At 43.4% G+C, this 244,600-nt stretch overlaps 6 protein-coding genes and 1 long non-coding RNA gene across 13 annotated transcripts; 5 read left to right on the forward strand and 2 right to left on the reverse strand.

The window, feature by feature from the left end:
* Window positions 1–1,535: 1,535 nt before the first annotated feature.
* TIAL1 (TIA1 cytotoxic granule associated RNA binding protein like 1) lies at window positions 1,536–20,325 on the forward strand. Of its 3 annotated transcripts, none has more exons than XM_085064713.1 (12): window positions 1,536–1,787; window positions 8,236–8,332; window positions 11,544–11,693; window positions 11,959–12,013; window positions 12,323–12,410; window positions 14,310–14,385; window positions 16,196–16,304; window positions 16,590–16,685; window positions 16,771–16,855; window positions 17,128–17,251; window positions 17,376–17,468; window positions 17,726–17,853. In XM_085064713.1, the coding sequence occupies exons 1-11, from the start codon at window positions 1,759–1,761 to the stop codon at window positions 17,442–17,444; spliced, it is 978 nt and encodes a 325-aa protein (XP_084920839.1). In that variant the 5' UTR covers window positions 1,536–1,758; the 3' UTR covers window positions 17,445–17,468; window positions 17,726–17,853. The 3 variants fall into 3 exon arrangements, with proteins under 3 accessions (XP_084920839.1, XP_084920837.1, XP_084920838.1); XM_085064711.1 differs by lacking the exon at window positions 17,376–17,468 and adding an exon at window positions 18,715–20,325 and having other exon boundaries at window positions 1,539–1,787; window positions 17,726–17,865; XM_085064712.1 differs by lacking the exon at window positions 17,376–17,468 and adding an exon at window positions 18,715–20,325 and having other exon boundaries at window positions 1,539–1,787; window positions 11,595–11,693; window positions 17,726–17,865.
* A 9,826-nt stretch (window positions 20,326–30,151) lies between these two features.
* RGS10 (regulator of G protein signaling 10) lies at window positions 30,152–48,983 on the forward strand. Of its 2 annotated transcripts, none has more exons than XM_085064714.1 (5): window positions 30,152–30,259; window positions 35,727–35,845; window positions 37,282–37,368; window positions 43,301–43,444; window positions 46,801–48,983. In XM_085064714.1, the coding sequence occupies exons 1-5, from the start codon at window positions 30,211–30,213 to the stop codon at window positions 46,945–46,947; spliced, it is 546 nt and encodes a 181-aa protein (XP_084920840.1). In that variant the 5' UTR covers window positions 30,152–30,210; the 3' UTR covers window positions 46,948–48,983. The 2 variants fall into 2 exon arrangements, with proteins under 2 accessions (XP_084920840.1, XP_084920841.1); XM_085064715.1 differs by lacking the exon at window positions 30,152–30,259 and adding an exon at window positions 31,118–31,274.
* An 11,727-nt stretch (window positions 48,984–60,710) lies between these two features.
* Window positions 60,711–64,429, forward strand: LOC146435099 (uncharacterized). The gene is made up of 2 exons (XM_085064716.1): window positions 60,711–61,311; window positions 63,006–64,429. Exons 1-2 carry the CDS (start codon window positions 61,096–61,098, stop codon window positions 63,543–63,545), a joined length of 756 nt encoding a protein of 251 aa, XP_084920842.1. The 5' UTR covers window positions 60,711–61,095; the 3' UTR covers window positions 63,546–64,429.
* Window positions 64,430–66,895: 2,466 nt separating this feature from the next.
* On the reverse strand, window positions 66,896–218,484 carry GRK5 (G protein-coupled receptor kinase 5). 3 transcript variants are annotated; one of them, XR_014853130.1, is made up of 17 exons: window positions 218,198–218,484; window positions 156,598–156,693; window positions 124,219–124,331; window positions 116,080–116,157; window positions 98,454–98,554; window positions 96,464–96,556; window positions 94,233–94,296; window positions 93,587–93,727; window positions 92,313–92,503; window positions 87,869–87,906; window positions 86,971–87,060; window positions 85,462–85,670; window positions 77,822–77,959; window positions 75,496–75,633; window positions 74,564–74,695; window positions 73,902–73,992; window positions 66,896–73,753 (listed from the first exon to the last, which is right to left on the reverse strand). XR_014853130.1 is itself a non-coding variant. In XM_085064717.1 (16 exons), the coding sequence occupies exons 1-16, from the start codon at window positions 218,247–218,249 to the stop codon at window positions 73,655–73,657; spliced, it is 1,773 nt and encodes a 590-aa protein (XP_084920843.1). In that variant the 5' UTR covers window positions 218,250–218,482; the 3' UTR covers window positions 66,896–73,654. The 3 variants fall into 3 exon arrangements, 2 of the variants coding, with proteins under 2 accessions (XP_084920843.1, XP_084920844.1); XM_085064717.1 differs by lacking the exon at window positions 73,902–73,992 and having other exon boundaries at window positions 218,198–218,482; XM_085064718.1 differs by lacking the exons at window positions 73,902–73,992; window positions 156,598–156,693; window positions 218,198–218,484 and having other exon boundaries at window positions 96,464–96,560; window positions 124,219–124,279.
* Window positions 218,485–219,952: 1,468 nt separating this feature from the next.
* On the reverse strand, window positions 219,953–221,916 carry LOC146435101 (uncharacterized). The gene is made up of 2 exons (XR_014853131.1): window positions 221,135–221,916; window positions 219,953–220,407 (listed from the first exon to the last, which is right to left on the reverse strand). It is a non-coding gene; the product is annotated as an uncharacterized LOC146435101 (long non-coding RNA).
* A 3,887-nt stretch (window positions 221,917–225,803) lies between these two features.
* On the forward strand, window positions 225,804–231,173 carry PRDX3 (peroxiredoxin 3). Its single transcript, XM_085064719.1, has 7 exons — window positions 225,804–225,951; window positions 226,031–226,106; window positions 226,189–226,330; window positions 227,100–227,235; window positions 229,403–229,506; window positions 230,316–230,481; window positions 230,982–231,173. Exons 1-7 carry the CDS (start codon window positions 225,916–225,918, stop codon window positions 231,033–231,035), a joined length of 714 nt encoding a protein of 237 aa, XP_084920845.1. The 5' UTR covers window positions 225,804–225,915; the 3' UTR covers window positions 231,036–231,173.
* A 1,221-nt stretch (window positions 231,174–232,394) lies between these two features.
* SFXN4 (sideroflexin 4) lies at window positions 232,395–243,208 on the forward strand. 2 transcript variants are annotated; one of them, XR_014853132.1, is made up of 15 exons: window positions 232,395–232,539; window positions 232,780–232,845; window positions 233,629–233,703; window positions 234,051–234,077; window positions 234,176–234,230; window positions 235,011–235,036; window positions 236,469–236,519; window positions 236,605–236,670; window positions 236,784–236,852; window positions 237,767–237,857; window positions 239,087–239,202; window positions 239,922–240,007; window positions 241,104–241,218; window positions 241,456–241,617; window positions 242,364–243,208. XR_014853132.1 is itself a non-coding variant. In XM_085064722.1 (14 exons), exons 1-14 carry the CDS (start codon window positions 232,501–232,503, stop codon window positions 242,439–242,441), a joined length of 960 nt encoding a protein of 319 aa, XP_084920848.1. In that variant the 5' UTR covers window positions 232,395–232,500; the 3' UTR covers window positions 242,442–242,737. The 2 variants fall into 2 exon arrangements, 1 of the variants encoding a protein (XP_084920848.1); XM_085064722.1 differs by lacking the exon at window positions 241,456–241,617 and having other exon boundaries at window positions 242,364–242,737.
* The last annotated feature ends 1,392 nt before the right edge of the window (window positions 243,209–244,600 follow it).

Consider the following 244,600-nt stretch of genomic DNA (forward strand, 5'->3'; position numbering starts at 1 on the left):
CTGAAAGTGAAACAAACCTTAGTTTGTTTGGGTTTTTTTTTTTTAATTGCTGCATTAGACAAAAACACATTGCCAGGGACTTGGCATTTCTGGCAGTGCTGCACATACTGATGCTGGTCATCACTGGGTGCCACTGCACCATTCTGTCTCACAGCACCTCACCAGTCCTGCTTCATCATCTCCTGGAGCTGCAGGCACTGGAAAATGTCCCAACACTCAGAGAATTCCTGGGATTTACTGCCTATAGGTCAAACATGTGAAACAAACAACAAAGTCTTTGATCCCTGCTGGACACACAGATTCCTTGCCTGCAGATCTCTGGCTATTCAAAATCCATGCTTAGAGTACCCAGTAATTCTCTACATATTCAAACTGCTGTGTTTTTAATACATTTTTAAAGTTACTTAAGCCACCTCTCTCTGCATCTACGTGCTAGAACAACTTCTTCCAGAAATATGTGCCTGGCAACAAGTCTAGCATGTTTAAGTTGAAGAGAGTAAAACACTACTGTGAGAGCAGCAGGCATGAAAATATCAAGCTTGATAACTATATAAGCAGTTTTCTCTGTGATGCTACTATTTTGGAAGAGGGAGAGTATTTAAGAGTACTAGAATATTCAATATATGTACAAACTGAATTTCTTCCAGAATGAAAGTGCTGTGATTATTCTGCATGTGAGGATGCTCAGCCTCAGCCCTGAGGATGCTGAGCTGTTTTCCTCACCGACAATTCCTGACTTGGCTTCTCTTAGTGAGCCCCCTAGGCATCGCACATCTCCTCATCTTCGTAATGAACTCACACGGTGCCTCACAGCCAAGCTGCGTGCTGCACATGAAATGGCACATGAAATCAGGATATTTGCTGGGGAATCACGGGGTTTGGGCTGCAAGGGACCTTAAAGACCATCTAGTCGCAGCCTCCTGCTAAACACAGCGGCACCTTCCACTAGGCCAGCTTGCTGCAAGCCCCATCCCACCCGGCCATCCTTTCCCAGAGGCTGAGGCCCCCGCAGTGCCACATCGCAGTGTAACAGCTCACCCCGGCACAGGCCACGCGGAACGGCCGGGATGAGCCTCGGGGCGCTGCGGATCGCGGCGCGCTGCCTCCCTCACACGCTGACACCGCGCTCCAGCACAGCCTCGGAACCTCTGTCCCGCTCTGTGGGGCTGGGATGGGCCGGGCTTGGAGCTGGGATCGGGGCCGGGATGGGGATCGGGGCCGGGATCGGGGCCAGGATGGGGATCGGGACTGAGGCCGGGATCGGGATCGGGACGAAGCGAATCTTCCCGGGCTGCCGGCGGCCAATCGCGGCCTCCCGGGCGCGCCCCCGCGGCGCCGCTGCCGCCGGGCATGCCGGGAGCTGTAGTTTTCGGTTTCCGCTACCGCCGGTCAGTGCCGGCCGAGCGAACTACAACTCCCAGCAGCCCGCGGGGCCCCGCCGCGCCGTGCCCGGCCGTGCCTACGATCCCCATCGCGCCTCGCGGCGCCGGGAAGGAGAAGCGGGTCCGGGAGCGCGCGGGGCGGCGCCTGCGCAGAGCGCGGCTTCCTGAGCGTCTGGTGGCGGCCGCCATTTTGTGGTGCCGCTTCCCTCTCCCGCTCGGGATCTGCGGCCGCGGGACCTGGCGCGGGGGCGACGCGGAGCGGGGGGAGCCGGGGCCGCCCGCACCCTCCTCACCTTCCCTTCGCCTCCGTGCGCCGCCGAGCCCCTCCGGCGCTGCCCCCGGGCGCGGCTGCGGAGAGCGGCGCTCGCCCACCATCATGGAAGACGACGGGCAGCCCAGGACCCTGTGAGTGAGGAGGGGGCGGCGGGGTGGGCAGCGGGCCCGGGGCGGAGCGGGGCGGGGGCAGGATGCGCTCCCGGGGAGCGGGGCCGGGGCCTCGAGGGGTGCCGGGGGAGCGGCGGGAGCCGAGCGGGACGGAGCGTGTGCGCAGGGCCGGGAGCGGGTCCGGGCAGGGGGAGCGGCAGGGCAGCGCGGCTGCCCGCGGGGAGATCGCGCTGCTCCCATCCGGGCTAAACGCGGGCGAGCCGGAGCTGGAGCCGCGCTGTAACGGGGTCCATTCCCGGAGCTGCGGGCTCCGTCCCCCGAGCTCTGGGGGTGCAGGCGGGGGTCCCAAGCCTTCCCCGGGGGGCACAGGCCGCCCCAGGCCCCCCCTGCACGGCGGTCCCGGCGCTGGGAAAGTTCTTTGTGCTCTGCTTGCGGTGGGTGGGATGGGCAGCGCCAGGAAACCGGGAGGGATCGCTTTTCCCTCCAGCGTGTCACGGTGTGGTTCAATAACAGGCTGTCGGGCCCAGCAGAAAGAAATAACTCTGTGTTGGCCGTGTCTCTCCGGGCTGTTTAGTCACTTGGTGGCTGTCATTTCTTTTCTGGTTAAAAATACAAATCTGAGCTTTTATTTGGGTTGCTGTTGAGTTCTTTTCAGTTTGGCAGGTATGGTTTTGATGAATTTTCTTTGTCCTGTTGGCTTAAACGAGGGAGGCTCGCACTTGTGGTTGGGCACTCGAGAGCAGGGATTTTGTGCTGCTGCTGATTTTGAGCAGTTCCCAGATTTGCAGCTGAGCTGCCAGAGGGTGTTTGGGGCTCAGGGAGCGGTGCAGCGGTCGGGCTGTCCCTGGGAGAAAGGCAGTCTCATGCTCGGGCTGCCCAGATGACAAACACAGCTCAGGACAGTGCGAATGAAATCTTTGTCTATTTAGCTTTTGGGACAGTAGCCTTCAGAAAAGCTCTCGGAGATAGTCTGGACTGAAAGGCACGCTAAAGAAACTACTGAAACAGAGTAAAATGTCTCATAGTTGTTTTCGCTCCCAAAATGATGACTTGGCATTTAAGGCTTCTCAAGGCAGTTTGTGTTTTTGCTCCTTTCTATGTCTACAGAAGTTCTGTTAACTCGTTTGTAGTGTAGTGTAAGTACTTAGTCCTTGCTCCCTGAGATGTGTAGTTTAAATAAAAATATCTGAAATGCTTTTTGTGTTGATTACCCAAATGATTTGAGTTTGCTTGGCCCTGAGAGTGGACCTAGGTTTGAGTGTTGTTTTAATATGGGAGAGAGAAGGGCGAAATCACACAGTGTTTTACTCAGTTTTATTTTCAAGGTTCAATTCTTCATGACTGTCTGTTTTCCTTTTTTTTAAAACAACTGCTATATCCCCACTAAGTTTGAAAATGTTCTTTTAGTGCTAACAAGTTTGGGTGCTACATTGGCCATGGGTTCTTCCCAATAACACATCCATCGATGACCTAACTTAGCCCTCTTAGTCACTAACAAGGAAGAAATACGTTTGTACTAAGATGTCTGAAATAGCATCTCTACAGCTGCCCAAAATGTTTTATTGCACACGTGTGACTGTTTCATTTGTTAAACTAATAAACAGCATGTACTTTAATTTCCTAGTAGTTCTGTAGTAACCACAATCACAAAGGGTTACTTTCCTGTAATTATTTGAAGGCTTTTTGCATGGAAGACAAAAACTTCGCTGTAGCAATTTTACATTTTACCTTCTTGTCCCTACTTTTTATCTGAAATGTCTTTAAATTTAGAATTGCAAGTCGTGTTTTAAAGATTATTATCCTCAGCAATGCTTTTCGTGTAGAGCTGTTGTGATCTCATAAATAAAACTCACTGTCCCCCAAGAACAACTAAAAATATTGTTAGTTGAACTTCTAAGTTTTCATTGTTTGGTTTATTTGGGGAGGGGGAGGGGGAAGAAAGCTACTGAAACAATTTGTTCTTCACTATTTGACCATGTGCAAGAGCACTTGATTGATAGTTTAAGCAGTACTTTATGAATGTCTTAGTTTTGCACTCCTGAAGGAGTAAATGAAATCCAAAACCTGTAAGTTAGGAAGTAATTTTCCTTTTTAACAATTCCAAGCAAGTTTTTTTTAGTTATAGAAGGAAAAACGTATCTAACCACTGTTCACCTAGTGTTTATGCCCATCTTAAATAGCTCTGGAACAAAGATTGCTTCAATTCAATTTGCAGTACTTACAGGGTTGTTACGTTGTTTCCAGTCATGATGGGTCAGTCATGAACCTCTTAAGAATTCAGAATATTTTCTGAGGCTTAATATAGAAAACAGACACCATTTGCATTTTTATTTCTCATTTTTCTAAACTTTATAGAAATATGAAGAAAAAGCTTCCATATTTTCTGCTGAAAAATCTTCCAGGAAGGGGGGTCTTTTTGCTTGATTTGTAATTTTTTAGCTGGTCCTAAAATGAGCTATGATCTTCTGATTTTTTTGTTTCTTTGTTTGTTTTAATCGAACACTTGAAAGCTGTTTTCTGTGAGTACTGTTAGATTTCACAGGCTGCATCAAAGTCCTGCTTCTCCTTTAAAGTGGAAACTAAACTATCAGAAACCTAATGTGTTGCTAATGTTATCAGCTCCCACAGACTACCAGAAAAGTTCCAAATTTGTCTATTCTTGTTAATGCTTTTAGAAATGTTTTGTGTGGTTTGCAAGTATTCAGTGACTGTCTGTGAAGTCACTGAATACCTACAAGTTGTTATTTCATCAGCCTTGCCATGCTGTATTCCTAGTCTGGAATGTGGATAAGGCTTCACCCGGATTCACTTCTCTTGAACTTCCTTTCAGTTCAGCTCTTTCACAGGAATGTTGTCTCCTAGAGGAGGCTCCAGGGTGGATTTTTCTTGGTATCATTTTATTTCCAGTAGCTCGCTAGCACTAGACAGAGTTGCTGCTAGAATTTCTATGAGAATTTCACCTTATTGCTTATAATAATTCCCTCTTTTAAATATGAAACTTGCATGTTGCCTGTGTGAGAGAGAGAAATCAAGATTTACTGTCTTTCCTCAGAAAAGGATGTAAGGGAGTTTTGTGGCCCTAAAAGTACTGTCTGTAAATGTCCCTTTCTTACCTCCCTGTCTACCAACCTGTTTACCTTCAAAAAGAGAATTCTTCTGCTCAAGCCAAAGAGTTTAGTTCTAAAACTCATTATGGACTGATAAGTGCCTCTTGTGTTCTTTAGATAGTTCTACAAGATCTCCAAATTTCAAGTAGTTTGTTATCCTTCGTGTTGTCAGCAGCATTGAGAAGTGCAATAGATTAAAATTTTTGTCAGGATATCTATGTGACTACTGGTTGTTTGGGTTTTTTGTAGCTTATTAATTGGTATTTATTACCTCTATGCAAAAAGCCACAACTTTTGTTGCCCTGTGACATTATCCAAGACAACCTCCTATAAAAGTTCAGTAAGTGCTTCTGTGCTGCTGGGTTTTATAATTTTTTTAAATTTTTGCATAATATATCTAGAATGTGTTAGCTCAAAAAGATTGAAATACCGTACCATAGCATTTTAGGAATCTTATATTTTGTTGGGGTGTAGTTTTGATAGTTTTGATTTCATGAAGCAGAAGATGCTGTTATATTACATCATGTGAAAATTGAGCTGGAAAGGGGAAAGCTGGAAGGAGAAAACTGACCATAGGTTGGCCATGTGTAGTGGGTAATTAGCATCAGCTGAGCCAAGCTTTTTGTTTCCACAAAGGTAAGGTTCCTAATGTGGTGAATATATTTATCTTTTTAGTTCTGTAGTATTAAACATTCACACTGAAAATGTTTGCTTGTATGTTTTTACTAAAGTCACCTCTAACTGTAATGAAGGAGGTGATGTTATTACGGTCTTTTTAAAGACATGAAAGTAACCATCAAGTCATACTTTTTAGCATATTGTTTCAAATTTGTAGAGGTTTGTATTCCCGTATTTTACATTCATTTTGAGAGATTTAGGTCTCTCTGGTTGTTGTTATATGAACCTTTATTGTGCAGCGTTCTCCCGTGTGTTACTGAAGTTTCAGAGTTTTAGCAACTTGGGAAGGGTGGGAGTGCCTCTGACTAATGGTAATATTATGCAGCAAGGCAGTATTTATCATACACATTTGGGAATTAATGGATCAGTAGGATTTCACATTCCATCTAGCAGTCAGGGTGGTCCAGATTTTTATGAACGAGCAGAGTATTTCGTAGTTAAGGTTTATGATGCAACATTCTCACTCCCAACTATCTTGCTGAAGACATGGTGGTGTCAAAAAAACCACTTTGTATATCTTACATCTTCTAGCAGTTAGTGTAACTTTTATCTTACTTGAATAGATTGCTGAGGAATGGCTTTCCCTGGCCTTTTTTTTTTTAAATTTTTGTCAGACCAAGAGGAATTCTCCAGATTGATTTTCAGACTACTTGTGTTTCCCAAATACATGTTAATATTATGCAGAAGAGGATGATATTTGGTTTTTGGTTAGTGCTAATTGTACTCCTTCCTGTATCTGATTTGCAGTAGAACTAATGTTAATAAGACTTCACTGTATTTAATTTTACATCAGTGCTGCTGAAAAGGCACAGTATCAATGAATACTGTTCTGCAGCACACAAAGGAAACCAGTACTAGCAATAAGTTCACAGCACCACTGACCCTTTATGTTGGAATTCCTACTAGGGTATCTGTTTTCCATCTGATTTTAGTAGTATCTGCAAAGGTTAATATTTCCACTAAAAGCTATTAGCGATTTACAATTTAATCTTGATGAATGATTAACAAAAATTTAGTTAATATTTCAAAAAGAAGGTATGGATAAATGTTTAACTACTAAGTTTTCAGAATAGAACTGAAAAGTCATTGAGATGGGGAATTTGTCCTGTAAGGGGTCTTAGTGTTCTGCATTTTTTAACTTCTCTACTGAAAAGCTTCATAACAATACAGGTTTCTGTTAATGACTTGTGTTAGTTCATATGGAATATGATTTCATATTCATATGGAATATTCATATGGAATAATAAGGAAGTAATGAGTACAGGAAAGATTTTAGTGGACGTTCTATATTCAGGTGATGTGATACTTCAGAAAGTCACTCTGGATCTTGTAGCATTGAAGTCCTGACTGAGAAAGTGTAGAATTGTCCCGTAGTTGCTGCAAGGAGAATGACATAAACATTTGTTGATAACGTTGTGTGGTGTTCTGATGAAAACAAACATTGCTCATTTTAATTTGGCTGATCCGGATGAAAGTCCAACTGTCAAAACACAGAAATTGCATTTCAGAAGTTTACAAGGGGTGCCTCTTAGAGCAATTTCAGGGCACACCTTTAGTTTGTTCAAAATAAATTGGTCTGTGCACAGACTAAGAAATGCTGGTTCACATTTATGTTCACTGTATTAACAGCTCAGGCTGACTCTAGTTTGAAGTTTTATGACAGTCTATAACAGATCAGAGTAAAATGAATAAAATGTATATTCTTTCAACTTCTAAATCACAAAACGTTCCACTCATCTTATTGGTTGCACTTGAATTCTTTATGCCTTGACAGGCTTATTTGTAAACATGATGAATGTCCCTCTGCTGATGGCTTTGGACATCTGTTACTGTGACAAGCCTTTCTCTTAACTGATCACTTTGTTTTCAACTTGATTACAAATTAGTCACATTGTTAAAAAGAATTTAGTTTTGCATCCGTGACTTTGTCAGCCCTGACTGTGACCTGGTAAATCTAGGGCTGTTACCTAAACTTTATAAGTATTTCAAAACTTGGAATTATTTCTCAAGATTTACAAACTAACAGAAATCAAGAAGTCTGGGGGATATTAAAATAACACTGCCAGAATTTTGGGGGGGTATTACAAAGGTGGGAGCTGTTGAGATAGATGCTGTACCGTGCATTCCTATGGCATAATGCTGCATAAATTGCCTTGTCTGTTGGTGAGTGGGCTGGCTTTCCAAATGTTCAGGAAAACAGAAAAGTTGAGTTGATTGCTTGCAAGGCAGCACAGTTTGTCCGAGAGCTGCTCCTGAGCTCATGGGAGTTAGATGTGTGCTCGTTCCCAAATTCAGAAGTACTCTTGATGAGATACTCAGTGGGAAGTGAAACTTAAAATATCTTTGCCCTGTTGGTTGCTTGTTCTACACAACATTCTTGAGCAATGTTCTTCATGCTTTTGACATCTCTGTGCCAAGGACGTGATTGGCACTAGGTGTTGGTGTCCAGTGTTATGTCTGAATCAAACTTCATTTCTCAGTTGTGTGGCCAGCGTTATAATTTAGAAACCATATGAGTTCTGCATTAAAACTAGATTAAACAATTCGTAAATACTGTCTTTAAGATACCTGAGATGTTTTAAAGGGAGATTTTTCTTAGTTATTTAAGTTTTTAAAGCCATAATTACATTTTAAAAGATGACAATTTCTGGTTTAAAATCTTGGTTTTTTGTTTCCTTGTGTAGCTATGTAGGAAACCTCTCCAGAGATGTGACTGAGGTTCTCATACTTCAGTTATTCAGCCAGATTGGACCATGCAAAAGCTGTAAAATGATAACAGAGGTAAGGCCTTCCACATCCAGGGGGGGTAGCAAATGTAATGTAACTTTCTCCTAAGTTGTTCAGGATAAATGGAGTTGAGGGCTTCTTTTAATGTTGTTGGTAGTGGGTTTCCTTGGGTTGATTGTGTTTAGCTTTGGGGATAACTTTGCAGGAGGGACATGTTGTGTGCAGTGCGTTGGGCTCTAGCCCTGACATAGCTTTTATCAGCTGATGATGACATTCCACTTTATTTAAAAGATTGTTGTCCCCTCTTTTCAGGATCACTTTTTTCTGATAATCAGAAACCTTATTATTTCAAGTGGTATTCATGGCTATTTTGTACATCTTTCACTTTATTTGAGCGTGAGCCTCAGTAATTATTTTCCTTCTTGAATAAATGGTTCTTTGCTATGGATGAAAAGTAAAAAAATCCTCCAAAATAAGTTTGGCTCTTCCTCAGCTTTTTCTGCGCCAGTTCAAATAGCTCTTGTCTGCACCTGTCTGTTCTTAAATTAATTTTTCCTTGAAATAAAGTGACAGCGTTTCCATAGTATTCCAGATAAGGTCTTTTGCACAAAGTGTTGGTAAGTATTAATGCTTTCTTGTCTCCATTGTAAATACTCTGGTGCCTTTAGGGTTGGTAGCCATTTCTGTGAGCTTGTTGGAACATCCTACAAAACTTTTCTCTCCCTGAGACTTTCCTTTCCTTCTACATTTATAACTGGTAAGCTCTGAGCAGGCAGGGAGTAATCAGAGCTTCAGCCAGGTTTAGGCTTTGGTCCTCCATCTCTGGTTTCTGTATGCTCTTCCTACTTTTCCTACTTCTTATGTTTCATACTAATTTGCAATTACAGATTTCCTAAGGATAGTTACATTAATTTCTTGTCAAGATTGTTAATGGAAGTATTAAAAGGCAAGTCTTGTGACCAGACTTCTCTAGGAATGCTACTAGAAACTCCCCTGTGGGCTTCTTTTCCTTTCAATGTGTCACAGAGCTTGTTTGTTTCTTTGTTTTTAGCTTCTTATCATGAGCTTGCTGCTTGTTTAATCACTCTCATCTTTGTCTGGACTAATAATTTCCCATGTGACACTTCTCTGATGCATTTGCTTTAAGTTTATTGGACAAAAATACCAGAAGGCTGACAGATCACAGTTGTTAGTTTTTCTCTGAAGAAGCAGCTTTGATTGTCATGTGCTCTACAGACATAAGGTGCTGCTGCTCCCACCTTTGGCTGGTTGAGAGCTGTTAGCATCAGTTTGGTTTCTTGAGGATCAGATGAGAGATTCCAACACTCATTTTACCTTGGTTGAGGCTTTGTGGTTTTAAGATCTTTCCATAAGTGAGAGAGACGTCTTTATGAAACAAGTAGGTAAACAAAATCTCCTGGCAGGTGTATTCAGTCCCACAGAGGTGAATGCACTGGGCTGACCTCAGCAGCTGGCACCACACAGTCCCAGCAAATGCAGGTTGGATTCTAGACTGAGACTGGCCTGCAGGTGTCACAGGACCTGTCCATAGTGTCCATCCTTCTACAGTGTGTGGCAAACCTTTTCTAGGAACTGAGTCATGGTGAGGTGCTTCTTACCATGGTTAGTACCAGCATCATGTTTTAAAAACTTGTGATTTTTCCATTTTAACCAGGTGTGTCAACTCATTCTTTTCCCTTTGTAGAATATGTGACATGCACACCTCAAGTGTTGAAAGATTTCAAGTGTTTCTTTTGGGTGCATATAATACTCAGGGTGTTGGGGCAGTATTTGTAGGTGGTTTGAATACCTAAAGATCTGAGTATCTGCAAAATAGATTCTTCTCATGTTCAGGCAAGTTCTTGGTGCTAAAGAAGACCTCCTGACAATCTAAAAGTAAGGCTGCACTTCAGTTGAAGCATAAACTGCACTACATTTCCTGAAGAGACCTCAAATGAGTTTCCCAAAGTAGTGTGGGAGGAGGGTTGAATTAAGGCTTTCTGTTTTGGGGCATCTGAGGTGAGTGTGCTTGTGGAGAACTTTGTGACTGAAACTTCTTATATGATCTCAGGTACATTTTCTCTCATCTGTTCTTGTGCATCAGTTAGAGGCTCCAGTGTTCAGGAGGATGACTTCAGACTCCATGATCATTTTAGGTGTATAAAGGCCTTGTGATCCCTTCAGCTGTTGTATCTTAACAGTTTCAGAGGTCGACAGAACTATGTTTGAAGCTGTACAGTGCAGTTTTAGGGGGAAGGATTAGATTGGTTCATCAGTGTGTGTATGAATTGTCAGAAGTGAAGTAGGAGTGCTGGAAAAGGCTTCTCTTAACTTGTGTTACAGCTGTGTTCTGCCTGGCACTGGGGGAGATTTGATAGGTGAGAATACTGATGCCAAAGCAGCTTCTCTGTGCTAGACCCTTCCCTGTCCATGTGAGAAGGAATTTGTTTAGTGTAATATTCGTATTTATGATTTTTTGGTCCAGGTGTGTGCAGAGTAGTTAATGGAAATGTTTGGTTACTGTTTTTGTACTCATTACATCTTGGAGGTAGATCAAATCCAGTGTTCAAGTTGGCATTCTAGACATCCTTTCCACTTGATCAACTTTTCAGAAAACTCTTCTGTTCTTTGCACTTTATACTCTGGTACATTTATTACTTCAGTGATCTCTGTCAGTGAGTATTTTTAAAGGTGATTTCATAGGCTGTCCTACAAAAACAGGTTGTACTCAAGGTTTAACAGAGTTAACAGTCAATTGATTAGTATCTTTTTCCCTCAGTCAGACTATTTGGAGTTCTTTTAAAAGGTTATTTCCCAGTTGTTGGGCATGGCATTTTTCACTTGAGACTGAGACTGTGCAGCTTCCAGGTTGCTGCCTGCTAGTGGCTTTTTCAGTCAAATAAAAGGAAAGACTTCTTAAGTAGGGCAAGAGAAAATTGGTGAAAATGTATCTGGGGAACAAACCTTTCAAGCTTTCAGTATGTGCACGAGGCAGTTTTTTGTTCTTTTCTTCATTCTTCCCTTTCCCCCCCCTCCCTTTCCATCCAGTCTGCAGATCACTTTTCTGATAGTTATTTTCAGTTCAGTAAACTTCAATCCTCATTCAAAGCAAACTATCCTTCAGAAACTGTTAGACCTTTAAGAAAAAGTCCATCTTAATTCTTGCATTTTAGTGTAATGTCAAAGGCTTTTTCATAATTCTGATGCAAATCATTCTGAAAGTTTCTAGCTATAAGTAATATATTTTCCTGGATTTTCTTCTCAGCAACCCGATAGCAGAAGGGTCAACTCTTCTGTTGGATTTTCTGTTTTGCAGCATACAAGCAATGACCCTTATTGCTTTGTGGAATTTTATGAACACAGAGATGCAGCTGCTGCATTAGCTGCTATGAATGGGAGAAAAATTTTGGGAAAGGTAAGTTGCTCACATGGTAATCTTAGATTTAAAGAATATAGATTTGTGTGAAAGTATTAATAAAACTGTTGAAGATGTTTTACCATGATTAAATATTGATAGAATAATTTTTTTTTTAATTATTGATATAAAAGAGTAAGTATTAATTAGGAAACTTAGTATTTGTGATGTTCTAATTATGATGGTGTTTTTAAACCACCCTTGAATGAACTTACAAAATGTTAGAATTTTGTGAATTTATACTAAATCTTATACTTGTTTTCAGGAGGTCAAAGTAAACTGGGCAACAACACCAAGTAGCCAGAAAAAAGATACATCCAGTAAGTAATGTAATGCCACAGTATCACTTCTACCCAATACTTCACAAAGTGGTAATAATTTATCATAAATGCATTTAAACGTAATTTCTCTCCTTCCCATCTAGTGTTTAATAGAATTTTGCAAACTAATTCTTCTGTTTCTGCTTTACAACTGGGGAAACCTGAGTGGACAGATTAAATTGCTGCTGCTCTTCACATGGAATCCTGAGCGTTCCTGGTTCCCAGTGCTGTGTGCAGAGCATCACTTTCTCAGGAGTTGAAACTTTAGATAGCAGTTAAATATTTGATTAGTAAATTATTTATTTTCAGATCACTTCCATGTGTTCGTTGGGGATTTAAGTCCAGAAATAACAACAGAAGACATCAAGTCAGCATTTGCTCCTTTTGGTAAAATATCGTAAGTATCATCATAAACATTTCCATTATCGGTCAGAAAATGTGATAGTGAAAATGTGTTTCTAAGTTGAAATGTTATTTCTTATCTATTGAGATAATTTTTCTGCTGTTAATTTTCATGTGGTGGGTGGGTGGGTGGGTAGTAAAGAGGGGTTTTATCTCAGTGTGTCTCATGGTGTAAATACAGTAATGTAACTGTGCTCTGGTTTGCTGAAAGCAATGTGCTTTTAACCTAATTTATATGCTAATGTCTTTCAACTTTTTATTAAAATTTTATTACTGCTCTAAGTGTGACTTTTTGGTGTTGAGAATGTGTACAGAGTAGTGATTTGACAACTGGTATATGTTATATCCTGGGTGTGTTTTATGTGCATTTTTGCTGTATTTCATAGGCAGTATGGAAAAATGGGCAATTGGAATATAATTCTATAAAGCAGCTAGTTAATAACTTGGGAATGTTTTGAAAAAAGCTAATACTTATGAGAATGAAATCTGGTTTTTTGGATGATAATGGGATAAATTACAATTATCTTAAATGAAAGAATGGTGGCTTTACAATATGTGCACATTTCTATCAGTTAAGAGAATGTTTCTTTAAACTTCTCAGGAACAATTCAGGTGATACTAAATCACCTGGTGTTCTAATTGAACATATTTAACATTATAAAATCCTTGAGAGTGCTAAAGTATATATATATATGTCCTTAAGAGTACTGCTACAAAAAAGTCTATTCTATCAATTTATATTTATAAAAATCAAAGTTGCACATGAGCGTTTTTGTACTACTTTACAGGAATATATTTCTAAGAACAAAATTCTTATTTTTCTCTTGTTCTGTACGCATATTTTTAAATGAATCATAAATCTTATTTCTTACCTCTGCTGTTTTGTTTACTTTGCTTTTTGTCTCTTAATGTGGTAAGTAGTACTGTTTTAAAAAATCAATTTAAAAAGAATAATTCAGGTTTCTGTTTCTCAATCTATATTTATACCTGAGACCTGCAGTTTTTCTAAAGTCCAAGTCACAATTAAAAGTAATAGCATTCTGGTTATTTTGCAGAATTGCTCATAAGAATGGACAGGATCTTGAAGGCTAACTGCAAGGAACTGTGCACACTGGAACTCAGTTGTAGATTTTTTCTCATTTCTATTTATTCTTATTATACATTATTTATATATACATATTTTAGTATTTACATTTTAACATTCTATATTCAGTGCAGTTCTATATTTCCAATCATTTTAACTTACTCACTAAAATTTCTGTGTAAATTTGTTGTTTTCGTACTGGTGTGCTTAGCATTGTTGTTAGTTTTATTCTCCTTTCTTAAATTTCTGAAAATGTCAATTTTTCAAAATTTACAGCTACCCAAACTCCAAAATGATGGTAGAGAATTGACCAAGAAAAATAAAGAAATCTGTTAACAGGCCATGTATGCCTTTTAATTCCTATTTTTTCCTCTTTTTCGATTTTTTTAATATTTCATATATTTTGTATCACTAGGCAGAAGACATTTAACTATTTAGAAAATGCATGGTAAATTAGATAGAATTGTTACAGTAATTTATAGAACAGTAAACCTTAGAGGACCCTAGCCAATAGAATATTAGAAAAGGAAACTTTGTTTCTCTTATACTTCAAAATTGAACATTCTAGTTATAGCCAGTATAGGTTATGTGCATAGGTTGCATGTTTATTACATGTTATTTTTTTTGTCCTACTGCTTTTTTCTAACAGGTAAAGAAGCAATAGGGAGAGTTCAGGAATGACTGTAGTTTTAGGGCTAACTGAATTTATAAGAAAAAATTATGCTCACAATACAGTGTGTGTGGTTCCTTTTAGTTTTTATTTTGCAGGTTATCAATACTACCCTCATATAGCTGTGCTTCTTTTCACAGGGATGCACGGGTAGTTAAAGATATGGCAACTGGAAAGTCAAAAGGCTATGGTTTTGTATCTTTTTATAACAAACTGGTGAGTAATCACAATGCAGGTTTAAAATAGTTCCTATTTTCCATTTTTAGTTTTGCTGTTTATGTAATCGCTGTTTATTAGACTTCACCCAGGGAAATAAATTTATGTGTACAGGAGCTGTATGTACATTCAGGACAACAAGGGGAAACTGTAAATCGTATTTGTTAAATATTTTGCATTGGAAAAACACTCAGCTTCAGGACTGTAGGTGTATAAAGCCTGTTTGTGTGGTCAGAAGTCCTGCATGTCAGCTCTCTTTTGATCATAATCAGAGAAAAAGTTTTAATTTCTTCATATTTACCAGTGCCATAAGGTGCTGCAATTGAATGCTTTGATTTAGTGTATTTTTCCAGTTACACTTTTTGTTCTGTGCTACAGCTAAAATAGGCAAGGAATAGCTGTCTTACTTCCTTGTACCCCTCTTCCCAGTCATGGAATGAAAGTTAATGGATTCATTTCAGACTGAGCCATAAAAAGTCAGATTTTAAATTTGCATTCATTCTACAAAATTAATGGATAAATTCTAAACATGGTACTAAAAAGTACTCTAAATTTTATGTCCTGACTGCTGTTCATTCACACAGAAGCTGCACTTGTAGGGTTATGGCATGACTGTTCTGAGCTGGTTTAAGGCCTGATTTTCAGATTATATCATTCTGCTAGATTTGGGGAAGTGGGATATGCTGCCAGTTTTCAGGTACTCCAGCCTGAGGTCTTCATGCACACCACAATTAAGAGAAAATTAAATTCCTGCATTGGACTGGATCAGTTCTGGCTTGGGCTCTGTTCCATTTTTATCATAGCTGTGATCGTCAGGCAGAATAGCGGCAAGATTCATCAGAGAATTCCCTTTCCTAGTTAGTTCATTATGTATTCACTATGTTTTGGGAGGTTTGGTTTTCTTTTTTTGGGTTGGGTTTTTCTTATTGGTCATCTTTTGTAATTTCATTTTTGTATTTATATGTTTTCAAAATGAGCACTCAGTGTAATTAAAAGCTAGAAATATCAAGGTCCTGAGTTTGAGAAGAGAGTTCCAGCTGGAAGCAGCTCACCTTCAACTTGTCCACATTTTCTTTATCCCTGTGCTTGTCAATTTTTTTCTTAAGCTTTGTGCCCTTGGAAAAGCATTTCAGACATGTACTATCTGCTCTGCCTGTCTTCTTCCAAAGCAATTGGGAGAAAAATTGCTTCTTTCAGCTTTTAGCAAACTTACCCTTGCTTACCTGATGTTTCTGCTTACAATGTGAACTCAAAGATTGTCTTCAATTTCATATTCAAGATAAAAGGTCACTCTGCGTGGGCCATGGACTCTTGTGTGTGTTCATACAATGACTTTAATATGTAAAGAACTTACAAAGCATCTGTTGCATGTCTCCAGGGAGCAGAAGAAGCATTAAATGATAGTTGCTTTATTTGAGCTAATTTCTTCTGGCATCTGTATGACCTTTGTGCTTTTTGGGCAGCTTTTGAACGTTCTAATACAGATGCTTGTACAGTATATGTGTATGGATGTTTGTGTATGTATATGGCATATGTGCAGGTAGTATATGTAAGATTGCAGTTGGCTTCTAACCTGTGTAGAAAATGGGTGGGAGGAAGTTTCTACCAAATGACTTCTGAGAGCCTTCTCTGTAACCAGTTGCCTTTGTGTTAATTACTGTTGATTGTTCAGAATTTCATACTCTTCTTAGTACTGTTACTGGTTTTGTCCATGCAATTAACTGATAAGTTAATTAACACAAGTCTTTGGAGTAGATTTGTACATGCTTCTTGTTTGCAAGTGTTACAATCTCTGTTTTAATCTCTTCAGGATGCAGAAAATGCTATTGTACACATGGGAGGCCAGTGGTTGGGAGGCCGCCAGATCAGAACTAACTGGGCAACAAGGAAACCACCAGCCCCCAAAAGTACACAAGAAAGTAAGAGCTGCATGTCATGCTGTGTTGTGTTTGCTGTCTTGTCACTGTTCAGTGGGGGAAGAAAACATAAGCCAAAATGATGTCACTTAAATTACATATCTAGCTTACCTTCCAGATATTAAAGAATAGATTTTTTTGGATATTGTATCAACATAATGGTGGCACTGCTGGTCTGTCATAAAATACTGAATGTGTTTGTTAAATGTGAAATTCATGCTTGTGTATGAGGTAAGTGTCTGGGTTACTGTCAGCCCACTGCTGAAAACCAGCCTTCTCTCTTTATAGATAACACAAAACAGTTGAGATTTGAAGATGTAGTAAATCAGTCAAGTCCAAAAAATTGTACTGTGTACTGTGGAGGAATTGCCTCAGGGCTAACAGGTATGAAGTGTTCTATTGTTTTTTTATTATTGAAACTTCTTGGACACCAGACTGATTACTAATTCAAAAACATTTTATGTTGTAGATCAGCTTATGAGACAGACTTTTTCGCCGTTTGGGCAGATTATGGAAATAAGGGTGTTTCCAGAAAAAGGTTACTCATTTGTCAGGTATGGACAGAGAAAGCAAAATCTGTGGTCTGTGCATGTAGTAATGCTTCATCTTTCTGTAATTTCACTTGATTGAACTTGTCCTGATACATTAAAAGCTGTCACCGTATATTCATGGAATAATTTGGGACTTGTAAAAAGGGCCACCAACATTTTTACATCTGTGAAAGCAGATGTTTTTCTCTGGATTTCCTGTATGTATGGAGTCACTGTTTTTTAGTAGTCAGGTGGAAGTACTGTAAAGTGTAACAGTTTGTTTTTACATTTTTCAGGTTTTCAACCCATGAAAGTGCAGCACATGCTATTGTTTCAGTTAATGGAACCACAATTGAAGGACATGTTGTTAAATGTTATTGGGGTAAAGAATCCCCCGATATGACTAAAAACTTCCAACAGGTAACTGTACTTAACCTTTTCCTTGTATCACAAAAGCAATTATGTTTATATCTGTAATGACTTCCCAGTTGTAATGGCTAAATTTTGTGGTGGAGTTCTTATGAAATTCCATGTTCTGTCTCAGTTATGTTCCAGTTCATCAAATTGGGCTAGTGATTTTGATGGAATATCTGTTACTGTCTTCTGGATATGATCCAAGATAGGGAGAAACTTTGAGGTAATTTTAATTCTTGCTGTTTTGCTAACTGCAGATTAGGTGGCTGTCCAACCAAATAGTCTTTGGGGTTTCAAGCACACAAATATACTTTTCAGTACAGGGATCTAATTAAGTCAGAGTGACATCTTATTTTTCAGATCTCATTATTGCTTGTTTTAGCTCTCTGATTGATATAGCCAAAACTTTGCCTTCAGCAGCACAAATGCAACATAAACCATCTCTAGAACCTGAAGTACAATGGATTATTCTTTCTACAGGTGGATTACAGTCAGTGGGGGCAATGGAGCCAAGTATATGGAAATCCACAACAGTATGGGCAATATATGGCTAATGGGTGGCAAGTACCATCATATGGAATGTATGGCCAAGCATGGAATCAACAGGGTTTTGGAGTAGAGTGAGTAAATACATTTAATTTTTTTAGAATATTCCAAGAATGCTGTCTGTATCTAAGTTTCAGGCTCATTTGGGTCAAGGATTGCACAAGGTTGCAAAGCTTAGGGGAACTCTTGTATGCTTAAAGCTTATGTTTAGTGCTTGCTATGGAGGAGTTACTGGGGTGAGTTGCTCTGCCTTATACCTGATGGCACATTTCATGTGTGTGGTGGAGGCACAGAGACAACCCAGTGTGGTAAAGTTTTGGGTGGTGGTCTTGTCTGGTACCTAAATCTGTTCTGGATTCTGACTGGAGGGGGTGAGTCTGAGCCAGGAGCCTGCAGGGAGAGAAGGAACAGACACTTCAACCTGTGCAGTTTCAGAATTTGGATAGACTTGTAATAATGAATCTCTTGAAGACTTAAATCTTCACAAAAACTCTTTGTTTTAACATAATTTTGAAATAACTTGTTTGCCTAGCTCTTCATTATCTGGTGCCAGTTAAACATATTGAGCCCTGATAAAGCTATCACTGGTTTTCATGCCCATGAGGTGTTGGGGTATTTTTTGCCTTTCCACATCCCTGATACTGAGTTCCAGCCACCTGTGTGTGTACATGCTTTTGGAGGCAGGTGCCATATGCAACTGGTACCCAAGGTTTGTGGAGGTTTTTTTCCTTTGTTCTTAAAAAGCTCATGATATTTTCAGGAATCACAAGGTATAGTGCTTAACCTGAATTACTCATTAAAAAGAAGAAGAAATTGTTCTGTTTTGATACAAGTAGTTGTGTAGGAAGTATGTTTTTGTGTTCTTTTTTTTTTTTTTAAGTTGATTTTCCCCACTTTTTTTAACCATCCTGTTTCTTTTTAAGCCAATCTCCATCTGCTGCCTGGATGGGTGGATTTGGTGCTCAACCTGCCCAGGGACAAGGTGCTCCTGTAATACCTAACCAAGCTGGATATGGTATGGCAAGCTACCAAACGCAGTGAGCTGGGACTCTGTTTAAAAGTGTGTATTTCATGATAGGCTGCAGTTTCCAGTGACATTCTGAAGACTGGAATGTAGACAATGAAAAAAAGAAAATATTTATTTTAAAAATGGAAATGTTTGGAACCTTTAGCACAGCTTTGCTTTGGTGAAGGACACAAATGTCTTCTAGTTCTGCCTTTTTAAGTTTTTGTTCATGATGGATATGAACATGTTTTTCTTTGTGTACAAAAATTAAAAATAAAGTCAATAAAGACAATTCTGACTACAAATTTTGATATAGTAGGAGAAATGGCTAACGAATTTGATCTTTAGGTTACCATTCCATTCTTTTTTTTGTTTTGTCTTCAGTGTTTTATATCATTGTGCTTTTAAGAGAAATGACGTTGAAAAACAGCGAGTTGCTTTTAGTTGAACACACATCCTGAAATAAACTGTGGACCAATCACTACAACCTGCGAGACAGTATTGAGTTTTCAAGAAACCTATGGACATAGCTCAAAGTATATGTAGGTCTTGGAATAATTTTTTTAAAAAATATTTAATTTTTCTACATGCTTTCAGAAAACAGTTGATACAATGAATAGTTCAGTCTGAAATGAAAAACAGTACTGTCTGAGAAATTTCACATAACTTTTACTGTCCACATTCAGGCACACTTTGAAACTTTTCAGAGCTGGTTTGCTTGTTAAAACTGTAGTAGTTTACATTTAATTTTGAGAAGTAAAAACGTTTTTACAAGTATGTTGTTTGTATTCAAATCAGACAGTCATACTTGGGCTTTTACATAAAGTTTGAAGGCTACACATTGTAAATATTTCATAATTACAGTGTTTCAAAAGCATGCTCAAACATAGAAGTAGCAATGTAATTATTCAAAGTAATACTTAATATACTCTACTGCTTTAAATGCAGTAGATTGACAAGAATGTGCAAGACTGACATTTCCAAAGTTGGCTATTATGTAAAGTTACATAAAGAACTATAACAAAGAGCCTTAATTTTAATTTCATAAATCTTTAATGCATCACCTTTTTGTCATTAGAAATACAAATTTTTTGCTTTACATTATTTGGTATGTAAATACCTTGGTTAACAACCTTGTAAACCTATTTCAAGGTTATTATAAGTTGTATAGTATCTTGAGTGTTTTGAAAAATCTTGATGTTTTTTAAGTCTAGAAATATTTTGCCCAAGAATTTTTTAACAAGATTGTTAAAAACATCTTATTTTAGAGAATATTCAATGTGCCATTTGGTAAATGGAGATGCAGTTGAAACAGTACACTGAGTTGTGACTTATTTTTAATTAAAGTTTTTGTCTTTATGGGTGGTTTGCATGTGATGAACCTGTACAGAGGCTGGGTTGTTTGTGTACTGAGTGTGTAAATGGATAAATCATGAAGATGTTTAAATGGTATACTTGGGTTATTTCTGAATTATTTTATGGATACATTGATATAAACTGCCTCAATAAATTCGAAGTTGAAAATGAATGTAAGTTAGATATAAGTAATGTGTCCTCCCTATGACAGCTAGAGGGTGCAAATGCCTCAGCTGTAATCTGCAATGCTGAGGCAGGCACAGTTGGAAGGGAAAGAGTAGGATTTGCAGTGGTAGTTCAGTGAAGCAAGCTTGCATTTTAAAAGAAACAGAAAGTTTGATTTTTTTAGAGATGATAGTTCCAAGTGAGTGTCTGAGAAGCTGTATATTTTCTCTTTTCTGTTTCTGACCATGCAGGTGTTGCAAGGTAGAATAGTCTGTTTTGAAATGGAGATTTGCAGTTGTGTTAAACCCAGCCAGGTTGTGCAAATAACTACACTTATTGCTGTAGCAAATCACATGAGGGTTTTCTTTCCTCTTTTATTGACGTGTGAAGTAGTACCTTGACTTCTAGATCAGGTTGAAAGTGAGCTGTAATGGAAGAGCAGTTTAGTCAGTTGGCTCAGCTGCACCAGAGGTTCTTGTGACTCTGGGCATCTAATGCATGCAATAATGACTGAAGTTAGTGTGGAACCACGAGTGCTCGTGATGGCAGAATTGGCCCTTTATCTCCATTTCTCCTTTATGGTGTATGTAGTGTCTTTCCACTCAAGATAGGAATCTTGTCTACAGGACTCTTGTTTTTCTATAAATTTTGTATATATGTGTATATCTACGCGAGGATCGGCCTATACATTGTAGTTTGGAAAAACCTCACAAGTAAGTCCGTGTTTTTGTTACACTCAGCTGGTTTAAAAAGTCACGAGTCAGTAGAGATACGAGTTGTGAGTTCCTTTAGGATTTCTTAGACTTCACTTGAAATCTGGGGTTTCTACATCCTTCTAGGCGTTTGCCATACGGCTGTTCCGGGTGCATGCTGGTGTGGAGGCAGTTTGTTCTTTAGGCGCTACTGAAGATTTAGATGATGCAAGTACATTGCCACATAAATGCCCATATAAATGGGTGTGAGATTAAGGCAGTGATCTTTCAGGTCTCAATGTGTAGATCACTTTAAATCTGATTATTTAATATGCCTGCTGTAGAGCTGGGCCGTACCTGACCTGTATTTCAGGATAAAAGATAGGGTATACCTTCTGATTTAAGTCTTTTGTCATTGATTTTTATACAGCTTTTCTGTAATGGTGATATTTCTTCGCAGACTGCTCAAGGTATGGGAGTCTCCAGTGTCCTTTAATGTTTCTCTAGCACTGCGAGGAAGAGTTGTAAATTAGATTGCTTTTTACTCAGTAGCATTCATAAATGCATCACTGACAATTTTTTGGCACCAAAGAGCCTCTTGCACCATACTGCTTTTATGAGTGACACTTACACTGTTGTAATTTCTCTAACTACAGAAATCGACCACTACCTAACCCTTACCACTAGGATTTGGATTTCAAAAATACTGATTTATTATGGCTTAAGTTGATGCGTGCAACCTAAACCAAGGTTGTAATCTGCATTTGCAGAAAATGTTCAATAAAAGTGAAACATGATAAAGGGCTTATCCTGTATTTGTCATCTGTCAAAGCATTGTCCCTCTTTGCTGTAAAACTGACAACAGGCAGACAAGGCTGAATTTGTAAACTATGCACTTGCAATCATGTAAAAGATGTTTTATTTAAAAATTTTTCATATAAAATCATTTTGTATTTTGCAGAGTTGCAGTAGTAAGGCTGTAAATCTAAGGTTTCGTGTAGCTTCTCATCAGTCCTGCCTCCTTGTGTATATTTGCTAACAGTTTTTAGACATACTCTTCCTGCAGAACCTTCTTCTTACTATGATAACTTCATGAGAAGCTATTCACTGTACCAGAACCATTGCCTTCATTTCACTCAAAAAAGTCTCACAGTGAATAAGGCTTAGTTTTGCAGAAAAATAGTGATTTGTTTTTCTTGTGTTTGTACACAAGGAAGCAGACTTAACTGTATGGACATGATTAGTGTCTGATACTTCTTAATTATCTGACTGTTTTTGAACAAGGGCACAAGTGTTTGTTTTAATCACGTGAAACTGTTTCCTGGTCAGCAATAAAAGATTTTGTTGCACTGTTCGTATATTGCAAGATACAGGCAATCTTTTGTTCAGTATACTTCCAAAAAATGGATGGGGTTTGTGAAGAACTGCCTTGTTCCAGCTTGAATCTTCATATATAGATATAATCTGGGATCTGGATTGCGGCTGTAACGGCAAAAGGAAGTTCTTTTGTTGAAAGTGAGTGAGGATTCGTTTGTTCTGATCACATGTGGTGCCTGTCCCACATTGATAAATTTAAGGGTTTCACTGTGTAATGGAGTTTCTGTTCATAGAAAGGCAACTGCAAGGCAGTAGCTTCTGGGAAGGTCTTTGTCGTGTTTCATTTCAGCTGACTTTTATGAATCCAATTGACTGTTAAAAAAAAAAAAACCTTCAAAGTTGTTCTTTTCAGTATCACATGCATAAAATCCCACTCCCTGTACTATAATTTCAAATCAAAGAAAATGCTGAAATGTTTACTGAATGTTTTACTTGAAAAAAACAAACCAGGACTTCATGTTGACAAGTGAACACTGATTGTGTTGTCCTTCTGAGGCTGTGTGCTGATGTAGATCATGGATGTGTGAATGACATGCTCTGCTCACTGACATTTAAGGGGTAATGACTCAGAACGTTAATTTGACATAAGTAATTATTATTTGAATACAAGTTATTCTTGCTTAAATACACAGCTCTTTATGCTTTGATTAAAGCTGATCTGAATCTTACTGGTTATTAAAGTATTCTTGATATGCTGTGGAAGGAAATATGGTTTTGCCTTCTATCTTAGTGTTGAAGCTGTCAATAAGGTATCAGAATTGCACAGACAGTATTTTTTGTTTAGAAGAAAAACATTTAATGGAGTTGTCAGGGAATTCAGTGGAAGCCGACTTTTGTGTACTGATGGGTGTTAGTGTTTGAATATTTCCCTTCAAAAACAAGGGCTCAGTCACCATTCCTTGCATGATCCTGGCTCTCACAGATCCCAGACTCTCAGCAGCTGTCTTTCCCAGCTGCTGGTGTGGAAGGGAGGAGGAGGAAGGGGAAGGATGGTGAGAATAGGTGATACACCAATGTGCCTGGTGCAGCAGCAGCAGTGCCAAGGCTGACTGTCAAACACTTTAAAATCACAACAGTTTTACACAGATACTGCAGCAGCACCCCAAGGGTTGTGACGATTCAGACACAGAAATGCTTTATCTGCTGCCTTCAAACAATGTGGCTTTAACATCACAAAAGTAGAAACCACATAACCTCTTTGGTTCCTCAGAAAATAAGTGCATGTTAAACAACCAACCTAGAACACTGAAGATGACTAAAATCAAGGAACAAATCACATTAAGCATCTGAATTTGGAGACTTTTTCTTAATATAGACCTCTGGTTTGGCATTCTGTTGTGTGTCTGTATTGACGTTTCTGTTTGTATAATTGAAGTGGTTTCAGATGTGCACAGCTGCTTGTTGAACGTCTTCCCATTCTGGACAACTTCTGGAACAGGGATGGATAACTGAATAAGAATTGTAGGTCTACCACCTGAAACACTAGATAATACATTTCCTGGATGGAAATCAACTTACTAGAGCCAATTCTGTGGAAGTATAAATATCGCAGGGAGTGATGAAAAACTGCTGTCCTCCATTTGAGTAGCTAGTTCTTTGACCTTAATAAATGGGGAATTATTACTGGGCTGCTGTTCCATGAAAAATGCTCCTCATGGGTTTTTTGTTCCTTTCAATGGGGCAGATCTTTTTCACTCCACAAATTATGTTTCCTTTAATGCTGGGTTATCAAGCGTCATCAGAAAGACCAATTGCTACAATTTATTGCTTACTCCAAATCTTCCAACTCAGGGGCTGACTGCAGTGGGGGGGAAAGTCATCCTCTTAATTATTAAAAGGACTAATTAATTTTGCAATATGCCTTTGTAGAACCATTTCTGCTTGAGTTTTACTTGCACCTGAAAGCACAAAGAGTCTGCACAAATACACCTTGGAATCAACTGCTTTGAGCTGCTATTCCATCCTTCAGCTGCTGTACCAAATCCCTTTTGTACAGTCAAAGGCTGGAAACATTTATGCCTTCCTCGTTCCTTTGGTAAATTGCAAGGCTTGTGTTTTGTACGGAATAAATCATTTCTCTATGTTTGCAAATATTCAGAGAAAGCTGAGGTGCAATATTTTCTGAATTCTTGCTATCTTGGTGTGAATTGGGGCTTTTTTCATTTACAGGTATGTGCTGTGGTTTTGTAGGAGAAATTTTTGGCTTCTAGAAATGTGGCTGGTTTCACACTAAGAAAAATAAAATGTGAATATTTCTAGGATACTATTCCTAGGTGAATCTTACCTCCAACTTGGATTTATGTATTCTATGGAACTAGGATATGAAGGTCTAAAAACATCTTTCAAATCACTTATAATGGATATATTAAGGGAACATTTCTATATAAACTTGCAGTATGCATATGACAAGACCTTGTTCCAGAAGTGTAACAGTTGTTCACATGTATTGCTGATACATTTTGAAATGGTTAATACCCGAGGTTAGAGGACTAACAGATATGGCTGAATATATGCTGCATTTTGAAGACTTAAGTCCAGTGCACAAGGTGATCCTGTGTTCACATTGACTTCTGAAAGAGTTCCTTCCAGCACCTTTTGTTTTGTGGGTTTTTATGGAAGAGCACAGAAGCTGTCCTACAAGATGTATGCATAGAAATTTGCCAAGGTATGTGATGTTATACTTTGAATTCATGTTACAAGGTCAGTGTCTAGTGACAGTGTCTAGTGACAGTGTCTGACAAGCTGCAGTGCTTAGAAATTGATGTTTCCTTGAAATGCTTCTACAGCAAATTCTTACTGAAAGGTATTTCTGGGGTCTCTCCTGTCTGTGACTTCTGAGTAAAAGGAAGACAAGATGCAAGATACTTGTTTGAGGGATCCAGGTATGTCTGAGTTTACTGAGGCTGCAGAAACAGGCATTCCTTCATAATTATTTTCATTGTAGAAAATGTATATGGATACTTGAATTTTGAGCTCTGATTCAGTTACTGTTAGGGCCAATGGTCACTCATTTTCCACACTCCATTTTGCTGTGTGTCTCACTTTAATTATGTTTCTAGTTGACAGAGTTGTACTTTCCCTGCAAGTCTCTGGTATTTTTATCTCGTTCTTAGCAGAAACACACTGACTTCAGGTATAATTTTTAATCTTCTCCTGTATTGCAAAAATCTTTGTTTCTGTTGTCTGTACCTCTTTTAATATTTACAGATGGGTGTTGAAAGCATTTTTAAGTACCTTTTTTTTTTTTAATCTTCATATCAGCCTGAACATAATTCACAAAAGCTGGGTTTTCTTTACTGCACCTCCCAGTCAGTCTTACCTCTGAGTAGTCCAGAAGGGCTTAGAATGCTTTTAAAATTTTGATTATTATTTCTTATTTCATTTTAGCTGAGTATATGAATATTTTACCAAGTCAAGGTTTTTATTGCTGTGGAATTGCTTATTGAAAACCATATTTCTCCATCTCAAGACTTAATTCGTGGTGCTACTTTATTTTCTGAAAGTTGGTTTTAAGTCTGTAGGTTAAAAAAAATTACATTTGCCTTTGAAATTTAAAGGCAATATAAAAGGAAAATACAATTCTTTCTTCTTTATAGAACAAAGTTGAAAAAAAGTAAGACTGGTTTAGCAGTAAGGTTGTTACCAAATCTAAATATGCATTTAATACCAATCTAATAAAACATTTTCTTTTCTGTCAGATCCAAAGAGCATAGAACTGTAAAAAAAAATCAGAATCACACTTGAATTTCAAGTTCTGAAACACCTGGGCTTGGTTTTTTCTGAGTGCAATTTATGAAGAGGTGTAAGTGCAAATCGTGTAAGGTAGGAGCACTACTGGAGTTACTCAGTCTGTAATTCCATGTCTGCATGTTTAAATTCACTGCCAGAGTTTTGCAGTCTGTATTTTGGCACATGTAAAGCTGCTGGAATTTGAGGTACTGAGAAATGTTCCACAAGATTAGGGATAAAAGTTGACCCTGTGAACCTCCTTATACTAGAAAGTATTACAAAGGAGTGAGTCAGAGCTTTCTGTGAGTTCAAAGTGAAGAGTGTTGGACAAATTCCCCTGATTTATTTAGGCAAGCCTGAAATAAAATACAGTTTTCTGCAAGAATTCTCTTTAAGGCTGTTTTATGCTGCACACCTTGAAGGAAGGTTATGTTTAGATTTGCTCTGTGTGTATCGAATTAAAATATTAAAACTTTATTACCTCCTCTTTTACTCTGGTATCTGTGAATCTTCAGGCAATAACTGCATTAAGCTAAGACTTAGAAACCTTGGTTTGAAACTAAAAATGGCTTGTTGGTTTAAGGTTAATAAAACTCAAAAATTATTCTTGGCTTTGAACTGTGAAAAACCACCCCAGATCTTAACAACATGCAGTCCCATTGCTTTCTCTGAAAGGATGAGGGTTAACCACACTGTGGTGTATTCTAGCAGCTGGTCACTCATTGCTTTGTGGTTAAACTGAAAACCTGTGTGCTAAAACATTTAGGTAAAAACCCTGTAAATCTGAGTCCCTGCAGGTTCATGGTACTTTGTGCATTTCAGCTTTGGCTGATCTGGAAGGAAAAGCCTTGAAGCCGTGTTTGCCAGCCCATCATGAACATCAAGACATTAAAATGAACATTGATGAAGTTTGACACATGGTTTTATTCAACCTGTGATACTCTGAACAGTCTATGATTTTTATGCATGAATTTTTATGGATGAAAATGCCTCATTTTCTGGCCAGAATTCAGGTTACAGTGCAGGATCTAGTCTCATTTGCTGCTGTTAATAAACTTTTTAAGTCTAAAATCAGATGTCAAAGGGCTGGGATTATTTTTTGCAGAGAAATGAATCTCCTAGTTTGAAGGCTCCTCATTGTTAACATTTCTAATTTTAAGTTCTTAAAATCACATAAATAGGCTCCACCTCTGCTGAATCACTTGCATTATGTTGGTGTAAATGAAATCAGGTTTAAATAATGAGTTGGGTTTCTCATAGTCTGTTGATTAATTTTGAGTCTTTCAACTGTAATTCGGCGTTGAAATGAGCTGTGCATTTTACCAATTTTCTGGGGTGTTATTCATAGCTCGGCATGTTCCAGAATAGATTTTTGCAATGGCAACAGCTAAGCACAACTCCTTCCATTTCTTTTCAAATCCAGCTATTTAAATTTAAGTAAAATTACTCTTTAGAATACAAGTCAAATTTTAAAATAGCATCTTTGTCTGAAATCGCATTATCAGGCGTGTGTCTGCCTTTTTGGGTGTCTTGCACATTCTCTTTCCCCCTACACACACACACACCTGTTCCTGCCAATGTCAGTGGGAAATTTGCTGAACTTTTTCCAAATTGTCAAAGCTGCCCTTGTTTGGGATGATGAGCAGCCCAAGGCTTGCTGCCACACTGTGCTAACAAGTCTTGGATGTGCAGAATGGAGCAGGAGATGGGAGGCTAACAAAAGCTTTCATGGTCTGTTTTAAGGAAACATGAATATTTGAACACAGATTTCAGTTTTAATGGTACCCAGTTCTTTAGGTGTGAGTGCAACAGTGTGGTAAGTACTCAGAGCACACCATCTTCTCTGTATTGCCTGGCCTGCAGCCAGAGGTTATGAAACATGTGTGGGTTCATTTTTAAGGGAAATTTTGCCTTGTGAAATAAAGGAAAAACTGGTGAAAAAAGTGATATAAGGACTAAAAATCAATGTAAAATGTGTAGATGTGGCACAGTTTGAGTAAGTCATAATTTGCTGTATATTTGCTCTGTATGGGTATTGCAGCTTATTTGTGGAAAAAGACAAAAAATCCCCAGCAAATGAACCACGCCTGAAAATCTCCACTGAATTCACCTGGAAGGAAAATTCCCTCAAGTCATTACGTCTGATGGAGCGCTCAGTCTTGAACATGAGAGCAGAACACATAGAGCAGCGTTGGGAACGTGACACTGACAGAGCGGGCACTGCTGTGCCCATCTGGGATTCTGTCTGCAGGAGTATTTTCAAGGAAAAGGGGTGGAAACAGAAATCTTGGAAACATTTGTATCAGTGGGGGGAAAGGAACTGAAAATGTCTCGGCTTCTAGAGGTCAATTTGTGGCAGATCTGTAAGCCAGGTTTCCCATGTATGGATGGACAAGGAGCTGGGCTCTGTGGGGTTTGTTGGAGGCACTGGCACCATGGGCATGATCTCTGGCCTCTAAACATTTTCATTGTTCTTAAGCACTCCCTCATCCCCAAATCACTGGCATTAAGTCTCAAAACTAACCCATTGTCAGTACACTGCCTCGAAGATGATGTGGTTGTCCTAGGAGTATGAGTTCCTAAGACTTAAAATAGAAACCGGGCTTTGTGACCTGATTCTGAAAGAAAAATAAAATCTGGTGGTGTCTGTACTGCTTCAGTGTACATGTACTGCCTGGAATACCTGGCACTAGTGGATATGACTAAAAAAAGCTTTGGGAGTTCATGTCCCGGCTGTCTTTCCCCCTCCCCTGCTCCTTTCACATGTTCCTCTCCACGTGCTTTACCTCTCCAAGCTGTGCCACCTGGGCCCTGTGCTCTTCTGATGCTTGTACGGCATTTCTAGTTGTGTCCCAAAGGTTGTGCCTGTCTCACACATCTGCCTGGAAACACCACGTGCAGCTGCTGAGCAGTTCCCTCAGCAGAGCAGCAAACTTCCATATTTTTTTAATCCACCCCAAAAGCCAAGAAATCTTTACCAGCTAACACAGCTTTTGGCCCCAGTGCTGAAGGCAGAGGTCCAGGGGTGTGCAGGCCAAATCCCTTCAGCTGGAAGGTATTGTGCTGTTGTTTATTTTGGAAGCACAGATGCAATTGATTCTTGTGTTCAGTCTTCTGGTGTCACCAATTCCCAGGAATGAGATCTTGGCCTTGTGCATGTAAGTGGAAAATATCCATAAGTTTCAGTGAGATGGGGAGCCCATCCAAGTTCTGTCTGCGAACGGAGCTTCTTAGCAATGTGTTACTGTGCGTTCAGGATGGGATTTGGCTGAGATGGAAATAAAACAACTGTTGACTTGTCTGCTAACAGTGGTTTCTGTGACTTTTTGTGTATTGGTGATATTTCCAGTGGGATTTAACCATTCCCATTGCCTCCCACTACTGTTTTTCTGAGGTAATTGTCTGTTTGATGGCTTCCAACTTTGTCAGAATTATACAAACTTCTCATATGCTGGATTTTTGAACCAATATTTTGGTAAAAAGTTATTTCTGAAAGTATCTTTGTTAAAATTGCAGTTATGCCCTCCTGTTCAGAAATAATTGTCCTAAGCGTTGGAAGAGCAAAGGAGTCACCCTAGCACAAAAAGCTTGGCGTGTCTGTTTTGGTAAGACAGGACACGATTTCACGAAGGTCTTGGGGAAGTGTTTTTGCTTCTTGCACCTGCTCAGCAAAGACAGGAGGGTGGTCGGTGGCTAATGCCGGGTGGGGGTGGCTGCCATCCCGTGTCCGAGAGCACGGTGACAGGAGCAGAGTGAGGAGCGGGAGGCTTGAACCGGGAAGAGCTAGAGCAGGGGCGGATGAGCAGGGATGGATGGGCAGGGTCTGAGATATCCGGGCTGTGAAAGCGGGGGCGGCTGGAAGAAAGGAGCCCCGCACCGGCGCGGCTCGGGCTGAGGAGGGGCAGGGTGCGAGGGGCCGAAGCCCCGCGAGTGCCACGTAGCAGGGGAGGTGGCTTTGCCCCGGAGCCGCGGAATCCCCGCCGCCCGGGCAGGTGCGGGGCTGGCGCTGCTCCGCGGCGGGCGGGGCGGGGCGGGGCGGGGCGGGGCAGCGCGGCCGCCCTCGGGCTCGGCAGCGGGGCCGAGCGGCGCCCGGGATGTTCAACCGGGCCGTGAGCCGGCTCAGCAGGAAGCGGCCGCCCTCAGGTAACGGGGTTGGGGCGGCGACCCCCGGGCGAGCCCGCGGCCGCTCCCGCCGGGGCAGCGCCGGGCCGGGCCGGGCCGGGGGAAGCGCGGAGCTCACGGGGCTCCCCGGGCCCCGCCGGCTCTCGGAGCTCGGAGCTCGGAGCTGGGGCTGCTCGGCGGCCGCTCCGCTCAGCTCCGCAGCGGGGCCGCGGGCGATGCGCGCTCCGGGCGCGCCGGGGAAGGAGCGGGAAGAGGGAAGCGGGCTGTGCTCGGGCTTGTGCCTCGGCAGCCGAGTTTCTATCAGCCCAGTTTCTATCACCCCAGTTTCACTCGCCGCCTGCTGCTGTTACCGGGGGCGAGGCGATAGCCCAGGACATCAGAGCGTGGTTGTTCAAACTCCACATTGACTTTGAAGAGTTTGCCTTCGGAGGGAGCATTTTTAGCTGGAATGGAGGTTTCCAAGGAGTAATAATGCGGGATCGCGGTTCCCTCCGTAGCCAGGCCTGTAGCGTGGTTGTGTGTTGAGAATTCCCGATGCTGCGAGTTCCGAGGGGTGATGTCTGACATCTGTCACTGCTCAGACGTTCGGGACAGCAGTTGCAATCTCCAAATCCTAGAAAATAATACCGATGTGCAAGGAGAAGTTGCAGTCTTTCTAAGAAAAGCCAAATGCGAGCTTTGTCTCGAGTTGTGTGGGTTTTCTCGGGGCTTTTTTTTGGGGTTGAGTTTTTTTTTTTTTTGCGGGGGAGGGGGGCGGCAGAGAGGGGGTGTTTGGAAGGATATATGTCTGGTGAGCGCTTCCAGAGATGCTACAAAAGAGGAACGTCCCTTTAGTTTCCTTCCTTATAGTTAAAAGTGGAATCCAGTAGCCATCTGTTGCTAGAGACAGTCAAAAGAGGATGTTGAGTCTCATGCTCTGAGCAAGCAACGCATGCGAAGGACAGCTCTGCTGTGGCAAAAGGGTCTAAAATTCAGCTGCATCTAGGAAAACATTGTTGTGCGAGGATTCATCTGCTGATGCTTGGATACATGGAAAGTAAGGGAATTTTCCCTTTTCAGCTGCTTGCTTATGAAGTTTCCCACTGCTTCATACCTTGGATTTATTAATTCCAGACTGGTGACTCTTGCTGGGTAGGCATTCTGGTGACTGTAGGACAAGATGAGGTATTCAGAGTGCTTTTAAAGTAATAATAAAGGCTCATGGCTCGCAGCTTTACGATCCAGGTGGATCAGGAGAGGTGTGGTCAGAAGTGCTTCAAGAAGAAATGGAAGCAGCTTTTCTTGTTGTGCATTAATGCTTAAATCTAGCATAAGGAATGTGCTGTTTGCATGGTGCTTTTGTCCCTGTGAGTGTTTGTGTGGCGGTTGTTTGATAGGGGCTGTGCAGAAGGTGTGGGGAAGGGGATGGTGGAGCAGGCATTTAGGAAGGGATGTGTTCAGCAGGATTCTGTGAAGGCTGTGAGGCTGTGCTGCTCGATATGGTGCCACAAAGGCCACGATATCAACAGCTGGAGAGTGACAGCAGCTCGGGCAGCCGTTGTAGTGTGCAGTGCTTCTGGAAGGCAGAGTGATCAGCATGTCTAACTCAATTAGCTGTGTCTGAATCACTCAGCTTGATGGGTTCCCACAGGTTTCTTTTTGTGCTTGTCGAAAACAAGGGCTGGAACTGTGAGTTTTGACCTGCAAAGTTGTATATATCGATGGTATTGACGCTTCCTGGGATTTCGGTCCAGGTTCCTGTTTGGAGGATGCAAATATTTGGCATTTTTGATAGCACTCTCCAGCTGATAATGACAGCGTTATTAGTGCTGCACTTACCGTTCTGCCGCGCACAAAGAGCCTTTATCCGCAGCCTGCTGCTGCAGCGCTATTGTGTGATGGGGAAGGCAGCTTCCCTGAGATTTCCCTCTAAAATAATGCTCCAGCTAATGCAACTGCCTGCTTGCTGGCTTAGCAGGGAGTGCTCTGAAGAATGGTGCTGTTAAAAGGAGCACTTCATCATGTGCTGTGTTGGTAGGAGCAGCTGGACGCTCTCTGCACATCGTGCGAGCAGTTGGGACTCTGCAGCCGATTTCCAACTCAGTGGAAAGTTTGCTTCAGCAGAAACTCTCCCAACTGTGCTCTGCTGTGCGTGCCTTGCTGCCTTTCTCTGCCTCTTGGTTCCTAAGCCGTGTAAGAGGCAGCAAGCTCTGCTCTGAAATTCAATTAGCACGTTATAATGGCATAAATGTGCTGTAGTGTGAGAAATGTAGTTAGCCCATTTATCATCTGAGGTGCATTCTTTGTGTTGCTCGTGCAGAAATATTGGTGGGAGAACTGCCATTTTGTAATGCCCTTTTTGATGCACAGAATTATCTCCCAGTTTTCACTAACAGCAAATGTCTGCCTTCCTCATTTAAATGATTACACAAATGTGTATACATTTTGGTTGTTGTTAACAGTGTCAAGCTTGTTTTTTCCAAGGGTATATTACCTAACTTTGTCACTAGAAGATTTTAACAGGAGAAAGTTGTCTTTTCGTATATATCAGAGTTAAATATGTGTCAGGAGGATCATTCATGTATCTGCTTCATTGCCTCTTCAAATAAACTGTTTCAGACTCATTAATTTGCACTTCAGCTAAAGTATAATTTTTAAGGTAATTTAGTAATAGAGATGGATTTGGGGATCAGCTTCTGGAGTTGTTTACGGTGAAAACCTCTTTCCTGTCTTTTAAACTCTTTAAAAAGTTGTAGAAATCACACATCAAATCTGCTACATGAAACCAGCATGTGGAGTGGGAAGTTATGATCCTGACTGGAGGGGGGGGTTGGGTCACTTTTGTATTAGAATAAATGTTGGTGATGGCATATTTAATGGGATATAACAAAAATACCCTGCAGTTTTAATACCCTCATAAAATTTTAGGGTGTTTCCTACTGTCATGTATTGCATGCAACCTATTTCTGTTTGTGCTGAAGGGAATGTTGCTGTTTCCTGGTGGTTGCAGAGGAACACTGGGCATGGGGATGGATGGTGCTCAGCCTGGTGTCCCCAGCCTTGGGGTGGGCAGTGCTGGGAGTGCAGCCTGGGCTGAGCTGGGATTGCACCTCTGGAAGCACCCAGAGCTGCCCAGCACCTCAGACATCCCACAGCCTCTGCCCTGGGGAAATTCCAGTTTGAAAAAGTGAGGCAAGGGGGAAATGGAAGGGTTGCAATGGACAGACAACCCTCATCTCAGTACCACGGAATTTTTGGGGCTGTGGGGAGCTGGTTTAGTGGGGGAACAAACTGAATAACAGTGTCCTGTACAAGGCTCAGCAGAATGGACACTTGGAAGGAGTTGTGTAGGTTCCTCTCTTCAAAACCAAATTTTTTTCTATGGAGGTTAAAGGAGAAGAATGCAGGGAGAAGAGGTGCAGGGTCAAAAGAGAGAGCAGGGTTTGGAGGATGACAAGGAGGAGTGGAGGGAGAACATAGTTGAGCTGTGCTCAGTAGGCTGGAAGTGAGAGGAAGCTGGGGAAAATGAGGATCAGGGAGGATAGAGAATGGCCAGCAGTAAAATGAGAGATCAGTCAAAGCAGCAGGAGAGAAGTAGATGTATCCTGGGTTTGTGGAAGCACTTGCTCCATCCTTTGCTCACCAGAATTTGTTTTCAGGTTCTGAAGGCCCTGAGTCTGCATTGGCTCATTGAAACACACACTTTGCAAAGTAATTATTAATGTCCACTTCAGATTTGGCTGGAAAAGAAACCCTGGAAATAAAATGTGATTTTCTTCTTCTCCTGTTGTGTGCTAGATGTTGTGTTCAGTAAGGGAATGGCCTTGGTCTGCAGCTGCACACTCTGAGCTGCCATTCTGCTCAAGGTGAGCACAATCATCAGAAAGGATTCAAGCTCCTCAGGGGTTTTTGTGTTCTGCTGCAATACACTTGCCCATTCCCACTCAAATCTCACAGATTTTACTGAGATTAGGTGCCCAAATGCTTTGAGTCAGGTTTCTAAAATAAATTTTTCAAGTGATAATCAAGAACCACATCCTTTTGCATGGGGGGTTGGGGGGTTAAAACTGAGGCAGTGTTAACTCTCTGTGCTCATGTCATGGGTGAGCTCTGCAGCTGGGGTTTGGGGAAAATCCTCAGGCTCTGGCTCCTGACCTTCAACTAGCAGAGAGTTTCTTATACAAACCCCCCTCTCCTATCAAGGCAGGAGAGATGTTCATTCATTTAGAACACTTGGTAAAGCAAACAGACTCCACAGGTCCCTACCAACCAAAGCTCAGGAGGCTTTCTGTCATGCCAGTGTTCTGTGGGGTTTTGACCTTAGCATTGTTTCCAGTTACCAGCTGGAAAGCAAGAATCTATAGTATAATATATATATATATATATATATATGTATATATATATATATATATTTTCTGCATGGATTGTTTTTTGAGATACTTAGTGAGGATTAGTTTTATGGTGAAAGAAGGGTTTTTAAAAGCAGAGCTTAAGCAGAAGTTAGTAAGATCCAGACTTCCAGTAAGTTGGTAGGGAGAAATGCAGGAGTTATAAAAAGATTCTCTGCTGGTTACAGTAAGAGTTTTGTGCATCTCTCCAGTGCATAGTGACCTGAAGTGCAGCTCTTATCCTTCTGACTGCCCTCCTGTTTTCCTGGGGCATTTTGTGTGTGAGAGGAGAGGAGGCTGAGCACTTTATATCTGTGTTAAGTGTTTTTCAGATGAGCAATAGCATTCCTGGAGTTTTTCCAAATAATAGGTTTTCTGAAGGGTAGCCAGCAAACAGGATTTTATTTTTTTTGCCATCACCAGGCTCGAATGAAATGCACTTGCCCCTGGGACAGAGAAAATAGAAATTGTATTCCATCTCCCCTGTCTGTGAGAAGGCTGGCTGGCAGATCAGATGTGGGCACAGTGCAGTACACCTTATAAAAGGAGAATTTCAGTGCACTTGGAAACAAACAGTAAAATCACCCTCTTGCCCAAAACCTGGAGTGAGGCTCTTCTGCTGGGTGTATTTCCTCCCATTAGACTGGGTTAATATCTTGGACTGGTCCTCCTGCTAAACAAACCATTATTTTTCCTTCTCTCTCTGCTTTTACCCAACCTCCAGCCTCCAGTGATGATTCTTTTCTTAAAGACAGCTTTCACATGTGTGTGACTGACCAGGAGCTGCTTTAGAGAAGCCAATGTTGTGGACAGTGCCAGAGCAAAACATGGACTGTGGTCATTGTATTCCACAGGCAGGAGGTGCTTGAACTGCTATAAAACAGTGACAGTGTCTCCTTTCATGCTCATGGATTATATGGCTGTGAGGAGTTTTTGCCTCCTTACAGGCAAAGCAGATTTCAAGTGTCCTTCTGTATGTTTATTTTCAGTTTTATGGTGTTTCCTTTAAAAAGAGCAACTGAAATCAAGGGGGGAAACGAGGGAGGCATCCATGTGACTGATATTTGTCATTTCTAAAGAAGATGCTGGTTTTTCAACCTTTTTTTTTTCTTTTTCCCCAGAGATAAATGACAGCGAGGGCCACCCAAGCAGCAGCCACCAAACCTTGAAAGGAACCTCAAAATGGGCCACATCACTGGAGAACCTCCTCGAGGACCCCGAAGGAGTGAAACGGTTTAGGGTCGCTATATTAAATATGGATATTTACATGAAACAAAACCAGGTTTTAAAGCAGAATGAGCCTCAGCAGGAAGGGTGCAGCTGTGCCAGTGCTGCAAACAGAGGCACACAGCCCTCTAGATACAGCTGGAGCTGTGCCACTGGCTGAGCTTCTGAGGGAGCACCTTTTGCCCCCTGCCACTGCAGCCTGAGCTCCAAAGGCACGTGCAAGACTTTTGGCTGCATCTTCCTGATGGGATCTGTCCTCTCTTGCAAGGATTAACAAGTTCCTGTTGGATAAACTGCAGTCCTTGAGCCCTTGATCCCTCCTGCCAAGCGTTATTTATCCCTGAGTTATTTATCACTCTTGGTTCTCATGCATTGTCCTCAAGCCATGAGTTACCAGCAGCACTCTGATCACTCTGGGGCTCTTGCTCTGCCTTTAGCAGCTCTGCTGAAAATATTCCCTTTCAGTTTACTACAAAGTGTGGGCTGGTGCAGCTCGAAATGGCTTGAAGTTTAATTGGGTGAGGGTGGTGAGTTGGTGTTTCAAGGCCTTCTTGCCATATTAAATGCAAGAATAGGAACTGCCTACTTGCAAGTGCTTTTGCCATTGCCATGCTGATAATCTGCACCAGGGTAAAATGGTTTCCTGCCAGACTGGTTTGAAAAGGGAGGTAAACGAGAATTACAAAACATTGATTTTGAATTCTTAAAAAAAAAGAAAAAAAAAAAGGAGAAGAAGTAATCTTGGTGCTATTTAATTCCTGGCATTACTGAGTCTCTATTTTCTAACACTTGAAAGAGAAAACTGATGATCTCAGAGCTATAAAAGTTTCGGTCATTATATTTCATAAATAAATTTAATGAACATTTTTCCCCTTTTAAAGCATGTCTCTCTTTTGGAGGAATGTGCTGTGTTTAAACACTGTGGGGAACACAACTACATCTTGTGCTTCAGTTTGCATTAGTGAATTTTTTGCCACTGATGATCATGTTTAGAAACACTTTTATTTGTAGACATTTTAGCCATTACAAAAATCAGAGAGCTACTACATGAGAATCCCAAGTGATCTGTGACTCTAATTAAAATAGTTCATTATACTCACCTGGTAATGAATTCCCATATTTTTGGATTTCCCTATGCACAGTGGCTGGAAAAGTACTCGAGTTATTTAAGGGAGGCTGAAGAAACTATTCCTGTTGGTTACTGATGTGCTCTGGGATGAGATGTTGCTCATCACCCTTCTGGAATGTGCTGTCAAAATTCAGAATATCAGTGTTTAAAATCAGTTGTGCAGAGGCGCAAATGCAGTGGTTCTGTTACACTGGGCTGTGTAAACTCATTGTAAAGTTAATTGTAGGCAGCTTCTAGTTCTAATAGCTATAGTAGGAAGAGGGAAAAGCAATTGAGAAATTGGATCCTAACATTTGGGTGTTTGTTTTTCCCTTTTCTAGGAATTTTTAAAGAAAGAATTTAGTGAAGAAAACGTTTTGTTCTGGCTAGCATGTGAAGAATTTAAGAAAACACAGGGCAAAAAGCAGGTATGTTTCCTAAATAAATTTTGCTTGTTGACAAAGTTTACTTAGCAGAGCTGGAGCTAAAATATCTCTGTTGCATAACGTGCTTTGTGTGAATGCAAATAAACGTGTTTGAAGAAATTGCACTAAAATCCTCGTGGTGGAATTGTTTGGAAACAAAGCCAGTTCTATTTCAAATCAAAACAAAGTGCTGAAATTGTCAAGTTTCCCATGTTTTGAAAACTGAGCTTTTTGTAGTTTCTCGGGAGTGGCAGAAGTTTTATTAATCCAGTGCTGTTGCATCATTTTGTTTGCAAATATAAAGATATTTAATTCAGAACTTTCTTTGAGCATAGAAGCTATTATATGGAAATTTACACCACTGTGATATTTTAGTGGAACATAAAAAGAACAAGTGGCACAAACAAAAATATTTTACAGCACCAAAATGAAACACTTTGCCTTATCAAATTACAAGTTACGAACAAATAAAAAGGGGTCTGTTTAAACTTTTTTGCTTAAATATTTATCCAAATTGATGTGTACCTGCAGAGCATTTTCATTTTCATGTCAGCTCTGTCTTTCTAGTTGGAAATATTCTATTGGAAAATTTTTCAACCAGCCACCTCCAGTAAGATATTTTTTTTTCCCCACTGCTTGGATCTTGGTTTACATTTAGATCTACCAGGAGCACAGGATCCACTTTCACATTTAGATTTTGAAGGCCATAAAGCCAGGCCTAAAATATGTACCATGTTTTGTTGGCTAGTTTCTGAAAAAAAATTCATGGTTGTTTTTTTGTTTGTTTGTTCTGTTGTTTTCTTGAGACATCTCAAATTTATCTGCTCTTTAAGAGGAAGATTCTGTGAGCATGAAATTAAATAGTTTCAAAACTCCAAGTGAGCATCACTGTCCTTGAGAGTCAAACTCCTAAAACTCTTTTTTTTAAAATCCCACCTTTCTGCATTTTACATGAGTGCAGCTCTTGTTGCCAAAGGACACATTTTAGGACCATGAGGAGATGAGACTGAGAAAATGCCCCTTAAACCTCTTCCAAATGGGATTATTTGTGCTTGGAGGAACATCAGAAATGCCAAGGAATAGGAATCAGGTGGGAGAAGTGAGCTAGGAGAGATGCTATGAGGTGCAGGTGTAAGAGGGTTGTGTCCAGACTACAGCATTCTCCTCTTAAGGTCAGGCAGAGATTGTCAGCTGAAACAGTTTCCCAGCAGATTTTCAACAACAAAAATTTCTCTGTTTTTCCAAACAATGTATTTTGGGTAGGGGACTCTACTTTCTATAAATATCCTGTGTTTTGCACTGAAAAAAACATTCTCCTCAAAACAATTTGTTGCATTTAGTGGTGAGTATGTTTTTGGTACTGATAAATCCATAAAAATGCAACAATACTATTTTTGCAAGAAGAGGGAAATGTTCATTTGGATTGTGAACTTTGTAACATTTAGCAGTTTCAGCTTTGTGTATTCAGCTGCTTCCCTCCCTCATTAAGGTCCACGAATGCAGAAAGTCTTGAGGAAAGGAAAGAACAACCAGTCAGTCGACTTTTCTGCAAAGTCCCACGCTTTCAGTGGGATAATAATGATATTTTCCCTTGCTAAATAATTTCCATATTTTTAGCTGATTTAGGATTGCTAATTTAGGATGCCAGTACAGAAAATGGTGAAGTGATGTACAGAGATAGGAGCTTAGTGAATCCTTCAATGAATTGCCAAATGAATAGACAGAGACCTAACTGAGTTCTATTTAGGTTAATTATTCAGTACCAGTATGGTCAACCTGTGGTCTGGTGCTGCCCAAATTATTATCACTGGCTGAATAATTGTGCTTTAGAATGACACAGACTTACAGTAAATCTTTGAGGCTACTGCTTATGGGTGGCTTTGTTTAGATAATTTACAAAGCGAGGAGAAGCACTAAAAATAGAAATCTTTCCAGTGTTTATGATAGCGTGAGGCATGGATCTTTCTTCTGAAAGTGACTCTTGCAGAAATCCCTTTGCATCTCTCTATTGTGAGCACAATATTCTAAAAACAGCCTTTCACTTATTTTGTAATTTGCTTCTCCTTAAAACTGGTTTCCCACACAAGTGATCTCATGGACAGTGAGACTCTTGGTCAGATAAAGCTGATATCAATTTAACCCAGATTGGACAGAGTCCAGAGGAGGCCATGGAGATGCTCTGAGGGATGGAGCAGCTCTGCTCTGAGCCAGGCTGGGAGAGCTGGGGGTGTTCATCTGGAGAAGAGAAGCTCCAGGGAGACCTCAGAGCTCCTTCCAGTGCCTAAAGTGGCTCCAGGAGAGCTGGAGAGGGACTGGGGACAAGGGATGGAGGGACAGGACACAGGGAATGGCTTTAAACTGACACAGGGCAAGTTTATATTAGATACAAGGAAGAAATTCTTTACTGTGAGGATGGTGAAACACTGGAACAGGTTTCCTGGAGGAGTGGTTGATGCCCCATCGTTGGAAACAAAGCCAGACTGGATGGGGCTCTGAGCAATCAGGTCTAGTTGATGTCCTCTGTCCCTGTAGGGGGTTGGAACCAGGTGGCCTTTAATGTAATTTCAAACCCAAACCATTCCATGATTCTATGAATGGGATTTTCCCCCCTATTTTAAAAGGATAAAATAAACTTTTCATAACTTTACATGGGAGTGCTGGTGTGGGTTCTGCTTGGTCAGTTTAAACTTGCCCAAAGGCCACCACAGGAGCAGTGGGTTAAGCATCCATTGTGCCAGGGGTATTTATGTTATCCTTTCTGTGTCAGCCCAGGGCACTGTTTGGTTTTGCACAGGCTGCTGCTCCAGTAGGGTGGAGGATTCAGGGAGCAGGGGAGATTTTTGGTATCTGCAAGCAGACCGCATTGCTGGCCTGGGCAGGTTTAAGTGGACTGGGTTCAGCCCAGCTTCTTGCAGCAGGAAAGTACAAATTTCTCCCCTCAGCTCAGGACACATCTTTGTAGTTTAAAAACAATAGCAAAAACCCCCAGATATTCCTTTAAAATTGAAGTTAAAATAGAAATGTAACGTTTAGTGAAGACTGAGAAAGCAACTAGGTCAAGTCCACTCATAGCTGTGCTGCCACCCATGTGGCCCTCATGTTAGGGCATGTATTTAATTATTGGAATGGGAGTGGTGGGGATAAGTGAATAAAATTTAACTTTAAATATTTTGCTGGAGTTAGTCATATGTTGTTGCATTTGTTACTGTTAATGAAATAAACAATGTGTCAGTCATGCTGCTTCCCAGGCTTTAAATGCTTCTCCTCTTGCAGCTGAGCTTTAAAAATAAATTACAGATTGTAATGAATGCTTCCAGCAACGGGGAGTACTTTCAGCTATCCCTAAAAACCACCAAATATCCATGTGGAAGTTTTGTAGCGAGTGATTCCAGAACCAAATCTGTGCATTCAGGAGTTTCTTCTGTCGCTTCCCATGTGGAATGCAGCCAGGGCTCAGCAGGGCTGGGTAATGCTGCACAGCTGCTGGGAGCCTGAGGAGCATCTGGGGCTCCCACTCACCTCATTTGGGAGCCACACATGCTGGAGAGCTGAGTTTGACCCCAGGGAAGGAAGTGGGGAGGAATATTATATCCACTTGAAACGGGGGAGAGGATTGCTGTAGGCAGAGCTCTGTGCTCCAAACGGGAATGTGGCATGGCTGGGGTGAGCACAGATGGGACTGGGGAGTGCCAGAGAGCCTTTAGTAACCACCTGTGAACAAAATCCCAGTTTGGGAGCTGCTTCAGCTCCAGAGCAGAGTTCCCTGTGCTGATGCAGAGCAGAGAATGTCACCAAGTTCACAGGGACAATCTCTGCCTCCTCCACCTGAACCTGGCTCTGCCTGAGTGACATTTGGGGGGTGTATGAGCACGCTGGCAGCTTTGACTGTTCTTTCTTTTTAAAGCAAATTATCAGCTGTAGCTAATCAGCTGCTGTACCACTGAAGCAGAGGCATAGAACAGTTCTATTTGCAGCAGAACCTGTAACGTTCAGCTGTGCATTTCCATATTTCCCCACTGCTATAAAGCCAGGTCCCCTGTGTCTCTCCAAGGGCCTCCTCTCCCTGCCACAGCTCTTTCACTTCCTTTCTTTGTTATTCTTCCTCACAAAATCCAAAGAGCCTCCCTGTTTCACCAGCCTCCCACACAGTCCTCTTGTTCCCCTGCATGCTCTTTAAACTTCCTCACAGTTACTTCTAGTTTTGTGTTTCCTCTCCAGCCTTCCCCTGCTCCTTCTCTGCAGTGTCCTCGGGCAAGCAGCACCTTGTGCTGGGGCTGGTGAGGAGCCACATCTGCCTTGATTAGCAGCAAAGGACATCCTGGCAGTTCAAGCAGAGCAGATAACATTTGAGCATGTATTGCAGTTTTTCCCTTGCTGGGTGTGCTGCTTTTCCTCTCCCTTTCTTTTCTCTTGCTGATTTTCCATTGACTCAGCAGGAGGGTAACTTTTTCCTCAGTCCTTTGCCCCTCTCTCAAGTATGGTTGAAATTGGACAGCAGGTTCAAAAGTCATTTATGTGGGACTGGCAGCACAATTGCTTGTGCTTTGATAGCTGAAGGCCCCTTTTCTGTGCCTGCATTAGGGAATTAACTTTGCCAATTTTAGCAGTCACCCTCTGATCCATTGGATTCATTGCTCATTTAGAGAAGAAGTGGCTAACCCAGTCCTCCCTGAGCTGTGAAACTGGAAAAGTTGGAAGTTGTTAAAAGCAATTCAATGCGACCTAATGCACCTGACACGTAATGTTCTACCCACCAGATGAATAATGAGGTTTAAAAAGGAACACTACAGAATGGGTGTCCTCTTCAGCTGTGAGAGAGACAACTCTTCAGGCCTCCTGAATGCTCAAACACATGCAGCTTTTCTTCTAATTACCCTGAAATGCAAATGCATCTCAGCTGTAAAACATGGAAGTAATTCTGAGATTCTTTCATGGGCGAAGGTTTAAATGCTTCCTTCTTCACTCCCCCTTCCCATCAAAGGCACAGATCTTTAGCTGGTGCTGCTCTGGAGCTGTGGTTGCTTATCAGAGGAATCCAGGATTTGGGATGTCCCAGAGCTGCAGCTGCACAGGGCTTGTTTTCAGCGTGCAGAATTCAGATTGAAGAGCAGGACTTGGCTCTTGCCTGGCTTGGGTCTCTTCTACCTCTCTGGTTTTCTCTTATCCAGCTGGTTAAGGGGAGCCTGCACTGAATTTCAGGGGATTTCAGTGAATTTCACTCACTGCTTTGAAGCTTAAATATGCTGGTGGGGTCAAGATGTTATCGCTGTCACTGCTCTGCCGAGGGAAGAAAGCTGAAATCAGGGCAAATACCAACCAACAGCCTTATTCAGGTCACACCCTTACTTATCAGCTCCCAGGGGCTATTGAGAGTCTTTACCAATTAGCCAAGTTGCTGGTGTTTTCTTTAATCATGTAGTCAGTAGGTGAGCTGCTCTGGAGTGATAGTTAAAACAATGTGGTGTGACAATGTTATCTGACAGTAATATGGATTATACACTAACTTTGCTCACTTTTCCCTTGTAGTAAGTTCCCATTTTTTTTTCCTCTGGGTTTCTTGCCAATACTGATGATCTGTAAGGAAAAAGAGTCTTCTAAAAAGTGAAGACAAGGTCTAGTTGATGCTGAGCAGTTTTATGCTGGCTACTGAGATTCAAACATCCCAACCTGCTATAACATATGTGCTGAATTCACTGATATCAGTGTAGCTTTTGGCCTGCAGGGTGTTTCTCTTCCAGGACAAGTGAATATACACAAGCAGGCTAATCTGTGTGTACTTCTTACCTTTTTTTTTTTTTTTTAATTTTAGAATAAGTTTTTGTTTTGGGACATGAACCTCTAGATGTGACCAAGAGCAGTTTCCAACAAAACGTTACCTGATACAGAGAATATTTCCACAGCAAATAATTCTTTCAATAAATATGTCCTTTTGCAGATGCAAGAAAAAGCTAAAGAAATTTACATGACTTTCCTGTCCAGTAAAGCTTCTTCCCAAGTCAATGTTGAAGGGCAGTCCCGTTTGAGTGAGACCATCCTGGAGACACCTCACCCTCTCATGTTTCAGAAGCTCCAGGACCAGGTAAAGTTATTTACTTCAATAACACAGTTTCATTGATTTTTGTCTGGTTTTCATGAACTCTGCTTTCTAGCCACAGCATGGATTGAACAGGTAGGCACAGAGCTGGGTTGCTTCCACTTTGGGGATATTAATGCAGCTGCTCTGAGGTATTCCAGGTTCTTAGCCCCATCTGAGTAGGACCAATTAATGAAGAGAAGCAATACAATCATTCTAATTCCAGCTCAGGACTTTGCTGGAAAACTGGATGGAGTTTTCTCCTGGGTTCCTGTGTGGGTAACTCGAGAACCACCCTGGCTAACTCAGTGCCTTCGTTTTCCTGTGTATTCACTTGTTCTGAGTCATTGCTGATGTTTGTTTCTGCAGTTGCCACTGGTTTCCTTGAGAGCTCAAGATTCTTCATTTGGCTTTGATTTGGTATTTATATTGATATGAATATAACACAATTTTCTGAAAACCCTTCTCTTCTGTAATGTGCAGGACTTAGAGGAGTTGGTCTCTGCTTTGCCTTTTCCTAAGGAACTTGGGAGGTCTGGTAGAAATTAGAAATTTTGCAGGCATGTCTTTGGGTGGTAGATTTTCTTGATATTTAGCTGATTTCAAAGCATAAGTTATGAAGTGAGTCATTCTTATCTGCAGCTTTCCAGCACTTGCAGTACTATTTTTAATTCCTGTACCATCCTCAGGACTACCTGTATTTTCCATTTGGCTCTTTCCTTTTGTGGAGAAGCAGCACAGTGATTTAAATAGTGTTTTCAGCCCATTTCAATCAGGTGTTGAATACATTGGTTGGGTCAGTTGGAGGGGCCTGAGGAGCAAAGGCTCTGCTGTTTTTCAGGCAGGTTCCAAGACATGAGCAGTGGAAATACCTGAAACCCAATTTCCATGTGGAGAGAAAGAGTTTTTCGTGGAAGAACTTCTGACTTGGGGGGGAAGGGAAAGAAATGTTCTGGTGGATCTAAGCACTGCAGTTCAGGGTGGGTGATTATAAGAGCAAAACTGGAGGGAATACTGGAGTTAAAATATTTGCAATTTTACAAATGACATGCACAGGGAGAGCCACGGATTAGTAATACCTGAACTGGAAACATACTGGACTAGTGGTAGAGGAATCCCACTAGTGTGGGAAGAAATTCTGTGAGCTTTTAAAAACAAATGCAGAACATTTATGGGTCACTGCAAGAGTCCAGTGCTTGGAGCTACTCCTTCTTGCTGTTAGATAATGGCTCAGAGGAGTTACGGTCTTCTCTAGTTTTCAATCCTTATAAAGTTATGAGGAGTGGTGTAATTTATTCTCTGAAGAGCAGTGTTAACCACTGCTGGCACTGTGTGTCTGAAGCAGAAGAAGGCAGAGCTGGAAAGCCACGGAATGGTCTAGAGCAGTGCTGGGAGCAAGAACTTCAGTTCTCCAGAAAGCTCCTGATTGAACTGGGGATACTGGTGGGGTGTGGGTTTGGGGTCATGGGGTCACCTTAACTGCCCCCAGGCTGGTTTTTTGCACTGAATGGTGTTAGAGGTTTCACAGAATTCCACGTGTTTCAAAAAAATTATGGGGTAAATATTCCTGTTCCACAAAGGCAGTGAGAGCAGGGAGGGAGGGGAAAACAGGGCTCTGCTTTGGTGTGTGAATATCAACTCTGTATTTTGTATTTGGCTGACCAGACTGCAGAAGATCTTGATCTCCACTGTTTTTTCTCTCTGGGAGATGATTTAACTGATACCAGGAACAAGAGGGCTCTAAGTTTTCGATGCTGACATGATGTTTTAACAGGAAATGTCTTCCTTACAATTGTTTTCCCTTGAGCTGGTTGGATAAATTTAATTATGTTGTAGTTAGCCAGTGCCAGGAGGAATAATTTGACTTTGCTTAACTGCATAGATCAGGGTCTACACAGAGTGGGTGTTTGAGGATTTTTTTAATTTATATTCCAATATGAAAAAAATAGTATTTCCACAGTTTTTAACATAAACTTAAATATTTACATATGTAAACGAGTAGTGGTTAGTAAAATCCACCATGTAATTTAGTTGTAAGGGAGCTACTTCAGCAAATGCACAGACAGGAATAGTCAAGTTCTGGGTGTTTGCCTGTATCTGTCCAGATTCCTCGAGGACGTGAAATAAAAAAGCATTTTGAGATTGTTTCCTCCTAGCAAAGAGTTGTGTTACCTGATTGTACTCTCAGTTAGAAGTGAGACCTGTAAAGGTAAAGATGAGTTATCCACACTTGAATTAGCCACATCTGCAGGTCAGAATCCAGAGATTTGTCTTGGAAATTCAGTTGCTCTGAGTATCATAAAATGTAATCAGTCCTGAAACATGACTCAGAGAGGCTCCACCAGTGAAATAATAGACTGAGGGTGATGCTGGCTTTGGTTTTGCCTCGATTATAGTTTTGAAGTTTACTTTTTTCCTCCCCCTGTGTTTCAATTCCAAGCAAAATACAGTCCTGGGCTTGACACCTGAACAGATTCCAGGCTCCTCTCCCAACCCTTTTGTTTTCAGAAAACTCCAAAAGAGTTGTAGCTTTTTTTTGTCTGCAGTGGATATAAATAGACTAAGAACACAAGTTATGCTGAGGGATGAGGCTGAACCCAAACCCTGGAAGAGAAAAGCCATACTTGAGGCTCACTTGGTGTTTCCATGCTGGCTGTGAGAAGCTCTTGGCCTAGTGAAAAGTGTGATTACACAAAATTAATCCTCCTCCAATTTCAACCCACGTTTTAATTGGCAAGAGACATCTGTGCTAGGTCAGCTCTTTGTGGCAGGTACCTCCAACCTTCCTCATCTGGCCTGAGACCAGTCTTGGCATTTGGTCTAAAAAGGATGGGAAGATTGGCATAGGTTTAAGAAATATTGGTTAAACCAGTTGTGTCAGTATTTGTGCAAATTATTTAGAGGCTTCTTTTAGTTATCCAGTGCTCTGCATGAGTTACTCTGTGATGTTCAGGAGTCACTGCAGTCAGAAAGGTGCATAAAAGATACCTGTCTTTCTTCAAAGCTCTGCTTTGTACCTGTGAATGCCTTCCAGACCCTGTCAGGAGGGTCTGATCATCCTCCTCAGTGACCATAGCATGTGACCTCTCACCTGCAGCATTAGTTTTGCAAAGTTGTAAAAACTACAATCTGATCCTTCAACTAATGAGGAAGTTATTGCCAAGCAATGGAACCTACAATTTTTTTTACCACATGCAGCCCATTTGAGAGTTAGAAGTGTATTTTTTTATTGTCTTGCTCTGTAGTAATGCTCCAGTACAAACAGAACAAAAGTACATTGGAATTAATGTGTCCTTCTCGTTTAAAATCTCATTTTACTTAGGTCATTTGTTTTGTGTTCTTTCCCCCCCTGCTCTTCCCAGATATTCAATCTCATGAAATATGACAGCTACAGCCGCTTCCTGAAGTCAGACATATTCCTAAACCATAAGAAGAGTGAGGAGCAAGAGGAGAACTCACCAGAGGCTCAGACTGCAGCTAAAAGAGCATCAAGGATTTACAACACATGAGAGACACACAATGGATCTCTTCAGGAGAGGCAATACAATAAGGAAATTACACTCAGGAACAATCTAGGTTTATAGCAGTTGCATTTAGGGCTTGGAAAGCTCAAAACCTTTTTAGGAGATACTTACCTTCTTAATTGCTTGAATGACTAATTGTTTTTGCATGATAGCTATTAACCAAGCACCCATGGAAGGACTGTTTCCTAGCTAAAAGGCTGAGGTGTTCCTCCATAGCATGAATTGCCTTCCATATTTCACAAGTTAAAATGCTTTCAATTCTTGTATTTTCTTTTGTGAGGCATCTTGGTGGTGAGAAATGGGAGACGGCGTGGTTGGGGTTTTATTTTTGCCTTGCAATTTTTATTTGTGACTAGCTTTTACATCCTGAGCTGCTGGGAGGATTGAGGAGTACATTTCACATTAGTTTGTGGGTGAGTCATTCATAGCAAATTCAATCATAAAGGGACAGCATCTTTCAGGGTTAAGCTCAATAGAATCCAGTCCCTTCCTGTGTAACTTTGTTTTTTCAGGGTGATGTCTGTTTTGCTTTGCCTTTATTGCTGAATCAAAACTCTTCCCAAGTTTGATTTTCATTTTTGTATCTGCTGAATTTCCTCCCCCCTTTTTTTTTTATTTTTGCAGTAGACAATCACCTTCTTGAGATGATGGGCTAACCTCTGTTCCCTTGGGAACAAAAGCTCTAAAAGAGAGAGAATCTCTGAAGAACTCCTACCTGCCATTAGGGAATGTGACAGCAAATATCCCAAAATACCCACTCAGGGCACACTGATCACAGCAAAGCTTGGCTGGGGCATGTCCCTCACATCAGTGGGACATCAGGTGCTGGGATCAGGAATCATCTGCTCTCTCCCAGCTCTCCTGAGCAATCCTGCTGTGTGCAGCCACAGCAAAGGACCAACAAACCAAACCTGGTTTGTTGTATTTTGCTTTACTCAATTTTTTCTGCTAAAAATTGCCCTGCCGAGTTTTGTTTGCCCCACAGAAGTATTTCAGGGTTTCCTAATTGTGGCTTTGGAGAGCTGCAGTGGAACAGGGAGTTGGCTTTGGGGTTCAGCCATTCTCACATCAATCTTGACAGGAAGGGGAATTTATTTCTGCCCTGTGCAATCACAGATAAAATGTCAGGCAGGTAAAGGAAGACACTCCCAATGAGCATTCCTTGCTGCCTTGGGAATGTGTCAGCACTGCAGAGCACATTTTGGCATACAGTTTTTCATGTGTTCATATATTTTTTGATTAATTCACTGCAGTGTTACTGAATTGCAGTTGAAGCTGGGAAAGTGTGTTTAGCTGCTTGCTCTATTTACAAGCTTTGCAGCTGTAGTCTGGCTGTTTCCCACTCTCTCATTATTTACTCTTTCATTTTTTTGCACTGCTTCTCTTGAACTTTTGTTTATGTGCTGGCTAATCTGAATGCACAGTTAGCTTTTGAACATTTTGTACTTATTTTTTTGTCAGAAAGGCCAGATATGTTTCATGCATTGCCATCATTATCAATGTTGAAAATCTAAGCCTAGTTTGTAATTCTTAAGAATGCAAACTCACTTGGTAGACTCAATTATTTCTTTTAACTCTGAGCCACTCTTGCAGGTATTGTGTAGAGAAAATTGTTTCCTTGGGCTTTTCCCTAGTTAGATGTAAAAGTGGGGATGGAAGTTCTGATTCTTCCCCTAAAGCTCCATGCCCTGATCATTTTTAGGAAATCAGAGAAGGGGTCAGTGCCTCCATATGCATGTTGTAAGGTGTAATTCTTATGCACTGAGTTAATGGTCTTTTTATACTCTCAAAAGATTTAATGGTGAAGTCATATTACTTCAGGCACTTTCAGTGGTATTTGACCTCATGCTTAAGCTGTATTTCAATGTTTTACTGAAAAAGAGTGAACTAAACATGTGCATGAATTTTTTTTTTTTTTTTTCTCTGATGGGGCCTAGGAAATGGGACCATCCATTCTGGACATGCCAGCTATTTGTAATCTCAGGATTACCTCTTTTGAAAATCCACTGTAATAACAAACCCTTGATTGAACAAACCCTGTCCTCTTGTCTGCCACAGCAGAGGACAGAACTTCTGATAGCACTGAAGCCCTTGGGAGTGGGCAGCTTAAGCAGTTTAGGATTTGGGATTTGTTTTTTTTCCCAGTGTTTGCTGCACAAGTCTTAGTGATATTCAAAAATTCAGCATGGGGACATTCATGGGAAAAATGCAGACTGAGCTCTTACCACATTCATCACATGGATGCACAGTAGATTCATTTTTGATCATATTGATTTTAAAAATGCATGAGCGAGGGAGAAGAGTCTTTGACCATCATGTTTTAAAATAGTAATAATGAAAAATAAAACCAGGAGCCATATGGACAAAGGTAGGGCATTAAAGAGAGGAAATAAGTTTGTAGCTGCTTATGAACAATGCTTTCCTCAGCAATGTGTTCCCTTTCAGGTCTTTCCTAAGAGCAAATGCCCCCAGTGAGTAGAAACAAAGGTGCTTTACACTGCCATGAGACAAAAGTTACCCAAATGGAAATGTATTTTCTAGCAACATCTTAATGCCTGTAATGTTTATGTTTATTTCAATACCTGTACCTTTCTAATCTAATGTACTTTAACCCACAGAATTCTTAACCTTTGAGTTGCTCTTTTACCTCAGAGGTAAAAAGTTGATTGCACCATTGTGGTGTCTGGTTTTGTTTTAATTTTTTTTTTTTTTAGAACGCCAACAAATAGACTTGCAAGGTGCAGAAAGCAAAGATGTTTTCCCTGTTCATTAGATTATCTGCATTTTCCAGTAAAAAGGCAATCAAATTAAAACGATGCAAGGAAATGTCTGTAATTGCAACCCATGTATATGTGGGGAAAGCTGGTATTATTACAAACTTACTTCTGGAAATAGGTGACAATTGCTCCACGTGGCACAGAACAAATCACACAGACAGAAAAAGAGCTGTTTTCCTGTGAGTAAATCCTGCATTCCATCGAACCCCAAGCTGTGAGTGGTGCTCAGAGTTGCTTTATGTAGAGATTAAAGGTAGGATCTACTCCTCTTCACAGACCTTACACCGAAGTTGTGAGCACAAAAGCAAGCAAGAGACCTTTCATGACTGATTGCATGCCTTAAACTCTACCCTATTTTGTGTTTCTCAGCTAAAAAATAAAAATATTCTACAAATACGCCAAATCTGTGTGCTGACAGCTCTTTTATGTTCTGAGCACAGTTTGGGTTGAGATTGCTTCATGCCCCATAGTTATCCCATTTTCTGGTCTCAGTTGTTAACACAGTTTACAGTCTGTCCTGGCATGTTGTTTTTTGGGGTTTTATGTTTTGTTTTGTTTTGTTTTGTTTTCTTGGAAGAAGGGACAGTGGGGCTTTCTTCTGACTGGGTTGTAGTTTGAACAAATTGCAGAAATACACTTGAACAGTGGAAGATGCTTCTTGTACCTGCTCCACCTCCCATTTCTTTTGCTCCTCTTGCATTTCTTCCATTGCACTTGGCAGCCCATTGGTGTGGAGAAGGAGGGTTTGAAAAATCAGAGAGAGGGAGAGAAAAAGATTTTAATGTTCATGTTTGGAGAACAGTTTGGAGTGTGCTTGTTTTTTTACTGAAGATTCAGACTTGTTTTAAGTGGGTAGCATTTGCATCTGGGTTAAAAACTCGTCAGGTCTGCGACGCAGAGAGGTTCTGTATCATTCTGTGACTGCTTCAAAGCTGAAAAGTGGTATATCCTCCCTTTTATAAACTGTTTGTAACTCTCTTCATCCTAAGACAGGGCAGCAAGTCTCTCAAAGCCACCCAGCTTTGCCGAATGCCCCTGACAAGCCAGCATCACTGTTCACACGACAAGGGATCATTTCCCTCTGCCAGAGGCTGTTCCTCTGCTTTTGCATCCAGCACAGCTCACCTCCCAGGGCTTTTGGCACAGGCACAGCTCAGAGCAAGCTGTGGGGCATCCTTTGTCCCCCAGGAGGGTCTGTGTGACTTTGCTGTTCTGCCACACAACTGCTCGGCAGCTGCAGACGGAATTTTGATCGCTGCGGTTCGGCAGCTTGGCTGTAATTGAGTGAGAGATGCTTCTCATCATTGCTGTGATATCCTGACTGAGCAGTGTGCAAATCCAGGGCAGCCAGCAGTTTAAAAGTGCTTTATTCCGAGGGGTTTGGGATGGAGGGGGGAGAAATAGGGAAAGGTGGTATGTGGCTTCTTTCCCGAGCAATGCCAAATTTATTTAATTGCCAAATTTAGCAGCACCCTCTCCTGGCTCTCGGCAGAATGATGTGTAGGGATTTGGGGCTTGGAGTGAGACTCCAAACAGGGAGAGGTGGCAGCTGCTTGTTCCTCAAATGAGATGCACTTGGCGACCTTTCTGCCAGCAAGAAAACTCAGTTAAAGCCTCTGCTGAAATGCTGAAGTGGCTCTCTGTGTCAGGAAAGGCACTTGCTGGTGCTCTGATTGAAACTTGGGGGGATCCCTGTGCATGAGAAAATTGGTTAAAACTGCTTTGAAAGCTGGCATTATAAAGCAGATAATGCTCCTGAGCTCCTGAGTGTGCTTTGTGATAGGAAAGTGCAGAGAAGGGCCAGCAGTTGTCTCTTCCCCCTGGCTGTTCCTGCCCTGTGCTGTGCCCATCTGAATCCCCCAAAGCCAGGACATTTCCTGCAGGAAGCAGTGACCCCACTGAATGCTGCAGCCTGGGGAATGGGGGCTCTTCCCTTGTTTCTGACACGCTGTCCTGTTGCTCCAGACTTCCCAAAGGTCATTCACCTAAAATCCAGCCCCGTGCCTGCCTGCACCCCCATGTTACTCTTATTTTGCTTCACACAAAAATCAGCAGCCCAGCAGGAAAGGCTGGCTGAGAAAAGCAGTGCTGTAGGGTCAGGGCTGGGATTGGGGATTGTCCACTGCTCTGTCTTGGGCAAGCACCAAAGCTGCCCTCAGTGGGATGTCCTCACATGGGGACTTTTTCTTTTCTCTGCCCTATGAATTTCAAGCAGAATCTGTCAGTTTGTCCCCTTGCTGCAGCATAACAGCCCCTCAGTGAAAGTTTTCCCCAAGAAACCTCTGCTCAGACCCCTCAGCCCAGGGGAGATCATGGTGGTCAGCATGTCCTGGACATTGTGAAGTGCCAGGCTGCACTTCAGCAGGCAGGAGCTGAGCTCAAGCTCTATCAGCCTTCACAAATGTGGTTTTCATCAGGCCTATCTCAGCTGCTGAACCCTTGGATTAGATAGGTTTCAAGTGTTTTTCCATGTCATGACTAGACTAAGACAAGGTAGGAACTGGAAATATTTGAGCAAGTTATGCCAAAAACTGCAGCACTGAAGCTCTCCTAGAGTTACAAAATAATGCACTGACTTGGAGGTAAGCTGAATCCTTTCAGGTTCTTTTTCAAGCTGCAGTCCAGAGGAACAGCTGAACATAAATTTTTCTTAGTTCCTGTCCTGTATTTACTGATTTCATAATTTTCCCACACTTTGAACACCAGGTTCAGACATTTTTTCACATCTGCACTCCACACAACATAAATCTGTCCTTTTTGCATACCTGAAGTGCCACAGAGGTGGATCTGACAGCAAAGAGCACAGAGGAGAAGCTCCTGCCCCTCTTAGTCAGCAAAGAGACACCAAACAATATGAAACCCAAACCATGAAGGGCAAAAGGCAGCACTGCTACAGATATCAGTGAGACTGAGAAGCTCAGTACATGGGGAGACTTGGGGGCAGAGTTTTGGTGCAAGTTATCCCTGAATGAATGGGAAATACATCTCTCTTGCTTTTCTTGCAGTGCTCAGTTAGCCCCTGTTAAAAGCTGTTCTCAACATCCTGGCCAGGCTGCTTGGAAAATCCCCAGGAACAGGGAAGACCTGTGGGTTTAAAGTTGCAATCTACCACATAATGAAGCTAATTGGGCTCACAGAGCTCTGCCTCTGACTGCTGCTCACTGCACATCTTGGACACCATTTCTCATTAAGGAAGTATGAAATTACCAGGGTTTTTTTAGAACAAATCTTTTATCCTGAAGCCAGGAGGGTACGAGCCGAGTGTGTTTCATCCTTTCATTCCTTTCCCCCACCCACTTCCTTTTCTACTGCAGAAAAATGAGTGAACTCTTTGTGATCTCTGCTTTCGGAAGGTTTCATCGCCCAAGCTGCTCCGTGGATTATCAGCAACTCCCCAGCTAACAGATGGCTGGAAGTGACTGCAGTGCTGCGAGGAATTAAGGAAATTATTTCCATCCCGGGATTGGTCTCATTCACTACGTTATGCAGCTTTTAAGCATTTTCCATCCACTCAGATGAATATTTGTGTATCGTTTGCGGAGCACGAACAAGATCTCTCTGAAGCAAAATTTCCAACCTCAAGGCAACTTGTTGTTTTTGGAGTCATCATCAGGATTTGGGCAAAGGCTTGAGGGAAATCCTATCCTCTGTAGTTGGGCCAATAGCACTGCAAACTTAAAGATGATCTGTCTTTTTCTGAGCTCAAGATTAGGCAATGGACCAGCCTCTCCCTGAGCCAGTAGCAGCAGTCATAAAAACTCCTGAGTGTGGTGATTTTTTTTTTTTTTTGGTAATTGTTTGTGTTTGTTATTTTGACTCTTTGCTCCGGCTGGCTAAAAATTCCTTTTCATGTGCAAGCATAGAATATTCTTCTGTGAGAGAAGAGCTGCCAAGACCTGAATCAGTCTTTTTTATTTCTTCTTTCATTTTCACCCGGCATTTCAGAAGAGAAGCTACGAGTTAGAAAAACAGAACTGGGAAGTGCTGAGCCTTTTGAGGGCTCAGCATTTTCCAAGAGGGATGCCCAAGGATGTGACTGAGCCCTGGATGGAAAGGGAAAGCTGCAGGGCTGGGTGCTGCCAAAGGTGGACTCTGAGGTTAGGTGCTCAGGATCAGCTGTCCTTGTGTGCACCACTGATGTCCCAACAGAGCTCTCAAACTGCATAGAAAAAGGAAGGGAAAATCAGTTTATATGCTAAAAGGTCTTCAGGGTGTACTAAAGAAAATTGAGAAAGGCATAGTAGCAACCAAAGTGGCATAGAACAAAGGAAAAGTCTGCATTCAGCTGAATTCCAGTTTAGGTTCTGTGTGAAATGACTGGTGGGACCCAGACTGGGAGAGCAGGGGAGTTATGGCCACACCCTGAAAACCATTATTTACCTTACAGCTGTTTCTTAATTTGCCTGTGGGTGAGTTCAGCAGGGAACTAACATCTCCAAAATCATGACATAGGTATGTCCTGATGATTTTAATTTTATTTCTGTGGCAGCAATCTTCTATCAAGCAGCATTTTGCTTCAAGGCACGTCTTGCCTCACCAGGATAGGAGATTTATGAGCATCTGGACTACAGCAGAACGAAGCACCCACTTCCCAGAGGATGTGCAGACATCACACCCACCCTCTCTTTGCTCTTTGCAGTCTCCACCCTGCTCCTTCACCCTTCCATTTTGCTCAGGCATAACCCACACCAGGATTATTACTTTCCCCCCCCACTCTTCACATTCTCCTTTAAAGCTTATAAATACAGTGGGCAGGGGTGGTTGTACCTCTGGACCACAAACACTCCTAAATCCCTTATAAAAATGGCCAATTTTCAACACAGGGAAAAAGACAGAGATGGAAAAGACAAGTAATTATTACTGTGCTGAAAAAAGGAAAATCACAGCTCACAGTGTGGTGAACATCACACAAGTTCCACCAAGGCTGCAACCCCATTTTTTATTTCTACAGATAACAGCATTAATTTAATAGTGATTTAATCAGGTGACAGCTTTTGCATCTGCTGCAGGTTCATTGAATTAACACCATTAACAGATTTGCTTTTTTGGGGACCTGTCTCAGATGCCTGTTTGAACTGACAGGAGCCAGAGATACAATCTCCACCATTACATTAATGCTGGGATTTTCAGAGGCTTAAACAGCACCTAAAATTGCAGCAGGAGGCAGAGGGGACATTTTGCTGAGTGTCCTCCTGTCCCTGCTGCAGGATGGAGCTGTGGTGTCCCCAGCACAGGGAGCTGTGGCAGTGGGGCCAGAGGAGGTTAGTGGGATGGTGAGGGGATTGATCATCTCTGCTGAGAGGAAAGGCTGGGAGAATTGGGGTGGTTAGTCGGGAAAAGAAGCCTCCAGGGAGATCTTTTGGCACCTGAAGGGGCTCCGAGAGAGCTGGAGAGGAACTTTGGGAGGACATGGAGCGACAGGACGAGGAGGAATGGCTTCACACTGCCAGAGGGCAGGGAGAGATGGGATATTGGGAGGGAATTGTTCCCTGTGAGGGTGCTGAGGCTCTGCTGCCAGTGAGTTTCGTGCGAGGGGGACACGGCAGAGCCGGGACCACAAACTCCCATCACAACCTCGGGACCCCCAAATTCCCCGAAGCACCGGCAGAGGGCGCACAAAATTCGCGGGCGGCGGATTTTGGGGGCGTTAAGTGGGATTTGGGGTCCCTATGTGTGTTATTTGGGATTTAGGGGGTCTCTGTTTGTTATTTGGGATTTAGGGGTCTCTGTGTGTCATTTGGGATTTAGGAGTCTCTGTGTGTCATTTGGGATTTGGGGTCCCTGTGTGTTATTTGGAGTTTAGGGGTCCCTGTGTGTTATTTTGGGTTTGGAGGTCCCTGTGTGTTATTTGGGGTTTAGGGGATCTTTTTGTGTTATTTAGGGTTTAGGGATTTCTGTGTTTTATTTGGGGTTTAAGGACACCTTCCACTATCTCAGGTTCCTCCAAACCCCCTCCAACCTGGCCTCAGACACTTCCAGGGATGTGGCAGCCACAGTTGCTCTGGGCACCCTGTGCCAGTGCCTCATCACTCTCAGAAAAAACATACAAAACCCATTCTTTCCTTCCCCAGTGGGAAGCCCTTGTGGTGGCACAGACCCAGACATGACATTTTTTCTGGCCCCAAGGGAGCAGTGCCAGGCACAATTACCTGGACTTTCTAATCGTGCTTTTCACCCTGATTCTCTGCTGTGGCATTTTTGGCAGCACTGGGAAGAGCTGATATCATGGATGTGCTTATTGGCTTGCAAACGCTGCCCTGATAGTGGAGATTTCCCTTCATTATCTCCTGATTTTTCAGCTCAGTTTGTCCCAAGGAAGCAACACCTGGTGAGGACAGAGGGACAGAGGTGTGGCACTCCTGAGCCTGTTGGGGTGCCAGGATGGGTGTGGGAAGATCTCCTGACACTGAGCTTCAGTGTGGCTCCTCTGCACAGCTTGCAGCTCAGCACAGCTCAGGTGCTAGACACAGATTAAATGGATGAAATGAATCAGACCACTTCTGTATTTATGATGTTTAACTCGACTTTTGCTGTATTTTTCCTGCACCCTGGATGCTCAGCTGTGGATTTGCTAGTGCCTCCCTGTGCTTTTGAAGCTGCCACAGGATGAAGGTGGGGAGATGAGGCACTTTGGGTTTCTGGAATAACCACATTGGCTTAATGTGTCCAAAACGTGGCAATGTCAGAGCTGAGATTAAGCATTCCCCTTTATTTTCCAGAATTAAGAGGCAGGATGCTGCTTTTATCCCTGATAGATCACTTTCCTTGGAGTTGTGTGATGTTGTAAAAATGCCACAGAACTGCCACAAGGCTCAGCAGGTCCAGGTGGATTCATTCCTGACACAGAGCAGCTGTGAGCAGAGGAAAGGACACCCCACACCCAGCACTGCCCTCCCCGAGGGAACAGAGTGCTCCCTGAGCTTTCAGCCACTCAGCCAGGAAGCTCAGAAAGCTGCACTCAAAACCAGGAAAAGAAACAAAGAAAGAAAAGCCCTGAGAGCTTTGTTCTGGGGGGTTCAGAGGCAAACTTCACAGCCTCACAGCTGCTTTGTTCTGTGACACAAAGGGTCACACCTGCCTGCTCCACTTGGGATGCTCACGTGGGAAAGTCTGCATGGATGGATAGCAGAGGGAAAATCAGAGTATAAATCAGGGTATTCATCACAAACAGCCACGGCATTGCTCCCAAGTCAGCTTCACATGTACTGAGAAATGTGGGTCCTCTGCCCCTGCAGGTCTGCTCTTAGATTGATTGCCCTTTCCCTCCCAGGAGTGCAGCAGCTACATTTTTAAATTCTTTTTCCAGCTCTTCTTTAACATCCACTTCTAATATCCTTCTTCCCGCACTCCAAGCATTTAATCCCTTTTCTGCACTCCAAGCTACAAATGATTTAAAAATGAATCAGAAGCAGCGAGAGATGTGTAACTGTGGCCTGACCTAGTCAGTGAATGTTTGCTTCACGTTTCAAGCTGGTGATTATGACTAAAATCTCACTATCTGGGCCACGAGCCTCTGGTGAAAATCCAATAGTAAACATGCCACGTGAGGCAAGCGTTTGACATCTGCAAATGGGTGCCATCTGTTTCTTCTTTTAAGAGTATTAACTGTCTAAGAAAGGAAGAGAGATGCCTGAAACTTGGTCTGAGGTCAGAAGAGTGCGAGTGAGATTTGGGGTTTTGATTGCAAAGGAGAAGGGGGGATAGATTCACTCCCACCCACACACACACACAGATCTTCTTGGCAAGTGGAAGGGAGAGAATGGCAAGTGACACAAAGTCACACCTCCAGATTTGGGGGAACTCGTCATGCAGCGGCAATGATACAACCCAGACTTCTTTTCAGGGCCAGACGGAGGCCTTTTCTAAATGAGGAACTGAGTAACTTCAGAAGACAATATTTTGACTCATCTTTTTGCTATTCTACTTCTGCTCCCACCCCCAATCCCTGGAGCAGAGACCAGGGCCCTGTTCTGTGCCAGGAACAGCTAACTGCTTCCCTTTTTGTGACACACTCTGCTCCTGTGGTCAGCAGCAATGGAGTTGGTGTGTTCACGCTCATCTTTCCTACTTCTGGGAGTCATTTCAGACTCCTGGATTGTCACAGAACTTCAGCTCTGCTTGACTCCCCTGCAATCCCACCCAGCTCTGGCTTATCAGGGGTTTGGGACTGACTTCTCTCTCTCTGTACTCAGGTGTTAGAAACCAGAATTTTTCCCAGTTTCACAAAACTCCTCAGAGTTTAAAAGATTTACATCACATTTGGCCCAGGATGGATGGCTAGAGGGAAGCACCCACCGGCTCTGTAAGCACTGAAGCAGCTCAGAGAGGATTTCTGAGCTCTGAGCTGTGGTCCAGGACTGGTGCTGTTGCCCTGGCAGACTCTGACTCTTGCTAGTACAGGACAGTGTGCTGGAGCAGTGACACCACATGAACAGCACCAGTGAAGAGATTTGCAGTGCAATTCCCTTTGCTCTTGCTGTGAATGTTTGCTCTTGTTTGCTCAGTCTTACCTGAGAGCATCCTTCTGGATTTTGATGCAGGTTTTGCACATCCTGAGCTCCTTATCTGACATGAGGAACTATACCTTAAATATATATTAAAAATTATTTTTAAAAGAATCTAGATGTGGATGTATAAGGTGTGTGAAGCCTACACACTACTGTAAGTCATGTGTCTTTTCCCTGGAGGATGAAAGGATAATGGGAAGTTGTGTATTGAGCAGGATGGAGAGCTTTGCTGAAGAGAGAACAGTCTCAGCCCCACTGTATGCAGTAATGACATGGCAAAGCAGCAACTCGAGGTCACAAAAGAACAAACTCCACGAACTCCAGTTTCAGGCTGCAGGAGCAGAATCAGAGCCTCCCATTAAAGCAGATTGTGGGACTGTTTTTCCCCAGCTCGCTGGAAGTCACCCATTGCGTGCAGCACTCGCACATTCATTAGGCACAATGCGCAATTACAGGCGAAAAGCTGCTGGTGTCTCACTTGAACCAGGGAAAAGCTTTAGGGGAGAAGAGGGAATGGGTTTCGATAATGAGAGGTTTTCAGTTCAAATGGAAAGAGGGAATTCTTTGCGTGTGGCAAACCGTGTCAGGGGCAGCTGTTTCACACAGCTCTCATTTGTCTGAGCCAGGTGATGAGTGTGGGCAGCACATGGGTACCTTGATCTGTGAAAAAACAGCTCTGGCGCCAGTGAAATCAGCTGGGCTCCTGCTGCTGCTGGGTTTTCTCTCCCCTGGGCAGGATAAGGCACCTTCTGCAGTGCAGATTGCACTAGCTCTACACCCCTGAAGGCATTTAGACCGGGAGGAGTGACCTGAAGACTAGCAGACAATGCCCACCTCCTGCTAGTCCACGGGGATTTACTCATCCAGGTTTGCCTGGAACATATCCCCAAAACAGCTGTGCCCCAGAGAGTATCTGAAATCATTTGAAGGATGAGTAGAAAAAAAATTAATACTTTTTTTTCCCTGCCTAATGGGACCAGGAAAGTCTTTTAGGGGAAAATTTGTGCCAGGAAATCTTTTCAATGCTTTAAAAATTTTTTTCCCAGGTACTCCTTGCAAGGCCACACTGTATTTCTATATGAAGGTACCATTATGTATACAACAGCACAGCAAACAATCAGGGCTGCACCAGGGATGACTCACAGTTCCGTTACTTTGTGTGCATCTTGACATCTCTACATGCAAAGTGTTCCTGCCAGCCTCACATTTGAATTTTGTGTGGCTCCTACAGAGCTGTGGACACAGACCCTGACCCAGGAGGGCTGGTGGGAGTGTAGCTGAAATGGCCACTCATGCTGAGAGTTTTGTTCCCTGCCTGAGAATCTTTTTACCCTCAAATAACAAAACGCCAGAGCTGATGAAAAAGGAGTGTTGCACCTTTGCAGCTGGATAGTGAAGGGCTGGGTGGAATTGTCTCACTCCTGACCTGCTGGTCCAAGGGGTGTTGCTGCTGAGGGTTCTGCCCTGAGCCTGCCCTGCTGCCATCTGCCAGAGAGCCTAAAGCACTAACCTGAATCCAGCTGATGGCCTCATGGATCACATCCAAAGCTCTTTAGCTCACAGTCAGGGCTCTCAGTGCATGCATGCAAATATTTATGGATACTCTGGATCAATCAGGATCTCTAGCTCATCCAGGACACTGCAAACATTTGCATGAATGTATTCAGAGTGGGCAAACATTTATGAATACCTCAAATAAGCTGGAAATCCTGGAGTGTGAGAGGATTGCAAATCCCCTCTGTATTCCTTCCACAAGCAGCAGCAAGCACAGTAATTACTCCACAGCATGTGATGGGGAGGAGGCAATTCACCCCTCAGTGCTCTGCAGGCACACTGGCCCCAGTGGGGCAGGAAGGGGGTGCTGCCCTCCCAATGGCAGGAGGTGTCCCCTGTCCCTGGGGACAATAAGGAACCCTGTGCTGCCAGAGCTCATGGTGTGCCAGCTGTTACATCTGCTCTCTTTCCATCGCCATTTCCAGCAGATGACACCACTAAAGTGTCTCCAAACCAAAACTGCAGAGCTGCTTCCCTGGCTGCCCTTCCTCTGTGGTACGTGGGCTGTAAGCTGCTCAGGACAGCTATTGCTTCTTGCTGGGAACATTTGCTCAGCTTTGCCTGAAAGGCCTCCTTCTGTCTCCATGGTCTCTTGCCAAACTTGCCCTGGTGCTGTGCTGTGCTGTTTGGAGGCAGAGCATCCTTCTCCTGACACAAACAGTTTGGATCTCCTCAGCTCTCCAGGGCTGCAGCCCACCTCCAACCTCACTGAGGAAGCCAAGTGGCACAGGACTTTTCTGGAGGAATTTCTCACTGCAGCCTCCTACCCTGTCTTCCCAGAACTGTCAGTTCACTGTGTTGACTTAACTCACCTTTTGCCTGGCTGAGCTGAAGCCCTGAATGTTTTGGTGTCAGGGATGGCTGGTCAGCCACAAGGGCAGTGATCTGCCTGCTCCAAACAGGCTGAATGACGACTCCTGCGTGTGGCTGTTGATCTCCTCTAATTGCTGCCACGTCAGCAGCCACATCAGGCTGGCTGAGATGACGGTGGGACACTCTGTAATCCCTGCAAATTCCCCCCTCACTTCAACCCTTTGCGTTCTTGGTTCAGATTTGCCAGCCTTCTCCGAAGAGCTTCCAGAGGATAAAAGCAGCATTAATGGTGTGAGGGTTTCAGAGCTCAGCTAAGGCATCCCCTGCCTGTGACACTGCTGGGAGCTGCTGTGTCTGCTGGCACTGAGCTCTGCAGGCTGTCCAGGGACTCCCTGGCACCAGATTATGCATTAGAAGAAAAGTAGGAGAGGGAATTATTCTGGAATACACATTGCTCCCAAAGGTCTCTGGATCCTGCTGAGATGGAAGGACCTGCCTCGACGCTGTGCCTGAGAACTTGCTACATAAAACACTGCAAACCCCTCAGAATTGCTGAAAATCCACCTGAGCTGGGGCCTTCCCCTCTCTCCAGGAGCTGCAGCTGCTCCCGTGGGATGGTGAGACAAGAGAGGTCCAACAGTGTCAGCAAGTGTGCCTTGCCCATCATCCCAGAGTATCCAGGCTTCCAGGATGTTAAGGTTTGTATCCCAAAATTCTCTTTGCAATATATGGTACCTGTAATATATTGCTACCCCTTCTTCTGCAGGTTGAGTAATTCCCTTATGTTCTGGAAAGCTGATGTTTGATATGATAATAAAGTCTGAGCTGTGGTTGGGTGTAGAAAAACTTAACTTGAAAGACCTTTATTCTTCTACATGTTAAAGATGATTATTATTTTTCAGGTTGATTTTGTTTTTTAAACCATTTAAAAAAGTTTGAGTTAGGAAGACTGCTTTGGTCAGGCTTTAGTGTTCTTCAGTTACCTAACTCATTCCAAAAGTCCAACCACTCTAGGCAGGGACATCAGATTTGCTGGGTCCTTTCCAGAACAAAGTGTGATGGAATAATGGGAGATCAAAACCCTGATTGCTTTTCAGTTTACATGGCATGTCCAAGCCTCTATTTCTCATTTGAGCTCAATGTTTTTCATTCATTACGAGCAGGCAGTGTGCCAGGGGCTGATGATGGAGTGCCCTACTGAGACATTGCTGAGCTCTCAAACCAGATTTGTGGCTGGACCCTTAGCGAGTATCTAGACTTAATTAGAGATTGTCAAAAACTGTGTGAGTGATGGCTTTTTTTTTATACCAAAGGCATTGTCAGGCATAATAAATGATTGCAAAATGTTCCATGACCCTGCTGTGCCTGTCATCTACACACAGTATAGTCTTTCTTTTTATTGATTAGGAACAGTAATGTAATATAAAACAGTTCTTCTCTCAAGCCTAACTGCTAAGGTTTTCAGAGAAAAAGCCATGGTCTTGCCCAAGTTGCTGTACAGAAACCAGCTGTTGCTCCTGGTAGTTTGAGACAGGCCAGGGTGTTTGGAATACCTGTGAGAAAGGTGGAAATGGCAGAGTTTGGCTTTGAAAACCCAGGGGACATTAGGCTGTGGAAAAGTAATCTTTTACATGGTGAGTTTCTACCAAAATTTTCACTCACATTCAATAAAAGGAGTCACAGCATGGATGTAACCCTGAAATCAACCTAAAGACACCCAAGTGTATCAATAGAGGCTGGACCAGGGCTTGCTTTCCTATTTAAGTAATTCAAGTAATAATTTGGCTGGTTGGAAAGGAGGAGAAAGAACTATGTATATCTATGCTAATATAATAATAATCATCATCATCATCATTGTCATCATCATTATCTTCGTATTTTTAAGATGTAGAAATATACTGTATGTGAAAATTGCAATTCTTGTAAAAATACACTGCATTTCAGCATGGAGTTACTTGGGAGTAAAGAAACGGGGAAAAAAAGAATCTCTTAGATGTGCAATCAAGTTTTGCCTTGGGAAACAAAAGCTACAAGCTAATGGGATTTGAAAGGGATAAACCTAAAGTTCTGTTAATACGGACATGTGAGAAAATATTTCAAAAAGTTGGGTTTTCACAGAGGCAACACAAAATTGTGGCAGTACATCACAGTCAGCTGGAGGTAAAAATGCTTAGCATTAACCTCAGCCCAATGAACTTCTGCTCCAGAGATGGAAACTTGTGGTCATAAGTGAATTTGGATTAAGAATCTCAAACATTCTCTAACAGCTATTTGTTGCATAGAACCATATACCTTATATCCCTTTTCTATTTAAGCCAGCATATTTTAATTCAGATTTCCTTCTCCCTTCTGCCCCCAACCCTGCCTCTCCCTCCCCCTCTACTTAAAACAGCTATCAAAAAATTATTTGGGAAATCCAGCCTTCAACCAGATTTTCCAGGACCTGGAAAGAGGGAAGAAATCCTCCCCACACCTCAACAACTTCCCAAGGAGAGCCTCACTAGCCCACTGCCTGGGCAGCTGCTCAGGAGGATGCTTGAAAAGCCACCAGACCAGCAGCTCTGGCTTCAAGGACAAACCACTGCAGGAGTATTTCAACGAGAGGCTGATGGAGCTGGGGAGCTACCAGAGCAAGAGGTGCAGCAGGAAAGCCAAGGCTTTTGCAGATCTGTTTGCAGATCAGAACCAGAAGGTGTTCTTGGCCAGCAGAGCAGCTCGGCGCAGGAGCAGCTGCAGTGCTGTGCTGGTGATGAGCCATGGTGGGGAGGATGAGGAGTCCTGCAGCTCAGCAAACCAGCTCAGCCACAGAGGCAGCGAGGGCAAGGAGCAAAAGGAAGCTCAGAATGTCCTAAAGCTCAACATGGAGGACTTCTTGGACCTTTTGACAATGCACATCACTCCTCCTCTAGAAGCGTTTGTGCAAAAAAAGTGATGCTGGAGCATAAAATCAGCAGCATTCTGATTTTAGTTCATGCATGTCAGTCCACTCTGATGCAGAAAGGTGCTTGTTTTGCTATTGCTCTGGATCAACGTTGCATATATTTGTTTTTATTTATTTCCTGCAAAGAATCAGCATGATTGAGCCATAGGTGCATCTTATAGCAGTGTTCTAAATACATGCATGTATTGGTAGAATGTTTAAATTGCCTTCAAAAAAGGTGATTAGCATCCGAGGAGCAGCTTGTTTCCTGCTGTGCAGTTTGTGTTAGTTAATCTGAAGAAAGACTGTTGCACTCTGCCTCGTTATTTTGCTTGTTTTAAGCCTCTTGGTTTTATTGTGTGACTGTGGCCTGACTAATTTATGTTCTTATTATGACTTATTTCTGACACAGATGCAAAGAGTGAGAAATTACTGATTTTCACTCATTGCCACATGCAATCACCAGGTGGATCACTGCAAGGGTTTGAAGCATGAAGAAGAAAACAGAGACATAAGATCTGCTTTTAAATATGATCAGCTTTTATGGCTCCATTTGCAGACACAGAAACTTTTGACTCAAAAACCACTGTAAGGGCAAAGAGGAAAAAATGATAGATTTAACTTAGAATGATGGAATTAAGCATGAAAGAAGGCTCCTTCCCTCTTTCCTACTGTAAATACAAGAACCACACAGTGAATTCCTAATGTAATCTGAACTTCAAATTGTTTCTTGTATTTCAATGTTTATCACAGTCATGTAAGTATAAAATATCAGCTGCAGCTGAATCTTTTTACTATGGGAAATGTCAATGTTTAATTCCACAGTGAGTATCAGACCCCAAATGGGACAATGATTTTAAGCTTCCAGAAAGATCTATTACTGCCTGTGGTCTCATCAGCAATAAATTCCTCATTACAGTTGTAGTTTGAATTGATGTTCCTCTCTTTGCTTTCAGACTTGTTTTAATGTGAGTTAATAACTAAGCCATGCCCCTGGCTAGACCTAATCCCTTCCAGTGCCAACTCCTCCCCATCACTTTTCCCTCCTTGTTCCTCCAGTTTTTCCCTTCTGCAGGTCACATTTTCCTTCTCCCCAACACCAACTTGCACATATTTCTTCTGCACCTCCTCCTCATCTCTTGGGCCTCATTTTCGTGTCCTTCAGACTGGGAAGATTCACAGAAAGGGGAGAACAGATTAAGGAACTTCTCACATCGCTCTTGGTTCCCTCAGGAAACAACCAAGAGTTTCCCCACCAAGAAAGGGAAGGGAAACATGTAAGACTCATTCCATGTCCTTTTCCCCATCCTGGGAACAAGTTAATCTAAAGGAACTGAGATGGGATACTGAGCCCTCTCAGTCCTTTGTGTGTGGGAGAAAGCACTCAATACTTTAGCCAAATAAATTTTTCAGAATTCCCAATTGCCTTCCTGCTGCAAATAGAGGGAGCAGCCAATTAGGTGAGATTTTCCCTGCAGGATTCTTTTTTTTTCTTTTTTTCTTTTTTTTCTTTTTTTTTTTTTTAAGGATTTAAATGAAAGTCTGAAACCCATAATGTATCAGCAGATGCCATTGAAGGGATGCATCTGGTTTTCATTGTGAGTTTGCCAGAGGTTAGTTTCTCCTCTAGGAGTGAATGCATAATAATAACATGGTATTATGTGAGGGCATAATAATAACAGTGCATGAAGAGAAAGGAACAGCATTAATGGAACACAGGCAACCTTAATTCTTTCATTTCTTAAACATGTGGCTTTGCACACTTGAATGTGTCCTTTTGAAGTTTGGTTTCGCAAGTCATTTCCGATCTACAAGCTTCTCAGAAAAGGCAAATTGCCTGCCTGTTTGCTCCTGGTATTTTCATGATTGTCACACTGCAATAACCCCAGATTAGCAGGTCTGGAGCATCCTGAGCCTCTCTGCAGGTCTTTGCCATTGAAGTTAACAGAGGTATGTGGAGAGTCACACATTGTTAGGGTGTGACTGACATTTGCTGACAAGGAAATGGAAGAAAAACAAACTTTCCTTAAGAAAAAAAATTAGCAGCTAGGAACTGTAATTAAAAATAAAACCAGAAAATCAGGAATTTCCCTCACTGAAAGAAGGGGTCAGGCATTGGAATGGGTTGCCCAGGGAGGGTGGTGGAGTTATCACCCCTGGAAGTGTTGGAGAAATTACTTAATGCTATGGTTTAGTGGTGTTTGGGCAAAGGTTGGAACTGATGATCTTGGAAGTCTTTTCCAACCTTAATAATTCTATGATTCTGTGATTTACCCAAGCATCTGTAAATGGGCTATTCAAGCTGCTCAGCCTCTGGGCAGTTGCTCTTCTCCACTCAGGACAATTCAGTTTTTAACAGGCCCTATTTTGATTTTTTTTTACTTTTACTGAGTACCAAATGTGAAATAGAATTTCAAAACCCAAAGAAATAGACTCCGACTTGGCAGCAACTTGCAGTGTTTCCTCCCCCAGAAGAGCCCCATAGACCTGAAATTGCACAATCAGGCCCATTTATGGTATTTTTCATCTGTAAAGCACCCTGAGGAATTAAAAAAGTTGACATGCCTTTTAAATTGGATTTCCTTCAAAATAGTGTCATGACTTTCCTCTGAGAAGCTGCTCATCCCATGTCAGAGATAGTGGAAAAGTCTAAGAAGATTAGATCTCCCCAGAGGGAACATATCTAGATGTTGCTGCACAGAAAAGACGTGAAGTTACAGAGAGAAAAAAACTAAAACACCAAGAGCTGTTAAGAGAAGAAATAAAATTTCATCTCCCAGCCTCTCAGATTGTTAAAACCTTGCAAAAAAACCGTCTTGGCTTTGTTTGGAAAGTGATAATATGCATGACCTGAATTTATATAGTCTATTACCTTAGTTTTTACTGAGTTTAGCTGTTGGATGTAGCTGCTTCTTTCATGCAGATAATCTGTTTTCTCAACATTCTTTCCTGAAACTTGATGCAGACACTGCTTTCCATTAGCAGTCCCATAAAAATATTCTTTATGCCTCCTTGAAAAATTCTTCTTTCTCCTCCTAAAGAAAAAGCAGTGCATCATCACTTTCCTGCTGGGGATTTTGCAGCCACTCTTTATCTCTCTTTTCAATCTTTCTGTGTGGAATGCTGAGCAGCACCCTTGGTTGGTTGTTGTTTTCCTTCTGTAAATATATTTTCTCTGTCTCATTGGGGCTCAGGCAAAGTCCTCTATAGGTCCCATAAATCAGGCAATTCTCACTTTGCACAAAGGCATCTGGGAAGGGATGGGCTGCTCCCCACTCTCACTGTAACCATCTTCAAAATCCCAAGGGCCTGAGGAATCTCTGGTTGATTGCATGCCTTTATCATTAAAGCAAAACATATAGTTGTCATGTATTTAAATTAAGGAATTTATTAAAAAAAAAAGCCAAAAAACCCAATCAAAACAGTGGTTTGATCTAAATACAGCAGCACTGTGACATTACTAGGACATTATGTACGAAGAATCCAAGCAGCCATAGAACACAGAAGCCTTTATCTTCAGTAACAATCTCAAAATGAAACTAGCTTCATCAAACAATGTTAAAGATCTCCCTGGAAAGAGAAACAAAACCAAACAGACCCTCCCCACCCCTAACCCTTTGGATATTAGAATGATTTTTTTTTTTTTTGTACAATACCAACAGCCACTAGCTCTTCTAATTGAGAACACTTGCTTTAATTTATTACAAAAATGATCTGTTGACTCAGTTATGAAAGACAACTTTTAACATTGCTTTAGAAGTGTCTGCTCCTCTTATTAGACTACAGTATCAGAAGTGCTTAAAAACATTTACTCCTGGATATGCTCTTGAAATTCAGTCAGAAGGATATTCTGTGTGTGTTTATATACCAAATATGATTTTTAATTTTTAAAGCAGGTGAAAAGACTAACCCTAATATGAAACTGCAATTTTACAATTTAATTATTAGTCAGATATGGGCAACCACATGATAGTTCATGAAATCTTTAGGTCTATCTACATTGCTGAGAAACACAAAATAAAGTTTTTACAGCTTTCAGCTTCAAAAGGCTAAAATGTTCAGTCTTTTAGAAGAGTGTCCAGTGTTTAAAAGAAATGCAATTAAGGGAGACCGCATCCAATACACATGAAACAACTCGTTTGAGCTTGCTAATAAACACATCTAACAGCTGCATGTGGGGTGATGAGAAAGGAAAACACATTTGCCATCCAGCCTCTACCTGAGATTTTCCTCTCTGGGAGTGAATCTTCTCTACAGGGCAGCTCCAGAAAAACTGGAGTTGCCCTTCAGAGCCCACTGACCCCAGGCTTGTTGCCTCTTTTGCTCCCACAGCTGGGCAGAGCTGACCCAGCCTGCCACAGATCCACCTTTGGGACTTCACACAGCTCCTCCCTCAGCTGGTACCTCGGGAATCCTTTGCAGGCTTGGCCAAAAAAGCTGAACCAATGAATGCTATTTTGTTCCCTTCCTCACAACTATTTATCTCCAATCTGAAAACAGAGGAAGTGTTTTCATGTGAATGCCACAATTACTGGCCAGCTCTTCAGCAAGAAATGAATACTTCAACATTTGCACTGTCACCTCTTTGTCTGCTGGAGATGTCTGACAGAAGTGCAGTGTGCTCTGTTTCAGTATCTCTAAGGAACTAAGACCAATCAATAATACAAAGAGAGCTAATTTAGGAGAGTTGTCTCACTAGTCATGTAAATAAGAGCAGCTATACTAAGCCTATTTCATTTAAATAATGATACAAAGAGTTGATATTGATCTGGTTTATGCACAGACTCCAAAGTGCTTTCCATTGACAGACAGAGAGCATCCCTCTGTGTTTGAGAATGGGAAAACAAAATTGCACAGAGGTTTGCCCAGGACAGTGAAGAAAAACACAGACAGAATAGGAATACGAACCATCACTCCTGGCTCCAGTACATAAACCAAGGAGAATGCATATGTGCCAGCAGTAATATTCATGTTAATGAATAGGCAGCAATCTGTTTAAAATTGTTTCTTTCAGAGAGCCCATTTGTCAGTACACCAGCTTAGCTGATCCCACTGCAGCAGACTGTATTTGTATTATCAGAGACATTTGGGGGAGGTCAGCATATAATACTGTAGCATATTGTTGGCTTTCACCTTCTTCGATGAAATTTTTTCTTTTCCCTAAAGGAAATGATTTAAAAATTCTCGGAACCAATTTCTTTCCCTTTTCTTATTTTTGCAGTTAAGGAAAGGCCATTATTACCAGCCAGCGCTCCAATATTATTTAGTATGAAAGAGAGTGTGTCCTGCCCAGCACACAAAAGAGAAGAGTTGCTTTAAACTGATGCAGATTTTCTCTTAGCTTTAGCATGAGGGTGTTAGTAATTACTCTCCTTACTCTAAATCATTAGTAGTATTTTAAGTTGAAGTTCATATTTGTGAAAGGCTTGAGATAGACAACTCTGGAATCTCCATCAAGCCACTGAACAGACCAATTCTTCCAAAATTCACTCCCAAATGTGCCTCCCTGCAGCCCAAGACAGGCTGGGACCATCCTTGGGCAGGAGAGCCTTTAAGTGTGGACCTTGAGGGCTCCTGCAGCCTTCCATGTGATGGAAAATGGTCTACATGCCAAAAGACAGAAAGGATGTTCTTTCTAAAGAAAAATCCAGTTTTTCCAAAGATTGTGTGGGAAATGCCTGACAAATGATCTCCTCTGCACTGAGTGACTTAGGTGAGTGTTACAAATATGAACTGAACCAAATAATGCTCACAACTAACCATGGAGCAGAGGGTAAAACACCCACATCTTGTCCACAACAGAGCCAGCTCCTGCAGCCTCCTGTTCAGGGATAGCAGGGAGAAGCTCTGCTGCAGGGATGTGCACTTATTGCTCTTCCAGAAAAGCCTGTGCAGGGAGCTCCTGGCTGAGGCTGGGATACACAGCCCTGGGTGGTGCTGTCCATGCAGGCTGGGAGGATTCCTGTTTGCCTCATCTCTCTGACCCTCAGAGAGACAACACTGTCTTTGAACCATGGGTCAGACCCTCCATGCAATATGGAACTGTGTGTGCAGCTCCCAGGACACTGCAGAAATTCTGACCAACACATGATGACCTAAGGAAGAACCTGCAGCAGTGTGTGGCACCAGCTGCCCTTGCTGAAGATCCCCACACCGTGGCAGTTCACACACTGTCCTCCAGAGCTCACAGCTTGTGTGTCTTCTTCACCCTGCCCAGGGTTTTACCACAATCACAGGTTGGTTTCCTGTTGGTTTTTTCAGCTGAGGCATCACCACCAAGAAAGATCAACTGGATTTTTTTTGATTTGTAACGTGAGCAAAGAAGTCAAGCTGGATCCTGAGGTCTGGGTGAATGACCTTAAAGAATCAGTGTCTTCAAATCAGGTGCTTTACTAGCTTAGCCAACTTTGATTCCCACTGCTGATGGCACTCTCAGCCATAGTTTCTGGGGTGACTGCAAACTGAGGTGGGATCAAGCTGTTTTTATAGAGAGCTGTTATGTCTCTGAATGGGCAGGAACCAGGAGTTCCTAATCAGCAGGGCCAGCTGAATGCTGTGATATTGAATTCTGCAGCTTTCTAACACTCAGTTTGATCTCCAGTACCTGTTTGGTTTGATTATCTTCACACCTTTCCGAGCTTCACAAGCAGGTTTTTGTTCAGAAACAACATCTGAGTCATGGCCATTCTTGTGAAAAATCTCTTTTTAGATAATCCAGGTCAAAAGTGCGCATCTAAGAGTTTGCTATTTTTTCCCTTCATTATTCCTTTGTTTAAAAAAAGCCTCTCATCCAACAGTGGGAAAAAATGCTACAAGACTCAAGTGAACCTTGAGACACTGTAGAAAATGAATAGCAAACACCTGACTCATGAAAGCCTGTCAACTAATTAGTGTTCATCAGACTACTCAACAAAGATTTAAAAATAAAAGACATGCTTGCATAATTCAGGATCAGATTGCAAAAGATTTCTGATTCTTAAAAAGAGCTAAGTTTGCTCATCTGTCTATTTAAAACAAGCAACCAGATCTGAGCATATGCATTTTTTGGAAAGAATTTGGATGGTAACTGAAAAGGAGACAGAGAAAATTACTCAGTCTGGAAAGCTACTACAGAACTACTCCCTTCAGCTCCTTTATGTGCAAACCCTTCTTAAAATTCACCTAGAATTCAAATACTAAAAATCTTATTGCAAATGCTTTCTAAGGTTGTATGATGAAACTGTAAGTTTTTTTCAGAGTTCCCAGTGGTTTCCAAACTTGACTCCACAGAGCAAATGGCCAAATGTCTGTGGAAGCCTGGCTGTGCAAGGCACCGCCTTGACAGGACTTCAGCCCTGATTTCTGTGCCCAAACTGCACCTGGTCACACAATGGAAGTGCAAGGACTGTGCTCCTACTCCAGCTGAAAAAATAATTTAAAAAAAAAAAATCCCAAAGAAATTAGAAGCAATAAAAAAGAAAACCTGCATGTTTTGTTGTTGTAGGCAAACCCTGACAGGAAGGTCCCTAGGACTGTTCCTTAGCACTTCTGATGGATTTTAAGTCTTCCAGGGCTGGGTGCTGAAAAGTTCTGCTGCCCCAGCATGGTAATACTGTTTGTAGTTTGTCAGAAAGGACAGAGACACTCGAGGGATGTGGCATGAAATCTCCCTCAGCTGGTGCTGTGTTCTGGCTCTCCCCTTCCTCTCTCACTGTTCCAAGGAGGTTGGATCCAGAGGGACTCCATCCCAGGCTTGATGCCATCAGGTGCACAAAAGCATCCTTCTTCCATCCCATCTCAAGGATTCAGGACATCCAACCCTAGCATAATGTCCTCCAGGAATCCAGAGTGAAGGAATGGTCTCATCCTTCCAGGGCTTTGCACTGCCCCAAAATCCCTCCTGCCAGAGTCTAGAGCTGCTGAGTGAGGACCTGTCCTGGCTGAAAGGAGAGCAGGACAGGGCACAAATGCTGTCCTTCACTGTGGTCACTAAAATGTCATCCTCCACTAGTTAAGGCTGGTAGCATCTCAAAGGTACAAGGCCAGCTACAATCCACATTTGCAATTTGCTCACCAGCTTTCAGGAAGGGGTTTGATGTTATTTCTCACTACTGGGAGATGGTGAAGAATGAAAATTTTAGTCTTCACATGCCAAATTAGTAACATCCCTAAAATCTTGCATCTTCTGTAAGATATGCAATGCCTCCATCTGACACGGGAGACTGGCTGAAGCCTCATCTCCCCTTCTTGACTTTTCTGTCAGCTGCTCTATGTGAGTCCCTGTTCTGTCTCTCCCTCTCTCTCATGACTTCAAGCTGCTTTTCTATGTCTTTTATGTGTGTTTCTCACTCAGGGATTTGCCACTACTAACCTCCATCTTCTTGCCCCTCAGCATTGGCCACACAGAACATACACATGGCAGTGTAAGGAATTTTGACTATTAAGACTCCCACTGGAATGTCACTTCCTTGAACCCTGGGATTGCTGTACTTCTGGCTAACAGGATTTTAGACACATCAGGGTGGTCTTCAGATATTCCTGATGGCCCAAAGGTTTAAAATAATCTGTATAATCTAACCAACATTGTAAAGAGCACGGGGAACCAACACACTTTACAGAACCCTTTGGGCTGTAGAAATCCTGCCTGCAGCTGGGGGTAAAAAGGTTTTCCAATTCCTGTGGAAGGGAAGTAACCATGTTTTTGATCTGGTTTTCTTAACAATAATAGTGAAATACTTGAGAAGAGCATGATTCTGATGCCTGAGGTACTGCTACTGATCCTGCCTGATCCTGTTCATCCTAGTGGGGACAATGTTTTTGTCAATGGTTAAAGGATCATGGACAAAGAATGATGGAGCTGAAAATGGGAGTACTATTATTTCACACTGACATTTTATTCAATTGAGGATCTAATTGAGGGGATGTGTCACAGGGTGTTTGCATGACACATGGAAGTATTTTCAGTGCAGACAAAGCCTGTAGGTTCTGCTGCTGCCCAAAACCAGCTCAGATCCCACTCTGAACCTCCACAGCTCAGCTCTACAAAGCTGCCACAAATCTCATGGTTGGCACACACCAGACTGCTGAACTTCTCTCCTGAAACCTGTCTGATATGGGCAGCTGTGGAAAGGCCTTGAATTCTTGACTGCAGCATGGAGAACACTTTGAGTTTTGCTCTCATTTCAGCAGGTGCAGGTTTGAATAATTGAAAAATAAATGGACATTTGCTTTCCTGGTTGCCTCTCACTCAGCTTTGTCCTATCTGTCGTTAGAAACAGCACAAAAATTAGTGGAGGAAAAGAGCTTAAAATAGGGCTCCCTTTCTAGCTAAAAAGCCTTTGATGGAATAACAACAGAAGTAAGTGCAAATCTCAGCTGTGCTGGTCCCAAGATCTCACAAACCTTCGGCATAGCAAGTAGCATTTTTGAATGCATCAAAATCTTGTCTTTTAGCATTTAATGCGAGACATTACAAACTAATGAAGAGGAGAAATGTATGCAGTGTTGCTGTAAACCAAATATACAGATGTAAAATAATTAAGAATAAACTGTTCCGTAAAAATGCGTGTCAATAAACCCCCGTCTGATAAAGTGATTTATGAAGAATTTTCTAGAATTGCTAAAAAGAATGATTTCTCATTTGAGGCTCTGGAAGTCTTGAGTCACATTTTGTTTCTTTTTAAAAAAATGTCTTAAAACACATGGCTTTACAGCTGCTGCTTGGAAAATATACACCTCCAAAGTCTGACTTTCATTTAAATACAAATGTACAAAATGTAAACTGAGACAATAGAGAAATTTACAAAACTTTTCTTTAAAAATAATAAAGACAAAATTCAGTTCTAGTATGATGCTATTTAAATACGTGCAAGTAGTCATGTTCATTGAATTTCTATTGCAATGTTCTAAAGAGACAAATTTGATTCACACAGTCTTGAGTGCCACCTCCAAAAACAGACCTGAGTGGAAATTTCTTCTTAAAATGTGAGGCTCCACTGGAAGGAATGGATAGAAAAATCTCCATTTTGGGAGATCCATATTTTCTTTTTTTTCACTCAACGGTGGAGGCTCTCTCATCCACAGAAGCTCCAGAGATTATAGTGGAAGGATGCAACATGTTGTTTCATAGGACTGAGCTGGAACTAGCTGCTTCCAGTGGAGTTTGAACTTACGTGATTCGAATTTATGTGGTGATTTAAACTGGCCTTTGAATTTGGAGAACTCTTTGAATTGTTCTGATGCTGCAGGAAGAGGAAGACAATGACAATTAGATTTCCAAAATATGCCACGTTTATTTTTAGTTCAACATTGTTCATTTTATGGTACTGACTGGACTGCAAGATTTTTGTTTGAAGATCTTTGGATACAAAATATTCTTCACTTTCTTACCTGTAGTCTCTCTAGGTCAGCAGAACCATGGCAGTTCTTGAGGAATGCAGCAAAGAAGACCCACTCGAGCTTCAGGAGCCAAATCAATTCACTGCAAAATGTCAGTATCTGCTAAATCTGACTAATACAGAGGACACCTGCCAATGCTCAGGCATGGTTTTAACCCTACAGAAATAGACCAGTCTAAGTATGTTATTGACATTTGCAAGTGGTGCCATGGTGCCTCATGAAAGCTGCACATCACATTTTATGATCCTCTCTTCCCTAGTGTCTCGGTTTCCTGCCATCACTACCTCCCTCAAATGTGCATTTTCTTCTTTTTTTTTTTTTTTTTTTTATAAGACATAAATCAAGGCTTTTCACTAAGAACTTCTCAAAACCATTGAACAGTTTCAAAAGGCATTTCAGCACACCACTGAAAAGTAGGTTGGGTAAAACGTTTTAACTGCTGGGAATAAAACTCATGAGCAACACTGGAACTTCTGGTGGTAAAAAAAAAAAGTCACACAAGGTAGATGAAAAACCTGGGATATGGAGGTAACTGTGAGAGTCAGGCCTCTCTAAGATGCACTGCCTTTCTCCTAGCAAAAATACCCCCACAATAGGGCTGTGAAACTGGGTATTTACAGGAGTTTCTTGGTCTTAGTCATAAAAGATCTCACCTGTCGCTTAAATATTCTCTGCAGCAATCCTTTCTTGGGTGGCTCTGGGGGGTAGCTTTTGTTTAGGTCTGGTGAAATAGTACCATTTGGTCCAAATACATTCAGCTCCTTGAAGCACTCTGTTTCTATCATCTAGTGGAACACAGCGAGAGAGAAGAAAAGGAATTATTCATCTGCACTAAATAAATTCCAGTAGTGCTAGGTTGTTCAAAACCAGCAGCATGTGAGGAGAGCTAACAGTTGGATTCCTGCTGGTGTCTAGAGAGGGCAAATAGAGGGTATGGAAAACAGAGGCAGAGTCTGCTCTGCATGTTTGCACATCAGACTTGCCAGAAGCTGCCCTATGAAATTTTCTGTTCTTTTCTTTAGCACTGGGGAGAGTATCAGGCAAAGACAGGCCCACTTAGAAAATCCCAATTATTAGCACCCCTCTGCCCAAGTGGATCTGCTGTTTGGTGCAGAGTTGGATTATGAAATCCACTGTCAGCTGTGTTTTGGTATCAAACAGAAACAAAGACCCAGACATGGAAATGCTGGAGGAGTTCAAGGTGCAGAGCTGACAGGTGCAGCTGGGACTCACTGCAGACAGTGGGTGACATCAGGGTCACCAGGGGAGGATCCTGGTTAGGACTTCCAACTCTACCACAGAAGGTCCTGAGAGCTGTTGGAACAACTCCATAGAAATCCAGGAGGAGGAAGTACAGTGGGATCCTTGCCAATTTACACAAACACACAGAGCCAACAGATACAGTCACCTGAACCTGACATCTGTGGCACATTACAGATCTTGAAAGAGGCCATTTGTAACTCATGAAAGCATTAGAGTCTGGCAAGTTATCCAGTAGCTATATATTACTGGAAACATAGAGCTCCTCTTAAACCATCTGTGTTATGGCATTTATTGGTGTAATTTTGCTATGATACATCCATACCTCATTTTGCCATGGAATAGACACTGATCCTGTGGAAAACTTGGAATAGAAATCGTCATCTGTTTGGTCCAGGTTAACTCCTTTCACCGTGGAGAATTGCTCGATGTCTAACACATCCTTGCAGTACACTGCTCTGGGCTGTGTCAGCAGAAAAAAAAGAGAAATTACAAGAGAAAAAATATTTCTGAGTCGGACCATGTGCTTTCATTCACAGATTCAGTCAAGTGAGAATGTCTAACAAGTGTGTGTCTGCATCCTCCTTCTCCAGACTTGCTCTGCCTGTGTGTTTATCATCAAAGGCTGACTTCACTTTAAGCACATTGAGCTTCCTATTCTGAAGCCCTTAAAGCATCAGTCAAAGTGGGTTTTAGTCAACCATATACCATCTGGTTATGAGGTGAGAGGAAAAGGACAGAAAGAGCCAGAAGACAAAAATCAAACCCTTCAGTAGTCCTTTCATTTAGAGAGAGAACAACAGAAAACCAGAATGTTTACGAGTGGCACACTGGCGAGAGCTCTGAAAAGAGGCTTCAGATAGAAGTGCCCTCCTGCCCAGATAGCTGTGGAGTTTGCAGCCTAAAAGTTTAAAGGAATGTATCCTAATTGCTAAAGAAAACAGAGGAGGTTTGGCATTTTTCCATTGTTTTTATTAATAGCTCAGCCGCTGGAAGCTGCCCAGAATTACCTCTATTAACTCTTTTAACTTGCCTGCATTTCTTCAAAGAAGCAGTCAAATGGCTTTGCCTTTTTGAACTACTTAATTTTCTGGGAGGACAGACACAAAACTCTCTGCAGTGACACCACTTCCAGCTCATATTCCAGCAGTCAGCCCCAGGGAGCAGAAAGAGCCACCTCTGGCTACCTGTCACAGGCAGTGTGTGCCCAGAAAGGTCCCATCAATGGCACAGCCACCCTGAGACCCACAGGATAATTGAGGGGTGGCTTGTGGGACCAGCCTGACCAAAGTCCTGTTTGCTGGAGGTTGTATCCCTCTGCATTCCTCACAGCTGCAATCCACAACATTTTTGTGGAGATGGAGCAATGCAGAAGAGGATGGAGAGACATGGTTTGGATGACAACCTCTGCTGTATAGCTTTGGGTGATTCAGCTGACTTCAGTAAAGACTGGGAAATCTATGGATGGAGTGCCAAATAAATTAAATTAGGGGCAGCTCTTGAGTTCCCAATAAATAGCCATAAAAATTTATGTGCCTTTGCTTTTGCAAATACGTCTCCAAGAGTGCCTTCTAGGCCTAACGTGCCACAATTTTTGCACGCTCTGATGGATCCCAAATTTGAGCCCAGAATTTTATAATTTTCTACATCAGAAAGAAATAGTAGCTTGTCTCTTATTTCTTCCCACTAAAGCAGGTCGTAACACCATGGGCTAATTGGCAGGAATAACTAGGCCGCACAGTAAAATGTAAAGCAAAACCAGAGCGACTAAAGTAAACTTTTGTAGCATTCAAACCACTTTGGTTTGGTTGAGTTTGCAGCAAGGGGAATGAGAGCTGCCAAGATGTTACTTTCCTTAATATGTTAAAATGGCAGTGTTTACTCAGAACCATATGGGAACTTTAAGGATAGAAGCTCCAGCCAGAAAGAGAGCCCTGCAGGAGGAAAATAATCAGATAACTCTGTGCACTGGGCTAGAAACCGATACCACACAAGGGTGGAAAAAGTTTTGTTGTTGCCAATGCAACAAAGACTTTCAGTATGTGTGAGCCTGGTGTGTAAACCTGAGCAGGGACTCAGTGTTGGGTTCTGTGCCCCAAGAACACCAAAAAGTTCCAAACGCTCTCTCAGGTCCAAGTCACCTTCTCTACTTGAGGTGACACTTGGTAGCTGAGCCTGGTTCAGACTCTGTGTAACAAATTATTGTTCTCATGATGATTCACTGAGCTCTGGACTGTGTAATTCTGGTTTCACCTCTGTAATCCTGTATGTGGCTTTCACTGCTGATTGTTCCCAGCACCACCTGGTCCTGAGCACACTTATTTTCACAGCAGCACTGTGGATGAGGGAATACAAAAGTTCCCAGTGCCTCCAGTGCCATACAGGAAGGCTGTGCTAAAATGAGTGGGAACGGATCAAGCCCCAGGTCACCACCCTGCCTGGAGATTCACCCACCCTGCACCCACACACCCACAGAGCCCTCTCTCCTCTTCCTCCCACCCTCCCCACTCCAGCCCTGCCACTTGTCACACCTCCCTAGGGTGGCAACCCGTGCAGAGAGTGAGAGACAGACAGCCCTGAGAGAGAGAAAAGCTATTTTAGAAACAAACCCCTTGAAAGAGGCCCCTGGGGGTTCTTGCTGTCATACTTACATCAGGCACAAAGGGAGGATCCAGCATTCCTGCTTCTAACCGCTTGAAATTCATGCTCTTGAAAAAGGGGTGTCTCTTCACTTCTGCTGCACCTTCCCCTTGACATCCCAGCCGCTGCTTCACGTCTTTGGAGAGGAGCTGAAACGTGCCAACAGGAATGGTGAGGCTGTCAGGAAAGCAAGAACTCCACAAAGATATTTTTATCTCCACTTGTTTCTGAATGTGCCCAGAGGGAAGTACAGAGGGGAGTTGCAACTGCTGTTACTTAAAAGCTGAAGTTAAATGGATTAGGACTGCACTGTTCTACGTGCTGGTGAAATCCTCTGAAAATCACCTGCTGTAAAGTATTTATAGTCAAAGTAGAGACCATTTCTTTTGTCTGCTTTCAGTGAACACTTTCAAGAGGAAGTCTGACATAGCAGACTAGTAACATTTAAAGATGCACATTCATAAGTTCCATGTGCTTTGCCTCAGTTCTTGATTTTTGTTTGTTTTTTATTCTTAAATGAATAATTTTCCCCTAGAAGAACAGGTGCTTAGGAAAAACCAAAGATACCAAATCGTATTTCTCTCACCCATTGCACTGTATTCCAATGCATTACATGACACATCAAACCAGCCCTTTATATTCATAGGCTGAACTCAAGGGGTGTTCCATCCATGGAGCAAGTGCCCAGCAATTAACTTCAGCTCTGCCTTGTTTATTTTCAGAGAAGGACCATGCAGCACCTCTCCCTGCTAGAGCAAGTCCTGCCTGTTTCCTGGGTTCTGTTTCAGCATCTTCAGTCTATCAGATAAGCAAGTACAGGAACAGAAATATCGTGATATTTATAGGGGAGACTCTATGGAATCTTCCAGTACGAGAGAGCTGGAGAGGGACTTTGGATAAGGGCATGCCACAACATGGACAAGGCAGAAAGGCTTTCAACTGAAGTAGGACAGGTTTAGATTGGATATTTGGAAGACATTCTTCCCTGTGAGTGTGATGAGACCCTGGCACAGGTTGGCCAGAGAAGCTGCGGCTGCCCCATCCCTGCCAAGTGCCCAACTCCAGGCTGGATGGGCTTGGAGCACCCCGGGCTAGTGGACAGTGTCCCTGCCCCTGGCAGAGGGTTAGACCGGATGGTGTTTAAGATCCCTTCGGCACAAACCTGTGTGAGACTCCACCAGCGCTACCGAGCGCTGGGCGATGCCGCCGGGAGGCAGCAGAGGCTAGGGCAGCGCGGCGGGCAGGGCGGCGAGCGCTGCTCGGGAAGGGGCTAGCAGCGGGGCAGGGGGCTCTGCCCGGGGGCTCTGCCCGGGGCACAGGGCATGACAAGGCTCCCGGCTCTCCTCCGCTCTGTCCCCGGCTTCCCCAGAAGCAGCGCTCGCCCCTCGCCCCTGCCCGGTGGGCTGCGCACGGTAATAAATGGCACCGACGGCAGCAGCAGAGCCCGCGGGGGGCAAGGGGTGGGCTGTGTTCCCTGAGCCTGGCAAGGCACCGAGCCCGCCGGACCGTCCAGCTGCGGGTGACAGGATGCCAAGAGCTCCGGGAGGGCTGCGGGGGAGGAGGATCCGTGTTCCCGCGGGTGCAGCCCGGCAGGAGCCGGGACAGGAGCCAGGCAGGCTCCCTGCAGGCAAGATGCTGTTTGCGGGCTCAGCTCAGGGCTGGTGTGCCCCAGCACCTTCGGCTTGGGCTGCTGCCTCAGCCCTAGCATCTCACCCAGGGGGAGCTTGGAAAGGTTTGCTGCTAATGCCATGTTGTGATCTTTCCTCTGGCGCCCGGCTGCAGCTGGGGTTTCTGGTCCTTATCAGGGGTTTACAGTGTCACGGCTCTTTGGGCTTCTCTGAATGCTCTGCTACCCCCTGGGCATTGGTGGTTTGCTTATCTGACTTCCAGCAGCCACCTCAGTTCTGCTTTTTTGCTGCTGGGGGCCTCATTTCCAGCCTGAGATAGCAAATGGCTTTGGCAATCCGAGTGCCCTGTGTGTGCACAGACCTCCCTCCAGCTGCAGCACCAGCAGCCAAGACACAAATGGTGGTGAAGGGGTTTGTGGCCAAAAGAGTCTTCTGCTCAGGTCTTTCTGCCCCAGCAGCAGCAATAGCAGGAGACTGAATTGTTGGAGGAATGGGTTTTTTAAAGCCACTGGTGCTGGCCACAGTAGCAACTTTCAGCTTCCAAAAAGCACCGTCCCTTCCTTCCCCACACTTTCATCTGTCTCTGGTGCTGTCTAGGTGGTGACATCTGGTCTGACAGATCACCACGAGTAGCTGATCCATAAATGTAAAAAGGCTTGAGGAAACATCTCTATGCCTTGCCATCCTCTCACATGACACTGTACCACATCCATCCAGCTCACAGGAAAAGAACTTTCTCAGAGCACTTCTCCGGGCTTTGCTTTCCCTGGCTACAAGGAAAGAATGTTGTACTTTCAAATCATTGCATTAGACTTTGAGCTCTCATGGTCCTGAGACAAGGATTTTTGTTGAGAGGGTTTTTTGGTATTTTTTAAATTCCAACAGTTATATGCTCTAGCCTATGTGAAGAAGATCCCTTTGGAATTTCCATTCAGAATCTGGCTTGCTCTGTTCTGGCTGGGATAAGGAGTCAGAAGTTCTTTTAATCTTTTATTCTCATGTTGATAGGACTTTTCTGGCAGGTGGAAGGAAGAATTTGAGGGCAGAAAGACTACTACCCATGACTGATACAGTTTTGGAAATGATACCTTGCAGCTCTCAGGAACAGTGCAACTGAGGAGGAAGTGGTGGTAGGAAGGGATAGATTTGGACTTGCCTGGAGATAATAAAGGAAACCTCTGCAGTCTCTGCTCTCAAGTCAGCTCTGAAGGATTGACAAGAGGGTCACTTCCCATCCCTGCAGTCTGGACCAAGTGGGGAGACCAAGCTGATCTGTGAATTTACCCTCGTCAGGCTGTAAGTTGTTTGGAGTGTGTGGTCAGAGGAAAGGGTAGCTGAGGATAGAAAAAGGCTGCCTGGGGATTCCTGGGCTCCTCTGTGACAAACAAGGGAGTATTCAGTAACTTCAGATGCAAGAAGGAAGTCTCTGGAGCATGAATGCAGTTGGTTGTGGGTGGCTGGCCACTGCTGGCTGACAGACACAAAAGGCAACAGGCCACTGGGAATAGGCTGGGACTGAAAGACCACAGAAAGGAGAGGATTCTCCTGCAAAACCCTGCTGCAGGGGAGCAGCTGCCAGTCTCTTGAGAGTCCCAGGAGTGTCACAATGGAGAAAAATGTAGGAAATAAATGGAATTTGAAAAGCTGTAGATGCAGCCAGCTCTAGAGATGGCAACAGGTGAAACCAGAAATTCTTCCTGGCTTCTGTTGTGGATATCGACATAGCATGGACTAGAATATTTTCCAGAAGGGAAAATCCTTCCTCTCTCCAAGGAATAATGAGTCTTTTACCATTTCCAGCAGCCTCAGAAGCTTTCTGCAGTAGTAAACCCATGGAAGAGCCTGAAATATGCATCCCATTTGGAATCTGACATGGAAAAGAAAACGGAGATAACAACTGCATGTTTTGAGTAATCTCCACACTTATATTTAATTCAGCTTCAAAGGGTTTATTTAATATGAATGGAGAGCAAAACAAAAGCAACTCCATCAGGCTGGTGACAAGCCCTCATGGGACAGCAGAGCAAGTGGCCCCATGGAACATAATTTAAATGTAATTCTACAGTAGAGCCTGCAGATAATTCAGAGTTTCAGATCTGGAGATGGCTTGGGCCACCCAACCATGCATGAAGTTGATGCCAAACAGCAGAGCTTTGTGTTCTGGTAACAAAGGCTCCAGATGACACTGAACATTCAAGGTTTAGTCTACGGAGTTCACAGGCAGAGCATGACTAGAACAGGACTTCCAAAGAGAGTCTTGAGTAGCAGCAGTGAAGCTACATCAAGATCTTGATATAAAGAGCTCTCTGATACTTTCATGTCACTCATTTGATCCCCACTGGGGATTCAAACTCTGCAATGTCTGAGACTTTTTTCCATGACTTTGTTTTGCTTCCTTCACAAAAAGAAACAACTGTTGTGAGGATTGCTAAAAAAAGCCAAAAGTCCCCAAAGCACTGCTTTATCTTCGTATGATCAGTCAGTTCATATCCAGATCATGCCATGTAATAAATAATTCCAAGTCCTAAGATGTTAGCCCTAAAATTATAGGAAACAAAAAATTGCTGCTCTTGAAAGGAGAGTGCTCCAACCATTTCCATCTGATGGTTGGAACTGATCAAGCAGTTAAGGGAATCACCTAGATAAAGTTCAGCCCTGACACTGAAGTAAACATATTATTTTAAGCAATTTTTAGAGAACAGAAAAGCAATACTATAGTCAATTACTAAATGAGTGAAGAGAGATGAAAAAGCAGTTATCCTTGGGCAGCACTGATACATTTTAAGGTGCTGTCATGTGTGAACAAGTTGATTTCCAGGGATGAAAGCAGAAAGGAGGGATGGCAGTAGGCAGGAATAGTTGTATGATGACAGAGGTTCTGGTGGTGAGTGAGGAACAGGAAAAAATTGCTTTCAAGCAACAGAACCCCTCATCTTTAATTGATTGGTGGAGGAGGCACCTTGGGAAGAGAATGGAGATCAGAGACTCAGAACAGCTGAGGCTGGAAGGCACATCTGGGCATTGTCTAGTCCAACCCCTCTGCTCAAAGCAGAATCCTCTAGAGCAGGGTCATTTCCAGCCATGTCCAGTTGGGCTTTGGATATCTCCACAGCCTCTCTGGGCAACCTGTTCCACTGTTTGGCTACCCTCACCATAGAAAAATATTTCCCAGTGTTCAGAGGGAACTGAACTGCTCCTGTTTCCATTGCTTCCTGCCCTGTTTGGGACACCAAACCAAGAGTTTGGCTCTGTTCTTCTTTACACCCTCCAATCAGAGATCCCCTGTGCAGAGTGAAATGGGAGCTGCAGGGATAAAAGGTGTCAGGGAAGACAAGTCTGTGGGAACTGCAGACAAGCAGGGCACTGACAGAGTGTCAGAGGAGCACAGCAGTGTGGGCCCATCCAGCACTGCTGACTTGAATGCACTTCAAGTCACATCTCTGGATGCATGACTGCACTTGTCAGGGAAAACACACATGTACATCAATGAAGCACAAGGCAGAACAACAACAAACACGGAGCATTTCCTAGAAAGACTGGATTTTTTCACAGAAAAAAACACACCAGGAGCAGCTATGTTATATGGGAACTATGGGTTGGGGAGCTTCCCAGAAAGCCAGCTGCCCCTGTTCCTAATTATTTGTTATTCATCTCTGTTTCAGTCCAAAATGAGGTCTGATTTATGGGAAATTACTTACAAAATGAAACATGGAAATATGGGATGGATGATGATTAATGGGAGCTATGATATGTGCCTGCAAAAATGCAAAAGGGCACAAACATCCAGGAGGGGAAGTTGACGTGGGGTGACACTAGAGGGTTTATATCTGAGTAAATGAATAAAGACAATGTATTTCCTGGTGGTCATGCTGTCAGCTCATGGAGTAAGCTCTGAAGAGAAGGTTGGGCAACATGGTGGGAAACTTTTCCTCACTCCTGCCCTGAAGGGTCCACTATGGGAAAGCCTTTTGTGTTGGATCTTGGTGAAGGCTCAGATTTTATTTATGTATTGCAATTTTTTGCTTCATTTTGAAGATACGGTGGGTGCTTTATTACTTTTTTGTTTCCTTGTTAAGATGCTGCTACAAAGCAACAAAGCTCTGGCTTTCAATATAAAAAGCAAAAAGAACTGGAGAAAATATGTTGGAATAATGGATTTTTTAAAAAACATCACTTGATAGAATAAATTACTTTTGGATGGGAAACCACAAATGCCATCACACTTGGAATCAGGACTAAGACTCTTCCTGCCTTGAGACATTAATGCTCCAAAAAGGGAAGGGTTATCTTTGGATCCATTAATAGTTTGTACAAACCACCTAAATAAACATGCCACGTGATGGGACAGGGAAACAGTACTGATCAAGGTTTCAGGAATAATTTATATATAGTCCATGCTTTCCTGAGGCAAGAGGATGAACTGGATCATCTCCTGAGGTCCCGACTCCCTGAAACCATAGTCTGCATGGCTGAAGATGAAAATGACCACTACAGTGTGATGACTGTCTGCTCCCCTGGGAGTGTGGAAGGTCATCTACAGCACTGTCCCATCAATGCTACATTTAATTCCCCTCAACATGAAGTTCTCATGGTTATTTTCAAAGCATATTTTCGTTCTGTTATGCAAGGGATATAAAGAGTAACAAGAAGGGCTTCTACAGGTATGTCAGCCAGAAAAGGGGGGTTGGACTAGGTGATCTTTAAAGCTCCCTTTCAACCCAAACTATTCTGAATTCCGTGCCTCAAGCAACAAAATGTAATTTTTGCTTCACATCTCCATGTCAGATTAACAGCAGGACACACACAAATTCTCTGCCACTCCAGCAGATGCTGCTCCTCACCTGGTGGGAGCTGAGATGCCATCTGAGAAGACAAGGCAGGCTGTTGGGGCACAGGAGATGGTCTGTGAGAACCCATGGCTGCCCCAGATCCTCCTGTGTTGGCTTCACTGGGGCTCTGCACTGCCAATTAAGGGCAGTGAATGGCCAGGAGCATCTATCAAGAGTGATGTCAGTTAATTACTGCCCCGAGGATTCAGGAATGAGTTGGTGCACTGTGAGTTAATGACTTCCAGGCATGATACTTGGCAGTGCTACCATTATTATTTTGCAAGGAGACCTCAGTGTCTCTTCATGCAGCCAGCCAGCCAGAGTGTCATGGATCTGCTCTTTGCTTGCCTGTTGCACAAGACATTGGTGAAACTCTCACTACCTATTTGTTGACCTTTCTTCCCCTTCCTTCTCCCTCTACCAGCAGACACAGAAATGTCATTGTCTCCAAAGGAAACTTCACTCCTTAGCAAACAACATCCAGAAAAAGGCCACATCCTTTTCCAAATTACAATTCAGCCTTCTAAAGATGGATGTCAACAAGACATTGATGAATTCAGACACAGCTTTGAGATTTCTCAGAGGGATTGAGGATTTCCATTGTCAGACATGGCTATTGTGCTACAAAAATGACTCCCAGCTGAAAGAGTGAGAAAACATTTTGAAGAGCAGCTCAACTGTATTAAGAAAAGCTGGATACCCTGGCACCCTGGGGGAAAAGCTGCTAACAAAGTTAGCGAGATGGGCTGGGACAACATTTGAGTGTCACAATAATTTCATTGCATAATCTTTGTCCTGCTTACCCCCAGCTCTCACCAAAGACAATGGAAGCGTGGGGTTTGCAGTTCCTTGCAGGAGACAATCAGATTCTTGCATCATCAAGCCCTTTTTACTTTTTTTTTTCCTACAAGTTTATAAAAGACAGAAATGCATTCTTGCAAACTAACATTCGAAGTCTCATGAGAATAGATACCGCTCCCTTGGCCATAAAACTTTGGAGAGGGCTCAAGATGACTGTGATGAATCTCATGGAGATACAAGCCTGAATAAACAGAGTTTGAGTGAATAGAGAGTGCAGTCACCCCATCCCCATGAGCCTGGTCAGCCCTTGTTTCTGCAGCCCCTCCACGGTACCTTCTTAGTGCTCAGTGTCAGACCCAGCTCGTTAAGGAAGTGCCACTTCCAGCCCCTTACCATTTTACAGATGGACTTGGCCTCCTCAGAGAACTTATGGGAGTAAACCTCTTCTGTCTCCAGCACCCTTCTGTCCACTTCTTCCCTCTTCACCTTCTCTTTCCTCCCACGGAACGGTGATTGCCCAGCAATCATTTCATAAATGAGACAGCCTAGCCCCCAGTAGTCAGGGCTGAGTGTGTATCTCTGGTTGTTCAACACCTCTGGAGCTGTGGAGGAGAGGGAGATGTCTTGTGGAAATGCTTGACATTTACAGAGGCAAAACACTTAAATGCCTGCAGGTTTCATTTTGGTGACTGAGCACACATGCACAGAGAATGGTGGGTAAAATATAAAAATACCTCCTGGGCTCAGTTGATGGCATTACAGGAAGTGCAGCATGCTACATGCCATGGTGTTCTCTCTACATGCTACATGCCTTGTGCATGCTGTCTTCTGACTTCTCTACCAGCTCAGTCCAATTTAACAAAAAAAGGATAGAAAGAAGTTGGATCTAAGTATTAAGCAGAGACCTAATCTTAAATGCTCCTCCACATTTCTCCATTTAGGGAAGAAACGAAATGCAAACACACATCCTAAAAACAGCCGTGACATTTCTTCAAATGCAAATTCTGTCTCTTTGGTCAATTTATAGCCTTTTTTTCCCCCCTCTCAAGAAACCCCAATCCATTAATTTTGTGCTGCAACCACACACAATGCTTTTGGGCAGATAACCAGTGTCTTGCAGGCACCCTCACCTCCATGCAGGGGTACAAACACACATCTGCACGTGCTCACAAGCACAGAGCCTTAGTGTGCACGCAAACTTACACTGAGATAACAAAATTTAGACATGACAACTGATTTGCTTGCTTTCAATAAAGTCTCCACATGGTGTAACAGTGGCTCACATCAGCTAGTTTCTATTCAGTCAAATAAGCATAAGCAATTTTTACTCCAAGAAATATGCCCACCCAGAGAGTGCATGAAAAATAATTACATTGAATTTAGAAAATCGATCTAGTTAAAGAAGGGAGTGAAGGTCTGGGTTTTGTGGGGGTTTTATTACCAATGTACAAATCTCTACTTATCTTTTGTGCAGCCTCCCCTGCACAGAGAGGAAAACTCAAGATGACCCTAGGTGTGGACTTACCCATTTTATCAGAACCATACAAATACATTTTAACTATTATACAAAGCAGCAACTAGAAAGAAACCTTTATTTTGGCACACAACCCTCCCAAGATAAATCTACACTAAAATCACTAGAATACCAGTCGTTGTCTCCCCTTTCAATTTTCTTTGCTGATTTAAGGTTATAGATCAGCCTCACTGAGAGCTGCAGTGGTCAATCCTTTCACCCTATTCTGATTTCCACTATCAGGATTTCTGTGGGAGTTGCTGCACAGAACTGGACCCAGCTGAATGTGAAGTTTTTTTATTCTTTTTCTTAAGCTTACTTGGCAGAAATATCTTGGAAACTCAAGTAATCTCAGCAAATTTTAAAAAAGAGGAGTAGGGAAGACTTACCCATATACCCTACTGTTCCTACTCTTCCACGGATTGATTCACCCTCAGGAATTTTAACAGCTAGACCCAAATCAGATATTCTAATATGGCCTGGAAGGAAAAAAGAAACAAAACAAGACAAAACAGATATAATAACCTGACCCAAACTAGTTCAAAGCCCACAACTGCAGTCATTGCTACAACATTCTTGCAATTTATTGCTCAGACATTTTAAGAAAAGAATGTTCTGAACCACTGAATTGGAGCAGCTTCATTGATATGGAAAAGAGGAATTATTAAGGGCACTACAATGCAGGGAAATTAATGTTTTAACAGTGAGGTTGTGGACTGGAGTGGCTTGTATTAGGTATTTTAAAACCAATGAAAAAAGGCAGAGAGAAGCATGCTGTGGGGAAATATCTTGAACTGATCACAGAGGATGGATGGGCTGACATAATCCTGTAGCTCAGTGGTGGTTGAAGAGGCTACATCTGGTCTGCAAGTCAGCACAAGATTTGATTATTGCTGCCTTCAGCAACGAATGGGTACCTGGGCTTGCATAAAACCAGGCTGGGCTCAGCAGAGGATGAAAGTGCTTTCAAAAAATGGAGAGAGAAGCACAGATTCAGAACTCAGAACTCCCTTTGTGTTGCATCAGCCTTGCAAGAAGAAGGATGGAAAAACAAGGAGGGAAGGCAGAGAGCCCCAGCACCGAGATCAGCCCCTGCTGAGGGCACGGCTGCTTCCCTCCATCTGTGCTCTGAGCTCCAGCAGCTCACCCACCCCAGCACAGCAACATCACTGTGTGCTGAGCCTCTTAATCGCTGCAGAGCGTTATTTGTCTTGGTGCAATACAGATCCTAAAACTAACTTAATCTGCTTTACTGTGCAAGCATTTCTGTAAACCTCCCAGACTTACCGTAATCATCCAGCAGGATATTTTCTGGCTTCAGATCTCTGGAAATGAAAGATAGCAGTTAGGGGCATGAAGCTGGTTTTGATAACATAACCATACAACTGTGTGAGTGCATTTATTACTCGTAATAAACCAGCTGAGTGTCAACTCAAACAGCAAGGAACTCCTCAAACCAATACAACCTTTTACAACTCACTTCACAGATAGACTGAAACCATATGTCTTTTTCTAAACTGGAGTTGCAATTTTTCCCTAAGCCAAGCTTTTAGTCCCTAATCTACCCTATAATGGACTCATCCATCTAGTCCTGTAAGCCTTGTAAACCAACCCCTATAGTCTTGGGTATTGTTAAATCTCTGTAACATTTTCTGTCATAAAATCTTACTTTAAAAAAAAAATAGGTTTTAAAAGACTTTATTTACATGTGAAAATGGAAATAGCAATCTGTTGGGCTCAAATATTCTATGCCTGGCATCTGATTCAGACCAAGAATGTGAATGTGTGTCCATGCACTTGCACACATGTGCAAGAATTTTGTTGAGTTTGGAAAATGAGGGGCAGAGGGGAAAACGCTCTGCCCAGATTAAGATTCTTCTTACGAACATTTGTGAAACTCTAGTGCCTGTGTGGTTTGGAGCAATGCCATGAAAATTGGCAAGGTGGTCATTCTGATGTCAAAGATGTGTCTTTTACCATTCCTATGAAAAAAATTCACAAATCTGGGCAAGTTATAAACTTCTGAAGTAAATAATCTCAGTTTTCACATATTTAGCAGAGCCTTGGCAGATCATTCTCCTAAAAGGTTTGTCTGCACAAAACCTGCTCTACCAGCTGTTGCTTTGAGATTCTGCCCAGGCCAACCACGCTGTCCCCTCCTTGACCAAGGCTGTTTTCCAGACCTGTGCAGCCCAGAACAACTGTGCAGCACAACTTTGCAGCCACTGCTGTTGAGGTGGGAGCCAGGAAGGATCCTTCCCATCCTGCTTGTGCAGAGTGGGAGTGAAGCCAGCAGGGTGGGAATGAATGACCAGAGGGGTGAGAGAGAAGATATGGACATGCAGGGAGTGTCCTGCCCCAGGACTGGGCTGTGCTGGCTCAGGAGCCTGAATGAGGCACCAGTGGGGCCAGGCAAGGCAGGGAAAACAGGATTGCTTCAATTCACCACATCATGCCCTGGCTTTTATCTAGAGACAGTGTTTAGCCTGGTGCAAATCCAAGCAGTGCTTGGCCTCTTCTTTTTGTAAGGCCTCCTAGCATCTGTGAACCAGCTTGGTGCTGTTAACTTCCCAGCAAGAGGCATTTCTGTGCAAAGAGCAAAGACAGGGTGTGGACAAGAGAAACCCTTGCACCAGGGAACAGGGCAGGAGCCCACCCAACCTCTCAAGCTGTGCCACTTCAGTATCATGCATTTTCCTGTGAATGGAGAGGACTATTTTACAGTTTTGACAATGCCCAGACTGAAATTTTGAAACCTGGCTTGTTTTTATTTATTATTTCAAGCAGGAACACAGAGCGCTGTGAGTAATATCCTTTCTTGCTTCAGACCTTCTTGACCTCCAAGATAAACCTCACCAGTGCCCAGTGGTACCAAGCCTACTTTTGAAATAAACAATGCTGAAATATGTGAAGGGCAGCTGAATGCTGAGGAGAAGCTGTGATTTTGTTTAACATACCTCTGTGGGCTTTCCCTGCCTATCAGCAGAAGGTTTCCAATGCTAGAGCAGCACGGTCAAGGGCATCTCCCATTTATTTTTAAAAATGTGTTCCAAATCCTGTAAGAACCATTTCCTTGAAGAACTTAGCCTTCATCAATTACTTCATCCTCTGCTCAGTAGTTATTAGTCCCACTTAAAACTGTAAGTGGGGGCCAAAGATAAGATTTTTGTCTGCAATTTGGGAGATCTTGTCTTTGAATGAGAAAATGAGAGATTCCAAGAACACCAGTTCAGTCCTTACAATCTCCTGCAATTCAGGGCAATTAGAGGAAGCTTTTCTCCCCTCCCAGACATCAGCTGTCATTCCTGTTTTCTGATTTCTGGTTCCTCAGGATCAAGGCTGGCTTCTTTTGCATGGCCAACACTTCCAAGGGTTCATGACTGAAATGTCTGGGAGGAGTAAAACTCCCTGGTGGACACTCTGACATGTAAAGCTACCTCCCAAAGGCTCAGCTTCCCGTTTGTAAAGCAGCCTTGCTCAAACATACTGAAACATGAACTGCTGGCACTGTGCCCATGCTCAAAAGGCAATTGTTTGGCTGTGCAGGACAGCCTAAACAACTCAATTAATCACTGTGGACAAGGCTTTACCACGCATTTGTGCAATGCCTAGGACAATGTGAACTTGAGGCTGACTGGAGCTTCCAGGCATGGTTACAGTATAAATGAAAAAAAAAATTACATATGTATAAAATACATATATAAAACAAAAAATATTGATATATATATTTCTTATATAGGATATAAAATAAACATCTAAATACATGATGCAAATATAATACTATAACGTAAATGTATGGATTATATATATACAATTTGACGAGAACCAGCAGCTTTTTAGTTTGCTTTCCATGAACAACCACCCCGTTGACCTTTACTAACATGATGCAGTTGAGAAATGTAACACAAGTGCCATGTTTGACAAGGGAATTCTGAATGAGATAAATCTGACTCTGAGCCTGGTTGTTCTCCCAGGTCACGTCTGCAGCGTGCGTCAGCAGCAGCCCAGGAGATGGGGATGCATTTTCCAACGCTGTGATTTACTCAGGAGCATTTTGTTTATAGAAAATGAAATTAAATCTGAGGAATAAGTGTTTTGTGATGAATTATTCGCCCTGAGAAAGCGGTAGCATTTAGCTGCTATATTTTATTGACCTATATAGCACTTCTCTCGGGTCCCCTAACACGCTGTGCTATTACAAACGAGGGGTCTCTGCAGATGCTCCTGAAATACTGCTAGAAAATGTCACCTACAAGGATATAATACCATTCATCACCAAAATGAATGTGCCATCTGAGGTGCAAAGTAGCAGCTCTTTTAAGAGTAACATGAAAACTACTGCTTAAGGAAGTAGGTGCTGTTTCTGTCAGAGCTACATAGTATTTTAGGTGGCCAGATCTGATTTGTTCTATTAGCAAATGGCATTTTACCAGCCATGTTATGAATGTACCAGCCATTTTTTTCAATAAAATATGACTGTGAAACACTGTAATACCTCCTAAAATGTTTTAAAATGTAGTAGGAGGTTGTCTAAAGGAAAAGGAAGCCAGACACTTCACTCACGATTTGATTTTTCAATTGACGTTAAACACTTAGTACCATTTTGTTCCTTGGGGAAAGAAAAAAACCTCCTTCTTGGGCAAGCACCAACTAAATCAGCATGTTATCTGTCTGCCCTCTGTGTGCCAGCCAGCAAGATCTAAGGCAACCAAGTGGCAGCTTGTTAGAGATCTCCTCCAAGGAACAACAATATTGCAATTTCTATGCGTGCAAGCATGTGCATCATACATGCTACACACAGGCGTATCAGATGATTTAAAGCGTGGCTTGGCTTTTAAAAATAGCATCTCATTGTCTATTAATCATTGTCCTTGGAAGTTCTTTCATCAATTTAGAGGCCCTCTTCTGCTGTGAGTGCCAGCAACGATGATTTCACAAGCCGGGATGATGAAGACAAACATTAACCGTTGTTTACAACTACAGTGGCTGTTGATTAAAAAAAATAAATCCTCGTGGAGTCACAAGAACTCTGTCTGCAATCTCCCTGCTTATCCAGCCTGCCCTGGAAAAGAGCTTGTCTGGAGCTGGAAGCCAAACTGGAAGCTGAGACCTCGGGCTGTGCCCTCCTGGAAGCAGCGGGCGGTGCTGTGCCCGCTGGCTGCACCCATGGATGGTGGGATGCTGCCAGCAGGATGCCTCTGCCTGGCTGGGAATGGCTCCCTTCCATGCCAGGATCACCATGATCCCATCTAGCTAATCACACCAGTGGAAATCCATGCCCTGTGCCTCAGACGCCCTCCTGGGATTGCACTCCCTCTGCAATGGAAGTTTGCCATGTCTGATGTGCTGCAACGCCCCATGCAATACAGTCTAACTGATTATAATAAAGGCTTGGATAGAATGATCTCCATTTCATCCCAACTAGGAATTAGATTCCTTCATGAAATCCCTTTACAGGAACTTTCACCATTTTCTTACGTCGCCCAGCACACACTGAGGTAGGGTTTGGGGAGCTTTGTGCTAGCTCTGTGTAATTTAGACAGGATGTATTTAGGGAAGAAACTGCTTCCTTCCATGATTACTGTATCATGCTGTATTTATACAGGGCTCTGCAAAATTTCAGCCAAAGCACTGAGGCGTCTCAGCTGCACGGCACCACAATGAGAAGGGAGGATGCAGACAATTCTTTCCTACCTAGAAAAGACATCCTAAGACTTCAGAGAGTGCTTACCTGTACACAGTATTTTCTCTGTGTAGGTCTTCCAAGCCACAGAGGATCTCTGCTGCGTAAAACAAAGCTCTTTCCTCCTCAAAGCCTGGGTTTCCCATGTTGTAGATATGAAACTTCAGGTCACCTCCGTTCATTATGGTCAGAACTAAACACAGTGCATCCTTTGTTTCATAGGCATAGGCTAAATTGACCTAGAAAAACATTGGTAGCACAGTTGTGACAGTTCAGATGGCTGCTAAGAAGAAGTGTTAGCTTTTCATTGAAGATTTTCTCTAGAAAATTAAAACAGTGCATCGACTGAATGTGGTATGGGCCTTCTTACAATGGCAAACATACATTTTAAAAGCACAGAAAAAATCAGATGTTAGGATTTTATAGATTAATCTGTGGAATCCTGCCTATTTATCACCAGAAACCCTCAAGGCTCAGATGGCTTCACAGGCTGGACAAACAGACTAATTCCAGGCATATTTTCCCATGTATGAGAAATCTTAGTAATCAAGGGAATCTACACGTCCTGCTGCACTGTTTTGCCTCTCAGTAAGTTCCCTGGGAGACCCAGATATCCCAGTCCTGGAGTGATCAAACAGACCATCACTGAGATATAAATGTCATCATCATCCCTGCGAGGCTCTGGTGGGTGCCCAAGGAATAATCAGACCATCCTAAAGCTACCCATCACTTTTAAATACGTGCCATCCTCTGGCAGAAGCAAGTAAACACCTTGCATCTGTTGTATACACAGTGTTTCCTGAAATATGTATAAAGAATATGACACATGCTGAGATAACACCTCTCTCTTTCTATTTTTTTTTAAAATCCAAGGCAAGTTCTAAGCGAAGCACAAGAGCTGGTGTGACTCAGGAGAGCCCTGCATCAGCCAGACCAGTTCCACTTCACTGCTTGGATGCTTCTACAAGCCAATCTCTTCTGATCTATTTGCGTTGAATCTCCTTCAGTCTCCTCCAAGCACCTCTCTCCCAGACCCTGGAAATTCAGGTAATCACGCTGGGTAAGAATAGCTCAGCCTGATGCAGCTGTGATGCAAGCCAAGGCAGTAAAACACATCACATTCCCATGGCAGGCACAGGCCCCTTGACTGGTGCATTTCTCATGGGCCAGAGACTAAAATGAGATCCAGCAAAGTTACATGGAGCAGGGCTAAGGTGCAAAGCAAAGGGAGTCAGCTCTGGCACCTTCCCAGGAGCAGGGGATGGAGGAGGCATGGATTCAACCACAGCAGCGCTCAGTATTGAATGGACTTCAATACTCACTACAAACTGACTATTGACTTTTTCTAAAATCTGCTTCTCATTGAGTGCCATGGATTCGCCTTTCCTCTTCTTGATCCTCTTCTTCTCTAATCTCTTGCAGGCGTACATCTTCCCCGTGGCTCGCACTTGGCAGGCGCAGACCTGCGAACGGAGCACAACAATCGCTGGGTAATTCGAAGCAAACGCCTGTCTGGGCTGCACTTTGCTCCTCACCATCTCCTCTGATTTAGTCCTTTTAAGGCGAAGCGAGCCAGGCCTAGGCGGGGGCAGCTGGGGGACTGACTACTGCTCCCAAACCTGCTGTGGAATATTGGTTTAATTATTTCACTTTCCCCCGCCTGCTTCCTCTCCCACCTCCTTTTGTCTGTGCAGATTGTAATCTCTCCGTCTGCACCTCCTCTGCCTCTGCTGCCACCTCCAGCCACCAGGAAAGCACAAATAAGGGTGTGACCCCGGTTCCACCGTGAATGTGACAGCTGAACACGAAAAAACTCCCAAAAGTGTCCTTTTGAGATTATGGTGTCGTGAGGGGTTAAGTAGAACTGTCAGCAATTAATGAAAATCAGCTTCTGTCATATCAGCATCTGTACCTGCAGTGTCTAAAAACTAAGAAACACTCTTAAAAGAAAGTTTCAGAATCACTCACCTCCCCAAAGCCACCTTTCCCCAGCACCCTGTACTGCCGAAACGTGTTTTTCGTTACTGGTTGCCTGGAAGAAAAGGAAATAAATAAATAAATAAAACCCCCACCACGCTATGTTAAATGCACTCTCTGTGATTTATTTATTTCAGAGCATACTTTTGAAAAGCAAAATAGATAAATATTATATAATCACATTGTTTCAAGGTAATCGTATTATCTAATATAATATATAATTATGTAATTACATTACTTCAATACTATGTATGGCTTGAACTTTTCAATTCCAACATATTAAGCTGTAATAAAATACAACACATTAGTGAGTCATCAGTATAATTTCTGCTAGCATCTTAGGACCAAGGAGGGTTCTGAATCTCCATTATACAGCGTTGGCCTTTGTTAAGCAAAGAGGAAGCCTGAGATCTTCCAGTAAGATATTAATTCCCATGACATTTGGGATGGGCTAACACATTGCTTTGCTTGGCCTGCAAGATGAGAAAAAGAGTCCCAGAATTCAATCCACCACAAAATGCTTCTGGGTGTCTTAAACAAAACATGAAACTTATGTGAATCAAGGGCAGAAACAATCCTGGGAGCAGGAGAGGTAGATTTATGTGCCATTTGCAGGCTGGGAGAGCAGAAGACAAGATCCAATCCAGTCCATCCCCCCTGGGCTCCCTCCTTCCTGGGGGAGCATCACAGGCAAGAAGGGAGCAAGAGCCAAATTAAGGTTAAATCAGTCCCTCTGAGGGCAGAGCTCTCCCTAACAACCTCTTGACATGATCCCTACACAACCTCCCAGGCCTCCCACAAAATCTGCTCTTCCAGAATGGCTCCAACTTACATCAACTTCTACTTTGCTACTGTAGAAGTTTTATAACATATCTGAGAAAGATTTCTAGGTTCAGCGAGATCCCACTTTGTATCCACCACTGCATCACCAAGGTTTTACAAGGATCCTAGCAGTGGATATGAATATCCCTGCTATCCTGGCTCTCCTCAGGCAGGCAGCCAGCCAGCAGAGGGAGAGCAGTAACGTGGCTGTTCCCACCACAGGCATGATGAGGTTGATGACAATGAGGAATAAACATTAAAGGGAATCCTTTCATTAATGCCCATTATTGTTTTCCAAAGTGGAGGAAGAATAGTATGCAGAAAGCCAAAACCAGCAGAGGAAAAGACGTTATTTTCAGTATTCCATAAGGCTGCTGCAAATGCTTTTGGGGTTAAAAGCAACAATTGGTAGTGATAACTACATGTTCAGAAATGTCCCTGGAATAAATGGATTGTGTGACTGCTCCATCAGAGCCAGCAGGCTGTCAGAAAGAGCTGTTGATCACTCCATGCTACCAACATCTCTTTGCTAATCCTTAAAACAATTCCCCCAGCTTCTTAAACCAGGCATATCCAATAGCCTGCCACCCTTGCTGGGGGAATGGAAAAAAAAATCCCCAAAGCATTTCAGAAAATTCCTTATCCCAAATGTGAAAATAGATAGGAAATAGCCTGGCTAGAGATGAATCATCTGAATCATCTGATGTTTTTTTAATTGAAATGGAAGAGTAAATGCTGGGCTCAGTAAAGATGGCATGTGGAGCAAGTCTTGGCATGAAATGGCTCTTCCCTCTGCCCACCCCTCTTGAGCAGCAGCTTTGTAGCTTTCCAGGGAGAGGAACTGGCACAGCTCCTTTGATCTGGAGGCATCCTGCTGACACACAGCTCATGGATCTGGCCCTAGCTCATCCGCCGTAATTAATTCCATTTGTGGAAAATGGGTCTTCTCTCAGCTCAAGGTCACTGTCACCCAGCAGTGACCGTCTGCTGCAGCACTCCCTGACAAGGGAGAGGCACAAACCCCTTTCCTTGCAAATTAATTCCCACTAAGGGTGCCTGGTCATTAAATGTGCTCAGGAATGTCCAGCCAATACAGTCAGAGGACCTAAATGCCACCTTTTTCTCTGTTTAGAGGGATTTAATAACAGTGATATCTGGTCCAGACAAAAAGTCACCACATTCAGAGGGTAGCTAAACAGAAAGACAGCTGAAGCTGCTGACTGAACATTAATCATACCTAATATGCTTAATGTACCTAAGACCATTAAGTGGTCAAACACTTGAGCTGTAGAAGCAAACATATTATCCCAACTGTCAGATTTTGAACATATTCTACAGACTTCTCATGAAAAATAAAAATAAATCTTTTTATTTTTAAAAAAAAATCATGTGACACTTACCTTTCCAACCACTTCCATTGGAGAAACCTGTCGAAGTACATGCTGTTTAGGTACTCTTGGAATGGTTCCCCACTGAGGTGGTCAAGGACAGATCTATCTCAGATGAAAAGGATATATAAGCATTTTATAATCCTGAACTTGGAGCAAAAGAGACACAAACCAAGAGGAGGAAAATCCAGACTTCTTGTAGGGTAGGGTTATTTTACTTTCAGTTTATTTTGTATTTTATTTTACTCACTGTTTCAATCTAGATGTGCTTGATGTATTTTATAACAGGAGGCCTCACACAAGCTGAATACTGGTGATGCTTGCTTGAAAATTAACAGCAAGTCTTTAATGGACTTCTACAGAGCTTTTTAGCTACCAGACAGAGAATGTCTTTGCTTCTGTGAGTAAACTGAAACAACACCCTCAGAACCCGAGCTCCTAAACTTTGGGGGACATTTACACCAGGATAGAAAATTTCTGGCTGTAGCCCATTTCTGTCAAAGAGGGACCATCAGAGGCATCATTTTGAGTAAAAAGATCAGTTTCAATTCCTGCTATACAGAAGAATTAGTACTTGTGACTAAAGTCAAAGGGGACTTTTTTCTTGCTGACTGATTTTTACCTATGAAGATGCGAATGAAACTCATCCCATCCCTGCTCCTCCAGGACAGCAGGCTTCATATTTGTATGTATGCCTCCCTTTTCTGGTCTGACTGTGAACTCTTCCAAAAGTAACATCATTCAGGACCGGTAAATACCAACAGCAAGCTTTTAAAACTTCCCTTTGACCTCATTTTAGTCCGTGTGAAATGACCAGCATATTTATTAACAAGGTCCCAAACCTGGCTCGTTCCTGTGTTTCTGCTGGGGTGAAGGAACCAGCCTGCATTAAGTGGTGTCCAATGCTCTCCCATTCCATTCAGTTAATTAAAAGCTGCACGTATTTTAAAAGAACAATAGCTGCCTTTCAGCAGTTGTTTGCTTTTTAGTTCCCCTCTTTGGCAGCAACAAAGTGCATTTTAGAGGGAACTGTCAGCCTTCAAGCCGATTTGAGAGCTGGAAAGAGGCAGCAGGGGGGTTTGTGTGGAGCACAAGCTCTGCCTTTGTCACCAGGACTGGCACCCACAACTGGTGCGAGTTACAGAGCATCCCTACAGGACACCAGCCCAACGCAAGGAAACTGCCTGTGCTATAGGGGAAGGCCAGAAATAACCCACAGCTCCTACCAACACAAAGAATAACTGAAACCAGAAAAGGTCAATGAAATGAGTCAAAACAATGAATGACAGCGGAGCAAATTTTACAAATCCCCATTACATCACCCGGGGAAAACAAACCGCGCTCAGCCAGGAACCACATGGGCCAGCGTGCGATGATCCCTCCCTTTCATATTTTTATTGGTTTATGATCTACTGGCGTGGATGGGCTCAGGGCAGGGTTTACAAATGCAGATTGCATACCTGGAGCTTTAGCACATAATGGCACAAAATCGCTGCAGAAACTGATAAGCCTTTTCCCAGACAAAGGGTGAAATAATGCACGTTTCGTTTGAGCGCCACAGACAGACAGAAAGCATTTAAAAAGCCCCGTTCTCCTGGTGAAGATTTTCTGGAAAAGCCATGCGGAGCAAGTTTGCACATTCCTCTGTCTAAATGGGCTGTATAGCCACTTAATTTTTATTCACTTTGAAACGGAGATGTTTTCTTTGGATACATTATCATTGTAGCTCTTTTCACACAGCATGAAATCCATGGCTGGTTTACTTGGCTAGAACACTCTGTCAAATACCTGAAACAGTAAGTGCCTGTGTGTAGTGTATATAATGGCATGGAAATATTTATTATATTTTGTTCAGATGAAATGACTTCACCGCTTGTCAGCTCTGCCCCTAGGATGGTGAGCAGGAGCCAAAGATACCTGCCTCAGGTTCAGACTGAAATCTCCCTCTCCCTACCTGACATTCCTCACAAGCTGCTGGCTGTGACCATCATGTTATACTTACTTTGTACAGGGAGAGAACAGCTCTTTGCAGGGGCTGTTTTCGAGTTTCTCCTCTGTCTGTTGGATAAGTTCTTCACTGACTTGGGGAACATAGGCTGGAGACTGGGGAGAGAAGAGAGAGGAGCACATTAACTCCCTGACGAGGTGCAGATTCTCCTCCCTTAACGTGTGAGAGGCATATTCATTATTAATGCCCTGAGCTGCTTCCATTCAGTTCCAGCAGCTGTGTAAAAGCAAAGGAGCTTTACGTCAAAGAGCAGTAAAATAGGATACCGTGGCAACTCGCTCCACATTCCACTCTATCCTCACATTGCTTTTCTGCCTTCTCCTGTACCTTCACCTCCTTGCCCAGCCTCATGAATATGCAGGACCCACTCCTTGCCAATTCTTTGAACTGCTCCCTTGCATCCCATGAAAAATGTGCTGGCCTGAACTGGGTACAGGCCATTCTATTAAACAAAAGAGAATTTGCCCAGAGTTTTCACTTCATGGGTGATTCATTGTGCTTTCTGAAAAATCCATCTTTTTTTTTTTTTTTTAACCAGCAAAGCAAAACAAGAGCAGAGCATTGGTACTTATTGATATATTGATATAGATCTACATCTATCTATATATAAAAAGCTGTTCACAAAAGTATCTGGACACCTTAGTTCATCCTTAGAAAGACAAAAATAATCAGCTTTAAAATAGTAATTTCAAAAAGGAACTTTGCCAACCAAGCACATAATCTCTTTTCATCCTCTCCTCCCTTTGGATATAATGTATACTCAGCCCTTCAAAAAGCCCTTACCAAAGAGAGGTCTCTTGCAGTATGCCTTGATGGTTAACCAGTTTAGGACTTTTGGGACTAATTATCGAAAAAGACAGTTTTTTAGGCACTCCACATTCTTACATATCAACTGCATAATTATATTACAAAGTGTATATTTGTGTGTGTGTGCACCTATTTATAGGCATTTCTCCCATGTACAAGAAAGTCCCTTTACATAACCAATTGGATTTGGGTATTTTCAATAAACCCAGCCACAGATGATAAAATCCTCTTTCCTTGCAGAAGCCTTAATACTCAGTAAGGTCCCCCATCCGTGCCCATGACCACCAGATGTGCTGAGTGGGTGGGTCACAGAGCATCATCCCTCATTCCTGGCCAGATGTTCTCATTAACTCACCCCTAGTTAGAGATATCTTGGCAAGCACTGAAATGCATTGCAAGCAGAGTTCAAAAACACTGGGAATGAGGACAGAGGAAGGGGCAGAGGTGGAGCTAGAGAAAATCTCCAGCATGGTGAAAGCTGAATTAAGTCTTTTATCTTTTCCTTCCCACTGCTGAAATGTGAATATGATCCTGGTTGTGACATGGAAAAGTAAGTTTGTTCCACTTGAATGTTTTTAAATAGGAACATGGTTTACAGAACTGTCTGTGCATGCTGTGCAATGCACTCTCACTGCTCAGCCTTGACAGACAATCTGCAGAACGTGCTGGGGACACCTTTGACCTCGCTGAAATGCTTCCTCATTTCCTCAATATATTCCCCCATTTCCTCAGCAGAAGATATCTAGGGACACTCACTTTTAATCACAGACAGAGTAGATTACTAATAATTAAGAGTGTCACAGTTTCTTGAGAGATAGATGAGCCCCTCACATTGTCATCTAAAAGACAGAGAGACTGAGATAAAGCTGAATTTTCTCAGTTTGATTGACCACTGAGGTTGACAGGAACTAAGAACTACAGAACAATCCTCAATAAATCAGAAAACTTACAGAAATCCCTAACCATACATGCCCATGAAGAAATCTAAGTGCCAGTTTTAATTCTAGAGGGTAAGTGGAGGCAAAAGGAAAGCAATGAAACAACTAGGAAAAAACAAAAAAAAATCCTGTTTTCCAGTCCTACAGCACTGAAGCTATTGGGGTAAAAGACAGGGAAACAGATTAAAACAAAGTCTTTTAAAGCAATATTTAAACATGAACAAAAGCCTAATGATGAGCAGTATTTCAGTTGATTTTGGCTAGAAATCAGATGAATGAATAGCTTTACAGTTGGTGTGCTAGTGGATACACATGTGGCCATCAGTAGCCCAAAGCTGTGTGCATCCCCTGGTCCAAGCCCTGGCTCAAGAGGGTCATCTCTCTGATTTACAGGGCACAGAAACACCCTGAACTCCACAGTCTCAGTACTTCTGTGGACCAGGAGTGCCTTCTGATGTGAAAGGAGCAGCACTTCAGTATAATCCATACTGGGGCCTCTCACTGAAGTTACTACTGACTACATCTGGAACTTGTTCTACATTTAGAGGTCAAAACTGCAATCCAAAAGCTAAGTACTAAACTGCATAATTAGTCATTTAGACCAAGTGACCTGATTCTTACTCATGCCAGGCAACTTCATTTCCCACTGGGAATTAATTTCCCAGTGGAAGGTAAGCTGCCTTGAGGTTACTGTTGAAGATTATGCCCATGACACATTACTAGAGGACTAATCCCATCAAACTTTGCCTGAGATCAAAGTACATTTGAAAAAAATTATAAGCGTCAGCTAACTTTTATTCATAAAAAGGAAATTAAATTCCCGTAGTGAAAGGGGGGGAGAATGAGAAAAAAATAGTCAGTAAGACAATGTGGGAAGTATTTTAAAATGACACAGACTGTGATTCCTCTCTCCAAGTTTGTGGGAGATACAGTCACCACTTGGGTTTTCAAAACCACTCACTGCTGACCTATGAGCCTTTCCTTCCACTGCACAACCTGGCAGCAAGGTAACAATATCAAGGTAGGTAAAGACATAAACACAGTGAAATCCTCTGCATGGACTAAAACCTTACAGTGCAGGGCAAACACTTCTCCAGACCACTTCATTTTCCATAACAAAAATCTGAACACAGAGCTGAGGGCACCACATGCCTGGGAGGAACATTCCCAACCCTTTCCAACTCTACAGTTCTAGGGAGACTTTGTATGAACCTTCCTGAGATTTTCCTTGAGACTTCACAGCTCCCACTGCTCCCATTAAATAGCCATGGCTGCCACTTTCCCTGTGTGAATACTGTGCATACCTACAGCCTTCAAAAGTTCAAACAAAGCCAGGAACAATTACAAACCAAAACCCAACCCACCAACCTACTTTTTCTCCCCTGGAGAACAATTAGGTTGCACAGGTTATGTGTGCAAGGAAGCATTCAGATCCCAGGAGTGAAAGCTTCCAAAGGTAACACTTTGGCCATTTGCAGATGAAAAAGTTGCTTCTTCCCTGGAGAGGTGCAGGAGATTTCTGCAGCCACAATGAAATGGTTATTAACACCATTCTCCTGCTGCATTATGGGCAATGGCTGTAAAAGCAAATGTGGCTTTTACAAGGGAACAGAGACACCTTTTCCAACGTATTAAATGTCCTGTGGCAGCTAGGAGAGCCCTACACTGTGATTAAGACCATTACATCTGAGCTTGTGACAAAGAATATTCTGCTAACTCTTCAGAAACACCTGCAGAAACCACTTACATTTTCTTGCATTCAAAACAAAACGCTGGGGAGTTATAACAAGTATAGTCCCACATTTCCCCTAATGGCTATTCTGTTTCCTGAAGGCAAAGAAAGTCATTGTTGATCTCATTTACAATAATGTAAATCAGAAATTAAGCAGTCAAATCAACTGATTAACACTAGGATAAAGCTGATGGAACTGAAACCAGATTCATGGCAGCACAAGTTGTGCTTAAGTTGATCCTACAACAAAAATTTCTCTTACTGATCAGACAATAGTAGTCCAAAAGTCCACACTACTTTTATGAGGTTTTAACCAAAATCTCCTACCTCTTGTATCTTCTCCTGCATGGTTAGAAACTGAAAACCTTTGTACAAATATTTTGCTGGTAAAGCAATATCTCAGTTTTTTGATACTCTCCCATTTAATTTTTAAGAAAAGCATGCAACTAGGAATTGCGTCAGTGGTTATCTGAGAAACCAGAAATAGATATTCAGTTACTTCTGAGTGCCATCACCATGCTCTGAGAAAAGCCTCCACTTCTAAATTCTTTTTTTCCTAATTTAAAAGACAAAAGGGTTTGTTTCAATAAACTGCATGAAAACAGCTGAGATGTCTCACGTTTGTTCAAGGTTAGTTGTGCTCATGCACACAGAAAGTCTGGATGCCAGCAGAGTCCTGTCCAGCAGCAGGGTCTGGTGTTGCCCATGTCCTGGCACTCCACTGAAGTACTGAAAAGCAGCAGGATCTGATTCAGATCAGATGAAAGCTCCCAGGCTGTGTGACTCCCCATTATCTGTTATTTTGGATGTCACATTGCATCACTGCAGTTTAAAACGTGGCCTCTCCTTTCCTGACAGCTCTCTAAGTTTTGCTACAGGCCATTTCACTCGCACCCAGCCTTTGCTGAGTTCACTGAACAGGACAGCCATCAAATAAACCTTCTCCTAAAGTCATCTCTATGTGTTTGCCATGGGACTCACATCATCATCTCAGACGGTGTTTCCCCTGTGACTGTATGAGGAACATCTGACCTTTTGTTCATCTATCAGCAAATGAAATTCTTTATTCAACAAGCTGAAGCTGCTGGCAGTACCAAGGGAGGCGTTCAGAAGATCTTCTCTTTTACTTTTTCATGAAAACATGTTATTTGTTCTATTTTTTCCTTCGAGAGAACTTCCAAATGTTTACAGTGCATGACCTCTGTCAAGGTGTGATGTGCTACAGGTGCTGCCTCCAAGTCTGAAGTGGGAGCAGGTTTGAGACTCCAGCTAAAGTCACCAACATGTGAGAAACCTCCACAGAGCTGACAAGAGCACCAAGTGCTTTTAGGGAAAAAAGCCCAGAGGAAAGCATTGAGGAACTAGATCTGTTTAGTCTGGAAAAGCAAGGGTGAAACTTGATAAAGGCCTTTTAATATAGAAATGGTTTTAATAAAGAGGGCAGGGATCAATTATTCTGCATATTCTGCTCTACGCTGGGGGAATGATGTGAAGAAATCCACTTAATTGGATATGAAGGCTTTTTATTCTAATTTTTCACACAGGGAAGCAGAAGAACAGGCCTATGAATATTGTGGAATCTGTTCTCAGAGGTCTGAAAGACCTCCAAGGGCACTCAGACATCTGTTGATCATCTAAGTGTATTTGATCTCTGTTGAATTCAAGAGGCTCTTGAGCCCTTTCCCAGTCCTTTGTACCAATTTTGCAAAACACTGGGCTTTACAAAACACAGGCACATGGCATGGCCCTGAGAACAGATGAGGAAGGGAGTTTGTGTGCTGAGTGCTCACCAAAGGAAACCTGTAGCTCTGCATAAAGGAGTAAGAATCTTCTTTGCAAATGAACAGTCCTGCTTCAAAGACTTGTCTCAATCATCACTGTCTCCTAAAAAAATAAATGACATAGTTCACAAAAACCTGAACTTCATACCAGAAAAAGGGAGAGCACTGAATTTGGCCAGACTGACTGTGCAAGAAACAGAGCAAGTCTGTAGTTCAGAGGTAATTCTTCATCCTCACACAGTGACTTTCATCTAAGAACCTCAAAATGTGAAAGCTTCATTGCACGATTAAGTCTTCATGAGCTAGGTGGCAATCTCACAATATTTTACAGAACAGTGAATAGGAGGTTAAGAGACGTGTTTTGCAGAAGATTGGTTCACCTGTGACTGAAATCAAAGAAGTCTCACTGAGATAAATGAAAGCTAGAGATACTCAGATTCCTCAAATCAGTCCAATTGTAGCTCACAATTAGTGAATAAAGAATAGAAACCCAGAAGTAGAGGTTTTCATTTCATACCAGCTCGTGCCAGTGGATGTGAGTCATCAGGGTGTCTTAAAGCACAACTCTTCATCACCACAAAAACTGTAAGAACCAGAAAGATGCTGCACTCTTTAGATTGAACAGACCTCATGCAAACTTCTGTCACAACCACAACTGCTTTCCTGGCGAGTTTCAGGCATGCAGCTGATACCGAAACACGATGAGTTATTTTAAAAGTCACTCGCGTGAAATAAATAACATGCAGCATATGTTATGTTTCAGGTTAGGAAAACATTCCACAACAGGCTAGCTTAAAACAAATAAAAATGTTTCAGTCAATGGACAGAAGTTCAAGCTGTAACTTTTCTTGAGCTGTCTGTGGTTCCAAGCATTTGTCTTAATGATATGTGTATTTTCAGATGTTGACAGCAATGTTCCATGTATAATCTGTTTGAAAATCTCCACACAGATTTGCTACTAGTAGAGACTTCCAAACTATGACAGAAACAGGCTAAAATGAACTTTCTGTGCGAGATGGTGCATGATAGGACGAGAAGAATTTATACACAAAAACCTGGAAATTCTGGCTTTATCCAGCAGTCTAAGCTACAGGCTGAGAAAGTTCTGACCATGGAGCCAGGGACTGACTGAGGGGAAGGGCTGACAGGGAAAATCCAACATTCTTTGGGTTGGAAAAGACCTTTAGGATTACCGAGTCAAGAGGAGAGCAGCAGAGGAGGAGATGGAATGTCTTGGTTGTATTTTAGTTTTGGGAAGTCAAGGCTGGGCATTCCTTTTGAGGAAAAGGATCCCAGCACCGTCACACGCAGTCTCCTGATGCTTTTTGGTGTTACGCACAAAAATGTTGGAACATCCTTCTGCCTTTCCCTGTGTCTGATCTTATCTGCTCAGTTTTAGCTGTATGTGTAGTAAACAGCCAATTCTACATCAGGAGCAGCTGCAACACTTTAACTAATCAACTTCTGCATTTTTTTACATTTTTTTTTATTCTCCCCCTGCCACAGTCATTTGGGTCTGCATGAGGCAAACCAGCGAAGCAAAAGGCTTCATAATTCCAGGATATTTGCTTTGAGATGACAGATGCAGGAACTGGCAGTGAGGTGGATGGGGAGCATGGAAGGCAGCTGTGCTATTAGTAGAAATTTATCTATTACAGCAGTGTGTAGACATGACACCTAAGAATGGGCACTACAGACACGTCACCAGAGCCACAGCCTGCAAAACAAACCAACCTCACCAGCCCTGGCAGTGGGAGCAAAGATATGAAACACCTCATCCAGGATTACAGAGTGGGCCAACAGCAGAGAAAACACTGAGCCCAATCCCATTCCCTGACCAAATGGCATTTTCAGTGCCGAGGGCAGGATCACTTGCTGGTATCTGATTGAAGCAAATCAGCAGTGCCTGTCAGCTGTGGGGTTTGTTTTGTAGCTGCAAGCTGCTCTGGAGTCATGACAAATCTGTTTTCCTTCATATGCTACTAAACTATCAAAACACATGTTGACACACAGGGAAATACACTGACTGGAGACAGCAGAGCCCTCAGCAAGCAGCTGAGCATGCTGCTGCCTGGAGGGGTTGTGCTGATACTGCCATGCTTCCACCATGGATCTGATGTAGCTTCAGGCCCCTCACTTGCCCTGGACTCCTTGGGGTGCCTCTTGTGCCTCAGCAAGCACAGCAGCAGAAAAAGGACAGGTTTGGTCTCCAGCATCCTTCCTCTTTGGTGCTGGGATACAAGCTGTAGCCCAGAACTGTGCCCTTCCTTGGAAAAACTCTGCAACTTCTGAGGTTTCCTTTCTGACAAATGCATAGGAAGCATATAAATTATTTTTTGGCTCTCCTGTTAGTCAGCACCAGGGCCTGCTATCTGGCTATACCTTGCTTTTCCTCTTCTCAGTAGACATTTTTGCAGCTGCTCCTTTCTAGAAACCACATTTCTGCTCCTGATAGTGGCAAACAAGCAACTGCCAGGCGAATGGTGTGAGTCAACATGTTTCCTACATAAAGCTCTTCAGTCCAAAGTGTGGTTTCCTTGGAATGTTGACTTATTTGATTCAGAGAAATCTGGGGGATAACCACAACATGAGTTTTGGAGCAACAAAGGAAGAGAAAAAACTGCTTAGGTCAAGAAGAAGAAGAAGACTCTTCCTGGCTTTTATAGGTGACCAGAGCTTAAACACCCAAAGCCCCATAGAAAGTAATTTTGAAATAACAAATTGTCCCATGAGACAAAATTTAGTTGCTTCATCATCTTCTTTTGCAAGTCGAGTGAATCAGCTGCAGACTTCATACTCTTCAATTAAACAGAAACACTCACCGCAATCCCAACCAGCTATGAGAGTTTTGGTACAGCTTATTTTAAGAATCTAAACTGGTCAGCACAGAAGATACGCTTTTGACTTAAATTAGTGAGAAATTTGGAAGTGCTTGGCAAGGTATTATTCTGGTTCTTCAAACCCTAGTCCTTCTCTACCCATACTTATTTAAATAATTCTTTTGAAACTTGCTCATAGAGGTTTGTTAACCAAAGAAACACATTTTTCCTCATTTCTGTAGACAATGGGTTTATTGGTGGAGGCGTGCTCATAAACCAGCCAGCTGAAATTGTTCTAAATAAACTTGCCTTAAAGCAGAGGAAGGGAAAGTTTTGTTTTACTTGTTGTTGCCTGTTTTTCTGCCTTAAAAGCATTTTGCACCCAGATTAAAGGATGAAAACAGATGAAATAACCTGTACCTGTAGCTGTCAGCAGGATGAGAAGTGCAGCTTAAGGAACAGAGTAGAAGAGAAGGTGAGTATCAAGCAGGATTTTCTAGCCACCCCACAGTGAGGCTGCTGACAATCCTTCAGAGTGCCACAGAACCACTTTTGTGAGCAGCCCAACAGAGCCATGGCTATAGAGCATTGCTGAAAGCAGCCAGAGGTTGATAAAACCTTTTGGGAGAACAGTGGTATTCCCACTGTTACTAGCAGCAAACATGACAGGACAATTCTGAAAGCTTCTCCTCTCAGGAAGTTTTTTTTCCTCTTGTCACATGTGCTTAATAGGTTTGGATAACATCCAGTCTCCAGCCTCTTATCAGAACCTTCCTACCTTTTAACATCCTCCTGCACTGATGGATGGCCTAAACATTAGCAAGCAACCTTATGTTGCAATAGCCATAGCTTGGCTTCCTCTGGTAAACCAAATGTCATTTGTTCCATTAAAAAAAAAATTTAAAAAAAATCCCTAAATCTATAAACACTCATTTACAACCCCAATGTTACTGAATGGCTTTCTTGCAGGAAAACAAACAGATCCCTGCTTGAATTCACTCCTCTGAGACACAAGGCTGTAAACAGGAGTAACCCTTCCCTTGCAAGCTGAAACTGAGCTCTACTCAATGGCTGTTTTGCTATCACTTGCAGGAAGAATTCTACAGAATTTGCCTTCATCTTTTTCCATTAAATAAAAAAGAAACAGATTTTTCCAGGTCAAAATCCTGAGGAAACACTAGAATGAAGAAATGGAAATCCAAAAGAGAGTCCGGGAAGGTCTTGAAAAGAATTAGGAAGTGAATTAAACAAACATCAGGCAGGAACCAGTGGCCCACTCACAGGAGGACTGGAAACACCCAGGAAGGCAAACAAAATCACTGCTAGCACTGCTGGAAACAGGGCATTCCCATATCACCTGGATCACACAGCCCATTAGCAATCATATGGTAACAGCCATCTGCAAAGAACTGAGAGGGAAGACATTTACTGTAGGGAATGACACTCTGTTTGCAGTGGCATATCCCACTCTTCCTCAGTTTTCCTTGTTGGACAAACAACATCACTGCAAGCACAATAAACTTGCTATATGCTTGATTTTTGACTCAGGTCAGAGTCTGAACTTGGTTAAAAAATAATAAATTAGCATACAAGCTGAGGCTTGGCAAGCAGGTTAAGAGACTTTTTAAAAATGGTGTTGCATTACTGGGAAAAAAATATTTAACATGAATAGCTTTAAGTGTCACAGATCCACAGCTCAAATATGCTGATTATTTCTAAATCAATTTGTGAAAAATACTTTTAAAAAAAATCCCACTTTTTACACTTATCCAGTAATGTTTTAAGGAAATTAAATATATTCGTTTTCTCTGAAATTTAAAACCCTCCTTATGGTAATCCTGTGTTCCCTGGTTCCAAGTCAAAATAGCACACTCTATCAGCTTCCTGATTCTTCTAGTTGCATCATGCCAGCCAAAGGTGTCAGCCTCAGGCTCTCACCTGCATTTGCCTGGCCCATTCTCGTGAGGTTACTCAGGTGCTGAAGCCTCCAGATGTTTTTCCAGAATTCTAATTTCCTATTACAAGGGAATCAGGCAAGATTGCAATGTGCAACTAACTTCCATTCTTACCATGTGCCACTTCATTGTGTTCTCTGTTGGGATCAAGCACAGGGTTGCCTGTTACTGCTTCTGAGTTCAGCACAAGGAATCCTGAGCTCAGGGAGACATTAGTTGACCCATTGTGCTTTTAGCTTCAGAAATCTGAAACTGAACCATCCAGGAAAGTTGCAGCAAGTGGGGTGGGTGGAAGGGCTGTGGAGGTCAGGTCTTCAAAGGACTCCTGAACTATTGAGAAATTCATGCACAGAAGCCTGTGTGGATTTGCCATGCAAGGCAATTTAATGTATTCTGCATTACACCTAGCACGGAATTCACCTCATCACACTTTAATCATCTAAAAGCTGAGACACTCAAGAGTCTCCCTGGGCAGCCAGTGGGCAGAAAGAGTCATCTCATCTCTCCAATCCAGATGCCTCCAAGGCTGAGTGCTGGGAATGTAAGAGGCTGGACTCACCAGAGGTCTATTTTAATGTCATTCTGTGCAAACACACAAAAGCCATCTCCTGCAGATTTCTGGATGTTTTGCAAGTCAGTGTTCCAGACAGCTGGAAAAGGCTGATTCCTTTTTTCCCATGTGGGCAAAATTTTCAGGCAGAAGAGGCTGTTTCTGGGAAAGCTGAATGGACCTGAAAGCCTTTTAGAATTAACTTCCCTGGCCACTGGATAATCCATACAAACTGAATATAAGTCAGGAGGGGCAAGCAGAGGGGACAGGGAAAAGGGGCAGGAAAGAGAGAGGAGGAAACTATAATTAGCATATTCATTAGCCTAGGCCAGGCAAGTCCAGCCTTCCTGCTCCCACCTAATGCTGAGCAGATCTGCTCTTTGTTTGCAGTGTCCTTTTGGATGTCCTGGCTGCTCTCTGAGGAGCCAAGCAGGCTGGGGGGTCTGCCCTGCTCACAGACAGATGTGAGCCAGGTTTGCATGTGGGGTTGACATCAATTAGTGGGAACGAGTTTCCATTTTCTAAAGGGTCAAGTCAGTGTAATTCCAGCAAACACGGGGAAGCCAGGAGGCTCCTGCCCAATGACCAAGGCATCCCAATGCTTTTGCTGACCACAAATGACAAACAGTTACGAGGCATGCGAGCTGGGGAGTGTAACCTCTCCAGAACAACAGGGAAGGAAAAGCAGAGCTCCAACAGCACTGATTAGCATAAAACCAGAGGAGTTAATGACTCCAGCCTGGACCTTCTACCAGTTTGAGGAAATGCATTGCAAATGCAGCCTCCCTATGTCTAAAGGACAGGACATGGGACTGCCCAAGGACCTAATCTGGGACAGAACCATCATGCTGTTTCCAGAGGCTCTCCTTTAGTTTGGCACCACTGCAAGAGACAGAAGCCCTCAGTAAGTGTTTAGTTAACTAACATTTGTATTATAAACAGTGGGTAAAGGATGAGGAAATAGGACTCGAGCAAACCGTGAGAAAAAAGCCTTTTTGCCTGAGACCACAGCAAAGGGACTCCTAATCAAGGCAACACTGGGATTTTTCAGATTCCTCTGCCACACTACATTGCAGCCCAGCCTCAGTGGCAGACAAACGTTTATTAAAACAAATTCTGACTAGAAAGCATTAATTTGAGTAACACAAATTTGCCGTTCTGCACTCAGATATTTTCCCAGAACTGAAGTGTGGAAAGATGAGCCTTTTCAGAAAACCCACTGAGAAGGTCCTTTCCTGGACTCAGACACAGCGATCAGCAGAGATATTGATCGAGCTGTCTCTGCAACAACAACAGGAATTATACATTGATTTCTCTGGAGACTGGATTATGTATTGATTATGCGAGCTGCAAAGCAGAGGCCTAAGTAATGCTATCATGTCTGGCTAAAATGGTGCTCACAGAGTAGTGCAGTCAATAGAAAGGGGAGATGAGAAATCCATTGAGGCAAAGGGTAAAGTCCCAGGGTAATTAATTAAATGGCAAAATTCTCCTGGCTCAAGCGATGCCAGGATTTCTACTTAAGCATTTAGCATCCTGAAAAGTCTCCTAATAGAAGCCCAAAGGATAGAGTGAATAACGCTTTGAGCAAGTAAATAATTCTAGCCCATCCCGAGCCCATGTAACACACTGTGTACAGACAGGCACTTCATTCATCGCTTACTTCAATTGGGTCATTAATGAAATGCATAGGGTTTAGAAAAATTTGAAAACTAGCTGTGGAGATAACTCCTGGACCAAACCTTAAGGGGCCATGCACTGCAGCCAGTGAAGAGAGATACTGTGTTGGCCTTTTATCAGCAAGATAATAAGCTTATAGGGGGACAGAGATGACTTGCTGGATGTAAGTGATATAAGCTGAATTTGTAGGAGGAAGATAACAATGTAGAAAACAGTCCCTGAAGGCTCACCTTTCAAACCACAGAGCTCTGTCTCACATTAAACTCTGCAGATTGCTTTACAGAAGCCTAATGTTTCTATCTTCCACTGCTTCCCTTACAGTGGCATTCAGCTTTTGTTTTGGCCATGCCAAAAACTAATTATAACATGTTGCCTGGGAGGCATTCAGTAAAACTAAACACTTAGAGGAAGAGGTCTCAGGACTTGAATCCAATTTTTGGTATGGTGTGACCTGCAGGATTCAGCCAGAATCATTGAGAAGTGATAGATGAAACTTCCCTTCTGGGAGATGGAAAGGCTTCACTGATCAGCAAAGATGACTCAACCAGAAGCACAAGTGCTGAAGTTTGCGTTTACTTTCGTGGTGAAAATAGGAAGGGGGAAAGAAATCTCAAGGAGAGAGGCGAAGATCCTTGTTTTCAAGATCAAAGCAATGGCCAAAAGGAAACTACTCTGGTGGTGCACAGAGCTGGGAAAGGTGTCTCTGAGCAGCAGCCTGACTCAGCTGCATGGCTTGGCCCAGCAGAAAGGCTCATGTGTCATTTTAATTTCATCTCACCCACATTACAGAGATGTTTTCTGCTCCATAAAGAGCTGATTTGAGAGAAGGGCACATTTTAGCCAGTAGACAAGTGGAAGGTCAGGCACTGCTGATCAGCCAGAGTCCCTTCCAAGGGACTTTTCCCTCCCTTCCTTATCCTATAATTGTTCATAAAAACAAAGACATCATTTTGTTTAGCAAAATCCCCACTGCTAGCCTTAGACTGGAGTAAGGAGGTTATTGCTGTGCCCAGCTAACCTCTTGCAGCAAAGAAAGTGCAAACATGGCCTTTATTCTGTGCATTTCCTGGAGGAAAGGAGACCGGACAGGAATTCAGATAAGAAAATTAATGCTGTTGCTGCTCTTCATATTCTGTGAAGTATTTTAATAGGGATAACAATACACATTAGACATCCTGTTCAGTAACATTTTTAGTACCCAGCTGAGTCCAAATATAAACTATAATGGCATATGGAGACTGTCTTAAGAGCCATTTCAAATCAATTTAGTTTTATATAGCGTCTCTCCAAGTCTCTCAAGGTGATTTACAGTGAAAAAGCAAATAGTGGGATAGTGATTTAGTAGAGTAAGGCATGGCAGCTGTCAGGCAGGAAGGCAAAAATGCTGCATGGAGACGTAAAACTCTAATTTAAAAGCAGTACAAAGGTAAATATATCTCTTTGCTTATCCAATACAAGAAGCAGTCAGGTAATGGAGCCAGGTTGGGTTCAGTTTAACTCAACAGTTCAATGGAGCCATTTACAGATGGAGCTGGAACCTAAAACGGAACCTTTTCCACTCAACTGCTGAGATTAGGAAAAAAACAGGGAAGAAATATTTGTGACCAATTCATTTTAGCAGTTTTACCATCATATTTCACAACCTCAGAAATTTTAGACTTCCTGTGGGTTGGACTTTTGCCCTAGGGGCTTATGAAGTCAAGAAGGCAGCTTTAAGTGCCTTTTTCATGGAAATTGTTACAGATTTTCTGAAAGACGCAAGATTCTAGTCAAGAGAGCTTGACCTGGCTGGTGTGACAACCCTTGGGCTGCTCCTGTGCTCAGATAAGGGACAATCCTTCAGAGCATGTTTCCAGGGTGTCCTCAGCTACAGGACACCTTTCCTGTAGGGTTTCACCCTCCTGCTCACCCCTCAAGCAAAGCTGCTACAGAAGCCATGAAAACATTCCCATTTTGGCATTCTTACCGTGAAGATACATGTGCTCCTTAATTTCCCTCCCACCAAACAGTTCCAAATGGGCTGCTGGAAATGGCTGCTTCAGTGACATTCAGGCAAGAAAGAGGGAACACTACTGTACATTCTACAGTACACAGAATCTTGGAACATCTCAGTGTGGAAGAGATCTTTGAAGATCATCTGGTCCAATCTTTCATGGGAAATGGAGCCTAGATGAGAGTATCTAGCGCCCTGTCCAACAGCACCTTGAAAACCTCTAGTGATGAGGACTCTACCACATCCTAGTGAGGTTGTTCCTATGTACCACTTCTAGAAGAGAGAGAGAGGCCTAAACCACCCATGCTATTTCCCAGGTGCCAATATTTGTCAGTATTTGCCATTGCTCCAGGTCAGGGACATGGTGGCAGCCTGACCTGCTTGTCCACCAGGACAAAAGGTTTCCATTCCCCAGCAAGCACTTCAGGGCTGTTCAGGATGGCAAAGCTGCAAAGAGCCTGAATTGTGATTCCTTGAAAAAGCACCTCCTGGCTCTACCATCCTGGCAAGTGCTGGGTTTGTTTAGTGGCCTGGGGCTGATGCTGAAGGCTCTTACATGGATCTGTCCTGGTGGGAACGTGCTGCTCCTATACTTTGGAGCCAGTGGTGGCACCAGTGTGGTGACACCAGTGTGGTGGCACCAGTGTCTCACAGGCAGTGACTGCATGGGTCACACAGGACTGGGACTCCTGCTGTGATGTCTGTTCATCTGAGAAAGAGCCTGCTCTTCCTCTCTGCTGTGCAAGAAGTGTGTGTTTTATCAAATGAAGTGCATGTTCCCTACGCAAACGAATGCACTTTGGAATGGTGATGTACTGACACGTTGTACGTTAAATATGTATGCCGTTTAAAAACCTAGGCAAGAACTAAAAATCAGTTATAAATATTAAAGAGCACAAAGTCTACTTTTTGTTTTCACTGTGCTTCTGATCCTGCACTCTGGGAAAAAAATACTCCTCACATTATAAGACTGAATTATCTGTCCAAGAACTAAACCTGTAATTTTATTCTATCAGTCAAGCTGTATGTCACACTATTTTTGTATCAAGACAATCAGGTTCTTTGAAGCACAGACACACACCTACTTAAGAGAAGCTTTCAGCTGAAAGCAGAAGACTGTGGAATCAGCAGCAATTTGTACCTTTCAAGGGACTGATAATTAAATGGAGAAATGTAGATTCCAATGAAAAGAAGGTTTCTTTGCTGACTAGGATGATGTTCCATTAGGACATTTGGGTCCAGATTCATCCTTCTGGACTGCAACATCTCACCTGGCTTTCAGTCATTGACTTCTAATGGCTTCTAATGCATCCTTTGGAGATACTTATTTCTCTCTCTTGACAAGAAAGGACAGTAGGCCACCTGCACTCCTAACCTGACTACCTTAGCTAGGTATCTAAGGTGAATTAAATCAATCCAGGCCTTGCTCTAGAGTTTTAAGCATTTGTTGAGTGGACACCTATTAGAAAACCTAGTATTCAACCCATTGTTACAGCACAGTCAACCTCATCTCTAGGAAGTATTTTCTGCAACACAAGGCTTACACATCCCTCTGGGAAGAAGCAGAAGTTTCTCATTAAGGAAAAAAAGTGCGGCAAGACCAATGCAGACAGTGAAGCACCACCACCAGGGAGGCAGTTTTAGATTACAAGTGAGGGAGAATATATCTGTGTTTCACAGGATCACAAAACGGGAGAGGTTGGAAGGGACCTCTGGAGGTCATCCAGTTTCCTTCTGCTCCGAGTTGTTAAGGGAACTTGCAAATACCAGAAAAGTTTCAGGACAGACTGTAAATATGCTGCGCCAATTTTACATACCGAGAAACCAGGTACACAGGTCAAATAGGAAGTACAGGGTATGGCAGAGAATGGAAACTCCAGCTCTGGACTCCCAGTATTTTTCCCTCCTGTAACACCACCGTTCTTTGTTCATGGAGAAGCAGCTGTTCTCACACTAGCCTCCACTGCACATTCACTGAGGTATTCCATGTGCTTCTGGCTGCACTATGGACAGCAGTGAAGGGCTTTGGGAAATCTGCAGCAAGACTGGCTGAAGTGGAGCAATGCTATCCTTCCCTCACTTTACTAGCTCTGCTATCAGCAAAATGCCTTTCTCCCTCTCCAGATGGGAACTGGAGCACTGGGAAATATTTTCCCTCAGTGTTTTTCACTCGTTCCTCTGTTGACAGGAATTTTAAGACAAAAGGTCATTTTGGTGGATTTAAAAAGCAGTGGAACTTCATGCCCCTAATGAATGGGCAGCAGGAACTCATACTGGCAGTGCTCAATGGCTGCACATGAAATTAGCCAGGCTCAGTAAATGAAACCAGATCCCAAAAAGCAGCCTGAGATAACTGAAAGTATGCATCAAAGTTTATTGTAGGAAAATGACTGACTGGAAAAAGAGTGGTCTGCTCTGCCCCTGCACCTCCAAAACATATTGTACCATTTAAACCCTCTAGAAAGACATCTGCCAAAAATGTGATTAATTCTTCTGAAGGTCAAATGTATTTCTCTTGTAAAATAGTTGAAGCAGCAATTGTACGTCTTTGATTACTCTTACGAAAGCAACTTAGGAAAAATCCTAGGATTGCTCTTGTGTTTGAAGTTGGATGTTTACTGCTTACTGGCAGTGACTTCTGCAGCAAAGGTGAAATGTGGTCAGGAAATGATTGCAACCCCCCCAAAAGGCTCAGTCCCAGAGCAGCCTGTCCCAAATTCCAGCAGCACATCCGTGTCGCTGTTTGGAGTGCCACCCTGTGGACATGGCTGCTGCCATGAGCTCCTCTTGTCCCCACAGCCCTGAGAGGAAACACTCAGGACCCACTGTGGTGGCACAAGGATGGCTGACAGCACCTCTGAGCTCCCAACCCCACTGTCCCCTGCCAGTCCTGCGTGTCCCTGTCACCCTGGGGAACACAGAGCAGTGGGAATTTTTGTGACAAAACATAGGGTTGTGAAAGGCCATTTTTGCCTCTGTGTTCTACACAACAGAATATGAAATGCCACCACCACTTCTGAGCTGGATAGGAAATAATTGGGGCATCAGCTGGTCACAGCTGAGCTCTTTTGTGTTACACCCCCATTGCAGAGCTTTGCACACTGAGAGGAGACCACAGAAGTCCCCTGCTTGTCCACAGATGAATTAAGCCCCTGGTAAGTCAAGTTCATCCTTAGAAGTCAATTTCTGGATTGCATTATAATTTTTTTTCTCTCTGACTGTTTGTGTAAGACTTGCAGGTTTATTCACTGGAGATTGCCACCATAAATTTTAGGAGTCTGGCTTACAAAGCCTGTAACAACCTTGTTTAGTAAAGGTGTGCCTTGCAGCATTCCTTCAGTAATGCCACTTTGGCTGCCCCTTACCTCTGGGGTGAGGTATTTCATCATGATTTCCTTTCCTTTCTCTCCCAGCTTTTCATCTGGAGCAATTTCATATTCTGCCTGGAACAGACATATAAAAAATAAAAGTCAATATTTGCACTCATATTTCACCATTATAACTTCATTTTGGATGTGGCCTTAACGGAACACTCTGTATGAAAAATCTGAAGGACAAATATCATTTTCTGGAAGTAAAACCTGTACACACAACCTTATTAAAAACCTTCCAATACATTTTGACCAAACCCTAGAGCGGCACCTTCTGAGGCTTTGTCTCTCAATTAACACCAATACAATTGAATTAATTTATATTTTATAGCCTTGCCAAGCCAGCTTTCAGAAAGCATTCAGTCACAAGAGATGTCAACTTCATTTGGTTTTGCTCAAAAGGAAGGTCAACAGTAGTAGTAGAGAATGTTTTTTAACTCTTGCCACAGTGGTATTTCAAGTGCCAGGTGAATATCTATATATACATCCTTCAATATATTGTTTTTTGGTTGATGTGTGTCTTTTTATATGTGTCTTTTCTATATATTTACATCTTGCCCTTGTTCTAACAATACCTGTGCAAAGCAGAGAGACTTGCCCATCGCTTTTAGTGATCCTTGGCTCAGTCCCTCCAGAAGGCTGATTTCTTAGCCAGATTTCTTAGGACCAAGAGGAAATGAGAGAGACCATTTAGAGGAATAGACAGTCAAACCAAAATTCTCTTTGGCTTCTCTAGTGCATTAAAATAGGGAGCACCACATCCTCACACACTAAGTCCACCTACATTTTAAAATTCTGACTATTCTAGGTACTGAAGCATCACTGACTTTTGATGAGCTTCAGGACAATGTTTACATAAGAAACAAAAGAAGTAGTACTCGTGTACCACGAAGATATTAATCACTTCAGTTATTTTGGATCCATGGCAAGCATTTGAAGGAAACACGTGCTGCAGGGGACCCCAGTGGCTAAATGACAACAAGTTCTTAGAGATATTACTGCTTGGCACTGCCTGGGATATGAAGTTTTAGCCTTTGGATCAAAATATTTTCCAGAAGAAAAAAAAAAAAAAAAAGACAGCCTAACAGCTTTCATGACTGTATTAAAAAAAGGATCCCAGAAAACCCTGCCAAACCAATTAAACAACCTGGTCCAATACAAGCTGTCTGAGATGATAAATGAGGAGGAAGTTAAAGAAAAAAAAAAAAAGAAGAAGAAGAAGGTAAATCAGACTGAACTGGCAAACACTTGGAAGAACAAATTTCAGAACTATTGCCCACTGGAAGATGTATGTACTGCTCCAGGCTGGATGCAATAAATCTGCAGACTGGCTGTAATGGATACCCCAGCTAAGCAAACCTAGGAATGACATGGAAACCACAATGTAGTAATAATGCTATTGCCCTTCTATCTGGCCAGAAGCTATTTAGCTATTGCAGCTCAAGTCTGGAGCTCATATTTACACACAGGCATAGCAGGTTGCTTGAGCAATCTGGAATTATGATATGATTTGGTTTGGGAAATGATAATGGCTACAAACAAAAGTGATGAAAAAACCGCCAAAAACTAAAATCCACAAGTACAGTACTTCTCTTTGAGGGACCATTTTGGGGATGAAACTTATTATGTTCTCATAAAACTTAATGCAAGGGTTTAAAAGAATCTTTTATCCAATTTCCTGTCCTTTTAGATGGTATCTGAGTGTGGGTCATTTCAGCTCTTAAAGTACAGAAACTCTCAAATGCTTACAGCATCTTAGCAGCATTTTTCTCTAAGATTTCTCTCTCTTTCATTTTATTTCAGACTCTGATAATATATTGGCTCCCTAGCAAATAAAACCTGATTACAAGTCATCATCTGCTACTTGAAGTGCACCAGGGAGATGTCACAAAATTTGATGTCCTTTTTTGCCACATAAAACCTGTAACATTTACATCCCATCCAAACTGTACAACAGGCAACAAATCAGGACAGACCAGAAGACAGAAATTCAGCAAGAACTGGATGTCTTGAAATGCAGTTCCTGACAGGATCCAACATATGCAGAGCTAAATGCACACCTATGCATACACAGAATATCTCATTCTGTCTCAGACAGCGAAGAATAAAAGGAAAGTTTAATTATACTTGCATTTGACATTCCCAGGAAATGTGACACTGTGGTGGCGCAGGTGGGAAGTGACAGACAAGTGAGGATGTGAGAAGGAACCTTAATCTCCAACTGTGAGCACTGCTGATTTCACTGCAGTTCTGCACTAGCAGTCTGTTCCATTTTGTTTCTAAGTCCATTCTTATTTCTCCCTTCAGTGCCATTTCTGAGCTATTCAGCAACAGGCATTGGCACATTTTCAGTCACGACCTTGAGATAAACAGGGATGTTCCCACACTCCCTCTGCCACCTGCCTGTGAAGCCACCAAGGTCTTCAACTCCTGGCCTTGTGCTTGAATCACAAGACACCTCCCCTTCTTTCCCAATTCTCAAAATCAGGGCTACAGTTTGCAAATCCCTAATTGCTAGAAATAACATCATTACTTAAAATCCATGTGGAACGAAATATTTTCCATTATTCCTTTGATGAGTCCAGGCATGTGTTTCAAGGCTCCTGCTCTGAAGTCTAATAGCTTCTCCATGCCCTAGTTAGGTCAGACAGGGCCCTATTCATAGCCCATAAACGAGGGCAGGATTTACGATCGCCCTGACTCCATGGGACGAGCTGCAGGGAAGGCTCTTTCTGTGGGCAGACACAGATCCTGCAGCCCAAATGGCGAGAGGATGTGGGCTGGCCACTGCTTGCTGCTAACTTTTCTTCTGGCTGCTGTTTTGGAGGTAGGAGTTACTTTGATGGCTCCTTCTTCCATAGAGGCAGCCCTGGCTGGGTGGAGGAATGGGGGAGAAAAGCATTCTTCCCTTTGGAGCAGCTGCCCTTGGGATGGGCTGAGAGAGATCAGATGGAAAAATGCCCTTCAGATGGGAAGGGAGTAACATCTAGTCTGTGGCTGTTGTGGGACAGCTCTGGTTTGGGGGCTAGAAGCTGCCTGTGATGGAGGGAGAGCTACCAGGGTGATGACACAGGGACCCCACAGGGGCTCACATTAATTCTGACACACCAATTTATCTAGTATTTGATTTTCATCTTAGTATTATTTAAGCTCCTGAAAGTGTGTGGCTTAGAAAATATGTGAAAATGGAAAAACACATCCAGAGAGATCTCTCTGCAGATCTGGGAGGACACTGTCCCACAGCAGGGAGCTGATGATTGCCTGTGGCAGCATGGCATTGCCACATCATCATCCCTTGTACCCACCAGGAGATGGAGATGGGAACAGAGACTCCCACCAGGCAGTTTGGTCTTCTTGGTAAAAGTCAGGAACAGTGGAATCACTTTTTGAGCATCTGCAGGAGGTTACTGGGTTTTCAGTCCCAATTTTATGCCTCCACTCTCTCAGCTCCCTCCTCTGTTATCCCCAGAATCTCTCTCTGCTCACTCCTTTCCCAGAGTCCAGGCTCTGCCCTGTTATTGCACTGTCCTCAATGGCTGTCCTTGCACTTGCCTCCGCTGGAGATTTAAAATCTGTGACTCCAAATTGGAAAGCAAACCCCAAACAGCTGGGATTCATAATAACTCGCATTTCTAAATGAAAAGTGAACTCGAAACCACATTTTTCATATTTAAAGGCAGGGCAAAAAGAGCCCTTTTGACTGTTTAAAAACACATTTTGAGTTAATGAGTTTGTTGATATCAACAAACTGGCATTTCTGATGGAAAAAGCCTTGAACAGCTTTAAGACACACATACACAGATGGTTTATATACCACGAAAAGGGACTTAACCAAATGAAATCTCCCTAACAGCAAGACAGGGTTTTTACAAATGGCATTAAATGGATGCTCAGTCATCCTTTCACCCCAGATAAGCACAACGTCTGGTGAAGCGTTCAGCTGCAAAGTCCACCCGAGGAGATTGTGCCTCTCACCTCTCACCCCAGCCCCAGAGCCCAGATATCACCAGCAGAAACAACCTGGAGAGGCAGCAGGGATATTTTCCTCCAGAGGACATAATTTTGTGTGACTTCGGTGCAAAAAAAGTAACATTGTTCCAGTTAGAGAGAAAATAATGACCAAAATTGTCCACATTCTCCTCCAGTCAACCCAAATCTGTTCCACATTAAAATGTTAAAAGCCCTCCCCTGGAAAAAGCCCATTATAAATGTGAGTAGATGAAGCAGGAAAGGCAGTCCTGAATCTAAAGTCTTCATTCTAATGGCACATAAAAATCACAGGAGAGGAGAAGGCAATGTCAGGAGCTGGCACCCTGGGAATGTGTGGATGAGAAGGGGACAGGAGCAAGAGGTCCCTGCTGAACTGAACTGCCACCTCCTTGTGCTGGAGGCACTGGCTGTGGAGAAGGAAACACATCTTGCTAGCACCTTCCCTGCTCCCTGATCTGCCTTTCAGCACAGGAAACACATCCCCTCACACTTTATTCTAATGGCTGTCTTTCAACAGCTCCAAAGTCAGATGATGCCACTGAAATATCTGTAAGCAGAGCAAAGTGTCCTTCAGGACTGTGCGTGATTCCTGGGTTAAGGGCTTCTAGAGGAGCTGATTTCATCATAAACCATCTCCATCTAGTGAGGATAGTTTATGGTCACGTAGTTCCTGCATCTGAATGGCTACACCAGGGTTTGGTGAGCTGCTCATGGGAGATCTTTGTGGTTCCATGCAGCCAGATAAGCACGCAATGAATTCAGAGCCACGCTGGTGCTCAGTGGATATCTCATCTCTGCAATCAGGACCTCTGTCATGAGTTTGTTTGCACAATATCCGCAATAAGAGATGGCTGTCTGTCCTCACAGCCCTTTGTGCCAGCTGGGAGAAGGGGGCTGCTGTTGCTCCATTTCCCAGAGAGACAGACAGACAGACTGACAAGCACTCCCTGTCCCACAGCAGCACTGGGAGCCACACAGCCACAGCTCCACCAGTGCTGTGCTGCACAGCTCTGCATCTCTTTGTTCTTATCACTGTTACCATCTAATGTTGGGGGCTGCTGCTTGCAAACCACATGTCATGTTAGACTTGATTGTGACTAATTACTCAAACACTGCTCTCAGGAAACATGCAGGGACTTTATGCCTCTGAGCACTTTTGTCTCAATTACTGGTTGAAATTGGCCAAGGTATTCGCAGGTTTCAGAGGGAACTGACAGCTACACACCTACATGCATGCAGAATTTAATGATACAAATCCTTTTTCTTCAGAAAGCAGCTTAACAACTGTTCAACAGACAAAAATTCCCCAAATGTTGCCATAATGACATTTGCAGGAGACTACATCAGACCTGGTTAGTTATTTCACACAACAGCTGACATAAATGGCCAGTCAAGAGAAGATTTTTTTTTGGTCTCTACATATTTGGGTCTGCAAGGTCTGGTTGATTCTACCAGTCTTTGGAAGCAAAGGAGTGAGGGAGCTTAGTCTCCCACAAGGATGTTATGAGTATCTGACTCAGCTTCTGATTTCCTCCCAGAAGTCCCAGTCTCTTCTTTCCTTGAAGACACTTGAGTGCATGAGTTAAAAAACTGTACCAAAAATTGGGAGGCATCAAGTACTGGCTTCCGCCAATGACTTACTGTGTGACCTGCTAAAGTCACTTAGATAGGCTCTGAAAAAGAGAGGTGGTCCTCCCTTTCAATGTGCAAAAAGCTCTGTGACTCTCTCATGAACAGCTAAATATTATCTCCTTTTATCTTTTCCCTTTATCTGACATTATACAAAGCTAATTTCTGCATCTCATGTTAGAAAAATAACTAGAACAAATGAAAAAGAAGGCTCTTGGCTTTTCCTGCTTGGTACAGCAGGTGGTCTCAAAAAGGTTTCACATTCCTGGTGGTCTCAGATTAGGGCTGTAAAGTCAGGCTCCTGGTCTCATTATAGGGCTTTTCTTGCCTAACATAGGGCTTGGCCTGAATCCCACTACTCACTAAACACAGTGTGACCCCGCTGGGCAAATTTCAGTAGCAATCATCCAATTTAATGGCTATGGGCTGTGTTGCTTGACCTTAACATTGCCTAATTCAGGGATTTTCATGGGCTAGAAGCAAGCTTATATAGAATTTGAAATCAATAGACAAAGGAGACTGCTGTTAATTAGTGTTAAAAAGAAGAGAGAAAGATAACTATTCAGACCTCCACCCAGGCAGGCATTATGTTAATTAAATCTTCATAGTGCCAGTCTGAGCCTAACTGGGAAGAGACCCCTGGCCCAGTAAAGGTACACAGGGCAGCTCCAGTCTGCAAAAGCAACTTGGCCTGGGTGCAAAGCACACCTTTGCAGAGGGATTTGGGAATATCAGTCTGGGATCACTTGCAGACAGACCTCTCAAACAAAGCCAGTGCCACCACAAGCTTTTGCAGGAGCAGTGTGGCCTGTGCTGCACAGATGAGGGAAGGACACGGAGTCTCAGTGCTTGTCACTGCTCCACAGGGCTGGGAGGATGAAATGACACAGTGCCCTCAATTCCTCAATTCCCAGAGCCTGAGGCGAACTGGGCAACCAGTGTGACAGGAAAGGCTGGGACAGGCTTGGGCAGCCAGGGCTGCCACATCAAGTCCTGGGGCCAGTGGCACTGGGGGCACAGATGTGTCCTCGTGTCCAGATGTTGTTCCTGCTGTCAGTGGCATGCCCTGAGTGCATGCAGGGCTTGCACAAGGGGGCTTGGAACCAAAACGTGCCACCTGCAGCTGCAGGGAGGCGTGAGAATAGAGCTGATGACTCTGCCACTTCTGTCTGAAATTAAAACCACTTGCTAGCAGTTTTCTGTGGCTGTCTTCCAAGGGGTTTCTGCAGGTGGCATTGCCCATCTCCTGTGGGCTGCAGGTGTCACACCTGGCATGGCATTTCTGCAGGGATGCCTCCCCCTGGATGAGTGTGTGTGCTCCTTCATCAGACAATGCTGGTTCAGTGCAGGACAAACACACTCAGGGTACCCAAAGTGTCCTGCTGCCTGCTGGTCTTGAGCACAGCTGCTCAGAGTGTTCGTCAGATGTCTCATGTACCTCAGCGGCTACACCTTTCACCAGAGAAAATCACAACCAGTGCTAGGAAACACAGGTTGAAGTCATAACCAGCTAAAACTGATTCAAATATGACTTTATCCAACTTTTTGTGATGCTGTAGATTTGCTATAGTTACTGCAGGAGTAATATAAAACTTAAAAGACCACGTGTCCTCTCCCAGACTGTTGCTTTTAGAGCTTCAGTGCAATCCTCACATTTCCCTACACTTCAGAATAGCTTCACCATGGTACAAACATAATTTTATAATTATTCGTGTTGGTATGCATGGTTTTGCTTCTGACAGTCAGTGTTAGCCAGGGAGCAAGACCCCACAGACACCCAGTGACAAGTTCATCTTCCTCTCCGGCACCATTTTGCCTTTCAGCTGATCAACACCCTCCCCTCCCACAGGTTCCCAGCAAAAAAAGCCACTGAGAGACCTTTCCACTGTGAACAGCTGGCAGCACACATGGCCAAGTGCTGCCAGACTGGGAAAGAGTGTCAGGTCCCCCAGGGCTTGGGGTGATGCTCAGTGGCCGGGTTAACTGATGGCTCACTGGGGTGGAAAATGGAACAGATTTGTTTCTCAGTGACCTCAATCAAGTCACCTCTCTACCTTATGCCTCTGTTCTCCTGTTTGAAAGAACAGGGTAATTATCAGGATATCCTTTGTAAATCATCCTGAAGTCTGTGGTTGAAAAGGCTTGGTAAGAGGTATTAGGATTATGACACTCCTCATCCTCTCTTTCCAGTCTATTCTCAACTTCCCTTTCCTCCCAGCAGCGCAGGTTTCACCCCCATCAGAAGACACTGCTCACAGCTGCTGGGGTGCTGACACGAAGGGAGGCCACAGCAGCACTGTGGGGGTGCCTGCCCCCACCCCACTCTGGTGGCTCATGTCCCCCAAGGCTGGCACCAGACCCATGTGTCCCTGTACTGCCAGTGGTGCCAGTGCTGCTGGGGCCAGCCCTGTCCACACAAAATCCCACAAAACAGAGATTGCCTGGGGTCAGAGGAGCCTCCTCTGTCAGGGGAACACTGCAAAGCACCCCAAAATCCCACAAGAATCGACTTACCACCGAGTCCAGGAACCTAATGCAGCACTCGAGCTCGGGCCGGGTTTCGCAGAACTGCCGGAAGAGAAGCCTTCCGATGGGCTGCTTCTCACAGATGCTGCAGTAATCTCTCTCTAGAGGCAAAAAAGAGGAGAGGAGAAGCATGAAGATGAGAAGAGCTCTGCCTTTTGGGTTGCTCATGAGTTGAAAGCATTGCGAGTGCAGAACTACCACCCCAAACAGAACAACTGCTTTCTCCCTGCCACCACATCTCAGGTATCCAAATGCAAATATAATTAATAGCTTTGAGACTCAGTTAAGAGAGGCTGAATTTTGTAGAGCTAATGTTGGTAAAGGTCAAGAAAAAAGCCATTCAGCTATTATGAAAAAATAATTTCGTATTTTTCTGTGGTAGAAATGTATGCAAGGGTACAGTTCAGACTGGTGGTATTGGTGGGAATGTGGGGAGAAAATTACAACTGTTTGAAATATGAATCACACATTAAAATGTAGAAAAAGCTGGAATTCATGGGGACCTTCCTGGATGCTTCCTAGATATACACTAAAGTGCTCCTAATCTCTGCAAATGCTCAGCCCACTTTCTATTAAACAATTACAGTAAACTATGAGTTTTCAGAGGTTTCAAAATTTCTGCTATTTAATTGCAGAGCATTAAGGAATGGATGGAGCATATGGCATCTGGCTCGTTTCAGTTTCACACAGCACTCCTTACAGAACTGCATTTCCCCTTAAAAGCCATTTTTAAATGCCATTCTCCCATGCTGGTGCACCCAGAACCATCAGTAAAGCAACCAGCAGTAAAGCAGAAGGTCCTTTGCCCACCACAAGGACTATCAGCAGGAGAAATGGATGAAGGGCAGGCGTCATGAACTGGCATTGCACCAGCACAAATGCCAAGGGCTTCGGATATTTTTGTGGTGAGAGCAGAAAATCCCCCAGCCTGCTTGGAGCAGCAATCCTTGCTTGAGACACGTTATTCCTCTACAAGTACACACATGTCAAACAACATACTGTGTTTCCTTAGGCATTCTTCTCACCACCCTCCTCGCTGCCATATGGCACTTGCTGTTATTATGGAAACAACCAGCTTCTAAACACATAACACAGCACTGCAAACAGACATACCAAACCCACACAAGTTGTCAGTGCCTTGGTTACTTCTCTCTTGGGCCTGGAGTTGCTCCTGCAATGTCTTTTATTCCCCTTTGGTATGGTTCCTGTGCCGTTCAGCTCCTCCCACTCCATGGATGCAGGCACATGTCTGTGATGGAGCTCACCTTGGCCAGGGAGGCACTGAGCTGAAGGACCTGCTCATCTCAGGGTGTGCTCTGGGGAGCATGTTTTGCAAAACCAGGACTTCATGGAATCATCACAGAATGATGGAATGGTTTGGGTTGGAAGGGATCCTAAAGATCACCTAGTTCCATGCCCCTTACCATGGGCAGGGACACCTTCCACTATCCCAGCTTGCTCCAAACTCTGTCTAACCTGGTCCTGGACACTTCCAGGGATGGGGCATCCACAGCTTCTCTGGGCAACCTGTGCCAGGGCCTCCCCACTGTCTGGGTACATTAGTTCTGAACACAAAATGCTGTCTGAGGTGCTGGACTGCTCTCCTGCAGCTGGGTGACAGCAGGCAGGAGCACCCAGGAGGGAGGAGGGAGCCTGCCCAGGGCTGCACCTCGGTGCAGGGGTGGCTGTCCTTCAGGAACTGCTCCCTGAAGCACTTCAGGGTGGGCACTGGAGACACAGGCTGGGAGCAGCTGAACTGTGCTTTTAATTCAGTGTGGTCCTGCTCTGCTCTGGTCTTCTCAGCAGTTGGGAACAACATACCAGCAGCATTTTTGCGCTGGCACTGCCATTCCATTTTGGATCAGGATATCACTCAATCTATCCAGAAGGCTGCAATGTTTTGATACTCTCACAAGTAAAACTGGATCAAAATCACTGTGTAAATCCTAACTTGACCTCCAGTCTATCTAATTATCAGCAGCCACCCCCTGGCACTGTTTGTTTGGCTGAGCTGGAGCCTTCAGCACAGAACATCACAGCACTGATCCATGTGGTGGCAAAGCCAGTGGGATCTCTGGGACATGGAGCAGCCTTGGGGTGTCCTTGTGGGTGTCACCAGCACATGCTGCTTGGCCAAGTGGCATTTTTAGTGAGAAGACAATTGCTGAAGGGATGTGCAGACATGTACAGCACTAAGGTAGGTGAAGGAGTCAGGCAAGTGAATCAGAACAGTCACTCACAACATCCCAGAGGCTCAGCAGCTCAGGTGAGCTCTCCTGGGAGGTGTGAAGATTTAACCACATCTGTCTGATGCTGTTTTCTGCTGCCTTGACTAACTAACTCTTGTGAGGGTATGAATAAAACATACACCCCAAATAGCAGCAGCACACAGCAGGACTCAATCTCTCCAGAAGCCCAGCAAGCTTCCCCATGCTAAACAAGCACTGTCTGGATTCATAACAGAGTAAAACAGAGAGAACAAACACAATAATCAGCTGGTTTGCCCCATATTTCCTCTTTTACAGCACTATTTGATGCAGAGTGACAACACTTGTTGTACAAAATACAGTTTATTGAAGTTGTCATGACGTGGTGAGACCCAGTGTAGCAGAAGATGATTTTCTAACAAAAGGGACAGTGATATCAGCTAAATCAGTGTGCAAATTGCTCATCCATAACAGGAAAAGAAAACAAGCAGCTAAACACCACAACATATGTGGATAAACACAACATAATGAAGACATAGGCATGGACTTCCCCCTACTCTACAGAACTTGGCCAACACGTGAGAAGGGTGACCCATTTGTAACATGGAAAAAGGAAATACCAGAAATAATCTCTGAAAACACAACAGCCAGAGCAGCTCCCTGGAGCCATCCACTCCTCTGTCATGTGCATTTAACTGCTGGATATACCAACACAGACAATAAACACATGATGAAAATGCTTTCATTCCTTGGAGGTGACACAAACTATTTTCTTAGGCCCTGATCTTGCCATTGGCCTCAGTAAGTCAGCTAAAGGAATCTGCACTCAACTAATTCTTGGGATGCAAGGACCCGGAGTGGACTGAGAAAGAAAAACACATCTCTCAGCTGAAGCTGAGAAAGGAATGGATGGTTTTATTCTAGCAAGGAAAGCAGAAGTGTTTGAACAGCATGCTGCACCCCAGAGACCCAGCTGGGGCACCCTGAGCCGTGCTCAGGAGCTGCTGCAGGGAAAAGGGATGGGGAGGCAGGCAGGGATCACAGCCAGGGCTCTCCTGGGCTGGGGCTGAGCCTTGTGTCGCTCCTGCTCCGCCTGCCAGCAAAAATATCCATCCCGTTTCAAAAGTTTAAAAAATAGAAGGAATGATTTCCTGAGGAAATGGAAATGTTAAACACTTGGAAGTGAAACCATATGCTTACGATGATGAAGTGTAACTAAAACAGCTCAGAGAGTGGTATCTTTGGTAGTCAGACCCTCCTGCCTCAGCGCCATCCTGTTTAACACCTGCAAAGTCACCCAAAACGGGGGTGAAAAGCTGGGTGGGTCAAAGTCCTGGGAAAGCAGACACTTCTCGCTGACGCCAAACTCTTTATTTAGAAAATATCACTGGGAAACAACGCGCGCATGCAAGTGAATTCTCCATCTTCCCAACAGAGCAACAACACAGATTAATATAGAAAAAGGTATTATATAAAATGCCATAATTAACATTCATAAGATAAATAAAGATAAATGATGTTTATTCATAATTCTACTGACTCATTTTTCCCTTTACTTCAGAGCTTATGTATTGAAATACTAATTTCAAGAGCACCCAGCTCACAGAACATACCAAAATAGCTACACCTGCACACAGATAATGCTGTTACCATTCAATGTCTATGGCCAAATTTGTTCCCCAACAGATATTCTGGCAAGGTTCTGAAAAATATCTGAGCCCATGTCTAAGAACAGTAGTCCTATTAACAAAATTTCATACCAGTCAAAACACACCACTGGTGAAGTGAAAAACACAACAGAAGGTAATGGAGTTGCTGACATTGAAATCTCCAACTTTCAATTAAAAGGGAGGAAAATCTAATATTTTAATTAGATTAAAAAACCTCCCTGCGCCTTGGGAAGCTTTTTTTGTCCTAATTTCTCATTTAAATACCTTTCATTTTTTTGTCTGGCTAAAAATATCACCTCTTGGAGAGAAACAGTGGGCTGCAGAGAGACCAGGTCCTCCCTCCTCTTTCACATTTGCAATATACCTGTGGGTTTTGATGGGTTAGTGCTGAAGTAAAAAACTGGTGATAGCTCTTGTCTGAAAACCAGTGTTTTCTGATATTCAGTGTAATGTGCAGGTGCCTAAAGTGAGACTGCTATAAAAGTTACACTTCTGCAACTCATTCTGAAGGGCTGCAAATCCAACCTCTGCGATCAGCTGGTGAGGCTTCCTCCTGTAGATGCCTGTGGGGAGGATGAGCTCAGTTTAAATCTCACTTTTCAAGTCTACAAAAGCCAGGAACATCTTTTCAGCTTTTTGGTCATTTCTTGGAGTGGCCAAGGATTGTATTTATGTACTATCTATTAAGCAATGTTTTATTTTCCAACACACTGGAATCCCAAGAGCAGATTTTCCAAAGAAATGCATGGAGAATCGCCAAGAAGACATGCACCATGCTGCTGCACAGGAACATTTGGACTTGACCTCTGGATCCCTGCTATCCTTGGCATTAAATCAGATGAAAACTGAGTAAGATCCAAATGCAAAGTAATTACGCTGCCTAAAAAAGCCCACGCACAACAACAATAACAACAAAACCTCACAAACAAGCCAACAAACAAACAGCTGGAATGCCCAAAGAGGGTGTAGGAAGACTTAATAATTCATTTCCTGCTCATGCTTAATGATCCAAGATCAGAACTCATTTTCCCTTCCCTGTTTTCTTTTTCTTTAAGGTGAAGCAAAACCATTCAGGCATTGTTCCAAGTCTGTTACTTGTCTACTGCTCTCTGCCTCTCACCTGCTTTGCTCCAGAACAACAAAAACCACCCCAAATTAGTGGCAGAAAGCAACAGAATACCTCAGTCCCTACACTCAAGTTGGGCAATAGGAGCAGCATCAATTCCTAAGACTGCTGGCACACCAAAAGTAAAACTCTGTTTTTCCAAGGGGTGGAGGCCTGTCAAAGTGATCCCCAACATCCCTGAGATGGATGGAAATTTCATATAGAGATGTCCCAAAATCTCACTCCTCCCTCCTCACTCCAACTCAGGGAGATGCTGCTAAAAGAGATGCTACCCAGCCCAGCCCAAATATAAAACCACTTCTGGATTTTTCCCCCATCTCTGCTTTCTTCAGGTAAGCTCCCTTGCAGGGGCACACAATGAAAAGGACAAAGGCAGGAACTAAAAGCAAGATTAAAAAATGTGCAGCACAACTGAACTAAAGAGACTTTCACAGCCCATCGTACACTCTGCACTTGTAGCAATTTCCTTCCTTTTGTGAAAAAAAGGACCAAAGCCTTTAAGGTTTACAGAATTATTTTGTGTCCATTCAGAGTACTAATGGAAAACAAATTGCATCTTTAAGCACTGAATAACCCCATTTAGAGCTATATTAATATAAATACATTTTTCATTTAAAACCAGCCAGTCTAACACTGGTGCTTATAAAGATGTCTTATAATTTATGGCTGCTCTTCTCCAGCCAAAAGTGGAATTACCACTGTCTACATATAAACTTAATAGAACAGCACACACACTGAACTGCCTAGTCTTTCAGGCTGATGAAAGTTGCTTCTTATCAAAGGATCCTTTGTGGATGCTTTAAAAGGATTTAAATTGCTTTGATTGCATTATTAACAGTGTCTGTGTTGCTCTTGTATTTCAGAATAATCTGGAAAGCTGGAACATTAGCTCTTGCATTGTACAATAGATGGTTTTCCATCTCTAATAAAAATGCTTCAATGCAAAAGATAATCCTTGTGTTCAACAGCAAGACCCCAAGATGGGCTGTGGTAATGCTTCTACAGACCCACTTATTACCTTCTTATTCTTATTTTTTGATGGTCTTTGGCCCTGGAGATGTCACGGCCAGTCAGGACTTCAAGAACTTGCATGAACATGCAGTGGAAAACATCAGATTTATCTCTCTGAGTAACTGAAAATAGGAGACTGTTTCTGAATAAGAAACATGAATATTGCTGTTTAAACTGCAGAGCCTGATCAAAAAAATGTGCAGTAACGTAGAGAGTGATCTATTTTTCATAGTGCTTACTTGGGGATTTTACAGAAATGGGAGAAAGCAACAGGAGGGAAGTTCCTTGTCCTTCTTGTCTGTTATTTTATGGGGTTTTGGCTTGGTTTGGGGTTTTTTTGTTGTTTGGGGGTGAGGGGGGCTGTTTTACAATAGAAACCTGTGGTTAAGATGCTGAGGACTCTCCATTCGCCCTGTCTCCAGCAATGCATTTAAAAAGTGAGGCAAGCCAGATGGTTAGAGAGCACAAGACAGGAATAAAAATGTCACATTTCAGTTCATTCAAAAAATTCCTATAAACTGTGGCAGTAAGTCATGTTATAAAAGCCTAATACAAGCATCCAGGCTCCCGTGGGAATTCAGTTACCAGCACAACTAATATTCTGTGCCCTGCAGACCTCAGTGGCATGCTGTATTTATAAAATGGGGCTAACAGCACTGCTTCCCTGCAGCAGCATGGCCAGAAAAAGTCCATTAAAGTGTGGGAGCCCCGAGTGCTGCTGGATGGCCCCGTGGCTCCTGGCTATTTACTCGCAACGCAAACTCCTGGAGCGGAAATTTAGTCCAGGAGAGCACAGCGGAGTCTTTTTATCCATCAACCGCTGCACTGCTCCAGAACTTCACCTGGCACTTCACAGAGATTAAAAATGACGACGCAGCCCCTGTCTTGGAGAGTGTTGATCTTGGCAGGTCTGGAGCCGTGCAGGTGCCGGACAGGAATTCTGAAGCCAAGGGCTGTGATGAAGTTCTCTTGCTGGTGGCAAATGCACACTCTGTCTGACCATAAATATTTCATCTGCTTGCTTTATTTTTAATAAAATATGGAAATTGTTAGGACTTGTGACAAGATAATGGCTTGATAGATTCCTTATTCTAAACAGCAGCTCGTCCCAGTCTGCAGTTCAAACCAGCCTTTCATTGCTGAGGAAAGCTCTAGACCTAACATATGAAGTACTGGAGGAGAACAGAGTTTTTGGCCTTGGCTTATTTTTTTCCCTTTGAATTTAGTATTTTCTGCAAAAAACTTGGAGACCCTCATCTGCTCTTACAGCAAGCTTTGTTCTGGCACTGGCTATCTAAGTTTAATTAATTAAAAATATGAATGCAATCAAGCTTACTTGAGACAATGGAATTACCCCAAACTGGTTTTAAGTCCTGCCAACTTAATTTTCTCTGCTTGTCAGCTGTCTTTTTTTAAACAAACAAAATTTAATCTCCTGATCATCGAACATCTAATGTAATTATTCAGATGCAGACAGTGTTTGCTTTGTAGAACTTCTCTTATTTCCACTCTTTTCATGGTATTAGGCTACAGGGATAAACTCCACACATCACAGCAGCATTACACTGCAGATGGAAACAGTCCAGTTGGACCGATACAGAAAATATGTTTGGAGAATATTGGAACAAATTCTCAGTTAAATACACTTCAGTGATACATACGGATCTTCTCATTTGTTTTTTTGAAAGCAGCTGTATTGAACCTCTGCTCATGGAATTCTATTTGAAAGTCAAATCCTACAGGCAGTTGCATAAATATGTTTGCACGAGTTCTCGAACCAGAACGCGTTCGTGGCTTTGTTGATTTTGGACAAGGATTTTGACAGGAGGGATAACAACCCACCCACCCTTTTTGTAGCAGCAGCAGCAGGAGGATCAAACCAGATCCTGTGAGCTCAATATAATCACTGCAGGAAAACATGAGTGGGGTCCAGAGCCCGGGGAGGGACCCTCAGCTCTCACAGGGGAGACATTTGGTCATCCTGCCCTGTGCCAGGAGCACAGTCAGATGGCAAAGAGAAAATGCTCTGCCCTGAGACCAGGCTGTTTGCCAGGGGAAGACAAATTCTCATGCTAACAAAATCTGAGGTGCTCTTCTGAGTTATTCCAGCCTTTCCCCAACACTTCTGGTATCTTCTAAAATTTACTCACTCAGGCAACTGCATCCTTTCCATGTGGGTCACTGAGCAAGCCCCATGTTCAAGAGCAGAAACTGCAGGGTCAAGGTTCAGCTGCAGAAGATGGAGCTTGCCATTAAAGCTTGAGCCTCTCAATCAGAGAAACAAAAATAGATATTGTTGTGTGAAGTATGGGATGCAGGGAAAGACAAGAAATAATTGCTATTGATTATGAAGATGATTGTTCAACCTGCTGAAATCACAGAATTACAGGATATTCTGAGTTGGAAGGGAACTCATAAGTGAATGATCCATATGGGGACTGAACCCCCAGCCTTGGTGTTATCAGCACTGTGCTCTGAGCAGCTGAGATGGAGGGAAAGATTCCCATCCAGCCCAGTGGCTCTTTGATCAAGCCCACCTTAGTTTTCCCACCTGTGTCAAGCACAATTTACATGAATAAGTCATTTACTCTGTCTCTCAGTTCCACAGTCAACACCAGGAATGTGTGCACCAGAATTTAATCACCAGGAAATCTGGATTGTGAATGTGCAATGGGAATATTTTAAAGTCCTTTTTTAAACTTAAATTATTAGGTACCATGCTGTTAAAACACATCCTTTCTTTTACATTTGGCTGCCAGTTGAAATAACAGTGCAGAGATGGGGAACAAAAAGCAAAAAAGAGCAGGGAGACAGACTGACTGGCTGACAGACAGATGGGCAGGTGTGTTACACTTCTAGTCAAAAAATTCACAGTACCAGTAGTAAGCTGCTTTCCACTCCCATAAATTGCACTTGAAAAGCACATGGCCCTGGACCAATGCCTTTGGTGAGGTTTCCCAAGCACAGTGTTTGAACAGTTGTCTCCTTGGCCAGTCACAAAGGTATTCAGGGCATGGTGGGCTTCCAAACTCCTTCACCCTGGTCACAAAAGATGCACCACCACCATTTCCCAGCATTTCATGTGGTGTTTGTGCAGCCCCAGGGGAAGGGCTGCCCACACCATAATCCTGACCACCACCCTGGCTAGGAAAGGAGTTTGCCTTTATCTTCTTAAATGACTTTCAACAATGTCTCTGTGGCAAAGCCAGAGGACTGGAAAAAAAATCCCTCAAAGAAATATGAAATCTCACCTCAGGAACGCCCTGGGAAATTCGGGGAACAAACACTTAGTTGTTCTCATTTTGTTCTGCCTTGGATGGGAATGACAGAACTGGATGATTTGTTCTCAAAGACCGTAGCTACTGAGATTTTTTTTTTTTTTTAATTTGGGACTTTTTTGTCCAGTCTGAAAGTTTTTAACTGAAATACCAAACTTATTTTCTGTCTAGTGCTGTTATTTAGACTCCTGCCTGGTGACATTCTGGGTAACACACGCTGAAAGAAAATTTCAGTAGAAGTTGCAATTCGAATGTTTAATGTTATGAAATCTACAGAACTGTTGCTGTTGTACATAGCACAAAATAAACATCTCGATTCCAGGAAACTAAAGGAGACATCTTGTGAATCACTTTCTTAAGGCGAAAAGACTTCTGCAAAACCACTCTTCGACTTCTAGAACAGCCCAGGTAGAAAGCAAAGCAGCTTTCCTTTTTCAAGACTAAACTTTTACCAGGTCAGCAAGTGGCAGAGTGCACAGAGCCACCAGCACAGTCACTCCATGACTGCATGTTTAGGCAGCACACGTTACTGACAGACGCATAATAAAACTATTCACAGGGATTTCTTACTCTGCATGCTGTTCAATAGTCACTGCAAGTCCTAAGCATCCTGTTTTATTAGAGAATCCTTTTACAGAATAGTAGATGCTATTAGTTGTTACTTCATTGCTAAATTTTCTTGGGTATTTTTCTTTCAATTTTTTTCTCCTGATGTTTTGAAACCCCAAGCTTCAAGTACAACAGAACTCCACACTGGTAAAACTCCACTTATTTTATAAGTGTTTGTCAATCCCAACCTTTAACAAAAATTGCACAATAAGCTCAACCACCAACCCAAGCAATCAGAGGCAATAATACACTGAAAAACATAATCAATCCTCAGCAATTTTAAGGAGTACCACTGACCTGTGACAACACTGCTAAATTACCACTTAACTGGATCTTTTGCTCAACTACAAGTGGCTTATTTGTAATAATACAGACACTGACTTTGCCCGGGTTTATACTGACAGGCTGATTTGACTGCCTGCTGAGTGACAGCCCCCTCTGAGTGGGTGTGAAAGAGCTGAGCTGCTGAGTAAAATTGGTATGAGGAACAGAAAAGAGATTTTAAAGTCATTTAGAAACTCCAAACGCACTGAAAGTAACTTGCGCAAGAGTAGGATTGGCAGTAGAAAGTTATTTTTTTGTCCTTTTTGAAAGAAGTCTGCAGTACCAAGGATCCCTTAATACCAAATTACTGGGATGAATGAAGAGGGTGTGGCAGCTTGTGTCCAAATGCAAAAACCATGAACAGTCTTACTTGGGTCTACAAAAAAAAAATAGGCAATTTTAGAGAGAGCTTCCACTTCATTCTTATGAAAACTGGGTTGTCATAGGGAAAATATGTAAAAACCTTTAGAGTTTTAAAAGTTATTCTAGTATTTGAATTTTTTTTTTAGTTTATCTCTTTTTTTTGATCATTTCTTGGTTTATTTTTACACTGTCATATGAAAAACATCTTACCCTTATGAAGTGTTTTTTTCCCATTTTGTTTCCTAAATTTCAATATACAGCCACAAATATCTAGCAATACAAAATAATGGTGTTCAGATCTGCAAAACAACAAGCCCAGACTATCACCTCCAAAGTTACTGAAAGAATTTCAGTGGACAGAAGACAAAATTAACAGGAACTTCAAGTAGGGTTGCCTACCTCATAAGCAGTGATATGGTATTTAGATGCTGAAAACATATTTAGACATTTTTCTTCTCATTTGGAAGAGGGTTCTTTAACAGCCCCTTGCTAGATGTGAAGAAATAAATGAATAACTGAGATCCTAATGACTGCCTGAAGTATTCTCCAGCACCCTTCCAACCACATGCTGACCTTCTGAGACTTTGCTCAAGTATATCAACTGGATACATTGCCTTGTAAAATGAATAGAGTATTCTAAAAAAAACCCAAAACACTGAAATTTAACCTGGTTATCCCATAAACTTTTATACCAGAGTGGCACATGGCAAGGAGTAGCTCTGGTGTGGTAAGAGCAGCATCACAAACACATGAGAAACCCATTCCCAAGTTATTCTGGTCAAGAATATACAAGGAAGGGAGGTGGATGAGGCCAGAAATAAGAACAGTGCAACAGCTCACTCTGCCTTTTCTCACCACCTTCCCCCTGATGTGTGAAGCATCATCCCTGAATCCCTAAACATGAAGGGACGCTCAGAGATGGGGAAAAGGATCACTTATGGGGCAGCCACTTAGATTTGGGTTGCCCCTTCAATTCTACCAAGCAGAGCAGCCTCTGGTGCTTGTATTTTGATGCTGATCTCCAGAATGGGTAGGGTGGATGCTGTATATGGATTTTTGTTGCACAGATATTTGGAGCAAGCTGTGGCTTCACCAGCAATGTTCTGTGTCCATGTGTGTGGACAGACTGCTCCTGTCGCCTCAACAGTTGCTGGGAGTTCACAAGATGTGGAATTCAGGATTGCTGAGTGCAATTATCCCTTTAGGGATGGGTAGGTTCTCCTATGAGAGTGGGATATGAGAACACCAAGCACAGTGCACGAGGCTGGAAGAGAATCACCAGCTAAGGGTTAACAGCTCCATTCCCAGGACTGAGGTGTGTTGTCTTCTGGGTCCTCAGCCCAGGAACTCCACAGAAGACAGGGATTTCCTCTTCAGCAGACACATAAAATGCACTTCTCTGAAAGGAAAAGGGGGAAAGGGATGGAAAAGAAGAGCCACACGGCTGATCTGAAAGGAAAGCATGCTTGCAACGACACTGGAACATTAGAGACATTGTTCATCCTTGCAAAAATATTATCCTCGTCTGGATGCCAAGGCTGGTGAAAGTATGGGCTACTTGCCATGGAAGTGCTGGGTATTTAGGCTAGACCTGTCATGGGGCTTATTTACTCTCTGCACCCAACATTTCAGACACACTCAAGCGTAGTGTTCACCTCTTGGCAGGAACTTCTCATTCATGCACTTTCTCCTGGTCCCCTTTGAGGAGTCTTCCTCCTCCGACATTGCAGCGGTTGAAATTTCATTGCTTGCTGAGAAAACCAACACTGATTAATTTCATCCTACTTGCATGGAAGAGGTAAAGTATGCAGGTCTCCAGCCAGGGACAAGGAAATCCCTGCTGCTTACATGCCACATTGAATAAGCAGCCCATGGTTGAGGCCATTGGACTTCAACAGTCTTCATTCCACCCGCAGGAAAGAAGCAATTATCCGTAGCAGCATGGGGAGCAAACAGGAAGTAATGCAACACATTCGCTTTTGATTGCAGAGTAATTTTTTTTTTTTATAAGACAAAATATTCCACAAGGAAGAATTCAGCTGCAGCGTTACATCAACGCACCCCAAATTATTGAAGGAACGTGATTGAGGTTGCGAAGTTAAGCCTCAAAAGCCAGGAAAAACCTAAAATAAAGTTGCTGGTGCAGCCTGAATGCCAGTGCTGACTGTGTGTGCGTTCTGGTACAGTCTTTAATTACATCACTGCAAACTGCTTTTCCCACAGGGCCTTTGCCTCATTCAATGCACAGGACAGACAGTGCTTAATAATGAGCAGCTATTCAGTGTTTGGTCCTCTCCTCTGGTTCAGTGTGTGGCCCTGGACTGTATTTACTGCACACCAGTCAGGCCTGCTCTGAGGACACAGTGATTCATCTCCCCATGGACCTTTCTGTGACATTCTCCACTGCAGCCTTTGAATACTTCACATGAATTCATGGATCTATTTGCACCCCACCTCTGGGGGACAGAGAGTGCAATTTCACAGATGGGGAGCTGACACATGTGAAGATTAGGGCAAAAGTGTCCAGTGATTGGTGTGACTTGATTTTCTGTGTATTTAACTTTATGTGCTGCTCTCTCTGTCCAAAGCCAACCTTCCATTTGCTTCAGCTGCACAAATTGGTAACCGAGAACCAAAAATCTCAGGGCAACTACTCAGAAAATGGAAAAAGCACAATTAGAGGCCAACTGTGAAAAACTAATTTTAAGTGACTTGCCTGTCATCACATAAGATCTATCCCTGTCCAATTCCCTAGTATGCTATTCAATTGCTTTTGGCTATGAGACCATTTCCTTTGATGCTGCAAATCCCCATTTAAATTTATCACACACCTTTTACCTCATGCAATAAATGAGTCAGCCATTCTATGCTCCTTTATTAGACAGCCCAGTTCCAGCCCCAGACTCACTCAAGCTTTTGAACTGTCTGCATTAGGGCTCCTGGGGAAGAAAATTAATTATTTGATATATACTGAGAGATGAATTTAAGCTGCACAGGCAACCTTAATTCAAAATTTATTTTAGGTGCACATTGTTTTAACACATATTTTTGCATGCCTAATTTCCTAAGCTTTTAAGGAACTGAAAAACTGGAAAAAAAAAACTGCTGTGGAGCAACGGAGAAAGTCTTGCTCATTTGGAAGAGCTTGCACAAAGGCTGGGAACTTTCAACTTGGCAACTTGAAGAATGTCTTTTTAACACAGCTTTTCTTGAGCTCTTTCCTAAGTTTTCTTTGAAACAAAAGCTCTATCATGCTGACACTCATACTGATACCCATCCCAGCAGAGCTGACACAGGGGTGTCAGTGTATCTGCTGGTGCTGCTGGGAGCTGGGAAAGGAGCTGTAAATTCTGTTAGCTGATCATCCTCAGTTCTATGGACTCTATGGACTGTGATTCCCCAATTTTTTCTCTCACCTTCCCTCCCTAACTTTTCCCATCTTCTCTAGCAGTATTGCTCCTCCATTTTACTTCCCCTAAAATGAGCTAATTCCCTCCACTTCCACAGTTAATCTCCATCTCTCTATTCTGTGGGTCCCAAATTCCCCACCCATCTGATCCCAGGATTTGTCCCATACCAGCAGAATAGTGCACAGCAGTAGAAGTGGGATATGGATTTACTGCACACTGGCAACTCTGCAACAGCTCTCCAAGTGGACACACTTTGGGAGACATCTCCAAGACTCTGAGTCTCAGTCTGAAGTGGTTGCTTTCCTTCACTGGAGGGAAGAGCACGAAGAGATCCACAAGACAGGATGAATTCACCAGTGCTCATTCCCTCACCAGACTGATGCTACCTTGTCTTTCTGATCATTCCTGGGTCCTACCTTCAGCCTGTTACTTTTAATTAAAAAAAAAAGAAAAAAAAAAAAAAAGAAGAAAATGTAGCACAAAAAACATCCAGCATGGGAAATTTCAATCTACCTAACTGTGGCAAGATCTTAATCTTATAATGTGCAATTATTGGACAAATTCAATAATGGATGGTGCTACCCAGACCACCAGTAACAGCAGCCCTTGCTCAGGAGGTTTGGCTTTGGGAGAAGTGTTGTTATTATTTACCATGTGTTACAGGGCCAGTTCTGTCCTGCCTGCTGGTGTTTGGCGACCTTGAGTTGGGAGCAGCCTGACTGCTGAAGGCTTCACTGGAAAACTCTCAGAGGATGCTATCTTTGAGGGTCACATGGGAACCAAAACACGAGCAGCTTCTTTTTCCAGAGACCTTTTATTTTAGGCTTAAATAGATAAACATAAACCAGCAGAAGATAAGGAAAAAGAAGAGAGACTGAATAAGATTCATGCAATGTTTTGTATAATTTTTTGATTTGTAATAATCAAGCATCTCTATCACCTTATCAGGGATTAATACTACCTTACTTTCCTTGAATTCCATTTAGTTCTTGTATTGTACATACTCCACATGAGCGCTCCCTTCTCCCAGTATTTCTGGCACAAATCTGAGCCTCTTTGGTAAGGACTCATAAGGTTATGAATGTCTGGACAGCCTGAGTAATGAAAGGCCATTTGGGGCCGAACCATTGACCACAGCTTTGACTTGCCAGGAAGCATAAAACATAAAATGTAAATTAGGTACTCATAACCCATTTTTCTTCTAAATCCTTGGTGCAGATGCGCAGCATGAAGTACGGATTATGTTTTGAGAGAGATTTTGGAATAATTTGCAGTTTAACATATTGCATGGGACCTTGTGTTGTGGCCTCAGAAGAGACTGAATTGTGAGTTGTTACTGCTGCCCTTGAACCCACTTCAGTCAATGGAAAGTTTCATTGGCACCTGGATTTGTTGCTTTGGGAAGCTGCCTAGCTACCAGCAAAACCCAGCACGTAACACTGTCATCAGGGAAAGAGGAATGTGCAGTCCAGCAAGCAAGACATGCATGGAAAAGTACATTTCTCCCAGCATGTTTTGCAATCTCCATGCTATTCCCTCCCCATCTTCCTTTCCACTGATCTCATCTGTGGAGATGAAGTCAAGAAAGAAATTTAGGAAGTAGCACTTGCAGGGCAAGATCATTTCACTGTGCATGACCAGCATCATCCCTAACACGGCTCTGACCCTCTGGATGGGGCCAAGCCCGTGTGAGAAAACAGACCTACAGCTCCACTGTTCCTCAGGCAAGGGATCCAGAGGCAGCCTGAGGTTGGTTGGGCACGTTTAGTTCCCATGTGGATTTGCCATTAGAGCTGTGGTCTTGGATTCTGCCAGCAACAGGGCATGAAACTGCTGGGAAATGGAGCTACATGTCATGCAAGTCACAGCACAGTATTTCTGTGATGCTGCTTTCAGAACACATAGAAAGACATGTCCTTCTTGTGTGAATTCCAGCCCTCAGCTGCTTTATGGAAGAAGGCTGGAGCCATCAGTACCCCCAGAAACCATTGTTCTTGTTCTGTTCCCTGCAACCCAGCCATGAGGAAATGACCAGCTTTTCTCTTTTTCATCTCAACCCAGGAATATCTAAAAATATAACCTGTGGAACTTGCTTCTTGAATTAATTATGCTTCAGGTAAAAATAAAATACATGTTCTTGGCCTTAATGAGGTCTGCAACTGGTTCTCCCTCCCATGGCACACATAGTTTTTAGGCAAAACTGGATTCTTGCTACATTTCAATAGGTCAGTACACCTGATATGGCTGAGTAAAACCACAGCTCTACAGCTCAATAATTTCGACCATTCTTTGAACCTAGAAAATAAGATATTTCAATCAGTACTTTTAAAAATTAAATAAATACCTGGTTTTTGGCACGCAAAGAGGGAAAACCTGTGGCAATGGCTGTAACACAAGATTTAAAGAGAAGACAGGAGTAGATTTTTACTCCATCCTTGCTGGAATTGACTTGCTGGAATAGACATCTGCCTGACAAATCTCCCAGAGAAGCAATGCAGGGAAAGCGAAGTCGTATCTCCTCATTCACTCTTCCTGTAATTAATTTGCAGCGTTATTACTAATAAAGATTATTCTGCTGTGCTAATGCCTAATCAGGGCACGGAACCAAGAACATATGGAGGGGAGCATGGTGCTAGGCACTGAATAAACACAGCAAAACAGGGCAGTCCTACCCTGATGAGTGGAAAGGTTTAGAGAATATGAATAAATATTCATTGCTTTTGGACACCCGTCAGAGACACCTTCCAAGTCTTCTCAGGTTCAACCACTACTATTGATGCAGCAAAAGAGAATCATGACTTCAACAGGGAGAGGAGGAGACTCCTAAAAACACACATCCTGGCAAAACAGAAACAGACTAAACAAGCCTCTTGAAGAAATATGAATTTGAGAAACTACCCTGATTTAAAAGATCTGGTTTTTTATCCTTCCCCCCACTGTGTGGACCTGTGGTACAGCAGGATGCTGGAGATACATCATGTGATAACTCAGGGACGCCAACGCTGTAGAAAAAGCAACACTACTGCAAGAATTAGAAAATAAACCTTGAGATTACAGAGAAAAAAAACAAGAAAAAGAATCCACAAGGTCTGGTCTAGTGCACAGTATCATCTATTAATGTGAATCATGACTTTGTGATCCTCAGAGGAGGGCTGATGTGCCTCTCCATAAATCAGGTCTTAAGGGTATATACATTACGAGCAAAGGACAAGCACCACAGTTTGCTTTCACATAATGATCCAGCAATGGCATTTAATTGAGCAGAATATAAACACCCAGGCTGGAATTTGGCCAGGACACTACATTTAACATCCTACTCTAAATAAGAAATGCCATATAGGCTGCAGCGTCCAAGCAGAGCAGAGACAAGCTAAAGTAAAAGAGCTCCTCTGATAATCCCTCTCACAACAAACTACACAGAATTTACAGCCCTGGGCAACATCAAGAGTTGAGTCCACCCTGGCTGCAACTGCCAAATGGGGTGGAGCCCTTGGAGAATCTTTGCTGTGGATGACAGCAATTGTGTTTGGTCTTGGAATGTCTCAGGTAAGTCCCCCAGGGGAAAAAAAACAAAACAAAAAACCATCTGCAAAAGGCCTCTCTTCCACCCTGTTCTGTTGGCCAGCTTCCCTTGAGTGATCACTGTGCTCTCAAATGAACTCACTCATAAATGTGACGACAGCCTCCCCATGTTTTGGATGTCAGACTTCAGGCGAAAGGAAATCAGGGTGTTTGGAAGGTTGTCACCTCATCCTCTGCCAAGGACCAGGAGAATTTTCTTTCTTCATTCTTTAGGAGTGGCCAAACCACTTTTGAATCGCACAGTCAACATGGGGAGCATGGCTGACTTGCCTTACTTTCCCCAGAATCAACCTGCACTGTTCAACGACAACATCTTGTGCAAATACTGGCAGGAAGTCAGCAAAAACATGACAGAGGGAAGATGTAAAATTCCCAGCACAGTTAAGAAAACTGGTTTGGGTTATTCTCATCAATTGACAGACTAGATCAGTAAGAGTGGCCAGACCTGGCTCTGGTGTGGAATAATCTGCCTGCATTTCCCACAAATGGTGTTTCCACTGAACAGACCCAAGACAAGACTCCCTTTGCCTTGGGTGTCTGTGTTAACCAGTCTGATTTCATCCATCCTGTCACCTGGTGCTGCCCTTGGCACAGCCTGGCTGAAGGTACTGTAGTACATTGTCCAGATAATTCCCCTCTTCATCCATCATTGTGAAAAGTTTTACAAATGTTGCAAGACACTCCAGGAATTCACACAAAGACCCCTGATTTCAATGGGAACTGGTGCACTGTGGAGTTCTCCAAATCAGATAATTCACATAATTGAAATGGTCTGCTTCTCCTTTTTTCACAATTCAGCATTCTTGGGAGACAACATTTTAATTTGTTATCTTCCTAAGTTTTTTATCAGATTTTCCTGTATTCTTCACTCCAGCCTCCACATAATTTTCTGATTAAATAACTGAAAACACCTGGAACAGACCACATCTTTCAGCATGTTCTCAGAGGAGCCCAATGACTTTGAAAAGCTCAGTAAGCAAGGCCAGAGCTTTAAAATTTCCATGTAGGTATTCACATTTCAGTTGGAATGTATCTGGGTTCATAAAAAAAATATAGGGAAGGAAAGAAATGCTGATTAAAAAACTCAGTTACTACCCACAGTTAAGGCAGAGACCACCTTTTACTTGTGTCTGGAATCACATCATATCTCACAGCTCTGCATCAGTCCAAATATACCTAATTTCTGGATCCCACGATTCTCACTGTCCATGAGTAGTTGGCAGTTGAGTCCTGGGTAAGAGCAGAGGTTTCAAAGAGCTATAGTAAGCAGGTCATTAATAATAAGAATAAATGCCTGAGACAATGCCTTAAAACAACCTTTCTCTAAAATTAATAGTGGCATAAATTTCACTTGCTGCAAATTAGAGACCAGGAGGTCCAAGAATGATCCATTCTCTAAAGCATTCTATTTTAAAGCAGCATAGATCAACACCATGAAATGACAATTCATGTACACTCTGAAATAACAAATATCTGCTAGGCTATCCCAGCTGCAACAGGCAACAGCATGAAACACTCTGGCACATTCCTCTTCAGGCTGGGGGAAGCTTTTCAGAAATATTAGTTGCTCCTGCTACTTCTTCCCAAGCCTTCCCACTCCTTTCAGGCTGCTCCCATGCATCAAACCATGTGCAATCACACATGTAATTCATGCACTTATCCACTGCATCAAACCATGTGCAATCACACAGGTAATTCATGGGCAGCTTGGCAAGGGCCCTGGGCAAAGAGCTTCTGTTGAACCAATCAGGAGATCATGAGAACATCCACCAGTCCAAAACCAGAACACCTTTTGTGTTGGTTTTGCTCTTCTTGATTTGGTCTTGGCTTTTGATGACGAGTTTTCGTGGTGGCAATAATGTTTTCCTAATCATTTCACTCTGCCTGGGAGATTAGTTTTTGTATTCAATTTCCCTTCCCTTGAATTAGAGCAAGATCTTTTCACCATGGCCATAGCTCTGTCGTTCTCAGACTCTTTAACCCCAGTCTGTTTGATTCCAGGGCTGAATATGACCCAGAGTCCACATTCCTTGTGACAACTGATAACCTCCTCCAGGCCACAGATAACTATTTGCCCACAGCAGTTTTCTCAGATATTCATTCCAGTACACTGACCACATGGCCATGCCCTTCTCCAGCAGCAGAAGCTGCAGAGCAATGCCAAGCTCAGATTCTTTGACCCCAAGGACTTCCATGGGAGATCCACACCACTCCTATTTTATTTCACAGGACATCACACTGGGTACACTCTGGGGCAGCTGAGTGACACAGGCCAATCCAGCAGGATTCAGAAGCTCCTGCAGAACAGGCTGAGTCGTAATGCAGCAAGAAGGGTTTGTGCCTTCAGACATTGGCTCAGTGGGTAGAAATTGCAGTGATATTGAGTAAATCTGCCCAGAAAGCAGAATGGGGAACTGTTACTGAGCTGAAGAAGCAAACATTTATTGACTTTCTGGGACAGAAAGTAAAGGATTTTTACAACCTGATAAGTAAAATTGTTCTGATTAAGGCTTAGAGTCTATAAATAAAAAAAGAGAACTAGCAGGAAACATAGAGCTTATGTCCTAAGAGGTCCTAAGAGGAGGGAGGGATGGGGAAGTCCATTACAGGATTGTTCCAAGAGCTTACTTAAAATATTCAATGCTGATCCCTCTGCCTTCCAGCTTCTTAAAAGAAATCACCTCTTACATCATGCCATTCAAAATGAATTATGCTTTCAATTTTCCTTATTTCCTGCTATATTCATATTAAACTATTACATTGTATGCAGGAAAGAATCCAGCAAAAGCAACTCATCTTGCTGCATACTAGGAATGGTTTTCTTCAGATGGCTTTAATGCTGAAGACAAAGGTCAGCATTTACCCCAAACAAAGCACTGGAATTTAATCTTTCCTCTGCTTGGGAGCAGCATGCTTCCACAGCCTTCACAGCCTTCTTCAAATACATTCCTACTGGAAAGCAGGGCTTTAAAAAAACTTTTATAAAGCTGGGTTTTTTTCCCTGAGAGACTTGAAGCCATGAATACTTTATTAGGGAGCTGCCAAGTTATCTGCAGAGGACCTCTACCACTTTACCTCTTCCAGAGATTCTTGTTTAATTAACGCATTCCACAAGCTGTAGGACTCCTCACAGCTGAGGATTTCTTCTGATCCGTGCTGGAGGATGAGGGCATGGACAGTTCAGAGCAAATCTTACAGCCCCCTGACCAGCTCTGCCTTGCATGCCAACTGCACAGCCTGGAAATGCATCCCAGAGCAACATGCGAAACCAGCAAACTGTGCTCTGGAATTGGGAAGGAAGGGGAAGACAGCTGGAAATGTGCATTATTTAAAATGCTGTAGGATGAGAAACAGATGCTGGCGTGGCATTTGTGGAGTTGAAAGTCACCCAGCTCACCCTGCCAGCTGGCAAGCCAGCCTGGTATCAAAGCCACAGCTATGCAAAACCAACCACCACAACTGGCACCCAGGCTGGCAGAGCTGGCCAAGGACCAACCACCATGGTCACTGGAATATTCCTTCTCTTGCCTTTGTACCTCCACCCTGGGAGGCACCAGAGCACAGACAGGAAAGTCAGACTGCACCTGCCTGGGAGATACACAGGACATCTCCCTTTCAAGGGCTATCTGTGCACTAAGTGTCACCAAGACTTCAATTTGCTTAAATGAAGGGTAAAAAGGTGAGGCAGACAAGCAAAAGGGTGTGTTCTCTCTCTGATTCAAATCTTGATGACCCACATCTCACAAGCAGAGCCTCCAGCTGAACTCCCAGTGCCTTCTCTCTCTGAGGCAGTCAAAGGAAAGGCTTTCTGATCCCTTCCCAATGCATGCTGTAAGTGGGTGAGTTGGCAGCAAGATGAGATTCCCTTCCTTATTGCTGCCTACCAAAAAGGGAAACCCTGGAAAACCGCCAGATCTGAGGACTTGTTAGGGAAATACGAGTTTGTTGATGGGAGGCAAAAAACAGATGAGGCAGAATTCCATATAATTCTGCCAGCTAAAGCATTGTTTTGACTTGCATCAGTAGAAGGAAGCTATCAGCTAATTTACACAAAGGATAAAGGCTTTTTGGGAGATGTGATTTAGCATCATCAGCCTCCAGCAACGAGTGAGACAGAAGGCTAAAATCATAGAATCATTGAATAGTTTGGGTTGGAAGGGATATTTAAAGGTCATCTAGTCCAACCCCCTGCAATGACCACTGGGGTTTAGGAAAAAATTATAATCTGTCCTTGGGGGTGGAGAAGGACAAGTTTTCAATGGTCTCATATGAACAAAGAGAAAATAAAGGAATATCCTGCCTATGCAATGAGTTACATTGAGCACTGATGGAGCTCTCTATAGATTTCAAGCAGTCTGTAGGTGCTTTACTAGGAATTAGTTGTAGGTGATGCTTACTTTCCATGTAATTAACGGTGCTATTGAGAACAAAATCCCATCCCTTTTTCCTGAACCGGGATGGCAGGTCTCCACCAGAGCTCCTGCAGGATTTGGAACAGAGGCCAGCCAGTGCCAGAAAACTTGCGAAAACCACACGGCTAGAGGGTGGATCCACGTCTCCCCTGTCTCTGTGCTGGCCTGTTGTAATCCCAGCCTGGACTAGTGCACAGAGCCCTTTGCAGAGCACAGTGGGAGTAACCACAACCTTGGGTGACCTTTGCGTTGGCAGCTCCTCTGCCGAGGCTGAAACTTTGCATTGCCTCCTTTCACGCCTGAAGATCTCACCTAAACAAGCTGATTTTTAGCCCATAAGAAAGGCCCTGGCCCCTGAGGAGACTTTGATGTCAATTCTAAAAGAGACATTTGTCCCAGTCATAGGACTTGGGGCTGTCCATGACAAAGAACAGGGAGAAAAGGCTGTAATTCTCCCTCGCAGCTCTGACCACTGATTCATAGTCACACTGGCATAGACAATACTGACACAGACAATATTTTTAGAAGTTGGTTGGGTTTTTTTTCCACAGAAGATAATGAGGTTACGGCGCCCCACGGACACCCACAGTCTCCTGGGCAGGGATGAAAGCAGGCTTAGAAGGAAAGAGTTTCTACCTTGGAGGAAGAAAGCCTCCATGGAGCTGAGGACAGTCATGAGGTCCACTCCCAGCGCTGGGGCTGCTTCACAGCTGCTCTTTTTATCCTACCTCTTCTCCTCCCCGGGCAGAACAAGCCTTGGGAATACTCCCACTGACTGTACCAAGGGGATGTATCTCACCCCCAGCTCACCCATTCTCCTGTCCTGCTATCTCCATCCTCCTTGGGCACAGACCTGGGCACACTGAGGCCTCCAGGAGCCAGCAGTGCTCCTCCCTCCCCAAGGACAGGTTTGTTCCCTGTCAGCAGCAGAGAGGTCCTTCCCAAAGATATCCCACCTTGTTTCCCATGGTCAGGCTTAGTAGCTCATCCAAAGAGATCTGAAAAGGAAATCTGAAAAGGATCTTGCTTGAAGTGGCAGGGCTGCCAGTTGGCTTTGGCTGTTTGAGAGCTGATCATAATAAATCTGTCACACTTTGCTACATTAAATCAAATATTCCCTGACATTCAGTAAGTTCCCCACCACATATTCCTCTCTTTTTTATTTCAGAGTCAGTATTGTACTTTTGCAGGGTGTCCCTACCCAATTCTCAGACCTCTCTTTAAGCTCAGTGTGCTGAAGTCACAGCTCATGAAACAAACTATACCCACACTAAAAGGTCAAATGCAACCAATGTGGTGCTCAAGTGCTGAATGTTGTTTGGACTGATCAGAATAGTTCTGAAGTGACTTACACCAAATTCTTCCTGTGCTCAAAACCATGTTTCTCCATAAGCCATGTTTACAAATGCCAAAAATATTTTGAACCAGAAGTTATGAAAGCCTGAAAGCACTTACTTATAGAGAGCTGTTTCAACACTGCAAATACTTGTATGTAGTTGAGCCAGGTCCTGTTGCTCATGAGAACAGCCTTTACCAATCTGTCAACACTGACCTAACTTGTCCAAGAGAGAGCTCAGAAAATCAGTGTGACGTGGAGAGACCTTCAAAGTGCCACTGTGCAAACAGAAAGCTGGTGCAGGGCTGGAGGATGGTGAAGTCTGGCAGGTACAAAGAGGTTTGTAACCATCTGCAGAGATTATATTTTTGTGTGTCACTTAATGCTACAGAGACTTCCCATCCTTTGAAATGAATCAATAGTTTTTTCTGGAATGGTAAAATTCTTCACGTTTTTCTTAATATCCTAAATGGAATTGTAATGTAAATGTCTTGGTCCATAACATATTTTTTAAGAATTGTAAGAGTTCAGTCTATTTGTTGAACCATTTTTGCACTGAGCTTTACCAATTCCATAGGGAGTTCTGCCACAAAATCAAGTATCAGTCCTGCCCAAACTTGTGAGATTTTTTCACAGTTTGCATTACACTATCCTGCTCTATAATTTTTTCCCTTCCTTATATTGGACTTTCACTCATGCTTTCTATTAGTTCAGCTAAGAGACAGCAGTTTAGGGCAGAGAGTATTTTATTTCACTTGTCTTAGAATTCCCTGGCATTAGTTTAGCATGGTAAAAATGTGATTAATAAGTAAATAATAGTACTGGCACAACCAGGAGCTCTGTTCAGAAATAGCTTCATAGCTTCTGCTTTGATCCTGCCGAGTGGGGTTCTATTTTAATAGCAATATTTATCAGAATTCATGGCCATGCCCTGATTTCTCACCTACAGAGCACAGAGAAATATTTCCAATTATCACTTCCAAGTGTTTTCAAAGCAGCCTGGAGTGATTACCTGAAAAATAAATGGAATCTCTCAATGACTTCAGGATTTCAGCCAAACCACTGAAAAACTAGGCTTGTGACATTCCACATGTGAATTCCCTCATGCTGCCTTGAAATCAGAATTTAAAACTAGGTGTGGGATTATCTTAAAAACACTCAACTTCTCTTTTCCTTGAAAGCTGGAAACCATGAGCACAAGGACAACAATGGGCCATATTTCCCAAACTAAGGCACTTCACCTGATGGATTACTGTTCCCAGCAAAGCCTAAAACAAAGCCCAGCCACAATCCTAGAGGCCTCTGTAGTGACCAGCAGAAGCCAAGTCAAAATAACACTTCCTCTACCAGCTACTCCAAATGAGTTCTTTTCCTCAAGAAGCATTAACCTAGACTAATGCCATCCCTCCCTAAAGCTTGAGTGCATCCCCAAAGGTGAGGATTTCAGGCTCTTCACTTCACAGCACCACTATAATGTAGGTCTGCTAGATCTTTTCTCCCCTTTTTCCCTCCCTGCAGTTCCCTCCTTCCATTATAGAAGGGCTCCTCTACAGTTTCATTTAAGGGCAACTTTTTCCCTAACTCCAGCAGAGCTGAGCAGAGCCAACCAAGCTTTGTTCTGCCACCACTTTCCCATCACTACCAGGAGCAAAGCCACAAGTGAGTCCTGCAGGGATTCTTATCCTGCAAGGTTTCACCATAAATGCAGCCCTACCTCTCATTCCCCACATCCAGCAAAAGCTGAATTGGTTTTAAAACAAATTTCCTTAACAACCAAGTACTACTATTTAACAGGACCCATGAGCACTTCTATAGCATTTTACAAATCACTGCATAAGTATTAATTAGACTTAATGACTCATATTACCTAATGAGATAATGAAAAACCCTGCAGCTCACAATATCTACTTCTATTTTCAGCGAGAGATGAAATGGATCTTGTAAAAGGATATATTCTCTTCTAATTCCTTTCCTGCATATCCCTGTAATAACGTTGGAAAGTAATTCGAAGTGTGTCATGGCAATTTTTTCCTTCTCAATTTGCAAAGGCTAATATAGTCTTTGCCACAAAACACAAATACAGAGGTTTAGTGATAATATTTGCTCCTTAGGAGGCTTTCTATTGAAGGATGGCTGGTGTGGGCTCATTTTTGGGTGAGGAGACACGGATTTGCTGCCCGTTCTTTAGGGAGAATAGCAGCGTCTTTCTTGCTTGCTTTCTGGGTTGCCCCTGCCAAGGTAATGCTTAATGGATTAAGTCTTGTGAAATAAATTCTGTAAATAGAACGTGGACTGAGATCATTTCAACTCATTTCCCCTGCGTCCCCTTCCCGTCCTGGAAGCTGTCAAGCACAAGCAGCCTGCAAGCAGCCTGTTCTCCCAGTGTTAGTCTTGAGTCTCACTAGATGCATAAAACAGCTTGTTTTTCACATACTTTCTGTGATGGCATTAAACAAAAATTGCAAGGGAAAGAAAAAAACCCAATCCTTCTCAATTTCACCCATAGCTATAAACTGGATACAAGCTAATCTTGCAAGGGCACCGAACATTGCTCTGTTTGTCCACATTAGAGCACTAGAAACCTGTGTTTATGATGGAATTATAGTTGAATCTGAAGGATTTCAAAGAAAGGAACTGAACCAACTGTGGGTTTGTAAACAAACAATATGGTTTTGACGTCAGCCATATCATTTCATGTGCTGGAACTGTTTCTATCATGTGGCCAGTTCCTGCCCCTGACGAGTATCTAATTTAATTTAGATGTATTCACGATACGGGACAGCACATCAAGTCCAAGAAACTACAGGGTAACTCTGCAGGAAGGTCTGTGCTGGAAAGATTGCATAAGCTGCACTTCTAAGGAGCAACAGAGACATTTTGGCTCAAGGAAGAGAGGGGAAAGTTGTGTCCACTGCAGAAGAAGGAAAAAAGAAAGTGAGGGGAAGGGAAGTGTACAGAGTGGGCACTATCAAGGGGAAAGGACTTTCTTCCTCCTTTGGAAATGGATCAGTTCGAGGTATTTTTCTGCATTAATGTTATCCAAAAAAGTCTGCATAACTTTTTCCAGAGCAATAAATCCTATCCACAGCTTTCAGCAGTCATTCCAATTTTGTTTTCAGTCCTCCCTGGGTTCCTCTCTCTCTGCTCTTTCTATACTGGTCCTGCAGACAACCACCATGGAAGACAACTCATCCTGGGAGATCTTCTGTTAGGTACCACTCCAGCATCCATGGGGTCATCCACAAGAAGCCCTTAGGTCCAGGTGAGCCCAAGGATGATGCAGAGGCCCACTGCCTCCCCTGAGCACCTGGGCTGTGAACAAACACCCCCAGGTGAGGGGCTGGCCCTTGGGTGATGGGAGAACAACAGCAAGACAGCTCTTGGCTACTGCTGACAGTCACTGAAATGTGCCTTATGTTGCAGGTATCCAAAGGTACCAATGTGGGAAAATTGCTTTTCATAGAGGGCATGATGCTGATTGCTGAAAAAACCCCACCTGGCATCAAGGGAATTTAAAGGGAAGCTGTGTGTGGATAAAAAATTCTTTTTGAGCCAACATGTTTTCCAGCTTGGCCCTTAAATGGTATAAATTTCTCTAGAAACTTATTTCCATTAACAGCATAACAATAATACTGTTTGTTGACTTATTTATTTAATTATTTTTGCTAGACAGCATTTTCTACTTCACCAATTCCAGTTCCCCCAGATTTCCAGAAAACCCAGTTCCTCCCAGAAGTGGTGTGGAGCTCTGTGCTGGGTGCTCAGCTCTGGCTGCACACACCCCACCAGCATCTCCCCAATACACACACCCTGATTTCTACACATTTGGAAAGAAAAGAGGAGACAAACTCTCCTTGCAGTTATTTCATGCCATGGAATCCTGACTGCTTGCTGAAAAACTATTTCCAGTAAAAATGAAAGGGTTTTTTCCAAGGAAAGCTAATGCTTTCTACCAAAAGAACATTTTTCAAAAACTTAAACTCTAGTTTTAGCCAAAAACACGAGACCAGCCTTAGGTGTAGGATTCAGACCAATACTACAAGACAATCACAGAAGTTATAACCAGCTGAGGTTGGTTATTTACAGTGGAAGGCAAGCTGCAATTCCTTCCTTTGATCTATTTGCTGGCTTCAGGATTACATTTCCCAACCATGCTTTTTAATCCCTGTAAACATCAGAGGTGAAGAATTTGGTGGAGAGAAAATTGGCTGCCTCTTTGTGTTTTTGATCAGAGCTGGCTTTGATGCCTTCCCTTTCCCAGCTCCAGTGCCTGAGCTTTAGATGTGACACCAGCACGTGCTCTCAGGCTCTGGGATCTGCACTTGGAGTGTAATTCCTTGCCTACATCTCCATTCCCTGAGGGGATGCAGCCCCAGGGGTGATGCCATTCCCAGTGAACAGGACAGGGTGCCACACAGTTATCTCACCATGGACAATGACAGACCATGGCCATGTTGTCACTCCATCTCTCCTGAGCAAGCCTGGAAACTCACACCTTGCTTTTGCAAGACCCCTCAGCCATGAGTTTCTCTCTGCAGTGCTGGAAAAGTATCTTGACTTCCTCTGGGGTCAAGGAACCCGAGAATTGCTGTTGGGAATTCATGAAAGATGTGCCAGCACTGAGCAGCAGAGCAGGGAGGTCCAAACCACCTCTGAATGAGACAACAGGGGTAGAGCAGGAGGCTTTCTGCCACAGGATGGAGCTCAGTGCAGGCTGCAAAGCATTTCTAGGAAGCTCCACAAATACTCGAACGTCTGGATCCCACTGCAGAGCCTCAATTGTGCCTCCAGGCAGATAAACTGCAAAGTGACTGGAAAAAGAATCATGTAGGTGAAGGTCTTGATCATGTCTGAAAAAGTACAATACCCAAAAGAAGTGAGGGGGGGAGTAAAGAGCCAGCTTTGGTGAAAAGCGAGCATGTGAACTCTGTGGCTTCGATTCTGTCCCACTTACTCTGCTCACTACAAAGTATTTCTTACAGAGAAATGTATTTTTAACAACACTGAAAAGAATGTGCCAGAATTGGAAGCTCAAGCTACTTTTACCCCAGGTAAATGGGATGCAAATGTCATGTTAAATGACAAAGATGAAATGGCAAAGGAAGGATTTTTTTTTTTTAAAGCAAGAATGACCAAATTAGTATTAGAGGGGCTGATCTTTCTGACTGTGAAGTCTCACGGAATACAAATATTTAACAAGAGAAATCCTCAGAGCTCTCTTCTATCTGAGCATTATGCACAACCAGAAACTGCTTTAGCAAAGGAGTTAAAAGTTTTCTGCAATAATGCAACAAATCACTCTATGCAACAAACACAGGCCCATTCTGTGGCAGTTTCCCCACAAGTTTCAATCTATGGGAGGAAAAAAAAAAAATCTTGATTTATTATATAGCATTTGGACACTTGCGAATGAAAATTTGCCAAAGATCAGAATAATCAACTCTTTCACCCAGGCAGTTTTTTTATGGAAGAAAAAAGCACAGAATGGGTCTGAGCAAAATAAATAAAACTTCCACACTTTTAACCAACAGAACCTTTTGCGTCATTCAGAAATATTTACAGACATCCAGAATCTTTTATCATCAAACAGACGGCCTGGCCTTCAAAATCACAACTTTTTCTGATATTTTTGTTCACTGATTGCCTTTAAACAAGCTGGTATCTCTAACTTGTGGCATCTCTTCATGGCAAGTCAAACGTAGGAACTTTTAAAGCTGCTCCTTGCTATTTTTTCTCTCTTCCCTTGAAACATATCTCTTCTGCTAAGCTGTCATCTGTGAGTTTTAAAGATAGCAGAACCCCATCTCCAGCAGCATCCATCACATGAGTCATGGTAACTTCGCCTCAAACATCAGTTTTTATCAATTGACTCTGGTGCCAATATGGAAATCTTCCAACCTGGAAAGGGCTGGCTGGTTTAACACAATTAAATACAGCCAGGAAGAGGGTTGCAAATGGAAACATGCATTAGCCATTCATAGTGTACAAGCCTCTCTCAGAGCCCAGTAAAGTGCAGCATCCCTGCTTCCCTTGCTTATTTAATTAGCACACAATGAAGGCCACTGAATTTCCCTGCAAAAGGTGTTGCGTACTTTGGACAAAAAAGAAAGGGGGAAAGGAGTTGCTTTTAAGTGCAATCCAAAAAAATAGCTCCTTGGCTAAATGGCACTTTTAATAAAGATGTTTCCAGTGTTTGTTTATTTATCAAAAAGAGTGTTTCTCTCGGGTGTTTTCATTTTTATTTCTGTGCACAAGAAGGAGGGGAAAAAAGGACTTTACTAAGCAAGTCTTTCAGTGAGACACCAGATGATGGATAGTCAAACACAGAGTCTCCTGTAAACACAGAGGTAACCAAAAGGTATGAACTGACTCATAATTGTGTCAACACAGGTCGCAGACCCTTGGTTTATTTCAGCCTTCCTGTTTTTCACAGATTTCTTTTCACACTACTCTATTTTTTTAAGACACAGACTCTTTTCAGTACATCTTAGCGGGGTGCAAAAGCACACACGTTTTTACACCAAAATGTGGGCATCTACACACACATGTAGGCTGTGTTGCCACAACTACAACAGCAGCATTTTCCATCCATTGCTTATGGCTGCATTAAACTGAGCTGTGCAGTCCGTGACCACTCTAAATCAAAAAGTCCATCCCATTCCTGCCTCCAGCCTTTCCCCAGAGGCTCTTGGGAAGCATCCAAAAAGAGGAATACAACAAAACCTCAACAGCCTGGTGCTCCAGTTTATCCAACCCTCTAAGGCTCGCTGTGATTTTTTTTTTAACCAAAGCGGCAAGACTCCGTCTGATGGAAAATGCTGGGAGGAGGACAGGCAGCAAAGAGGTCTGTGACAAGCAGAACCTGCCTGTATTTGTCTTGATCTCTAAACAAATTGAATTAGGTTCTAGCCTTTTCCTTGTATAAAGTTTAGAACCATGGTTTGGGTTGGAAGGTTGGAAAGACCATCTAGTTCCAACCCCACCCTCCACTAAAAGATCATCCAACCTGGCCTAGAAGGAAAAAGCTTTTCTGGGCTCTCTATTTCATTGGTATCACTGACTAGTAGGTTAAGATATTGTTAGGGCAGGGACTGATGTGCAGACACCCCAAAAGATTGAATCCCCTGCTGGTTCCCCGGCAAGTCCCAGAGCAGTTCAGCTGAAGGGCCAAGAAAGATGTTTCAGTACATTTCCTGCACCTGTGGAGACACTTCTTGTCTGAAATCCTGAGATCCTTTTAAAAGACTTGCAGAAAATAACAAATGACACACCCAAGGTGTGTCAGACACCCTGTACAAGCAAGGAGAAGCTCAGACAACTGTTTGGATGTTTCAAATTCAGTGAGATTTACTGAAAAGGATAGAGCCAGCAAGGACAGGTGAGCAGTGCCTCATTCCTTGTGTAATCACATCCAGCTCAGTGGGAAAGCTACTCAGCGAAAATCAGAGTCACAGAACCAGGATTTGGGGCTTATTTACCACCATGGAAAAGGCAGTTGCTGAAATTCCCAGTCAACAGGTAAGCACTGTAGTGACTAAAACTGAATCCACTCAGAGATCCCACAAGAGCTCTTGCCTGGTTACATCACCAAATCATTCACCAAAAAAATGCAAACCAAATTACATTAGGACAAAGCTGACACACACAAAAAGCCAGAAATAGCATTTCAGAAACAGAAATCACTGGCAGACCAAATTTTTTTCAAACCACTCATTTTGGGATAGCATACCTTTGTAAACAGAGTGCATTTTATCTGGAGCCATTTTCCCCTGCAGAAACCAAGGCTCATAGAACAATGGGGAGAATTCCCTTTGCAAATTACAATATTTTAAGTCAGATTTGCTTCCAGCAGGTTCTGTACCTTCAGAAATTGGTCAGGCTTTGTATGTTTGTCAGCTGGGGAAAACCTACGCTCTATTCTCCTGCCTCCCTTCTTTTCTTTACCTGCTTTTAGCTCCACAACAGAAGACGAAGGCAGAAAATTTTAGTGAAGGGAGACCATGAAAAGAGTTTCAAAACATTCCACATATTTTCTCTGCATAAACATGCTCTGGATTTCTAATGTAAACAGTGCCAGGGCACTGTCACTCAGACACCAGGAGTTCACCCAAGTTAGACAAATTATGCTGCCTGTTATCTCAGTTGTTACAGATTCTTGCCTTTCATTCATTCCTTGCCAGTGGCTGGATTTTGTGTGTAGGGGAGAAAAGGAGCCTCAAATGCTGAAGTTAACCTCTTGTGGTGAGACCAATAATCGTGGGCTTTCCAGTGGAGAATGCAGAAGGAGATAGCTACTGGCTTTGTCTGCCAAGGCAGCAGTCAAAAGAATGCTGAAATTTGGCAGGTGAGAGCAGAAGAAATGCAGTGCTATGAAAATGGACATTGCAAGCTCTTTTCCAAATCTGCAGCATTTGGCCCACATCAATAAAACAGATTAAGTGAAAAAAATTTCTACATGCCCTGTAAAAAACCTCCATAAAGCAGTGTTGTGGCTGTGAATAGAGGATGGAGCTGCTGAGCAAACCTGCCTGGCAGAGGCAGTGGCTGCTGCTTCTAACATCATATCCAGACTATAATTAATACAAACCTTCAACTACAGTCTGCAAGCCTCGTTTCCTCCCAGATAAGGAGATACTTATTAGAAGGGAATGCAGGATATGATGAAGGGATTAATTTCTGAATGTGTTTTTACAGCCACACTGTATGAAAACACCTGTCCCATATGCCAGGTCTTGTCCAGCTGTGAGGACCCTCTGGGTCCTGGAGCCTTTGTATGGAAAAAAAAGGGCCTGGAAGTTGCCAGCCCAAACCCTGCCTTGCAAGAGCATCATTCCAGTCCCTCCTGCCTGGCCCACAGCCCCTTTTAGGAACAAAAACCACTGAGTTTACATGGCAGCACCATGGGAGGAATGTGCATTGCCTGCCCATCTATAAACTGATTCCCTGTAATGATGAATACCTTTAATGCCATCCTAATGAGTCACTTCTGATAGAATGCTTTATTTATGCAATGCTTCCAAAGAAGGGAAAAGCTCTTACCTATTGTTCTTCGGAGATCTTCACACTGGCTAATGTGAGGGAATTTCAGGATTTCCTTCCACTTTTTGCTTTTGCCTTTGCGTTTCCCTCCACCCCCTGCAGAGAGAGAAATACCAGGATTAGATTACTTTGGGGTCACAGTTCTGTCCAGAGTTTACCTGCCCAGTCACAGTCCTTATGGATACCATTAATAATTACAGCTGAGACATTGTGTGTTGATGCACAGGCAGATCTCCTGGAAATGTTCAAGGAAAGCCAAGATGGGGCTCTGAACAACCTGGTCTAGCAAAAGAGATCCCTGCCCATGGCAGGGGGGTTGCAAATAGATGACTTAAGGTCCCTTCTAAGCCAAACCCTTCTATGATTCTATGAGACACATCAAATCTGAGCTTGTTTGGGTTTAAACATCCCAAGGAGGTGGCATCTGGAAGAAGGTCAGCTTGCTAAAAGTTGGGAGTCCAGGCTTGTGGCCCACCAGGTCCAGTTTAGATGACAGTGCTGCCCTCCAGCATCACCTCTGCCCCAACCAACAGCCATTCCACTCGAGTCAAATAATCTTGTAAAATTACAGCTCACACCTTTTCAACACAGATATCCCCCTTCTGGTTTTGGGACAAGCCCTGATTCTGTCCAAAAGGAGTGGTGAACACTGAAGATCAGAATTCAATTCCCACCATGCCCTCCCACCCCTCACATTCCATATCCTGCCAACAGGGCATTACTGCTGCTATTACACACTCTGGTCACTGCTGCTTCCACAGGAGAACTGGGGGAGAAAATCAACAGCCTCATGAGGAAAAAACCTCATATTTGGTTCTTTTTTCTGTTCTGCTTGGAGAGGCTGTGCAGCCAATGGAGGAGGAGTATCCCTCTGGGCATGAAAGCCCAGATGCAGACTGGGATTCTCCGAGTTGCTGTATTTACTGAAATTCACTCCCTGCACACAAAATCTGATTCACATGAGTCTATTTTACATGCACTGGCACGCTGAGTGACTAATTCAGAGCTGAGTTAATTTTGTAGAGGGGTTGGTAGAGGCACAATTGCAGAGTGAGGCTGTGTTGGGTCCTGCATGGCATTGCAGGCTAAATTAGGAAAGCACTGACTCAAAAGGCAGCAGACCACCAGAGAGAAAACAGGAGCTGCAGAAAAAATTACAAGCATTGCTCTCTGTGGGAAATTTCTGATTACACAGTAGCACCTTTGGCACAGGAGTGCTTCTTTTGTATCTCACATTTATTCCTTTGCTTTTGGTGGCCAATGGTTTTGTGATCGAGTCTGCCTTGAATTATCTTAAACTTCTTATTGGCAGGAGCTGCTTGCATTTCTACAGTATGCAATGTAGAGCAGAGATACCTGCACTGACCATAGAGGAACCAGCTTGTTTGGACTATCAGAATTACAGCCCTGCTGTCCTTTCCAGGAACTAGACAGCAGCAAAGCACAGAGAGTTGTGACTGCCTCCACACCACACAGCATTATCTAACACAGATGTACCCTTTGGGTCTGTAATGAATTCTGCTTCACCCACCCCTCTTCACTACATCCCAACCTCTGCTGAAGTAATTTCCTTTCCCATCCTCTGACAGCAGCAGAGAGCCTGTCCTGCTCTCTTGGCCTTGCATGCTGAGGGCCTTAGGTGGGCTGCAAGGTGCTGAGCAGCATTTTGTGGGCTGGGGTGAGCACTGTGATCATCTCTTCACAACTCCTGGCTCTGCTCTGGCTGCCAGTGGCCACAGGGGTTGGACTCAGCAACCCTAAGGCTCCCCAAAAGCCCACTCCTGCAATCCTGCACAGTGGGTCCTGCATGCCAGGCTGCCACCTACACTTGCTTCTCTTCTCCTTCTCTTCCAGGGGTATCTTCCTTCATTCTCCTGCCTTTATGTCCCATCACACTGTCCTTACACTTCTCTGCACCCTCCCCTCACATACTCCTCTGGGGAATGATCCTTCCGCCCTGAATTCTTGCTTCTTTCTCTCTTACAATCATTCTCTCTGGCTGCATGTTCTTCTCTGAACCATTTCTTCCCTGAACTCTTCTTCTCTTTGTGTTTTCCCCCACATTCATTTATCTTACAATCACAGAGTCACAGAATGTGCTGAGTTGGAAGGGACCCATCAAGACCATCAAATCCAACTCCTGGCCCTGCACAGGACACCTCAAGAATCACACCATGTGCCTGAGAGTGTTGTCCAAATGCTTCTTGAACTCACACAGGTTTGGTGCTGTGACCCCTTCCCTAGGGAGCCTGTTCCAGTGCTCAGCCACCCTCTGGGTTAGAAACCTTTTCCTGATATCCAACCTAAACCTCCATGTACAAACATGTGCCACCCATTTCTGGCTTGCTGTCACTGCAGAGACTCTCTCTGCTCTCACCAAGGGTCAGACAGAGGTGCTGCTCGGGGCAGGCAGAGCTCCCTGCTCTGGGGATGACCAGCTGCCTGGGCAGCAGTGCCTGCTTGAGCAGTATTTCCAAACAGTTCTGGACACAGGAGGCAGAAGTGGTAAGCCAGGTGAAACCATCCTTTAGGCTGCATCTGCTCAACACTGGTACATCTTCACCCACGGAAGGTCTACCCTCTAGGCACAAGCACTAGAGATTCCAGAGCACACCTGCTTCCCCAGCCACCTTTACAGAAGTCCTCCCCAAATGGTTGTGTCTTTAGCAGCATCAAGCAGTGAAGAATGTTGCAAAATAGCCCTTTGCTCTAAATGACAGCTCTGAGATTTGTGCAGAGGTGAAATTATTCTGCTAAACTAGGCCAGAACATTTTTAAAACCCATTCAATGCAAAATACATATTGATGTATTTACATTGGATGATGTATTTCTGACATTAAATTTTCATCAAAACTCGAGAAGGGCTCTGTGGTCCCCCATTAAAACCGTGATCAATACAGCCAGCATGTTCTCTTCTCTTTTGTGGCTATCCTCCAAAAATAAGCAGCCTTGCCTGATGAATCATTTGCTCTTAGCTGAGCGTGAAGTAGCGTTACTGCTTTGCTTGTGACGTCTTTATGTTAAAGATTCTGATCAAGTGCTTTAATCGACCTGACCTTTCCGCTCTCAGCTTTTCTTGTGGAGCCAGCAGTGTTTGCTGGCTCCAAACGTTAATTCTGGGGGGGTTTGAAGGACATAACGCAGTGAGACAGCTGAGACAGAGTAAATTGTCTAGCAGAGCTAAAAGCTAAAAGGGGAGGTTTCTCTCAATAGGTCATGGTGCAGGTTGCAGAGGGAAGCTTTTCACACATTGCCTTGATTGCTGCCTTTGCATCCTCTATTCTGTACAGGAAGATTTGCATTCTTCAAGGCAGCTTCTCAGGGCAGGACTTGACAGGTGTGCCACGTTTTAGATGTGGGTTCCACCACGTGGTGCTGGAGGTTCTGACTGCTTTAAAATGTTGGTTTGCTGCTGATGATGAAAGGTGAGCTGCCATCAACAGCACGAAACCTCAGCCACACTTCCTTGCACGCACTCAGCAACTCAGCACTTGCAAGCTGAGGGTTGAAGCTAATTCTCTAATGTGTCAACCACTCCTGCAGGAAACAAAAGCGTTTGCTGTACGTCTTACCTACTGAAAAATACATGGCATTTTTCACATCGTCTTGTGATGCTGCATGGCAAAGCTAGCTCTGATCTCAGCCTGCAAGGAGAGACACATAACCAGAGGCACACATGTAAAACATGTGCAAGCAGGAGCTACCCTTAGCCTAAAGAGCCTACTTTTTTCTCTCTCCATTATTCAGTATATACTTACTCACCTAACACTGAGAGGAGACAGGAAAACACCTGCACATTATTAAGCCAGTGAGATATTAACTGGCTTGTCCAAAATTACATGAGAAATCAGAGACAGAGGATGGAGCTGAAGATGAAGCTGGAGAAGCCAAGGCTTTGAGCTTGTAAATTCTGCTAAAGACAGCATCAAGCCATGCTCCTGCTCAGATGATTGAAGATTATTCACAACACAGAGTAAAACATATTGTTGGATGAATTTATTCCAGCACCATGCCTGTAACATATTCCATTTGCCCCTCATGCCACTATGTAAGGCAGATTTTAAGCATGGCTAAGGCTTCCTGCTGCTGCTCTGTTCTTGCCCAAGTTGATAAGCCAGCAGCACACCCCATGCTGCCAGGCCTGGCTAATCCAAGACAGCCAAATATTTCATTCAACTGTATTAATTGCAGTCTAATTAATCCACAGATCACTTGAGGATGACTACAGCTTGCATCTTCCGTTTCACAACAATACCCAGGTTGTCATCCAAGGCCTTCCCAACCAGAGCACAGAGCTCTGTACCCTTGGAATCCAAAGCCTTGATTGCACAGTGAAAGTAGTGAAACAAACTGCAAAAATGTTAAAAGTCAGAAAATCATGGTGAGTCTCCTATTTCTACTCAAAACATGTTTATGTTTCTTCTCCTCTTCCTCTTGCCACCCTTTCTTTATTCTGTCCCATCAAGGTGTTGGAAGCTATGTATTATATATGGAATTGCTATATTAGAGTTAGGTCTGAGCAGTACAGGATGGACTGCAGGCAGCTCCAGAGGAAGATCTTGGAAAGCTGTTCCTGTTTGAGAAACAGGAACTTTGCTCCACGTTCTGTTAATACGATATGGTTAACAAAACATGAAGTGTATTGCTTCCAAACAATTTCTTCTTGTTAGCATCTATGCTACTTAGATTCAGGCTGTTTTTAGGATCCTGGTAAACGCCCTGAACTGTTGAATGCCCTCATGTCTCATGTGGGTGTGAATACCAAAGATTAACTGTGTATTTGTGAAGGAAAAGAACACTAATTTTAATCTTGTTTTCCTAGAGCGCCTCTTCCTAATGAGACAGCATGAATAAAACTTACCAGCCCATCATTTTCCCCTAGGAATTTTTCATGTCTAATACATCCAGCCTTTAAGGCAAACAGTTTCACCCTTATTAGTCCTGCTTCATGTGAAGTTCTCCCAGGTTCACTATTCTTCTTTCATATTAGTCCCACCTACGCTCAGCTGCACCAGCAAATAAAACCAGCTTGTTTTCTAAGGATGAAAGACACTGCTTGCTCTCCACCCTTCATCCAGCCCTTCTCCTCTGGGAAAGCAGAAAAAAACCCCAGGGACCCTGTTTTATTCTTTAAAGATCCTAGATGGTGTGCTCCTGATTAACCTGTGCTTAAAACAAGCACTTACAGAACCACTAGGAATCTCTTTCTGAATCCCCTTCTGTCAGCCCAAGGAAAATGCGAAGAGCACGAGGCTGGATTTCCAAAAGCAGGTGGGTGTGCACCATCCTCTGGGGTGCAGTGCCTCTGCAGACCGCTCTCCAGAGGCTCTCTTTTATCAGATACAATAAAAATTCCACAACAAGCCCTCAAAAGAGAATCATGTTACACAGCTCCTCTTATCGACGCTAATCTGTCTTTATCTCCCGCAGCCTTTTTTGATGAATGGCTCCGGAGAGTCACAGACCACGATAAGGGTTTTGTGCCCATCTTCCCTGCTGTCACAGCTATTTGCTCAGAATGTTGCCACGAATACCTGAGCCTGACAACTTCTGTGTAAAACATCTCGCTGCTTTTTGGGAATGAAGAGCAGATGTATTTCATGTTTAAGCCTCTGGAGCCACAGAGAAGGGAATTTCACAAGCAAAAGCACAAGCTTGTCCTCAGCAGAGTCAGGCTGGCTTTGCAATCTGATTACCAGAGGACCTGAGGGCAAAATATTCTGTATACAACGTGCATCTGAAGTCTTATTAACCTTGGCTTACAGAAGCCACTGCTCATAAACAATTACTGCAGGAACATTTACCTGTGATTTAAAGAAGAGGTCAGGCAATACTGTAAATACTGATGAGTGGCTGAAACATGACTTTAACAACACATTTTTTTATGTTAATAATAATGTTAATAATGAGCCTTAATAACATCCACTGCCCTGAAGGCACAGAGAAAGCTAAGGGATTAGTCTTTGAAAACTGATCCTCAGGGCTTAACTATCATATGTCAAGGCCATTTTCCTACTACCCTAGGAATATAAAGGAGTCTTTACAGAAGCTACCTTTATGCCTGGTCAGAGCACATTGAAAGGACTTAACTTAAAAAACAGGCTTTTAATTTCTTCTGTTAGTCTTAAGTAGGCATCCCAACTTGTAGCATTCTCCATACAACTCTGCCTACATCTCCCCCCAGATATTTTTAATGCGTCTCTGAGATTATTTGAACAAGTTTTCTTTGGGTTTTGTGGGTCAGTTCACATATACTGGGCTTACATTTCACTGCTATGCTAACAGGGAGTTGTTTGGTCACCACTTTCCCTGGATGCAGTTTAATTTCCCCCTATATAAATACCTATATTTTGTCTGTTATAGGGTCTATTTTATGCCTTGTATTTAACTGCATTGTGTTTACCTGCAGCTGATAAATGAACAAAAAGAGATTGTTGGTTTTTATGCCACAAACAAAAATAATCCAAAAGACACAAAGTATACAGAAGATTTACAATCTATTAAAAACCAACCAAACAGCAAATCTTACAAAAATAAATCCAGCTATCATCTAAAACAGTAAAATTAAGAAGAGCCCAAAATTTTAATTTCCTATTCTTAACTTCAAAGTAAAGGCTACTGGCACAAACCCAGGCAGTTTTGTTGGGTTTAGAATGCTCTGCCATGTACTGGGTGATTCAACATGTCTGTGGGACTGTCTGGGGACTATTGAGAGATTTTCTCCATCAATAGTGTAGATAACAGAAAAAAAAAAATTGCAGCACTTCAGTGTCAATGATTACTATGGGAGACCAACCTTTTGAAGAGAGTTGTTGAGATTCAAGGTCATCACCCTGCTGAAAATATTAAATCTCTCAGTGGACCTTTCTCCCAAGCTGAAGCTGAGACCGTATTTCAAAGTTCTACAAAATTCTGATTTGAAGACATTAAACCATTTCACTGTGGTAACATTTGAGTCATCTCACTTCTCTAACGTCAAAACATTATCATAGAACATATCAAATACAGTGCTAAGATATTATATCACCGGAACAAAATGGGTATGGGAAATTGACATTCTTTACTCGTTAAAATGATATTTCGATATTGTCAATAAGAAGGTAGAAAAAGCAAATCATCTTTTCTTTTAAGCAGACACTTTCCTGCAAACCCTTTAATTTTTGACAAAACTTCATTCTCCGAAAGGAAGATTCTTTTGTCAGAAATGTTCTCAACTGTCACATGCTTTGAAGTACACAAGAATTAAACAAGTAACGTGGTCTCCCCATAGCTGAATGTTCGAGTGACTCCAAATTCCCACATTTCTTACCAATTCCCTTGAGTTAATTTGCACAGCTGTGAGTTACACTGACTGCTAAGAGACCTGCTTCCCATTCTTGCAAAGGAAGAATGCAAATCCCTGCTCCAGAAACCCTGCTTGAATAGGGCTTGATAACATCTTTCCAGGAAGGAACTCCTCTTTAAGCAATGGCTTTTAAACTTATGACCTGTTCTATATATTTATTACCCTGTTCAGTGACATGCAAGCTACCAATTGATGCCTCCAAACCTGCAAATGTAAGCTGGGATGGTCCTGTGCATGGTCAGGATGATGATTTTTGTAGGTTGTTTCTAATTCAGGATATTCTGAGTCTGTGAATTCCTCACCCACATACTGACCATTGCCCATGCAGACTGCCCAGCAGGATGTGCAGTGCTCCTGGATACAGCTGTGCTCCTCAAACAACCCCAGTGTTCTTGGGGCTGACCCCTAAACCCAAAATACCTTGAAGGGATTAATGGCTCCTAGTCAGACACTGAGATAAATTACTAGGAATCTAAAAAGCTCTGCTGATTTGCTGATCCATAACTTGCAGTTCTGATGTTTAGCAACACAACAGCACAACGTGCAACAGGAGACAGGCAGAAGGACTGCAAGGAAACCTGGCCCTGCACAGGCAAATCCATGGGGCTCAGCTCTCCTGAAAAGTATGGTGCCACTTCCAGAAGGAGAACATGCAAAAACCCAGCCCTGAGCAGGAGACGTTGTGGGTTCTGTCTGTCCCTGTCAAAGAGCTGTGTGGGCTTTTTCTCCTCCAAATAGTTCTGCAGTATCTAAAAAAACCATTTAGCCTCTGTGTTCCTGACATTTGAGTCTTATAAAGAGTATTTCTGAACTGTGGGGAGGAGATCCAGCTGGAGGGGAGGTGAGAATTCAAGTGTTCCTATCAGCAGTCTGTAGCCAAGCTCTGAGAATTATGTTCTGTTCTGGGTTTTTTCCCTCACCTAAATAAACTTACCAACAAGGCTAAAGAAAAGAATTTTAGTAAATGTGATGAAAAATTAATTACTGGAGACAGGCTGGTTTTTATTAGGCCTGACTGATTAAGTATTTCCACCAAATTGGTAGAATTGGTAAAGCTTTGAGATATTCTGATAAAAATCCAGAAATCCAAATGTTAAAAATGGAAAAATTAGGCTGAGAACCTCCTTAATATATGTGTATGGGTGATACTGCCAGAATTATTTCAGGGTAACTTTCCTTGTGTGGCACTTCAGACCTTTTGCTTCCAGAGTCAGCCAGGAAGAAAAGCACAGCATCATAGCATGTCTCAGACTGGGTCACTTTCTATTTGGGATCAGGATCAGACACATATTTCTTTACCACAAAAGCAGATAACTACCATCCTCCTGGCTCTCCATGGCCAGATAACACTCCAATTTCACAGATATATGCATAAAACATAAATTAAACCTTAGATATATGAGGAGCCTTCCAACATGCTGCAGGGGCAATGTGGAGAGGGGGTGAAACCCCCCAGAAATGCCTGGTTCCAACAAGCATTTGCCAGTGGCAGTGACTGGCTGGCAGAGGAGAAAAGGTGAGGGCACAGACATTGATTTGGAGGAAAGAGATTCTACGTGGATACCAGAGAAAAGGTGTAAGGAGGTGCACAGGACTGATGTAAAAGGACAGGGACATTTCAAAGGGAGACTTCCCCTTACTTAGCTACAAAGCTTTGGCCCCATCATCCTGTCCAGCAACAAGGGACCAACAGCTGCTTTCTGTGGATCTTGCTGGCACAGCCTGCTAGAACATCCCCGAAACTACAGAGAACATCCTCTTTAAAAACCATGGACAGCCCAAAACGTGATGGTAACAGTATTGTATGCGTCAGCTTTGGGGATCATTATTGTAAAAGGTTACAGAAGGGATTTGGGTTAATGGAGGTAATCTGTGATTATCTGATGCAACAGATTGCTCTGCCAGTGACTCATTCGTTCTGCCACAATATATTGTGGGCTGCAGCTGCAAATAGCGAGCAGGATGGAGCTGGCTCCCAAGCTGAGACTGTCCCTGCTGTTTGGAGAAACCCCTAACAGAGGGGGTGCCAAGCCACTGCAGGTGTGTGACAGCCTGGCACAGCTTTCCTGAGGGGAGTGGGCTGGAGCAGTGTGATACAGTCACTCATTCATGGGTGTTACTATAGCTACCAGTCGAAGGACTCGACACAAAAAGCAGAACTCAAAAAAAAAAAAAAAAGAAAAAAAAGAAAGAAAAGAAAAAGAAAAAGAAGGAAAAAAAGGGGAAAAAAGAAAAAAATTAGGAGGTAGAAGACAAAAAACAAGGGAACTTGTAGAGCAAAGGCAGAGGGTTCCTCTGATTAGCTAATGAAGTGCTTCAAAAGCAGCGAGTGAGAAATGAGGCTGGAGGGTTGCATGGTGTAAGCGTCAGATGATGCAAGCAGCTGGCCCAGCTCGGCTGCCTCTCCCACCCACCCTCCCACCCACCCAGCGTCTTAATAAACACAAACCAGAGCTCTGTGCCAGCGAGGCATTAACTATTTCCTCATGGCTCACAAAGTCCTGCACTCCCACTGGCTCTCACTGCAGTCCTGGGGCCAGAATCCAAACAGGGTATTGCTTTGGGCCATCAGCCCCTCTGATCCTATCACCAGGGACTGCAGGAGAGAGCAGAAGCTAAGTGCTGCCATGGGCTGGAAGATGAAGGAAGAAGAATAAACAGCACCATGCAGCAATCCCATAGCTCCCCATGGAAAGCCCCTGCCACTGGTCTGGATGCCCAAGGTACCCCAAAGCACCAAAAGCAGCTGCAGCCAGGGATGCACTTCTAATATGTACATATTAGGGTCTAAAATGTACATCTAGGGACTTCTAATATGTACATAAATCTAAATAAATGTATGATTCCTACTCACATGCTTTCCTGACAGCCAGCTGTTCCCTTTGCTCACTGTTATCGTCACTCAGAGATTAATGTCACTGCCTGGGACAGCTTATTAGCAATTTTTTTTACAAAGCATATACACTTGGCTGGTGGTGGGCAAGAGCTAAGCCTTTGAGTAAATAAAATACTAGGACAGCTCGCAGGGAATGACAGAGAGCAGATATCTGCGGGGTCTTTACCCTGGCTCTGAAAGCCAATAATGGCAGGAGGTCAGAGATCAGCAGCTTAATTGTCCGGCGAATTAATGCTGACGAACGTCTGTTTCCCCTCTTGTTAAAACTGACACCAGATATTTCAGAGAAAGCAGAAGGACACTTGGCTACAAAGGAATGTTTTGATGGCTGAGGCTGAGATTGTTGCCAGCCCCAGCCTGTCAGAGCAGCGCAGGTCAAACGAAGTCGCTGTAGGAAACTGCTGCTGACTCCAGCACAAACCAGAACCTTCTGGGCCCAGTGGAGCAGACAGGGATTGTCCTGCTCACTTGGGAAGGAAAGACTGTTTGCTTGTATTTCATTAAAATGTCAGAGCTAGATCTTTGAATATACAAGCGTTTAAAAAAAAAGAAATGGAGGAGTGTGAATTGCACCATAAAAAAATCAGCCTGCGCTTGTTTCCTCTCATTTTGAAGAAAAATAGACAGCAACAGAAAAAAAAAATACCAAAACATATTACAAAAAGAAAAAAATTTCTTTACATTTTCCCTCCTCAGAAAATGTCCCTCTTTACTTGTCCTGTATAACCCTGATTCAACAAATGCATCTCTTTGTGGAAACTGTCATCATGGGAGGAGTGACACAACTGGGAAATACAAGGGGACCACTTTCACCCAGTTAGTGACATTTTGTGAAGCTGGCTATTACTTTTCTATTGAAACAACTTCCACAGTCAAAAATGAGATCTACTTATTTATTTTCTTCCTGTTTCTCAATATCTTTTAAATTCAGATTTTCATGCGTGGATGTAGAAATAAGGATGAAAGCTTCCCTTTAAGGTGGAACTAACTTAATGTTAGTTTTGAGCTGTTGTGAAAGAGACTTTAGGCCACACCTTTCCCCTTCATCTGAATATACGTGAACCCCTCTGGTGTTTAATTTAAGCTCTATGAACAAGGAAACAGCACTTTCTGAATATTTAAAAATACAGTGTCACCCTACCAGTCCATTTTTGAGAACCATAATGTGACTTCTTACATGGTAAATCATTGCCCCCAGTATGGGACATGTTTATACCTTTAATTAACAGTGGTAATATATAACACATTATTCAGTGGAACAGTGAATTAGGTGACTAAAGCCCAAATTTTCTTTCAGCAGTGTTTTCCACAGAGGTCATGATGACCGCAGAACAGCCACACTGGTTTTCAAGTCAATCTATGTGCTCAGTCCCTGGCTGAGCTAATTATAATGGTGCCTTTAGCATCACTGTCTTTAAGTGTCTGACTGCATGTCCCTAACAAACCACCTGGTCCATGTTTTTCTAGTCCAGACAGAAGAGTCTGATTATCAGGTCAGAGTTAGTTAATCTCCAAGGCTAGTGTACTTCCATCCCACATGAATCAAGCTTTGCTGAACTTCAATTATCAGCAGAGAAGTTCATGACAAGGCATCATTGAACAGTATATTTGTTTGGTTCCCACTTCTGCCCCTAATCAATACCCAGGAGAGGAAGGCTGTTGGGTCTCTAGTGCTAAAAAAGACTCAACATGGTCCTCATGGGCTAAGGGAGGCATCTCTGCAGCAAGAAACACTTTCTGTCCAGGTGTTTTATGAAATCCACTCTTTAGGCTTGCTATTAATCATTCCTTTTCTGGTGTCAAGGTAGAAAAAAGAAATTCAGCTATTGCTTTAGATGATATTCTGATTTTCAAACTCATGAGAGAAAAAGCCCAAGCAGCTACCCAGAAAATCCCAGCCTCCTTATCTCACCCGACTTCCCCAGTGACGCAACGCGCTCCACACTGTGCTGAGCAACACAGCAGCAAACACTGATCTTCGTGTCTAAGCAGCTAAGCCCAAGTGGCCCATGTGCTATTTTAGCACCTCTTGGGACCATTCTGGGAGATAATGTAATTAATATTATCTTGGTGACGGCTATTTACCACATCCCGCTGGGAAACAGCAATCTGTGCTCATGGAACTTGAACCCAATTAATACCCACTTCCTACCAGTTTCAGGTGTCTCCTAATTTAATGATACATTTACAGACAAAACAGGTCAGTAACTCTTCCCAGTGAGCCAAACAGCATCTTAATCACTTGTGTTTAATAGGAAACAAATGACTGAGCACTGATAAAGTTCACCATTATGCTTTTGAGGAAAAGAAAAGTGACTACAGAACAATCTGATAACGGCAGAATTTGCTTCCTGTGTAACTCGATATTTATAAACCTTCTCAGTGAGGGGGCAAAGAGGAAATCACTTCAGCTGGCTGAAGTTAACATTCCAAAATATGTTTTAAAATGACAACACAAACAGGACCCCAGCTGAAAATGGTGCTTCTGGGGGAAACATGAAGAGACAAGAGGAGGCAGGAAGGTTCTGGTGGCTCCTCAGGTGCCTGTGGACATTCCTGCACCTCCCACGGCACAGACCCACCTTCATCCTCTCCAACAGCAACGGGGAATGTGGGCTGTTGGGATAGCAGGTGGCAGCAGGATTGTCCTGGTTGTGTTTTCCACCTTTGAGGGAACGACTGGATTCAACAACCTCCCTCTGTCTCCAGCAAACATCCAAGTGGCTCCACAGGCATGAAGACACAGGATGTTTTCTCAAGCTAAAGGCTAGACCTTCGTCTTACTGGGATCTTCAGTTATTTTCCATGCTTTTCTATAGTTAATCCTCTCGAAATGCAGGCAGTGATTGCCCTAAAGCCTGACTGCTCTCTCAAAAGCAGAACTAATTCTCAACCACATCAGCCTCAAGTCCAGCACCTACAACTCCAGCTGATTTTATGAGGAACCACAAATGCCAGCAAGCCCTTCAACAAGCCCCTTGAGAGAGGGAGAGATAGGGATCCTAACTGAGGAATCCCCTCTGCACAAAATTGTAAGTGCTGAGTATTTCTGGAGTAAGTGCTGTTTTCCAAGGCTTCCTGGTATGAAGGTTTTTCATGGGAGAATAATGTGGGAGATGTGGAAGAGTGCTTACAGTGATAGTAAAAATGAATTATTTGTATTTTATGCCTAAAAAGGCAATGTTCTAAATTATAAAAAAAAGAAGTGTTTACCTCCCAGAAGCAGAGAAACAGTAGAAGGTGCATCTATTTTGTTTCACATTTTCCACATTAGTAGATGACAAAGCTGTTTGCACTTTGCTGCAGATATCAAGTAAACTATTTCTGAGCTGCTTTTAAAGTATATTAATAAAAATAATAAAACCAACACAACCCTTTGCTTTTCAGCAGTGCCCTCTACTTAAAGCCATAAAAGCATTTTGCAAACAAAAATAGCAAAATCTTTTCCAGCTTAAAGATTAATTTTGCCCTCACATAAATTAGCATGACTTTTACAGTCCTGTCGAGACACTCCACATGTGCAAGTGGGAAAAGAAATTGTCTAGGGCAGTTTAAATGCCCAGCTTTCATTAGGGAAAAAGAAAAACCCCAACAAAATAAAACCAGACCCGTACTTCTTCAAAAGTTTTCCAGCTGATATTGTCAGAGGACATTAAGAAAACTAGGGCTGGTAGATGCTAGGGGGAAAAGCATTCTGAAATTTGTTTGAAGCAGCCCAGCTCTGGAGAGAGAAAACCCAGAGGTGTGGATCTTCTCCAACAACTCCAAATTGCTGGTCACTCGTCCAGGGGTTTGCACATCACCTTCCTACTGCTGAGAAAACAAGCAGCTGGAGAGAGCAAAAGGATCTGAGAAAAGCCTGACAGTCACCCTTTAGCATACACCAGAGAATCCAGAGACACCGATGTTTAATTACTTCCACTGCTCACAGGACTACTGAGCATTTGCTTTTCTGCAAAGCCTGGAGGCCAACAAATTCAGGCCCTCTTTGTACGAGGCAATACATGAACACAGATCCCATCCCTGAGAGTTTCCAGCTCAGCACAGCAGCCAAAAGCAATCCCTGTAACATCCTGAACCCGCTGCTGTCACTGGGGATGCTGCCTTTGCCTTCAGCAAGGGTTAGGATTTCATCCCCTGTGGCTTCAGAGGGTCACAGTTTTCCCACTCATCAACACAATTGCTTTCTGAGGAAGGCCCATTTTTCAAAATGGGGTGGTATTACAGAAAAAACATTAAAAGTTGCCAGGAACAATCAAGGGCTGTGAATGCACTGTTGTCCGGAGCTGCCTACATTTCAAACAGATTCAATAAAAACATGAAGATGGAAAGAACACTGAAAAATTAGGAGCAAGTCAGACCAGGTGTTTTCCTTCTCACCCTGACATCTCCTGTCTTTCTGTCTTCTGCCCATCTCTGTAATTTCCAGCATTAACTACTTATTTTTATTTTCCAGTTTTGTCCTCTTTTCATCTCTCATTGACTATCAGCCTCTGATGACATCTTCTATCTCTGACCTGTTGCACACTGAGCTGCTACCCCTCCACATCCTTCCTACTCTTGAAAGCAACCCTAGGAATAGGGGTTTGGAGCCTCTTCTCTTCCCTCCTTTCAGAGAAATGCCTCTAGGAATGGACTGCAACAGGCATGCATCCTTCTCTGAAGAATAAAACACAAGGGATTTTCCATTTGAAATCCCTGGCCACAGGCCTGTTCATCCTCTTCAAGAGCTGACACATTAAGACAACTGAATAGAAGGAATTTATGGCAATTTGCTCATACACACACACAAAAAAAAAAAAAGCCAAGAATAGGACTTTGGTCTTGTCCTGAAATCCAAGAGAGGTACAACAGCAGATGTCTTTCATCTATATGACCTTTTCCACTAAGACAAAAGAGAGACAGGATATTAAATCACAGTTTAAGATTTTTATGACTCTTGGCAAGAGTTTATTTATTATGGGTTTGTTTGTTTTGGGACTTTGTTTTTAGGCAAAGTGTTATTTTTTGTACTTTTCGTGGAACTCCAACTGAAATACCATAAAAACGTCTGAGACAAATTTCTTTTGGGTGATTTGCACATTCTCAAAGTCACAGGCTGACTCCCCTTCCAACTCCCCCTGCTCAGACCAGTGTGTTTAAACCAGAACAACCATATGACATGAAGACAGCAAAGATTTTTTCACAAAGTCATGGGAAACCTTGATGTTATGTGCCATCATCATGTGAGGGGGACAGCAAATCCTTCAACCAGCAGATCTAGATCAGGAAACATGATTAAAAGCTGTACCACGTCCAAAGAAAATCTCTCAGTGACTACAGTGGGGAACACATGGTGACAGCAGGACACTGCACAAGGAATGTGGGAGAAAGCTCGGATTAATTGCATTTGTCTTCTTAATTTGCTTTCACCCTTGGCTGGAGAGGAGCTCTCCCTACCAAGCTCAGCTTACCTTACAGATGACTAAGCAGACAGGAGGATAGGGATGCCACCAGGAAAGACAATCCAGAGGAAAGGACATTAACCTCAGACCCAGGGAGGATTAGCTTTAATTCCTTCTTCTAGCACAGATTTCTCACGTTATTTTAGGCAGAGCTAGGCTGTGTAAACACCTTGTGAGAGTAAGGACTCTGTGACCACAGATGGGCTCAGGGATGGCTGAAGCAGACCCAGGTCTGTTCACCCAGCCCCTCTACCCATTAAACAGCAGGTTTAATGGGCTCTGCTCCTAACCCACAGCTGCTGGAACTCCCATTATTCCGATGGGCTGTGATCCATGCCTGCAGGTTCATCCCCCCTAAAGCCACACAGTGCCTCAGCTCTGAGCCCTTCATCTTGCCCTCAATCGCTTCCCAGCACAAAACATGAACCAAGAGCATTTCCTAAGCCTCCCTTTGATACTGAGGGGTGTAAATACATTAAAGACTGAGAAACCCTAAAGCCAGATAGAAATTTTCAGTGAAACATTTTTCCCTCAGAAAATAACGATCAGCCAAAAAGTAAATGTTTCACAGATGTGTCACTTCTGATAACATTTTATTTTTAAATGAGGGAAATTTAAAAGGTCTCCAGTAAGATTAAAATAGTGTTTCAACTTCTGATTCCAAACTATTTTTTACCTCTTTTTAAATACTACATTATATCATAAGGAATAAAATAAAGTTGTTGCTACCATTTATTCCCAAATAAAACCTTTAGGCTGAGTCCAAACATTTTTTTTCCCTCAGATTTATTATTCCCAGCACATTAGAAATGTTTGTATTCCCTTTGTCTTAGAACAGAAATACGTTTTCTTGAAATTTGGGAAGAAAAAACAAACAAACAAGCAAAACCCCAAAACAGGACAACAGCAAAACCTTTGGCCCTCCAAACCTCCCCAAGGCCCTCAGCTCTTGCAGAGGGCAGGTAAGGACAGGCTGGAACTCTGCGTGTTCTTTCTGAGTGACTAAAACACGACATGGGCCAAATGCAACCACATGATACTTCCAAAACGAGAACACATATGGCTGAGCGTTTCTGAAAAGTCAAAAATCTGCTCGCACCGAAATCAATGGGCGTTTTACTCTTGACTTCTTGGAAGCAGGGTTAAGTCAACACCGGCTAAGACGGGAAAATCCCAATCAGAGATCAAGCACAGCGTTCCCCCTGGAGATTATTCATAAAGTGTGTGTAGACGTCACGAGAAAACAGAAGGTGCTACAGTGCTGTTATTTTTAAGCTGAGGGTGAGAAAATAGGCAGTGAAGCGTAGAGCAGAACTTCGTTCGTTGCTTTGTCACCAGTCTTGTTAAGGAGCTCAGGGAATTTATTTTAGGGAGGAAAAATTCGTAGTTATTTTTGTTTCTTCAATTCAAAATAGGCTTAATTTTATGTGAACTTTTACAGTTTTTTCGAATCCTTCTGTATTTTCTGAAGGGATTTCTTTCTGAATGCTGTTTTTCTGTGACCCACCCCATTATCAGAACCACTAAAAATGTCCAAGAATACTTCTTTAAACTACCTAGAAGACATCAGAAGTTATATTCAGAATTTAAATCAGGTCCTAGCTGCCTGCAAAGCTTTTGCAGGATTGTGTCTCCCTTCTTCTGCAAAGAGCAATCAATTTGGAGAAGCAGAGGCAGACACTGAAGTGCATCACAAGGAGCATCTGTGCACAAAAAAGGGAGACCAGTTCCAATCATCAGCATTGCAGGACTGTAATCCTCAAACCCAGGCATGAGCAATTATCAGTGTGAGAGCATAATTTACTCCTTGTAGTCAGACACAAGATGGATATCCCATCAGGCACCAGTAAGACTGTTATACTCATTTTAGAAAGCTTAACAATACCACTTATCATGCATGAAACAGCACTAATGGCAGGCAGCCTGAGCCATCAGGTGAGTTGAATAAAGGGCTTCACTAAGTCAGCACTGTGCTCTCATCATGCAGGGGGTTAAAATCCTGGCATGTGGAAGGAAGTATAGCAGCTTCTTGGACTTCCATACTGAAACCTTCCTGTGCTTGACATCCCTCAACTGATATATACATCCTCATGCACACAAACCTTTAGGGTATGCTACTTAATTCACCACAAAAAAGGAAATACAATAAAAGTATAAGATTTCAACACCAGGACCTTAGATTCATATCTAATCTAACTGATGGCACACAGGAGTAGTCCCGTCTCAATTATTACTAATAATACTCACAACCCACCTGTCTGTTAATTAACAAGGAAAAAACCCAGAAACGTCTCTCTGTATATCCCACTCAGAATTACAGCCCCCATTCCAACAAATGCACTGGTATTTCACAGTCTGTCAGCAACAGAGCCTGATCCAACAGCTGGGACCTTCCCTGGCCATCCTCTCGGGGTGACATTCCCCAAGCACCATCCCTTCCTTCCCTGCTGCTGCTTTTCCCATCCCAGCGCTGCCCAGCCTTAGCCACCCAGCTTATGAAGCTGGACAAAAGCAGCCACTCAGTGTGGCTTGGCCGAGGTGTAAAATATATCAGACAGGAATTTGGGTTTGCTCAGCCCAGCGGTCCCAAGCGCAACTGCGACACCCGCAATTAGGGCTTGCGGAGAACACACATCGTTACAGCTTCACCCTTGGGCATTCACCAAAAGAGAGATTTGCTTTTCTAATTGGCTCAATATTTTGAGAAGGTAAATGGTGAATAATAACAGCCCGGGCAGGAACATGAGCCGGGATGAAAGCAATACAAACTGCCCGTTTTGCGCTCCCGGCTTCGTGGCGTGAGCCACATGTTGATTGACTTCCAGCCCTGGGAGGAAACTGCTGCAGAAGACATCCCTCCTCCCTCCCACCCAGGGACACCTCTCCTGCCTTTGGTCACCTCAGCTGGCTTTTGGCCCTGGCCAACTGAGCTGTATTTCTGCGCAGCTACAAACCTCATTTGCAGAGCGATAAGTTCCCCGCAGAGTTAGGAACTCACTTCCCTTATTGCACAGAGGAAATAAACAGTTCTTTGAGGGGAATGGCAGTGTTTAATTTGCATGGGCTGGATGCTATTTCAAAGTTTAAGCTAGGTAAAATGTTAATTTCTGCAGAGCACTTCTTCAGGAAAAGCAGCTTTATAAATGAGATTTGATAATAACAATAAATCTAATATTTGCTTCAGCGATTCTTAAATCCATATATTCAGTCCTCTAAAATACAAGGAAAAAATCAAAACAGCAACATCCATCATGAGGTTAACTACAACTGGTCATGCTTAACCTCTGATAATTTAACCATGAGGAGTACCTTTTGCTCATAAAAGCTGCAGCAAATGTAATGCAATCTATAAATATCACTGAGGCCACCAGTGGCTGAGCTGTGGAGTTTAACCTCTGGGTTGCTGATTTAAATGTGCTGGGCTCTGAGCACAGCGTGCTGCAGCCACTGACTGCTGCCCGGGCTCAGGGCTGACAGATGTCCCTTCCCAGAGCTGCAGAGGGGGATGAATGAATGAAAAGCCTCCTCCACACCATTCATGGCTGCCAAACAGCACATTTTTAAAGGCAACCGAGAGTTGCATCCTTCCACCGCCTGCTGATACAGCTCCGAATGCTTCTCCTGCTTTCGGTCTACCTTTTTATTTTTCTATGCGTGCCATTGTTTCAAGTCTTTTTGCTTTTGTGCAAAAAAGCCTAGAGCTTTCTCGCCTCGATGCCAGGGACATAATTCTCCTGTTTGCAGGGAGGAGCGTGACCTCAGTCTTCTGCTCTCCCCGAAAGAGCGAATCTTCCATTGACGTCAAGGGCTCTGCACACAGAGGGAGGGAGATAAGCATATTGGAGGCAGGATCTGCTTCGTGAATGAGAATTCTGCTGTAGGAATTTACAAGCCTCTCGCAGTCTCCTCTCTTGATTAAAGCCGGCGGGATTATTTCACAAATTCAGCTGCTGAGCCCCGGCTATTGGGAATCTGTCTCACACAGGGCTCTCTGCTGTTAACCCATCCCGGCTGTTTGGGTAAGCCAAAAACCACCATTAGCTGAAAAAAGCACGTCAGATGTAGAAAGGGACGTGTCAGAGGGGAGTTGCTGATGCCTCTCTGTACGGCATCTCACACCTGTGAGCCCTGAGGAACTCTCAGAAAACCTGCATCCTGCTTGTGGTGCAGATTTTAAGCAACACAGACCTGTGGGTTAAATCAGGGGGGTTATAGCCAACCTCATGCATTCCTTTCCTGAGGGAAAAGATGTGTCTGTCCGTGCAGCTCAGCACAGGGCTGCAGATGAGCTCTCTGTCAGTGGGGCAGCATGGGAAGAGCAGGTACAGCAGGATGGCTCTCTGGGTGCAGGGCTACCCCAGCTGAGAGAGAGCCCCTGCCATCAGCCTGGGCACAAAGCCACCCCAACGTGGCTCTGCTGGACACGTGTGTTCAGCAAACCTGGGCTGTGGGGTCAGGGACATCTGGATCATGCTCTGCTCCATGTGCAGACGTGCCCAGGGTCAGCAAAGGGCCAACAGCCTCGTCTGCCACCAGCTCCTCCTCTGCTGCAGAGCTTCCCAGCCTCGCTTGGCTCCTGGGTCCTCTGGGACACCAGAACAGGGAAGCAACCTTGAGCTGCCCTGTTTGGACACACAGCAGCACCTCAGAAACACAGCCAGAGAGGACAGCACTCTGCACAAACACTGGGCTTTGAGCAAAGCTGCTTATTACAAATACCATTACAACAACACAAACCAAGAGCTCAATCTGATTACCCCGTGGTGTACATTTAACCAGGATTATCTGATGCTACATTTGTGTGTAAGCTTTCCCCTACTCTCACGCACAAGGCTGCTTCACACTTATTTTTATGTCATTTTGCAGCACACTGGTTGGTTATGCTTTACCTTCCTTTATCGTGTGCCACCTCTGCAGGTGTTGCAGCTGTGAAGTGATAATGGCTGCACATCAACAGCAAGTTTCAGTCACAAGCAAGAGAAAGCAGAGGCTTGAAAAGATGCAGGCATAATAGCTAAATGCTAACTTTCTGCAGCAACATCTGGAGGGAAAGGAATGCAGTGAGTGTGTCAGCAATACAGCCAGGGATTTTCATGGCTGGGCTGTTATACCTGGTGGAGCTTTGTATTAGGAACTTGTGTACACCAGGTCTAGGAAGGACACCTGAAGGAAGTGATGCCCCTCTGTGCAGATGGTGTATCACATTACAGAATTCAGTAATTATTAGTGATTGGACATTTAAAGCCTGAGTGAATCCTCACTGTGACCTCTCAGGCTTTTTGCTGTTACACTGCAGCACAGCTCACCCTGCCCATGCTGTCAAAGACTGCAAGGACTGGGGAGAGGGGCTGCTTTATGGGCTCATGGGTGAATCATGTTCCACAAAGAAAAAAAAAAAAACCAACAAAACTCCCTTGTTTAAGCAAAAGGTAAACAATGTGAATGAAACATGAATGGACAGAAACTTATGAATTTCCTTAGCAGCTCAGCCTACTTCAGGGCCAAAGCTCATTCATAAATGTTTTAGCATCACAAAGGAAGAGCAAGATACCCATTTACAGCCAAGACCCTCCTCCTTTCCTGTTTTCCTGCAGCCTGAACAGAGCAGGGCAGGTATGTTAGAACAATATAGGAAATGATCAGCTTTGATATCCATAAGACAATGCTGATGTGGTTTGCAGATAACTCACACACACAGCTGCAAGTTACTGGTTAAGGTTTCCCAGCCTCGATCACAACATTCGGTCATTGTTTCTGCTTGATACTTCATACAGCAACCTTTGAAAATGCCTACTGAAGTGTTTAATGTGAAGCTGGGGAAGAGACAAAGGATGGATCATATCCTGACGTACACGATCTCATTTTCTTTTTCTTACTCTTCCTACGCACAACCACAAACTTTATAGTCGTGATAGTACCAGGTTTTTTTAAAGTTTTCCTACAAGAAATGGGAGTCTTTGCCAAAAAGCTGCAGCAGTGAGTTCCCCGGGCTGACTGCCCTTATGCCCATTTTTTTTTTAGCCATTAGGTATCATTTTATACCTTTCCAGCATATTAGAATACAATTAGAAGTCCCAAAATAACAAGGAAAAAATATGCTAAAGCTTCAGTATGGTTTTCCATAGTATTTTTTCTATTCTCTAGTTATCTCTCTTCTTAAAAAATAGGGCACATGTGAACTTCCAAAATATTCCGATCAATTAAATTAAGGCATTTCCTCCAGTTCTCCTTCTTTTCCCTCTCCCCTTAGTATTTCAAACAAATTGCTGGTTGTCTAAATGCCAGGGGAAATCAAGAATTAAAATACAGAGCCATTCAAAACATCCTCAAGACCGTAGTCTGACACTGTGGTTTCTGTCAGCGACCACACTTTCATCTTATTGGGATGCCCTTGAAAAAAACTCCTGCAGTCGGAAGCAAAACCTGTGCCCAATTCATGGAATACATGAATGCAGTATAAACCCTCACAGGCCAAGAAATTCCACAGACACCGCACGGATTAGCTGTGATAACATCTTTCCCCATAATGTTGAACGGCGAGAGAAATAAAAGGCGAATGTTTTTAACGTTTCAAAACCCAGGGCCAGCCCAGCCCCTGAAGCAGGGCAGTGCGTGTACCACTGCACGGGAAGGAGCTGCCCAAAAGCTGGCTTGTCTCGGAGTGGAAAAATCTGCCTCAGGTATGGAGATCTCAGGAGGGCACAGAGCCTTCACAGCAGCACAGCATCATCGTTTTGACACTCGCCCTTCTTGCACCCCAGCCCTCAGAGCTGTGTTTCAGGCACACCTTGGCACAGCAGCCCTTGGGATGCTTAGCTCCTTAGAAAGGGATCAGCACAACACAGATCCAGGGAGGGGAAGCTTTGAATCCATGTTGTAACCACCACCACATTCTTTTTCTGCTTTAAAAACCCCTCAGCCATAGATGAGATCCTGTTTCTCAAGAGGCAGACAGTAATGTCTGCCTGGAGGGACAGGGTGTCAAAGGGGTTCCTCATTGATTTAAAGAAGTCCCATGAGTAGCTTTATTGGTTACACTTTTTGTAATCCAGCTGCAGCTCTTGGCAGGACTTTCCCCAGCTTCTCTCCTCACACCCTGGCCAGTGCCATGAGATGTGCCTGCTGAGGAGTGAAGCCCACATTTGAACACCCACAACACAGAAAATGAAGCTTCAAAGGCAGAGCTGACCCCTGGCTCTGGTCACGGACGAGCAGGTATTGATCGTGAAAATCCTCTCTGTGAATCACATGAATTTCTCAGGACTGCAAAAGCCAGATGTTGAAATTCAGACTCATTCTCTCCTGTTGCCATAAAAAAAAGCCCTGTGCAACCAAGAAATAAGTGCCTCAGGAAATAGGAGTTACAGCACTTCAGGTTGGATCTGTGTACAGAATTAAATATTCTTGAATTTGGTGCTTCCAAGGATTCTCTTATCTTGATTAAGACACCCTGAGAAGGATGACTCTTGAGATGCTACCAGGAAGGTGGGACCCAGCCATTGGGATGGCCTCCAAAGCAGCAGTGAGGTTCAAAAGGAGAGAAGAATATATTTGAGGTGGTGACTTTTCTGGCAAGCATAGCTCAAAGCAACAGATGGCAAATCACTCGTCCCTTGCCCATCTCGTGTTCCAGATGGCAGTGCCCCTTCCACACCCTTCTTGGGCTTGTTCCAGGGGGCAATGCCTGATGGACCAGTGCAGAGATGTACATCCCAAACCCTCAGCTGAGACACCTTTCCCTAGTCACACCAGCATACTTCTCACATCATCTTTATGTGAAACCCTGCAGGGCAACATAACTGCACTCCTGTGACTTTCCTGTTCATCATTTACCAGCCAGCACCTTGTGCCCTGGAGAGAGCTCTTCAAATCCTGCAGGCAGGATGCTGGTCAGGGAAGTGAGGAAGCTTCCAGGCCTCCATCATCTGTCCCTGGCTGACATTCCCCTGGATGCCCTGACACAAACCCAAGCAGGGCTATTTCAAGAACTTTTGTGGTCTTATTTGTTATTGAATGTGGAGATGACACTGCATCATATCCATCTCTGGTGCTGCTCCTGCCTCAGCCAAGTGATGGTCAGACTGAATCCGTCCCCAGTCTGTCCCCTGAGATGTGGGCACCACACACAGACAAGAGTGCAGCTGAAAGCTCTCTAGTCACACATTATGTTAAGCAGTGGTGTACCATCCCCTCCCAGAAGCTCTCAGTAGTTTTCCACACTCTGTTGATCTCCATACCACACTCACTGCAGCCAGATACGAGGGAGATTTCCCACAGCAAGCTCAAAGGGCCCAGTGAAGAATTTAAGACAGTTTTGCCCTGCAGCCCAGATAAAACAGGAAGGAGAAGAAGCGACTGGCACAGGCACTGCTGGACAGCAGCAAGCTCAGACAGACATGTGATGGGCCCCAGCCACAAAAGATGGGAAGGAGAGCTGTGTTTCTAGCCCCAGGTGTGAGCTCCTTCCTGAGCAAACAGATTTCACACTCCTCAGTGGTTTTTTGGCAGCCTGTGCTGAAGCCTGCTGTCCAGAATGGTGAGGTGCCTGGTCAGGAGCTGGCTCCAGACCTTTTCCTGGCCAGGCATGCCAAGGCTGCTCCTCCCAGACAGCTCCTCACCCATGGCACAGCACAGCCATGGTCCTTCCTCCACACACATGCAGCAAATATCTGTCACCCCATGGAGAGATGTGTCTTCAGACCTCCCAGGCAATAGGTGGTTTTCAGATATGGAACCTAAAAAATGTGACTCCTCAACAGCCTTCTTGGGCAAGGAACATCACTGCTGCTGGTTTGGGAAGACTGAGGAACAAAGCAGTGCTCCCACATGGAAAGTTCAAGTGTGACAAGCTGCTCCTGGGTGCCCCAGCTCCCTCCAGCTCTGTTTGCATCCCTGGGACTGAGGGGAAAACGGGAGCAGCTCAACCTCTGCTGATGGATTCAGCACTACAAGAAGATCATTTGGCTCCTCATTCTGCTGTATGGCAGCAGCAACAGGACCCAGACAGAGGCTGGTGCTTCCAACACCTGCTGAGATTCCAGCACTGCATTCCTGAACAACAGGCACGAGTTTTAGGAGAGCCCTCACACCACAACAACCATGAAGTCATGGGAAAGGGCAACGAGCACTCCACACACCTCACATGTGGAAAAGTCACTGTGTGTGGTGACTCTGGCACTTTGAAGTTCTAACCTCGGTGACAAGGAAGGGATGTGGGATCCCTGCCTACAGAGGCACTTGGAAAATGCTGCCCAAAGCCTCGAAGTTTATTCTCAAGAGGACTGGATGAGTCAGGGCCATCCATGCTGACACACAACATCTTCACCAGTATAAAACCAGTTTAGACTGGCAAACTCATTTTATCACTGAGCCTCCTGCTGTTGCTTCAGCATAATTAAAAAAACCCTGGTGCCAGCTTCAGCATTTGTAACAGTCTCATTCGATGGCCAAAGATGTTATTTTGAAATAAACAGAGGACATCCTGAAGATTCTACATAAAAAGCACCACAAACAGGTTTTAAGAATAGGATATCCTATTGAAAGGGGTTAGATGGTACTTGTGCTCTTGCTCTGTCACTCTTGGCCCTGCCCTGGTCCCACCAGGAGCCCACTCATGATGTGGAATGGTGGGGGAGAGGTTTTACCTTTAAGGACCTAGTGAAGTTTTACAAAAAAATGCATGAAATAAAGAGAAAATTCACACTCACCAACTGATAAAGCACCAAAAAGCAATAAACTGTGATGTGGCAGTGGCAGGAATTAAGGGTGGCTGAAGAAAAAACATCTAAAAGGCAGGGAACAGTGCTAGAGACAAAACCTCTACAAAGACAGTGGCAGAGAAATTAGAGAAAGAACACAGAAGCGGATGTTAGAAAAATATAATGTTCCTGTGGGTGTATCACTTATCAGCCATTCTTGCACATAAAACACATTTTTTTAACATTTAGAAAAGAAAAAGAATGACTGATCTGTAATTAACTGAAATAAAGGCCTGGCCCAGATCCTAGGATAGAATAACATTCTTGCAAAAGTGAATTTTGCTGAAATATTGGTATTAGACAGGGCAGGGCTGCTGCAGGAAGAGGGCAAATCCAGAATAATTGGAACAGTCTGCCCACTAAGAGCCACCCAGCTGGGGACCCCTTTTAATAAGCTATTTAAATCCTATTTAACAATCCATTTAACAACAATATGACCCCACTGAAGGGAAATCCTGAGGGAACAATTTTGCATATTTGATATGGGCACCTTTTGCACATCTTGCTGCCAAAGTTTCCCTCTACCTCTTCCTTCCTGGGGCTTGCTAAGGAAAGAAATCCCATGGCACAGCTGCGTGGTTTGGAGTTTAAATGCAAACTGCCTTGACAATCTCTCCTGTCCTCCTCTCTTGCTGTTACAAACCCACACTCCATAGGCAGAATAAACTAATTTTACAGTTCCTCTGTCTCTCAGCAGCCTGCAGCCTCACAGGCTGATTTGTTTTGATGGTCATCAGCTTATTTCAAGCCATGGAAGTATCTTCCCTACCACCAATCCTGCCCAAATCTACCCTAACACTCGCAGCTCTGGACACCACCACTGCTGGAACAACACCCTGTCCACAGCATGGCTTTAATCACTATTCCAACTTTAACTCTGCTATATGGTCTTCCACCTCCTCCTCCTGTCCCAGTCTCCTGTTTTCCTCCCCAGCCTGTGCCAGCTGATGGAAAGCCAGGAATGAGGGCAAAGCTACCACCCCCTTGAGTGGGTTGATTCTTCAAAGCAGCAAGAACAACAAAGGGCAGCAATTTATCAGGAAAATATCAGCTGTCAAGAAAAGCAAATGCAAATAATTTCTCTGCTGACTGTTCTTTTCACGACTGCCACACAATTGTCTTGTTGATTCCCACAGCTGGATGCTGTAGCTTTCTCCTTGGCATATGTAATTGAAAGTGATGCTAGAACAACTTGAGTAAATTGAAATTGATTTCATCAACTGTGTATGTGTGTGTCAATGACATGGGTCCTTTTTTCCTCCCCTCCCATTGTCCACTTGCATGTTCTCCAGCCCAGCAGCTGTTGACATTTTGTTTAATGGCACATTTTCCCACTGGGAAATGATGCTTCCATTAAACTCAAGTGTTCCATGAGAAGATACACAATTTGTCAACATTTTCACTAAAAATGGTAATTCGGACTTGACTGCTCTGGAATACTACTATTTGATAAGGTCAAAATGCACCATCTTAGCTTCATGATTTAGACTTCTACATTATTACAGAGTCATATAACTCGACACCAGCTGATACAAGTGGAAAGCTAAATATCTCAGTCTCAGTGAAACATTTCACTGAAATACTAATATGCGAGAGAGGAGAAACCTTTTCTAAAAGGAAATTGCACATGGGAAATTTCACAGCTTTCTATACTTGTCCTAGTTGGAATCTCATTTGCTTCAGCACTGCCCATGGAATGAGATTTCCATGTTCCAGCCAGATGACAGCAGCCTATAGTCCTGAACGTGGGATTACCAGACAGGGACATTTGCAGAATGATGAAGAAGCTTCTCTCTTGTTGCCCTCACAAACAAACATAAATCTTCATTGCTCAAAAGAAGAATAGGCAGACTCTTATCAGTGGCTCTGGGCTTTGCTGGAGCCAACTCTCCTGATACTTCCTCTCATCCTTCTTTTCCCTTCTAATCCATCTCCTCTTCCATCCTTCCTTTGCTGCCCTAGAAGCATCTCTGAAGCTGTGGGACTCTCAAATGGCAGTGTCAAGAGTCTAATTACCTGGGAGGTTCTCCCAGAAATTTGTCAGGTATGAAAATATTTCTTACAACTGCTGTTTTACAGGTAATAGATATATTTAAAACAGCAAGTAAACAAAACACCAATTGCTTTAGTGCATCTGAACAAACAATTGAAGTGTAACCTAGATCAAATTTTTTAATTACAGTATTAAAAAAAGGCATTATCAACTAAATACAGCAACTGGAGAAATTACTCATGAATATGCAAATTACCTGACAAAACCTTTCTGTAAAAGCTTCCGTAATTTTCAGAGATAAACCTTGAAACAGCCGCCTCTTTTATTTGCAGTTTTATTTGTTGATAAATATCCAATGCTCTCAACCTCATTTTGAGGAAATATTTTTAATGCAGTCATCATTTAAAAGCACTTCTTGTCAACGAAATGCATTAAATGTACCTGAGGTTCTCTTCCTGCATTAGAGAGCATTTTAAAGCCTGAAGTACAAGAATTTTTATTTCCTTTTAACATTCAACATCGTAAGGGAACAAAAGTCACTGTGGACCTCAATGCCTGGCAGTGCATAATGTAGCAAAATTCCAAAAACCAAACACAAAATCAAACATCAAAATTTTATGGCCATCTAGGACAAGACTTGAGCCAAGTAAAGACCTCAGGGAATTTTAAGAAGCTGCACTGATGTTTTTCCACAGACTACAGCGGGAGTTTCACTCTTCTGCTCTGCTGGAAGCGTGGGAGAAGTGGAAGACAGGGAACATCCACTGTGAAAGGTCTGCTTGAGTGCTTTGCTAAGGCACTTCAGGGTCCCCTGAAAGGGAGCATCAGGCTGCCCTCAGTGAGGAGTCCTGAGAAGACGTGGGAATGGAAGCCAAAGGGAACCCTTCAGTTGTTTTAGAAGGAGCCTGGTTCCTGTCTGACCTGCTGTCCCACAGCATCCCAGCTTGGTGGCCAGAGCCATCTGTCCTGTCCTGCTGCCTCAGAGGATGCAGATGGTCTTCCCAAGATCAGATGGATGAGATGCCATCCTCACCTCTCACCCACGGCTGTCATCATCTCCACTGCCAACACAAGATTCCCCAGAGAAGGAATTACAAAGGTGTGACCAATCCATACATGCGCAAAGCAAGCTGGCTCTGCAGTCACTCTCTGTGCTTGAAGGAGGCCCTGAGCAGATCCCCACCTGCCCCAGCATGGAAACCCAGAGCTGCTGGAGGAGAACCACTCCTTGCCCCTCAGCCTGTGCCACTTTCTGTTTAGCAAAGCAAGAACAGCCAGTCTGACACAGGGCAGCAGCCACAGACACAAGTGTGGATGGATCCCATTCCAAACACACGTTTCCCATGGCTGTCCGTGTTCCCACAGCACTGCCCCAGCTCCCTCTCCCCCTGAGCTGCCTGCCCTTGTGAAAACTAGCCCTTAGGGTGGGGAATATTTAACCCATCTGGTATGACAGCACAAGCAGATTGCCAAGCTCACACCCACAGCAGAACACACTGGGTTTCACTCTGATCCCTCCAAGCAGGGAAACTTTAACACATCATCCAGATCTCACTTGGGGAAAAGGACCCCTAGGAGAATTAGTCTGCTTTAGCACAGAGACTTTCCTAGCATGGTCTCAGAGCTTCCTTGGAAGCCACTCAAGGCTCTTTTGTTTTCACATCACCCCCCTGCACTCACACACGTAATTATCCCAGCCTGAGACCCAACATGTGCATTCACATCCCAGGGTCCTGAGGGCAGCCAAGGCCAGCCTGAAGGGCGTGTGAATAATTTAGGTGGGATGTGTGTGACACTAAACTGTGGACCTTTATCGTCTCTAGGCTGTAATCCTGCAGCCCAAACCTTCATCTGAAAGGTGATGTCACATGATTAATTTTTTTGTTACACTTAAAATCTTGTTTTATCAGCAAAGAGGAAGCACACCATATATTCAAATGTATGTGTATATATTCAAGTGTATACAAAAGACCAAGTATTTATTACTAGACTTACTGAAGTCTTAGGACCCTAATCAGTATCAGTCAAGATTTGTTTTTTTCAATTTTATTTTACTCACAGAAAAAGAATGAGTATTAGCATAGTGTGAACTGTTATACACACACATTTAGTTTCTACCCTCCTTTCTGGTGCTATCCTCTCCCCTTCCCAGTCTCTGGGTCCCAAGGCCACAGGTTTCATTCTGGCATTTGGGGGTGTTTCAGTGAACTCCCATCACCCACATCACTCTCCCAGCAGGAATATGCTGTTCATGTTGATTTTTTCTTCTTCCTTGCACTTAGATCCCCTTGAGGTAATTTTTATATGTTTGCTGATATGCTTTTACACCTTTGCTCTTTCTCCATTGGCCTGAAGCTCCACATTACATCTGCATTTGCTACATATTATGGTTTTTATGTATGCTAGATACCATTTCTTTGTTTCCCATAAAAGCAGTTCTGAATGTCCCCAGGTCTGCCTGCCTTTACCTTACCATGAGAGCCTTGCTTTCATGGGGTTAGGCTGCTGAGGAGTTGAGTTACATAGGAAAGGATCCCAGGTAAATTACCCTGCATTTTGGAAACCTGTGTCTTCCTCAGTTGTGTTTCTACAGGCAACTATTGTGCACATCAGAAACTTCAAACGTGTTTGCTCAAGCTGCTCTTTTACAGCTTGACCACAGCCTTGCTCTTTATGAGAGGAAGCAAAGCTTTAGAAGGTGATATTTAGCTCTGTAGCCCCCAGACACACATGGGTTTGTTAATTCTGGAGCAATCCAGGATCTGGAAGTGCCTGTAGCCTGCACTGGGGGGATGCAATTCAATCCCCTGTTTGGGGGGTAGGGAGTACACTCTGGTCTTAAATGAGAATGGCAAGGAATGCTTTGGGATTTGAAGAGAGGACAATGTCTCACACCTTGCTCTGCCATGGATTCAAGCCATTGGATGATGAGAACATTAAAAAATAAGTAACAAACAGGAAAAAGACGGTATTTACAGTGCCTCTGTTCCTCCTCTGTGCAAACAAAGCATGTCCATATGCACACAAAGCACAGACATGCAGATGCTTGAACAGATCCTATCCCTCTCCTCTACCTGTTATTTTTCTATTGTCTCAGACTTCAAACTATTTCGTCATAAACAGTTTATTCCTGTGTTGCCACAGCAGCAGGATGGCAAGGCTCCAGTTTTGTTTCAGTCTTGGAGTGACAGCTGTGATGAACACAATACACAAAACCCCCAAAACTCCATAATTTACAAGCACAGCACTTATGTAAACATACACATGAGATCTGGAGGAGACATGGACAGAGTCTGTGATACTCCTGGAAAACAGGAATACCCTGACTGTGGGATGTTTCTCCAGAAAGGAACATGTGTGTGATTGTCATGCTGCCCTTGTAGTTATTTGTTCATTTCCCATCTCTGCAGTAGGATGTTTCCCGCCTGACAGAGATGGAAAAAAAACTTCAGTGACTTTCTTTTCCTGCTCTGACTGCCAGGTGACTGTCAAATCAAGGGATTAAGATACATTTTCCTCAAAATCCAGCCAATCTCATCTGGCTTTGCACACAGTTATTTGTAATTACTTTTCTTTTCCCTTAAAGCCAACATAATTTTCCTCTGGACTTAAGGGCCAGTTGTACTTTTCAATGTAGAAAGTAAAAGGTTTTTAACATAATTTGCTCTTTAAAGTAGATAACTTTTAGCACTGAAGAGAGAAAATTACTTCATAACAAAGCAGTACCATAACAAAAAGGACTGCAGCACTGAGGCAAAGATCCTGAGCAACAAATAAAACAGGAGTTGATTTTTTTCCATTCAATTTTCATATTTAGTATCTTGAAGCAACACCTGGTATACATATTTTAAGAGGTGTGTTAAACTGAATGGGACTTAAAGATCTGGCTGTAAGTGGCACTGGCATGAAGCAGAATATCCTGAGCACTCCCTGTCTCCCAGGGAAGAGAAATGACTTTTTAGCCATCTTTCCAGTAAAGCCATCCCAGCCTGGCCCACACACGTGACTTTCTATCAGTGCAGTGAGTATGTGACAGCTGAAATGCAGAGATATTGATGGGTAATTTCGTGAGTGCTTCTGCCAACAGATGCCTCTGTGATGTACTTGAGGGAGTGCTGAGCCATGCTGACCATCTGCATCACCCCCTGCATTTAGTGGGATGAAAAAGCACTCAGGACCTCTCAGGGTGCTCACTGACAGAGTGAAATGTCCTTTTCACTTGGCTGGGAGGAAGAAGAATAAAAGGCCAAAGCCACACCTGAAACAGGGTGAGGTTGGTTCAGAGAAGGGCTGTAAGACTGTGCAGTTAAAAGTCATCCTTAGCAGACAAGTCCTTGGCATCCACAAGCTCTGACTCCCTGTGACTGGAGACAGTGTTGTCACTTACTCGTGACTCATTTCCTAATAGGGAAAAATAAATAACATTGGAATCCCCAAGCACTGATTTTCAGCCCTCTGATTAAACTGAGCATGTGGAAGAAGAAGTATCTCCTCTCTTGAAATGTAACAACAAAGGAATGAAATGCTCAAATATCTAATACAGGTAAGTTCTTTAAAAAAAAAAAAAAAAAAGGAAAGCTGAACATTAAAGAGGTCCAGTTGGCCCTGTCCCAAGCATGGGGAATACATCCAGACTTGCATGAAGATCTGTATCTGCAAGCAGAGGATTATTCTTTTTACAGCTTTTCCAGATAAAAATACACCAGTTTTTGGAAGGGGTGTCTGCCCCAGTGCTGCACCGTGGTTGTGCCACAAAGGAACAGGTAACACCTCATGAGTGAGCTACTGCTGATGTGGGAAATGGCAGATCTCTCCCTATACAAACACCCCAGTCCTGGGGGACATGAGGAGAGGTGTGGGAGGAGGTAGGGTGAGTTTCTTTATAGACTTGGCAAGTGGAGATTATTCAAGCAAAATTTGGATTCTGATTCTGAGTGCTGGATTTCAGCACTAACCTCAATGAAAGGCACCCAAGCCTTTAAATTCACCTACTGCCGGATACACCATTGCCTCTGGGCCTTTTAAGAAAGGTACTACCATAAAGCAGGGAAATGGAAAATGCTAAAAAAATAAAAGCAATAATAAAAAGTCTGCAGATGTTCTAAATTACTCATTACCAACACCCACAAGCCTCCCCACTCAATCTGTGGGCACCATAATTTTCGTCCTACTTCTCCCCTCGGGTTATGTAACGCTGCGCGTATTTACTTTCGCTGAAGTCTGGTAGCAATAGAATTAACCCTGGCCCAGATGACCTTTACATAACGTGGGGCTGGTGGTGGCCAAGCCACTCACACCCAGCAGCTAAACCACAGCAGAGCCACAGCAGAGCCACGCTGTGCCTGTCCCTCGTCCCTGGAGCCGCTGCTGCACAGAGGCGGTGCCGCTAAACAACGCCGCGCTCTCCTCCACCCTCACATTCTCATTTCCCAGTGCTAACGCACAAGAAAGCACAAATAAGCATTTAAAACTGTCAGTGCAGCCTCGCTGCAGAACTTGAGTGTTTTACTCCCACTCTTTCTTTTTTTTTTTTTTTTTTAAATAATACAGAAATGTCCTTACCAGCCACAGCTGGAAGGGTGAGTTCATGAAGCACTACCAAACCCTCAACCAGTGCAGCAACAGAAACCAGGCAAGTGGCTCAAAAACCAGGAGTTGGCTATTTTTTTTCCAGTCTGGAGAAAGAATATGAGCCTGGATTGCCAGGCAGCTTTGTGTAAAGGAGCTCTGGCTACTGAGACCTGGGCAGAGACGTGGGGACATGGAAAAACAGCGACGGACCTCGGTTCTTAAAATTTCCAAATGCATAAAGCAGTTCTGTGGGTACAGCCTGGATCCCACTGGCAATGCTGGCCACAGAATAAACATGACAACGAGGACGTGACATGACACACAAGCAGACATTTCTACTGTCACAAAGCAGGGTCAGAGAGCAGCGTGCTGGGCTCCATCAGCACACACCACAAAGTACACCCACACACCATGCACCCCCTGGGCCCAGCACAGGCCCTCAAACAGGGACCATTCAGCTGAAAGGAGGCTTTCCAGGGGCTGCAGGTAATGAGAGATGAGTTTAACGGGACAGATGCTAATTTGGGTTCTGGAATAGCTGTAAGTGACAAGATAACACCTTGGTTGCTAGTGGGGATCAGCTGGGGCACACAGGGATGGGAACACAGCATCAGGGTCCCTGGAAAAGCACCCCAGGATCATCAGTGGAGAGACGGGAGCAGCAGAGGAGCTGGTGGCTGGAAAGGTGAGCTGGCAGGAAGGGGACTCCTGCAGGCAAGGTGAGTCAACAGCTTTAAAATGCCAAGCCCTCCATTACAGGAGTGACAAGGCAGGAGGATTTATTGCAGCTGGCATTTTCTAGAGGAAAAATAATTTACCTTAGCCTTTTAATGTATGATAAATGCATACAGATCTTGCTAGGAAAAAAACACCCCAAAATGGCATGAAATATCATGATATTATCTTTAGGAGAAGATTAGTTGAGTAAGCCTTTGCTGTTTTGCTCAGGCTGTAAGGTCTGGATGATGCATTAGGAAGTATACTTTTACAATCATTTTCTCCTCAGGAATGACATATAAATGTATGTCTAGAATGTATGCCTATGGATGTCTACCACGCTCACATTATCAACACAATGTACCAAACTCTGGGTTTAGCTTATTTGTCCTATTTTCTTTTCTTTTTCTCAGCACTGATAACGTCAAGGAGTTGAAGCACTTGGATTCAGCATTACAAGAAGTACTAACCACACTCTTTTTGAGCTAATCTGGCTTCCTCCTGACAGCCCTCTGAAGTTAATACAAATATGAACCTCACAAACACTGAAAGAAAGAACATGGAGAGGATCCTAAGCCCCAGATTGAGCTATGGAACCCCTCCAGGCTCAGGAATGTTTTGTGTTCCTTCCAGTTCCCCAGGCCAGGTCTTCAGCTGCTGCAAACAAGCAGCAGTGGGGCTGAGCTCCTGTTCCCCATCCTCTGCAAGGAGCAGGCACTGAGCCAGCCCTGCTGCAGGTCAGCTCCAGCCCACAGCCTCAGCCCCACGGTCTCTACTGGCCAGGGAGCATCCTCAAGACTCTGCTGAGCAGAGGGAAAGGGAACTCTGAGCAGTGCTGCAGACCCAGCAGGAGAAAGGAGAATCAACTTTCAAATCCTTTCTTTGCCCGTGACAGCCTCGCAGGTCCCTGAGGTGTGCAAGCACACACCACCTCCCCATCGGGCAGATCCAGTGCTGAGCTCCTCAAAGGATTTAAACATCAGCTTCCCAGGGAGGTCCCCTTAATCTTTGTTTATAGAGAGAGTAAACGGAAAGGTTAAGAGAAATGCCTGTGATCTGACTTTTCGGGAAGGCAGAAGCGAGTTGCTGAGAGGAGCGCTGAAAATGCTCATGTTCTTCCCAAAAATAAACAGTCAGGAACATCAGGCTGTCATCTGTCAAGCAACAAACCAGTGTCAAAACAAAAAGGTTCAGCCCAGGGTCCTCAAGTCCTTCTCTAGAGGTCTGGTAGCATTCAAAGTTTTCCCTAAGCATTGCACATAATCCAAGGATTTCTCTAACATACAGAGTTTGGCACGCAGTGGACTTTGTGTATCAAAGATCCAACAACACTCAAGTCTCCAAAGGGAAAGCATTAGATGGACACAGGGAAAGCATTAGATGAACAATTAAGATGTTTAGCTTCAGATGTCAGACCAATTTCAAATTAAAACCATATCACCAATACTTTTGCCAAGTATGGCATATAAAAGTGTACATCTATCTCCACAGCATCAAAAAAAGAACTGAAGCCTATAAGCATCAAGGTTACAACTGTGTTAATTCTTTCTTTCACTACAGAGATGAAAACATAGACAAAAATCAAGGGGAAAATAAGGGCTTCCTCTATATTAGAAGTCTATGAAAATAACCCACAAATATGAAAGGATTTAAGGGGGGGAAAAAACTGTAGAGAAACCTGACTTGCATTTGCAAAGTCTTAAGAAACACTTCAAACAACAGAGATCAAACTCTTCCAAAAGAAAGTAAGGCTTCTGACTCTAAAGGAGTTTAAATCCTAGGCATGTTTGGTTTCATTTTATTCAGAGTTTGGGCCAAGCCACAAAATTTGGGTCTGACCATTTCCCGAAGTTTAGAGCATTTAGAATCCAAAGATTTTGGTTTGGACTCAACACTAATGCCGTTATTGTATGGGTCAAATATCTTATTATAATCATAGTAAACAGCAAGGGAAAGCTCTCAGGCCAGCCAGGGCTCCCTCTGCCAGCTAATCACCGAAAATGTTCACAACACTGGAATGAGAGATGATGTTGTGGATACCAGAACTGGCCACAGACACTGCAGCACTTAAACAGCAGATCAGGGGAGTCATCTCTGCACCCTAGGTTATGTAAATTCAAAGGCTGGAGCAAAAATGCCTATTAACTACTGTTACTGAGGTGTCACAAAAAACCTTCAAGCTATCGCTGCATTCAAACCTGCTCCTGACCCTGCCCCTTTTGGCCACCTGCTTTCAGAAGTTTCCATTCATAATCTATGCAGATGAAGGCATCTTCCATTCATCTCCCACTGCCTTACCAACACCGAGTGGAAGAGAGCAAAGATCATGCACAACTGAACTGAATTTGAATTAAACTCCATATAAACTCCTGGGTGAAGGGAATGACTGTCAAATGTGGGATGGCCCTGTTTCCTGCAAGGACATAAACAGGAGAAACAGCTATGAGCAGGAATTGCTAGAAAAAGCATGAGAGGTAGATAAAGCTGAAGAATGTATCACAGCGACAACCACATACAGAAGGAAATACATTTTATTCCTCTGTAGAATAAAGCTTGTCTATGAAGGTTTTAAAACGCTCCTTAAAAGCCTGATGATGCATTCATCCTGGTGAGAAACTGGGTTCATTGTCATTTATCAACAGAAACAGAGGCCAAGGTGACAAGAGGCTTGCTACAGGCTCCGCAGGAGACTGATGGAGTTTGGGCATCAAACAGAGCCAAGCCCTTCCCCAGACCCTTCCCTGCACACCAACATTACTGCCCTGGATGAGACCTCACCACAACAAAAGTAAACCACAAAAATGCCACTTGCCTGAAAACTTCTCATCAATAAGCACAAACTGTGACTTCTACAGCTTCATCACTTGGCATTACATTTCATTTTTATGCATTAGCAGGAGTGCAGTGTTTAAACCTTGCTTTAACTTGGGAAGATGCACTAAGGTGATTCAGTGGAGGGAGGGTCCCTGCCCTCATGCAAAGCTTGACCTGGCCAAGTACAAATGAGTACCAGGCTTTGTGTGCAGGAACAAGTTGTTATGGTTCATTTTAAAACCCTGAAGGAGGCACAGGATGTCTAAGGAAAACATACTGAATGAATGGGACATCAATTTTCTTGACAGAGATGTCCTGCCTGGCTGCTTTGCTCTTCTTGTATTTTTGACACACAGTTTGGTGCCTTCATTCTGTGATAGTGGGACCTCTGCCAGGTGCTGCTACAGGCATTCACAGTGAATGGCTTCAAGTGTGAAATCAACCCAGTTTTCTCCCTTTACAGAGTAGGGAACTCTCTTTGTGATCCAAATAAACTTTGAAGAAGGCTTCAGGCCAACTTCGTCACTGTTTGTTCTTACGTAACTGGACTAGGAACACTCAGTACCCAGAGGTAACAACAATTCTCCTATATACCTAAAAAACTACATTTACTTTGAACTTATCAGCAGCAAAAGCCTGTCATCTTTGGACATCATCCACTAGAACTGCCCAAGACAACTTATCTGTTATTTTTGGGTGCCAACAACAATGGACTTGATATTGTCTGCATTTATCAGAACGGATTTGTTACCCAAGATGCAGATAATAAAAAACAATTCCTTGCCTCGTGGGTCCAAATATTTTTCTGCTGAACTGAAGTGACTTTTTATATTATATTCACACATGAAATTCATGGCTTTAGGAATTCCAAGCAATTTATTCTCCAGGGCACAGATGAGCACAGCTGAAACCTGTCCACAGGGATCAGCTTCCACCTTTGCTTGTGCTTAGAGCAAACAATGCAGAAGCCACAGTCCCTCTTTATTTCTGATGTTCTCTCAGAGGGCACCACAACCTAAATAGCTGTGTCACCCTGAGCACCAGAATCCCAACCAGTTTGCAGCAGGAGCACCTGAAGATTTCCAGCTCGAGCACTGGGGGACTGAGGTCCTCCAGGAGCAGATCCTGCCAGGGTCAGCCCCAGCCCAGACAGTGCTGAGGGATTTCCAGAGCCAAATCACCTCCAGTGCCCACCAGAGTCACCCTGACCACTACAGCCTTAGCCTAAATCCTGCCTGGCATTCACTGCTGAAAAACATAGGAGAAGAATTCTGAGCTCCCAGCCCAAAGGGAGGTGGGCAGAAATGGGCTGAGACACCTCAGGGGAGGCTTTGTGATTTCAGCATCTGACTTTGGGGTTGTTGGAAGCACACAGAGCAAACAAGGTTTCCCATCAGGGAGTTCTGGTCCAGCACCCAGCAGTGTGGGGTGGTGATCCAGAGCTCAGGGATGCCTGGCAGAGCCTGTGGCAGACTGAATGCCCTGCAGTGAAGCAGCCCTGATTCACACAACAGAGAGCAGCTGTTTGCCAGCTACTGCAATTGCTCCTAAACTGCCCGTTTGTTTTTCACCCTTAGTGGCTTACAAAGACCCGATGGGCATCTGCAAGCAGCTGCTACCCTGAGCCAGCACAGGCACTGCAGGGAGACCCCCAAGCCCATCTTCTGGGCAAGATGTGCAGGCAGGCTGTGCTCTGCTGCTGGAGCTGTTAACAAATCTCCAACTGCTGCAGAGCAGGCACAGAGGGAGGACTGTAACTCATGCTCACCGCTGGGTTACACACACAGCCCAAACTGCTGGGTGACAGGCAGGCACAAGTCCCAGAATGTTTAACCTGCATAAAGGGCTTTAAGTTTGAAATGAAATGAAATAAAAACAGCATTTAACTGCACATACAGCTTGCTACCACCTCTGGTGGCCAAGCCAAAAGTATTAGGTAGAGTTAACTTTGGCTGACACCGCAGCATTTACTGTTTAATTTCCTGATACTTAAAAAATAATTTTTTAAAAATATCTGTATCTTGATATATCTGTGTTGGTGGGAACAGCTTCTCATTTCTTTAACAACAGCTGTGTTTTTGAGTTCACATTGCACAGATTTTTCTCCTCCTAAACTCAACTCCATTCAGCAGCACCCACAGCATCTTGGCACAAGCCTCCCTCCCTTGGACAAATATGTCACCAGACATTTCTGGCAGGCTGTCCTCTTACAGATAACCAGCATGCTGAGCTAAGAATAGGATTAGCTGCTTCTCTAGCTACTTTGTCCAGGTGCCTGCAGAAGATCACTCAGTGTGGCTGTTCAGTTTCTCAGAGGGAGAATGCAGGACTGGGCTGTATCTCCAGCAAATTATTAGGAAGCCTGTGGAAGCATGTGTGGGTGTTTGGGTCAAACACATCAAAAATCAGTGCTAAGCATCAGATTTCAGCTGTCCAGTGATCCCTGGCTAGCAACAAAAAAACCTTTCCCAAATATTTTATTCTGGGACAGTCAAAGCATTACATCTTCCTCAGTCATCTGGCTCTAGTTACTGTCACCAAAAAAAAAGTCCAGATTACAGAGACCAGGAGTACAGACCCGGATGGGACTCTGGTTTAGGCACAATTGCCTGCAATCCTTAAGTGCCTAATATAACACACAAACAGTCCAAATTATGTATGTAATTAAAAAGTAAAATAACTCAGGCAAACTGCATTACTCTTCACTGGAGAGCCAGATGTAATGCAGGTGTGCTCAAAGGATTGCTGAGCAGTATTTATCATAAAACAGTTACAAGAGGTCCTAAAGCTTTCTGGCCTTTTGTAGCATTCTGCAAGACACCACTTTTTTTTTTTTTTTTTTTTAAATTATGAATGTATCAGGTAGCAGAAGATAAAGGATAATATACCCTGAAGAGACTCATGTGGGGAAATAAGTAGAGAGGGGTTTTGTATGGGAATTGAGTGTTACAAATGGCACAAAGCAAGGAAGGTGGTTATGTACATGTCAGATTGTACTTTGAGGCAAACGTGGGGTGATGGCACTGGCAGAAGAGCTTGTGGAATTTGAGATAAAAGTGTAAGAACCAGAGTTTATCACAGCAAGGCCAGCTGAGAGTCCCAAGAAAGGCTGCAGCAAAGGGAGAGGAGTCACAGCCAGGAAGAAACTGTTGGCATCTCCTGCACAAATTTCAAGTGGTTTCAGCCACTGGTGCAAGGGGACAAATACTCTGCCACTGCCACTCAGTTGACTGCATATTCCTGTGTCTGTATGTAAGAACAACACATGTCATACAAAGACAGGATGGAAATGCAGCCATTCAGTGCTCACCCATTTTGATCCTTTTCTGTAGCTCCACTTCCTCTGACTGCTTTTTAGGAGATCTGCAGCCTCTCTGCCAACGCGCAGCGGCGAAACTGGAGAAAATAACTCCAGTTAAAATATCCCCTCTGTCAAGTGGAGGCTTCCTCCCTCTGTGTGCGTGCGAGGACGTAGTTCCCCTGCCATTGTGTGCTGGGGACACCGATTGTCCCCACGAGCAGTGCCTGGCCAGCCTCTGATTAGGCTCAGCCACCTTATCAGCTTGCCAAGCACGCACAATTCAGATCTCATCACCAGCCTACGTCCTCTTCTTATCCCAGCTCCAGCCTTTCCCTGATGTTTTTTCTTACGTGACTCAAGGGCCACAGGTTTGGTGGGGACAGGAGTCCTGTGAGGAGGGAAAACAAAGGAGAGGTCCTGGCCAGATAAGGCTCCCTGAGCCACGCAGGGACCGAGGAACCCACGATTGCCCCTGCAGTGCCACAATCTGCTGTGGCCAGCGAGGTTCCTCAGCTGCTGCTGGGCTCATGGATCCACGATAAAGATGTGGCAACAGCTGTTTCCACACACACAGAGGAGCCAAGGGCTGTGATAAGAGACTGAAACTCCCTGCACCAAAAGGGAGGTGCAGCCAGAAAAGCTTGAGGGGGCACCACTTCAGATGGCCAAACACACACAGTGAAATAACTCTTTTCAGCAGGTAGGAGGAAGGGATAGAAAAGTGACCTTTCCCATTAAGAATTACATATTTGTTTTGTTTCCCTACAAGCCGATTTTTCTGGCATCGTGACATGCAAAACATTTTGAACTTTCTAAGGAAACTGTTATTAAAGCACTGAACATTACTGCGAGGGTGCGCTTGAAAAACAGAACAATTAGGCATTTCAAAGTTTATCTAACTTAGTCACTGGCACCTTTCAAATTTGTCACCATGAAACACAAACAGTTGGGAGGGAGGGCAATTAAATTATTCCTCTATATGATACCTCTGCCTATAGGAAGAAGAAACTCCTTGAAATTTTATTTTTGTCTACAAGCCACCCTCCACCTTCCTTCTGCAGTCTGCTAGTGCACATACTGGAAAATGAAGGCTTTCTGAGACAAAGATGGGGGCATTTTCAGCCTCAAGAGCCCTTAGGGACTCAGTGAGAGCAGCTCTGTGGAGCTGAGGGTCGAGCAGCCCCAGGTATGCACACAGAGCCACAAGGCTGGCAAAGTGAGAGCAGAACCTGAGCCTCCTGGGCAATTATGTGGTGTGATGTTCTTTACTTTCAGTGTAATTCACCATTCCAGCTCAGCTTCTACCAAGCTCCCCAGAAAAATTTTGCAGAGCCACTGCCAGTGTTTAAGGCTCTCCAAAATTTCAGGCAGACAGAAGAGGAAATTCCATGCAATGTGCAGAAAGTCTGAATGAGAGGTTCCTGCTAGATAACAAGAGAGATGGAGCTGAGCTTGGACTAGCACTTCCCTAAAACATTGCATTAACTTCTCAGAGGCATTCAAAGAGGAGGTTTAAGGTGTTCAGAGGAGGTTTTCTATTGATGTCAAGGGACTGCCTGAGCAGAAAAGTAATTGTTAAAAAAGCACAGAATTTGAAAGGAAATGGTTTTCACTAAAGGAGAAAACTCTTCTTCTGAGTTGCTCTTTGAGACCAGTAATGGGGAATTCATTAGCTTGTTCCTGCTGGGAGGGTTTTGAAGGGTAGGATCCTGCCACGTTTCATGAAGTCTATGTTAGTGAAACCAGCCTGTCTTATTTGAAGCCAAACCACCTTTCTCCCTTTTAGAATAAAGGGCAGAAGATCTCTTTGAATTTTATTCAAAGTGCTGAAGAGCACAGAGTACTATGGTAAAGACCCTACTATTCCTGGAACGTGAGGAATCTCTGACCACAAGTGTTAGGGAGGCCTAGAAATAAATGCCATGACTTCATTACATTGCTGCTGAGCTTCTCAAAACAACAATCTTGAGGGGAACTGTAGGTGAAGAAAGGACAGAGGACGTGATGGCATTTTGCTCAGAGCAGCAGGAGAGGACAGAACAGATGTGACAGCCAGGGGCTGAGACCTGGTGTACAGCCAGGTCTGCAAGTGGTGCTATTTTAGCTTGAGAAAGAGAGAGGTGCAGGGGCAACAGCATGGTGTGAACAGCACTGCTCAGAGCTGCCAAGCCTCTTGCACAACACTGTTTTTAGGAACTGAGGCAAGAAGTTAAAATGGGGGCAGATAACAGCAAAAGAAGCTGAGACCTGGCTGTTATCTTAGGGGTGAATGTCATGAAACACAGCTGGAGGTTCCATGGCTATTGCAAGGAAGAGAAGCCTCGATTCTGGAAGAAGGGGTCATTGCTGGAAGCAGCAAATAATGTGGCTATAGATAGCCAGAAAAAGGATCCCACCTCTCAACAGGCTTAAACAAACACATAAAGCAAAAAAAAATAACCTAACCAAGAAACCCAGGAAGACTTGGTACCACATATGGAATCACAAAGGGCTTTAGAGCCTAACACCCAAACCGGGGAACCCCAGCAACTAGGATTTTGAAAGAGTCCCACTGCTTTCATTCCCTTTCAATGCTAAAAGTCTTTTCCATACAGGAAAAGGATCTATTTATGTTTCATTAGTGCCAGTTTTGTGTACACCAATAGACTGTGTGTCTATAGGAGAGAGGGGAGTGTGCTATGCAGCTGTGAGCTTTCTTGGCTAATTACTTGTTTTCCCTTTCTGAGCAAAATAAATACAACAACAAAATTCAACAGGGCATACCAGCACGTCTATTAAGGCTGTGCATTTTCCACCAGATTCCACTGGTATTTGTCTTAGGCTGAGGAACCCAGTCTACAATGTCATTCATAAACAGGAGCTGCACAAACACATTTCCTAAACCAAATAAAATAATACCCTGACTTGACATGAAGCAGTGTTAAGGCTCCATGATGCCAAAATGCCAGTTAAACTGATGTTAAACTATTTAAGAAAGAATTGCCTCTGCAGCATCAGCAGCATCAAAACATTTTGTCCCAAGCCTGGGAGCCTGTTACTTGCTTATCCCCCAAGGTGAAAGGTTTTATAGGACACCACAGACTGAGCTGGGTAACTTATTTTTTTAAAAAAAAAAAAAAAAGTTTATTTCAGCATCAGTTTTGGTAATGGGAAATGTTCCACGTTCTGAGAATGCTTTTGGAGTTTAAAACTCCTAAAATGCATTGAAACTGTGATTTTAAAACAGAAACATTGCAACACTTAATACCCTCAAGCTTAACAACACTCTGGGCAGCAGCTGAATTACAAAGTTTTACAAGATGAAACAAAAGAAAGTTTTCATAAATGATTTGCAAACACCAGCCTCCTAAATCACAGCCTGTAGAGTGGTGTACTTGCACTAAGTAATAACAGATATTCCAGGTCCCAGGCTGCCAACTGGCAAAACCTACTGGTGTTCATATATTTTGGAAACAGATCCCAGACTAGACCTTAAAGCAGACTGACTTGGGGATGATTGCCTAATGATACAAAGATTTAAGAGGAATGTTTGAAATTCTTACAGGTTTTGCTTGTAAGTCACCTTTCAGAGGTGGACTCTGAGGTCACATGTGTTCTACCTTGAAGCAAGATGAGCCACTCACATGTATACATTTCCCCACACTTAAGGGCTTGGGGAATAAAGTCATATTCATAGGTGAAAATTAAATATCTTTAATAACTTGTCCATACACCAGTCATTTTCCTTTGCGGGAAAGAACTTTGTCCCTGAATGCTTAAAATAAGTTATAAATCAGGAAACAGAAATGCAAATATTTTCCATATGCTTAATTTTACACTGTAATTATTCATTAACAAAGTCTACAGCTACATGTTGTTACACTTATGGGAGTTCAAACACTATTCTTACTATTTCAAATATGTTCCTCAGTTTGCTGCTAACTGCAGACATTTCTCAGCTCCATATTTCACTGGCAGCAATTATTGCTGGGAGCCATTCATTCACAACCTCTGCAGATCACAGGGAGGCACCTGTGTGGAGGTAAAGCTCAGCCAAGCCCTAACACTGCTAAACCTCCTGGAAACCTTCACTCCCTTCAAAAGAGCAGGTTGCAAATAAAACTTGCTCTCACCACTGGTTTTTTTGATGCATGCTGGTATTTGACACAGCCTCAGGGAAGCCAGGGTGGCAGTGAGACACAAGTGGCACCAAGCTGCAGCTGATTTAGCCAGAGGGAGCCTCACTCACTGTTCTGAGCAATCCACAATCCACCTGACACTGCTGAGCCTCCCAGACAGCCAACACGTGCAGGCTTGAGTTTTATCATTTGGGAACAAAGGGCCCAGGGTTTTCTCTTCCTTCTTTCTACTCCTTCCCCTGAGAAGCTGTGGGTTCCCACATAACAGTTATTTCTTCAATGTTTTCCAGAGCAGTTCTTTTGTTTTTACTGTCAGACTGTGTTGATGCAATCGCAGATTCAAATCCCACTGCTGTCAGATGGGGTGGGCACCATGTTCTGTCTCAATTCCCTAGTGAGCTCAATGGGTAGCCACAGTAGAGCAGGATCCCTTGTTTTCCACTGTATTTTATTGCACTTGTACTTTGGAACATCTCAGATCTTAATCTGCTTGGGTAAATTGTTAGGAGGAAACCAGCAGCCCTACAACCGACACACACTTTTTCCCCTCATGGCAGCTATGGCAAAATGCTTTCCCAGCTGCAGAATTATTTGCAATTTCAAATTCTTATTTGCAAGAATTTAAAGCTGCACACGGGGACAACTTTCTCAACTGGTTATAGCCAAGAGGTGAGGTGAAATAACAAGAAGGAACCTCATGGGCTGCAAATGGCTGCAACAGTGGGGAGCTGAGATTTGTGAGTGCAATGATGAACAATAATCTCCAGGGATCTCCTTCTGCTGCTGTCTCTTGCCCAGAAGCTGTGTGGGAGACAGGCAAGGGGCTGCTCCTCACCCTGCCCACCTGGGTCTGTGGACTAGTTAAGCTTTATGCTGCTCAGACAAGAGGCTGCATCATCTTTCCTTGTGCTTGAAGCACTGAGCAGCACTAAAGGATTCTGCAGTGCTACTATCATCAGAGGTAAACACTGAATATTTTCAAAGTTCATAAGGAGGACAGGAAACACTAATGGTCACTTCTGTGAAATCACTGAGCTGTTGACACAGCCTCTAGCAGCCAGCTTTGTGAGGAAAGGTTAAGAGCCTGCATCAGGCTTTCCATACCTATATGCTTTTAACTGTTGCTGAATTCAATATATGTGAGCTTAATGTAAGCTCATAAACTTTGCAGCAGTAATGCTATCAGCTCTAAGGTATGTGCATATTCCCTTTCACATGTCAGCCCAGAGCTGCCCAGGACTGAGAAAGCAAACCAGGATTTTCAAAAGATTTTAGAAAACTTCCAAGAATTTCATTAAGCCATTGCTATAAAGGAAAATGACAAGCTTTCATAGTCAAATACAGCTACTTAAGAAAATGTGAGGTATGCTTAGTTTCAGTGTCTCAGGAAGAACATGATATACAGTCCTCTCCAAAATATATCATGAAGAAGCAGAAAGAATCACCTGATTTAACTAACTTTGAGAAGAAATACCAACCTGGACAGAGTCCTGAGGTTTTCAATCAGCCAAAGTCTACAGTGACTTCAAAGGGAAAGTTCCCTGGGTGTCAGCTATAGGAATGTTCTTTGATCTGCTTGGACACTGGTGTGGCATTAATCATGACTCCTCTATAAGATAATTAATGATGACATGCATTTTTCAAAATTTGCTTACATAGCACAGCTAAGTGAAGAACCAGGCTGAAAAATTAGCCCTGACAATTAAACAGGGGATCATTCCTGAATAATTACTGTAAGTTCCTGTAAAATACACTGATCCATGTATTACAAATTACTACGAAACAAATAAAATATGCTGATTTATACACAGAAAATAAAAACCACATGCTGCTCCCCAGCAGAAAGGAACGTCATTGCACACTCTGTTTTCCATGTAACAGAGACACCTGCATTAATATTCCTTTATTAGATCCTTAAGTTCAGCTGCTTTACACAACACAGGTCGGTTGCGGAAGAGATTTGGACCATGAAAGATTAAACAGTTGACTCAGATGTACAAAGTTAACTGGTGGTAGAGACCATTCTCCTGTTCTCCAGCCTCATCCATCACAACTTAAAAGGCAGGGAAAAAAAATCTTCTATGCCAGTGCTGGGATACACAGCTCTGAATGGTGCTTGGTGGCCTGCTGCACTCCAGTTTCAGTCTCCTGAGCCCTTCCCTCTTTCCAGGTGCAGGATTTACTCACAGCTTAAAAAACTGCTCACTTTCTAACTGATCCCAGAGCACTCTTAAACAGCTGTGAGTCCCTGATATGTCTCCTAGGCCTGGAAATTTCCTGTTCCCAGGGGCTGGATGAAGTGGCCATACCCTGACACTCCCACCCTGCCCCTTCCCAGGCTGGCAGAGAAGAGGGCTGAGCCCCATGGCACTGCTCAGCTGGGATGCAGAGGGAATTTCCAAGTTTTACAAACAAGTAATTACAAATGAGTAATTTCCACCACTCAAAAGACCAGCTAAAGCATCCTCTAAGGGGGGTTTACCCAAAAAGTACTATTATGTCTTCATGAAAAACATGTTCAGTAAGAGCACAGGCAGACACAGAGCTCTACAGACAGGAACATTAATAAATGACAGTGTTCACCAGCACAGGTCACATCCCATCACTTCTCACCACATTGTGAGGGTTGCTGTGTGTTACCCTGGCCAGAAAAGGAGCTGCTTGTCAAATAACACCCCTTCACTTTAAATAACAAGGTAGAGGCAGAGCACAAATTACTTTTAGGTCTGTGCCAGTTGTTACAGATTGACATGAAAGCCTAAGCATTTGATTATTTTAAATATCCAGATACTACTCTGGTCAGCTGGACTGATTCTTCCTATAGGCAAGTTACTGTATGGAGATGAGTTACTGGATTCTTGTCTTTAGCACAAAAAAAGAGGTTCAGGACCCTGTAAGAATGGTACAAACAGTAAATTGCAAAGATAAGGAGAAAATTTAAAAACCCTACAGAATTCACAAAGTTCAGTAAATTGCATTTGTGATCTCTCTGTACTCATCCCCTTGATACAAAGTGATTACTGATGTTCCTGCACAAGCAGTAAGCTGAGCCTTTGGCTTATTTCTCAAAAGTTAAAGGAACTGGCACCCAAATATGCTTTCTTGTGCTTTTCAGCTTAGAAGAAAAAAAAAAATACATGGCTAGTGGGTTCAATGGAAAATGATGGTGACTTTGCCATGTTCCATTAAATAAAAAATTAATACCATTGATCTTGAATTGAGCCTTTGCCTCCTGCCCAAATTTTGAGGCTTCCTTCTTCTGAAAGAAAACAAATATACACTTCATGTAGAAGATCAAGACAGTGGCGTAAGACAGGAGCTGTTGGAAATAACACAAAGCTGTGTAAAGCTAATCTCATACTGCTTTCCCTCATACTGAGAAGAATGAATAAAAATTACAAGACCTAAGGTTATGGAAGAGAGGGGGAAAGAGATTCCCCTTCCCTCAAATCCAATGTGAAGTACAGCATCAAACTAATCAAAACTGTGGCAGGGGGGACTTAGTGCCTCACACCAAGGAGTACTTTCTAGACTGCTAAATCCTGAAATAAGTAGGTAGAAAAGTAGAGGCATGTCAGTTGTGGCTCCTTTTGCATTGTTATCACTGTCTGCAGCAAGTGTATCAAGCAGGATTTGTGGTGTGGGTGATGGCTTAAGAGGGAAGAGATTAATATTTTATACAATAAAAGTATCATGAAGCTGTTCCAAAGTAGGGACAAAGCATGCAAACAGAAACGCAACTGTGGCCACTTTCAGAATCTATTTAAAAATCTATCTAAGAGCTGAATTTGGACCCACTGAATAGTGTCAGGGAATGCAGTGGCATTATTCTCAGACTAAGACAACGAGTATAAGATTCTAGTCGTAAAATTAATAGCTGTGTTTACAAGGTCTTTAAGATGCTGCCTATTTTTACTCAGTGAATCATTGCCCTTCTTTACAAAGTATATTTCATTAATCTTAGCAATGCACTCAAATCTCAGTGGAGTTGTTCTGCTTACATACCAGATCTGACGTCCTAAGTCTAAACTATTTGTCACAGTATTCAACTTTAATAAAATCTGTATTTATTGGAAGATACCATTTCCTCACATTCTCTTAAATCAAAACAACTGATTCCTGTCAAGCTATTTCTCTCCCTCTTCCCCCTCCCTAGAGGAAAACAGTAAGATTTATAAAAAGCAAAATTCACTCCTGTGCAAAATTTTGCAATCCTAAAAATTAGCTTTATCCTCCAGCTGAACATCATCTATTAAGATCAAATGAAACTTCTTCTGCAATGAGAAATTAGAGGAGTTAATATATCACTTGTTTGTGTTTTTTTAAACACAGTCATCGTGATTTGCAATCAGTCTAGATGAAAAGATAATGGTAATAGTGCAGATGTATGTTAGTGAAGAATCTGCAAATCTCATCACCTTTTTAATGAAACAAGCAAAACCTCCTTAAAAAAAAACATTCTTCCCACAATTATCTGCTGGAATTAGGCATCAGGCCCTCTAACTACTTACACAAAATGTGATTTTTTTTTAATACAAGAAGGCAAGAGCCAGGAATGTGAAGCATTTACTTTCACTGATGAACAACTGCTTAAAATGCCTCTGTCAACAAATCGTTCACCTTGTGGGACTGTTCAGTCTGAAACTTATCACCTGCTTCAATGTTTACAGGATGGCATCTTCAGCTGGCACCTGCACTGGCAGCTTGCCACAGGCAGCATTTCTACATTACCCCTTCCAAGATGTGATGCTTCATCCCAAGATCAGAGCGATAACCAGAGCAGGGAGATGAACAAAGGGCAGAGATCAAAGCTTTGCTGCCTGCCCTCCTTGGTAGCTGGCCCTAGAAACATGCCAGACCTCTCACATTTGCCTCTTCCCTGCATTGAAGACACATTTTAACAGAGCTTAATATCCAGTGTTTAATTCCCTGTTTTAATTTCTTCTCACCTCATTTTATCTAAAAACTGAAATACGTTAAAAAGAAATCACCAAGTATTTTTTAAAATTTATGCCAGGGACTCTGAACAAAAGCATGCTCTGTCCTCACCTTGTAAAATATTTCTGGGCTTCTAAACAAGCTTCATGCCTCCACACAGCTGGTAAACGTTTGCTTAAAAATATATTCCAACAATCCCTTTGAAAAAGATTTGTAACATATAGACTTGAGCTTCATCTTGGAAGCGTCATTTACACAGCACATCCATGAGTTTTAAAAAGCTGCCTTCTACTTACTTCACTCCTTGCAATTACCAGTTTGTTTATATCAACCACCACACAAAGGTCTTGGAGAGGCCACTCAATAAATAATATATTTCCCTATCTGCTTTCCCAACCATGCTCACGGAGCCAGAGTTTACTTCCTCCACTTGGTTCCATGAATAATCCCAGTGCCGTGGTATTATTCAAGCCATAAGCTGCTAATAAGCAAGGATAAATTATTAGCAACCTGAAATGCTGGCAAGGTTAAACATTAACATGTTGTGCAGTCAGATTACAGCATTACTTTTAGGCAAGCTCTGTGCAGGGCAGGCTGCAAGCCCAGCACTGCTCCTACCTGTGCCACATCCACAGCCCTTCCTGGCCTCTGCTATTTATGATACACAGAAAAGAGAGATGTGTTCCCCAGGAGAGCTGGAGGCAAACAGCATCCCAAAAAAGGAAGAGAAAACAATATGCTGAATCCATCAAAGATTGTTACTTCATAGACTTTTCACAGCCAAATAAACATTCTGCAGCTGGAGGTCTGCATGAGCCAGAATAACAAATGTCCCGAGACCTGCTAGAGATTTTGGATTAGGCTGTCTGATGAAAGAGGTTGATCCTGTGCATGCATGCATGGACACAGGCAAGTATTTAGTGTACAGGTCCTGAAGAATAATTACCTGAAAGCACCTTTCTTCTTTTTTTTTTTTTGTTCCCACAATTGGCAGGGCTTGGGGACAGGGAGGAGATCTGGGTTGGGTTTATTTTTCAGTGTGTTGTGGCCAGTGGCCCACTGGCAGGCACCACACTGTGGGGCATTAGGAGTGATCACTGACCTTACAACAGCCTCAGAGATTTGTTGGGTACATTTTACAGTGCCCAATTTAAGAGTGTTCACCTGGGACTTTGTCCCTCAGCCCTTGGGGCAACTCTGATTTCTTTGCCAGCCTTCAGTTGTCTCAGGAATGGCTCCTTCGAACACTGCCATCAGCTGGCAAATTCCTACATTTCTTGTTCCCTTTTCCTCCCCACCTCTGGAAGAAGTTGGCTGTGCTCATAGCTGCCTGGGCAGGTGGATTTTAACACTTTTAAACAGCGATTTTTTTTTTTTGGCAGTGAGCTTCCCCAACAATTCTTAAGAAACTAAACTGTTTCTGGAGAGGGGACCCTGCAGTGAGTCAGTAGCAGTTGACAAGATGGAAAATCAGGGATAAGAATTTGACAGTGGAGCAGGATTGTTCACAGGGTGCCACAGAGATCTGTGACAGGACTCAGACTATTCAGTGTATTTATAAATGGTCTGGGAAAAGAGATAAATAACAAGATGGCATCTGCTGCCAAGATGAATTGCTTCAGGACAGTTGTAACAAAAACAGCCTGCAAAGAGTTGCAGGAGTATGTTGCAGTATTGAATCACTTAAGAGTTAGGAGGCAAAAAAAAAAAAAAGCAATATTCTGTGTCAGACAGCCCAGTACTGCACATGAAGGAAAACAACTCTTGCTATATCCACCAAACAATGGGCTCCAAATTAAACACTGCAGCTCAGGAGACAAATTTCTGAGGTCACCATCAATAGGCCTAGTAATGAATACTTGTGGCAGTGGGGAAAAAACGCAAACAAACATCAAGTTAAAATGGTGACAAGAAGAAAGTACAATGTGGTCAGCATCACTGTGCCACTGCCCACAGTGCACACCAGTGCCAGGTAGTTTTGGTCACACAATCCAAAAAGGACACAGAATTAGAAGATGCAAAGTGACAGGGATGATAGACCTGGATCTTTCTGCCTGGAGATATACTGTTTATTAGAGGACATAATAAAAGGTTATAAAATCGTGGATGGTCTAATAGAAATTGCAGAAGCAATGAAATCAACATGTTAAAAAAAATAAAAACCAAACCAACACAGCAAAAAAACCCAGAAATATTAGATTGATTTGTGGATAATTCCCTTTCTTCCCCCTCCAAGACTCTTCCACGTCTTCACAATGACTGCTTTCTGAGGTTGCCAAAACATAAGTCATACATTGACCAAGTCCCTCATGAAGGACACATGTGGGGAAGCTTGCATGCTTTTGTTACATGATGGAACTCATTGCCACAAAAAGCTGCTCAGGCCAAAGGCACCAATGTGATCCAAAAAATGGATTAAATAAATTCCCAAAGGATACATCCCTCTATGAAGTTGCACAGGGTGAAAGCACCTTCTGCTCAAGAAGTCCCTCGGGTGGGAGACTGAAAAGATCAGCCTGAGGAAGGTTTCTTCTACCCCTGCCTTTCCACAGGCACCTGCTGCTATTCAGTGTCCATCAATGACATGTGACAAGAAGCAGATTTACTTCAAATGCTTTCCTGTTCTATCACCAGCTCTCCAAACCACAGTGCTAAAGTTTTGTGGGTTTTTTTTCATTCCTGAACCATTCCTGACTCTCATCCAGCAAAGAGTGAAAGGAGATGCACACTAAACACACCAGGCTTCCAGGACAGGTGTATGGTAACCTTGAGAGAACCTTACATCATATGTAAATCATTGGGATAGTTCTTCCTAAACCCCTGCTGCTTCTGAAATAAACAAAGCACAAACTTTCCCAGATGTGTGCTTCATGAGGAGTTCTCAGTCAACGTATGATTTGTAATTTGGCATCCTCAGAAAACACAAAACCATGATTCAAAGATGGAATGTAGATGTGGAATTGCTAAGGAGGGAGATAGAATGGGTTTATTCATAGATTAGTCCAAAGTCCTGGATTTGTAAGCTTTTTCACAGCTTCCAAATGTTGCACTGGGCAACTATCCTTCCTCTCATAGTAAGATTAAGGCTGAGTGTCCAGATTCCCTTAATTTTCCGTAACTGACAGCCAAGCAAAATTTCCTCAGAAAAGCTTGCAGGGTGAGCAATTGCATTTTTGTGCAACAAAAGAGGAAAAGTAGGTTGCTCCACTGATTTCTGCTGGAGAAAGGTTTGCCACGCAAGTAGCAAGATCACCCCTACAAAAAGCAACCCTTTCAGAGCTTATCACCAGGATCTCTCCTCCTTCACAGAGATCCTCACAGGGAAAATAAACAGTCTATACCAACCAAAACTAAAGAAGATGGAAGAGAGTAGATTGGCTGAAAGAGATTACCAATATAACCTTCCTCCCCAGGAAGAAACAAAAATCTAACCTAAGATGGAAGAGGAAGGTAAAATCAGCAGAAAGCTAAGGACAAGCATTAAACAACACCAGTGTGAATGAATATATATCTGTATCTTCCACAGATATTTTGGCAACCTTGGCTAAATGATGATTTAGCCTGGCATCCTTTCTTTCCAACTCATCTGCTTGTTAAAGGTGTCAGTTCCCTTGCACTGCCTACAGGAATATTTTGACTGAAGTGTCACAGAGGACTCACTGGTGCTGTTTTCACTTGGCATCATTGACATCTTCCCTTTGTTTCTGAATCTCCTCTTCTTCCAGCTGCATTTCTCTCTTTTTTTACTCCTTTTTCCACAAGATGAGATCCTGCATCAGGGCCTTCTGCAGATGCCAGGTGAACACCACTGTAATGTTACAGAATTTTTTCCCTTCTCTGACAGGTAGGCCCTTTCCTGGGACACATAAAATAAAACTGAAGGAGCACACTGAGGCAAGCAGAGTCTAAAGCTTTCATTGTAAATAAACACTTCCTACAGAGCCATGAAGGTCTCCCATAACACATGCATGGAGAGGAAAAAACGAATAGTTTCAGCAATTTTAGATAGGAGCCTTGTCACACAGACTAAACACACACCAAAGAGCAACCAAGGATAATAGGAGAGTGTAAACACAGAAAGCCTTACATGTGGTCAGGAAGCTGACATTTAATCCAAACTAATTAAATATGTTTTAAACAGTACATCAAAGACTTCTCAAATTCAAAGGTGGTGTCAGAAACAGAAGACAGGGAAAATAAACTAGACAGAAAAGGGGTAAGAACAAAATATGGGAATTTTGGTCTAGAAAAGTTTAGACTACTCCAACAGAGGGGAAATAAAATCATCCAAATTTATTCACTGGGAGAATGATGCTAGGAAAAAGGGATGGTTTCAGGAGCATTGGGAACTAGCAAACAGCATCTGAGAAGTCATCGTTCTGCACACCCACGCAAGGTAAAGATTGGCTCTTTGAGCAGAGAAGCAAAAGAGGCATTGTATGAAAAATACAGTAACTTCTAGAACTTGCAACATAACCTCAGCCTACCAGGAAAAGCCAGGCTCATAGTGAAATCATGCATTCAATGGGACCCAAGAGAATACTCAACCAAGGCAAAAAATAGCTGCTTATGAACCGCCTCTCCGGCATCCTTGGGACAACAGGGAGCTCCTCAGTGGGGGAAACTGCTCAGAAATACCCTGAGGAAATACCCTGAGTGGTGCTGCCCCTTCCCCACCACAGCAGCTGTTCTGGCTGGGTTTGAGGTGGGCAGGGTGAGGAGCAGGTTTTGTCTCCCTGCATGGCCAAGTCTGTCCTGAGGACTGAATGCACAAAATCTGAGCTGGGCCATCCAAGCTGACAGGCTGGAAGGAGGAGAGAACAAAACCTGTTAAACTTGGCAAGACTGGTGAGGAACAGAAAGTACCTGGAAAAATGAAAACTGCACAAAAGGGATTACATGAGTAAAGGAGATGGGAGTAAGGGAAATCTAACCAGAAAAAAAAAATCAAGATTTCTTGGGCTCATAAAAAAAAATTCTAGAGAGACAGACCCATAAATGGAGTCATTTTTATACCAAAATGTTTCATACCTTAAAAAGTACATGGCAGACAAGGGACAAGATGACATAGTAGGCCTTTCCCAATGGCTTCCAGTAGTTTCCCTTTAGCTCTATCCATGTGGTTTTACTGCCTGAACAGCTCTGCTGCAGTGAGAACTGGCTGATCCCTCAGCACAAACAAGCTGCATTTCCAACCAGCAAGCAGTGCCCCTGTGAAGTCCATGGGACTACTCATGCATAGCAAACACATCCCTAGGTGCTGGAAATGATGGATATAGAAATTTTTCAGCCTTGGCTGTACCACCAAAAAGTTTGCTGTGGATAACTATTTTCCTCCTGGAGAACAGGCAACCACTCTTCCTTCACTATTTGCATTATTTGCTCCCAGGTCTGGATTGAGGCTGGAGTACCTGTGTGTATTCTGCTCCTTTCAGCCTGCTCTTCTTGCCTGAATAACTGCTTCTGACAGTTTCTTAACTATATCTGAAAGGACATTATATGAGCTCGAAGCAGCTGAGCCAGATGAACAGCCTCATCCATCTTCCTCCTCACCTGTGTTTTGTTCCATCCTTTCATTTTTAACAGGCGACTCTGTGCATTTTTTTAATTAAGTAAAATACCCATCATCTTTGCAATATTTTCTTCGGATTGTTTACTTTAATTTTGGTTTCACCGTTTAATCTTTTTCACAAAGCCATATGCATTTTTAAATCTTCCAAGGAAAATAATTACAAAGATAATCCAGCTGAGTGTAATCAAACTGCAGGGTTCTTTATTTTCCTGGCCTTTTAATTTAATTTCACATCCTGTAGTCTTAAAGAAATATTAGGATTATATCATCTTGTTATTGTTTAGATTACATGCCAGTAAAAATAAGGGGCAACCAATTCTCTTCTTAGCCACTGCCACACAGAAAACTCATACAACACACAGAATATTTTCAAAATAAAGATGCAGAGGAAGATCTCAGATGAGCCTGAGTTATCTCCCATTTTTCTGTCCAGAACCTGTGTTTATTTGGTTGGATTTTACTAGTATTACATAAGCACGGTAACTGATTTGGCAAAACAATCTGCTTTTAATCTTTCTCAGTGCAACAATATAGACCCTGATTTTGTAGCTTTCCTTGGATCAATACAAACCAGAAGTCATTCACAGAGTAACACTGGCATAAAACCAGTATGGCAGAAGAATAGTCAACCAAACAACAAAACCACAACTTGTGTCTCTACCCATGAAGAAGGACTCTGTCCCCATCCTAGCAGTCAGTTTTGGGGTTTGTAGGGATCAGAGCACATCTGCAGTAAGTCTGACTACACAACTGGGGCTTCAGACCCTTCAGTGCAAGCATCAAAGTCCTTAGCACACAGCTCTTCGTGCTCTGAGCTGGGAAGAGATCATTAGCAGCTTTCAGCAGTACCTGGAAAGGGAGCTCACCTTCCAGGAAGCCAGACAGGATGCAAGCATGGGGTCTTTGTTGGGTATTTTTCCAGTAGTAACACATAATGCTGTCCACAGGTAAACAGGAAAAAGGATCAGCCACTAAACAGGTATAACATAACCCCAGGGCCCAAAAGCACTGAAGTCAGAGCTGCTCAAATCCTCTTAAGCTGTTTCTCCTTCAAAGTGGAGCAGCACATGCCCATCCAAAACTCACTGGGGACAAAGGTGTGGACAGGTAGAGCTCATCTTGGGGTGAGACTGTGGCTGAGCCTTCCATTCTAGAGCTGTTTATCACAAAGACACGTGGGTTAGCTTGGTCAAGTGCTGCTGCTCTGGTAACACTCAGCAGAGCATCACTAAAACCACCTCTTTCTGGTGTTCTTGATTAAGTTCTCAGAATATTCTTAATTAATACCAAAAAAAAAAAAAAGATAGAGTCACGAAGATATGCCAATATCTTGTAAAAGTACTGAGAATTCTTTTCTGAGTGGATAATTTCAGCAACACTAAGTTAAAACCTTCTCAGGAAAATCACACACTGATAACAGAGACAGGCAGTCTCTTCCTAGATTTATTATTTTGCACTTGAGGAAAGCAATCCCATGAGATTAATGGAGCAGATGTAAGTAGTTCTACTCAAATCTCCATGGTTAACATTTGTACTAAAAGTTTTACTACATAATAGGTTCTCTGTGTAAATAACCTGGCTCACTACTAAATATTTTTTTAAATGCCTACAAACCCAACGAGACAGATAGCAATCAGGCCATAACAGTTCCACACAACAACACACAGGAAAGGGAACAGTTCTCTCTCCAGTGAAAAGGGTTGGATGGAAGAGCTCTTGGTTTCTCCAGAATTGCCACATCCCAAGACCTGCTGCCCATGACTGCTGGGGTGAGCAGCCACAGGGAGAACCCCAGAGTGTCCACCCAGGGCACTGCTACAGCAGCTCTACCTTGCTCTGCATCAGCCCAGCTAGCAAAAAATACAAAAAAAATGATGACACAGGAAAGATACTTCAAGCCAGTTCCATATACACACATATTTGCCCTAAGCCAGGTGGGGCTACAGCAATAATTCCCTTCTCTGAAAAGAAATTTTGAAGTGATTCAGACTTACACATTCACAAAGGCCTGAAAAATCCTCTTTTCTGAATTTCCTGGATTAAAATATAATCAAATTGTCTTGACTCTTCTGGATACCTTTTTTCCCCGCAGAAAGAAATGGTTCCAGGCTTGAAAAGGAATCTAATATTTCTAAACCACTACTTAAAAGCACCCTGTTGCATCTGAAGCAATGGCTGATTCCATTCTTGAAATACTTTTTTTTAAAGCCATTACAATGGTGAGCTTCTCTTGAACTCTAAAAAGAAAACCAAACTGAAACACCTCATGCAAGCTTCCTTTGCCTACAATGCTTTCCATACAGAGCATTTTGGTTTTATGTCAAGGGATGGAGGACAGGACCTCAGATTCTGCATTCAATGCACTGGTTAATGAAGTTGCAATAACCATATTCTCCATGGAGCCCTGGCTGTCACTACAGCCACCTTCTTTCCTTCAAAATATGCTTTTCATTGTTCTCCTGCCCTTTTTCCAACTGCTCCACAGCCAAGTTCTTGGAAAGCAATCACGCTTCATGTTTAGGATTTATTGCTAGTCTTTTGCCAATAAGGACACACACAAATCTTTCCTGTGATCATCCTGCAAAAGCAAGCTAAAAATACTGCAATTTATGAGCAGGCACATTTTGCATGTTATATGGCATCAGTGTGCACTCATCAAAAAATCTGAGAGTCTAAAAGGTCATCCCTTTTGTCTAGGCCAATAGAAGACTCTGCTTGAATGCCATAAATAAGCTTATTTTAGAATTCCAGTCTACCTAAAAAGGGAAAAAAGCATTTGCATTGTGTTTCAGTGGGTGAAAGGTTGGGGTTTTTTTCCTTTTACATGCTAAACTTCTTGCTTTAGAAATTCTGGGTTTGACAAAAAACATAGCTCATCTTCCAAGCTGGCTGCTTTAAAACTAATGACTAAATTAGACATCATAGCTATCATTAAAACTTCAAAGCAGTGAGAATTGTCTGTCTGTTTGTACAGATTTGCAGAGTATTTTGAGATTTCAGAGTAAAGTTGTATTTGTGTTTTGAAATGTGTTTCAGGTTGTCTGAGAAAGCTCCTGCCCACAGAAGCACCAGGAGACATCAGGGAAGGCTGATCTTATGGCTAGGAATGAAGAGCCCATGAGGAAGAATATTCAGGTAATCACCATGCCTTGGTCATGCCTTTCTGACCATATTGTTTATTTTTCATACAAACATTGTAGTTTAATCATCAGTCTCTTTGAAAGACTTGTCTTTTATCAGCTTACTGCTTTTGACAGACAAGAGTAGCTTCGTGACTCTGGCTATGATTTAAAGCTTCTCCGGATTAGGGCTGTTGAAGTCCCTCTGAGATGTTGAGAGACTCAGTTTTTGGTCTCTCCTGGCTCCTTGTTGCTGATGATGCCTTCTGCCAAACAACCACAAACTGGGAAAATGAGCTGGGACTCACTGCCCAAGCTGCACTTGCTGCTGGCAGTGTGGTGGATCTCCAGCACTCATGGCTGGATGGTTCTGTGGCTCAGACACCGCTGCTGAGACTCAGCAACAAGAAGGCTGATGAAAAGAAAGGTCAATGAAATGGCTTCAGACTGCCAGAGGGCAGGGTTAGATGGGATATTGGGAAGGAATTGTTCCCTGTGAGGCAGGTGAGGCCCTGGCACAGGCTGCCCAGAGAAGCTGTGGTGCCCCTGGATCCCTGGCAGTGTCCAAGGCCAGGACAGGGCTTGGAGCAACCTGGGACAGTGGAAGGTGTCCCTGCCATGGCAGGGGAATGGGACTGGATTGCCTTTAAGGTCCTTTCCAACCCAAACCATTCTCTGATTCTATGAAGATCCTGATAAATGTTTTACCACCTCATAATCTGGGGCTCTTACTCAACCCAAAATGACTGCAATTGTTATTGTTTTGATTTTCTTTTTATGACTCTCATCTTTCTTGTCTTTCCTTCTCTGCTTATTCTTTTCCCCAGGCAATATTAGATCGTTCCCAAATACCTATTTGGTTCCTATAATTAAACCAGATGTATTTTCTATTCAGTCTGAAAAGGGATTAGCGATTTGTGAAATGGGACTTTGCATTCAAGAAATGAGAAATTATAGTTGAGGAAACAGCATAAATTTACTCCTAATAAATAATGAATGGACTTTAAAATGCAGTAAATCTCCATTCTTACGTGTTCAGACTGACAGACTTCTGAGTATAACAAGTAACTTATGTGTAATTTGGTGTCAAAACCTTCATATTCTGCAAAAAAAATATTAGAATTTCCTGAAATTTATTCTCTGCTCAAAATTATCCACTGAAATGCATTTTTGTATGTGAACCACATTTATTCTTTTTGTTGCTCTAATAAGATTACTCATGTATCACATGGCATCAGTTAATTCTGGGTGTGATTCTCATTGTGATCACCAGGATTTAAGTGCAAGTATTTGTGTAACAGTTATAAAACCTGCCCCCTGGTATTTCTGCTGAAAACTCACTTTACATGAGGGGTGAAGGAACTTAGATGAGGGACCAGAGGGGAAAAAAAAAACCAAAAAAAACTACCAAGGCCAGAGCAAAAGAGTTGCAAAATTTGAACCAATATTTGCTATAAAACATTTGTGGTGGCCACTCAGCCCTACCTCTGACTCCCTCAAACATCCTCACTGCTGGGTTTCACATTGCAGCTCTCCCTGAACCTCTCTTTGAAATTCTCTTGGCTACTGACAGTAGGATTGTATTCCCCCCACAATTCTGACAAAACTTCTGCCTTTACTAACATTTGCAGAGTGGATACCATAATTCTCCTAACATTAAGGACCACATTGCAGGAACCAGCTACCTTGTGATTGAGCTAACACAGCTTTTACTTTTGACTTCACAAGTGGAAACACACAGGCACGTACTTGGCTTAGGCTACATGTTCACCCAGCTAAATCTATGGATGGAGTCTGCAGGACCTGGAACAAACTTATTTTTAGACACCATAATCCTCAATATATTAACTTGCTTTTACTCTTGGTCTTCCATATGCTGTCTGCCTTCTTCATCTGCAGTGAAAACCACCTACATTACTCCCCGCAAATTTTAAAATGACTTCACTCACAGCAGCTTGCAACAATAACTGAAGTGTGGCAACCTATCTAATACAGGAATAATACCTGAGCCTCTGATGTCAGGTACATCATTTGCCCTTTGTTCTTCACTTTAAAAAATTTCATATCCCCTCAAAAAAACCCCAAAGCTTTAAAAATAAATTAGCACCAGGCCTCCAAAAAATGTTGCTGGAGGTTCATACGTGGTTTAAAGAACAGTTGGAATGTGGTTCAGAGGAAACCTTGATAAATTTCTGCCATTTGGATTATAGCTAACAGCTTCTCTACTCCAACTCTAACACAATAAAACAACATGACTGTAACCATCTTCCTGAGAATGGTAGAAAAGGACCATAAAACTGAGCGGCACATTTAAAATGACTTGCAAAGTATTGGCTCTCTGTAAACAACACACAATAACTGTAATTAATACCAGTCCTTTAAAGTATTCCTAAAGTCTACTGAAATCTAAAACAGCATTGTATGACTGGTAGCAACAACTGCATCCTAAACAACAGTAAAAATGACAACAGAAAACAGAAGATCCCCATCAGAAGTCAGAAAGTTATAATTCACTGATTGCTGAAAGGGATAACACCTTTGCCCTTATTATTTGTAGAGCTTTTTTGGGAGGATCTCAGGACTTTACTCTTTAGCTAAGCCTCAAAAGTTCAACAGCCTGTGAGTTACATAAACACTATTTTACAATTTGAGTTATTTTCCCAGCAAAAGGATCAGTCCAGGAGAGGACTATTTGAATGATCTCTCTCACAAAATGAACGCTGCTTTACTCGTACTTCCACAGCTTCAGGGACCGAAGCTGAAGCCCACCCAAGCGGTGCCCAGCCTCGCTCGCAGGCATCTCCAGCGCTTCGGAGCACAGTGCAAAACAGGCTGCAGGTTGTACCGCACCTAGAAACGCCTGGTCCAGCGAGTGTTTTCAGGGAACAAACTCGGAGCAAGAGCTTGGAAAAATGCCTTATTTTAAGCAACAAGCAAGTAAATAAACACAAACATAAAAATGGGTTGGAGCAGACAGAAGGCGATCGCGCCTTGGCAGCGATGCCGCAGCCGTGAGACGTGTTGCTTGTGCGTGGCGCTCCCGCTCCAGCCGGAGGGATGCTCCGGGGCGGACGGGGCTCCGCGGGGAGCCCCAAACCCCCAGCCCCGCCGTGCCCAGCGCCCGGCTCCGCGCTCCGCAGCCGCGGGAGGATTTCCGCCAGCGCGGTGAGAGGAAACCGCGTCCGCTCCCGACGGGGGGAAAGCAAGCCCCGCGAGCCCGATCCGCCGGTGATTGCCGGGGTTCGGCTTTGCGAGCCCTCGGGGCCGGGACGGGGATGTTGCCGGGAGTCCCCCGCCGCAGCCGGCAGCCGAGCGTGTTTTCAGGGCGCCCGGCGGCTCCGCGCTGGCGGCTCCGGCATCGCCCGGAGCATCCCCGCTGCCCGAGCGCGGCGGCGGCCGCGGGGGACAACCCCCGCTCGGAGACCCCCGCGCCACCCGCGGGCGGGGGACAGAGCCCCCAGCCCCTCTCTGTCCGGCTCCGGCCGGGGACAAACACGCTCTCAACAATGGGCATGTTTGCAGCAACATGATCTCACCTAATAACGCCGAATAAGGCAATGACTGTACGGGGAAGCGATACGATCCTGCCGGTCTCACCACACGGCGCGGAAAGCTATTTGCAGATTTGCTAAGCCCTTTTGAATGAATGCATCTGCAGCTGACCTTTAACAATAGACGCTGAAATAGCACAATCTGTGGGACCAGATTTGAGGGGGGGAGGCGGGAAGGGGGAAGGAAGAGATGGGTGAATATTGTAATCTCTGCAATCTCATTCACTTCCTTTCCCAAACCTCTGCGCACAGGGAAAAACAGCGGTATTTTCCTTTTCACCGGAGCTCCGTCTCATACAAGCCGTTTCAAAGCCGGCACAGCCACATGGCACCCCGACAGCCGCCGCCGGCGGGACCGGCGCGCATCCCCGCCACTGCCCGCATCCCGCGGGCATCGCTCCGCGGAGGGGCGACTGCGACAAGGATGCTCCAGCCCCCTCTCCCCTCCCGCCGCTCTCTCACCTTCCCTGGCTTTCAGCAAAACGGTGTTGGCAACGATGTTTTCCAGCTCCATTGACGAGCTCGGGCAGCGCAAGCAGCGGCACTGCAGCAGGACGTCACTCCGAGGTGCGGAGTCTCCGGGCGACCACCCGCCTCCTGCCCCTAGCGCGTTGTCCCCCCGCGCATCATCCCCGCCTGCCTGCCCGCTCCCCCGCGCTCCCCGGGCGGAGGCGGCGCTCCCCGCACTGCCTGCTCCGCCGCGCCCCGCTACTCCATCCTCCGCCCCGCCGGCTCCCCCGGTGGTTTGAGGGCTCGGGCTCTCCTGCCTCCCTCCCCCGGGGGTGTGGCACCGCGGAGCGGCCCCGCAGCCCGCGCAGGCGCCGGCCCCGCCGGGCTGGGCACGCCGGGACGTGTAGTCCTGGGTTGGCCCCGCCGCACCTGGCGGCGGCTCCGCAGCCGCGCACGGTCCCGGGGAGGGGTGGCCACTGCTCGCCTCGGGGAGGGGGAGAGCGCGGCCAGCGGCGCGGCAGGGGCCGGCCGGAGTGTCCTGAGCGGCGAGGGTGGATGTTCGGCGCCCGGGATGCGCGGGACTCCCGCGGTCGCGGCCCCGGGGCAGCCCTAGTGCCGCGCTCCAGCCCGCGGCGGCGGCCCGGGGCTCCCCTTGCCCTGCCCGCGGTCCCCAGGGCTCCCCGGGCCGGTTCTTCGTGCCCGTCACCGCCCCGCAGGTGCTCACACCCGTGGGAAGGGGTCGCCGACACCTGGCAGACTTCCCCCCGCCCTTCTCCTCGGGCTGGGGCTTCTCGCCTTTCTCGGGATCTAAAAGCTCCCTAAGGAAGAACCCGAGGGAATCCCATTTGTTCTGTCGCACCGTTGTTTTCACCCTTCTAAGGAGCTGCGTGAGGCATCAGCCACTTGTGGAAAGTTTCTGAATTTTAAGCGTTAGATTACCACATAAACTCTCTTGTGTCTGCATAGGACAGATGCTCTTGTCAGCATGATTCTGATTTTCCTAGCAACGGGGTAGATCGATTCAGCAGGTCAAGCAATGAAAGAGGAATAAAAATGACCCATTACTCCCACTGACACTCTTCCCCATCTGTATTTGCATTGATTAAATCCACATGAAGCAAATCAAATTAACATGCACCTTCTTGTAAGTGGAGCATAGACACTACTCTTTTCTTCTGCTTTTTATTGTACCAATTTATTTCTTTCCACAGCCACACAGAAATGACCTGCAACAGCAGAGCTTGCAGACTGCCTAGAACACATTTTCTGAACATAGGAAATAAATGAGAAATGCATTTAATGAATAATACCTCGGGGGTAAAATTGCTACAATAAATGCCTTTTGTACCTGATTAAGTGTCAAAGGTTTGACCTTTGAAAGTTATTGTGCGTAGCAGGTGGCACTGCTATATACAATCTTCCACAGCCTCTCTCCTGTAGCTTCAGAAAAACATTCAGCCTCCGGAGCCATTCCATATTGTGGTTACTTTCTTTGTAATACCAAGTTCTATACAGCAGCAGTTGTGTCTGTAAGTACCGGAAGATTTTTCTCTGATTAAATAATTCTTGAGGGAGAAATTGCTTCCTGGAAACCAGAGCCTTAGCACAGAGATGAGGCTCCTAAGGAGCATCTGCCCTGCTTGTTGTTTGAACTCTTCTGTGCAAGCGCTGATGTAAACAGAGCAGATTATGCTCAGTTCCAAGTGCATTTCACATCCCTGCCCAGCCTCCCACTAATGGTCATAAATGCCAACAACACAACATGGCTGATGGTGGAAGAGAACTTTTATTACACAGAAAGTTTTTAATGCTTCAAGCAACTCCTCTCTCCAAAGGAAAAATGAATCCACATGTCTAAGTGCCAATTTAGTGAAGCACCACTCACTGCAGGAGCAGTGGGATATCACTGTGTCTGCTACACCTCAAGATGGGGCTGTCCAGTGGGGAGGGATTCACCTTTGTGGGAGACTCCACAGGGAGTACTGACTGTGTTTGGCGAGTTATTTTCACAGATGTGCCTGAATGAAGAGGGCAGATCTTGGTCTCAAGTTCGAGTTGCACCGGAAATCAGCACATGCACCCAACAGCTGTACTGCTCCTCTTTTATCTAAAATCTGTGTGTACTTCTAGATATGTGGAGTCACCCACAGTGTTGCCCTGTGGGACCAAAGTATGACTCCAGCATGCTGATGTTGTCCTGTATGCTTTCAAATATTTAATTCCTGAAAGGGCAAACACATTTATCAGAAGAGTTACGACAGATCTATCTGGAGTTCGGAAATCCCACGGAGCTACCTAGTGTTCATGAGCGGCGCAGCTCCGACACGATCCTGGCAACCAAAGGCACAGTTCCCCACCTCCCACAGAACAGGGACAGCCAGCCAGCAGTGTGTGTGCTGCTGCCACGGGGGTTATTCCAGCTCAGCTGCATGGCTTTGCACTAAAGGGGACCAGAAGCAGCCACTTAAATGTGGCTGAGTGCAGGGAGTGGGGATCTGAGCTCTGCTCCCAGCCTGCTGAGGCTCTGCAGTGATATGTGTGTCTTAGTTACACATCTACATGGACAGCAGCGATTAGGACTCCATGTTTATTGGGAAGAGCAATGGAGAGGGTTTTCTTCATGATTCTTTTGTTAGTTAACAAAATAAAACTTGTTTCTTATAAATCTGAGTCAATGTGGCATACTGGGACATGGAAGGAGGTGTGCTCACTAGCACTCCCTAGCACTACTTTGAAAAACAAAATCAAGATTAGTCCTCACTGCATCTCTCATTTCTACTGCATTTTTTAGGTCTGAATATACCCCTGATGTATGACACAGGCCTGAGATGGATGCCCCCTGTCATGGATGGGGCTCCCCATGTGTTGCCAGAGTAAGTGCCACTGCACAGACCCTGCAAGTCCACCAGTTAGCTCTTGCAAAATCCACTGCAGCATTTGGACTCTTACCTCATGACTGCTTCACAGCTGTCAGTATCTTCATTCTTGTGTCACCTGGATCAAATGGTTCACAAAACCAACCAAAAAAATGTAGGAAGAGGTAGGTTTATTCATAATCATTTTCTCTTGTGGTGACACAGTCCTTTAATTTCAAGCTGTGTCCAGACCTGATTTAATGGAACAGTCAGGTTCTCTTTGAGTGAAGGAGAGGGAAACAGGAGACCTGTAAATCTGTTCCACTGCTTATCAGACTCTATTCACTCTGGTAAAATGGTGCTGAAATGCCTGGACTCAAAGACAGGGTGGCAGGGAAGGAAAACAGGTCTCTTTTGCTGGCCTGAAGATCCTGATTCAACACTTGCTGGGAGAAAAAGGAAAATTCAGTCTGAATCATACGCAGAAGCAGTCAATTTAGGAAGGAAAAGGAAAAAGGACAGGCTACCAAAAATCATTCATATTCTGAAAAATATGCTTTCTAAGGTGCTTAATGTGTTTAGTTGCTCTGCTTTTAAATTTCTATCTGAAGTCATTCAGGAGAGGCTCCTAAAAACCTCAAAGTGCTGAACATCAGGCTAAAGCAGGGCTGGCAGCCATCTTTCCTCTGTGGGAAAAGCGAGGTTTGAAAATGAAACGCCAACACCAAGCGAGACCCAAATGCATCAGCGTAATAGGAACAGGGAAGCAGCAAGGCACAGTGTGATATTCTGAGCCACTCTAAGGATGAGTCATCGGCAGGGTGGGCTAGCACAGCTCCAGCCAGAAACACAGCAGCAACACACCCAGTTTTATCCTGCCACCAGAGAAAAACCGCTCGGCCTCGGCATGGCAACCTCCAAATGTCAGGATAAGACCCACGGTGAACCAGATGGCAAAAAGGCTTTTGCCTATACTTATCAACTGGAAACATACCCCAACAGCAGCTATCTCCTAAATCCATGTTATAACACTCAATTAATGCAGTAAAGCCCGTTCATGATTAGCTCTAAGCTGGATTTTGCCTGGAATTGCTTCTGAAACTTATTGCTACAAACAGACAAATTCTTTCTCCTCCTGCTGAGCTTGGGTATCAGCAGGTGGGAGCACAGAGGCCTGTGAGAGCATTTGCAGGCAGCTGGAATATTTTCCAGCGCCCCTGTGTGCAAGGACAGAGGCTGCCATCTACCAACAGTCACGGGGTGATGCATCGTGTAGCCTAAGCCAAACTTTTTGCTTTGGTTTAGATAAAAATGTTTACGCCTCTGTTGTCTTTTTCCATTTCCCAGCCTCTTTTTCTGTTATCTGTTTCCTCAAGGTAGAGGACAAATGGTTGTTACAGCATTTGAGCACATGGAATAAAATAACCTTCTAGAAGATGAGCAGATTTTCTTTTTAAAGAAGCAGACATACATATCCCCATACTCTGCACAGAATTTGCCACTCAGTGATCCACAGCAGCAGGTCTGATTTGGGATTTGCTTATCCCTTTCATCAAGCTTAGAGAGAAGGAGTTACTTTCTCCTAAAGTTTTGTTGTGTTAATGATGACCTTTCAAAGAGCTCTTAAAAATCCAACATTTACAAAATAATAATGGAAACAACACACAAGCATTATCTACTACTTCTTATCAACTGATCTTGAAGTTTTTCACCAGAAAGACATAGTCAATTATTCCCAGATCGAAGAGAGGCACAAAATGGGAGCAGACAGATAAGTATCCTAACCAAAAAGGGCATTTGTATCTCCTATAATCTGTTCAAGTGCCATATGCACTACTCTGCACCTTGTATACCAACTTCTCCTTAAAGCCTGCTGAAATCCCTGGAGAGTCTTTCACCAGCTTCAAATGTCTTATTTTAAATTGGGTTTAAAGACAGCACAGGAGACAACCAACAAGATTTGGGAAAAGATGTGCATATGGTATCACTCAGTAGATTTATTTTGAGTTTTGGATGTCAATAAGAACCTGGTTTACCAGCTGTTCTAGCCTGTGCCAGAGCTGAGGAAAAAGGAACACCTTTTATCAGGTGCCCTTTGGCAGTGACAAGGTCCATCTTCAGATTGCAGAGATGCTCAGCAAAAAGCAAAATGGAAAATAACCCCCTGTTAAATGGCAGTAATTCAAGCTTTTGCACAGACGTCTGAGGAGCTGAATTATGCTGCCTCCATAACAAAGCATGAGCAATATTTCCCCACCTGCTAGCCAAGAGTTTAAACAAAGAGTTTTAAACAAATATAACTTTCCAGGGAGGCGGGAAGGACATTGGTTTAGAATACATCAGCGTAGAAGTTGTGAATAATCATCTGTGGATGAGACAGCCATCCTCAGGAAATCCGAGCAACAGCCCTTTTCTGGCTGCCACAATGTAGCTCCCACTGCTGAGGGAAAGGAACTCTAACTGACATATGTTCTAATGTACAAATAATTTACTTACTTCCACTTTCATGTTTTGAGGGATTTTTAAGCAAGGATGCCCCAACATTTTTTGGCAACAGACATGCAAATAATCTGAGTAGCTCTGCCAACTGTCTCGCTCAGGCAGTGACCTTCCCAGCAGAGTCCCCATCCCCATCCTGGTTCATCAGCAAGAGTCTAAACTGAACTTCTCTCTCACAGCGAAGTTCCTTAACTCAGATCCTGGTAGTTCACTGACCCCACGCTGTGCTTGTGCACTCAGAGCTTGTTAGCAGGTGTTGAGCCTGAAGGGAACAGCCTCAAAATCCAAAGCAACAGTGATGTCTATTTCAATTCAAGGAAATCAGTGCATGCAGGAAGCAGTTACTATGCAGGTGCACCCCATACTGAGGTATCTGTATGCTAGAGTGCCCACATTTTCTTCCCTGTCACCTCACCTCATCTCACCTAACCTCACCCTGACTATAAGAATACCTCATCTTTTACAGCCTTGTGCAGAACAGCTCCATATTCATCATCTCCTTCTGGGCACCTCCACCTTCATCACAAGCCCAGGTAGTATCTCTGTACATGTATGAGTAGATAGCATTATTGTGGCTGCTCTGCTGGATTTTTTTTTTTTTTTTTGAGAGGATTATGAGAGCCACATTTCCAGCTGTCATTGGCTACATCTAGATTAATAAATTCAGGAGTGGAACAGGAAGGTGCCAGTAACTTAAACTGGCCATGATGTTGAATGCTTAGAAAGGTTTCAGCACACTTTTGGACAACACCAACTAACACTGCCCCAAACAGCTCCTGGGCATAGTAGAGAGTTAATACCAGCTAGTTATCAAACCTAGGCAGGCTGAACACAACCCTCCCTCTTTTGAAGGCTCAGAGAGTTCACTATTACAGAGGTGACTAGACCATGCAGATGGATCAGTCGCAGGAATAAGTTCAGAAGTGCAAATTTAGCACTCATTAAGTTCACCCCAAGGGTAGCTGACGTTGCTCTGGCTATGTCCTTTGGCTTTGGCCCCAGATGCTGATGGCCAAGCTTATTCTGTTAGCAGAGCCTTTTCTCTAGTTCACAAGCTCCACCCTTTCTAAAATGCTGTGGATATTAATAAATATATGAAACCAGAAATTATTAAAACTCAGAAGAGAAACAGAAACTGGGTTCAACTTGGTTTAACTGTTTAGATGAAGGAGCACACAGAAAGTGGCTAGGAGCTATGAAGATGGTGAAGGGTGTTGAGGGAAAGCAGTATGAGGAGTGGCTGAAGACACCTGGTCTGTTCAGCCTGGAGAAAAGCAAACTGAGGGGAGAACACATTGCAGTCTACAACTTCCTTGTGAGAGGAAGAGGAGGGGCAGACACTGATCTCTGCTCTGTGGTGACAGTGACAGGACCCAAGAGAATGGCCTGAAGTTGTGTCAGGTGAGGTTTAGGTTGGATATTAGAAAATGTTTTTCCACCCAAACGATGGTTGGGCACTGGAACAGGCTCCTCAGGGCATTGGGCACAGCACCAGCCTGACAGAGGTCAAGAAGCATTTGGACAACACTCTGAGGCACAGGCTGGGACTCTTGGGGTGTTCTGTGCAGGGCCAGGAGCTGGATTTTGATGACCCTTGTGGATCCCTTCCAATTCAGAATATTCTGTGATTCTGTAGCTGTAACCCGAGTGAGTTCAATAGAGTCAGAGCCAACTGTAAGCATGTATCTGGAAGGTTTCTGGGCACGACCCGGTCTGTATCAGCGCACACCAAAGCAGGTCCCAAGCGAACACCAGCCAGCCCTGGCGGGCTCAGCCGGGGCACAGCGCTGGGGACACCGGGCCCTGGTGAGGCCACACCAGTGCTGTGTCCAGGTCTGGCACCTCCGTTCTGGAAGGACATCGAGGTGCCGGAGCAGGCCGAGAAGGGAACGGAGCTGGGGAAGTGTGTGGAGCACAAGTTCTGTGAGGATAGCTGGGGGAGCTGGGGGTGTTCAGCCTGGAGGAGGCTCAGGAGGGACCTGCTGGCTCTCCACAACTCCCTGACAGGAGGGGTCGAGCTCTGCTCCCAGGTAACAAATGACAAGAGGAAATGGCCTCAAGCAGCACGTGGGGAGGTTTAGGTTGGACATTAGGAAGAATTTCTTCACAGACGCAGTGATTAGACAGTGGAATGCGCTGCCCAGGGAGGTGGTGGAGTCACCGTCCCCGGAGGTGTTCAAGGAAAGACTAGACGTGGCCCTCAGTGCCATGATCTGGTTATGCCGGTAGTGTTCGGCCATAGGTCGGACTCGATGGTCCCAGAGGCCCTTTCCAACGCAATCGATTCTCTCATTCTGTAATTCCGTGCCCGTGCGTCCCTCCCCGCCCCTGCCGGCTCCCCGCCCCGCTCCCACCCCGCTCCGCCCGCCGCTCGACATGGCCGCCGCGCTGGGGAGGCTGCTGCGCGCCGCGGTGAGTGAGGGCGGGAGCGAGCGCCCGCGGCCCTGCCCGCCGGCCCGGCCCGCCGCCCTCACCCTCCCTGTCCCCGCAGGTGCCCGTGGCTGCCGCCGCCGGGAGGAGAGGGACGGCGCAGCCCCTGCCCTGCGCCTGCCGCCCCTTCAGCCTCGGTAAGTGCGGGAGGGCGGGCGGGGGACGCGCCCCGGGAGCGCCCCGGGCCCGGCCCGCAGCTCTGCTTTCTCCCCTCCGCAGGCTCCTCGCGGTTCGCCCCGGCGGTGACCCAGAAAGCCCCGTTCTTCAAGGGAACGGCCGTCGTTAACGAAGAGTTCAAGGAGCTGAGCCTAGATGATTTCAAGGGGAAATACCTGGTTCTCTTCTTCTACCCCCTGGACTTGTGAGTGCGGCTTTGTCCCTTTCCCTATGGGCCTGTTGCCCTGCTGAAGGTCATCACAAGCGCTGCAGGCCGTTGCTGGTTTTGCACGATTTGGACCGATCTTGCAGGGCAGATGTGCCTGTTTCTAGAGCGTGAGTGATAAGACTGGGGGCACATGGCCATTGTGTGTTAAAGCAGTGGGTAGGGTGGCTGGAGAGCATCTTCTAGCTGCAGGGACTGCCTCAGGAGCTGGATGTGGTTCCTGTTACAGTCAGATCCCAGGGGTGAGGGCATTGCCTTGCATTTTTGGGCTGCCTTGGAGACTGTCCTTGAAGCAGCAGGGCCAGCAGAACTGCAGCTACACAGCTCCAAGGCCAAACATGACAGGATGGGGTTCAGCCTGTCCAGAAGACTTGAATTGCCAAGAGTGTCCTGGTGCATGTGGCCACGTGGAGGAAGGTTTAACCTCCACTCCTCTCTGCTATAATGTCCAAAATATCTCTGTTTGGAGAGTCTCTAGCAGTTTCTCCATCTTTGTAAACAATCTGTCTAGAACTGAGAGATGGTAACTGGTGTGCCATCTGTAACTGGCTGTGACTGTTGGTTTGAGACTGAGACTAATCTTGAGAATGGATTAACATGCTTAAACATGGTTAAAACTACCAAGGAAACATGGTTAAAATTACCAAGCTAAAGAAAACACTTTGCTGCATTAATGCATAGAAACAGACATGAGTTTTCTCTGGAGAAGATGGCAGAATTATTACAGCCTGATCTCTCTTCCCCCCAGCACCTTTGTCTGCCCCACAGAAATTGTGGCTTTCAGTGACAAAGCAAAAGAATTTCGTGACGTGAACTGTGAGTTGGTAGCAGTTTCAGTGGATTCTCATTTTTGTCATCTGGCCTGGACGAAAATACCACGAAAGGTATGAATCAAGTACCTTTTAGAAGCTTTCTCTGTTGGTTTGGTTTCTTTTCACAAGAGCTCCAGAGAAGAGGAGTTGAATAAGAAATTCTGCCAACACTGATTTTTAATAGACTGCCTATGTGGTATGTGATTAACTTCTACATTTGATGACATAATCCTGACTTCAATCTTTGTTTTCTTTCTCTTTTTCTTAATTATTTGTTTTGGTGGTTTTTTAACATGTGTTCTGCCTCATTGATAGTCTACATTGTATCCTTGTACATTTATCTCAAAAGACAAATGCTCAGTTTACATGTCACTGTCCTGTGAGAGCTGATAATGCACAGAAACTATCACAGAAAATGAACAGCAGCTGTCCAGTCATTACTGTTACCCAGTACCCAACAGCAGTGGCTTCAGGATGGAAGCAGAAAAACCACCAGTTTATTGGAGCACTGCTATCATTAACTCACTTGCTGAAAGGATTCTGCTCTTGCAGTACAAATGGAGGTTTTTGGCTTTCTTTAGGGAAAGAAAACAATAAAGACAGCCTTTTACTGGAGAGGAGCCTCTTTCAGATGTATATAAAATATGTGCTATTGATCACAGAAAACATATCCCCAATTTAGGTAGTTGTAGAGAGCCACAAGTGTCCCAGGAAGGTGCAGAAGTGCCTGTGCCATCAGTCCCAGCCTGTGTGGACAGCAGTGTGCAGTAGTGCTCCAGGCTGGGTGCCTTCTGGCACTATTGGAACATGCAGGGGAGGGAGGAGAGTTTCCTGGATTTAATGCACCTTGGCTGAGCCTATCAAGACTATTTATTTTTTGCGTGCTTTATTCAAAGCTCTGCAGTGTGACTGAGGCCTGACTTCACACTTTACCCAAAAGGTGTTCAGGGTATGTCAGTCGTACACAAAATATTTTACAGATGCACAGACTGTTCTGAGTTGGAAGGGACCCACAAGGATCATCAAGTCCAACTCAAAACACCCTGCACAGCGTGGAAAGAATTCCATGGTGGCACAGGCAGGAAACTGACACCCAGAGAAGCTGAAGCCTTGGTTTCTCGGACATCTGCGCCCAAAGCTCTGCGTAGGGAACTCTGTTGCAGACAAGTGTTTGCAGGATCAGGGTCTGAGCGGCTGAGATTACACAGTGATTCACTGATGATGCCAGGAATAGCAAAGCTAACAAACTCCAGCCTTGTTTCAAGGTTAGAGAGCTTATCTCTCTTGCAGTTCCAGTATGTGGCAAAACTAAAAGAAATCTTGTTTGACCCTCCAGATAATATTTAAATTGATTTGTGGGAGGCAAAAAAAAGTACATGCACTGAATAGAGCAGCATAACACATACCTAGTGTGCTGGTAGAAGCATTGTGTTTGGAATCATAGAGTTTTTAAGGTTGGAAATTACTTTTAGTACCATAAAGTCCAACTCACCACCACCACCATGTTCACCACCAGCCATGTTCTCAAGTGCCACATCCACATATTTTTTTCCCATGCCGCAGGAAGCCTGTTACAATGCGTGACAATCCTTTCTGTGAAGAAATTTTTCCTGCTATCTGATGTAAACCTCCCCTGGTGTAATTTGAGGCCATTTCCTCTTGTCCTGTCCCTTGTTACCTGGGAGAAGAGGCTGACCCCCACCTGGATACCACCCACTTTTAGGTAGTTGGAGAGAGTGATAAGGCCACCCCTGAGCCTCCTTTTTTCCAGGCTAAAATACCTTCAGCTCCTTCAGTTCCTCATCAGACATGTGCTCTAAAGTTCCTTTGTTCACTGGTTTGTTTTCCCTTCCTTCCTCAACATGTTCATCCTATTTGATTCTGAACACTTAAATATGCAGTAGAAATTTTTCTATTCAAAGCTCTTGAATAGGGTACAAAGGAATTTTTTTCTGGAAATTCATGTCTGTTTCCATTGCTAGACTTTTACCACCAAAATAAGCAATTCTGAAATGCTCAGTGCAAAAGAAGTTACCTCTTTACAAAGAAACCAAATGTTCCTGACTACTTTAAAACAAGCAAACCTAAACACCACCACACATACTTGGTTCCTTTCATGCAGCAAATGGCATGGTTTTGTTTTGTTATTATACCCTCAAGAGCATGGAATCCAGCAACTCAGGAAGGATAATCCTAGGAAATATTTTATAACCAAGTGGAATCTTGCTCTGTTCTCTAGAATGGCGGCTTGGGCAAAATGAATATTCCAATTCTGTCAGACCTCACAAAACAGATCTCCCGTGATTATGGAGTGCTGCTGGATGGACCTGGCATAGCACTAAGGTAAGGCATGATTGCTGATAGCTTACCAGTGTAACCAACAAAAGCTACACTGTCCCGTCCTGCGGGGAAATGGCATCAAGTGAAGTCTGTGAGATGTCATTTCTGCTGCAGGATGGCTGGATCCCACCCTAGGAGAAGGGTACCTGGCTGTTCTGGCTGTGAAGCTGGGAATGGCTCCAGGCCTCTCTGAAAATGCGTGCAGGGAAAAGCCAGCTCTTCTGCTTTTAGAGGAAGAGAGAACTCCATGACACTAAGGAAAGCATGGAAGAGCAATTTCATGTATTTTTTTCAGTAGAAGTCCCTGAGAAACAGTGGATTGCATAGGAGTCTTCCAGAGACCTTCAGTTCCTGATCTTTTTGGATCAGGAACTTTCGACATTTGTTTACTGATAGATTAAGTTAATTATTGCGGTAAGATTGGGACTTTGGTTTTCACAAACATTTGTATGCAACAGGACTTAATTTAGTAGCATAATGCATAAGCAGCTCTTCACTCAATACCTACAGATTTGATCAAAAAGTGATGGGAAGGATGCCAGCTTTCAGTTTTGAAGTACAGGTGGAACTATGAGCTCTACCTCTGCTGTATGTGCCTCGACTGAATAGTCTCTATGCATACTTTGTAATTTCACAATACCATAGCAGTTGATTACTTTGCTAACAAACAAGATCCCCAATGCTGTAGTGCTGCTCGTGACTGATCTGTGCACCTAGGAATAGCCACCTTTCTGAAATTACTCATCCACTTCCTTGTGTTCGGCTTCAAAACGTGATTTGCCTTCCCTAAATTCCATTCCCCTCCATTGCAGGGGTCTGTTCATCATTGATCCAAACGGGGTCATCAAGCACCTGAGTGTCAATGACCTGCCCGTGGGGCGCAGTGTGGAGGAGACACTGCGCCTGGTGAAGGCTTTCCAGTTCGTGGAGTCACACGGAGAGGTGTGCCCGGCCAACTGGACTCCAGACTCCCCAACAGTGAGTGCCTGCTGAACACTAAATATAATCTTGCTAAATATAGACACTGGCCTATTTGTGCATGTCTGAAGGGCTGGGATCCACTCGAATTGAAGTTCTTGAGTGAATCTGTGTCTGTTGTCAAAACCCAAGGCTTTTATTGGTTGGACCAATTTAGCCTTTTTGATAATTTTTTCTGTGAATAAAGTCACTGGTTTCATTTTAGGAGATGCAAATTGTGTTTAAGACTCCAGATTTTACTTGCACTCTCCATTCATTGAGTTCAGATTTTTTACTTACTTAAGGCTTTGTAATTGAGCAGGAAAAATGTGTTATATACTTAAAATTTTCAGCTAGGAGTTGTACATGATCTAGGCTTTTGTCTTTCACACGAGCGCAGAAACAGAAATAGATTACTGTTTTTATAAAGTGTGCATGGATTTTCTTGGATAAAATGTCAAATCTGAAATTTTATTATCATACCTGTACCAAGTAATAACTAAACTTTCTTTTCTTGACAGATCAAACCAAGCCCAGAAGGTTCCAAAGCATATTTTGAAAAAGTGCATAAATAAACATTCAAATATGTGGACAAAACTAGTTACCACACACTGAACACATTAGGAAAACAGCTGTGATTGTAAAAGTTAATAATAAAAATAAAAGCTCTTGTTTTCTCATGTTTAAGAAGAAATTAAATGCTGAAATATTTACTGACTGTCTTGTCTTGCTTTAAAAAGAAGGGTAAAAACTAAGGCTTTCCCCCATCTTCTGCAACTTTGGTTCCATGGATTTCTGTGACTGCTAATCATCATCCTGAATGTGATGAGTACACATGTTACAGTTGCCTTCCACTGGCTTTTCCCTCTTTCCTTAACTAGTTTTGGACCACAAAATGCTCTGCATTTCCTTTTCTTACACAACGTTAAATTCTGTTTAAAAAAATACATTTGGAAGCAATACTGACAGGATAGAATTTTGATACATGGTTTGCTTTTAAGGAATTTTGCAGAGGAAGAGATGAATGTAACAAAAATAATTTAAAAATCAATGTTTTTGTGTGCAAATGCACTAAAACATGAAGTGAATGTAAATATGTGCCATTTAAAAAAAATGCAATGCAGCTACTCAGGAGCACTAACAGGCATGAACTTCAATTCTGTAAAAACTTGAACCCCTGTAGTGCACGTACTGGAGCTTAATGGCAAGTTTTCTGTCAGTTGAATTTGCTTGACTCTTGTACTGCTTTGAAACTGATGTAGCATCTCTCTAGCCATAATAAAATAATCTTAACAAGGACTAGCAGCAGGTGTGGTGCTTTGCTTTTCTTTCCCTTTTCCCCTAAGCGTCTTGTTTCTGTGTTTTGAAGACGTTGGATGTATTGCATTGCCTCAGAAACTCTATCTTGCACCTTGGTGGTGCTCACCATGGTGAGCAGCCCAGGGACAGAAAGTCGTGGGGATGCTGCTGGAGGGCTGCATAGATCAATACAACACTCACTGGGTTTCTAATTTTCATTTTCTGTCCCTTTGAGCAGAGAAGCACAAGGGAACAGCCTTGACAACGCGGTTGTTGTGTCCTAAGTTAGCTTTCTCATGGGCCTCAATGCTCCAACCTAACACGGGATAAAAGAAATGAGACTGATGTGGCGCCTTGCTTGCTAATGCTCCAGGTTGCAGTACTTTCAAGTCTTTTCAGTCCCAGTGTTTGGTTGTTCTGGTAATCCAACCATGGAATTATTCCAATGCACCTGGTGTTGCCGCACCTCGAGTGGCCGCTTTGTGCCTGCGAGCCCGCGGGGCCGCGACACCTGGCCTGTCCTCCCTCCGCCATCCCGCGGAGGACGCGCGGTGCTCTCCTCAGCCTTGCTGCTTGCTCTGCCTTCCCGGGGGCAGCGGCTGGAAAGGGAAGAGGCTCTGAGGCCTTTCACATCCATGCTGCGCCGCCGGCAGCGCGGCTCCTCCAGCGGCGGCTCCGTGTGCGGGCGGAGCGTGCTGCGGGCGGACCGGCCCGGCCGGCGCCTTCCGGTGCCGCGGCTCCATGGACGCCAACCTGCGCGTGTGGAGGGCGGAGGGGCAGGTGGGCAAGGGCATGGAGGGACAGGTGGGCAAGGGCATGGAGGGACAGGTGGGCAGTGGGATGGAGGGGCAGGTGGGCAAGGGCAGGGAGGGGCAGGTGGGCAAGGGCATGGAGGGGCAGGTGGGCAAGGGCAGGGAGGGGCAGGTGGGCAGTGGGATGGAGGGGCGGCGTGCGGGGACGGGCGGTGGTTGGGAAAGGGCCGCAGTAACGCCTTGTCTCTCTCGAACGTGTCTCCCTCAGTCGTTCTGGCAGAGGGTTCTGCTCTGGGCGGACGCCTTGGATCCGCTGCTGCTCCTCAAGTCCTCCGTGAGTACCGCGGGGAGAGTGAGATGAGGGGCGAGCTCAGGGCTGTGGCTGTGCCGCGCTGTGAGGGCGCTGCGAGGCTGCCGGGGGAAATTAAATATGTGAGACATGTAGTGAATGTAACATTCCGGTGTCTAAGGGGGCTGCGAGAGAGGTTAACAGGGACTTTGGCCAAGGGCACGGAGTGACAGGACAAGGGGAATGGCTTTAAACTGACAGAGGACAGGGATTAGATTGGATACTGGGGAGAAATTGTTCCCTGTGAGGGTAGGCAGGCCCTGGCACAGGGTGCCCAGAGAAGCTGTGGTGCCCCTGGATCCCTGGCAGTGTCCAAGGCCAGGCTGGACAGGGCTTGGAGCAACATTGGACAGTGGAAGGTGTCCCTGCCATGGCAGGGGTGGCACTGGGTGAGCTTTAAGGTCCCTGCCAACCCGAAGTATTCCACAATTCCACGATAAAGTGAAATACACGTGTAGACACTTCTATATCTGATTACATAATCCAAGGGGTATTTCTAGACACAACCATTTCAGCAGTCCTGCTCAGACCCTGGCTGCTGTGCCAATGGTTGAATTATCCCAATAATCTAAAAGTTTCTATGCTTGTGATTTGGTTTTGTGTCTGTGTGTGTTCTTGCTTTCACTGCTCAGGTGAGGAATAGTGCATTATTTCCTTCTAGGTTTGTATTTATACTGTTTATTAACCAATACATTGCACTCAAAATATTGAAATCTGAGTTATTTTTTGTGTGTTTTGGTTTTTTGTTTTTTTTTTCCTCAAATACAGAATGAAATAAAAAGATCCAGGTTATTAATACAAGGCAATGAGAAGACCCAAAGTGAGCCCATACAGAATAATCAGGTATTTTGGACTGCGGTGAAAGTCTTAACGTCAGTGTTTAGCCCTACTTAAATTGTTGGTTTATATTTCAAAATACCTACTAGTTTTAACTTTTTTAGATTAACCTTCTGTTCTGCCATAGTGTGTGCTTTGGTGCTGTTGCACAGCCCATGGGATGTGAGTACCTTGTATTCAACAGGGAGAATATGGAGAGAAATTCTAGGGAAAAATAATTAAAGGGATATATAAATATATACACTTTGTATAAAAGGAAGTGATTAGAAAAGACATACAATAAATTTAGAAAGAAGATTTTACCCAGTCTCTTTTGAAATCTGATTACTAATCTAATTTTCCACTTGTTGTAGACAAAACAAGCCTTCTTGCTAAGCCTGGTAAGTTTACAAAATATTTAGACTTTTTCTTTCCATAGTCAAGTATGGCAAAGGTGTTCTAATTTGCTTTTTTAAATTTTCTTTTGTTTTTATTTAAGTCTAGTGTACATCCTGATACAGACAAGATAATCCCTGTTTTGTTTAGACCTCCAGGTAGGTTCCCTTAAGTGAAATTTTGTGTGTGACTGAAGCATCAGGGGGGAATAGCTCATGGTAAATAGCTGCTGTGATACTATAGAGACAATAGAAAAGCAAGTAGACGCTTCTGTTAGTTGCATTGTTATGTGTTGAAGATTTATTTATTTATTTATTCCTATGGTCCTGTGGAGGAATTTTTCCCAAGGATAATCTGCTCATCTAGATGGAAACAGTCTGATCAGTCTCTGTTTCTTGTCGCTGCAGAATGAGTTCCCAAATCCCTCCACATTTAACTGTCTATTATAATTTAAGTTTTTCCCTTGATGGATGTGGCTGCTGGAAGAATTTACTTTCTGGTGACAGATAAAGTATGCTTGGGGTGTTATGCAGAGAGCCAAGGCAGCCCAGGTTGTTAATCAGATACAACAATAGTGAGTCTATTTTCTTTGTATCTCCTGTGAACACTCAAACTGTGGCAGCCTTTGTGGCCATCTCTCTCTTTTTGAATAGAGAGTTGAACTTGTGTTCAGTTATTTGGTTTTGGAGCAGCCCTGGTGAGGAGTTCATGAGGACTCCTTTTTGGCTGTAAACTGTGAGCAGGGATTGTGGCTTCTTGAGTGAAGAGTGAGAGACAAAGCTTAGGGTTGAAGTTTATAGTACTGCTGGGGTTTGTGAGCAGTGTTTTAATTAGAGATGGAAAAAGAGGGGGGCAGTTAGGGGAATTTTCTTCTCAAGACCATCCATCTACACTCACAGATGTTATTTTTACTGAAATAAAGTTTCCTTTCTTTTTAGCTTTCATGCCCATAACTCTTCCATTGGTGAGTAATCATGTCAGATGCCAATGTGCTTCCAGCAAGGCTTCCATTCTCCATAGCCAGGGGTTGGAGGGAGGGAGTAGAAGGGTTTGGGCTGCTTCACTGTACTTTCAGCACAAGCTGTTTGAAAGACACCTGTTTTATGGCAAGTGCTGAGTAACCTGGAAATTGAGTCCTCAAAGACTCTACTTGGAAGTCCAAAGCTGTTAGTTACTCTTCTCCAGCAGCACTCCAAGAGATTGTTCAGGTGTGAAGGACAGCTTTCTGATGCAGGGTGAACACACTTAGCACTGAGAGGAAGGCCTGGGTTTGCTCTGTTCAACCTCAAAAACCTGGAACTGCAGTGGGAAGGAGTTGGAGTTCTGTGTTTCAGACCCAGAATATGAAATTTTCTTACGTAGATTGTTCATTTGCAAGTAGGAAATGGTGTTGTCAATAAGTTACCAGAGATATAAAAATAAACTCTTGTTACTGTGCTCAAAAATGGCACCATTTTGTTGCATAAAATTTGTAGCTGTAATTAAGTGTGTGTTCTTTCATTTAGATGTTTTTGGGTTTGGCCTATGAATATAGATTCTGATATCTATCATTCCATACAGACATCACAGCGTGAACTTACATGCCACTGCTAGGAAGTACAGGGAACGTTTTAATGGCTGTTAAATTCATTAAGAGCAGTAATAAAATGAATAGAAATGCTTTTTGCTATTTGCAGCTTAATGCTCTTTCAAAGATGTGGTTAGAATCAGTGCTGGCATTAATAATAAAGATGGTTGATCCACTAATATTAAATTAATTACTGATCATTCTCTGAGGCTTTGGAGATTTTCAGCCTTCCTCTTATTCAATATTTTCTTATCTTAACTGACTCCGCTTTTTGAAAGTGTTCCACACCTTGAGCTTGGGAGGTCAGGCCTCAAGAAAGGCTGTGGTTTATTAAAACTGAAGTTCTTATTCACTGTCTGAATTTGAGAAGGAGCTGGGAATTAACTCCTAAAATCTTAGATCTTAGGTCAGTAAGATCTGGTATTCATATCTGCAGCAAAACCAATCTGACCCTTTCTCAATCATTTCTTTTATTAGACTTTTGTTATCTGAGTTATGTTATTTGCATGTATTTAACCTTCAGAGGCACAAATGCATTTTTCTTTTGGGTAAGAAAGCACCTTGCTGCAATATTCTTGCACATAATGTTTTACCACTCTGTGTCTGCATTTTGTATATGTCTGTGTGCTTTCTACTGAATAGAAAAATGAGCATGTGTCCTCTGTAACAAGAGAATGTGGTAGCCTAGAACCAAGGCAGATGGCTTTGGGCACTGACTGGAGTCTTTGACACTGCTGCCAGTGGTACCTCAGCAGTTCTCCTGGTGCTTCTGCACCAAAAACTTCTGCACTCATCAAACCCCATTTTCTTGTGTTTTTTTTCCTCTTAGGTCATTGTTTCGTCTGTTCAGCACCAGGCAAAGCCTTCTTTTTTTTGGCAGGTAATTGCCTCTCGCCTTCTACTTTCACAGGTCTTCTAGTCTCAATCCTGAATTCATGTTTTCTTACAATCTCTTGTTTCTGCAGTTTGTGTTTCACGCATATACCACAGCATTCACCCTGGTAAATGGAAATCACACCCCGAAGGCTGAAGTAAGTGTCAATTTTTATTTTTGTAATCATCTTAATTGTACAATCCCATTTGAACTTGATTTACAAGTGTTTTACAATGCACTTATGCAGTGTGTTTTTTCTGTCCTCCTTAGGAATATTCAGTTCAACAAAAGCAGATCGTGCTTGGCTTGGGAGCTATTTCTTATGCAGCCTGTGTTGGTGTAAGTATTTGCTCAATGATTGCTTTCCTAATAAGCTCTCCTGAGAAGGAGTAGGCACTGAGGTAACCACAGTGCCAGACATCCTTCAGGATTGTGCTCTGGTGCTCTGCTCTGTGATGTCTTGCCACAGAACTGTTCAGAATAAGAATTTTTTCTCATCGTCTGTCAGCCATTATCTTGCTTGGCTTCCTCTGATGCATCTTCTTGTGGCGTTTTCTTTATTATTTTGCAAGCTTAGAAAGCAGAAAATGAGAGGAACTGGACAGTGTTTACAAGCACAGAGTAATCCACTGAGTTGTTGTAGCTGATTTTTGATGTGGTGCTGTGATGGAGATCTGTCTAACTCCAAACAAGTGGTGAAATCTGCAGGCATAAGTACTGGACAGTGTTTGCTCAAATCCCAGGAACAGCATAGCCATGAAAATACTGCACTGGATGCAGGTAAATTAGCCTTCTAGGAGGGATAGATAGCTGAGGCTCATCAAGTGTATTATGGAATATAGAATTGGGCTGAAACTGCAGAGAATCAGGAAAAATACAGAAGTAAACCAGATTTCCTGTTTGGGGGAGAGAGTAGTATGTGACACAATGCAGTTGGACAAATGTCTAAGGAATATTACTCAGGTAATTATTTTCTTTTTTCTGTCTTTGAATTCACACTGCTGCTGTCCTCTACAGAATAATGTGGAATGCTTTTTTATCATAATATTTTTATAATTACCTAAAAGAGTGATTACAAGCACCTTCATTAACTAGAGAAGGCATATATTTTGTTGGAATGTTAAACCAAGGCATTTGTTTATTTTCATAGATGGTAACTATATCCTAAGTCACAGATTTGTTTTCCTTACCTGTTATACTGAAATGCTGCACATTTTTTAATGCAAGCTGCCTGTTTTCTCTCCATGCCTTAGGCTCTCCCTCTTACCTTAGTGAATCGTTACGCACTGAAGAGTCCATTAATTCATCTTATTGTCAGAAGACTTCTACCTGCTCCTCTTTTTGGTGAGTAGAAACAAACTGTGCATCGTGCAGCTGGTCTGAGGGCCATTTGCCTGTCTGACTGTAGAGTTTTCTTGCCCTTGCACAGGTGTGGTCTCACTGTTTGTTCTCTGGCTGCCTTTTCTGGGCCCTGTCCTTTGGTTCAATGCTCACTGTGCAGTGTCCCTAACCTCACTGGATTCTTGCTGGTTTTAGTTTCAGAGCTGCAGGACACTTTTGAGACTTTTGTACACATACCTGAAAGCACCAGGGCTGCCAGGACAGATCAGGAGGGCAGTAGCAGTGGCACTGACATGACCTGGTGTGGCACATCCGTGACACCAGAGTGCAACATTGCTCTGGGAGTGCAGGAAGTGAGACTTGTTCCAGCAAAATATTATTAATCTTGCAAGGAAGTGGGACTCAGTTCATTGCTGGAGCAGCTCTACTGCCATGGTGAAGTTGCACCAGGACAAGTTTAACTATTTAGTGTCATTAACTGTGTTTCTATTGCCATTATAGAAATTTCTTGCCTTTCTTAGGGAAATTTGATAAAATTGAAATGCATCATCTCCTCTGTTTCAAGTTATGTGAGATGTCTACTCAGATCTTTCTGAGGACTTTCATTAGAGGTTTCTGACTTGTTTCCTTTGAAGCAGGTGTTCAATGTGCTTCCATTTTCTTAAATGTAGAGAGAAGCCCAAGGGTAATTGATTAATGTTAGCCCAGCATTTGGAAAGAGTCCTCTGTTACACTGATCTCTTTATTGAACAGCCCTGCCAAAAACTAATAAAATGAGAAATCTGTTATTTGAAGCAAAGTCAGTTTGCCAATCTGTGCCCTTCCTTTCAATGCAGGAATTTCCTTTACTGAAACCTTGTTCTCTTCAGGGTCTTGTCTTCTGTGTTGGATTTTGTGTTTAGCAGAACAAAACCTAACCACAACAGAAATCCCTCCACTTTCTCCTAAGAACAAAGTGCTTGTGGTTTGAGCTGGATGGAAATGATTTTAAAGCTCTGAGTCCATAAAGAAAAAGCACCTTGTAGGATTGAAGCCTTGCAATCTCACTCAAGCTTCTGAAACAAAGATTGAGATCCTAAGTAGATTTTTTGTGGGGCAGTCTCATTTTAAGCTGTCAAGGTATTCAGTCGTGAATTGTTGAACTGGAAATGCAAAATACTCATCATTATGAATGTTACTATTAAGACAGTCCTGTTGGATCTACTAAATCAAAATCCCCTTTAACCCTGCAGGTCTGACAAGTGCATTTACTGTGGCGATGGTGAGAAGCCCAGAATTTGATAATGGGATAGAGGTGATGGACAGGAATGGCAAGGTTGTAGGAGTGTCTAAGAAGGCTGGTGAGAAGGTAGGTGAGGGGGTGGAGAACTTTTTTGACTTGCCTTTCATTCCCTGCTAAGAGCAGAATGTGATGCTGAGAGAAGATAGAGATATATTGAATAAGGAATCCCCCATCAGGTGCTGAATCTTTGGGCAGGCTTGGATTAGGTCTCTGGAACCAAGTTCAAGAACCTTGTTGTCTTCAAGGGTTGCCTGCCTCCCAGACCAATATACTGAGTGCCAGAGGTGAGCCACAGAGACACTGGCACAGGCACTTCTGCTTTCCCTGCTCACCTCAGAAGAAAACAAGACTCTTTGATTTTCTGATGGCACATCACAGAGAAAAGCCCTGTATTGTGAAAACAACTGGATGAGCATAAGGGTTTGTGTACAGCTGGAGAGAACTGAAGATTTAACACAGGCTAGTTAGGATGCCCAGAAGGTATACCAATTGTATGAAGTTCAGCACAACTTTAAAAAAGCAAGTCTCAGCAAAATTACTATCATGGCAGGAAAACTCATCAGTAGTTTCACCTCCCTTTTAAGGAATTTCTCACTCATAAGCAGAGCATTTGCCTCTTAGTTTCCATTTTAAAAAGAATTCCTCTGATAGATGTTTTTATCCCTCATTAACCTGTTGCTTTAAACTCCAGCGTGTTAGACAAAAAAGCACTCAGGGAAGCAGGCAGTGTTTGAAGCTGCCCAGAGCACTGCTTTGACAACACTTGTTTTGCTCTCTCCCTGAAGGCTGTTAGGGAAACAGCATTGTCCAGAGCAGCCTTGTTTGGGACGACGTTCTTCCTGCCAGAAGTGCTCACGTACTTGGTGCAGAGGTGAGAGGCACTGGGAAGGGCTGGGGGGTCCTGGTCCGTGGGTATTCTCAGGGTTTTTGGTCTGGCTGTTATCATTTGCCAGTTTTTTCTTGGGTTTGCAGTATTACTTGCCTTGGTAGAAGTGATGATGTGGGAAGTTGGTGTTCAGCTACTGTGGTTCTTTTCATTAAGTCAATCTGGTTATATCTGAACCCATGCTTTGAGGGTTTGCAGGAGTGAGGTTTTCTCTACTCCAATGCAGAAAACATGTTTGTGCTCTCCTGACAGCCTGTTTTCCAGCACCTATGTTCCCTAACTTGATTTGAGTTCCAGTGTCTGTGTCAAGGTTGTTCACAGCACTTAGCTTAGGTTTGTGTTTTTGAAGAGGTCATGTGGCACTTGAATTTGCTACTAAAGCTGGATCCCAACTTCCAAGTAGTTTTCCATGTATTGTAAAACATGTTCTTGATTTTGCAACATTTTAAACCCCTGTATCCTAAGAAGAATACATTGTGTGCTTTATGAGAGGATCCTTAGCCTGCCCTGGGCTTTTGGCAGGGATCATCTCTGTCATGTGAATACTGTAAGTAGGAATCATCTTTGTCAGTATTGTCTAAATTGATCCCCTATCCCATATCTTAGCTTAAGGGACTCCTGTTATCAAAAGACAAATGCAGATGTAAGATAAAATTTTAAATATATATGTCAGGTAATAAATTTTTGCACAAGGCAAAGTAGGACTGCCCACAGGAACTAAATGTGGAAGGAAAGAGGGTAATGCAAGAAAAATCTTAATCAAAGAACTGAGACACTTTAAAGCACTAATGCACCTTCTCTCTTTCTGTCACTTTGAACTTGCTGCTTATTTTCTTAATCTTGACAGTCTGGGCTTGGAGAATGCTGCTGGCAAACACAAAACAAAGGGAAAGCACAGGAAATTCAGAGTAACATAGGAACATAGGAAATGAAGTAAGGAAACATCTTTAGGAACCATAAGCCTAGATTATTACTAATTCCACTGTAATTTCAACCAGTAAAATAGTAGCTAATGCTCTTTGTGTCACTGTCAGATTATTTTTCAACATACTGACATACTTTTTTTCAATGTCTCAAACAGAGCAAGATTTGTTAAAAATCCTCGTCTTTTGGGTCCAGTGAGAATGTTTGTGACGATGTCAGTCCTAGCAGGGATGCTGCCAGTCTCATTTAGTATGTTCCCACAGTGTGGGGAGGTAAGTCCTTACACAGGAATTGATTTAGGATTATTGTGACATTAAATTGGCCTTTCAGAACGAAGGCCAGCAGTCTGAAGGTCACATATAAAAAAATCAACAGGATTAATGTGGTGCATTTAAAATGGGGCAGCAGAGGGGCTGCTTGTGAAGGCCCATGCACCAGGAAGAGGCTCACATGATTTTCTAGGTCTGAGTTGCATTGTGTGTTATTTATATTTGCACTTTTCAATGTAGATTTATCAGACTTTCACAACAGTCTGAAGCAAGCAAGGTCAGGAGAACTATCTTGAAGATTTAAGCCAAGGCTCTTCCAGCACTGCAGTCCTGCAGGAGAAAAGAAGGATGTAGATGAGAATTTTTTCTTTCATGCAAAGTTAGCATGAGCTCACTGGAGAGGTAAACCAGCTCACATGTGACATCACTTGCTGAACTGGGAAGTGTAATCTGTTCTCTGTGAAAGAATGCCTTCCTGGCAGGTTTTAAAGGGAGGATGTAGCCCCAAAACCTTGGGCTTTGGAGAAGGCCAAATGAGAGAGGAGCCTTTCTGCATTTGTTTCCTCCCCTTTATCAGCACTATGTGAATATTCCTAGAAAATCACAGACTGGGCTCTTGCACATTTCAGTGGTTTCTTTTACTTGCCTAAACTTCCTGGCATTATATTTTTTTTAGATTCCAATCTCTTATCACAACAAAGCAAACTCAACATAAATGAGGCGACTTTTGAGGAATTATGTACTGAGAGTAGGGCTGGTTGGTTCCCTTTGGGCTTCCCAATGGCTTGGCCCACAGCAGAAGTTCTCCTGGGTGTCACCCAAATAGATTTACAGGTAGATTTGGTGATCTTAAAGGTCTTTTCACACCTAAATGATTCTGTGATTCTATAGTGAAGGGAAATAATGTCACTATTCTTAAATAAAAAGTATTTCTTTTCATATGTGTGCACATGTAGAAAACGTTGGAGAATCAGAAAAAAGAGCCCCAAACCAACAACAAAATCCCTCAAATCCCCAAATAAACAGAGTCCCAAGTCCCAGATACTGAATGCAAAACTTGAATTTGTGCAAAGTGCAATGCAGTAACAAGGACTTACCATACACTTACCAGGCTGTGGTGGTGCTGATTCCTTTTTCCTACATTGCAGATGAAGCGAGAAGACCTTGAACCAGAAATTCTGTCATCTACAGCAGAAACACAGTTCTTCTACAACAGGGGAATTTAGAGACTGGATTTTATATATAAATCTGAGCTCTGATCAAAGAGAATTCTGAATTCTGAATGCACTGCTGGCATTTGTGACTGAATTGTGATTCTGTGGTGGCCAGAGTTGGTGTGGCCTCTGAAGAGACAGAACTTGGTGACATGGTTTTGCCACCCCCAGCCTGGATGCAGATAAACACACCTCACCTGATGCTGCAAAGTACTAGAAAAGCACTGTAACACAGCCTCTGTCACAGCCTGTGTTCTGTGCTTCCCTGGGTGATTGATTTCTTAATTAAATGACTGTTGAGTACATAAGTTTGTTCTGCTGCTGCGAGTTCTGACACGCTGCTTTCCAGGAACCCAGCTGGTGAAGGCTTTGACACCAGTGCTCCTGTGGGTAAAGTCCAGCTGGTTCTTCTCAGAACTTTGTGTGTTTCAGTGATCTAACAACACTTATTTTGAGGATGAGACGTGACTGACACAGCCCCTGAAGTGATACTAAACAAAGCCACCCTGACGACAACAGAATATTGGTTACATTTAGTTGTTTAAGAACTGTTCAGGAAATGAGTGGCAGACTTGACTACCAGTTGATTCTTGGCTTTCTAAACATCCTTGAAGGAGTTGTGAGGCCTGATGCTCCTTGAGCTTAAGTACCTGGTTTTTTTACACTGAAATCATCAGGAGATCTCATGTCTTTCTGATCTTGTGCTGGACATTGAGGAGTTCCCAATTTTGCAGGTTGGCAGTGTTTACCCAAAGTAAAAAAGCTCTTTTGATATATGGCATCATTTTGATATGTTCATCAGTGAGGTGATAACATTTTGTTGATCCTGTGAAATTATTCAGGGACGCTCAGCTGTCTAGGAAGAGCTGCAGAAAGAGCTTACAGGAGACCCTGTGATTGTGACACTTCCAGTGACCTTTGAGCCATCTCTCCTAGGGCCCCTGCCTGTAGTTATGTGAGGTGCTGCTAAGGCTGTGTGACAAGGATGGAAATGCACTAAATTATGTCCATAAACACAAAAAATTATTTATGTGAAAGTGATCATCACAAGTGCAGCCTCCAAAGCCATAATTTAACTTCCTTAGGGCATAATATGCAGGTCACTGCTCTCCTGTTGCTGAAGGATTAGATCTCTTCATAGTGTGAGGAAACCAATGGTTTCCCAATGCAATCCATCCTACAGGAAGAGAGCAGCACAGAGCAAAGTAAGGAAAAACAGCAGGCCTGGGCTCTTGCAGGAAGACACTCCTGCTGTGCTTTTGGCACTGAACAAAAGCAGGAAGTTGGGGGTTGAGTTGAATTTCTTGTTTGAGTTCTGCCTTTTTTGAGCTTTCCTCTAACAATTTACTGCAGGGAAAGGTCAGACAAGGGAAGAGGAGAGAGTAGCAGCAGAACATCCTAAGGACCTGGAACTGGAGGGGAACATGCTGTAAGGCTGTTCCAGGAAAACCATATGGATACTGTCTGTAGGTTGGTAGAGTTTGCACTACTCCACTCGAGTGAATATTTAAAGATAAAGGATCCTTTACACCTACTGAACTCCACAGGCTCACTCAGCCTCTGTGGGTGATGTTCTTTAGTGCCTGGTAAAATCCCATCAGGGTCAACAAGATAATTGTACTGTGCCAAACCTAAGGGTCTGCTGAGCCAAATATCATCTGCTTGTGGCAGGAGGTTAGAACTAGATGGTCTTTAGGATCATTTCCAACCCAAACCATTCCATGATTCTACCACAGGATCAGGTGGAACAGGCCTCAGCCTGCCTTGTCTGTTTGTCTCCTTCCAAATCTTTAATAGCAGAGGCACAGATAACATCCTACAGTTACATTATGTAAACCCGTGTATCTCTATTAATCCTATTTCAGTTACATACCAGAGGCAAATGCAAAAGCAATCTGATTCCACTCTCAGTAAATACGAACTGGCACTACAATGAAGACCTGCACCTCTCCCCACTCCTTTTTTAAACATAATTTAAGAATGGTTAAAGTAAATGCTAGTTACATGAACCACAGTGGGAACAAGGGAAAAAACCCAAAACCTAAGAGTAGAGCAAAGCCAACAAATAGCAGAGAATATATTGGTGAACTTTGGATTGTCATGGTAACTAGACAAGCTATAAATTCACTGGCACCACACTTGGATGTTTTAAGCAAATTGATGTCATTACA

Source organism: Lichenostomus cassidix, chromosome 6, assembly GCF_008360975.1.
Source record: "Lichenostomus cassidix isolate B80296 chromosome 6, HeHo_3.0, whole genome shotgun sequence".
Taxonomy (NCBI): domain Eukaryota; kingdom Metazoa; phylum Chordata; class Aves; order Passeriformes; family Meliphagidae; genus Lichenostomus; species Lichenostomus cassidix.

Coding starts and splice junctions, on each gene's coding strand:
- TIAL1 (XM_085064711.1), top strand. CDS start 1,759: ATGGAAGACGACGGGCAGCCCAGGACCCT. Junction 8,333..11,543: donor GCTGTAAAATGATAACAGAG/GTAAGGCCTTCC, acceptor TTTTCTTCTCAG/CAACCCGATAGCAGAAGGGT. Junction 12,014..12,322: donor CCAGAAAAAAGATACATCCA/GTAAGTAATGTA, acceptor ATTTATTTTCAG/ATCACTTCCATGTGTTCGTT.
- RGS10 (XM_085064714.1), top strand. CDS start 30,211: ATGTTCAACCGGGCCGTGAGCCGGCTCAGCAGGAAGCGGCCGCCCTCA. Junction 30,260..35,726: donor CAGGAAGCGGCCGCCCTCAG/GTAACGGGGTTG, acceptor CTTTTTCCCCAG/AGATAAATGACAGCGAGGGC. Junction 37,369..43,300: donor AAACACAGGGCAAAAAGCAG/GTATGTTTCCTA, acceptor GTCCTTTTGCAG/ATGCAAGAAAAAGCTAAAGA.
- LOC146435099 (XM_085064716.1), top strand. CDS start 61,096: ATGGAAGGACCTGCCTCGACGCTGTGCCTGAGAACTTGCTACATAAAA. Junction 61,312..63,005: donor CAGGCTTCCAGGATGTTAAG/GTTTGTATCCCA, acceptor TACTTAAAACAG/CTATCAAAAAATTATTTGGG.
- GRK5 (XM_085064717.1), bottom strand. CDS start 218,249: ATGGAGCTGGAAAACATCGTTGCCAACACCGTTTTGCTGAAAGCCAGG. Junction 156,694..218,197: donor TTTGCTGAAAGCCAGGGAAG/GTGAGAGAGCGG, acceptor CTCTCTCTGCAG/GGGGTGGAGGGAAACGCAAA. Junction 124,332..156,597: donor AGATCTCCGAAGAACAATAG/GTAAGAGCTTTT, acceptor TTTTGCCTCTAG/AGAGAGATTACTGCAGCATC.
- PRDX3 (XM_085064719.1), top strand. CDS start 225,916: ATGGCCGCCGCGCTGGGGAGGCTGCTGCGCGCCGCG. Junction 225,952..226,030: donor GGAGGCTGCTGCGCGCCGCG/GTGAGTGAGGGC, acceptor CTGTCCCCGCAG/GTGCCCGTGGCTGCCGCCGC. Junction 227,236..229,402: donor GGACGAAAATACCACGAAAG/GTATGAATCAAG, acceptor TCTGTTCTCTAG/AATGGCGGCTTGGGCAAAAT.
- SFXN4 (XM_085064722.1), top strand. CDS start 232,501: ATGGACGCCAACCTGCGCGTGTGGAGGGCGGAGGGGCAG. Junction 232,846..233,628: donor TGCTGCTCCTCAAGTCCTCC/GTGAGTACCGCG, acceptor CCTCAAATACAG/AATGAAATAAAAAGATCCAG. Junction 236,853..237,766: donor CTTATGCAGCCTGTGTTGGT/GTAAGTATTTGC, acceptor TCCATGCCTTAG/GCTCTCCCTCTTACCTTAGT.